At 47.6% G+C, this 256124-nt stretch overlaps 1 protein-coding gene across 1 annotated transcript; it reads left to right on the forward strand.

Moving 5' to 3' along the window:
• Positions 1-15761: 15761 nt before the first annotated feature.
• SLC22A31 (solute carrier family 22 member 31) lies at positions 15762-235342 on the forward strand. Its single transcript, XM_086945799.1, has 9 exons — positions 15762-18398; positions 85736-85839; positions 100579-100733; positions 143121-143289; positions 217623-217768; positions 221508-221616; positions 222922-223136; positions 231437-231548; positions 233120-235342. The coding sequence occupies exons 1-9, from the start codon at positions 17997-17999 to the stop codon at positions 233538-233540; spliced, it is 1833 nt and encodes a 610-aa protein (XP_086801925.1). The 5' UTR covers positions 15762-17996; the 3' UTR covers positions 233541-235342.
• Positions 235343-256124: the final 20782 nt, after the last annotated feature.

A 256124-nucleotide genomic window follows, 5' to 3' on the forward strand; every position in this document is an offset into this window, starting at 1 on the left:
ATAAAATCTTGAGTTCCATACTGGTGGCGAGGCTCTTGCCACACATGTCGGGTTTAATACACGAAGACCAGAACGGGTTCATACCGGCCCGAAACACCATGATTAATATTAGGCGACTTCTCCGCCTCATGGATGATCAGGGCGAGGAAGTAGGGTCTGCGTTGGTCCTCTCTATCGACATCGAAAAAGCTTTCGACAGTCTAGAATGGGACTACCTATTCACGGTTATGGGACGTTTCGGTTTAGGCGCCGGCTACATCCGGCTACATCCATGCGGAGGCAGTGGCAAGAGTGAGGGTCGGGACGACGATATCTCACCGCTATCCGGTGGAAAGGGGCACCCGACAACGTTGCTCCCTATCCCCCCTTTTGTTTGCGTTGGCCATTGAGCACCTGGCGGCTGAGGCCCGAACGGGACGGCACTTCACTGGGGTGCGCGCCAGAGATGGGCAGCAGTTTATCTCACTGTATGCCGACGATTTGCTGCTCTTCCTGAACAACGAGGCTGCGGAGTTAGAGGGCGCAGAGGCGCTGCTGGACAGGTTCGGAGTACTGTCGGGGTCAACTGGACCAAGACAAGCCTATTTCCGCTGCGGGAGGGCACTGCTCAGCCGTGCCACCGGTCGTCGCTGGCCTGGGAACCCACCTGCATTAAATACCTGGGGGTTCACATTTATCACACGGCGGCGGACTTGCTCGAGGGTAATCTAGGGCGCTGCGTGCGGGGATTGAAGGGCTGTATGTCCTTCTGGGCCACGCTACCGCTCTCTGTGGCCGGCAGGATATCCTTATTGAAGATGGTCGCCCTGCCGCGACTATTATACTACTTCCGCACGCTCCCAATCTGGATACCTAGCTCTTTCTTTCGGCAGCTTTAGTCCCAGATGACAGCGTTTATATGGGGAGCTGGACGATGCAGGGTGGTGCTGACAACGCTTGCCCGTCCGAAGGACGAAGGGGGACTGGCGGTGCCGGACTATGAGCTTTACTATTTAGCGGCCCAACTGCAGGTCTTTACGCAGGAGGTGGCGCGGGTATTCAGGGGCCCGGAAGATGGGAGGCTGAAAGGCACGCCCCGACACATTTTGGCCTACATCACCCTACAACAGCGGCTTGAGGGGCGAGATTTGTCACTAGAACAACGCACGTTCCGTCAGTGCTGGAATCGAGCGCAGAAGAGGGCGGGAATTCGACGCCCGTACGCCCCCGAGATCCCGCTGGGCATGTTGACCGCGTTGCTGCATGGAGGTGACTGGTTACCCCTACAGCGATGGGAGGACGCGAGCGTGCAGGTTGTCGGGGACCTCTACGAAAATGGAACGCTACTCCAGTTCCAAGACCTGCTAGAACGCTTCGACCTTCCGAGGGGGGGATGTCTGCTCCACGCAGCGGTGAGCGGAGCAATTCAGACACATTGGGGAACGGGGCTGGCGGAACCCGAGACGGCAGCGGCATGCCAATACACTATGATGGCGGCGGGTACAGTCAAAGCAGTGACGTGCCTATACAATAGAATGCTGCGAGAAAATCTCCCTCCCCTCGTGTCATTGAAAGCCAAGTGGGAAGCCGACCTAGGTAAAGATATTCCTGACACGACGTGGGCACAGCTAGTGCGTCGGGCCCGCAACAGTACGAGGAACGCGAGGTTTCAGCTTATCCACTACTACATACTGCATAGGGCATATATGACCCCGGGGAGGATAAAGAGGTACTTTGGGTCGGTGGAGGCGGCATGCCCTCGCTGTCTGGAGGAGGGGGCTGAACTAGTGCACAGGTTATGGGCGTGCCCGGCCCTCCGAGAGTATTGGCAGGCCATAGGGGAAACTTTGAACGGGGTGACTGACAGAACCATAGATTTTGGCCCGGCGGAGTGTATATTGCACTGGTTCCTTCACACCCCCAAAAACAAACTCACGAGCAAGTTCCTCGATATGGGGTTGATAGTGGCTAAGCGGGAGATTACCAGGCACTGGAAGGCAAGGGTGGGCCCGACCCCTAGACGGTGGCTCAACGAATTCTTGAAGTGGGCGACCACCGACAGCACACATAGATACCAGCTGGCGAGTAGGACTCCTAACCCGGGGGCAATTGAGGCAGCGACAGCGTGGGAGATGATGGTACAGGCCCTCAGAGATAGTGGGGAAGACGAGGAAGATGAGACCCCCGACACGGGCAGGGAAGGCAGGTGAAGCTGAATAGCCGGCGAGTAAGCATGGGAAACTAGAAGCCAAGGTACGTGCCCTAGATGAGCAGCAACAGATAATGCTGGAGGCCCTCGGACAGGTGATTGGGGGGGGGGGGGCGGGAGCAGGGGAGTTTCCTTTTGGTTCATGGGGGGAGGGGACGGGGTTCATTACACTAGTTAGGTGAGGGATAAAAGTAGTCATGCACACACTTCTGCAGCGCGATACTCCTGCAACACTAGCATCAGGCATGGAGGGGCCAAGAACCTATAGCCGCCCAACCCTCGGGTTGTGGGCTAACAGGCTGTGTATAACGGAACAGGAAATGATACGTAACGGCACAATGATTACTGTGAAACATGTATGTGATTTGGCCTGATCTTTGTATGACTACAATAAAAATTACTTTAAAAAAAAAAAATCACCGTTCTTTAGCCCACTCTGCCACCCCAGTTCAGACATGGCTATATGCAAATCAGTCTGACCCTGTGCCTCATGGGAACAGTCCAAAGGAGACAAAATGCCTCCTCTTAAATGTTCGCTCCCTCCCCAGACACCAATTCGAGGTGGGCTAAAGAACGGTGATGGATTCAACCCAGATCTTTTGACTGGGTGTGAGTGTTTGATTGGTTCAGATGCTCCGTCCATTACCACCCCCATTTGTACTGCTTTTGGCCGCCATAAGTGTGGCAGGGTATGCTCAGACGTGAGTCCCTTGCTCACTTTGCCACTGGATTCAAGCAAGCCGGGCTGAAGACGGCTGGAATGCCAGAAACCGGTCCTCGGAAGCTTGTTTCCGGTCCAGGGAAGGCACGGCTTGGCAGTTCGGGCTGGACTGTTCCCATGAGGCACAGGGTCAGACTGATTTGCATATAGCCATGTCTGAACTGGGGTGGCAGAGTGGGCTAAAGAACGGTGATGGATTCAACCCAGATCTTTTGACTGGGTGTGAGTGTTTGATTGGTTCAGATGCTCCGTCCATTACCACCCCCTTTTGTACTGCTTTTGGCCGCCATAAGTGTGGCAGGGTATGCTCAGACGTGAGTCCCTTGCTCACTTTGCCACTGGATTCAAGCAAGCCGGGCTGAAGACGGCTGGGATGCCAGAAACCGGTCCTCGGAAGCTTGTTTCCGGTCCAGGGAAGGCATGGCTTGGCAGTTCGGGCTGGACTGTTCCCATGAGACACAGGGTCAGACTGATTTGCATATAGCCATGTCTGAACTGGGGTGGCAGAGTGGGCTAAAGAACGGTGATGGATTCAACCCAGATCTTTTGACTGGGTGTGAGTGTTTGATTGGTTCAGATGCTCCGTCCATTACCACCCCCTTTTGTACCGCTTTTGGCCGCCATAGGTGCAGCAGGGTATGCTCAGACGTGAGTCCCTTGCTCCCTTTGCCACTGGATTCAAGCAAGCTGGGCTGAAGACGGCTGGAATGCCAGAAACCGGTCCTCGGAAGCTTGTTTCCGGTCCAGGGAAGGCATGGCTTGGCAGTTCGGGCTGGACTGTTCCCATGAGGCACAGGGTCAGACTGATTTGCATATAGCCATGTCTGAACTGGGGTGGCAGAGTGGGCTAAAGAACGGTGATGGATTCAACCCAGATCTTTTGACTGGGTGTGAGTGTTTGATTGGTTCAGATGTTCCGTCCATTACCACCCCCTTTTGTATCACTTCCTTTGCTGCCACATTTTCTGACATGGCAAACACCCCCTATGCTGCCACTGCAACCACCACCTCAGTCTCTCCTGCTGCTGACACTGGCTCTTCAACATTCACCACTAAGGTCACATCTGCTGCCATTATCCCTGCCTATGGTCCTAAGATATCCACTGCCTCCTGCCTTACCCATGTGCCTTCAAGATCCCTGGTCATGCCTAGAGCTCATTCTGCTGAGGCAGCCACAGTGGAGATGGGCGTCAGCCAGTAGATGAAGATTTGTCTCAACATGTCCCCCTTGAAGGCCTCAGCATTGTACATGGCTTTATGCACTGCTTGAAGGTTGAGCAGGTAAATCAATGGGCACCTGTTCCTGAGTTGGACCACTCAGCAGGCAGCATGGCCGAAGAGTTGTAGGGCACCATGGGGAGAATGGAGCATTCACAGACAACTGCAGTTTGCTCGTAAGTTCTGAAGGAACCGCTCATCCACTGGCAACACTACCAGAAATCCAGGACTCCATGTGTGACACAGAGGCAGAACAGCAGCAGGAGGCCGGGTTAGCACAAAGCCGCAGGATTCAGGTGAAGCAGAAGATCAGGGCTGCTCAGCAGCAGTGGGTGTGCCAAATGGATGCAGACAGGGCCAACAGCATGAAGTGCATAGAAGTGGCCATTGGGAAATCAAGCCAACAAAGCGGCCAGGGGCAGGTGACCATTCGGGATCACTCTGCACATCTGGCACACGGTCAGTTAAGTTTCGGTGTAGATATTGCCTAAAGTCCACATCTTGGTCTGAAAGCTTAACCAAAGCAGTACCACCCATACAATCCCCTTCAGCTCTACCCCCTCCCAACAATGTACTCCCCTCCACACGCCTCCCATGTTACTGGTCCCGTACTATTGAAGCTTTGCGTGTATTGACAGGTTTCAGGGACCTGCCAGACCTCTGCCAAGAAGTATGCAGAATGATCCGTTCCCTCCCCAAGGGTCTCCTGTTGGTGGAGGTTAGAGTGGCAGATAGGATGGAGGCAGCCTGGGGTGTAGGTTGTGAAGATGTAGGTTTACTTTTTGTTTCATTTGGGAGGTGCTGCCACTAGACAGGGGTAGCTGGGGTTAGCGCAGGGGATAACATAGGCAGCCAGGACTACAGCAGAGTAGATTTCAGTTTCCATTCTCTTACACAGTATGGTTAAATATTGTTATACCTATGTTTGGGGTTCACATGCTGTTATTGTCCTAGTGCTCATCAGTGAATATGGTGTATTAAGAAACTGTTAATGAGTTTGTCCCTGGTGCCAGGGGCAGTGGCACCCAAACACCGTTGTGCTTGTCCCAGTCTCAGACCTAGCACGAGCACATGTCGCCTTTGTGCAATGTTGTGCCTCTTCAGAGGTCAAAGGCACCCTGAATGGTATTATGAATCCTGGTTGTGTAGCTGTTCAAACATCCATGGTTGACACAATAGTTCACATCTAGTCAATATTGTGTTTGGAGTGGTGTGGGATATACTCACATAGTAGTTCTATCCTCCGTTGTACATGAAATCCTCTTGATCCCGAGCGGCATTGAGCCATGGGTAGATTCGGAGCATCGACCACTGGAGGCGAGGAAGAAATCTAGAGTGGAGGTTCCTTTGTTGAATGTATTTGGTGAATTTATTCCTGATGGGAAATAGCAGGTTTTATAACGGACTGTAGCATTGACATATTGTTTATTACAGAAACATGGACCGATCAAACCTCCGAACCAGATTTGGCGTTAGCTACCCCGGAAGGTTACACTTCCCAGAGACAGGACAGAATAAATAAAAAAAGGGGTGGATTGGCGATAATCTCACGCAACAACCTTTCTGTAAGAATTACCGATGTTCCATCCTTAACGTGTGAAGCTATTCATTTCTCTATCTTGTTAACCCCTTCACAACATTTTAAAGGAGTTCTTCTTTACAGACCCCCAGGAACCAGGACAGAATTCCTAGCCACCTTTAACAATCTGATTGAATCTTTAGTGATAGAGGACCCTTTTACCATCTTAGGGGACTTTAATTTCCACTTGGAAAACATTCATAATAATGATACTATTTCATTATTAGCAGACATGGAGCCCTTGGGTCTCACACAGCTGGTCACTATGCCCACTCATGAGGCTGGTCATACGCTGGGTGGTATATTCTCCAACTCAAAGAGTGTCTTAATAAAAGACATCCTGCCTTTAGCATGGACTTATCACCATGCTATCATATTTAATATACTATCCAACAGTATTCCAGTAACCAAAGTGGCAGAACCCAGCTCTGGGATATTTAAGGTATGGAATTATATAAACAATGAACAACTGAAAATATTCCTAACCTCCACCTGTCCTGCTATTCCATCTGACCCAAATATAGCCATCTTTAGATACACTAATTGGCTGGATAATGCAATGAATGCGCTGGTGCCAAAGAAGACTATTTCTAAGAACCGGTCTTCCCCTTCGGCACCCTGGTTTACTGATTCTCTTAGGGAACAGAAAAAAGGAATGTAGAAACTGTAAAAGACACTGGCGTAAATCTTACGCCACGGATTTAAAAATGTGCTACAAGGAAGAACTGACCAAATACAAAATAATTATTGTGCAGGATAAAAGGAAATTCTACACAAAACCAAATTGAATTAGCCAGAAACCCAAATAAACAACTATTTCAAGTAGTTAACAAGTTAGCAAGCTTTCAAGAAGGCATGCTGGCCATCAGTACTTGGATGGCCAGCAACTGCCTTAAATTGAACTCAGAAAAAACGGAGGTCATTATCTTCTGAAAGCTTTCTCCTTCATGGTCCAGCTCCTGATGGCCACCTTCATTAGGTACCCTGCCCGACCCGGACACCAAGGTTAGGAACTTAGGAATCGTGTTTGATGATGGTTTGAATTTTGTTTCCCATGCCAACCAAGTGGTCTCGACAGTGTTTCACAAACTTAGAATGATTAAGAAAATTATCCCTTATCTCCCCGAAACTGCAGGAAAAACTTTGGTCAGCACGCTGGTGACGTCATCTTTGGATTACTGCAATGGGTTGTTTGCTAACGCACAAAGCAGGGTAATCAACAAACTGCAAACCGTTCAAAATGCAGCCGCCAGAATGTTGTCAGGGACCCCTAAATTTAAACATATATCTCACGTGATTAAAAATTACCACTGGTTGGCAGTAAGGAATTGCATAAAATTCAAGGCTTTATGCATTGCCTTCAAAGCCTCACGTAAATTAGGCCCCCAGTTCCTCATAAATCAGTTATCCACATACTGTCCCAATAGACAACTTTGTTCCTCCACTGCATACCAACTACATGTACCACGTACAAAGACGGTGTTTTGGGGAGACCGGCGTTTTGTTGTGACAGCTGCAAGATTGTGGAATGCCCTTCCGTTACAGATCAGTTCCTGTCAGTCACTGTTACACTTTCGTAAGATGATAAAAACATGGTTGTTTAACCAATAAGCCAGCTTCTGATATCTGCTTAGTCCACAGCGCTGAGACGCCCAAGGGCATTTGTTGCGATTTATAAGTTTAATAAATAAATGAAGAGCTGTCCTGTTCCATGTATCTCTTTGTGGGTGATACAAAGCAGCTTGAATGTGGATCTTCTGGCAGCCGGTAAACAATGTAGGGCTTTCAAGGCTGGGGAGTTGTGGGCTTGTGGCTTTATAAGCAAGAGTAGTTTGGCAACAAAATTCTTAATCCTTTATAATCTTTTCATAGTTGTTAAAGATGATCCGTGGTAGAGGCTGTTGGCGTAATAGAGTTTAGACAGGACAAGAGAAATAGTAGCCTGGACCTTGTGTGGAAATCCCAGGTGGGGGAAGATACGTCACAGAGTTTTTATAGTAACAAAACTTGGTCTTGCTAGTTTGTCCACTTGGGCATTCATTGACAGTATGGTAATTCTGGTTTCTTACTTCCTTTGATACTTTAGGCGGTGTTCCCAGATCATCAGGCTTGGTGGCGAGTGGGTCATAATTTTTTCAATTGTCACACATGAGTATTTCAGTTTTGGAAGCATTTAGTTTGAGATGGCTCCATTTTACTGATCCACGGCACTGAGGCAACTGAAATTGGTGGATTTCCAATATCTTTGGGGCTTTCCAGTTTAAGGAATATGTGTATACCATCTGCATAGTTATAGCATGTGAGGTGTAATTGATTGATCAGTGCCGGTAATGACCATGTAAATGTTGAAAACCATGGGTGAGATGATAGAGTATTGAGGGACCTTGCTTTTGTGACGTTTGGTTGAGAAAGGTGGGTATGGGTTTCATTAGTTCTGTTGTGAAGGTTGGATGCAATCCAGTCGAGAGCAGCCCCTCTCCGGCTTAGTAGTCTTCGTATTAGAGTGTCAGGGTCAACCGTGTCAAAGGCAGCTGAGATGTCCAAGAGAAGTAGTGTTTACTGTTTAGTGTATTACAACAATTATTGCCTGAAGCAAACACAAGTGCAGGAGTTGCCCATAACTTTGTAGAACACATATGTTGCTTGTCTTTACAAGTTCAAAACTGTCCTCATTTCTAAGTATGGGCTACTTTTTGGTTCGTAAATGGGGATCACTTTTAGTTTGGTTCTTTGCCTATTTTGTGTTCCAGTCCGACCCTGGATGCTCTCCACATCTGGCCCATATATTCTAAGAATGTAAACCGTGGACATGTTTAGAGGGTTTTGGCTTCTCCTGACCAGTCTGGGTCGTAATCTTCCTTTGGGATGCTACCCATTCCCCTTGGAATTGTGTTGCTTCCACCTGTGGCTTATGCTGTGGGAGTGGCCGCTCCTCCATTTTTGTTCCATGCAGCATGAAAAAGTGGCTTTTATATGTGCTTTATCTATGGAGGCAATTGTGAGTGTGTGAGCCGATGTAACATTTTTTGTAGTTCCAAATAACATGTTGAAATCACAAGTGCATGTGGTGATGCCTATTGCTCATTGTAGGCCACTGTATGGTAAAGGCACTGAACAACAAATCCATGATATATACATTTTTGATTTTCCACGTTTTTTCCTATCCGCTCACACAAGTGTGGTGCTTCTTGTAAATTTGCCTTTGAAATGTGACTTTTGTGAGCATTTATTTTTGCTTGCCATAATTAACTACCCCCTCTGAGCAGGTAGAAAACTTTTGAGTGGGATTTTCACAATTTGACCAGCTTTCGCTGCATCTTGTGAAAGGGTTTTTATTTCCGTACATGGTAATACTGCACTCTGCAGTACCGGGTTTGCAAAGTCGCTGCAACTGGATCTGCTCCTTTCTGACAGACTAAGTCAACGTGTTCATTTGGGTGAATTTAGACTGGTTCATCTAAGTTTGGATTATAGAGTCGGCTGTGATACCTTCAGGTCTAAAACTCTCAAAGAAAGAAATAATGATTCTGCAGCATTACTATGTGGTGATGCTACTCAGCACAGATTTAAATGGGCAGATACTGTCTGATACTGAGTACCTGCACTTCTTTAATTTGATAGAGTGAGTACCTGCACTGCTCAGCCCTGCTATACATTTAATGGGAGAGTACCAGCACTTCTCACGAGCAAACAGGTAGTCTGAAAATGTTGTTCCTTTCTCTCCACTCAGGTTGTAGCGAGGGCCAGCATGTCAACAGTGGACATTTCATTCACATGGGCGCTTGAGCGTATTCCGTTGTTAGCAGTCTTACCGGAAAAAAACTGCATATGCTTTTGATAAAGCTTAGTGGATTAAGCACTTGATGAAGGGAGCAGTTGTAAACCAAGGTTGCAGTTTCAGATTCTGGCATGGGCACTGCAGCCATTCATTCTTTCAAGGTCAATGAGTTTGTTGAAAGTTTACATTTGGGTAACTTTGTATACTACTTGTCAAAGCGCTGTGGATAAAAGAATAATATAGACAACACACCTTTGTTTTTCCCAAAAACAATCAACCAGTCTCTGTGAAAAGGAAGTGCAGTACTTTTGATTCAAGTGCTCTTTTTTAAATCAAACCACAACAATTCGAGACTATGGTAACCTCTTTGAAACCTAATGACAGCACTTGCAGCGTCTGATAACTACTGCCAAGTCCCTGCGCATGCTAAAATGCTAAGAAGGGGTGATTATAAACACTATATATGATGAGACCTCACTGAAAGTTCAGCCGAAAGCCTATCCCTATTACATACACTAAAGCAACTTCATTAGGCCTGGTGCCATAGCTGCCAAGTTTCCCAGATCCATGCCAGTCATGCCCAGTGCTTGAAATGGAAAAAATGAAGTGCAGGTACTCAGTGCAGGTACTCTGTACCAGAGTACCTGCTTGTTTCTGAGAAGTGCAGGTACTCTACAATTAAAAGTATTAAATCTCTCGTGAGAAGTGCCGGTACTCTCCTTCGCATAATAGACAAGCATTTACAATGCAATGGTCTCGGCATTATTAAAGGTAGAGCTATTGGCATTGCTGATGACATTTTTTTTCATTTTCTTTTTTAAAACATAAATGGTATTGTCATTTAAAACGGCAATAGGTGAGCATTAGAGAGTAGTAGAGAGTATTCGCGGACACAGAGCCACACACACAGAAAGCCACACACACACACACAGAGAGAGCCACACACACAGAGAGCCACACACACACACACACACACAGAGAGTGGATTAAAAAATGACATCCTGCAGCCTTTCCTTTTAATACTCCCTGTACTCAGAAAGATTGTCACAAATTCACTGAACTTTTTTTTCTCTGACTGCAAAGTGAGAGGCCTGCCATCTGACCTCTGTCTTTAAAGTGCAGCACGTGAAGAGATAAATATAGAATTTAAAGGCACTTTTATTTATTGCGTGGACTTTCGTGAGCTACCAAAAATCGGCTTAGGACCCACAGTGTGGGAAACACTGTCCTAGGAAGATTGAGGGTTAAAGGTCATGAAGTCCTGTCTTGTGATGTCTTTAAGGTCAAGGATGTGTGATGTCACTTTTGGTACCCTTCGCTGCATCGGACACAGAGGGGCCCTCAGTGAATGTACTCAACCAATGAAAGGATAATTTAAGACCTGCATATACCAGGCTGCATTTCAACATGGCACAGTGGGAAAATGGAAAATAAGATTTTTTTCTGCCATGAGGACCCGGACCAAAGGGAAGAACCAATGGCAACGGCACTGACAGGAGGAGAGCTGACTTTCTTGTAATCCTTAATCACTTATCACACAGAATTTGGGGGGAAATTCACTGCAGTGTTTTCAGCTGTAAAACTTGTGGGGGAACAATTGGAGCATTCTATCATTAAAGTACAATAGGCTAAAGGACATGTTGAGTTCAACTGAGGCTGGAGTGGGTGCACTTGAGGGGAAAGTCACAGGTCTGTAAAATGCAGGATGTGTAACCTTAAAAAGAATCTACATTGAGAGCTAGGAAAACCAGAAATACTTGACACTTTCCAGAATGGATCTCAGCTCTGTGTGCTCGGGGTCTGAAGGTGTTAACTGATGGTTTTGACTGACTTCTTGACCATACAAGTTACAGAGAAGGACATAATGGTGACGAAATCCTATAGAAAGTCTACCAGGAAGAAGACTGTGGGACGAAGGGTAGGTAGATAAGGGGCTGGTAATCTCTCTCTCTCAGAGGAGTGGAAAGAGCAAATTTTTCAGGCCATCCACTCGAAGGTGTCGAAGGGGAAAAGCAGCTGCTGTTTTTCCATGACCTGCATCCTGCTACATTGTCCAGGAAAACAGACCTCCTGTGTGTCAAGCAACAGTTGGTGACAAAGGGGATTACGGTCTCCACAGTCTCTCCTGTTAAACTGTGTTCTTATATGTCGAGTCAGTGTGGGTCTTTTTGGGCAATGTGAGCCCAGATCAGCATCACCTGACTAAGCAGTAATGTATCAAAGACTGTGGATGGGTCTACGATGTAAGATGTTTGAGTCTCTTCAGAGTAGTGAGTCCAAGGGTTGCTTTTCTAGAGAGAGTATGAGATTTGTAGCTGTGGGTTGCCATTGACTAAAAAAACAGGAATCCTTTTTGTATGTACATGGTGCCTGTTCTATATATGCCTCTTAGAAGCTACAGCAGTTTGCCATTTCGTAGATTTCGGTCTTTGGAGAAGTGGTTCAGTTACAAAGTGTGATCACTCTACCGAAAATAAATAAATAATGGAAAAAGTTTTAGGGGGGCCGGTGAAGAGTGAGAGGTGGGAAATGTATTAAATCGAAAAGCCAGCGGGGGGAGAGGGGGGAAAAGAAGCACACAAGGGAGAGAACAACACAGAGCAAACAGGAAGCAAGAGCGTGCAACATGGACTACAGAAGGGCAGAGAGTGGGAGCAACGAAGGGGTACCGAGGGGAAGAGAAGGACACGAGAGAAACAGCTGGAAAATATATGCACTACCATGGAGTTCTAAAAGACAAAGAAAACAAAAAAAGGTCCCTAACAGTGAGCAGAGGAAGGGCAGAAGCCAGCCCGTCATAGAGAAGGTAAAGAGGCTATATTTCAGAGGAGGGACAAAAATGAGATGGAAAATCTGGAACAAGGAAAGCTATGGAAGAAGTGAGTAAATGAGAGTGACAATAAAGCCAACCAATAGCAAGCAAGGTCAGTCTGTGAGCCCCTGTAAATTGTTGGTAAACCCCAGTAAGCTTTCACAAGTCCGTTAGGCTTGGCCTAAAAAATATAAGAGGGGATTACATGACATAAAAGTAGAGGAGATAAACGGATGGGGCAAAAGAAGAGGTATGTAGGGTGGCAGAAGATGGTAGAGGTCAGTACTTAATTTGACCCTGCGGTTGTACGTGGGGTCCACCGGCACACACTTAAGGTGACTGGCACTTATTTTCCACATCAGACTTTGACCCAGAGCAAGAGAGCGAAAAACACAGAAGTGGAAAGAGGAGGAAGAAAAAGAAGGAAAACCAGTGTAAGAGGGAGAAAGCATGAGTGAGATAAAAGGGGCAAGAAGTGTCTGATGGCGAATTAAAGAGACACGAGATGGAATCAGTACAACACAGCTTTTATATGTGGCACGCCGACATTCAGTGCAATGGCAGTCGGCTTCTTAGGAAATCTTTGGGCCACAGCACTTACTATTTTACAGATTAAGCACTGGTCGGGGTGATCCCTGTTACAAGAGAGAGGAGGAAAGTATGAGGGACGAGGGTACGGAAAGCGGGTAAAAAGAGGATAGCAAGCATACCAGAAGGATGTGAAGTGATTGTATGAGTGGAAAGAGGAATACCCTCAATTCTCACAGAATACTTTTTAACCAAATAATCACCAGAACCAGTATTCCTTTTTCAAACCATCTGCATGTGAACATGAAATAAGGGATAACATGTAGAAGTGGTATGTGTTGCGCCAAATCTTATATGATTTGCCCCGTTTTCCGGGCCTCTCCCGCTCGCACCCCTTCAAATGTTGGTAGCTTTGACCTGCCGGAACCTTTCAGACGAAAATAATAATTTATCTACTTGAAACACCGATCCCTATGTCAACTGTTGCTGTATAGGGATGGGAAGGAAATAGTGTTACTATTTCTCAACTAAATGCGTCCTTTTCCACCGTGAGAGACGATTTAAATAAAACTGAGAACTGCTGCTGAGCAGTGTTTCCCGATTATGGCCAGCTGTGGCATAGCTTTCGCTTTTGACTCGAGCTATCTAAAAACTTGAGTGAAATAATAATAGAAACATGGCTCGTGTACACTGTCTCACGCACTCATGCCCTCGCCTCATACCCTGCCTCTGCTTTAGAGGGTAGACAACAATGTCCACAACAGCTGAAAGCCTTCCCCGCTCTGATGAGGCTTTCATCGCCCTTGACAGCTTGTAATTGTAAGAGCAATGAAAAGCCACGAGGCAGCAGCACAAGCGTAACATCAACACGTTGTCTTACACAACTCCGTAGGAATCTGAGGGGCGCTTCAGAAGAAACCGTCTTGTATTGTTTGTGGATCCCACGGTTTTCTGTAATAGAGCTAATTTTCTGGCATGCAGCGAAAATGTACATTAGTTGGAAAAATGCCAAATGCAGGTCAGGCGTGATTGGAATGGAAAGCTAATCTCTCCGCCGTTTTCTGCTGTAAATATAGCTCGCCTCACAGGAGGGCATGTTTGGGATCACAGTGATGGAACATATAGCATGGAATGATAAATGACCTGGAACGAGGTATCTTGAGCTAACGTGAGATGTGTCACAGACGTGGCGCCTCGGGCACGAGGGAACAGGAGTCTTGTTCTCTGATGAAATAAAACGTGCCGAGTTGTGTTTAATCATCATTCTCTCGTATGTCCATATCCATCCTATAGGCACACCGACTGGGGCGAGTTTATAATTCGGCAGGCCTCAAAGTAGTGTGTTGAAGAGAGTGGCGGAGCGGTGCCAGGGGCGGAGGTCGTCATGCGAGAGGCGTACTGACCTTTCTGTGGTACCCCAATTTTCATTGGCTCCGCTCTTCTTAGAAGGAGTCATCTTAGTCACAGTCCACATTTTCCTCTGGTGTCCAACGGTAATCAAGGCTTCTTTTTGTCTCTCGTTCTTGGTAGTACCCAAGGGAGTAGCCAGCCGAAACGAACAGAGGACAGCTAGCGGCCCGCCCACACCGGCCATCAGGCGGCTCGCAGGCACATCGGGGGCCCTGTCCCTCGCGAGGCCTCTGGAATCGCCATCTCGAGACTCGACCTCTATCCGCCCGAGGCACTACAGGCTCCGTGTGTAGTTAATTCCCCCCCCCCCCCCCCCTTGCCGGTCTGCTCTGGATCTAAGCTTCTGAGGCACCTCTCAGCACCGGAGCCAACGTGTTGCAGACAGGGCGATTTCAGCGCTCACACATATGGGACATTTGCAGTGCAGATGTCGGGTGATAATGCTGGTTCAATCGACGCTGTTAAGTTTTATATAGCACGGACATGACCCAGAGGCATCAGAGCGCTTCAAAAAAAAAAAGCCAGAGCATAGCAATGCCAAATATAAAGCGCCTGCAGAGCCAGAAGACACACGACCACGTTTCTCCGAGACGAGGCAGGAAGGTAAAATTCCAGCCAATGGGAAGAGGAGAGAAAGTAAATAGAAAGAAGCTTAAAAAAACGCCCCCGAATGCGAACAATAAGGGGCTTGAACCAAGTGACGCCCCTCTCCTCCAATGGCTGACCTCCGTTTAGGAAGACAGCCAATGGAGAAGAGGGGCGGGTTCAAGCCCCCTTACTAAAAAACATTAAATCTTCGGAGCTCTGCCCACACTGCTTACAGCAGTGCGACGGAGTCCTCGACCTAAAAATGCCAGTACTCCGTAGCGGACAGTACCGGCCCATTTAAAGCACTGGTGTGCCAGTCCATAGTTTTCTCCCTGGGACATGTAGTCCTGTTTCATAAGGGAAAAAACTAAACTTCGTGTCCCTGAATTCTACGAAAATAGCCTAGAGCACCTCACACTATTGACATGCAACACTTGGCAAGGGCTCGGGGGAAGGGTAACCACTTCCTTTGCTGCTCATACGCCCCTTCATCGCTCATTCGTGTTTTCCTTTCCTGTATCCCTCCCTAGCCTTACGTCTTGACTCTCCTCCAACCTCCTCCTCTCCTCTCGCACCAGCATGCAGGTTATCTCCCTATACTCATATGCTCTCCTTCCACACATCTAGCCTCTTCTTTCACCTTTCTCAACCACAGTTCCCGCTTTTTAATTTAGCACAGCTATGGGTCCACAAAAAGGTGCCCTTTTAAAGCAACCTTTCTCCCTCCCCGTGTTTTCCCTTCCTGTTCCAGTTCACTCTACTGTTTACTTCTGACCGCCGCTCGTTGCACACTTTTCGTCTCCTCCTCCTCCGACCCTTCCATAGAGCACTGTTACAGTGCCTGCGTCGCGCCTGGAGTTTCCCTTTTAAGCAGGCAGACACTTCGGTGGCTCCTCCCCCTGGCCTGGCCGAGGCTCCGCCTCCCTGTCTGAGGCACACGAGTCACTCGCTGATCGTCCTCAGCTCACTGCCAGACTCAGAAAGGCTGCTCAGGAGCCCAGGGTTTCGCTGCCGTCCTCGCTGCACCTGCGCCCGCCGTGACGACCTCCTGCATGCCCTCATCGGAGTCCTGCCCCAAACCCTCCACTGTCTCCTGCTGCCTTCGCATACCACTACCTGCCCACCTGGAGCCCTCCACTGCCCCTTCGAGCCCAGGGCTGCCCCTTGCACTCTGGTTCCCCCGCCGAGTCCTCGACTCTTTTGCTTTGTCAGACCCCTCCCCTGAGGACCCCGTGGACCCCTAAATGGAGCCACCCCCATAGCGCTTCCCTCAGTCGTCCACGACTGCTCCCCTCGGAGGGGTCCACGTCTCACCTTCGACCCGGACACGAACCGGCGCAGGATTGCTTAACCTGCCGGGATCCCGCTAATCCACGCAGGGCTATATTTCACTCCTTTCTCCCAGGTGATACAGGCTGCCCTTAAAGTTCGTGTTTTGTCTTGTCGCTTACAGTTTCTCTAATTATCACATCTGCCCCTTCTCCCCTGACAGCTGTTACTTTTCCCACAGACATACCTTAGCTGTTATCTCATCTGACAGCTCCCTTCGCTCGTAGCCCCTCCCCCTGAAAGTTTCCTCTCCCGTCTTAAGAGGCCCCTGCCATTTCATCTTGAAAGACCACTTCTATTTTCCCTCTGGCAGCACCTGCTTCTTTCTTCCTGAACACACCAAACGGTGTCTCCCTGTAACATCCCTGACATGTTGTACCATTGTTAGTAGCCTTTCATAGCCGCTGCCTCCTCCCCTCTTTTCAATAGCCAGTACCCACTGGACTTCGATGACCACCTTTGCTTTTATCTCTGATGAGCACTGAGCCTTTCTAGCCCTCTATTACCAATGCGCCACCCTTCTGTTGGTTCATTCTTCTACCCATCTGTGAGCACTGGTCCTTCTATCCCTCGCTCAGCACCATTCCCCCCTTATAGTATTCCATTACCTTCATTCTGTCCATACAGCCTTTGTTACCATCGCTCCATCCTTCTTGTCTTCTATGACCATTGTTCCTTTGTTGACCATTGTTGATCCTGTTCCTTGTTGAGCTTTTGTGTATAATTTTATCCCTCAATGAACATCGTTCTCGTCTTCTTTGATCCCTGGCGCACCTTTGTAATCCTCAATGATGGTTATTCCTCTAACCTTCTAGGAGCATCGCCCGCTCCAGTTAATAACCTTTCTCCCACCCGCCTTTGGAAAATATCCACTCCATCCAGTCCTCCCTGAACATCTTTTCCTCTCGTCTTCGATGATCACCATCGCCTCTTGATGGTTGACATTGCCTCGTGCCTTTGGCTGTCCATCGTTCCCACTAGCACTCTGACAACAAATAATCTCTCACTGATTAAGAGTTCTTTCTGGCCTCTTCAGGGTCTCCGTTCCCTAATACTCTCAATAGCCCATTTTAGCTCTTGTCTAAGTACCCAGTGCCCATTCTGCCCTCTTGACAGGTAAAATCCCTTCAAGACACATGATATGTACTCTCACTTTCAGCCACTTGACAGTAACATCCCATCTGATCCCTTGACAGCCACTCCCCTTTTAGCTCTTTGATCAGCACCACACCTTTCTGGTCCTTGATAGCCATACCCGTCTTAGTTCCTGGATAGCCACTATCCCTTTATCTTCTTGATAGCCAACATCCCTTTAACTACTTACACCTGATTTAGTCCCTTGATGACCTGTATTTATCCAAGCTCCTTTGTAGTTAACACTCTCCCTAGTTCCTTGAAATCAACACACAGCTAGTTGCTTGACAGCCTATAACCCTCGTCTTTGATAACCAACATCCTTATATTAGCTCGTTGATCAACAGTGTCCCTTCTTGCTATTTTAAAGTCAGCTTTCCATTTAGCCCTTTGATACCTGATATTCTTTGTAGTCCAATGAAAGCAAATATAGTTTGTGATGGCCAATATTCCTTTTGGTTATCCAAGTCCTTTGTAGGAACTTGATAGTCTGTGTCTTTTATAGTCAGCTGATAGAAAATGAACTATCTAACATTTTTATAGCCAACATTTCTAGAAAGTAGCTACCCAGTGTTCCCTTGATCACTAGCATACCTGACACTACTCCTAACTCCTGTCAAGTGACTGTTCCTTTAATCCCCTGACAACTACCCCTGGCAACTACCCTTGCCCCTTTGCCAGTTGATATTATTGTTACACAGGTCTGGCTCCATGGACTTTGACACCAGGGTAGCCCCACAGGTTGGTGGCTTCGGGCGTTATTCCCGCCTTCTGGCCGCTGCTAGCTGGCTTCCTAATGTACTCCTGGCTCTGGTCTGCTTTTCGGAGGTGTTCTACGCTGCAGCGCCAGAGCATCATTGCCGGCCTGACCTGGCTCTGTTGCCTGGGACTTTGGCCAACTTGACTGGCTCTGAACTCCTGAATGCCAGCGTTCCTCGCCTGCCCCCTCCGGCCTCTGGGTTAAGCCGCTGTGAGCTGTACCACTATTCAACGACCAATGGGACTGCCATTGCAAGTAATGAGACCAGGCCGCAGATTAATGGAACCAGGCCATGCACCAGAGGCTGGGACTACCATTCAGAGGCTGGACTGGAGAGGAACATTGTCACCAAGGTAGGAGGAGCCTAAAAGGACCACACCTGGCCTGAACTGTTTTGGAATGGCACACTGGATATTTGATCACCTCTAGGTACCTAAAAGAATTTAGTGTTTGTAAAAAGCGGCAGACGAAGACCACTGGAAATAAAAAGTCAAAATATAATTAGTAGTAGTTTGGCTTGGATAGCGTACTTTGAAAACTGGTTAGTTCTGGGTTTTGGAAACTGTTGAGGTCATGGTTGGTCATTTAACTGACTTCAGTGCTGAAAAGTGAGTGAACCAGCTTTGATTTGAGCCGGTGTCATTCATCTTACACAGAGACCTATGTAGAAATTGCTTTAAACTCCTATACTATCTTACCAGTCTTCACTGCACTTCAAGCCACCTGTGTGTCCTTACTCTGAACTGCAGAGAGTATGGGCATAGAGATGAATTAGTCCACAGGGACAAGCAAGAGATCTTCCCTGTGGATTGGTGCTCTTGCAAGACCTGTAGCAGAGTCTTCAAGTTTCAGGGACATGGTTTGCAATGTGCAATAGCACCAGGGTCAATGGATCTGACAGTCCAACTGAAGTCTGCTCATGCTGTATACTACTAGCCAAACCGCAGTCAAGTGAGCCATTTTCTTGCTTTTCTTAAGGCCCATGGTACCCTTGCTGCACTACGGAATTTGGACATGCCCAACGAGCACAACCTTGAGTCCTTGCAGGGCCCAGAATTTAGGTGATAACTGGGGACCCTTTTACAGATGATATCTTTCTTACACTGAATTTAATATTGGACGAGGGGTCTTATCTCTAGCATCTACAGTCTATAAAGCAGAGCTCTCAACATGCACTCTGGTTCTGTGCTTTAGATCGCTCCACAGTGTGCAGCCAGCCCTCTGGGATTGCCAGTCTGGGGACACGGCCTTTCCAGGGGCGCCTCTGCCTATAAGTTCCAGGGACCAAAGAGTCAGCAGTGAGCAGACCAGGAATTCAGCACCACTTAGAGGGCGGTGGCTTGCAAGAGCCTCCTAGTGTTTTATGGCAGCTTGGCGTGGCTCAGCTTGAAGCCAGGTGTAGCCACCCAACACTGTGCATGCACACTACTCTGCCATGCAATCTCCCATGTAGCATAGGACCTTTCTCTTGAGTAGGCTGGACTGATAATTGTGAGTAATAACTAACTTGCTTTTACTTTTCAGTGTAGTTGTCACTTAAGCGCCACTATGTCAGCTTGTATTGTCAAGTCCCTAAGAGGATTGTTAAGTCAAACTAGGCAGATCTATATTCCCTTCCTTCAATTCCACTTGCCAGGGTAGCGTTCATAGCACTGCTTGTGGGCCTCAAACTTCAGTCTGTGTCTGAGCAATTCAGAAAAGCATTCAAGACCTGGCTGTTCAAATGAACAGATCACCACAAAGCAGGTAGCAAACTTCAGTGCCTCGAGAACTTCACGGGTGACTTGCCGTGATCTATAAATCCTTGATTGATTGAGTAACACGCCTTTACCCAGAGCCTTCTGCTAGCTGTCCGTCAGAGCAAATGTTATCAGATGTTTTTAGGTCTAGCCTAAAGCCCGTTTTACTTTTGTTGCCAGCTTCATGCAGTGAAAAGAAATCATCAATCAATCAAACTGTGCTTAAATAGTGTGACTTATACCCGTGAGGGAATGCAGGCACTGGGCTCAGGTTCTCAGTCGAAGAGCCAGTTTTTGAGTCCCTTCCGAAAGTCCGCCAGGGAGTGTGATGTTCGAAGGTGGAGGGGAAGGGCATTCTAGGATTTGGCGGCAAGGTGGGGGAAGGATCTACCTCCTGTGCAGCAGCGGCGGATGACCGGTGTCTGTGCGAGGGCGAGGTGAGCGGACGTTCTGGGTGGCTGGTGGAAGTTTAGGCGGTGATTCGTGTAGCGGGTCCTTAGTTGTAAAGGGCTTTGTTGGCGTGGGTCAGAAGCTTGAAGTGGCACCTCTTCTGGATGGGGAGCCAGTGGAGGTCTCTCAGGTGCTTGGAGATGTGAATCCTTTTGGGCAAGTTGAGGATCAGTCTGGCTGCTGCGTTCTGGATCGTCTGGAGTGGTCTCATGAGTTGACCGGTGGTGCCTGTAGAGAGTGCATTGCTGTAGTCCAGATGGCTGGTGATGAGGGCCTGTGTCGCAGTTTTTCTGGTGCTGGTGGGTAGCCATTTGAAAATTCTGCAGAGCATGTGAAAGGATGCATGATGAGGAGACAGCATTGACCTGTCGTTTCATGGAGAGTTCGCTGTTTAGGATGAGGCCGAGGTTGCAGGCGTGATCTTTCAGAGTGGGGTTGGGTCTGAGCTCCGATGGCCACCAGGAGTCGTTCCAGAAGGAGGTGTGGCTGCCCAAGATCAGTACTTCAGTTTTGTCCATGTTGAGTTTCCAGCAGTTGTCTTTCATGCAGGCTGAGACATTCTTCATGCAGTTGCATACGTTGGTTTTCGTCATAGTGGAGTCTGCTGAGAGTGAGAGGGCAAGCTGGGTGTGGTCAGCATAAGAGTTGATGTTGATTTTGTGGGCTCTGATGATGGCTGCTAGTTGTCATGTAGATGTTGAAGAGGTTGGGACTGATGGACAAGCTCTGTGATTTTTTTTTTTTTTTTTTTTTAAATATATTTTTATTGCAGGAATCAGTAAAAAAAATTACAAAGCGGACCAGCATTATAAGTTCAATCAAAATTAGTAGAATACATCTCATCGTCCCTCAGCAAGATGGTCCATTACACAGCCATTTAGCCCACAACCCGAGGGTCGGGCGGCGATTACCAGTGGGGACTCAACAGGAAGTCGAAGCCGGTCCGGATGATCCACTATCCGTCTTCTGCTTTTCTAAATCATCCTACAAAAAAGGGCAAAAGAAAAACCCACCCCCAAAACACTATGAACTAAGCAAAACCCCCCCCCAACCCCGCCATCAGAGCACGGTAATAGCCGTAGGAGGATCTATGAGAGGACCCCCGGGGAAAGCTACAGACATGTAAAGTGCAATCGTCTATCGGGACTCGGGGCGAGCTGCATCCTCACTTTCGGAATCGCTGGGAGGGCAATAATCCCTGAGGGCCTGCACTAATGTCTCCCATTCTAGCGCTGCCTCCTGCGCCTTCTCGCTGTGTTGTCTCCTAGCTAACTGGTACCGCAGTGTGCTTTCCCCCGCCGCCCATTTCAAAAGTTTGCTGTGCCATCGAACCCCCGTTGGACCAACCCGTGCCTTCCAGTTCCTGGTCACCTCCCGCTTAGCAAGGAGAAGCCCCAGATCGATGAATTTACTAGTGATTTTATTTTTGGGGGTATGCGGAAACCAGTGCAGGAGCCCCACTGCCGCATCAACCGATAAGGACCTCCCCGTTACCTCCTTCAGGGTATCCCCCACTTCAAGCCAATAGGAGGACAGCCCCGGGCAAGACCACAACATGTGGAGTAGGTCTGCGCCAGGTGCACGGCACCTGGGGCAGTCCGCAGAGTCCGTGGCAAAATATTGTTGGATCTTTGCCGGGGTCAAGTATGCCCTGTGGAGTACATAGTAGTGGACCAATTGAAAGCGGGCGTGGCGCGTGCCCTTCCAGGCCCGCCTTATGAGTTGCGACCAGGTCGTCTCCGGGATCTCCTTCCCTATTTCCTCTTCCCAACGGGTTCTTAAGGTAGTGAGGGGGGTCAACCCCTCATTTATCAGTCTGCCGTACAGGCAAGTAACCGTTTTAACCGTTCCCGCGGACATCATAACATACTGGCACACCGGAGATGTAGGAGGTTCCTCCAGTCCGTGTTTCCAGTGTGCCTGAATCGCTCGGACCAGGGCCGTGTGCAAAAGAAAATCGCCGCGAGGAACCTCGAAGCGGTCAATGAGCTCCTGGAAGGGCAATAGCGCCCCGTCCTCGTAAAGGTCACCCACCAACTGTAGCCCCGCGTCCTCCCAGTCCGCTAGTCGTGACCAATCACCGCCGTGAGGCAGGGCCGTCAGCATACCCTGAGGCATTTCAGGTGCATATGGTATCCGCAACTGGCCCCGGGCGTGGGCACGGTTCCAGCATAATCGAATGGTCCTTTCTTCGAGCGTCAGGTCCTGCAAGGCCAAACGTTTTCGCAGCGCTATGAAGGAGATAACATGCCTAGCCATCCCTGTGCCCCTCCTGTCCTCTGGGCCTCGGAATTCTCTGGCGACCTCCTGGGTGAATGTCTGCAGCTGCGCTGCCAAGTAATACTTCTCAAAGTCCGGCACCGCAAGCCCACCCTCAGCTTTCGGTCTCGTCAGGGTCTTGAGGGCCACTCTCCGGCGGCCCGAACCCCAGAGGAATCCCACCACCATTGACCGTAACAGGCGAAATGTGGCCGTCGGGATCCAAATCGGCAGCGCCCGGAAATGGTACAGCAGCCGGGGGAGCGCCACCATTTTAAGCAGAGCGATCCGCCCCCGAGAGCGGTAGAGTAGCCCATGCTACCACGCAGCGCGCGAGTGCTGCGAGCTATGTTCCCATCCAGGAGGTCAGTCGGTTCGTGGTAGGATTACACCCCCAGGTACTTAAAGCAGTCAGGTTCCCACCTAATCTCCCTGCTGATATCAGGGCTGGGCGTACCCTTGCGAACCGGGAAGAGACAGGTCTTAGCCCAATTTACCCGAAGGCCCGAGACCTCCCCAAATGCCGTGAGCGCCGATGCAGCCCCATTCAAGGCAGCAACCGGGTCCTCAGACAAGCTCTGTGTGATGCCGCAGTTTGTATGCTTTGGCTGTGAGGTGAAGGAAAGGAGCCAGATCTTGTGTGTGCACCCTGAGAGGAAAGATTCCATCCATCTAAGAGCATCGTCTTTGATTCCACTCTGGTGCAGTCGGTTGATGAGTGTGTGGTGGGAGAAGGCGTCGAAGACAACATAGAGGTTGAGAAGGATCAGGTCTGCTGATTTCCCCCCTGTCGAATAGGGTACGGATGTCGTCTGTCACGGGGATCAGGGCTGTTTCAGTGCTGTAGTTGGCTCTAAAGCCTGATTGGGAGTGGTTTAGAAGGTTGTTTCTCTCCAGGTGTTCGGTGAGTTGAAGGTTGATGGACTTCTTTAGGACTTTAGCGGGAAACAGGAGCAGCGGGATGGAGCGATAGTTCTGGAGCTCATTGCTGTCTGCAGAGAGTTTCTGAGGAGGGGTCGAACATCTGAGTGTTTCCAGGCATCAGGGAAAGTGGCTGTGCTAATGGATGTGTTGAGGATGGTAGTGAGCTGGTGGCTGATCTCCTCACTTCCGAGGTTGAAGCGTGGATGGGGGCACGGTCGGTTGGTGCTCCTGAGTTGATAGAGTTCATTAGGGCCTTGGTGTTTGCTGTGCTGAGTTAGTCCCATATGGTGAACGGGTGGCCGGTGGCTGTCTTTGCAAGAGTTGGGATGCCGAGGAGGTAGGTGGCTTGGGATTGAAGTTTCTGTATATGGCGGCTATCCATTGGAAGTGGTCTGCAAGAGCGTTGCAGAGTTCCTATGAGGAAGAGATCGAGTTCTCTGTGGCTGATAGGCAGGTGAACTCTGGGACGATGGTGAAGAGTTCCTTGGTCTGACTGGCACTGGCCTCGATGCGGTGTGTCAGGGCCTTCTTTTTCACTTCTTTGAAGAGATGGTGTAGTTGTTGAGGGCAGACTTGAAGATGGCTTGCTCACTGTAGTTTCTGCTGGAGCACCGTTTTCTTTCCCATTGTTCGCATCTGCATTTCGCCACACTGAATTCTGGGGTGTACCAGCTGGCTCATTTGGTGGGTCCGTAAGTTCTGGCCGGTTTGGTGGGGGTGACTCCGTTAGCGGCACATGTGATCCAGGCGTTGAAGTTCTCTACCGCTTAGTTCAGGTTGGTGGAGGCATCAGCTGGGAGAGGCTGAGGGCGTCAGTCCATTGGTGTTGAGTGACCTTGAATAAAAAAAATAGACACTCATATGTAGGTGGATTTGGGTAACCGCTTTCCATTCATTGGCCGGTTTAGCTGGCATTCACATTTTACTTCCGCCCACCACAGCATATATCATGGAGAGATGCATTGGCTCACTTCAGCCATTGGCTCCCTTTTACTGTTGTGATTGCATTTTGACTTATCACATGTCTGCATTCCCCCAAAAAGAAATGGACTTCAGAGCCACAGATAGTGTGGCATTACTTAATTTTGCTAATCCATTTTTCATTTGTTTAGTCATACTTGTGTGTTAAAACTATGTCAGATAACTGTAATTCAAAGCCAATAGTTTGTTTTCTTTGCTTCAGCAAGAATCATATTTTCAAGTGATGTGCATTAAAACTACAAACGTTTTTTCAATGCCTGTTCTAAGGTTAATGGCCTGATGGGAAACATTTGTACTGCTCTATTAAAATGATAGGCAAAGGTTATAATTTTTTTTGTTTTGACAATTTTTACATGCCTATGGCTTCCAAGCTTGGGCAGTGGCATGCTTTTTTATGTGTCATATGCTTGCATAGGGAATAATTCCCTATTTTTTCTCTCTTTTTTCTAGTTCCCACCCCTAGGACATCAACCCACCCACAGCCGACCTCCCCCAACCTGGTCAGACAGACCCCAAGAACCCCCCCCATGTACCCTCAACAAGTGTAGTGTTCAATAGTCCAACACTAACCCCTCGGAGAGTAAGACAACCAAAGGCACCAGGGCAGAGCGCGCCAATATAGTACACCACAAACTGTTCCGAAAGAATGTCTGTACAGCGCCCCCTTTCCAGCCCCACTTGTATGTCAGTGCCCTACGTATTTCAAGAGGGATAGCCTCCTCCCACCCAGACTGGCCCCCCCAGGCTTGCCTCGTTTGTCCAGGGTACTCTCCCCCCGTTGCTTCCATCGCCTTACCAGCAGTGCAGGAGGCCATGGTTCAATCAATGTTTCCACCCCCAATCAATAAGGCGAACGTAGGCCCCCCGCCTCTGCAAACTTGGAGTCTACGTGTCGTCAGGGCCCATGGACTACCTGCAGTGAAGAGTGCCAAGCCTCACTATAGCCGCCCCTAGTCCTGTTCTTCCAGGTTCGATGTCGAGCCGGCTTCGTCTTCTTGGCCACGTCGGGCCTCCTTCCGTTCCCGCGTCCAAGTCTTGAGGGACTTATGGAGTTCCTTAGGGTCTGTGAAATAATACGACCTCCCACCGGTATTGATTCGGAGCTTAGCGGGATACAGCATCGCATAGTCCAGGCCCAGAGTACGGAGTTGTTTCTTATATGGCGCAAACTGTCGCCTTTCTTCCTGCACCCTGGCTGTAAAGTCCGGATAGAGGGATATATCCATACCCTCATGTTGTAGTTTGCCTTTCTCCCTCGCCACTCTCAAAGCAGTGTCCCTGTCGCGATAGTTAAGCAGTTTCGCGATAATGGGGCGAGGTGGTGCGCCAGGTTGAGGCTGTGGGCCCAACGTGCGGTGCGCGCGTTCCACAATGAACATGGGGTAAAAGACCTCCTCACCCAGTAGCAGTTTCAGCAGTTTCTCCACGTATAACTCCATCTTCCCCGTTTGTGTGGATTCCGCCACTCCCGTGATACGGAGGTTGGATCTGCGTGATCGCGCCTCCAAGTCCTCTGTTTTGTCCCTGATAACATTCAGGAGTCTATCAAACTGCTTTCTTTCTTTGTCCCACTCCGTTTGGGCTTCCTCAGCCTCAGTGAGTCGGCGCTCCGCCATGTCTAGGCACTCCGCATGCTTGTCCACGCGCTCCGCCATTCGGTCCATGCGGTAGGACAGAGCGTCTATCTTGGTGCCCACCGCTGCAATGCTATCCTGAATGCCCTTCTCCATTGCAGCCAACATGTCCCGGATCTCCGTGGGTGCCGGGGCCGGCGCCGCAGCTCCCTTCGGCGACGTGTCCGGCGCTGCCACCTCCGACCCTTTCAGCCGACGCCGTTCAAAGGAGATCTTCCCCTGGGTTGCGTCGTTCTTCCCCATCGTAGTCTCCAACGTGTGACAGTACAGAACAAGGGGGCAGACCGATCAGGCAGTGACAGGATCTTCGCTGGCAGTCGATATTCTGCTACCAGTTTTCGAGTGACCGATGCGCCCAAGATGGCTTCTGTAATGGCGGACAGAACCCTTCCGTTCACCTACGCAAGTCTCGATGCCTCCCAGCCCAGAAGGCGGCCAGAGCCACTATGCCAGCCCCGGTCAACCTAGCCCCCAAAAGGATAGGAGCGGTCGGTAGGGCAGCACGTCGCTGCAGGGAAACGATCAGGCTGTGGCACCGAGCCAATGGCCGCCCCACTTCGGGACGCAGGGCTCCGGTGTTGTATGCTTCACTACTCCGCCGAGCCTCCAGGCCCTTCTCTCATGGGGTCTTTGCCGACTAGTAAGCAGAGGACGACTTGATCAGTGATAAGACCCAACTGTGAGACAGTTCGCACGCAGCCCGACAACTGCCAGTGCTGAGGCCGCACGTCCGGTGACGTCGCCCGGCCTCTATTCCAGGATAGTGCGCTGCTTTCGGCCTAGTTCTCCACTGCCGTGCCACCGGGAACAATACCCCGGAATGGTCGGGAAAGCTCGCTCGTAGTCGGCCAAAAAGTTCCTCAAGTGCAGCCGGGGGTGCCAGCAGGTGTTCAAGAGTCCGCTACGACTTTTTCGGCACAGTTAAGGATAGTTAAGCAGGATTATTCTGGGGCTTTGCGAGGAGCCGAAGGCTCACGCGTCCGCCATCGACGCCGGCTAGCTCCGCCCCCCCCCGGGAATAATTCCCTATTAAGACAGCACTTCGACTTACCGGAGCGTGGCATTGGGACCCAGGGTCCAATACTCCAGGTTAGCATTCTGGGTTGTCTGTAGACGGGGTTTTCCCCATTTCGAGGGCTTTTACACTTTTATGCTACCCCCTTTTTGTTCAACTTCTCCACTAGCTGGAGCCCCTTCCCTAGCCGGGGTGGTGGGGGGAGGGGGGTGCTTTTTGCCCATGAGCGGTGGTCCCCCTCCCCCTTCCCTGCCCGATGTTGATTTTGGGGCTGTTGCCCGACGTGCAGCGAAATTGAGCACCAACTTCTACCAGCTGCGCTGGGCCAGGAACGCGGATAGGACTCGAGGAGAGTATTCCAATAATGAAACGGTATGGTGCTGCCGCTTATGCTGTTGGTGTTCAGAGCTTCCTGGATTTACAATGCCAGCAAAAGCGGGAAGGGTGGGCAAGAGGAAGGGTCGTGACCCTGAAGTGGCCCAGCCCTTAAAGATGGTCCTTGCAAAGTTGGGGCAGGGTGGGGATCCCAGAAGCTCTGAGTCTGAGCAAGACCCAGAACCTGAACATGTCTTAGTAGATCACAGAGGTGGTCAATAGTTACCCGCAGGTGGCCTTCCCGCCCGTGAGGAGAAGGGCCAAGAAACAATTCGGTCAATCATCCCCACATGGCATAGTCCAGTCCGGACTGTGGGGCGATCGCATGACTCCAATCTAGGTTTAACCACTCCAACTGTCTCCAATATGTGCTTAAATCCCCCCGACCGGCCAGAATATCTACAATTTAGTTCTAACCCCCTCCCACAGGTAGTGTCCGGGTCCAGCGATGTACTAAATGTGCTGGCTGAGATTAGGCGGTCCTTGAAGCTACTCAGATCAGAGACCCGGGGACCCTGTGGGGCAGTCTGGGTCTGGACCAAGCGCACAGATGCCAGGTGCGGGGTCCGGCCGGATGATTGGGCTTCTAACAGCCAGTGGCTCAGGCGTATTCTGGGAAGGGTTGTGGGGCTTCTACAGATCCTGCCTCTGGGGCCCCTCTTCTATTGCATCTTTGCTGTCTCAGCTACTGAGTCCTGCAGCAGAAAGACCAGGAGCACACACACTTACTGCCTCTTAGTCCCTTCTGTTCTGCCACTATGTTGTCCAGCATTGCTGATTTGCAGAGACCGATTGAGTCCCTGGCAGGGAGTACAGATCTCACTGCAGCAGCAACCGGTAATGGATCTGAAGGTACTGCAAAGGACTCTGGCGTAGCGTGCAAGGCGGTGGGGAACAGGATACTTTGCTCTCCAAGCTGGGGAAGTTGGCGCCACATGTACCAGTTTAGGTCTTAGAGGAAATATGGAAGGGTAAATTTGTTGATATTTTCTCAATAATCAGGTCCAAAAGGAGGGAGGACGAGTCAAAAGCGAAGGAAGGGAAACTATTAATCCTCAAAAGAGAAGAAGCCTAAGGTTGAAGAATCGATAACAAATTGGTTATTTTGTTTTAAAGTTTTTTTTATGACAGTTATAATCGAAAAAGCCTGAGGTTGCTGCTGCCATGATATTTTATGCGAACAAGATACTTAAGGTGCATCACTTGTACGGATGGCCGGCCGGGTTGAATTACGACAGGTACTTTAGATGGGCTAAGGTGGAGGACCCTGATATTAGAAGTAACCAGTTGGAGGTTAATCTTTGACTTGAAAGTGTGAATGGCGAGACCCCCATTAAGTAGCCTTTTCATACTAAATGGGATAACGGGGAAAAGTAAAGGTCCTGTTGGGCATTTAACCAGAAGCTGTGCACTCAGCCAGCGGGATCTTCTAAATTCAAGCATGTATGCTCATTCTGTGGGCACCCATTGCATCCAGAATATAATTGTGTTAACAAATACAGAGATAAAGACAAGGACTCCTCAAGTCATCCAACCTGTAAGACCTTGCCCATCCCTGTTCAAATTGAGAAACTCCTGTCATGACTTAATTTGTACCCTAATAGGAAAGTGGCCTTGTTGTTGTGTCAGGGTTTTTCCAGTGGATTTAGCATTCCGGCACATGGTGTTTTACCTGTTTTTCATTGCAATAATTTGTTGTCTGCGCAGGCCCATCCAGGGGTGGTCACTCAGAAGCTGGGGAAGAAAACCAGGTTGGGCAGGTCCTTTAACTGAGCCCCCATTGTTTGAGTTTGTTTTTTAGGTCTCGCATGTCGATGCGCATGCGCATCGAGCAAGCGAGACTATGGGGGCTTATCCACTCTTTATCCACTGCAAGGAATCGTGGCGATTCCTTGCAGTGCCCGTGACTTTTAAGCTCAATGCGCATGCGCATTGAGCTTAAAAGCGCGTGCACGTCCGTCTTGTTTTACCCGCTCCGCCCCCTCCCCTTCCCGCCGTGTCGCATTTCTCCTCCCCCCTCCCCTCTCTTCCCTCCGTCTTGTTTATTTTACCCGCTCCGCCCCCTCCCGCCGTGTCGCATTTCTCCTCCCCCCCTCTTCCCTCCGTCTTGTTTATTTTACCCGCTCCGCCCCCTCCCCTTCCCGCCGTGTCGCATGTCTCCAAACAGGGTGTTTGTTCGTCAGCGTCTGCTTGATCTGGGCATCTTTTTCCAGCCGAGTACTTTCCCCCCTTTTTTCTCCACTTTATTGTCCTCGCCCTGTTGATAATCCAAGCACGGGCAGCGAGGATCTAAGCCTGCTTTATTAGAAACTGGCAAATTCTCCTCCACTTCTTCTGTGCTCCGGTTCCTGTATGTGCGTTGCGGGGAGACTGGCCTTCAGAGCACCGTGGACAGCAGAGAGGGCAGAGGAAGTTCATTGTAAAAGGACTCCTAAAAAGCATCCCTCCTACAACTCAAGTTAGAGGCTGGCTTTGACTGACGAGTAGGCTTCCCACTTGGCCAGCTTCCGCCACACATCACCAGTAATGTTGGAGCTGTTAAAAATAGGTAAATCACCTACAGCTAATATTTTTCCCATCAGTTCATACTTGAAACACGAATAACCCTTTTAAAAAGTGTTCTACCGTTGCCCATATGATCCCCGACTGATAAAGTAAACAGACAGAAAAGCGATGCTAAAAAAACAAGCATTGGCTATGCTGATCTGTCTGGAATTGGCTAGCAGTCTTTTAGCTTTGCCACTGCCCATTTTGCTTTGCCATGGTTTTTATGAAACATTGTGAGACCAGCCAAGACCTGGCCGATATTAAAAACGAATAATAAATAAAAACATATTTGTGGTTCTCAAAGAGAACTGTGCGGTGCTACAGTCGTTCCTGGCACTGCAGCGAACTAGTTTTCTTGTGTTGTGATGTGCTCCTTGTAGAAGAGCAGAATGCTACCAAAGCACTTATTTTCGCAATTTAAAAAAAAAACACATCCTCACCCTCAAACGTGCACCCTCAACTCCTCACTCACCCTCACTCTCACTCACCCTCACTCAGCCTCAACTACTCCCCCTCACCCTCACTCACCCTCAACAACTCACCCTAACTCACCCTCACCCTCACTCACCCTCAACACCTCACTCACCCTCACCCTCACTCACCCTCAACACCTCACCCTCAACACCTCACCCTCAACACCTCACCCTCAACACCTCACCCTCAACACCTCACCCTCAACACCTCACCCTCACTCACCCTCACCCTCACTCACCCTCACCCTCACTCACCCTCACCCTCACTCACCCTCACTCTCACTCACCCTCAACCCCTCACCCTCACTCACCCTCAACACCTCACCCTCACTCACCCTCACCCACCCTCACGCTCACCCTCACTCACCCTCAACACCTCACCCTCACACAGTGCAATAAGTCTCAGACCATTTCAGTTAGAGCTTTTAGAAATGTTTATGGCTTTTTTTATTTGTAATTCATTTGCATTGGCTACAGGAAACAAAAATGCTAAACATTTACAAAACAAAACCCATAAACAATTCTAAAAGCACTAACTCTAATGGTGCGAGACCTATTGCATTTCCAATGCTTGTTCTCCCTTGGCCTTGGTCCCCAGAGAAAGAGCCTGGTCCGTTTAGGCTGATCCATAGTCTCTTGGCACCCAAGGGCTTATCCCATAATGATGAGATCAACCCTAACCTCTGCTCGGTGACTTATGCATTGGTTGACATGGCACTGGCTAAGTTGTGCAAGCTGGGCCCTGGCCACTTTTGGCAAAAACTGACATAGAGTCTGCATTCAGACTCCTTTCAGTGCACCCTGATGATTACCACTTACTTGGCTTTCAGTTTGGGGCTCACTACTTTTATGACAAATATATGCCCATGGGTTGTGTAGTTTCCTGTAACTACTTTGAAAAGTTTAGCAAAATGTTGCAATGGTTGTTTACCTGCAGAACTGGCTATATCAGCATCATACATTACTTAGATGATTTCCTTGTCATGGGTCGGCCGGCTTCTGGGGGCTGTGGGCGGCGCTCGTGGAGCTCTGCTGGCTCCGGAAAAAACTGTGGGCCTGTCCACCTGCCTTTCCTTTTGGGTATTGCAGGAGTGTGGAATTCCTATAGCCTGATTCCTAGGACATATTATTTGTGGTCAAGGTCAACACATTTTCATGTTTATTTTGTCCTTGGAACAAGTAGGCCCAACCCCCTGCAGTACAAACCTTTTGGTTTCCAGCTTACAGTACCACGTTATGGATCAGGGAGGGGCATTGTCTGCAGTTAAGATTATTTTTGTGTTCATATATTAATGCCGTTTTAATTTGTATTTATGGTTCTTTAAAGCAAAGCTTTTATTATTAGGGTGAGCATTTTAAGGAAATGTTTTGAGCTCGGACTGCACTACTGACTGCAGTTCCAGTATAAACGTGCACACACATTTTCAAAGTTTAGCAGTATGAGGCTTTGTATAATGCTCCCAGAATGCTTTCTGATTAGATGCAAATATTTGCAGAAGCTTGAAAGCAAGATTGATGATTCTTTACTTTCAAACAATGTAACGAAAGAAATACATTTAGCTAAACTGCTGTACATTTTTATGTACCATTTCTTTTCAGCATAATTTATAAAAAGTGTTAATGCATGCTAGTATTTCCAGAAATATTTCTAATGGAAAATAGGGAAACCAGTTTCAACAATATTATGGGAAACATAAAAATAAGCAAGCATTGGGAAAGTCAGTAGGTCTGAAAGTGGTGGTCAGCCTTTTGATTTTGTCAATGTGTGTCTGGTTTTGGCATGGTTTTTGTAAAACCTTATTTACGTGGGAGCTGCTGGGCCCTCACTATTATAACCACTATTGGCAAAAGGCAAAAAAAAATTGGTTTTAAAAAATCCAAATTGCCACATTAGTTCCTGGCTCTGAACAAAACTAATTTGTGTGCCAATATGCTCCTTGTGAAAGAGCAGAATGCTGTCATTCATTGTGAAGCCAACCAATAGCCAGAAAGAAAGAGAGAATTTGAATACACACAAAAGGTCTTGGTTATTGCCAGACCTAATTGGGGGCCCAATTATTAAAGAAATCTCAAAAGTTCACCCATGGTATATGTCCTTGCATTAGTGCAGATTTACAGCTTTCATGATTTCATTAGAATTTACAGAAGTAGGTAAAGAAATCATAGTCCTAGAAAATATTTGTGAACTGCATTTTAGTAAGAGCAAACATGCATGTGTAGATTTGCTCATGCGAAAATATGTTAGTAGTTGAGGTGATTATCCAGCAGCATGCCTCTTGCAGACTGGTATTGACACTACTGAAACAATTCATTCTTCTTTGCATGAAGGTGAATGTTGTCATTAGGGCTAAGCATGTACCAAGTGTTCATAATGAGGCGGCTGACACTCTATCTAGCTCCAAGTTTCTGGAATTCAGGGAGTTTCACCCACGTGCAGCAGAGCAGATGAAAGAGTTCCCGACATTTCTGTGGAAGATTGGAGCCCTGTTCTTCCAGATTTAGTACCTGCGTCCCTGGCCAATTGCACTCTGGCTGCTTACCAGAAAGACTTTAAGAGCTATATACCTTTTTGTACGAGCAGAGTGTGTCTGGGCCATTTTCACTCACCTCAGTGTGCCTCTTCCTCGCAGTGTTGAGGGCCATAGACAGACCGTTGTCCTATGCTAGGGCACACTTGGCAGTCATTGGCTTCTTTGCCAAGCTGCAGGGCTTCTGAGATGTGGGCAGTTGCTTTTTGGTAAGGACCGCCTTAGCGGGATGGGCCAGGTTAAAAGGCGTGGTAAGGGTCGGGAGGAGGCCCCTCAGTGCACAAGTGCTGGACATCATATTGGCCAACCTTCATAGAGTCCGCAACTCCACCTATGAGACTGCTGTGTTTGGGGCCGCATTCTCAGAGGCTTTTTATGGAGCGTTTAGGATTAGCAAGCTTGTCAGTGCTTTCAAAACTAATTTCTTGGGTGGCTTTCTGTGGGCAGACACCCAGTTGCACTCAGTCAAACTTACCCTCCTGCTCAGGAGGTCTAAGACTGACTCCGCCGGTAGAGGGGCCTTCGATGAGTTCAGGGTGGCACAGGGGTCTGCCTGTGCCCAGTGCCCAGTCACGCATATGAACGCATACCTGTCAGTCAGGCCCACGGTGCAGTCCTGCAGTCCACACTGTTCATACATGCTAAAGGGTACTTCTTGCCGCAGTACCGTTCTCCATGGTGCTTCGATGCCCGCTCACCATTAGTGGGATAGACCCTTCAGGTTACTCCTTGCATTGATTCAGGATTTAGTGAGAGGTGCAAGAGGGAAAATTAAATAAATAATTACCTTTCCCTTTCCTTTATGGTTACATGGACCAAGAAGTCGAATATATTTGAATTAGACTGCAAAAATAAATGCATGAAATAAAAATTGCAGCGCAAAACTTGCACGTGGGCATCGGACGGTTTTAAAGATTACTGAAACTGACTGGTTGCATTGCTCTGAGGTCATATTAATAGCTTGTTTTTTATGTAGCGCTAATACCACAGTTTTTGCAGATTCCAAAGCACTGTAAGTCACACTTGCTACGATTACCTAAATTTAAGTCACACAGTTTATCAAACTCTGAATGACGCGTTGGCCTGCTTCGGATTCAAGCTTGTGACGCGCTAGTCACCAGGATGCCTGCGGGATGTAATTAAGTCGCCATGCCATCTCTCAGGCTACACCTGTCGAGAAATTTGTGAGTCATAAACTAGAAGGAAATGCACCCGTTTTCAAATGATGTGCCGCTAGGAGACGGAATGCATGAGGTGGTTATTGTGCCAGTTCCCGGCTTATTCAAATTCACATGGCGGAAGGTATGACATCTGATTGGATGGCTGCCAGAGTCCTGTTTTGAATTCTGGAACTTGAATAATAAATGTTAAGTGCAAGTAGCCGAAAGGAAAGTGCAACAAGCATTTGCACTGCTATAGGTCTCGCATTTACGAGAGTTTGAGCTGTTGGCATTTTAAATTACAAAGCCTTTTATTTATGCGTTCTTATTAAAACAGATAAATAAAAGGCATTGTTATTTACAATGCCAATAGCTTAAACTCTCGCAAATGAGAGACCTATTGCATTGCAAATGCTTTCGGCGTCAGTACTATAAAAAAAAATGTTAAGCGTTGGGAGGGAGTGTGTCCTTCCTGCAACACCAGGCAATACAAAGCTATTAGAGAAAATAGTGCTCGGAGGCTGTAGTTAAAGCCTACCGAGAAACAACACACCTAACATGGGGTGTCGCTACGGGAGGTTACAAAATGAGACAAGGCGTACTAAGGAGGGACTGCTAAGCTTATTGACCGATGAACAGTCACAGTTTACAGTGGAAAATGACACAAGCCAATGAAAAATATGGGCGGAGAAATGGCGGAGCTTCAAGTCCCTAACTGAATACAGCATGCCTTGCAGAGCAGCGCATACGCTGCCCAGGCTCGACCTAAAAACCAAGCTTGGAGTGGAACAACTCTGCCCTTTTCACGTTTGCCCCTTCACACTGTAGTCTTCCAAACTGCTGATCCTCTGGACTTTTGCACATTTCTTTAAAATATTTATTTCGAGAGTGAAATCTACAAGGATTTGGCAATCGCAGTTTTGCAAAGCAAGGCCAAAGTTGTTTTGCCCTGAAAATATAAATACCAACTGAAAATGACTGACCTCTCTCTATAACTTCTCCCACACCCGATGCGGTATCTGAGCAGGAAGTTATTCAAGAGACTAGGCAGTCCACCTATGCAGTTAAAAAAATATACACAAATATCCTCAACAAAATTTGCGTTTAAAGCTGAGCGAAAGAACTGTAGCAGTGTCACTTATTTGCAGTAGGGTATTGGTTCTCCTTTGCAGGAGGTGCTAGAGGGCAGGGAGAGGTGTCTGAAAGTGGGGGAGTCCTAGCTGGTGCCAGATGTGGGCTTCTGGTAATTCCTAGAGTGGGCTGCTAGGCAGTTCTTAATTTGTGCAGGTGGTTGCAGGAGGCGGCACCAGCACTCGTTTTAGGATCTGAGACTTTGCTTTCATCATCAGACTTTTACCCAGAGCAAGAGAAAGGGCAGCAGAGGAGGTAGAAAGAAGAAAAAAAGCGGGAGAGAAGTATCAGAAAACAGTGACGGAGGGAGCAAGCCAGGATGAAAAAGAGCCTTGAAGAGTGAGATAGAGAAAAGTGCAAAGCAGTGCTAAAACAGGCATGAGGCCGAATCAAGACCGGGCACCATTTTTAGCTGGCAACACCAGCATTCAGAAGCACTACCCGCAGGCAATGAAGAACAAGCATTTACAATGCAACGGTCTCGCCTTTGCAAAAGTTAGAGCTATTGGCATTGTAAATGACAAAATCTTTATTTATGTGTTGGTTTTGAAAACATATAAATAAATGGCATTGTCATTTACAATGCCAATAGCTTAATCTCTCGCAAATGCGAGATCTATTGCATTTGCACCCACACACACACACACGCAGAGAGCCACACACTCACCCACACACACACGCAGAGCCACACACACACACACACACACGCACACACACAGAGCCACACACACACAGAGCCACACACACACAGAGCCACACACACACACAGAGCCACACACACACACACACACAGAGCCACACACACACACAGAGCCACACACACACACAGAGCCACACACACACACACAGCCACACACACACACAGCCACACACACACACAGCCACACACACACACAGCCACACACACACACAGAGCCACTCACACACACAGAGCCACACACACACACAGAGCCACACACACACAACACAAGCCTGTCGCTCACACCACCCAGATCGTGCTACAGAAAAATACAAAGAATGCGAGCTAGATGAACAGAGGGTGGCCCCTTCCTGAAGCCGTGCTCACTAAGAAAGACAATGTTCACGGTGAGTGGTTGTTCATATGACGTGGCATGTTCCGCGTGCTACAACCCCAGGTGGTGTTTTTCATGTTATACATCTGTTCTAGATCTGTTATTTAAAGTACCACAAAAGTTGAAATGCTGATTGCACTATACTGCCTTATGATGTACCACCTGCTGCCATTGCTTGTGGTCAGATAAACACATAAGATCTGGGAAATGGGCTCTGTTAAAATACACATGCCTTATCTGGTGCAATTTGCATTCCGTGGTATTAAAATCCCTAGCCCAAATAATAGTAATACCTCCCACAAACAACTCTAATTCTTCCTGAAGAGAATGGAGCACTGCACTGTTGGTGGTATCAACCCAATTATTGTAGTAATTTCTGTAATTAACCAACACAATACCCGTCTCATTAAATATTTGGAAATATAAAAACTTAAAGTCACTCACAAAAGTCATCACGCACCCACAGAACTCGCTGACCACAGCCCTGTAGATTGGTGGATGCAGTTCTCTCCATGAAGACACCCGAACCCTGCAGACAACAGCCCCAGCGACAGGGAGCACAAGGGGTGCACAACAGACGGTCTCCTTAACTCGGTAATGGAAACTGCAGTGCAGTGGTCTAGGTTCCCGAATTTACAAACACGAGCTTTACTGGCTTGGGGTGGAGCTGAAAGAACGGAAGGCAAACATCTGGGTTGTCTGGTGAAGGTAAGTAACATTGGGAAGAAAGACACTGGAAAGAGCCAGGCTGCAGACAAATTTGAAGAATAGCCCACTTGAGGTAAGGAGTATACATTGAGATTAGGACACACCAAGTCATGCAATACATAAAAAATAGAGCAGGTCTCGCTTGCAGCGCCTCACCTTGTTCATAAATGCCTTAGGCGCAAGTTGCGGCTTCGCCGCCCCGCCCGGCGGACCAATACCCGACCCGGGCAGGTTGAGGGAGAACCCAGAGTGCAATTCTCTTTATTTTCGTAGCCCCACTCGGGTTCAATGAACACTGAAACAAACACAACTTGTGTCCTTTCAGCACCGCAGACAGGCTGGAGGCAGCTGACTACGCGTGAGACCCGCCTCCAGAAGAACTGAGCTTCCTGCTCAAACTTCCTGTAGCTACCAAATAAACTACACAATTGGTTGTGACTAAGACAGATGTGAAGAGTGCGCTCTGGGTAAGGGGAGGGCTACCATTCCAGCCAATAGAAATTCTCTCTGCTGCCAACACGCGCTAGAGTAAAACAGGAAGTATTTCGTGAATGGGCGGTAAGAATCCACAGAAGCACCGATTGGGTGGCTTTTTTTTTTTTACTGTTTGTTTCTGTTTTGTTTGCTATTGGCAGGGTGAACGCTGAGTGAGCGTGGGATTCGGGATAAACTCGAAAGTTTAGGTTATTTAGTACTTCATGGAACAGAATACAAGGCATCCTTCGTAGGCGAAGAAGAATTAGGCCCGGGCGCTAATTGGCTTTGAGTTCTTTGATTGATTTTCAGTTTCCCCACAATTTATTGTTGAATAATAGACATAAAAGAAAGACCAATCGAGCATTTCAGAACTGTGTTGATCAAGAACGCCAATACAATCTCTCTGCTGGCGAATGGCTATAGAGGTCGAAATAACAATAAGCAGGAAATGGAGTGGTCGAAGTGGGGTGGGGGAAGCCAACCAGAACAAGCGCTCGCGTAGCGGTTGTCTGACGTAGCCTTTCTCTTCCCCGACTTCCTTCTGCTGTAAAAGGTTTCTAATTTTTATGGGGCAGGCCCCATAAAGATAACAAATCTTTTACAGCAGAAGGAAGTCAAGTAAGCCAGCCTGAAAAGGACTGGGCTTACAGAGAAAGAAGAACGTCACTAGGACCTCTTCTCCAATGGCTGGCCACCGTTTAGGACGCCAGCCAATGGAAAAGAGGGGCAGGGCTTAACCTCGCTAGTGAAAGTTCCTCTATCTCATTAAGTCTCGCCAGCTCGACTGCGCATGTGCGCAGTCTTTCGCAGGCTGAGACCTAAAAACATTGGGTCCTTTAACTTATTTTATTTATTTTACAGGTTACACCCTGCTAGCAAGCAATACGCCCATTGTCCTCCTTCCGTTGAAAACATTTACATCACTGCTGCTGTGTCTTGCCAGGTGTGGTACCTGATCCGTGTCAAATCTGTTCTTCCTCCTCACGGAGGAGCAGGGAATTGTGATTAAAATTACACCAGTTGTGTGTATGTATCTTTCATGGGAATTCTTGGCTGCAGTTTTATTACATGCATGAATTTCCTGCGCGCTGCTCGACAAATTTACCTTCTGTCCCTCCAAACACCCCCAGCGGGGGGTTTCAAACATCACCTGGCCCCCGATTGGCCCAGTGTTTTCACTCCAACCTTTGCACGATTTTCTTTCCCCTGGGGTGAGCTCCTGCCCCCTTCTTGTATGCCGCTATGGCGGCTCAAAACGGAAATTACGGGTTCCCAACGGCTGTTATTGCACCAGACCCGGAAGGCCCTCTTCGGGCAGCCTCAGCCATACCAACCAGGCCTATGAGCTTGACCCGCACCCACTTCACACCTGTAGCATGCATTTCTGTGGCTGCGAGAAGGCCTGAGTTCCCTTGCAGGGCAAGTTATGAGTAAACCCATTCATGCACTGTTGTAGACATTGCCAGGTGCCAGGGTGAGCCAAGGCCATTCGTACCAGCAATGTGCAAGGGGCAAACCATAATTTAGTCTCTGATGAGAAATGGTGGTGAAAAGAACATATTTTTTTAAATATTTTGAATTGAAGGACATGCACAATTCTCTTTTTCCATGCACATTTGTTAAGCTTAAAATCCTGTGGTGAGTGACATTGCGTAATCTGACTACACCAATTATCATGAACAGAAAATGTAAAAGAAAGTCAAAATTAGGTTGACTAAATATTCAAAGCAAAAATAATGATAATTCTGCAGTAGTGGTGCATTTTAAAGAACCCAGACTGACTGTGTACCAATTATGATTTCCAATCCTGGAAAGGAGATGTCACTGTGGCAAATTATTGCTGAGGCAAGAAATGTTTTAGATGGATACATTACATAGATTCTTTACAACAGAAAGGCTTCAATGAATGTCTTTAGGTTGAGTTGTCTAATTTGAAACTGTTGAAGCAAATCACAATTAATTGCAGAGAGACTATGAGTTCGATTGTACTGAATCAAGACAAGAGGATAGATGGGCAGTTAGAAAGTTATGCCAATTCCGTTAGGATTAGGAACGCCATTACCTCGATGCTGGGATTCGGACACTATTCGAATAGGTTTGAATATCTAATAAGATTGATGTGAACTGTTGGGTAGGGTCTAAAACAACTATATTATACAGGAAGGCATATTTGAGAAATCTATTTTCGGTGTCGGAGCAGTACTCTGCCCTTTAGTGTAACTCCGCGGAATTTGGCGGAGTTTTTCTGTCACCGCGGATTTCAACAGAGTGAAACTCCACCCAGGCCTAATATTTGTCTTCATTTTGTAATTGTTAGTTAAAAAAATAATGATAATTCTTCAGATGAATAGTTCACAAAATAACCAGAAATGCAGTGAGACTAGTGAATCGACTCTCACCACAGTGAAAATGTTTATCCCACTTATCGCATCTCTGATATTACTGTATTGGTTGCCCAAGGACGGATAAAGCTGCGGTGTTGATTGCTGGCTTTGGAGATGTATATTTTACTTAACTCATTCGTGATCAATCCTAATCTGGTTTTGGGAAGAAATCCAGGAAATTGGTAACGAGTATAGTGTTTAGGTATTGTGTTGGGTTGAAAAAAGTTTTGACAGCCCTATTCTTAGACAATAGGTGCGGAAGGTCATTCTGACATGACTGTCATGTCAAGGATTAATAACTAGTGTACTGTTTGATGATTAAGCCATAGCTAAGAACACTTTGCCATGAAATGAAATCCCTTACTGTTCTCAAAAAAATAGCTCGACTTAAAGCGCGAAGTTTAAAGCAAACTTTGAATCTTGGGACCTCAGTGCCCCTTCACAAAATTTTGCTGAATTTGTGTAATGTCTATTCTTGTGTGTCGGGACCACCTGATGTGCTTCTTGAGGGATCTAAGGAGGATAATTTTTCCATGAGATAAAATATTTTTTCAGGTTAACACATTGTAAACTTCTTTTAGTTCTGTGTAAGCAACTTGAGCTTTCATTACATGGGTTTATAATGGAGAACGCTCCAAATAAATCAGAAATAATGTCTTTGTACGATTACCAACATAAGAGAGCATCTGTTTTGATCCATAACTCTTAAGTGATGAGTGCCTGTAATAAGAAAATGTCACTAGTCACTTGTAAAAGCTTATTACAAGGAACTTGCGAATCCCCGGCCCGTGCCATAGCCTTTGACCGGACAGGCTGCTCATTGCGACCTCCTTACCTGCTATGGCCGATGACACCTGCTTCTTCTCCGCCTGAGTCCCCTTGGTTAGGAGGCCATGCTCCATTCCCAATTTCCTGCTGTGACCTCTCATTGGTGAGACTAGGCACCACGACCAGAGGCCCCACATGCCAACATCTTTTTGGTGCTGCCTGTCACTGGAAAGGCTGGCATTCCACATACCATACTTTTTGTAGGAGAGGTCATCCTCTTATTATAAGGGACATCAAACCCCTGATTGGGTACATTATAAGGATGTTTCTGGTCACCTCAGAGTTCCATGCCCTAATCAAGGCAATTGCTTCCAGCCTTGTGCCTCTGTGCAGTTATGCAACTTCTCTGACGTGCAGTATGCTTATAGCGTACACTTGGGGGTATGTTTACCCAGATAATATATTAAAAAACACCAAAGGACCTTTACTGGGCTATATTTTAAAATTACTTTGGGTTTGACCTGTTTCAATTTGGCCAAATGCCCGCTGTATTGGCAGAGGAGGCATTATCTGGTTCTGACAAGGACCAGCAAGCACATTGTTGGCTTTTTGGCTCTGTGCAGCAGTAGCCCATGTTACTTTACCACATCCATAATCTTTGGCTCCTATACGATGACCTCTCTGACCCTTGGTACCAGGTGTGTGGTTGGGATGGAGTTTCATGACTACAAGCCCCAGTAACTGAATTTGCATTGTATTATGTGGCTTCTGGGATTATGTGAACATGGTATGTTGAAGTTGTGTTTTATACTCCTTGTTTTCTACAGTATAATTTGTAACGTTTTTCCAAACTTGAGTTTGAAAGGTTTTGGTTTTTTAAAACCATATTTCTTTTCAGATAACTTGTACCTTGTAAATAATTGTCTTGATAGCTGTAATAGTATCTGGTCATGCCATGCAGCAGTGGTCTTTCTTTGGATCCTTGGGGCTCCTCAAGAAGAGATACACTTTGTAGACAGGTCTTTATGTAAATGTTTTTGGACCCATAGTAACCAACTTAAATGATTGCAGATCAGGCTGTTCTGGTCTCACTCATTCCCTGCCTGCTGCAGTAGTGTAGACCCCACTTCCACGCTGTCCTTGGTCACTTGCAAGTACCTTTCACATAAAAAGATGTTGTCGAAGTTGCTGTACCGGGGAATGGCCTAAGTACAGAAGTTTATCTTGCTGAATGATCCAAGTGGTCTTGATCAAGGTTTTGAAGCCAGTAATGAACATCTGCCCCCCACTTATGCTTGCGCCCACCATGACTGTCATTCTTCATGGCTCCCCCTCTCGAAACGTGCACAGCCCCACAAAATCAAACAGACACACCAAAATTCACATGGCGGTAAACACAATATTTCAAATGCTGCAGCAAATGTGCTTTTTGAGAAGACAAATTCATTTAAAATGTGTCTGAGTTTTCCTGTCCTTCTCAAAGAATATTTGACCTCCGGACGTACTTAATAGACAAAGGCACTGAATGTAGCGCAAATGCTGACTTTTTGAGTAGCCTCAGTTGGGCGGGAAAATCCCTTCATGCCACCAAAATGTCTCCCCTCCATTGGTAGTGTTTGGGACTCCTTGAAATGCTTTTCTTTCAGAAAGCTGTGGATTCTGCTGCTGCGACTACCAGCCCTGCTACCCATTCACTCTTTTAGTTTATAGGTGCCACCTGTGACGCCATAGGAAAGATGCTATGCATTTCCTCTTTCATGTGGTGCCGCCCTACTAGAGCAACACAGACAAGATGGGCTATTGCTGTCTTTGCTCACCGCGGATATGTCGCCCTTGGCTTTTGATACCTGTACCTTAAATATTGTTACACTATATACCATTTAGTTGTTATACTTTGAATGTGTCTAATAAATTATCACAACATGGTCTTAATTTGATGTGCCTCCACTTTGCCCTTTCTTTGTGTTGGTAATAAGAAACACAATTTCATCTGGTTTTTGAGCATTAACCAAAGATATTGTTCAGAGGTGCTACCGTAGTCAGGGACACTCAATAAACCTTTTTCATTTTTTATCCTTTCCAGAACTGTTTAGGGGTAAAAGAAATGTGTTTATTTTGGCACAAACTAAAAGGTAAAACAATATGGGCCCGATTACGAGTCTGGCTGTCCACGGAACACCAGACTTGTGGGGGTGCGGCAGTGGCGGTCTTCCGAACGCCCTATTATGATTTGGGCAGTCAGACCGTCACAACCCTGCCGCAGCCGCCAGGGAACTGCAGTTCCCAATCGGTGTTGTGGCGGTCAGGTTGCCACAATTGGCTTGGTGGGACCGCCGTGGTGCCGCCAAGCATATTTCGAGTTTCCTCTCCGCCGGCAGTGTCATGTTATGCTATAAATGTAAATCAAAAACAAAGGTTAGGGAGTAGAGAGGTAGTCCTCCTAAGAGTTCTGTGGTGAATACATCCTCCAAACAAAGTTTACTGAAATAAAAAGAACCACCTTAAAGGGGATTGTTGTCTGCCTAAAGATGCAAGGCATACACAATGTTTGTTAAGTTACCCCTCACACACCAAAAGGACCCTTGGTGTCACGCTTCATCATCGGGGTCATCCCGCCACGCTGCGGGACGGGGTGTGCTGCGACGAGCGACTACGCTGGAGCACTGTTATTTTGTAAGTGCTATGTGAGGTGTACTTGTTGTGAGTGAAAAAAGGGTCAGGGGTGGATGAAAAAGTGATGTTAAAAAATACCTGGCCTTATTGATTCAAAAAAACTTTATTCGGTCATAGGCTGGTATTATTAAAAATGTGTGTCGATGGAGAGGTCACGCTAGTAATGTGCGTTCTCTCCTTTGGGTGTCAACATGTTTCGAAGCTAGGAGTGCTTCTTTGTCGGACAGAGTATAATCCCTCAGGCACTCAGTCTGTTGCTATCAATATGTGCAAGGAATATATATATATAAGTGATGTTTAAAAATACAATACCTAATTGGTACATGTAACTGTTATAGAGCTATATCAGTATTTCTGAGTATAAGCTAGAAACAAAGGGAGACAATGCACCATGAACTTCTGGGTCGAGAGAAGTAATGAAAGTCTCATATACTGTCGTGAAGTCACTGCTAGCTCTCTCCCCAACCCAAAGTTTCCGTGGTATGTTATGAATGTATGCAGTGCACGAATACCGAACAGTGTATTTGCACTAGCAGTCAAGAAGCGAGCTGGAGCCCTATTTAACTAACAACCAGGTCTTAATGGCTTTCGTGAACAATGTCAAGGAGGGAAGATTTCTGACAGCAGGAGTGAGGGTGTTCCAGAGCTTCGTAGCTCCCACCACAAAGCTTCTGCCGTCCCAGTTTGATTTAAAAAATATCTCTGAGAAAGTATCAATTGTGCCCCTTGTGATCGAAGGCATGTGTTTAGAGAGTACCAATACAATGACTGCTTCAAGAACTGGGGATCGGTACCGTGTAGTGCCTTATATGTGATGCACAGGGTTTTGAACTTGATATGGCTTTTGATCGGTAGCCAGTGGAGACTCTGAAGGTGGTTTCTCACTGACTGAAATTTGGGAATCCCTAGGAGGAGCCTTGCAGCTGCATTTTGGGTCATCTGAAGTCTGCGTAGTTGCTTCATGAGTATACCGAGATATAACCCGTTGCAATAGTCCAGTTTGGAGTTTCCTCCTCCATGAACACTGTGGCGTAGAGGATAAAACGAGCCTCCTCTGCATGTGGATGCACACCAGAAGGCACCACACGTGCCCTCTGTGTGCATGCACACCAGTTCCTGCATGACATGGACTTTTTTCTCCATGCTATGCAGAAACTGTTTTTGGCTTTCCCATTGCGGTGCCTATTTTCAACGTCTCAAAAAAAAACCAAAACGTTGGCAGTGCAGCGGCGGGGCAGACCCGGCCCCGCACTGCCAAAGTCGTAATCGGGCCCTATATGTACAAGACATTCTATAAGTAAATTGTATTTTCAGACCCTCGTACGTGTATCCTCTTAGCCTCTTAATGCATGTGAAGGTGTCTTTGTAAACATCATAGGGACCGCCCTGCCTGTGACCTGCTCTATAGCCCCTAGAAAATAATTGAGAATGAAAAAGTATAGTGTTCAACTTGCTGTCGCCATACAAATAGAGGTTTAATGGAATCTCGCCCTGTTTCTATGCTCAGATTCCAATATATCTGCTGAGGGCTCCCCCACTTGGGTTTATTTGTTCTGAATTTGTTTTCCAGCGGACTTGTGCATGTGACTTTGCACAGCTTGCTTTACCAGTCCAAGGACGCGAGATACTCTCTATACAGTGTTTAATTTGTAAATAAATGAGTGCCGGTGCCCAAAGCTCTGCTCAGATGCCTGCGGCCCGTGCAAATAAATGTCAGCGCGCCGAATGCCAGAACTGAGGCGTTCACTTCCCCTCATGCCTCTTTAATCCGCTACAAGGCGCTCCCCCAATTATCGCACTCTTCCAGGTTCCTGTTTTCTCCTTTGCTGACGTTTTTTCCGCCTTTCTCTAACTCGTCTTTCCCCTTTGTGTGTTTTTCCTTCTTTTGCAATCGGCAAATTTCTCTTGCAGGAAAACAAGACCCGACCCGCAAAAATAAGTGTCGGTGGCCCCCACTGGTTCAAATTAAGCACTGTTTCTATGACATGCCTGTTTTTGTGCAGGAAAACTCTTTTATTTCCAAATTGTTTTTCAGGATAGAAATTTTGTCATATCACGTCTACACGTTTTAAATATCTGGGTACTTGAAAATCAAAGCCGGCTTTCATAACATTCATTGTCTATCGTTTCTTCCAGCTAGGAGCCGGCGCCTAGGGTGGAAACTGATTATACCTTCTATATTTTTGTTTAAATCAAGGTCCCACGTTATCCTCTTTTAGCCTTCGAGAAGGGGGCTTGCCTTACAGCTCCACATTGTTGTAAGGGTTACTGCTCTAGATCTGGGTCATGATTCCATGTTCTTTCATGTCCCAAACAAATGTTAACCAATGAGGTGTTTATTCAGGGTTTTAAATGGAGCCAGCTGCCTCCAAGAATCCCATTTCAAGGACTGAAAGGACACTTTGTCAGAAGCGTAGCTTGAATACCAAGGCCCTGGTGCAAGCAACGAAAATGGCCCCTCGGACTGCTGTTGTTTTAGGTAGTACAATGCAGTAGTTTTCAGGGTTCAAAGAACCCGTTCGGGTTCTGGGCCTCAGTGCCACTGTACCTGCTCTACCAATTGTAGGTACTCCTCTGCTTCCGGTTTTACACTTCATGGTAGGTGTTTTCAGACCATGGGTGAGGGTTATAATGGTAAACAGCCTTTACAACGAAACTTTTACAACGCACTACCATTACAACGCGGTCATTACAACCCAAACCATTACAACGCATTGCGCTGGGGGCGCTCTAGGATAGGGAATAAGTTTAATTTTCTATCCAACACCTTCCCTAGTGTCTACGGAGACTGGAGTTGGAATAGAAAATTGGCTGGCTAGACCAACTGAATGTTTTTCCCAGTATGTTGGAAGGCTGGGCACAGGGCAGGGGGTTGGACGATTAGATTTAGACCTATAAATGTTGAGCAGTGTGTAATAGGAAGTTGACCTGCAGCAGAGAGGCGCTTTGGCTGCATTTTCCTTTAGTAGCCATTATAAGTCTCAGACCAATTTGGAAGTGCTACCAGGTTAGGATGAACGAAAATAATAGAAAAAATGCACAAAAAAGGGAGAATCATTTGATATATTACAAATCCGAAACCAGTTTATACTCACTTTTGTTCCCTTAATTTGCATATGTCTAGCCGACTTTCAAAGATTGACATGATGATCCCCCAAATCGCTCTCTGCACCTCTTCTTAACCTTTCTTCCTGCATGCACTCTCCCAAAATCCACTCTTGTCTTACGTCTACTGTCTCCACATCTTTTCTGTAGTGTCTTAAAAACTAAATTAAAATGAAACCAGTGCTTTCCTCAACCTTATGACATGAAATTAAATTTATCCATATTTGTCAAGCGTGGCTAATCTTCCGCAAGGGTTTCTAGGCGCTAGGATCAGTTGAATAGCCAAGTCTTGAGTCTCTTCCTGAATTATGTCAGAGAGGGTGCTGACTGAAGGTGGAGGGAAGGCTGTCCCTGGATTTGGCAGCGAAGTAGGAGAAGGAACGGCCTCCACTGAACCCTCAGCAGATGCGAGGCGGGAGGTGGAGCGAAGATCTCTGGACGGTTGGCTGAAGTTCAGCCCTGATCCTTGGTCATGGAGTGCTTTGTAGGCATGTGTCCGCATCTGAATTAGCATCTTTTCTAGGCGTGGAGTCAGTGGAGGTTCCTGAGGTGGCGAGTGATGTGGTTCTATTTGGGCAGGTTGAAGATGAGTCTGGCTGCTGAGTTCTGTATCATCTGGTGTCTCTTCATGAGTTTGGTGGTGGTTCTTGCGTACAGTGCTTTGCCGTAGTCCAGCTGGCTGGTGACTCGAGCTTTAGTGACAGTTTTCCTTGTGCTGATGGTTAGCCATTTGAACATCCTTCAGGTCATGCAGAACGTGTGGAAGCAGGTGGTAGAGACTGCGTTGATCTTTAATTTTATGTTGAGTTTGCTGTCCAGGATGATGCCAAGGTTGCGGGGGTGGTCTGTTGGTGTTGGAGAAAGTCTGAGTTTAGCAGGCAACTAGGTGTCGTTCCATAGGGAGGTGTTGTTTCCAAAGATCAGCACTTCAATTTTGTCAGTGTTGAACTTTACATCCAGTCGGCGATATTTTTCATGCAATTGTGGAAGTTGGTCCTCGTGTTGGAGGGGTCTGCTGAGAGCGAGATGATGAGTTGGGTGTCACCGGCGTAGGAAATTATGTTGAGTTTATGGGTTCTGACAATGTTGGCCACAGGGTGTCATGTACGTATTGAAGAGGGTGGGACTGAGGGATGCTGCAGATAGGGTTCATCCTGTGAGGAAGGATGCAATCCATCTGAGGGCGTCACCCTGGATCCCGATATGGTGAAGTCTCTTGAGGAGTGTGTGGTCGGATACAGTGTCAAATGCTGTTGAGCGATCGAGAAGGATCAGGGCTGCTGATTCTACCCTGTCGAGAAGGGTATGGATGCCATTTGTAGCTTCGTTCATGGCAGTCTCAGTGCTGTGGTTGGGGCGGAAACCAGATTGAGAGGTGTCGAGCAGGTTGTTTCTCGCCAGGTGTTCGGTAAGCTGACAGTTGATTGCCTTCTTGAGAACTTTGGCGGTTAATGGGAGCTGGGAGATGGGGTGGTAGTTCTGTAGTTCGCTGGAATCGGCGGAGGGTTTCTTGAGGAGGGGTCTGACTTCTGTATTTTTCCATATGTCGGGGAAGGTGGCTGTTTTGATGGATGTGTTGAGGATGATGGTGAATTGGCTGCTGATTTTCCTTGCTTTTGAAGTTGAAGAGGCAGTGGGGGCAGGGGTCGGTAAGTGCTCCAGAATGGATGGAGGTCATGATGGCTCTGGTGTTCTGGGTGGTGAACTGTTCCTGTGTGGTGAGTAGATGGCCGGGGGTGGCGTCTGTTGGTGTGAGAAGTCTGTTGAGGTTGGTGGGCTGGGGTTCTAAGTTCATGTAAATGGTGGATATCTTGCTGTGGAAACAGTTCGCAAATGTGTCGTAGAGTTCCTGTGAAGGGGAGATCGTGTTCTTGGGGCCTGCTGGGCAGACATACTCTCTGACAATGTTTAAAAGTTCCTTGATGTGGTTGGTGCTTGTTTCGATGCAGTTTACCATGGCGTCTTTTTTCGTGTCTTTGAGGTGTTGGTGGTATTTGTTGAGGGCTGACTTGAAGGTGACACTGTTTATTGGGTCTCTGCTGCTGCATCATCTTCTCTCCAGTAGTTTGCTGCTCTGTTTCATTGACCTGAGTTCTAGTGTGTACCAGGTGGCTTGTTTGGTGGGTCTGCAGGTCTTAGCTGGATTGATGGGGCGACTCGGTCGGCGCAGTTGGTGATCAGGTAGTAAAGTTCTGGACGGCCTGGAAGAAAGTTGGCCACTTTCTTCCAGCTATGGAGGGAGGAGCTGGAAGGCCTGGTGGTGGTGCATGGGGATCCTGCGATGGTGATTTGGACAATGGTGTGGTTTGTCCAGGTGAGTTCTGTGACATGACTGTATTTAACTCTGTTGCTGGCTGTGAAGATCAGGTCAAGCATGTGTCCTGCTCTGCGTGTGTGATCGGTGACCAGCTGGGTGAAGCATTTCAGGAGACTGGAGAAGTTGGGGTCTGTGGTGTCGTCTGGGTGGAAGTTGAGGTAGCTGAGGAAATTTAGTGCTTAAGTCGATAGCTAGTGGGGCGATGAAGTCAGTGATGGCTTCACGGTGGCCGGGGCATGGTCCTGGTGGGTCAATAAGAGAGGGTGCCTCTGATGGTCGTTCTGCTGTCTGTGTGGAGTTGGAAGTTGAGGTTTCCATGATTGGTGTGGTGGTGCAATGGATGGTTTATTTGTGGATGATAGCAATGTCTCCTACATTTTTGTTGGTGCGGTCTCGTTGCATCATCTTGTAGCCGTTAAGTGTTGCGGTGGCGATGTCAGGGGTGGAGGAGGGGTTGAACCAAGTCTGTGATCACATCAGGTGTGAGGTTGGAAATGGTGTCCCAGATTACGGTAGCGCGTTTGCAGAGGGATCGGGCATTGAGCAAGTGGCATTGGAATGGTTTCAGGAGGTTGAAATCATTGAAGTGAGAGTGTCGCAGGTTTCCGTGAGGTCCTGAGTTGCAGGTGAATAGACAGTGGAATCAGGTGAATGGTTCTACCATTGATCGAGGAGATGCGAGGCAGCAGTTGTTGCAGCGTCCATGATCCAGTGCTTGGAGTTCTTCGGAGGAGGAGTAACTGTGAGTGGTCGGCGCAGCACAGGTGCAGATTTGCGTAGACAGGCTTGCCTTTGGTGTGCCGGCAGTGAGGCCATGCTTTGGCCTCCATTAAGTAGGTCCTAGGGTTGGGGTGCTAGGTGGTGGGAAGCGGGAGGTCAAACAGACGTGAAGGAGCGGGTGGGAAAGGAGCGAGCAGCTCCTAAAACAGCACTACAAAGTAAAAACAACCAGTGGTGAGCAAATAAGGCTTGAAAATTAGAGGAACAAAAACAAAGATGCAGGCGGCGCAGTCACTAATGAACTATTTCACAAGGCATACCATATTTACAGTATTCCACAGCAAAACACAGGTAAACATAGGTGGCAGACCGTAGGCAGAGTCAGGTAGAACTTCTACGGGGGAGCCAATCAGGGATCGGTTTTGTTTTCTCGAGAGTGGGGTAACTCTGGGGTGTAGCTGCAGGTGGTGCTTAATTTACATTAACAAATATATGTACCAGGGCTCAAAATGTGTGTATTTATTTATTTTAAATAGGGTGGTTGCCACTGCAGATCGCGGTTCAGCCAATGGCACTACCACTATATCTGTCCATAGATGGTCCGGTTTTCGGGAGATCAGATCTGGGACACCTGATCGGATGCTTTGCTCGTTATTGTTACATTGGAGTTCAACCTTGTGCACACAATAACATATATTAATTGTACAAATCGTACATCTCTTGAGCTGATCAATAAAATTGGGAAAAATCAGATAACCTGAAAGACCTGTCAATGCACAGGGAAATGTTTTTTTTTCTCCCTAAAGCAATGAAAAGAAAAAGAACAGACTATTGCATGCCCTACTGCCTAAGGTTTCCCTCAAAGCAATACAAGTTAGTGACTCGACTATAAAGAACCAAGGTTATTTATACGCTTGTTTGTATTAGTTCTTTTCAGTTTGTGTATCATCCTATTGAATGTACGATTGTGAGTCATATGTTTATGGTTTGCAATTATGGGCGGATATACCACATGCATTTATCATATCACTATCTTGAAAAAGCGTAATAAATACAGCCCAAAAAAAGAACAGAGGTTTGCTACCTATTGGTTCTTCTTACTGCAAACTCTCTGAGATCAACTCATGGGAATTCATAAGGACTATCTGGAAGGAAGTGATCTCCCATTCTCTCTTTGGTGACCACTTCATCTTTATTGTGAAGATGCCAGCTTTCTGCCATTTAAAATGTTTTTCCAGCACAAATGTTCCTTCTAACATTCCATCAACCTGTTATGTTTAATTCTTTTCTCATGCATTCTTGTCCGTTTTTTGGGTTTCCCCTAGACAGCACGTGTGCAGTTTCCTCAAGGTATGTTGTTTAAATTTAGTGGGCTTACAGCCCAACCATATCTTACCATTTTGTAGCTTCACATATGCTCTCATTTGCTTCGCTCCTGCTTGACGCAGTGTTAGACCTGGCTTTTCCAGCGGGTTTATCCCCAGACTTTTTGCATTTTTGGCCTCCTGTTTTGGACCCTGTTTCTGTTGGTTTTATGACTCTGAGTACATTACCACTGCTATCAGTACTAAAGTGCATATGCTCTCCTTGTAAATTGTGTTTATGGATTGGTGATTCCATGACTCACATATATGTTTTACTGGTAAGTCCCTAGTACAGTGCACTTTGTGTCCCCGGGGCCTGTAAATCAAATGTTGCTAATGAGCCTACAGCACTGATTGTGCCACCCACATGAGCAGCCTGTAAATGTAACTCAGACCGGCCACTGCAGTGGCTGTGGGCAGTCTAGAACTGCCATGTCAACCGACCAATTGCACCCACTTGCCAGGCCCTAACCTTCTCTTTTATTACATGTGAGTCACCCCTAAGGTAGGCCCAGGTAGCTCCATGGACAGGGTGCAGTGTATGTGAAAGGTAGGACATGTACTGAAGTGCGTGGCATGTCCTGAAAGTGAAATACAATGTATTGTGTTTTTCACTATTGAAAGGCTATCTGTCCCAGAGGATAGAATGGGAGTTTATTTATAACATATCAGAAATATAACTTCCCACTGGGACAAGATAGGAAGATGGAGTTTAGTATGCCTGAACTCAGGATATGAAAATACATCATTTAATAAAGTTGTTTTTTATATTGTGTGTTTGAAAATACCACTTTTAGAAAGTGGGTATTTTCTTGCTTAGCCATGCTGTGTGCCTCTGCTAGTTTGTGTATTGACTGTCTGGCTTTTGAGTGACAGGGACTGTGGAAAGGGCATTCTCTCAGACAGCCACTAAGGGGGGATTGATGTGTGTCCTGTCTTTCCTGTATTTGGGCTGGGCCGAAAGGACCTGCACTGCATTCAAAGTAGGGGGAGGACATTTCTTTCACCCCTGAATGGGCCTGGTCTGCCTTGGACAATGCTGTCTCCACCTCCTGCCGGACAGCTGCACCAGAGAGGATGAAACTGGTTTTGGCTGGGCAAAGAGCCTCTCTACTACCAGAGAAGAAAGGAATTTGTGCTATAAAAATTGGGGCCCAGACTTTTAAATTACTTCTGGGATTCAAGAGGAACCTTTGCCAAGGAGAAGAGCTGGAGAAACTGTGGAGAAGTACTACCCCTTTGCTTTGTGCTGTCTGGGGTTGGTCTGCAGTGGTTGTTGAAGCCAAGGAAAGGACAAGGACTTTGTTGTGTGCTATGTCCCCTGCTTGAGGAAGATCTCCAAAGGCTTGCAGTAGAACTTGCCTCCTGTTTTGAAGTCTCAGGGATACAAAGACTTCACCTCCAGCTCCCCTGAACTTCCTTGCTGGGAGTTCTGACCTGCCAGGGGATGCCTGTTGCTGTTCTGGGTCTATGGAGGTTGTTCCTGCTGTTGGGAGCTGAGAAAGTAACGCAACCATGAGAAGCGCGAAGCATCCTCATCGGTTTCCGGCGCATCACTGAAGAAACCGACGCAGCTCCTGCCTGTGGCTCGAGAAATCGCTGCATGCAGCATCGAATGCACCGATCTACGGAGTCCGGGATCACCGCACCGATTCTGATGCAGGCCTGGCGGTGCGACTGCAAGAACCAACGCATCGTGGGACCGCAGCTGCAAGAACCAGCGCATCCCTGATCCTCATGCATTGCATCTGGGCGCCACGTCTGCAAGAACGCCAGGCCGCAGTAAGGAACAGTCACATCACTGCCCCTGCGTGACAGTAAGGCACCGACACATCACCTCCCCTGCGTGGCAGTAAGGCACTGACGCATCACCTCCCCTGAAGTAAGGGACCAGCGCATCACCTACCCTGGAGCTACTTTTTTCTCTGTGTTCAAGCGTTCCATATAAGTGCTTGTGTTTTTAGCCTATCTCCCATATCCCCGTCCATGCAGATTCTATTCCCTCTCACCTGCCCTCCTTCTGTCACTTCTTTTCCCTCCCACCAACTACCCTGTACTCTATGCCACTGCAGTCTACTCTGCACCACTCTACTCTATGCCACTGCACTCTATGCCAAAACACTCTGTGTCAATCTATTCCGCACCACTGCATTCCACGCCACAGTATTCTATTCTGCACTACTCTAGCAAGTGTGCTGTATACGCCTCTACTCTGTACCACTCCACGGCACTTTAAGTGACTGCACTCTACACTGCTTCACTGTACGCCACTGCACTTTATGCCATACACCTGTACTATAGGACATTGCACACTACGACACTCTACACCAGTGCAGTCTATGCCAGTGCACTCTAATTCACTCTACTCTGCACCACCCTACTCTTGGCCACTGCAATCTATGCCACTCGAGTCTGCACTACTCAACGCCACTGCACTAAACAACGCCATGAATTGCCCCACTCCCTGTCACTGCACTCTGCACCACACTACTCTAGCCACTCTACTTTGCACCACTCTGCTCTACGCCACTGCACTCTACCCTATGACAATGCATCTTATGCCACCTCAGTCTACACCATTCTACTCTGCAAAACTGCACTGTACGCCACTGAACTCTACTCCACTCTACTGTGCACCACTATATTCTATGCCACTACACTCTATATCATTGCACTCTATCCTGGACCCTTATACGCCACTGCACTCTATGCCAATCTAGTCTGCATCACTCTACTCTATGCCACTGCACTGTATACCACTTTACTCTGCACCACTGTTCTCTACGCCACTCTCCTGTGCACCACTCAATGGCACTGCACTCTACAGAGGTTGGACAGATATTGGGGAGCGGAAGGGGGTCTGCTCTCTTAGTAAACTAATCCCTTGTACACCCAAGTGGGTGTCATGCTGCACCACTCAATGCCACTGCACTATATTACACTGCACTCTATGCCACTCTACTCTGCACCACTCTACTCTATGCAACTGCACTCTGTGCCACACTACTCTGTACCACTGCACTCTTTGCCAAGCACTCCACTCTGCATCACTCTACTCTTTTGCCACTGCACTATACGCCACCTTTCTCTACACCACTCTATTCTATTGCACTCTATTCTATTGCACTCTATTCCACTGCACTCTATGCCACTCCACTCTGTACCACTCTCCTCTGCGCTACTGCACTCTGCGCCACTCTACTCTGCACCACTGCACTCTAAGCCAAAGCACACTACTCTATGTGACTCCGCTTAATGGCACTCCACTCTACACCACTCTACTGCACTCTACGCCACTGCACTCCACACAGTGCCACCCTACACTCCTCTACCAACGCCACACAATGACCTTCTACTCTATTCTGCTCTGCTCTACTCTGCTCTACTCCACACTGCTCTACTCCACTCTGTTCTACGCCACTCTACTCTATCCCACTCTACTGTATGCCACTCCACAACCCTCTACGCCACTCCACAACTCTACTCCACTCAACTCTACACCGATCCACTCTAAGCCACTTTACTCTACACCACTCTACGCCAGTCCACTCCACACCATTCTACTTTACGTCACTTCACCCTACGTTACTCCACCCTATACCGCTTCACCACCCTATACCGCTTCACCCTGTGCCACTTCACTGTACGCCACTCTACTCCACACCACTCCACTCCACGCCACTCAACTCTACACCCCTCCACGCTGCTGTACATGTCTAAAAAACATTGGCAAAGCCAATAGCTCTCTCATAAGCGACACCTATTGGCTTTGCCAATGTTTGTTAAGCTTAAAGTCAAAATTGACAAACCTACTTGCTGTTTTGTGTCTAGAATATTGTCTTAAGATATCACTAAAATAACATCCATTACTGAATCGATCTCTTCCAGTGCCCACCCACAAACCCCTGCTTTTCACTGTTTTTAGGTCTCGCTGGCGTTGCAGCGCGAAGCGCTGCCGCCAACGAGACTTATAGTCACCGTGTTTGCCTCCAAGGGAGCCAGACCTGTGCACGAGCCGATTGTAGTATGGGCACGAGCCGATTCAGGTCTGTGAACGCGCTTCACAGTGGAACAGCTTGTGCACCTCAAGTAACAATTATCACAGCATGAGACCCCACTTATCACAGCATGTCAACAGGCGCCCCAGGCTGCTGGAGCACTCAACTATAATTAATGTGCAGCTGAGTGCTCCAGCAGCGTGGGGCGCCTCTCTGCCTGCTGTGATAATTATCACTTTGGGGCCTCATTCTGTGATAATTAGGGCGGCATGCTCTATTTGCAGCACTGAACATTTTCAAAGAAGGCGAAGCAGCGACATTCATTGGAGACTCGCCCTCACGCCCTCACCCCCCTCACTCGCCCTCACCCCCTCACACCCCCTGACCCCTCACACGACTCCTCACCCTCACACCCCTCACTCTCACACACCCTCACTCACCCTCACAAACCCTCTCACCCTCACACCCCTCACCTTCACACACTCTCACCCTCACACCCCCTCACCCTCACTACCCCTCACCCTCACTACCCCTCACACTCACTACCCCTCACCCTCACTACCCCTCACCCTCACACCCCCTCAACCACCCTCACACCCCTCACCCTCATACCCACTCACACCCCTTCACCCTCACACACTCTCACCCTCACACCCCTCACATACCCTCACTCACCCTCACACCCCCTCACCCCCCCTCACCCTCCCCCCCTCACCCCCCTCACCCCCCTCACCCTCACACACCCTCACTCACCCTCACTCACCCTCACACACCCTCACTCACCCTCACACCCCCTCACCCTCACACCCCCTCACTCTCACACACCATCACCCTCAAAATCCCTCACCCTCACCCCCTCACCCCTTCACCCTCACCCCTTCACCCTCACCCTCACACACCCTCACACACACTCACACACACTCACACACACTCACACACCCTCACATACCCTCACCAGCATAGCATAACAAAACATAGCATAGCATAACGAAACACAGCATAGCAAAGCATAGCAAACAAAAGCATAGGATAGCAAAAGCACAGCATAACAAAACATAGCATAGCATAACAAAACATAGCATAACAAAACATAACATAACAAAGCATAGCAAAACAAAACATCATAGCAAAACTAAACATAGCATAGCATAACATAAAACAACAAAACATAGCAGAACAAAACATAACATAACATAAAACAAAGCATAGCATAACAAAACATAGCAAAACATAGCATAGCATAACAAAACAAACCATAGCATAACATAACAAAGAATAGCAAAACAAAACCTAGCATAGCATAACATAACACAACAAAACAGCAGAACAAAACAGCATAACATAACAAAACATAGCATAACATAACAAAACAAAGCATAGCATAACAAAACATAGCATAACAAAACATAGCAAAACACAACAAAATATAGCATAGCATAACTAAACACAACAAAACATAGCATACATAACAAAACACAGCATTGCAAAGCATAGCAAAACATAGCATAGCATAGGAAAACACAACAAAACATAGCATAGCATAACAAAACAAAGCTTAGCATAACAAAACATGGCATAACAAAACATAGCATAACAAAACATAGCATAACAAAACATAGCAAAACAAAGCATAGCATAACAAATCATAGCAAAACAACAAAACATATAGCAAAACAAAGCATAGGATAGCAAAACTAAACATAGCATAGCATAGCATAGCATAGCATAGCATAACAAAACAAAGCACAGGATAGCAAAACAAAACATAGCATAGCATAACAAAACATAGCATAGCATAACAAAACATAGCATAATCATAACAAAACCTAGCATAACATAACAAAACATAGCATAACAAAACACAACAACACATAGCAGAACAAAACATAGCGTAACATAACATAACTTAAAACAAAGCAAAACACAACAAAACATAGCATAGCATAACAACACACAACAAAACACAACATAGCATAACAAAACACAACATAGCATAGCCTAACAAAACAACGCTTGGCATAGCATAACAAAGCATAGCTTAACAAAGCATACCATAACAAAACATAGCATAGCAAAACAAAGCATAGCATAATAAAACACAACAAAACATAGCATAGCATAACAAAACACAGCAAAACATAGCATAGCATAACAAAACAAAGCATAGGATAGCAAAACTAAACAGAGCATAGCATAACAAAGCATAGGATAGCAAAACAAAACATAGCATAGCATAACAAAACATTGCATAACATGACAAAACATAGCATAACAAAACATAGCAAAACACAACAAAACATATAATAGCAAAACATAGCATATCAAACAACAAAACATAGCATAGCATAACAAAACATAGCATAGCAAAACAAAGCATAGCATAATAAAACACAACATATAGCATAGCATAACAAAACATAGCATAGCTTAACAAAACACAATAAAACATAGCACAGCAAAACAAAACATATAATAGCATAGCAAAACATAGCATATCAAACACAACAAAACATAGCATAGCATAGCATAACAAAACATAGCATAGCAAAACTAAGCATAGCATAGCATAACAAAACATAGCATAGCATAAGAAAACATAGCATAGCATAACAAAGCACAGCATAGCAAAACATAGCATAGCATACCATAGCATAACAAAACATAGCATAACAAAACATAGCATAACAAAACATAGCATAGCAAAACAAAGCATAGCATAGCAAAACACAACAACACATATCATAGCATAACAAAGCATAGCATAGCATAACAAACACAACAAAACATAGCGTAGCAAAACAAAACAAAGCATAGGATAGCAAAACATAGTATAGCATAATAAAAGAAAGCATAACAAAACATTGCATAGCATAACAAAACGTAGCATAACATAACAAAACACATAGCATAACAAAACATAGCAAAACACAACAAAACATAGCATAGCTTAACAAAACACAACAAAGCATTGCATAGCATAACAAAACAAAGCATAGGATAGCAAATAAACATAGCATAACAAAACACAACAACACATAGCATAACAAAACATAGGAAAACACAACAAAACATAGCACAGCTTAACAAAACACAACAAAACATAGCATAACAAAACATATCATAGCCTAGCAAAACATAGCATAGCATACCAAACACAACAAAACATAGCATAGCATAACAAAACATAGCATAGCAAAACAAAGCATAACACACACAACCACACACACACAACCACGCACACACAACCACACACAACCACACACACAACTATCTATCTATCTATCTATCGCCCTCACTCTATCTGTTTATATCTCTCCCTATCCAACGAGCCCAACACCGCCAGACGCAACTTTCGAGAAGGCATGGAAGCCGTCGCCAAATGGATGAAAAACAGCTGCCTACAACTAAACACCAACAAAACAGAAATACTCATCATGGGCCCAAACCCCGACGCGTGGAGCGACACCTGGTGGCCCACCGCCCTCGGAAACCCGCCAACCCCCACAGACCACGCACGCAACCTGGGAATCATCCTGGACTCCGAGCTCAAAATGGACCGCCAGATCAACTCTGTCTCATCTTCCTGCTTCCACACCCTCCGCCTCCTTCGTAAGACCTTCAAATGTATCCCCTTCGAACACCGAAAGACAGTCACTCACGCCCTGGTCACCAGCAGACTCGACTACGGCAACGCACTCTACGCCGGAATAAACAAAAACCTCATCCGCAAGCTACAGAACATCCAGAACGCTGCCGCAAGACTGGTCCTCAACCTGCCAAAACACTGCCACATCTCCCAGCACCTGTGCACACTCCACTGGCTCCCCGTCGAGGCGAGAATCACCTTTAAGATGCTCACCCACGCACACAAGGCCCTCCACGGCACCGGACCAGCATACCTGAACAGCCGACTCAAATTCCACGCACCCCAAAGGACCCTACGATCAGCCCAGCTTTCCTATGCCGTGGTCCCTCGCACCAGAAAGACCAGATCGGGAGGCCGTTCCTTCTCCTTCCTCGCGGCCAAAGCATGGAACGCCCTTCCGCTCCACCTCAGACAGACAACATCGCTCCCCATCTTCGCAAGAAACCTCAAAACCTGTCTGTTCGACAGACCCCCTCCTTGATGGAAAGGAACCTGCACCCCCCCCTACCCCCCCACCCCTAGCGCCTTGAGACCGTCACGGGTGAGTAGTCACGCTTTAACAAACTCCTGATTGATTGATTGATCTATCGCCCTCACTCTTATCTGTCTATCTGTCTATCTATCGCCCTCACTCTATCTGTCTATCTATCGCCCTCACTCTATCTGTCTATCTATCGCCCTCACTCTATCTATCGGCCTCACTCTATCTATCTAATCGCCCTCACTCTATCTATCTATCGGCCTCACTCTATCTTTCTAATCGCCCTCACTCTATCTATCTATCTATCTATCTATCTATCTATCTATCTATCTATCTATCTATCTATCTATCGTCCTCACGCTATCTATCTATCGCCCTCACGCTATCTATCTATCGGCCTCACTCTATCTATCTATCTATCTATCGGCCTCACTCTATCTATCAATCTATCTATCTTTTGCCCTCACTCTATCTATCAATCTATCTATCTTTTGCCCTCACTCTATCTATCTAATCGCCCTCACTCTATCTATCTATCTATCTATCTATCTATCTATCTATCTATCTATCTATCTATCTATCTATCTATCTATCTATCTATCTATCTATCTATCTATCTATCTATCGCCCTCACTATCTATCTACCACCCTCACTCTATCTATCTACCACCCTCACTCTATCTATCTACCGCCCTCACTCTATCTATCTATCGCCCTCACTCTATCTATCTATTGCCCTCACTCTATCTATCTATCGCCCTCACTCTATCTATCTATCGACCTCACTCTATCTATCAATCTATCTATCTTTTGCCCTCACTCTATCTAGCTATCGCCCTCACTATATCTTGCTATCGCCCTCACTCTATCTATCTATTGCCCTCACTATATCTATCAATGTAACTATCTATCTATTGCCCTCACTATATCTATCAATGTAACTATCTATCTATCGGCCTCACTTTATCTATCAATCTATCGCCCTCACTCTATCTTGCTGTCGCCCTCACTCTATCTATCTATCTATTGCCCTCACTATCTATCTACCACCCTCACTCTATCTATCTATTGCCCTCACTGTATCTATCTATCTATCGCCCTCACTCTATCTATCAATGTATCTATCTATCCCCCTCACTCTATCGCCCTCACTCTATCTATCCCCCTCACTCTATCGCCCTTACTCTATCTATTGCCCTCACTCTATCTTGCTATTGCCCTCACTCTATCTTGCTATTGCTCTCACTCTATCTATCGCCCTCACTCTATCCATCTATTTATCTAGATACTGATCGCCATCACTCTATCTATCTGTCTATCTATCTATCGCTCTCACTCTATCTATCTATCCCACTCACAGCATCACTAAGGGGCACAACAACATCACTATGAGCTACCACAGGATCATTGAATGCCACAGCATCACTAGTCGCCACCACAACATCACTCAGCGCCACCACAGCATCAATCTGTGCAACCATTCAACAACAACTGGGTCAAATATGTTCTCGCAATGTTTCAAGCTTTATTACAAATGTCACAAAAAGAGGTTAGTATTTCACTTCTGTTCTTGGATTTTCGTTACAATAAAATACACTGAACATATTCTTCACAAAAGTTATTTACAAAAGTTTAAGCTATTGCCATTATAAATTACAATAACTTTGATTTAAGTATTAATTATAAAAAAATTAAAAGCCATTGTTATTTGTAATATCAATACATCTAAGTCTCGTGAATACAACACATATTGCATTACAAATCCTATAGGTGTCACAAGTTATAACTATTGGCATTGTAAATGACAAAGCTATTATTTGTGCTATTTTCAAAACCAACACATAAATAAAAAATGTGTCATTTACAATACCAATAGCTCAAACTTTCCTAATGCGAGACCTTATGCATTGCAAAGGCTTGTTTTAAAAGAGTAATTTTTCCTTAGTATTTTTTTCTAGATTTTTCAGGTTTTTGTTGGCTGTTTTTGTGTGTAAGCATAGTTTCGTACACTAACCCAAAGATTGAAACAGCACTAGGACAATAAATAGCCAGCGCCCCACACAATATCAACACTACTAGTAGAAGACAAGACCACTGCAAAAATCTATCTATCTATCTATCTATCTATCTATCTATCTATCTATCTATCTATCTATCTATCTATCTATCTATCTATCTATCTATCTATCTATCTATCTATCTATCTATCTATCTATCTATCTATCTATCTATCTACTCTAAAATAAAACAGCTGAAGGTGAGCAGTAGAGTGGTGTTGGTGTTGTAGAGTACTCCATATGAAGGGGTTGCTCTTCCGCCTAACATTTGGTACCTACCCAGGCTTCCGTGCTTCATTTTTTGCATAAACTTTATGCAGCACTGTAAACCTAAAAAGGGGACATGCATGCACACAGACACACACGCATGCACACAATCCACATCGCCCCGTTTGGTTGGCACGTGCAGTAAACAAAGATCGTATTATGTAACTCCTGCATACCAACCATGCTAATTTAGGCACTGGGCTACATGACAACCATTCAGCTGAGTCATTCTCCTGAGTTTGGGAAAGCAGGGGATTCATCTTGCTGAGAGGCCAAAGCTAGATCCCTGAGCGAGCAGTTCTAACAAATCCATGCCTTAATATTGTGTCTGAAGTCACTAAGGGCCAACAAAGCAAAAGTGTTTGTGGATAAAAAATGTATGAATGATCTTAATGCTGGCCGCATTTATTTCTCATGATGTCATCCAGGCTAGAAAGCACTTGGTTATATCATCTGAACTGTGCACCGTGTGATGTGATTTCCAGTCTCATCAGCAGGTCAAAGCGTGTGTGATTTAATTATTATGTTAGCTCGTAGGTTAGAAACCTCAAATATCTTTTATTTTTTGTATCATATTGTTGGCAAGTTTGTTTCCTCTGCAAGTCCACAATGTGGTCTCAGGAGGCCTTTACAGGACGGTGTTGCCTCTATTGTGTTGCCTTTTGATTCTGTGGCTGCGTATCTGGTGCTGGTCAGGCCTAAGTATAGGCAGCAGTCACTGTAGTTGCCTGGTCAATGCCCAGCATTCACCCACTGCTCACCCATCCCAACTATCTGATCATGTAGCACAGGTGGTAAGGTGTACTTCTGCAGTGTCATGGGGTTGCAGGCCTGGGTGCTTTTGTGTTTTGCTTCGCAGCACGGTACTATTGGTACTACCATTGTAAGTATCTCACAAAAAAGGGGGGAGGGGGGTAGGAGCACTTTTAAGGTCCAGCATACGTGCTCTTATGAGATCAAATTTATAACAAGAGTATAGAGTTCATTCAAGAGAAAAAAAGAGGTTGGACAGATGCTAGGGAGTGGAAAAAGGCCCATTCCCTTAGGAACTGGAATCCTCACACATCCGAGTGGGTGTATCATGCTTCATCATAGGGCGTGCTCCTTGTCTGGCTGGCGGTGCAATGCTCAACGGCACCCACAAGGGGGCTCTTTGTCAGAGATCTTTTTTTCCCTAAAGCACTTAGTGAAGTGTGGGTGTAGGGCCCTTTTGTGTAGATTGGTGTATGCAAGTGAATGTATAAAGGAATGCATGTGCTAAAATAGACTTAGTAGTCCTCTAAATGGGATTTTTTTTAAATAGGTGAGTCTACTTATGTGTTAAAAACGTGGGAGCTATCACCAGACACAATGATCTATGATAGCCATTAGTAAAAGGTCAAGATTACCATTGTAAGCCCAGAAGATGGGCCAGCACGGCCAGGCAGTATGTACCGTGGATTGACTATTACAGAGGTAGCAGTGGTACTGGAAAAACCACACACCCCTAAGTTACAGTGGCTAATGTTGTGATACACACGGTAAACCGGATGTCAGTCTAATTGTTGCTCCAACAGACTACACTTTAACCTCCAGAAAAGTGTACTAAGAGCGATGACAAGGGCATCATTGCTTGTAAACATAATATTTGTCTGGAGCATAACACAGGAGTTAAGAATGCAAAACATAATGCAAAAATTACACGTTAGGCATACATATTACATTCTGACGGCAAAGATATAATTTCCAGTGTCTAACATAGGTTGCTACTAGATTTGCATGTAATGACAGGTTACATATTAGTCCCCCTCACTTCGATTGTCAACTAATACAGACAACACATGTTTTGTCACTACAACTTTTTCAAGGCTAGTTTTGTGGCTACTTTGGACCAACAGTATATAAATAGCCCGGTATATGGGGAAATTACACTGTTTGTGCCAGGAGAATCAATGAACTATATTTAGTCACTGGATTGATAATGAAGTTTTGTAAGAACTGGTGAGCCTTGTTTGTTATACAGATACATTCAGTCGTAAGTGGTTGGTTAGTGATAGAAATACCTTTTTGGTACTGAATGGTTATCTTGCAGAATTGCTTACATCCCCCCTGCGGAGTCAGTGAACGCGCCTAACTAAGTGAGGATTGAACAAAGCAGACAGAAGATTGAACAAGCACTGGCAAAGGCAACAGGTCTCGCCTTTGTGAGAGGTTTTATTTTTGGTTTCTCTGTTCTACAGTAGCTGTGTAGGTTGTGTTAATAAAATAGTTTTTAATGTTTTGCTGATTATGTGATGTATGTGGATGTTATGTCTGCCCCGGTAGACCTTTTGGCCATGCAATTGTTTTTTGTCAATATTATCCAGCAGAAGCATTAATGCCCTGCGCTAACTCAGTGGCATTGGAAACCATTACTGCAGATTATATAAGCTCCCTTTGACATGTGTCCAGCGAGCAATAGTGCATGCTTTTGTTAAGTCATTTCAGCACAGCATAAGGGGTCTTGGTTCTTTCAGTAGGAGAAGGGGGCTTATTTTAGTCTCCATTCAGTACAGAAGTATGTATAAAGAATTTATATATAAACCTAAATGAAAGGCAGCGGAACACTATATATTGTTTATGGCAGAGCTATCACAACATATGATTGAAGTGGTAGCTGGTTTGTGGAGTATTGCTGATGCAGTGTGATATAAAACTGAGAATCAATGTCTGTAAATCTACCACCTCTTGCAGCATCATATCTGTACAACCCGTCAGCCAGCTTGAGTCATGTGACACAGCGAGCAGTAGATGAAGTCCATTGCTCGCAAGACTGCTTTCCTTGCTCCTGAATGTTAACATTTGGAGCATGCGCAGTAGCTGCAAGACTGTGAACTAATAGTTCCTTTTTATGAAATAAATAAACGGAAAGTTTTGGGATTGCATATATGGTTTCAATAACTATTGTTTATGCATTGGGCCTCTGTGTGATGATTGGGCGTCTCACGTCTGCGTGTTGTTTTCCATTGGAAGCAGTTGTAACGAGGGGCCGGGAAGCTAAAGCAAGACTCGAAGGGCAGGAGACGCAAAGGGCACCGACGACGGAGGGGCCAAGCAGTGATGAGGGAGGGTGTGGGTAGACGGAAGAGCCCCCCGTAAAACAGCAAATGTGATGAGACAAGGACAAGATTTACAGGCCTGTTTACTGAAATGGTGCTAGTAGCATCAACACTACAAAGAAACAAAAGGGAACCTTTCCAAAATACAGGCTAAAAGAAATGAAAAAATGTAATGCGCATACACAAACTGAAATAGACAAAAGTGAAAGGATACAAGTTGTAGGCCATTGCTCAGTGGGAGCGAAAAAGACACAAAAAGGAGGGACGAAAACACAGATTACCCACGTAGAAGCAAGTTTTTGGGAAGGACATGCGAATAAATAAATCAAAAGCAATCTTCAGGCTGTAAGCCCACAGAGTGGATACAGCCTGTCTTGAAGAGACACACAGGCGCTGCCTAGGCGAGACCTAAAAAGTGCAAGCGAGCCAAGTTAAAATGTATGGCCTACCCCATCCTATGTTACATGGGTGGGCAAGCACTGGCTGTGGCCCTAAGTCATCGTTACAATGCCACTCATTCAATGTTGGATGGTGTCCTGGGCATCTTCCTGACTTATCCGGCGAACAGACTTTTTTTGCTTACTAACTCCTCCGCCTGAGTCTCACATATTTCAATTTCTGGCCTTCAGTGCAGACAGCACCCAACTGAATTGCCATATGTACGGGCTTTCTAACCATGAGTGATGGTGCTCATCACCACCAAAGACCTTCTCAAATTAATCACTGGGATGTAGGGCTCCTTTTCAAGTTTTGCAGTGGTTCAAATCTATGTAGATGTCTAAATACATGATTAGGTCTCGTAGCGAAAACACAGCGCGTAAGCGCTGTGTCTCGCCAGAGATCTTTTGTTGCTGACTGTGCTTCCCAGGAGACAGTACCGGCCGCGCGCATCGCCTTGGAGGCGATTTGAAACTGCCACGCGCACGCAAACGCGCCCTGTGGCCAGGCGCTGTCTCCTGGGAAGCTCAAGCACCACACACGCATGCGCATACACACAGACACACACACAAGCGCCCATGCACGCACGCACATACATACATACAGAGACACCCCCCCTCACACATACACACACGCACACACACACACAAGTGCACCGAGGCCCCCCTCCGTCACCGTCGCACACATACATACACACACACACACACACACACACCCACACAAGTGCACCAAGCCCCCCCAGCCTTTTGGAACTTACCTGGCCAATGTCGGGGACTCTGCTCTCAGCACGCGGCGCCCAACCTCCTGCTGGAGCTGCCCCGGGGCTCTACACCGCTCACAGGAGCCCCGGGCCGCGAGACACATTGACTCCGCCTGCCTCCTCTTCCAGTCTGGACGTGGCCCCGCCCCCATCACAGGCGACCGTGCCTGACTTCCGGGGCGGCCGCGGCGGGATTCCGGGGGCATTTTAATAGCAGCCTCCTGTAGTAGGGGTTGGTCTGGCCATTTTGTCAGCTATTGGAACTTCCTTATCTCCAACAAAACACCGGCTGCCCTTGTTATCTTGCTCTAAAGGGGTGTTCTCAGTACTACAAATACAGTAAGTAGCTCTTTCCTTCAGCTTGGCGCTCCAGTTCTGGTGAGGAGGGCTGAGTGCTGACTTCAAGTCTCGTCTTTGCATTGCATCGCAGCAGTAACTCAGATGTGGCAAAAGACGTGTCATTCTTATGAGGACTGGTAATGAAAAAAGCATGGGTGCACTTCGTACCAGTGTATTTTTAGGACGTCTTTCTTTCTTTGTTTATTTCTTTTAAGAGCTTCTAGTATTTAATTTAACTAGACTTAGGAAAGACGATGTGTATTTCTAAAAGCAGAAATAGTGTAAGAGGGTACTGGGCGGCACAAACATGTTTAAATTAAAACTCAGATGGGTCTCCCCGAAGATAGGTAATACTATCACTTAGTTCTCTCGCTTCAATTTGAGCGCTCCTGGGGCCTTAATACAGGCCTTAATACACCGCTGTCCCTGTACAGAGACAACACTGATAATGAATAGAGTGGAATAATAAGCACCCATAAAAAACGAAGTAATACAGTGCAAAAGTGCCAAATAAATAAAAAACGGGCAAACCTCTGCTTAGATCTTCACAATAGGCAATTACATAGTTTCTAATTCCATCCATGAAGAATAGGCATTTGAAAGTGCATACAATAAGACCTGATGCGGGGTTAAAAGTCTTAAGGACGGTCCGGAAGGCTAATTAACTATGCACTCTTACAACATGCGGTAATAGCACCCACCTAACCTACGGCGCTAAAACTGTTTAAGCCCCGCTGCAGCACTGACTAATTTTACTTAATGTAAACATTTAGGACCATTTTGCTTGAGTTGTATATAACACGTAGGCGTAAACAGTATCACTCCCTTCACAACAAACCCTTTCTGAATGGTTCAATAGACTTAAAAAAAATATATGGAGTGTGAAAATATTGACCATATAGCATTACAGAAATGTAGCTTAAATTCACCCAGTCATGTCTAAACTAGTTTTGCTTCACAAAACAGGGGGTTTGATAGCAATGGGCTTTAACTAAAAAGTGAGTGCAGGTGGTTCAATGGATAATCTGGTGCATAGCTAAATACATAGAAGGTCCCAAATGCGAGACCGTTGCATTGCAAATGCTTGTTTTTGTAGAGAGGTTGATTTCCTGGTGAAACCACTCCGCAAGTTGAGCTCTAATGTTTGCATCCTCAAAGTCCTGTTTGCTCTGATAGCTTTAAAATAAAAGTTCAGGGAGAGATTTGAAAGAAGGAGTGAGGCAGGGACAGGAAATTAAAGCTCACAGGAAGTATGAATGGAGCAGGAAGACTGGGACAGGAAAAAAAAGATTAGAGGAGTTTCAAAGGTGATAGGGCAGCAAGAAACAAAAGCTCAACAGTGGTTGAAGATTTGGATTGGTAGAGTAACAGCAAATAGCTCAGGAGAGCTTTGAAGGTGAGGGGCAAGGAGGGATTATGAAATAAACACTCTGAGGAGGTTCAGAAGTGTAGGGAACTTTGGAAGTGTTGTGGGGTGGCCAAAACAAATGGACAAAGGGCTATGGTGCAAGCTCGCTGATCCGAGACTGGTACGTGCCAGATTGGACCAGTTTAGTGAAGCAACCAACTGTGGCTGCATTATTTGAATTTTCGTGAGCGCTTCGTGGTCACTTGGTGTGGGGGGGAGCTTTACTGGGTTGCCTGGATGGCTGACCGGGGCAGCCAAGTAAGTTACATAGGGGGCAACCTCACCTGATCGCCACCGTGCTACTTTGTTGTCCTTGATGACCGTTGATGTGATCCTTCCTCTGGCCCAAGAGCCTCTTTTCCTGCCTGGCGTCCCTGCTGCTAGCACAGTGTTGACAAAGTGATGTCCTTTCTTGATCCCATGGGCTACAGGAGGAGTCCTATTTGGCCACAAAACAAATAAACAACTTTGGCACAGGAATATAAGTGCAGGCAAATTCAAGATAGAATTATTTTTTTAGCTGTTGGTTCAATCCGGGGCAGGGGTACTACGGTCTCTAGTGAAGTGCTGGTGGCATCCACAACAGTGATTCTCCATAGCCTGATAGGGTACTCCATTACATGGCCTTGGGAATCCTGGCAGGGGCGTGACCGCTAGAGGAGCAAAGTATGGCCCGGTTGCCCAAGTCCATCTTTCCGTTTGTTGACGGGGCATCCCTTTATTGGAATGCTCTGGTATGCTTGTTTTTGGGAGACCAGCTTTCATGCTGCTGCAAGTTCCCTCCATCTTGAGGCAGCAGGAGGGTTTATCTTGTAAAGGAAAAGTGATGGAGGGACCCGCAGAGGTTTTCTTCCCGGGCCCAAGTAGATTGAATTAGGTGATGCCACAAGGGACCTGCGGGGTGGTCGACCATGATTCGGATATCTTTTTAGAAATATTGTTCATGTATTTGTTGGGTTAAACCGTCATCCACAATTCTGTACATATTGCAAATTATTAATTTATTGTTATGTTATGATTATAATGTGTGATAAATTTGGCCTGAAAATCGTGTATCTTCTCTCACACAAGAATAGCAGTGAGTATTGGATCCTTTTTTGCTAAATAATGTATGTGGTTAACAAGGGTAAAGTCTGTGTTGATTGGGATATTACTGGTCTTAATGCGGTCCCCCATATGAATTTCTCAGAAAGTAGACCTCACTTAATGAACCCATAATGAGCAATTCTTTTTTCTTTGGTTTAAATGTCTGAAAAACATTTATGGTGCTGAAATGTTCCCACTGGACTTCCTGTTTGTCACTTGAGTGGTTGCAGTAACTCTCACTTCCCTTTCGGCCTTCTTTGTACATACTTACCTTATCTTGATTCTTTTTTAGTGTTACACACTTCAGTTTCCTCTCCTTGTATCTTTCTTGTGAATCTCAATGTATTTGATGGTTTGTCAATTTTACTTTGTGCCCATTTCTGAAGGATAGGGCTTTTTGCTATTGATTACAATGAGTCAGTCAGTCAATCCACTTTATTCGAATAATTAAAATTAATAGATGCAGATTTAGACACTGGTCCATAGTGCTCCTCCCACATCTAAATCCATATTGCATATTAGACAAAATCCCCCTCTCACTTACCCAGTCTGTAATTTTAGTTAAGATTACCTTTCCTAAAATTTTCACAGAGGAATCAATGAGGGATATCGGCCTGTAACACAGAGGATCCCCTGCTGCCCCTTTTTTAAAGATGGGAATAATAATTGATTTTAACCAAGAGGCCGGAAACCCTGCTGAACCCACAGCACTAAAAACATTTGCAAGGATTTTAGCCCAGAATTGAGGGTTACTTTTATAGAGATCTGCAGGAACGCCATCTGGGCCCGGCGCTGTATTCCTGGCAGTATCTCTCATTGCTTTCTCTATTTCACTCTCATTAAACTCAATCGGGGTGCTAGCTTGATGGAGCGAGGGCCAAAGGGGTGCAGTCCAAAGCCCTCCTAGACTCATAAATCGCCTCAAAATGAGAGAGCCACTGGGCTTCTGTGATGTTACAATCCTGCGCTTCATTATCCTCCCCAGAAAAGAAAGGGGTGCTTATAATGGCCCAAAACCTGGAGCTATCCCTTAACACCTTCACAGACAATATTGAATTCCATGCCTCATCCTTTTTTTTTTTTATTATTAAAATTGTATTAAAGACGAAACAAAAATCAGAGCACATTTCAGCAATACAATAGCATAATGGCATGAAAATTGACATGATATATAGTACATTGATATATAGTTCGTATCAGACGGGGTCCTGGTGTAAAGGTCTCGTTCTGTCCATTGCCATATCGGCAGTTGGAGAGCTGCAGATCTCACCCCTATATACATTCCACTTTCCCCACTTTTTGTCTCACTTTTTAGGGCAGCCCCTAAGTTTATAGACTGTCTTTTCAGCAACCATAGATCTGTCCATTTCCGCCATCCATCTCACTATCAACGGACGTTCTGGGGAGCCCCAATTCATTGGTATCGAGCGTTTTATGAGAAGGCATCCTAAGGCCAGCCATTGGTGTTCTATCTCTGTCAGATCCGTCGCCCCCCAAACATTGAGGATCCCTCCCTGGGGTGTCAGTGGGATGTGTTTCCCCAGCGCCTCCGTCATTCTCTTGATTGCCCCCGTCCATAGGAGTTGAATGATAGGACAGTCCCACAGGGTGTGATAAAAGGTACCCGTCATGCCGCAGCCTCGCAGGCACAGGTCGTTCGGGCGTCTGCCTAGCTTAGCCAATAGGGGACCTAACATATATGTCCTGTGTAAGATTTTGAGCTGTATTAAGCGGAAACGGTGGTTGATCGCTGATTCCTGTGGGAACATCAGCGCTGTTATCCAGTCCTCATCCTCTAAGTGTTCCACGTCGCCCTCCCATTTGTCGCGTAGGGCCTGAAAAGAGTCGGGTAGGTTATTACAGAGTTTGCGATATGTACATGAGATTGCCTTTGTTAAAAGAGGTTCAGAGTAGTCTGTCTTCGAGGGGTGAAGCCTCTGGGAGGGAGGAGAGGTCAGGTATGTTAGTAAGAATGGCATGCTTGATCTGGAGGTATCGAAAGACCTCCCTTTGTTTGAGTGCATGTTTCTTCTGGAGGTCAGAAAAGGATAAGAGAGTCCCCCTATGCAGTAAGTCACCCAAGGTTTATATTCCGATGGTGTCCCACTTGTCAAGGCCTTGTTGAAAGCAGAGGAAGCCAAGATTTTGAGAAGACCAAAGGGGGGTGGCTTTTGTGAACTTATTGGACCAGCCCAGGCTCTTATTAGCCCAGTGCCATATGGCTATCGTCTTTTGCATTGGACCAACATATTGGTTCCGAGTAGATCGACTATAGAGGGCCCCCAAGTATCCTTTGCGCCCCGTCTGGTATCTTTCTAGGTGGAATGTTGAATTTGTGGGTGAGCCATGGATCCAGTGATTTGTGGCTACCAGTTGGGACGCCCAGTAGTACAGGCGCATGTCGGGTAGAGCGATGCCCCCGTCGTACCATCCCTTGGTGAGCTTACGGAGGGCGATACGAGGTGCCTTCCCGTCTCATAATAACAGTTGCATCTCCCCTTCCAACGTAGTGAAAAATGAATCTGCGATAGGAAAGGGGCAGTTCTGGAAAACGTAAAAGAAGCGCGGGAGCGCAAGCATTTTGAATAAGGCGGCTCTACCAGGGAGAGACAAAGGCAGTGATCTCCAGTGGGAGATATCATCCTGCAGCCTTTGCAGTGGGCCCTTGAAGTTACGATCATAGAAAGGCTTGGGATCTGAAGTGATGAAGATGCCTAGGTATTTAAAACCGTCGATGGCCAAGGGGATAGAATAGCCCCGGAGTAGGGCAGGTGGGGAGCCATGCAACATATATAAGACAGATTTTGACCAGTTAATGGAGTAGCCAGAATACTTCCCGAAGTTTGTGATAACATGGAAAAGAGCATAGATTGAGGTAGTAGGGGAGACCATGTAAACCAAAATGTCGTCTGCATAGAGGGAGATTTTGTCGGTTATGTCGTCATTCCATTTAAGACCCCGAATAGAGGCGTCTGTGCGGATCCAGTGAGCCAGCGGTTCTAGGGTTAGGGGGAATAGGAGTGGTGACAGGGGGCAGCCCTGTCTGGTCCCCCTGAGTAACGTAAATTGTCAGGAGGTATGGTTATTGACTTGCCCTTGTCCCAAGAGATCGGTATATAACAGTTTGACCCACTTTATAAAGTTAGGTCCAAAGCCGAATTGTGTTAAGACTGCGAAGAGATATGTCCATTCGATCAAGTCGAATGCCATCGCGGCGTCGAGAGAAAGGATGGCAGCCTCCTCCTGTATAAAGGGCGTTCTGCCCAAAACGTTATGAACTCTGCGGAGATTCAAGGCTGTTTTGCGATCTGGCAGGAAACCCAATTGATCGGCATGAATTAATGACGGGAGGACCGTGAGAAGCCTGGTCACCAGGAGTTTAGCAAGTACCTTGGCCTCCGAGCTGATTAGAGAGATCGGCCTGTACGACCCGAAGTCTGTGGGCGGTTTATTCGGCTTAAGGATGACGACAATAGAGGCCAGTCTCTGGTCGGGCGGTAGGGTACCCCTCTCTCGGCTCTCCTCAAACCTATTTTTCAAGTGGGGAGTTATAGCCAAAGCCACTGTCTTCAGGAATTCAATTGGGACTCCATTGGGGCCCATGGCTTTGCCAGATTTAATAGCAAAAATAGCATTAGTGACCTCTTGCGATGTAAGATCCACATCCAGGGCCTCTCTCCCCGCATCGGATAAGGTGGGCAGATGTATCTCCTCGAGGAGTTGCCGGGAGTCCTCTGCGGTGTATTGTGCTCTGGCCATGTAGACCTGCTCGAGGTGATCAGCGAAAGTTTCAGCCACCTCTTGGGGGTCTGTAACGCGAGATTCATCGGGGCGGACAATTAGTGGAACCCACCGCGAGCCCTGGTCGCGGCGCTCCAACCATGCCAACATTTTACCAGCACGGTCGCCCATTTCATATATCCTGTGGCGGGTTTGAAGGAGCCTGGCTTGCGACATTTCTGAGGCCCAGGCCCCTATATTCCAGTTGCTTTGTTTGGAGTCGACGGGCCGTATCTTCGGACGGGTTAGCATTATGTGCTGACTCAAGGCAGAGCAAGCCCGTTTTGGCCTGTAACACCTGTTCATTGTGTTTACGTACATACACTATTTTGAGAGCCAACGCCCTGCCTTTGAGGACGGCTTTGTAGGCCTCTCATTTCGTGATTGCTGACTGTACTGAACCGACATTTTCAGTGAAATAAAAGTCTGTGTGTTCAATCCGGTCTTCCCTGATATCCGGGATCTTCAAAATCCACGAAGTAATAACGATCGGTCCGCGAGTGAATTGTTGATGACATGTGAGTTCAACGCTAAGGGGGGAGTGGTCGAAGATACCTCGAGGGAGCCCCCACATATTCCGGAGATAGCCCACATCGGCCGAGGGACAAAGAATATAATCAATGTGGGACATGCTGTTGTGGGCATTGGAGTAGTGTGTGAAGTGGGGAGTGACAGGGTGTTGTGAGCGCCAGAGGTCTTTAAGTCCCATTGCCTGTGTGAAGTCCGCAAGGTCAGACCCTGATCTATGGGAACGTCTCTGGGGATGTCTGTCCAAATGGTCGTCCATGGTCATGTTGAAGTCGCCCCCTATTATCAAAGTGCTCTGGGGTAGATCCAGCATTATCTTACCAAGGGCTCGTAGTGCCTCCCCACCCAGTGCCGGCGGAGAGTAAAGTGAAATTACGTTCAAGTGACAACCCTCCCAGATGGCTTCTAAGACTGCAATTCGCCCCTGTGGGTCTGCCCAACTGTTAGTGGTTGTAAGTGCCTGTTTTTTCTTAACAAGGATACCTGTGCCTCGGGACCCGGATGTAAATCCGGCATGTATCAGCAGTGTGTATCCCCAACGTTGGAGTGCTCGGCAGCAGTTACCCACCAAGTGTGTCTCCTGTAAGAGGATCAAGTCGGGTGCATGGTGTCGGATAAACTGTAGGACTGCCCCCCTCTTTATTTTGTTGCCCAACCCATTGACATTCCATGTCATGAGCGTGAGCTTTCTATCAAGGAGGTCTGTCATGGTGGTGGTTAGAATAGAAGCGAATTGGATGAATGGACCCGTCGACTACGCCTCTCTCAAAAGGCACAGCGGCAGTCCACAAAACACTGCAGGACATCCCCCCTGGAGGATCGGAACAATGCAGGGTAAGAACCTATATAAACCCACAACTCCGAACCTTGTGGCCAACATGCTTCCAAGCTGCAATATGCTCTGCATTCAAAGAAAAACTCAATCGAACAAAACCACAACAAAATTAACCCGTCACCCTTCCCCCCCCCCACCCTGCTTCCCTGCCTGCGGATTTAGAACTATCCACTCCCCAACTAGGCAGCGTGCCTGTCGCCCTCCCAACCATACACTGGGTATCAGGTAGGCCTCCGTGCCATTCGCCATTACTTAGCATAGCAGTGTAAGTCAATAATATTCAGAAAACATACCAGTCCAGGTGCTTCGATAACCTCAGGTACAGGAAATGTAACTTTGACTCCGTACTTTTGTGGGCCTAGAGGGACAAATATGGAGGGCCAATACAGGGGTATTGGTCTCCATCCTTAAACAGGGGTGAAAAAGCCAGCAGATGTCCCTACTGGGGAACAACATCAATGTGAGTTCACCTGCGATGAGGTGTGGCTCTGTGGGAGTCCTTGTTGGTCGTCGCGGCTGTCCTCAGTGATTCGTTCTTCCCGTCCTGGCGAGTGGTCTCCGCGTGTCCCAGCTTCAGATGCTCCACGGTTATTGGAGGTCTTCCCCACCAGGCGCCAACCCTCTAGCCATTCCTGCGCCTCCTCTGGGGAGAGAAAGAACCAAGTCTTGCCTTCCGATTCGACCCGCAACTTGGGCGGAAACAGCATCGAGTATTTTATGCCTTTGTCTCGCATCGCCTTTTTGACTTCCATGAAGCTACGTCGACGTGCCTGCACTTTCACCGTAAAGTCTGGGAAGAATGTGATGTTGGCATCCTCAAGTCTCAGTGGCGCATTCGCCCGGGCTGTCTGGAGTATGACGTCTCTAGCTCGGAAGATGAATACTCTGGCGAGAATCGGGCGCAGGGGGCCCCCGGCTTCGGTCTACCGCTCTGGGACCCTGTGAGCTCGCTCTATGGAAAAAAAACTGGAGAGACGTTTGGGTTGGAGGTGCTTCACTATGAGGTCTTCAACAAAAAGGTCGGCCGCGGGTCCCTCCATGTGTTCCGGAACTCCCAGGATACGGATGTTTTGCGCCTCGCTCTCCCCTCGTAATCGTCCAGCAGTTCACCCATCTGCTGTTGTTGTTTCTGGAGGTGGGCCACTTGCTGCTGGAAGTGTCATCTATGAGGGCCGCAGTTTTAACGTCACCGTCTTTGACCTTAGAGTCCATTTTGCGGAGGTCCGCCCGGAGCAGAGTGACCTCGATATTAACAGAGTCTATGGGCGTCTCGAGGGAAGTGCGCACACCCACTATGGCCTCCATGACATCTTCCAGTGTCAGAGTCTTAGCTGCGGGTGATGAGGGTGTATTCTTCGGATCTCCCTCAGGCGCCGGCTCTTTGGCGTCTCCCCTGGCAGTCCAGGAGAATTTGGTGATTGGTTTCTGTGTGGTCGAACTGTTTCCTCTGTTGGATGCCATTGTGACCGCACGCAGGTCAGTGCGTCGCCAAAAAGTCCGGCTCGGTGGCTCTCAGGCGTGGAAACAATGAGGTTGTGCGGGGTGATGGGCCCTCTGGGCGACTGCGTCCGGGCAGCAGGTTAGGAGCAAGGGCCCTGCACAGGTGTCTGTAGCAATGGTTCTGTGGCAGAGCTGGCCCGCTCAGGGTGGCAAGGTCAAGGGGGGGGGTCACCTCGGCACCCACACCCCTGCGGCAAAACCACAATACCCCAGGGGCCAGGATATGAGCGAGGGGCACCTCGGGCCCCCGCGAGGAGCAGCGCAGGCCAAAGCGTCTGTGGGCGGAAGTCCGGAGACCTAGAGATCTGAAAGCTACAACAATGTCTCTCCGACTAGCTCCAATCTATGCCGCTATCACCACGAGGTGTGTACACTCTGCTCCCTCGTCCGCCAGTGCCCGGCGGGGGCCTCCAGAGATATTAGCGGGCACGGGCAAGGAGCAATTTTAGGCCAGAAGGATGTGTGGAGGAGTAGGCAACACGCGTGCCAGCAGAGTCCCGGGCCTCAGGTCCACTCAGGCAGGGGCGGGGTCGCGCCGCCTCACGTCTTGGCCACAAGGCGTACCCTTGGGCCCCCACGCGCGAGGGCAGAGTTGGCAATGTTCGGGGGGAGGTAGGGAGGGGGGGGGGGGTCAGGAAACGAGGCCACCCAGGCAGGAGACAACTCAGCGATGTGACGCCGCAAGGGGGAGGCCCTGCCGGCCGCGACCTCACTTCAGGTAGGCCCAGGAGCCGGGGGACTCGCGTAATAACGTCCTCGGCCCGGGGTCCCTCACCTGTGTTTCTCCACCGCCTTCGTTATGCGTCGGCCAGGCAGGGCGCTCCTCGACGCGGCCGCCTAGAACCCACTCGCCGCCCGGAGTCTCCGCGGCACCTCCACCGCACTTTACAGGCCCCCAGCAGGTCTCAGCTTCTCCGGTGCGGCGGGGCTCAGGGACGGCCGCCGATGCCGGTCGCCATCTTGGTGTCTGAGAGGCTGCCGGAGTCAGGGGGAATTTTCAGCCGTGCTCGCCACGGGGGTCTTCCAAAAGCAAGGAAAGCGCACCTGGAGAGGCTTCAGTGATCCCCCACCTCTGTGGGGGGGTCGCACGATGTAAAAACGGATGATATAGGTGGATTTCTATGGCGATGGCCAGGGAGCCGCTCTAACTTTTGACCATCCCGCTTGGCTGCCGGCCACGCCCCCTCCATTCCTCATTCTTGATCTCTTTTTTCCGACAGTGAAGTACTTGCTTATACTCCTTCCTCCACCCGGCTATCAGATCCCTATCACGAGGTTGTTTTTTCAGGGCTAAGATTAAGGAGCTTTGAGCATGTGAGCATTTCTCATCAAACCACTTCGGGCCACATGTGGTTCTTGGTTTGGATTTTATAGTTGGGTCACGGCCTATCTGAGTACAAATGCCCTCAAAAGCTCTAAGTACCGCATTCTTAGTGCTTAGAGGGTCAGTGCAAATAGTGATACTATCTGGACATTTCTCCCACAGGCCCTTGAGGAATGTATCCGGGGTTACATTGGCCCATCTAAGCCTCCTCCCCTGATCACAAGGTAACACCTTATTCGGGACCCAATTCCTACCTCCTTTGCCCAGGATGCCACAGGTAATATCCAAGATGAGAATAACTGGATTATGATCGCTCAAAGGTGATTCCTGGACATTATAAAAAATGACCTAGTTCAATAACACAGGGGACATAAAAATATAAACTATAATGGTATTTCTAACCTGGCTTTAAACGTGGGGCACCGATCTTGAGGGTTAGGGAAACTAGCTTCGAAAAGATTGGCATCAGTTAAAAGGGACTCAAGGCCCTCGCCCCGTGTAGTTTGCTCAAAATGTGGGGCTGTGGCATAATTAAAGTCAAATAAACAATGTGAGTCACATAAGTGCGTATTAAAATCACCCATTAATAAAACATAATAAGAAGCAGATTGCTTTAACTTATATTCATTAAGAAAATAATTCAAAGTACTTAGGTGCTGATTTACATAATCACACTCCCCTGAGTTGTAGATATTCACTAATAAAAGCTTTGGATGGTTTTGCTTGCCAAGCTCCAATATCAGACAATGGGGAGAGTCTATCTCTAACCTTTTTACAGAGCCCCTTAGGTCTAAAGAAAGAAGAAACAAAAGACCACCTTTTGCTCTGCCCGCTAAAGCTGGACATGCAGGTAAGAAGTATGAGCTAAAACTGTCCAACCAGAAATTACCCCTCCTGTCCCAGGTCTCCTGGAGGGCAATTATATTGTATGTTTTTATATAAGATAGCCAGTTGGAATCATCTCTTTTAGATCTTAAACCCGCAATATTCCAGCTCAGAATTCTGCATTTATGGGTATAATCACCATCACGTTCAACTCTACCCAAATCAATGGGACATGGGATAGGAGTGCAGTCCACACTGCCATTGTGAGTACCATCGATATAATGGGACTTACTGTCCCTGTACTCACCACTAACTGTGGGCTTATCTCAGGCAGAGGAAAAACAGCGGGTTGACTGATAGCCTCAAGACCACTACCAGAGGAGCAGCGGCTGGTGGGAGGTGTAGTGCTCTAAAACCATCCTCGACAGAGCTATGGGCCGAACCATTATACATGGGAAGGGGATTTCTGCCAGACTGTCCGATGGCCAGCATTAATTGAGTGCCTATGCCACGATTAGAGCGATTGTGTGTGATGTTACTTTCTGAACTACCCCGGGGTCTATTACCCCCTCCCTTGGGGTGCTCGGTATTAACTGGGCAAATTCACTAGAAATGTTCCCATCCTCATCCACCTGATCGCCCGGAGCAACCAGCCCCGCAACAGGTGCTAAACCTTCTTTGCCAATTCTACTATAAGATGGAAACCTAGGATTGGCTATTGAGGTGGTCGGCGGAGTGGGTTTTGGGATTATAGGATTGCACAGTACATTCAATGGAATTTCAGTTGGTATCAGAGAGGCTTCAATAGTATGAAGATTAGGCACAATATGCAATTCAAAATTAGTCCATCTTTATTCAATACTAGTTAACCTATCAAGGATGGGCGAGAGAGATGACTCAATTATGGCCCCCATTTTCACCAATAGAACCTCAAGAGCTTCAGGAGGAACACCCAGCGGGTCAATGTTCACAGTGCCATTAATAGATGTTGTAGACTGCGGTTCTGCGGTCAGAGGAGATGTCATAATCGATGTCCCCCCATTCTTGTTGGTCTTCTGGACTTTTGCACTTTTCTGCCTTTGTGGCCCCCCTCCCCCTTTTTATGGGTGGCTCCGGCATAGTTACCATAGGTTCCTTAGTTTTAGGTTTGGATTTGGGCACAGTCCTGTAGCAGCACGTGTTCAGGTGCCAGCAGATGTACATTCTAAGGCCAAATCATCAGCAGGGGCAGTATTTGGGACCTCCACTATTGTCGATAAATCCAGCGAGGCATGTGAAGACTGACCAACACCTTCGACTAAGCCACAAGAGTCAGAGCCTGTGACCAAGCAGCGTTCAGGCGTACGTGCAGATGTCAGGGCGCCCGATGATGAGCGTTTAATTTGTAAAACATCTAAGGATAGACGACGCTCGCTCAGAGCGATCTCATGTGCAAGAACAGAGCTGGCCCTAATTAAAAATGGTTCCAGTGTCCCTGCGATGCTTTCCCCCGAAGGTGCAAATCTACTCTTTCCTTCACGAGTATACATCTCAAGCTGAGTGCAGTAAACACAAGAAAGCCCAAAATGTTAATATCTCAAAAAGACTTAATTAAATGGATTTCAAACATACTTGCTGGACCGCTGGAGTTGGAGAGGGGGCCCGGCCCGGCCTCTTCCAGTCTCTAACGGGCTCAAACGGGCCCGCCCTTGGCCCGGGCAGCGCCCTGGCACGTCCCACGATGCGTGAGGCCGGCGCTGATTAAGAGGGCCTCAGGCGCCCTCTAGTGACGTCCTTGCGCCGCGTCACGCAAGGCCTTCTGGGTCTTGTAGGCCAATGCAGCGCTGTCCGGTGCGATCTGGTGCTGAGCGATGTGTTGGTTCCTGCTGGCCCCCAGCTGGCACCCAGGAGAGGCAAGCAAGGCAGGTAGGTGCTGGGAGAAGTGTCAATAGGGCCGTTCCCCTCATGGCAGGCGATGCGGATTCCGGCGCGTCCCGCACTGTGGGAGGCCGGCGCTGACTAAGAGGGCATCAGGCGCCCTCTAGTGACCTCCTTGCGCCGCGTCACGCAAGGCCTTCTGGGTCTTGTAGGCCAATGCGGCGCGATCCGGTGCGGAGCGATGTGTTGGTTCCTGCTGGCACCCAGGAGAAGCAAGCAAGGCAGTAGGTGCCGGGAGAAGTGTCAATAGGGCCGTTGCCTTCACGGCAGGCGATGCGGATTCCGGCGAGCACAATGACTAATTGTGTGGGGCCTGTTACAAATTGAATCATTTGTTGACTCTTTTATGAGCAAATATTAGAATTATCCAATATAATTGTGGCAATTTAGTTGACCGCAGAATAGTTACTTATGCAAGCTGCTGAGGACATATACGACATACACCACACAGCATACTCCTCCCTTCTTCTCTACAAAGCCAGTACTGGGCTATTAACCCCTTCACTGCGGCGGCTATTCTGCCGCAGTGCTAAGGGGGCGGGGCGGCCGCGCGGGGGGCGCATGCTGGTGACGGAACCGCTCCGCCACCAGCCGCGGTTGTGCTTTGCTCATGACGGAGCGGTTCCGTCACGGCCCCGCCCGCTCAATGGAACGCTCAGCGCCGGCGCGGAATCCGCGCCACGCAGGCGTGCCGAGCGGGCCGTGACGGAACCGCTCCGTCATCAGCACAGCGCAACAGCGGCTGATGACGGAGTGGTTCCTTCACCAGCAGGGGAGGGGTTAATCGATAGTGATGGGTGTGGTGCCAACAGGACAGTTCTTTTTTTTAGTGATACTTAATAATGTGAGAATTCATCCTCCGTGATTACCTTGAACTTCACATTGGGAAGTGATCATTCTAGAAGTAATGTCAACATGACCATGTGCATTAGTTTTCCTTATTTTGAGGACTTGATGTCTGAATTCAGAGAGTTTGTCACATACATTTTTAATTGAAAAAACTGTTAGGAGCTATGGGTTTGACCAGTTCCCTGATTATAGTGAAAATGTGCTTCTATTTGTTTGCATCCTCCAAGATGTGGTCAGAGAAGCATGTACTGTGGTCCTTCTAAGAAAATAGAAATCATAATAACAGTTTGTGGCAGTATTGAAATAGACGTGTGCTAGTTCTGCTTGTTTTTTACCCTTGAGATTTGTGTATGGCCTTTTCAGCTGAGGTCGTTTGGGCCTGGTTAGCCCTAAATTGCCTGGGAATTGATTTATTTGAAATGATCAAGGACAAATCCAATGTGAGCCAAGATGAACCTTGTCTGCAAAGGAACAATTGATGTTACTGGAGGAAGGTCTGGCCAATTAAAATAGAATACATTCATACTTGTTTCTACAGCGGTGTTCCTTGATTGTATTCTTCTTTATTGCAATGAAGATATACTTAGTGTATACAGTACCTCCATGATCAACCCAAGTAAACTAATCCACATTCAGAGGAAACAAACATTGGGCTCTGTAACAAGATGGTTAGTCCTGAAATGATACCGCCAATATTCAAAGTTCTGGGAGAATACCATAGGATTCTGACTTAGCCCTGATTGTTCCTAAAGAAATATGTCATTAATGCAGGAATTGGGATTATTGCACTTCATTCCCATGGGAACGCCCCATTTTGGAACACTTTGCATCCCAGGCATTTCACCAGCTTTTACGTGGAGAAATGACAACAGCGTGAATGTGACCTTGATGCACGTTTTTTTGTAATTTCCGATTTGGTTGTGCACTTTTTCTACTCATATCAGAAATGATGCTGCCCTCAGAGTGTGTGCCATTATCTAGTATGACCAAGTTGATCACCAAGTAGCATAGGACCAGAGCACTCCCATTATAGATAACACTTGATGCTGGAGAGCAGTTCTATGAAGAAGGGTGCGAAATTCTCAACATTTATGGAGACCTGTAGTCCTGTACTAAGGTGGTAGAATCTTTAGAACTTGAAGTACTTTTACAATAGGAAACTCATAATATTAGTCATAATTTGATGGTTCACAATGAGATGTGTTTTTCACCTCCAGGTATTAGAAATAGTAATCTTTCCTTTAAATTTTGAAACCTCAGGGATTCGCCTCTGCAGGGACCTGCCCAGAATGTGGTCATAGCCCACTTTCAACATCCTCTGTTTTTATATATTCAGCAGCGGAGCCGTCGTGGATCACGGCCACATGGCCATCTTTGCTCGTGTCTGCCGATCATAGAGCAGAAGGGATCCTGGTAGCCCATTGACTAGTGAAAGCATCATCCCTCACAGGGCATTTCATTTTCTGGGCATAAATATGGCACCCTTAACCTCCGGTCATACTGGAATTGGACAAAGGACCGAAGAAGGAACCATATCATATAATACACCCAAATCCTCAAAGGCGCACTTTTTCTGTTTGCACCACGGCACACCTGAAAGCAGGTGCGCCAGGCGCAAACGGGCATAGTGCGCCCTATTATGGTGAATGTGCTTCCCTCAGGGCACTGCGAAGTCGCGCTGAACTTGGGCCAGCGCATTCAAGTGGAATACAGAATGGGTGCTTCAAAGCCGCTCTGTGTTTCATTGTGCAGGCGGCAACCTGCCTGCCCTTTTAGGCGGAGAGAGAGAGATCTCCTTGCAGGCCAGTGCAGTGAGTGACTGCACCTGCCTGCAAGGGGATGTCTGATTCGTTCATGAGACCATTTTTCTCCCCTCCAGAGGTCTGCTTTAAGGTGCTATGTTTTCCTCTGCGTCCATAATACGGCGCAGGTGCAGAGGCAAGTTATTCCCTCATTTTGCATTGGGCCCTGCCCCTCTGCAAATGAGGGAATGCCCTCTAATGATCGTGCTGGTGCAACATGTGCGTCATCACTATCTGTATTATAGAAGGGACTGCACAAATGTCTGGAGGCCCTTCGGTGATACCAAATTGCACCGGGGGCGGACAACACAGCCACACATGCCCGTTGTGTCCCTGGGGCACTTTCTGTAATGAGGCCCCTGGGGATGCCAATATTTAATGGTAGGACGGGTAGTCCTCGTTGTTACCATGGCGTATTTGGCTACGGGAATGTCAAGCCAACTCCACCACCCTGGAGGTCCGGCAATACCTGTGGTTTCACCTGGCCTTCTGAGGATGTGCGGCTGGGTAGGAACCGGGAGTCGTCAAACGATCCTTGGTCACACCATGAATGCCATGGTCCGCATTGCACAGGTGCACCTGTGGTGTGCAGGGACATAGTTTCCTTGCCAGTCAGCCCTTGGCATGGACCCATAGCTCAATGTTGGAAACGCTGAGCAGTTAATGTTGTTTCAGAGATTAGGACTCAGCACACAGTGGCTCCAGACACAATGGCCCAATTCGCAAAGAAAGGTCACATGGATGCAGGTTTACATCTTTCAGATATTCATAAAAACTACAGTCACATGTACCCAGGCCTACCCCTGGAAAACGTTTGTGAAACCCTTCATACTGCCAGTGCAGAGGTGTTAACTTTTGCATAATTACAATTTTACAATTATGCATGGGGTTCAATTGGTGCATTGGAACATTTTATTTACAAAAATGTTCTCCATGGGGAAAGTGTTTTTCCTTGTGAAGAAGCTCTCCTTCCACCCCCTCCCAATGTGAGGGCGTTTGCTGGTCTTACCTTACCCGGAAATGAATATACTCCTGCCCTTGGTCAGGATACATTTTCGACCATTTCCAGTCTGTAAAACCCCTTCCTTGGCAGGGGTACATCCAGTGGCGTAGGAAGGAGGGGGTGGTGGGTGCGGGCCGCCCCGGGTGTCATCAATGTGGGGGGTGAAAAAATGGCAAAAATTGGTGTTTCAAACACACATTTTTGCCATTTTGTCAAGCCGGGGGTGACAAGAAATTTTCCGCACTGGGTACCACCTGACCTTGCTACACCACTAAGTACATCTCCAACCATTACTAGGATGGCTAGGAGTTAGAAAGATTTTAAAGGATACCCAAATACGATTGAGTCTTTGGTCTTTTCCAAACTTTCCATGGAAACTCCACCCCCTGATTTGAATTTACAAATGCTCCTTATTGCCCTCTCGAGACAATATAGTACGCGAGTAAGTATTTGTGAGCGCAAGGATATATTTTCTGAACATCTTGCTCTTGGAAATCTTGCCTGAGTATGTCAAGACGTACACGTGCTTGGTTTATAAATCGAGCCGTTTGTTTCCATTCTTAGTGGCAGGCTGCTGCTGTGTGCATTCATTGTTTCCTGTCGCACAAACCTGTCCAGGCCTCAGGTCGCAGATTTGTTTCTATGTCTAGGAATGTTGTGCAAGGTGTGCTTGATACTCTGTCCTTTCAAGACAAAGCCTGTTTTGTTGTCTATTGCAATGCTAGCCTCTTCCTGTGTTTCCATTTCCTTTAAAACTTAAATAAATGTTGAGCTGAAAAAGCACCCCGCAGAGGAAGATGAAACTGTGAGGACATGTGCACAGACAGGCTAGAGGCTAGTAAAGCACTTTTTGACATGCAATAGATTGATTTCTCAAATATGTTCTGTAATCATGTTTCTGGAAAAAAATGGTGAGTTGGGGTGTAAGAATGAAATATCACAAAGTTCCAAGTCATGCTATCTTGAAGTGGTTTTCAAAGCTTTAATTCCGCAACTCCCTTTTGTAAAATAATGTACTCCCTCCCCAAACTAGAAACGTGAATTAGTCTATAAAATGTGAGCTACTACACGGAATTTAAATCAATATTTCATTAGTAGTTGAGGTCTCAGAATAGCAAATCGAGACAAAACTGATTTGCAGTAGATGTATTCTGTTTCTGACGCCAGCTTTATTTAGAGTGAACCTTAGCAAGCAAGACAAACATTTTGTGTGTGACCACGTAGTAGAGGAACATATTAAAAGAATAAGAATCGTCCAGAAGCAAGGTTTTGCCTTACTTTTTAAACAATAAATTACATGTGTGAATCTGACAAATTTGCAGGCAGAGTATCTAAAATGTGTGAGTGATTGTAGAGGTAATCAAAGAAATGTTGACAAAATGTTATTTACTCACAGTATCAACCGGCAACGAACCATCATGCTTGACACCTGAAAAGCCATCCCCAGCTTGCCGGGGTTTTTGCGCCGCCCAATGTTAAATGTGAAAGTATAAGCCTCACAAGGCAAGGCACTATTGGCTAAAATACAATGATTGACTGAAGATGTTTTGCAAGAAATTAGGTTGCTTAGCAGCTCTGGGAATATTTGACAATTTGAACATAGATGTCTTTTATCAGTGCAGTCAAATACATGATTTCTAACATGATGTCGCCATAAAAGCGTCCACAGGGTGGTCCTTTTTATCAGAAATGAGGGGTTGACAAATTGGAGGTCATTTTGAGGATGCACTGTGACATCTACTCCCAGGCAAGACATGACTGACCAAAGATTTGCATTACAGTGTCTCAGTAAAATCACCTTGCCATCGCAATGCAGTAATGGCGCATGCCTTCCCCCAGAACCCAGCTTCCGCTCCAAACACTTGTTAACTGTTTGCTTGTCTTTTGCCCTGTATTGCGCTCTGCAACCTTTTGGCTATGTTCATGCTTTCCAAATAGAACATATACATGAGAAGTGTGGCTCACTGGTTAGAAGCGGCAGACCCGGAAGCAGAGGTTGGCCAGGGACCAGGGTTCAATTCCTGACGCGGCAGGGTCTTGGGTCAAAATGTCCGCGGACTCGATAATTCTCGCCTCGGTGCCTACTCTAACCATAGGTTCCACTCTGCAACTCTGGGCATTAGCTTGCTTAATCTCCACAACGGTCCTTTCAACGCCGGGGATGCCTGGCCTCACCTTGGGGGTGCCCAGCTTCCGCTCCAAACCCAGGAAGGGTTCCCCAGCGGTATACAGCGCCAGGACACTCCGAGAGGGAGTCACAGTGCGCTTTACAAGTATACATTTACATGCATTCCATGCCCAGGTCCTTGTGGACAGAGCCTAGAGACGCCTCTAAAATCAATTCACACGCTAAGGGGGACCAGCTTGAAGAGCTGCGACTGCCTTTGCTGTGTTGAGTGGAAGGAGCTTGGATGACAGCAACTTTTTTTCAATGAGGATCCTGCCCAAGCAATTGATGGGTCTTCAGAGCTGACATGGTTGATTTTTTTCGTTGTGTTTAGTTTGGGGACATGCAGAAATACCTAGTCGAATTATCAGGATTTCAAGAGTGATCACTGCTTTTAACGTTTCAGGTGAACATCCCAATGTTTTGTGGGATCGCACCATGGTTTGAATTGGGGGGAAAAAAAATGTCCATAAGTTTAAGTAGTAAAAAGGAAAATTGAAACGCTATACCACTTTCCGTCTATGTACTAGCATAAGACGTACAAAACATCATTGTTTTCCTAATAGTGCCAATGCATCTCAGTAAATTGATGAGTTTGTTGATGACCCAATTTGAGTTTTTCAAAACAAAGTCTTGGAGATTATAAATTTAACACTGAAAGATTGAAATTTAAACATATATTTTAAAAACATTTTAATGACATGTAAAGTATGTTTGATCTGTTTCATTTGCTTAGCTCAATAAAGCAACCCTTTTCCAGGTGGTCACAGATTTTTAACTTCACCTCTTTCCTTGCAGTGGGACCTGGTGTGTGACAATCACTGGAAGGTACCAGTGGAGAAGGTCAGCTTCATGCTTGGTTACCTGAGTGGCTTCCTCGTCTTCGGGTCCACCTGTGACAGGTAAGCCCCTTTCCTAAACAAAATTGCATGGAAGAGCCTGGAACCTGGGCAAGACCCCTTGAAAGACTTCAAAACGGGCACCTAAACAAGCGCTAGAATGCCAGGGTATGTAGTTGATGCCAGGCCTGTTTGTGGGGGCAGAGATGGCAGCTTCATTCTTCGATTATCTTCAGAAGGGGTGGTGACTTGAGGCACTGAGCCCAGCCTGTAGAAATACCTATTGCATTTTGACCTCGGAGTACCTCATTAGTTCAGATTAGTGTACATGTAGTGTAATAACGTACTCTTTATGTCTCCCACGTAAATTTATAGCATTGTTGTATGAGTTGCAATTATCATTCAGAATGCCCCCCCCCCCCTTATCATCCTCAACATTCTGAAAGGCTGAGTTGGCGGCTCAGCCAACATTTTAACCTGCAATTGATGGTTGCTAATTCTGCAACATTCACGCTGAGCTACTTTGCTAGTTGTGAGACTGCGATCTGAACTAATAGTATATGCTTGTTTGGGGCTGACTTGTAAATGCAGGACTGCTGAATCATTGTGCCCAAGCATGGCATGCACAGGCAGCATCCACGCATAACATCACTGCATTATGAGTTTTCACTAGGATTAGCATGTTTCTGCAAAAGTTACAAGCAATTATGAAATCAAAGTTGAAGTAAACCTTTATAGTCCGCTATGTCCTCACGAACAACCAATACGTGATCTTTAGTACTCTGTACCAACAAGGTATGTTTGAGGACAGGATGGCTGCAACCTCTGTCTCTACCTTTTCCCATTTATAAGCTGTACCAATTTCATGGTTTTTTTTCTGGGTTGAAACATTTTTCCTGTGATGCACCCCACACAAAGTTACCACCGACTCTCCTCTGCATTCAGTTACCTTTGTCACCTGTACCCAGAGATGTTTGTCACACCTGACTTAAACAGCATATTTCTCAATGGCCTGCACTGGGATCAAAGGCAGCCTTGCAGATATAATTAATCAACTCCTTGCTGCACCGAGTGACTATATCCAGATACATTAATTAAAAGACGCAGTTTTTACATGAAGCTAAACTAATGGAATAGTGCAGTTTTCATTAGCCTCACATGCTATGTAGTGCTAAAGTAGGACTTCATTTATGATAAAGAAGAATAGTTAAATCAAAAGGTTTTAATTTGTTTTCTGAAAAGAATGTGAGAAGATGTAAGTTTCATACCCAACTGGAAGAAGTTCCATAACTTAGGCGCTGGGCCTGAAAAGCGCGACCTCTTATTCAAGATCTGTGAAGCAATGCAACTTTAAGGAGACAAACTTGGGCTGATCATAGATTGTCTAACGTTTGGCATCTGCATAAACATTGCAGAAAATGAGGCAGATGCTTCTTGACTTGTGTCTACCAAACACATAATATAAAGCAAATTCTGGCCTGAAGAGGGAGCCTAAACAATTGAGCCACTATGGGTTGGCAGAAGCAAAATGAGCAGGAGTCCATAACAAAAATATTTCCCTGTAGAAGCAAATAATGCATTTGCCTACAAAATTGTGCATCCCTCCCAAAAAACGATGTGCACGCAGGCAGATAATTATGTAAATGTCAGTAATTTCAAGTCATAATGCTCATCACTCATCAAAATGCTGTGCATAGAGAAGAAAATACCTGTGGAACTGTTGCGGTGGTACTTTTTTTTTTTAAACATAATTGATTTTTGTAAAAGAAGACATTTTCATCTGACATAAGATTGACACATGTTTTGCCAAGTGCAGATTAAAATCAGTCGAGTACTTATGTGATGCATTTTTGCCCGGGAACTGCAATCAATCTAGAAGCCTCTTGTGCGCTACAACATTAAAAGTGGCTCCATCAGGGCCCCAATATTGTCTTGTGTTTATTTCGGGTATCCTGTGCATCGGGAAAGCGGTTCTTCTATTTTGCAGCACCAATACTGGTCCCTTAGCCTCACTTTGTGTGTATATCTGAGAGTAGATCACACATTCAAGGGTTTGGTCACTTTATGAAAAGGTTCTGTTAAACTATTCTGGGCAGCACTGGATATGTTGCTCTATTGCCAGTCTCCCAACTCTGCTGCTCAAAGAGTTCCACTTAATGTGCAGTGGTGATCAATGAAGTCAACAGTGGCCGGGGCTGCTCGTTGTACCAGGCGGCCACTTACTATGCCATGGGTCACTCTGCTCATTCAGACATTGCTTTATGAGTCAGCCAGTTCCTTAGCAATGCGGAAGCCGAGTGACAATCTGTCACAAAGGGTAGCCATAGCCAAAACCTTTACCTCCTCCTATGGCAATCTGGGAGATTTTATGTAGCAAAAAGCCTGCTTCAACGCTGTGTACTGACAATCTACACCTAAATACATTTTAACTTTAGCCTTATTAGGTTTTGTAGTAAAGGAGATGCCTTTAGTACTGTACTATAGTATTCCTGACCCAGATAACTAAAATGAATACTCTTTTTAAACGGTGTCCTTATATGTGTGAAGATTAGATAAAGAATCAATTCGTGTCCCCGATAAAGATTCTGACCTCGCCTATTCCATTGAACAGCCACAAACAAGCAGTTTGGGACTAGGACTAGAAATTGATTGGATCCGGATTGTAAACAGCACACACCAGTCTCTAGGAAAATAATTACAATGCGTAACTCATCCTCTTGAAGTGAACACCAAATCTAAAATACGGCCTCTGGAAAGCATTGCTAATCCTGCAAGCTGCTGCAAATCTACCATAATTGGCGAGGCAAGCAAATTTCCGTCTTCGTTGAAGGAACAATTTACCTCCGCGCCATGGGCTACCACCATGCTGGCTTGATTTACTACCTGTGATTCCTTAATATAAAAAGCTGGAAACAGGAGCAAGGAAACCTCACGTCCAAGAGTTCTGCCATGATCAACATGTACATTTTTGGGACCGGGTGATACTACTAGGCACATATGGGGTCTGGCTCTGTCCTGGGGCCAAAGTCAAACTTGAAACCGTATCTAAAACCTAACTAGATGACCCACCAAACACCTGCCATTGGAAAGCATGGCAGCGACATCTTTCCAGAGGTCGATGAGCCATTGTTAACAGAGGTTTGAGTCCATTCCTTGGCACAAATAACCGAGAATGTTGAACGAGGACTAATATTAATTTTGACATCTTTCGGACCTTTAGGTCTCAAAGTGAACTTGATAACTGGGGTCGATTAAACGAGCTCCTATCTGCACGCTTACTTAGCTCGGAAAAGTGCTTGGGCTTGCTTTGAGGTCACCATTTGTGTGGACGTGCAGCGCTAATGGAAGCGAGAGTGGCAGGAGCATGGGTGGCGTCCTCCATATTAGGTAAGTGTGCGGATAGTGAAAACAAAAGAAGGACAATTTAGCCAAATCAAAGCCGAGAAAACTCTTGGGCGAGTCAGACCTAGAAACGATAAGCATCCACCTATTGGGCGGCAGAACGTAACTAAAGTAAGTTAAATGAACTTCAGTTTATTCATCATAATTAACAGAATTAAGTGGATATGTAGCATGTCAAACAATCAATATAAAAATATAGACAGTGTTGTTGAGTCCCCACCTGTGAGGAAATAGTAACGGTGGAATAAATAAAACTGAAGTTAGAACTGCCTCCAGGGGGAGAAGGGAGCTGTGCTTTTTTTGCTCACAGAGCAGCCATATTGAATACTGTGCTGCTCACGGGGCAGTGGAATCCCAGAGACAAGGTCTGTGTTTGCCAAGTTTGTTTAAGTGAGCCGACACAACAGATTTTGCAGTATTATGAAGGACTGAGCATTCAGCCAGATACCAGGCCTGCAAAAATAGGACTAACTGGATTCAGATACAATCACCTTCCATTATCCTATAGGAAGAGTGCCATCTCACAGGTTCCTTCTCTTGCAGCTTGTATGCAAAAATCTGTCACCTCCTTTCCTTTCAGAGGTGACTTGCAATTAGGAGCGTTTGACCTCCAGGTTAGCTTAAACCAAACAAGTGTAACCAGAGCTGCTGTCAACTTTTTGGGGCCCATGGCAAGGGGGCGTTCTGCTGTACATTTCTCAAGGCCTTGCCGGAAGTGAAGCTACTTCCCTGGTGGCCCATATTGTATTCTGTCCATTTCTACGAGGCTTATCTGCAGGGTAATGCCCACTTTTTGAGGCTGCAGTCCTTCTAGCATGTTGAGTCCAGTTCTGGAAGAAGTGTTGAAGTGTGTGTATTGGTGAGTTTATTAATGTGTGTCTGTGTGGGAGTGTGTGGTTGACTAAGAGATTTGATGGCTAGATGAGTTAATAAGTGGGAAAGCAGTTGAAGGGATGGATGGAAGCATGGATAATTGAGTGGGTAAACAAATGGATGAGTGGTTGGAGGAGGATGGATGAGTGAGTGGGTGTGGATGAGCCTGAAACTGATTGAGTGCATGTGCGAATGGTTGGGTTGATGAGCGGGTGAGTGAATAGATGGATGTGTATGGTAGTCTGCTCAATCCAAATGTTCATTCTTTGGAGTACAGATTTTGATTGGTCAAAAGTTGTATGCTTCAGCTGAAAAAAAGTGCTTGTATTGCAGTGTTGAGTTGATTATGGTGACGGCCAATGATCAGGGCCCTAGGTCTGCTCAGTTTCTTATGAAAAGATATGCCAACGGCAGTAGGCCTGACTTATTAATTAACAAACGCATATGTTAAAGCCAATATGTCTGTAAGTGTAGATTACCAGTACACAGTGTTAAATCAGGCATTTCGCTACATAAAATCTCCCAGATTGCCGTAGGAGGCAAGGGTTTTGGTGTTGGCTACCATTTGTGACCGGTTCTTGGGGTACTAGATTTGCACTTTGAGAAACCTTTTTATGGCGTTGAAAGGGTTGTATATTCTTTTGCCAACTGTAATTTTGTACTTTTTATGACTGTATGCCAATAGTTGCATGTGGGAAAGCTTATGCGGAATACCGAAGGCTTGTGTTGGTTATGGTAATACGCTAGTGATAAAGGCTTTAGGACCAATTAGTTCTTTGGAAAAAGTTATGTCAGATACTATAGACCTAATCTTTTTATTATGAAAATTTGCGACACACTTAGTAGGCCTAACATATTGGATGTGATAATCATCTGTTAAAACCAATTAGCTGTTTAAGGGGGATTATTATTGTACTGTGTTAAAGCCTGCAGGCGGGTATTGAATCACAAACATTCTCACAGGTTACTTTAGTAGGTAAGGGTTTCAGTGTTTGTTTCCCCCACTGACAAACCCTGCAGGTAGAAGATATGCCCTTTGATAAACCTTTTTAACGCTCTTTGTTGTAGACTGTATGCCAGAGGGTTGCCTTGTGCAAACACTTGTGCACAGTTCAGTAGGCTTGAGTTGGTTATTTTGACACACCAATGATCAAGACAATAGGTCTGTTTGGTTCATAGGGAAAATGCATGTCAGAAGCCATTGGACTACTCTGTTTATTATAAAAAAGTTAAGACACAGGCAGTAGGCCGGACTAATTTATTGTTAAAAACATTTGCTAAAGCCACTAGGCAATTAGGGGTGGGTTGCCTTTCAACTGTGCTAAAGGATGTAAACATTTTATTTTAAGGAATCTCACGGATTACTGTAGTAGGCTAGTGTTTTCGGGTTGGCTACATACTCTTACATACACTTTTGGGTGAAGAAGATTTGCAGTGTGGCAGTTCGCTTTTTGCCCATTTCGGAGGGGTTGTATATTGTTTTGACCACTCTAATTTTGTGCTTATTTGTCATTTTAGAAATATACACCTGATTGTTGCCTTATGGGAAAGTTTATGCTGAATATAGTAGGTATGCGTTATGTGACAAGCCAGTGATAAAGGAAATAGGCTTGATTGGTTTATTGCCAAAAGGTATGTCAGATACATTAATATTGTGAAATGTTACAACAAATGTAGTAGATCTGACTTACGTATTGTGAAATGATTTTATTAAAGCCAATAGGCCTTTAGGGGAGTAACCCTGTATTATAGGTATTTAGTGTCATGTAATCTTGCAGAATAATTTAGTAAGCAAGGGTTTTGGTGTTGGTTCCCCACCTCTGAAAACCCTTGGGGTAAAGGTTTTGCATTGTGATAATCCACGTTAGACCATCTTAAGAGAGGTTGTACATTGTTTTGTCAAAAGTCATTTTATATATATTTGTAATTTTGCTGACTGGTTACCTGATGGCTGTCATGTTAGAAAGCTAGCATGTGATACCCTGAGTTGGTTAAGATTATGAGCCAATGATATAAAGCCATGGGCCTTATTGCTTCGTTAGAAAAGTTTTGTCAGATACTACAGGTCCTATCTGTTTTTTATGAAAAATGACAACAAAGAGAGTAGGCCAGACTTATTTATTGTGAGAAACGTATGTGGAAGCCAATAGGTCTTTAAATGTGGCTTTTATTACTTTGTTGAAGCCTGTAGACACACTGGGGGTTGAAGATCTGCCCTTCGATAATCCTTGCTAGCAGCGCTTGGCAGGCGTAGTTGTATGCCAGGCCCTTGTAATAAAAATTAACTTATACATATACCTTCAGGGAGGGTCTTTGGATCAGCCAACGTCTGTCTGTTTGAATATCATTCACATTATGGTTCTCCACATGATGACATACTGCATGTGGCAGTGGTTTAGGGAATTTCTGTCACTGATTCTGTTGCGCTGTGGGTAAAGGCATTTTGCATCACATCACATCTGGGAAAGAAAGCGTCTGAGTGTCTTGACTGGTCTTCCAGTCATTTTGTTTTTAATGTTTTTCCGTAATATATGTCCCCTTTTATTAATTTCCTCCTTTTTTCATTGGCCCTTCTGGATTACTTTTATTATTTTATCTTGCATATGCCCATTTTACTGTGGATGGGTAAGTGCAAAAATGGGTGAGTGGTTGGAAGAATGGATGCGTGAGTGCAAGGATGAGTGACAGAATGGTTGTATAAGACCTATTGGGTGCTTAAACTCATCAGAGCTTGATGAGACATTCTCACTTTTAAGTCCGTTCTGTTAGTTTTAGCAATGCTTGTTTTAATTACTTTCAATTTCAAGGTCAAGCTTATTTCCTGTTCGCTTGGATTTCAGTGGGCTCAAATGCGAATATATTTTCATAGTTTGCTTGTAAAGTGAACATTAAAGTGAACATACTTTGAGAACACCTTAGGGAATGAGAAATTAATTCATGGTTGATGTACTGACAGTATTTCTCGTCTTCTGTAGTGTACACAGAATGATTTAGTGTGAAATATAAATCAATTGGATAGTGGGCAGGAACAGATTACATTCAGTTCAAACAAGAGTTCAGATTTAATACACATTTTGGATGTCCAAACGGAAACTAAGTATAAGAAAATATGTACTCGCTTACATAGAAAACCTCATAGAAACTGAATTTTGAAATAAAGGAGCACAGATGCGTAGGCATACATAAGTCACTACCTTTTTAGTTATCCCTCGGTGCCCACTGAGGAGTAAGTCCTGTCTCTTGGTCATAATCTGTTAAAGGTCTTGGTTGAAAAACTGTTTTTGGTAGCAAGTAGAAAGTTCTCTCACTTGGCATTTATTCAGAGGTGTCACAAAATGACATTGTCCCAGCACAACATTGGACAAGTGGCATCAAATGTAGTGTCTTTGTCCATCTAATGCGTTCTGGGCTTGGAACCTTGAAGTCAGAACAAGTCTCAGTTTCATGATTCTGGTCTTTGGACTCCGTAAGATACGTGTAGGGTTGGCTTGATGAATCGCCTTTCGTGAGGGAGTGAGCCCTACCGATACTCACCTCCACTGACTTGGACACCAAACAATAAAGTAAACCCAGAATGATGCAAAGTCCTAAAGTAGGACTGACTTCTCATATCCAGGTAATGGCCTTTACTCCCACAAGGACACAAAAAGGAAGACATCCCTAGGAAGAGTCAATATTATCTAGACACTAAGGTTTAGGGTGCACACTTTAGAGCTGCCTGAGGAAAGTCGTCCTTGTTTCATGTGTTGTTACTAGCCAGTAATGGGTGCCTTTTGGGACTATGTTTACCTATTTGTTTTACTGCATAGTGGGCTCCAACTACTCTACTCTAAGTTGCTTGGTATTACTCATAATCCCATGTCAAGCTCCCTGTGCAGTTTCATTGTCTCCTGAAAGTGGTTCTGTGGAAACCCATTTTACTCCCTGGCTACCATCCCTTTGGCCAGATAAAGAGCATTCTTAACTGGGGCTGTATGTTTAGAATCATGAGGATGGCTACGAAATTCTTAAAAAGGAACAAATGTTTTTTTTGTTTTTACTCAAACCAGCTCTTTCTCTCCCCATACCTATTAGACTCCGGTGATAACTTTGGGGTCCCCAATAGTGTTGAAAAGTCCCAGAGATTATTAATATATATTTCAGATAGGGACTGTGTAACAATTGGTAATCCATATAAGATGATATGTTTGATCACACTGGTTAACTGTTGAGTAGATAGAATCTTTGCTTCCACCAAGGTATAAAAGCAAGTTAAATTAAAGTATGAGATGGAAACAATGCAGCGGTGTGCTTGGCAGGTTGTCTATGGTGATGCTGATACTTCACACTATATGTCTTAATGGGAATACAGTTGTTGTTGTGACTTCAGTGTCACTGAGCTCCATTGCAGCTGTGCAAAGCAGGGTACATCACTAGCTCTTTTATTTTTATAAACAAAGTGTAAATGAATGCTGCTTGTTTACATACATGGCTGGGCACAGGGAGATTGAAGAAGTACAACAGGCTGCATAGCTCTGATATCCCATAGCCAGACAAGTGCAGGCTTTATGCGGAAAGTTAATCGATTAATTTCCAGCTGATCCAAGGGCAGCGAGCAATGATCAGATCTACCTTGGCTGCTCGCTTGATTCGCTACCAGGACTACACAACATCTGGTGAACTTTTAAACAGGGTGAAGCGATACATACCAGGCAAGTCACCATTCGCTGAGTCTTCCAGCTACTGGTGGGAATAACTGGGTGCCGTCGCTTTAATCCTTGGACCCTGCCATAAGTACCCCTGGTATATTGTCAAGAAGCCCCCTTTGAGCGCTCTTTCTTTAGATTTCTGTCTTCACAAAATGCCTTTGGATTGCTCTCCAGCTCCATCTGGAACACAGAACATACAACGTCACCACATGTTCATAGCAGTAATAATCACAAACCCATTGATAAGGGTAAGTGGAAGGATGAGTGTCTCTGTGAAGGATTACCAAAGATGGGGACCCCGGGTGTTAGTTGGTATGTAAAGATTCCCCTCCATAATCTGAACGGACTTAGCTGGAGAGGAGGGATGTAGCCTGTTACCCTGGATATGTGGGGACTGAAAAGGGGGAAAGGGGTGTGCAGCGGCAGGGGAATGCAAAAAGAACAGATGATGGACGGAATGCTGAACAAATCAATCATTCACCCCCAGTCACAGGTCTGGGTTTAATCAATTGCTTTTTTGCTCACCACCCCACCCAGATTGAACCCAGCCATATGCAAATCAGCCTTGACCCTGCTCCCCATGGGAACAGTCCAGGCTGAACTGCCAGGCCAGGTCCTCCCAGGACCAGAAACCAGCATCCTCGGACCGGTTTTAGGGTATCACCCTTCATCAGCCAGACTAGCTTGAATTTGGTGGCGTAGTGAGCAATGCAGAGAAATGTCACCCTGTGTGTCAAGTTGAGAACCTTATCTCACATTTCTTTGACAAGGAGTCTGGACTGAGTATTCTTAGAGCACTTCAGCAACATTTCAAGCCTACTACAGCTACTAGGAGTATTTACCATGTGTCTGAACATGGCGGGCTGTGCAAGTATGCACTGCCTGAGCTCTTTGTCGTTTATCGGGGTGGAAGGTGGCTTTCAATTCGCGAACATTATAAAACACCCAGGTTGCCATGCGGTGGTTTGTGGTGTTTCACAAAAACCCAAACTATAACTTAAAAACAAAAAAAAATAATTCCTGTATCTGCACCCATGCTCTCTGCATTGTACCTTTATTTTCAGCAGAAAACACCGCAGCTTGAGGAAGTGACGTGAAAAGCACAAAAACTCAAAACTTCGATTGCACTGCTCTATTGACATTAACTAATAAAAGCTAAAGAAGGCCTTGTGCCAGAGTGTTGTAAGTTTAGCAGGCAGAGCTGCCAGAGACCAGCCGCTAAAGTGAGAGCGAAATTACTAGATACACAGCAGCACAAAATAGACATTTCCCATATGCATTTCACATGCCCCCCAGCCCCAGATTGTTGAGGTCCACGCCAAAGCTATGGGCATATACAGCACTCCTTTGCCAGAACTCTTCAGTTCACCCCTCCTGCTACGAAATCCCTCAGTATACCACGGATAGTCACCCAGATACTTCGAGTAAATAGAAATGACACTTGAAACGCCTGTGCAGCCTTATAATAATTTATTTCAAGGTTAACGATCCGTAAATCAAGGCGAGAGGCAATCAATAGGTGTTTTGCCTGGATGACTGTTATTTTTACTTTTTTTATGGCCCAGCTCTCTCTCTCTGTCACACACACACAAACACACGCACGCATGTGCGCGTATGCCTGTCCTTTGGTTCTGAAACCTGAAAGGGCACACTAAGCTCGTTAGCAGATAAGGGACTAATGGCCACATGCATCAACCTATTCAACCTATTTAGGAAGTGCAAATGGTGCAAATAGGTAAATTCGGCCGTTTGCGATTCCTAAATAGGTTTTTGGGATGCATCAAACATTTTTGGAAAAATCGCTATTTTTAGCGAATTCCAAAAATGCGATTGCTTTTAAGGAATCGCATATTTGCTATTCCTTAAAAGCAATGCATGATTACTTTTAAAATTGCAAATTCGCAATTAGGGGGTGCAAATTACCACGAGGGTGAACCTCGTGGTAATTTGCGAAAATGTATTAAAATGCTCAAAATTGCATTTTAAAACACTGTCATGTTACAGACACACATGTCCTTAGGACATGTGTGTGTGAAACATGCACTTCAAAATACATTTCAGGGGTGCACGGGGGGGGGGTCCTTTGGACCCCCGCCTGCACCCATGGAATGCATTAAAATTTTGCAAATCGCTAATTGAAATTCGCAAAATGTCAATGCCTTTCCATTGATTCTTATGGGCCTTTTGGCCCATAGGAATCAATGGGAATTGCGAAATCGCAAATTAGAATTCGCATAATATTTGCGATTCGGTAAAAATTGCGATTTTTACCGAATCGCAAATATTATTCGATTTAAATCATGCATCCCTTTTTGCGATTCCTTATTTGCGATTCCCTAAAAATCGCAAATAAGGATTCGCAAAACCGGACTTTGATGCATGTGGCCGCATACTCCCTATCCTGGTTTGTTGACATTAAGCAGTGGTGGCATTGTACTGATTTTAGGTCGAGCCTGGGCCGCATTCGAGTATGGACTTGAAGCCCCGCCCACTCTCCGCCCATATTTGTCATTCGCTTGGGTCATTGTCCTTTGTAAATAATGGCTTCTGATTCGTTAATAGGGTTGTTAGGCCCTCCTTAGTGCCGCCTTGTCTTCATTTGTAACCTTCCATGAGGGCTGGCCCTTTTACTTCTGTTGTTACTTATTAAGCACTATTTTCTTTATTGAGTTTCGCCTAGTGCAGGCATGACATGCTTTCCTGCATTTCACTTTCCAAGCAGTCCGGGACAATGGCCGGCGCTTCTTTGCAGTGAAATGGGTGTCGCATTTACAAGCGTTTGAGCTATGGGCATTGTAAATAACAATGCCTTTTATTTATGTATTAATTATCAAAACAGATAAATACAAGGTATTGTCATTTACAATTCCAATAGCTTGAACTCTCGCAAATAGGAGACCTATTGCATTGCTAATGCTTGGTATATATGTAATTCTAGTACTGAACAAACCTTTCCTTTGATTAAGGAGCAGTTTAGGGCCTGATGGGCCCACTTGTGTAAAGTTCTGCTTGCATTAGACATCCGTACCCTTACACGAATATCCTGTATGCATGTTGAGTGCCGGTTGTGTAAAGCTTACATTGTAGCAGGACTCAGTGTGGATGTGTGTGGTGGATGTTTGAGACAGTGGGATCCATTTTGGATTTCTCCTGGGATTCCAGGGCACACTATTGACATTGTGAAGTAGCCTCGCCTGACAGTGGAAGTATAGTGCCTACATTTCTGAGCCGGAGAAGATAACCCTAGACCCTTAATTGAAAATTTCCATGATGCGGTTTTTCAAAGTGTATTGCTGATTAATACTTTCCGAGCACTGCAATTTGGGTTCATGGTCATAGGGTGATCCAGGAGAACCTGTGTAAAGGATGGAAACTAGTAGACTTGTCTGGCCCGCTTGTTTTTCCTGGAGTGCTACTTCCAGAAGGCCAATGACAGCCTGGTGCAGTATCTTCACACATCATTGTGCTCATGTTTTGCGTCCTCCTGCCTAGAGCAAGCATTGTCACTATTTGCTGTGTGAGCCATCACCTTCTACAAAGAAATTGGCAGCATATGAAAAGGAACCACCACAGTTGGATCAGCATCCCATATCTGGGAGGGTGAATAAAGGTGAGACCCATACTACTCCACTTTGCTCCTGTTCCAGGTTCTTCGAGCTCAAGGAAATTGAGAAGATCTAGTACTTGTGTCTGCCAGACATCCAGACTTCCAAAGATGAGAAGACAACACTTGAAGTCTCCACATCTTGATGGAAGAACTGTGAGTCTGCTTCTGACCTAGCTGCTACCTCACCTGCTGGGAAGAGGAGAAGCTTGTTTGTCCCTGCAGGAAGTGAGTGACCGAGTAAGGAGAATCCCAGCTGCCGAGCCCAGAGAGGAACGGCTGAGAACAGCGGACTGCTTGTGGGAGAGTAACTTGAGCTAAATCTTGGTCTCTCTGTCTCCATGGGTGTTTCTTCACTGAAACCTACCCCGTCTCTCCCCACCCACCATGCCTGCTCCTGCATCCGCCACCAGACGAGTACTACAGACTTGTGCTGATCTTATGCGCACGGAGACAGAGGACTTGCACCACAGATCAGAGGATGGAAGCCAACCGGTTGGAGTGCCAGCATCTGCCCAGTCAGAGTCAACTTCCCAGTGTTTGTGGCCCTGCACCAGGCCCATGCAAAGGGAAGAGGGCAGGGCCTGACCGAGTCCCTGAGCCCTTAAGCACATCTGCTCATCGTGCGGCTGTCGCCTGTATGCTCGTACTTAAGCCTAACAAGCAGTAGCGGCTGCTACTGGACCGGGGGGGAAGGAGGACTGGATGAAAAAAGAAAAATCAACACTTACCTGAAAATGGCTGGCCGCTGCCTCTCCTCCGTTGTCCTCTTCTTCCTGTCTCCGGTCCTGCAGCAGGAAGCACCTGGGCTCCCTTGAGCATTACTGCAATGCAGCGTTGTGATTGGTATGAGCGCCGTGGGTCGGCGGTCAGACGGGAAATGGGAGGCTGGGCATGTTCCTCACCTGGCTTTGCATAACAGCCTGGTGGGTAAGATGTAAAGTGCGCATGACTGTTTGGCTGGCTCAAGAGGGCCGTCCAAACAGTTGTGCACCCTTAGGGACTTGAAACCACTCCTCCCCTAGCTCTGGCTAGCCCTGCCCCGCCACTGACTGCAATAGGAAAACTAAAATGATAATAACAATACGTTATTTTATTTTTCCTTTTGAGCAGTGGGGCAATGCTACTGCTAACAAGTGCCCACATCTCAGGTAAAACCATTGCTTGTGCTGAACATTGACTGCAAGCTGTGTCACAGACTTCAAAGAGAATTGTCTAGAAAACAAAATACAGACTGACCGCTTCATCATAGAAACCAGGGACACTGCTTATCTCCCCTTACAGTTAGCTGGCACCTGTGGTTGAATCTAGTCTACTGATTTCTGTGTAGAAAACAACAAAGCACCAGCAGTGCACAGCATTGTGGTGACTAACATTCTTTGTGTGTAATATGTTATTTTGGTGTTATTAACGTACTTCTTTTAGTAAAGGAAAATCACATAGCTAGACAAGGAATCATTGTCCTGTTTGTTTTGTGTCTCTCCCACCCACATTACCTCGCTGAGGAACCTTTGACTGCTCGCCCTCGCTACCCTGAGAGTCTAGCGTAGAAAGTGTGTTCTTGGCCCAGATTGCAGAGTCCTTGTGAGATACGCCTCAGAGCACCAGAATCAAATGACCACAGACACCACAGTTATGGTCCAGTTGCACCTGCTTGCCCTGTGGTCTCCTGAACAGGGTCTCACACCACTTGTTTCAGAGCCTCCTAGTACAACACCACAGTGATAAACTCCCTCAGTATACTATCACTGCTTTAGTACCACTGGAGAGCATCAGTCCTACTTCATAACTCTGCGCCAATTCCATTACACCGTCAAAACTCCCAGCACACAGGAGCTCTTGGTACACCTATGTTGCTTCAGACCACATCAGTACACCACTTCTGTACAGAACCCCACAGTACATCACCCTTCCTCAGTACAACACCCCTGCTTCAGAAACCTCCAGTACACCGCACTTTCTTTTCAGCATGCAATAATTCTTTGTGTCCAGGATGCTGGTTGCCTTGGCTTTCTCGAGGGAAGAGTCCTTTCAGTTGAGGTTGTTGAGTCCTGCGCAGCCTCCACTCTGAAGTTGACCACGCCAGTAGTGCGGCATTGCTTGTCTTCTTTGGCAGTGGCTGCACCCTGCAGAGCTATTCTGCCTCCCTGCACCCATAGTCTGTACATGCTGGCTGCCAAATCCCTATCCTGCTAAACGTGGCCTTTCTGTAATGCTGGTGTGCTCTCTCTCTAGGTGTGGACGTCGAAGCACCTTTCTGGCGGCCCTTCTCCTCGCAGTCCTCTTCGGCACTGGTGCTACTATTTCCATGGACTTTCTCATGTTCCTTCTGACACGGCTGTTCCAGGGGGCGGCCCTGGCTGGGATCTTCCTCTCCCTCTATGTTGCAAGTAAGTTTTCAGTATTGCCTGGCACCATCCTGTCAGACCATAAATATTCTTGTTCTGATTGATATTTGCGGTGTTGTTGCTGATCAGTCGTGACATGCATGCAAGGCTACCAATATCCCTCCGGAATGGGCTTATGTGTACAGTTGTTGCACCGTCTCTCTAAGTCAAGCACATACATGCTGTTATTCATCAGTGTCTCTAGGGTGGGCATGTGCCTGCAGATGTTCCCAGGTCTTTCTAGAGCACACATATGTATGCAGATCTTCCTCCATGTCGTTGGGTCAGGCATGCACAGATATTCCACATGTAAGTTTCTGCATGCCAGACACAAGAATGTAATTGCTCCAGTCTCTCTCCAGAATTGAAACATGCATTCAAGTGTTCCTCAGTCATTCCAGGGAAGGTACAACATGTAACATACAAGCAGGTGTTCCTCGGTCTCTCCTGGGAAGGCAGATGCATATAATTGTTCTTCATCCTCTCTGAAGCAGGAACATATATGCAGCAGAGGCCAGCTGCTTCCTGGGAGACCAAGTACAAGTAATGGCTTCCCAGTTTCTCTAGGATGGGCATATACATGAAATTATTTAACAGTTTCTCTAGGGTTGAGACATGCAAGGAATGACTGATGCCTGTTTTTGTTTTTCAGTTGATGCAGGGCTGGCGCATATATGTGTTTGTTTTGTAGGCCCTGCAGGGCTTCTGTATGCATGTGGTTCATTCCCAGTGCATGCATGTTTAATACATTTGTGAGTTGGCTTTCCAGTTCATGCAGAGCTGGCCTATGCATATGGTTGTTCCTTATTGCCTGTCAGATTGACGTGTAAAGTTGGTCTCCAATGCCTGTTTGGCTGGCACATGACAGTCACAATTTCTCCAACTTCTGTGGGCCTGGTACACACATGTGACTAGTAGGCTTGGAGCTTTTGCGTTTTTGTTCGGTAGTGCCACCATGGCTGGTACACAGTTGTAGGTGTTTCTCTGTGCCTACAGGCCGGCCTATGTGTTTGGTTAATTCCCATTGCTCAAAGGCTGCAGAATACAAGAGGTTGTTTCCTATTCCCACCAGCGCTGCTCCATGGGTGATTGTTTCCCATGGCCGGCACTTGACTGAGGTTATTCCCAAATGCCTGCAGTACTGGCAAATTCTTGTGGTTGTTTCTCAGAGTCTGCAAGCTAACACATGCCTTATATGTAGGAACAGCCCTGCATGCAAACATTGAGAGAGAAACTTTCAACAGATACAGACATAAACAAGGCATATACAGAAGTATTAAGCCAAGGCAGGCCTCCAGAAAATATCACACAAGAGAAGTCATATCTTCCACACTCTTGCAAATTATACCCACTCCTAGTTCACATATAGCAACCAATGAATGACAAAAAGACGATGAAAAGTTAGTGAAAATTGTCCAGTTTGTTCTCTGAGCCCTAGAAGCCAAAACCAGCATCACCGCTATCGCCACCTCACACATTACTGTCGAAACTCACAACTGTCTGACCACACATACTCTAGTACTCACAGAACTGGAAGAGACACAATACCTCAACACACCAAAATTATAGAAGTGCAGCCTATAAAGGCAACATCCACATAGACCCCTTCACCATACAAAGCATGACCCCATAATCGGACCCTGAAAAAACTATAAGATACATACAATGATTCATAACCTCCTTTCAGGCCGAACAGCAACATGCAAGCCCCAGGACCTTTGATGTATCTGTGCTGTACCAAACTCTCAAATAAGTAAATATCTTATGTAATCTCCCTGCCTTAAACCCTAAGATGAGAAACAACCATGTCTTTAGTGCACCATCCCAAACTACAGATGGACCATCTCAAATGCTACAGAGATGGAGGATTTCCTGTTCCACAATAAGCTTGACCTTCTGTTCCTCACAAGACTTGATTAACACAGGCATCACAACCTGTTTTCGATATTCTCATACCTGAAGGCTGTTCTAAAACAAGAAATGTTTGGACCTTGCAATCACCCTTCCCCTCAAAGGAAAAAACGAATATTAATGCATGACTAAATGTCTACTTGACTATTGAACTCCTCACCTGCTCAGAGAGCATAGTTTTAGGTAATTGTAACCCAAAATGGGGACATAAATAAGACTTAATCTTGCCACATCTTTAAACTTTCCTAGATAACATGACTATTTTCAACACTTAAATATCCCCCCCCCCCCACCAAAGGTGCTATTCTAGGTCTCATTATATCCAAAGTACCCATGTTTATAGTTGGTACCCCTAATAGATAGGTATGATCATGCCTTGACTTATTTTCTTTACCAAGTTCCCCTTACATTCCTAAAATCCATTAAGTAATATGGATATTATGGTCTAATGACCTGTGAAACCTTGAAATAGCAAGTTTTGAGAAGTTAGTCAGTGCTCGGACACTAAACTAACAATCACTCTCGAATCCGTTTTAGAGATCGGCAACTATGAAAATGAGACTTCCAGTTTCATGAACCTTAACAACTCAAAAACATCCTAGACAAGGTAGCCTCCCCAAAAAAAGATGAAAGGAGCAAAGAATACAAATATTTGGTTTTCTTCCCATCTAAATAACAAACCAAGATTGTTGGCATGCTTGAGAGAAAATTTAGGAACAATTCTATCTCCTAGCACAGACTGTTCCTTAACTTAAAGAGATGCCACTACAAGTGCAACACCCTTCAATTCAGGGTAGATTGTTTAAATCTCAGATCATCACAGCTAAAAATATGTCCAAAAAACCATATGACCGGTGGAAGGTATCCTGGCTCCTGAGTACCACACAACAGATTCCCTGGGGGAGGAAGTGAAAACATTCACCACACACTTTAAAGGCAAAATCACAAAAAATGAAATGAAACTCACCTTTTGGCAACCATAAACCTGATCTACCAACTGCACCTGGCTAGGGGTGATAAATTAGCTACTTACTTATGCCTACTACCCCTCCAGGGGTATGGGCCAGGAACCAGGACTCTCCAGGTATATCGGTCTTGGACTTTTCTTTCAGTCCAACTCCAGGTGTAGCCCATCTCCTTGCAGTCAGTCTTGATTCCGCTTTTCCTTTTCTCTTGAGCTCTCCAGGGCAGGGCTTGTCTGGTGGTGTTTGACTTGGGCTTGTGCATAGTGTGACCTTTCCACCCCAGCCTCGTTCAGTGATTTCTTCATGGGTAGAGAGTTGTAAAGTCTGCTGCCAAAGGTTGTTGTTTCTGAAGGTGTTTGGCCAGAGGATTTAGAGGATTTTCTTCAGACAGGTGTTGTTGAAGGTCTGGACTTTGTTTGTGGTGGTCACTGTTGTCCTCCAAGTATCTGCTCCATACAGGACAGATTTTATGCTGGTGTTAAAAAGCTTGATCTTGTTTTACAGCGTTAGGTCTTTTAAGCTCCAGGTCTTCTTTAGCTGACTGAAGGTAGCCCTTGCTTTGCCAGTTCTTGCCTTGATGTCGGCATCTGTGCCGCCCCCCCCTTGAAGTGCAGATTATATGACTCTAAAACAATTAAATTTTTTCTCACCAAAGATGCCAAAATTATTGACACATGGCTCTTTGCGCTAACAGAGTGTAGTTTAAAAGCTGAAGTGGTAGAAACTTCAAAATCCTTGGGGTTCATACGGTGCAAAAACCTCAAATTCGATACCCGTAGCAAACATCTTTCAAAGACCTCCTTCAGCCAATATATATGTCAATGTACTTTATGCGATAAAAATTTCATCATAAAAGTATACAATTTATACAGTACATTAAAAAAATAATAGACAGGAACCCACCAATCCTTATATACATACAGCATCACAAAGTACCCAAATTCTAAAATCTATAAAATGTGCGCTAAAAACAGATACATAAGAACCATAATAAAACATCCCGCCATGGGGCCATCTAAAAACTGATACATAAGGACCATAAAAAAACATCCCGCCATGGGGCCATCTAGCGATTAGGTTGAGTAGGGGGTGGGCTTGAACCTCCTTGTACGTGTCTGCCATGCACTACCCAAGTATTTAGCTACCCCCACATACCATAGCGGTAGAGGACGTGTCAGTGGAGAGGACCCGTAGCACCATTTTGTGACACCTAAGGCCTAGCCCCTTGCATAGTGGTTTTAGCCATATCTTCCTGGCGACCCTATATGCCGGCCAATATATACGTTTCAGGAAATCAAAACAATTATTTGCTGGAGAAGATCTCAAAACTGTAGTTCAGTCCTTAGTGATACCGCTCCCAAACTATGGAAATGGGCTCCTAACATGGCTCCCCCAAAAAGTGCCACTACATCTAAAATTGGTCAAAATTAAGCAGCCCATTCAGTCAAAAATAGTCATATATGACCATCTCACACCCCTTCTCTTCGAGGTGGCTGCTCTTCGAGGCAAGATGCTGTTACAAATCAGCATCCCTAACATAGCAAAGCTGTGCACCCCAATACATCAAAAGGAAACTAACTATCATACAAAACACAAGAAACCTCTGGAGCACAGGAAAGTGCTCTGGTGCTTTTTAGCTTGCATCACACTACACAAAAACAAGTACGCAATATACTATTTAAAAAATGTAACACGTGTAAGAGTACTCTTAGAAAATACCTCAAACTTGGCACATGTTGCCGCCCTATATTAGACAAGCCCCACATCTATTTAAGCAACTATTGAAAGAACACCTGCTTGCAAAATATTTGGGCACAAGTGAACCACAAACCACCACCTACAAGAGCAGGACCATACCCTAGCTTTCCTGATGCCAAAGACATAAGTTACTGGGACTACCACCCCTCAATTTTTCTTACTGCAGAATGTCAGACATCACATGTACAGCATTGGCACGTTGGTACCATGGTAACCTCCTTCTCCCATTTCCTTTTTGAGTATTCCTGCATTAGCTATGTTATTTGTATTTTGTTTTCCTGTGTTGGGTCTTAGAAATGATGTTTGTCTTTTACTCTGTTTTGCATTTTCTGTGACTCCGCTTCCTTACAACTCACCTTGTGATGTCCATTTTATTTATGTGTATCCTAATCTAAAAACCTCAAAATTAAAAAAATAGAATGTATGTCTCCCTGTTAAACTGTGTGTATCTCCGGTTTCACAATCTTATTTTCCTGGTTCCAAGTTTTAGGATATATTTGCGGTGGATAGTTCCACAACCCCCTGGCATTGTGCCCAGTTCAGATCGCTCTCACCTTCCATCTGTCTGTGTGGCGTGACTCTACTTTCAGCTCATCTCCGCTGTGATTGGTTGTTTGCTCGCGAGGAGTTTGCATCTTTCTCTTCTGTCCTCTTCCTGTTCATCTCCTTGTCAAAGAAAGCCTCACTCCCTGTTTGTTTTGAGTATGAAAGTGTGAGTCACAGACTATTCACATTTTTTTGTCAATAAACTCCACCGACGGGTCTCCTGAAACAAATGGTAGATGCAGTGTCTCTGATTCCAGGCAGGGCACAAATTTAGACTTCAAAGCACACAGGTTTCTAGTATGGATCAATTGAGAGGGTGCTCACAAAACGTATAAGCAGGTGCATTAGATTTGCTCATGAGAACTAGAGAAGGGCTTCACAAGTAACAAAACTAAAATCACTTTTTGCCTAACTTTCACATCTCGAGTTACCAAACACGCCTCAACTTCATACACGCGCACATCTTGTGAGCTTTGTTAGTGTCAGAAAAAACACCTAGCTGTAGCAGGTTTTGGTTAGACAGGCCCAGTGTGTTAAAAACGTTCACAGTCTCTCCCCCTTCTGCTCTTTTATCACACAACCTTTCACGCTTAAATAGTCATTATTCAATACGCTTCTTGCTCCACAGCACTTTGATAACTTACCAAAGAGTCCTAATCCCACTTCTCACGAATATCATAATGATGTCGTCATCATCATAGACTGTCTTCAGGTAAGATAGGAAAGCGCCCTCACTTATGGTATCGCGTGTGATAGAGGGAATGCAGACTCGTCCGTAATGAAAAAAGCTGCTTACGGTATTTTCATACCTCATCAATTGTTTTAAACCATGACCGGTGTTCCAAATCTTCAAGCACAAAGATATTATTGATAGTGTGCATATCTTTGACACTTTTACGTAGTGTCTAAAATACTTCGTGGCCACCTGCGGAAACGTTGGTTATGTTAAGTACAACACTCAGCCTTATTGATCACTTGTTGACCCCTCTTAGCAGCCAGGACAAAATCTGTGGCCATTCAGTTTTACAGAATAGTGTCTTGTGCCACTAGTTGGGTAGTTATCAGCTTGCGCGCCATGGCAGTTGACTTTGCTACCTCCTATAGTACCTTAGCAACTGAGCGGCTCTCGTAGACTCATCCGTAGCTTAGAATCAAGATGGCTACGAGTGGAGAAGTTTCTGAAATGCCTCTGCTCCATCTCTTACGTAGAGAAGGAGGTCACATGGCCAAATATCAGATGGGAAGCTCCGCATAAGCTGGATAAAAGGATCCAGGCCAGTTGTTTGGTAACTGCACACAAACCCGATTACCACAAAAGTAGTACGTTCCAGTTTAATCTGATGTACTGCTGCGGCTAAACAGGACACCAGGGTGACCGAGTGTTCACAGTATCTCAGCCTGAGTAAACATTGGAAGGGGAATCAATGTGGTCTGCTTAGGCATAGACACCTAGTACTCACCGGGTCCCATGGCGATGCTGATGCTTAGATCTCCGCAGACCAATCCACGCGCAACAGATGCCTCATGGCGAGCCTTAGTTAGACCAGGAAGGGTAACAGAAGTGGTAGACCTACCACGTTCAGGAATAAAATGCCCATCCAGGTGCGGGTCATCAAGTTGTTCCTCCCATTTGAAATGATGTGGGATCATTGGCACGCGCCCATTGGAATCAGTGGGTACATGGGAGCACAGCCATCCCGAGGAGTCCTTTGGGTCCTCCTTCTATTGATCCAGTACATGCAGTAAAGTATTGCCTTTGAAGCTTGCTATATCATGGTGAGTGATTCAAGGGGGCCCAGTCTCCGTGAGAATCCAGGACATGCATGTTTTTAAAAAAAATATCTTTTATTGCCTTTTGTAGTCACCATTGCTCATGGAGTTTCAGCAATACATTAGCATGTTCCATATCATGTTTCTTTGCATTATATTACATATGTATGGCTGTGTGAGATACTCATGTGCTCTGGAACATATAAAAATGTATCCTAAAGCCATTGCCAAATGCGTGTCTGTGCAAGCACTCCCCTCCCTCCCCTCCCTGTCTCCCCAACAATCCCCTCGCCCCCCCAGAGCTGCTGTTCCCCAGAGTATTACCCTACATCCTTCAAAGTTACTCTGTGACCCTCGACATGCATGTTAAATAGAAGACTGACTGAGGAGCTTCTGTAGTGGGAATCCGCTAACTCAGGCTCAAGATACTGTGAGACCAGAGTAACTCTCTGGCAAACTCTTTCCAAACGAGAAGAGGCTGGAGGGTCTTCTTATGTCTCGGTGAAGGCCTTCATGATCTCCTACAACACATTACTGACGTTGAAACGCGTCAACAGCACTCAGGCGGCTGCATGAGAACATAGAGTTTTAATAACCCTGGGACCTTAAATTCTTCTTTCTGAAAGACTATCGAAAGGTGTTAAATAGGCGAATTTGTAGAGGTAAATCATGCCTGTAAAGTACAGGCCTGTTCTACAGAATATCGATCACTCATCAGAGCATTAAAACTCATGGTACATAGAATGAGGATGTGCAATAAATCTCAATCTGAATGTTACAGGTAAGCATCGTATTTCTATTTACTCAATGAAAAACTGCTCATTTCTAAATATGACTATCAAACTTACCCCAACTTTCTTTAAAAATGTGGTCACACTAAGTCATGTCGGAAGTTCTGTTATCTATTACTTGTGGGAAAGTTGCATATTTCATTTCAATACTTAAAGCAGGTTTAAAAGTTATTTCCCCATAGTGACACCTTTGCACATTGCCTAGTACCCACCTATATGTTTTAGGACTTGTTCCTTGTTTTTTGGGTTCAATGGTTGTCTAGCAGGGTGGTCAGTTAGTACCATCTCAAAAATAAGTGTTTATCCATGGTTCAGAGGCATCCCCGGGGCTGGGCTCAGCATCTCATCTGAGTAGAGGTGATAGTAAGACCCTGCTTGGGTTCACCCAATAATATGTAGGCCCAGGGAGAAATTTCCTTTGTGCTGGAGCAATATTGCATGATTACAGGAATTTCACATGATGCTTTTTACGCTAAATTCTCGAAATTGTGGTTTTGTGACACTTAACAGCAAAAACAGAAACACCAGGGCATGGGAACCGCTGGAGCAACCAGTCGCTTTTCACATTCAAATGTAGTGCCACATTTCGTAGTTGCATTTTGTGTAATTATGTGTAACTATGCGTAATTAAGCTGTGTTTTTCAAAAAATGTCATGTAGTTAGTCAAAAGCTAATTATGAGAATTTCTGACACTTCTAATGATGCGGTGGGCCAGGCTTCTTCGTCGGCAATCCTTCATAAGCGAGGAAGTGAATTTCAACAAGAGAAAAGAATATCCAGGTAAAGAGACCCTCCTCTATATTGTGTTTTCATGATTAGCTAAGAATTGTGAAATCAGCACTTTTAAAAAAATGCTGCTAATTTTACAAAATTGCCGGTAAAATTGTCACTGTAAATAAGCTGAGCCTAATGCTTCTTTTATGGGCTTTGCTCTATGCTGAGCTAATTAAAGGAGGGTGAGCAAAAGGTTAGTAGGTGGGCAGAGGAGTTAGGATCCTCCATCACCTGCCTTTAAAATCCGCAGACCATATTCCTGTGGTCAGGTCCCACTCTTGCCCATTCGCTTTGTTTCCTGGGACCTGCTGCCCTTGGCTCTTTATTTTGTGCAGCTTTATATAGTGCAAACTCGACACTAGTAGCGGCTGGTGGCGGGGGGAGGGGCAAAGGGAGGACGAACTACGACAAAAAATAGCGTACCTGCAGCATCGTTGCTCTTCTGCTACTCGCCAGCACAGGCTCCCAGAATCCCCTGCAGCCAATCCTGATGCTGCTCTCGTGCTGCATGATAGCAGCTTTAGGATTTGCTTAAGCGCACTAGATTTGCGCTCCCAGAGAGACTGGAAGCCTATCTCTGCTGTCTCCAACCCGGCAACACAGCTCGAGTTAGAGACCCCTTTAGTGCGCAAGTTGGTTTGGCTGACTTGAGATAGCCGGCTAAACCCACATGCACACTGACAACCGTGCCCACCGCTTCCCCCTCTGTGACTACCCCCGCAATGGCCCCACCCCCAGGACTCGCCCAGGAGAGAAAAATAAAATGAAATGATAATAAACCTTGCGTATTGGAGCTCTTCACATGCGCTCCAATTACATTAAACATGTGTTTAAGTGATTTGCCCACAACCACAGGATGTTGAGCTGATGCAGGGACTCAAACCTGGTTCCCCAAGTTTAAAGTCTGCAGCTCGGGTACTAACGCCACACCCTCTCAGTTTACCGTGGAAGAGAGGAGTCCCCCACTCCTATGCCTCCCCTTTCACTCCTTCAGACCCGTGCCCACACCACGTATTCAACAAAGCAGACGCAGCCATCGCACCCAAACTACGGAAGGTCATCAACATCTCCTTCGAAACAGCGACTTTCCCAGAAAGCTGGAAGCACACCGAAATCAACACCCTCCTCAAGAAGCCCAAGGCGGACCCCAAGGACCTCAAGAACTTCTGGCCCATCTCCCTGCTCCCGTTCCCGGCAAAGGTCATCGAGAAAATCGTCAACAGGCAATTGGCCCTCCACCTGGAAGACAACAACATCTTGGACCCGTTCCAGTCCCGATTCAGACGAAACCACAGCACCGAGACATCCCTCATCGCCGCCACAGACGACACCAGGCGCCAACTAGACAACAGCGAAACATCAGCCCCCAGACGACGTCAGGCGCCAACTAGACAACGGCGAAACATCAGCCCTCATCCTCCTGGACCTGTCGGCCGCCTTCGACACGGTCTGCCATCGCACTCTAAAGACACGCCTCCTAGAGGCCGGAATCAAAGAAAAGGCCCTTGACTGGACCACGTCCTTCCTCACCGGCAGAACCCAGAGCATCCGCTTCCCACCCTTCCGATCCGAAGCCACCGACATCATCTACGGCGTCCCCCAGGGCTCATTCAGGGGTGGCTCTAGGCTCATGGCTGCCCTGGGCAGGGAGCTTAGGTAGGGGGCCCCGGAAGAGGGGGTCCGGGTGGGGCTAAGCGCGGAGGCCAGTGAAGAGGGGGGGGGGGGGTCAGGGTGTTTGGAAGTGGAACAGAGCCGGAGTCCGCCAAATCCCTGCCAGGGGCCGCACGCAAATATGTATCCATCCTCAGAGGATTATTATATTAAGGATATATATTGGCGGTGTGCCCCCTGGTGTTTGGTGGCCCAGTGCAGGTGCACAGCTTGCACATGCCTAAGGCCGCCCCTGGCTCATCCCTTAGCCCGACGCTGTTCAACATCTACATGGCCCCCCTCGCACAAGTGGCCCGCCAGCAAGACCTCAACATCATCTACGCCAACGACACCCAGCTCATCCTCTCCCTCACCAAGGACCCACACACCGCCAAAACCAACCTCCACGAGGGAATGAAGGCCGTCGCCGACTGGATGAGGAGCAGCCGTCTGAAGCTGAACTCAGACAAGACGGAGGTACTCATCTTCGGACCCTCCCCCTCAGCCTGGGACGACTCCTGGTGGCCGACCACACTCGGAACAGCACCAACACCCACCGACCACGCACGCAACCTAGGATTCATCCTCGACTCCTCCCTTTCCATTGCTAAGCAGGTCAACGCCGTCTTCTCCTCCTGCTACAACACCCTCCGCATGCTCCGCAGGATCTACAAATGGATCCCGACCGAAACAAGAAGAACGGTGACACAGGCCCTCCACAGCAGTAGGCTGGACTACGGCAACGCACTATACGCAGGAATCCCAGCCAAACACCTACGACGACTACAACGCATCCAAAACGCCTCCGCCCGACTGATCGTCAACGTCCCCCGCCGCAGCCACATCACCCCCCTCCTGGGAGACCTACACTGGCTCCCCGTCGACAAGAGGATCACCTTCAAGGTCCTCACCCACGCACCCAAAGCACTCCACAACGCCGGACCAGCCTACCTTAACAGCAGACTCAGCTTCTACACCCCCACGCGCCAGCTCCGCTCTGCCAGCCTCGCCCTCGCCACTGTCCCCCGCACCCAACGAACGACCTCCGGCGGCAGGACCTTCTCCTACCTCGCCGCAAAGACCTGGAACACCCTCCCTACCCACATACGGCAGACCCAAGACCTACTCGCCTTCAGAAGACTCCTCAAGACCTGGCTCTTCGAGCAGTAGCAGCACCCCCTCCACTCAGCGCCTTGAGACCCTCACGGGTAAGTAGCGCGCTCTACAAGTACTTCGACTAACTGATTGATTGATTGTGGTAAACACCCCTCCCCCAACAAACCCAGGACACTCGTGGTCCCCTCGCCTCACCCCCATTGCCCTTCCACTCCCGAGTCTCTAGTGTACCTGCTCCTCCATTTGCCCCCTGCTGGCCTGTGAATCTTAGGAACTGCCTCTGTATGATGCCAGAGAGATCAGTTTTCACATTTAGAAATAGACTCTGGCATTACTTACCTCCTTTTCCGAGACCCGGTGCTGCTGAACACACTGCTTGACTGGTATGGGTCTCCAGTAGTGGCCAAGCCATTGATCCAGCGCCAATCAGGGATCGATAATCAATGCCTTCACAACAACACAATTCAACGGGCCCATAACACAACTCACCCTACACGGATCCACTGAAAGATGCTGTAATTTTAGTTTCAAACACTGAAATGAACACTAAAAATAAATCAGTGGTTCATTATACAGGCTCGTACTTAACATCCTAATTAACTAACTGAGCCTGCATACCAACTTCTTTTCTCTGGTCGATAGACCTAAAGTTGAGAAGTTGATGGTAATAATAATAACTTTCTAACTATCTATGTTTATCTAAATAACCACAAACTCGGTATAAAAGGTTGTTTTGTTTATCACCAAATGATATAAGAATAAAGCTCATACATGTACAGAAAACACAAGGCAAACAATGTACTATTCACAAGGAGAGAGAGAGAGCGAAAACATATCAATGCAAAATAGTTTCAAACTCCTATCAAAATGACTAAATGCACATGAAGGAGTGGATAGGCGAAGAGACAAAAGTTTGTGACAAAATACACTTGCAAATGATAATGCAAAGTACGAATCATCTAGCTAATACTAACCCAAGAAAATAAAGAAATACCACCCCTTGGCCACAGGGGCAGTAGGGGGTCCCCTGAGATACTTTTCAAGATGCTTGACAATAGGACAGGAACAGGAACCCGGTTGTCCAGATGCAGCACTTGGAAACCACGTCTTTTTGCACATACGACCCTACAGGCTTGTGCACGTGTGCTAAATGGAAAGAAAGGATTCATGACGGGGCTCCAATTATTCACTGCTCCACCCTTTGAGGCTTTGACAGTCTGAACACGCGGTTCGAACAGTTCCCCCCTTCTTCCTCGGGCCTTACTTATTTTTCAGATGCATCTGTCATGCATAAGATTCACAAATGTGCTAAGTGCAGTGCAGGAAATTATAGGGATCCAGCTGGATCCTGGAACTGTTCTTGAGCGGATCTGGGTAGGCCCCAGTGAAATATGTTGAGTTTGTCAGGGTGTTGACAACGCCAGGAAACATCCGCAGTGTCCGCACATTGTTTGCTTTTCGTTCTTAGTAGAAACTAGCAGCCTGAGAATGTTTTTTTTATTTTCACTTGCATCTGAGTCCAAAACAAAGGCCTGATTTAAATGGCCATCAGCCCTCCTTTTGTTATAGTATCAGCCTGACTGGCAGCTATCTGGACCCTAACATCTAGAAGCCAACGGAATAGAGGGAAATAAAGGCACACGGCCGGTTATCACTTCAAAGGTACTCAACAGAAACTTTGATTTGGAGGCAGCAGCAGGTATTTGATTTTGTTCAACCCATATGCGTGCGCTGTAAGAATGTCAGATATATCCGCCTGCATGAGTAATTACACCAATAATGATTTAAAAAGCACTTAATTTATTGGTTGTATTTAATTTTACTCATTCTAATGTATGGTGTCAAAGCGCTTAACATCACATGCAGACATAATACAAGGACAATATGTCATACAAGTGTATGACTTGCACAAGACATAAGACTTAGGGTTACAAGGTGTAGGAGTAAGATATTGTCCTCTGGTAGGCACTCTATAGTAAGAGTTTGTGGCCGGGAGAACTAGATAATCAGGATTTAAAATGTAACGCAGTAGATGGGGGGTGTCTGTACTAATAAGACTATATTACTGCCTAAAGGAGCCCTTTTTCATAACCTTGGAGTAGAAACAGGTTGAGATCAAATTAATAAGGTTCCAAACCCATGACTTGGCAGTGTGCATGCAGCTCCTTGATGTTGGTTTATAGCTCACTGTGCTATATTAGAAATATTACAACTTATGATCCACAAGTAACAAAAGGATCTCTCTGTTAAAAGAAGTAACCTACCTACATAAAATGCAAGTCTGTGATCTGCTTGTTACACACTGGCGTGTGGAGTAGGCACAGTAACCCTCTATACTACTTTTGGGTCAAAACTGTGACTTAACGCACACAGGGCTCTCCAGCAATTGCTTTACCCGCCAGAGCTATTTTACCATTGTTATTATCCTGTGAACATTGCTGGGCACACAAGGATCTCAGCAGCAATTGCCTTAACCTTGTAAGATTGTTTGAAATGGGCCTCTTTGTGACCAATGAAATGAGCCAGAACAGATTTACAGTCACATTTCCCAGTGTTGCCAATTTCTTTGAAGCAGATAAAAAAAAAATACATGTTAGCAGTCAGACCCTACTGCTTATGACTTCAACCCCTTTCACCTGCCACGCCTTTTGTTTTCAATTCCAGCACAGACAGAGTCAGAGCTTGTCCGGGGAGCAGTTTTAATTCTAGGCCCAGAAAAGTGTTGCCCGTGCTGGTTTACGAGGTAGAATATATGTCAGATTAGCAAACGATGTAACTGAACCCCCTTCAGGTTGATTTTATGTACAAGTATGCCATATCGGTGCCCCTGAAATCTGGTACAGGTCAGGCCGTCACTCGCCGACACTGGGCACTCTCTCGCATGCAGAGTTTACTTGGCATCAACTCTGTTTTCCCGCTTTCACTAAGGTGACTTTGATTGGCTCTTGTAAATGCTGGTAAAATGTTTTGCATCCAGGATCTGATTACATCCCTATTTCCGTGGGGCCAACACGCGTCTGCTGGATAGATGCTCTCAATGAATAGATCGATCTCTCCTCTAGGCAAATGTTTGTGTGAGAGGTGTGGCGCAGCAGCCAGAGAGGCTTGATGGTTCGATCGCCGGCGGCAGCTCAGCTCAGCAGCATGAGACTCTGGTCAAAAGCTCACTTAATCTCCCCGACGGCTGCCCAGCGCCTGGATACCCTTAAGGGTGATAAGTGTGCGCTTTACAAATGTGGAATTTATTTATTTATTTATTTATTTATTTATTTATTTATTGTGTGCTTGTCTCTATCGTGACAGATTGTCATGGAATTGTCCCAGCAGGTAGGACCCCCAGGCGCCACTAATTTGAAATTGCTCCTTTACTTAACAAACGTGCACCTCTTAATTGGACAGCTTCATTCTTAAATCTGTAATTATTTTCACAACTTTCCCCCAGAAGGAGACAACCCAAGTACCTTCTCATTGGTGAAACTACAAACAAAAAAACCTGCCTGGTCTGGATGAGGTGGGCGTCATAAAGGGTTTTGTTGCATCCTAGAGTCATTGGCACTAGCCTTATTTGGATACCTCAGAGAGCCCAGATTGAGTCCCTCCGGCCCCGCCCTTTGCCCAACCCCACTCAGGTGCTCCTGCACACATTTACCTCCTGATCAATGAATTCTGGTTTTAAAACCTGTAAATCCTGTTCCGCATTGTAATTCCTCATTCTTTTGGGTTCAACTTCTAATTGCATGGTACTGGTGTAGTGTTACCACATGATAATGTAAAATTTGCATATCGATTTACCACTCTGTAACAATTTCTTACTTTCACTCACTATATCTTACTCTCATTACTTTTTACTCATTCAGTCTCGATTTCTTGCTCTTTCTATTTCTAAATCTTAGTTTTAGACTCTCCAACAGTCACTAACTTTTAATTTCTTTCTTCAAATTTCTTTCCCTCGCCATTTCTTATTCTCAGCTCTATTTCTTACTCTTGCTCAATTTATTCTGCTCACTCTTTCAAATTCTTACTCTTTTGAGTCTTGCTTTTCAGTCTCTTGCACTCCCTCTTGATTTTGTATGCTCGGTCTCAAATTCCTACTCTGAATCCTATTTTAAATCTTGCTCTTGAATTTTTACGTTCACTCTCAATTTCTTAATCTCTATAAATTCTTACTCTGTGTCTTGATTTCATTCTCTCACTCTTGAGTGCTTACTTGCCCTCGTTGTCTAGTGCTAACATTTTGTAGATTTCTTACTCTCCATTTCTTTCTGCCTCTATTTTTTATACTGTTTCTCTTTCTTATTGTCCTATGGCCTAATTAATAAAACTTGTTATCATAGTCGTTGTACTTTGGTCATAGGGCTGAATTACACCTGCATATTTAAGCCTGAATCACAAGGATTTTTTTTTGATAACTCACAGCTAACCCTCGCTTGAGACAGATCCGCTCAGAGAAAATGTGTTGTTAATCAGTCCTGGGTATCCAAGTGTAATTCCCAACTAAGACAGGAGTAAGACCCAACTACTTTAGCAAAAGGCGTTGTGCATCACATCGCATGGCTCTTTCTGCCTCTGTCTCGCTTTCTCTTAACCTCTCACTTTTCCCGCTCTAATAGACCCTGCTTTCTTTATTAATGTCAGTCTCTCTGCCCCTTGTCTTCCTGGCACTCTGTTGGCCTCTTCTGTCCCTACTTTTACATCTTCTCCGTTCTTCCCGGTCGCATAGCTCCTTTCCTCATAATGCACTTTACCACTTTACCCTGGGAGGTATGCCCGTGGTGTAGGTCATTTTACCACCCGGCTCCTCCATCATGTCCCCTTTTCCCATTTCTACTGCTGGTCCTTCCATTCGCCCCTCCTGGCCAACGTGTGGCACTTTGAGCCCCCTTCTAGACCGCACTAAAGGTTTCACAAGCATCCAGTATCGTGGGCCGTGTACGATGCTTTAAATGGGCAGGTGCTGTCCGGTACGGAGTACCCTCACTTCTTTAATTTGGAAGGGAGAGCACCTGCACATCTCAGCACTGCTTCAATATGGTTAATGGGAGAGTAGCAAGCACTGTGCAGGTACTCTGGACAGTGAGTGCCAGCACTTCTATTTCCATTTAAAGCCCGGCCGTGTATGTTAGAATTGGCGCTTTTGTGGTGCCGTAGGGATTGCCGTGTAACGAGGCACGTGCGGGCCCTTGTTGCAACGCACGAAGCATGGGAGAGGCCTCTTGTACCAGGGAGCATGGGCCCGAGACCTGCACTGTGGGAGGCACAAGGCCTTGTACTGCAAGAGGGGCAGTGGTGATGCTGAGGGTGCCTAGAATCTAGCGCTAGTGCCACAGAGGTGTCGTCTGCAGACAAACCACCCCTGTGCTGAGGCGAGTGGAGGACCAGCTGTTAGTTTACCTGTGTTTCCTAAGCTGCTTTAAAGCGCCAAACGGAGCGAAGAGGAAAGGCGCTAGATTGAGACCGATGTATGCCAGAGAAGAAAGGAGTCGTGTTTGGCGAGGTATCTTTGTAGCGCTCACGCCACACAAGGGCCCCTTCAACGCGCTGTGGGGAGCTGTAGAGGGGAGGAGGGATGAAGAAAGGTGTTGGACTCAGCCGAGAGATTTGTATCTGGGGAAAAAAAGTCCACCTGGCAAATAAATGACGCTGCGCTGGCACGGTGTCTTCTTGGGCACATGGGCGTCTCGGGCCACAATACAGAGAGCTGGTGGAGCATGAATGCCATGCTTGAAATGCGTCGTGGCTTTGGCCACGCGGTTGAGACAGCAGGAACCTCTGTGCGAGGATGCCAGCGCGAGGGGGGAGGTTGCACCCGGATCAGCTCCCGGGTTTGCATTTGTTTCTTGAACATCAGACTGTGGCGAGCAGCAGCGCCCGGCTTTGTTTCCGAAATGAGCTCTGGCTGAACTCCCCAGTGTTTGCTCTGTGACTTGAACTGTTAGTTTTGGCTGGACAGACTGACCTCCCATTCATAGTCTTGGCATCCTGGGGCGCTGAGATTCAGCAGCAGGCTTTAAAAGCGCTTCACGTGCTCAGGAGGGCTCCTAAAGAAGACCTTTTTAGACGCAACGAGAACGAACCCTGCACAAACGGATTTATGTGCGCACAATTCCAGCATTCACGCCGCTGCCGAGAGACCCAGGCGGTCACATACCACAGGTGCAGACCGCAGGCACACACGGACAGGCACACCCTCAGAGTACACACGGACACAGTCTGCGGCGACGCACACATTATCTTAAGCAAACTCGGGGTGCAAGGGCACCTGTTGCATGCGTTTGCAGACACGGCCACACCCTCAGAGAGGCGCACACAGCTTTATGAAAATATTCAGTCATGATGACAAAGTAAAAGATAACATTTATTAGCTCACTTGTGATAAGAGATGCACACACATTCGACCCGGAATGCTCAGAATGGGGGGGAGGGGGGTCTTGACAGACCACCGCCACGAAAAGGCCTGTAGAGTTTGGGTAGATACCACTTTTGTCACTCACAGCAATTACTCAGCCATCAAAAGAGGTAAATCGAACAGTAAATGTAATGAAAAGAAATGATAACTTTAAAATGAGGGAGGGAAACCACGTATTTCTGATGGTTACTTCTAACCTCAGATTCCTCACCTTGTGAATATCCCCCTGGCATCTTTCTGGTTCTGTAAACTTTAAAAGCAGTACTCCTGCCCGCCGATAGGTGGCATTCTGATGCTTTGCATCTATGGGGTTCCGCTCCAGAAGTGACGAACTTAGCTGCATAGAAGTCCCGCCTACACGCTGAGGTTAGTACCTTGCTTTTCACGTATCTGGACACGGATCCGGAGCTTCTCCTCTGCCTTTTGACTATTACTTTTTCACAAATTATCCAGGGTGCGAAGGAAACTATAACCCGCTAAAAGTACCGGATTTTAAACCGTGTAGGGACTGTCGCAAACAGATGTCTGTTTGTGCCTGCGATGCCTAGGCCCAGATGAACCCTAAGGCCAACGTGACTGTGAGGCCAAACAGAAGACAACTCCGTGCCGCAACCAGTCGAAAGTAAGGTCTTCCTCCCAAAGTCGTTGCTGTGGCAGATCATCTTGGCAGGGGCGGCTGGTGACATTTGAAAGTGGTGAGGCCTAAACTAATTTGCATATTGCAGCGAGCGAGCGGCCCGAACCACCTTGCATCCATCCATACATCATACATGCATCCACCCATCCATCCACCCACCCATCCTGCATCCATACATCATTCATTCATGCATCCTCCCATCCATCCAACCATCCATCCTGCATCCATCCTGCATCCATCATTCATTCATGCATCCACCCACCCATCCATCCTGCATCCATCATTCATTCATTCATGCATCCACCCATCCATCCATCCATCCTGCATCCATCATTCATTCATGCATCCACCCTGCATCCATCATTCATTCATGCATCCACCCATCCATCCATCCACCCATCCATCCTGCACCCATCATGCATTCATGCATCCATCCATCCATCCACCCTGCACCCATCCTGCACCCATCATGCATCCATGCATCCATCCATCCATCCATCCACCCATCCATCCTGCATCCATCCTGCATCCATCCTGCACCCATCATGCCACCAATTCTGCATCCATCCTGCATCCATCATTCATTCATGCATCCACCCATCCATCCGCCCTGCATCCATCATTCATTCATGCATCCACCATCCATCCATCCATCCTGCATCCATCATTCATTCATGCATCCATCCATCCACCCATCCATCCATCCTGCATCCATCATGCATTCATGCATCCATCCATCCACCCATCCATCCTGCATCCATCCTGCACCCATCATGCATTCATGCATCCATCCATCCACCCATCCATCCTGCATCCATCCTGCACCCATCATGCCACCAATTCTGCATCCATCCTGCATCCATCATTCATTCATGCATCCACCCATCCATCCACCCATCCTGCATCCATCATTCATTCATGCATCCACCCATCCACCCATCATTCATCCTGCATCCATTCATGCATCCACCCACCCATCATCCATCCATCATTCATGTATTTTTATGACCATATAACTTGCACACAGCTTGTCAGTGTTCAATACCAGTCTCGAACCTTGTACTCCAGCGCCAATGATACATGATTAATATTAATTGTCTTTAAAACATGTATTTATTCGACACCAATTTCACACCTTAGTCGGAACATCATTTTTATTTGTTTTTTAAAATATCTATTTATTTAACACAAAAGTAAGTAATGTATACATTTTTATGGCTCGATAAGAGCCCCGAACCTGGTTTCACAGCACCAAAGTCAGCTATGTATTGACCAGCCAATCCTGGCGCTGTATGCAGCGCCAGGATTGGCTGGGGGGGCACCATGACTCGTCGCTCTGTGTAACCCCGGGGGCTGCGGCCCGCCCCCTGGTCCTCTCTCTAAGGGGGAATTCACAGGAAAACGATCTGCGCATGCGCGGGCATGCTTGTGCCCAAAAATGCACTTGCGCTGCTGCAGCAGGCCCATCCTCTTCCCCCCCCGAAGCCCCCCCCCTGCGCACTCCGGGAAAGTCGGGTGGCTCCCGGTTTCCCGGCCGGCAGATAGCGCGATTTTTTAAAATATTTGTATTGGGCTTTTAGTGACGACGCAGTAGGTCCATGGGGCTTAGTGGGGCTACGCCCCCACGCCCCAATGGACGCACCGCGCCTGCATCTTGGTCGAGGTCTTCAGGTGAGTCCAAGGAAAAGAACTCAAAGCATGAATTGACCCCTTCCGGCCACTCTTGCGCTCCAGAGAGGGCAGGAGGGCTTCAAAGCGCTTCCCGGCTTCATCAATGGTGGCTGCTCCGCAATGGCAGAGGATCTTCACCTCGTTGCCTGGCACAGAGCCAGCAACGATTCTCTAGCATCGTTTAATTTTTCGTATGCTGGCTCTGAGCCTTCTTCTGCATGGAGGGGCGGGGCATGGGAGGGTGGGCGAGGAGTTCTTGTGCACTCCCTAAGTGCTCATGTGTGTTTGGCCGGCTGTCTCAGGCTGACCAAAACACACATGCGCACTTCGGTTTCTCTGGAGAATCCCCCGCAGACTTCATGACCCGAGCAGGGCGTCTTTCCTGCCTGCTCAGGCCAATCCCTGTGCTGCTCTGCAGTGCAGGGATTGGCTAGGAGTCTGTCTCAGGGGCGGCTTGGACCCAGGAAGAGGTCAGCAGGAGCGACTCGATGTGGGAGGTAGCCGGCGGCATCTGGTACGTTTTTAAAATATATTATTATTAACATACCTGCGTCCCCACCGTGCGCTCTCTCCCTCCCCCTGCACTCCCCCCACCTGTCCCACCAGCCTTTGTTAGGGGCGGCCGCCGCCGCTGGGCTTTACTACTGATCTCCATTCAGAGTTTGGTCCGAGTGAGTAGAGGCTTTAATGTGACTTTGGAGCACAGGGCTCACGGTTCGATCCCCGGCGGCAGCTCAGCTCAGCACCATGTGACTCTGGGCAATAGCTCACTTAATTTCCACAACGGCCCCCATCGCCTTGAGACCCTGAAGGGTGAGTAGTTTGCGCTTTACAAATACATATTTATTTGTTTATATTTGGCCCCTTACTGGCTCACTGTGACATGCCTGTGAGCCCTAAGGATCTGCATGGGCCTCCAGCCAGACTTCCACCTGCGGGTCTGCCATTGGATCCTTCTGTGCCCCGTGGACTCGCGCCGGGTTCAGCACTGGCTTCGGTGCTCACTTGGGTTCTCATGCTATTGCCTGCACCGTTTTTTTTCTCATAGACAACATTATTGGAGAACGATAATAAGCTCATTGTGCTATCCGACTCCCAGCATAATCTATGACGACCGTGAACAAGCTCTCATCCAGCTATGACCAGCACACAGTTACTGGACAACCCTTCAGATTCCGATACCTTTTCTACACCACATGATAGGGCCTGGAACTTAACACAATAATTTGGCATTGACTCAGACAAACGATAACTATGATGAGGGGACAACTGGGCTCCCCAATATGATGAGGAAAACAGGTATGAATAACTTCAGGATGCCAGTGGGCTTGATACTTTCCCAGATACTTGGCTTATGCCCCCCCTCCCCAGTCCCTCCATGGATACAATCACCTCTTTTGCTTTTTTTATGCAGGCACCTGCCCACCATGGTAGGAAACACTAATGTATTGACAGATTTCCTTTAGCCTGGTCAGGCTCAAACTATTAAATGAGGCCCTTATGGATACTCTTTTGGGTACTTGATCAAAACCTTATTCAGGTCACTCATCGCCATCGTCCAGCAGCAGGTGACTCATTCTTTTGTCATAACACCCAACGCCATAGAGGCTGGTGATAGGTGTCAACCATCAAGATTAATCCCAATGCTGCCCAACTATCAAGTCTAATTGTGAATCCAAAAGAAAGCAAACATTTGGGAAACTAATTTTTCTCATACACATCCCGGTCCCGAGGTCTGTCAATTGCCCACTGCCTTCTTGACCTCTATTCTCATGTCCTATGGGATACGGTGACACAAGTTTTGCTGGCTGTTCCGGACTACCTTCCGGCAGCTCTTAACCAGACTATTCAGGAAAGTTGTGATGGAGCAAAATTTGCCTTCCACTCGGGATTGGATACAACTGACTGCTTAGGGCATGCATTGGGTACTAGTGTGACCCTTTGGTACCAAGCATGAATGAGAACTGTCGGCTTCTCCCAGGATGTCCAGCCATCTTTAATAGACATGTCATTTGATGATTCAGCTTTTTGGTGAGAAAGCAGATTCGGCCTTGGAACGGTTCAAGGAGAGCAGAGCCTCAACACGTTCCTATGACTTTTCTGCACCACAAGGCAATTTCACCAGCAGTTTTGCCTCTCCATGGCTACAGTAGAGGTTTTCCGTTTTGCCAGCGCCAGACTCCTACACCAGGCCAGAAGGCTGTTGAACCCTTTCATGGCCTGGGCCTCAGTTCTCAGAGACAACCTTAAAGGCAGTAGGGACAACATGCAGCTCAGGGCACCTCCTTCCAGCAGCCGTATAAACACATCTGAAAGGAATAGGTTAGTGTTAGATTCCTTACCTTAGAATATCCCCAGGTGTCAGACTGGATCCGGAAAGTTTTGCGTAGCAGTACCCCTGCGCGTCGGTAGGCGTCGTCTGTGAGTCCGCGTCCGTCGTCGTCATCGGCATGACGTCATCGGAGTACTTAGGCGCCGCCCTCGCGCGCTGACGTCAGTTCTTCTTTTTTTTTTTCCGCGCCAGCAACGCAGATTTGGGAAGAGCAGTACTCCTTAGTCACTTATTGACTAACTTTTTTCAATCTATTTGGGATCTTCTCGAGTTGTTATCGACTCCAGTGCCGGTAGGGATGCCTGGGTTCAAGCCCTGTGACGACTGTAACCGACTGATGTCGGTAACCGACCCCCACCGTCGGTGCCTTTATTGCCTCGGGGCCGACCATGATGACAAGTCGTGCCCCGACTGCCGGGCCTTGACGTCAAAAGCTAGGCGGGAGCGGTCCCATAAGCGACTCGAGATCCGGCAGTCGGCCCGCGCCGCTCGAAGTCCCGGTCCAGGAGGAGGTCGAGGGACCGGTCGCGGGGCCACAGTCATTATAGCTCGGCGAGTCGACACCACTCGTCTGGTTCGAAGTCCTCAGGTAAGTCGAGGCACAAGAAGTGGAAGAGGCGACATCGCTCTTCTAAATTCGCCCCCATCGCTATCGCGCCGCGGCCTGGGATTCGGGCGACACCGCCCACATGGCTCCGCCGGAGCCGCAAGTGCCGCGTCCAGCTCCACACCCGCCGGTCCCTGGGCTGAACGCGACGCCGGAGGAGATCAGCGCCTTCCTCATGGCCATGAGGTCGCGCTTCCCTCCATCAAGTCCCGTCGAGGTGCCTTCGGGCCCCGCAGACCCGTCTGGGAGCCCAAGCGGGTCGTCGGCTTTGGCCCCGGCGCCGTTGGCAACTTTGGTCCCGGCGCTGCAGGGCCTCTCAGGATCCAGGCCTGGATCCGTGTTGACGCCGGTCGACCTTACGACCCCTCCGCCGGCGGCGTCACCAACGGTGTCTCCTCTGCGCTGTCCTCGGGTGGGGTCGTTCCCGATCCCCGCCCCGGTCCAGGTCGAGCATCGGACCGGCGTCATCTTCAACACCGATAGGTGAGCCCTTCACCGACGATCCGGCTCCATCATTTCTTCTTGACTTTCAGGAGATGGAGGACGAGGGGGATTGGGAGGGGTCTGAGGACCCTCTGGCACTGCAGTGCCAGTTGAGTCAGGACTGGACGGATGATCTTGGGGAGGCCAGTGGTCTGGACACCTCGCCCGAGACTGGTTTTGTCTCTCCTCCTTCCGTGGCTACGGAGGAGGGGGCTGCATACAGCGTGGTGTTGACTCGGGCAGGCCTTGGCCTTGGCTCTTGAGCTCCCAGTCGTGGCCGTGAGGGCTAACCTCCTCACTGAGGTACTTAAACCGCAGGCAAGATCCTCGGAGCCTCTCCTGCCGTTCAACAAGGCCCTCACTAACGTTCTGTTGGGCACCTGGTCAAAGCCCTCCACAGGCCTCCCTGTGGATTGGAACGTGGCCCGACGCCACCGCCCGGCTCCGGGCGACCCCCGTTTCCTGTCCGTTCACCTCACCCCTGAGAGCCTGGTGATCCAGGCCTCAACTTCCCAGACCGCATTCCCAACTCCCCCTCTGGATCGGGAATCCAAAAGGTACGACCAGTTTGGTAAGAAGCTGTTCTCCTCACTGAGTTTGGGGTTGTGGTCTGTCAACACCGCCTGCCTTTTGGGCCGTAACTCCCACTCTTGTTGGGATACGGTTGCGGAAGTGCTGCCGCAGTGCACGGTGGAGGTCCAGGCAAAGCTAACTCAGGCCCTCGGGGAGGGAAGTGACGGAGCACGATATTCCATTCGATGTGGGCTGGATTCCATGGACTCGCTAGGCAGGGCGATTGCAACAACGGTGGCGGTTCGCCGCCACGCCTGGCTGAGGTCCGGCAACTTTTCGGGCAATGTCCAGGCATCCCTTATGGACATGCCCTTTGATGGCCGTCGCCTTTTTGGCAACAAGGCAGACAGCGCGCTGGAACGTTTTAAGGACCCCAGGGCTACGGCCAAGTCCTTGGGCCCCTGCCAACGCCAGCAGACTTCTGCCTTTTGTGGCCAAGGAAGGGGCGCCCCCTCACGTCCAGCTAGCCACAGGCTGCAGAACCCACCTCAACGCGGTCACGGATGTGGTAACTGCCGTGGCGGTGCAGGGGGACACAGACAAGGCCAGTCCACACCATCCCCGCAGCATCTGCCTCAAAATCCTCCTAGTCCGAGTTTTCGGGCCCATTCAATGCCAGTGGGGGGCAGGGTTTGCCATCACCTCCTCCACTGGCGCTCCATCACATCGGACAGGTGGGTGCTGCAAATCGTCCGAAGGGGCTACTCCCTCCCCTTCGAGGCGACCCCTCCAGCCATGCCACCGCAGTACCACCGCATGTCGGGGGATTACTTCTTGCAACTTCTGCAGGAGGAAGTTACGGCCCTCTTGGCCAGGGGGGCAGTCGAGTGCGTTCCTGGGCCAGAAGTAGAACGTGGTTGCTATTCCCACTACTTTCTGGTACCCAAGAAGGGCAAAGGGGGCCTAAGCCCTATCTTGGATCTAAGAAGCGTCAACGGCGTCCTCCGGAAGGAGAAGTTCAAGATGCTGACTTTGGCTCAGGTCCTAGCTGCCCTGGACCCAGAAGACTGGATGGTAGCGTTGGACTTGCAGGACGCATATTTCCACAGCCCGGTCGATGCAGGCCCACCGGCGTTACCTGCGGTTCACGGTAGGCCACGAGCACTTTCAGTTTACCGTGCTCCCATTCGGCCTTAACAACGCCCGATGGGTGTTCACGAAAGTGATGGCAGTGGTCGCAGCTTATCTGCTCAGATTAGGGGTTTTAGTCTTCCCCTTTCTCGACGACTGGTTGTTGAAGGCGGGCTCGCCCCAAGCAGTCATCTCCAACCTCCAGACTACGGCCGACCTCCTGCACTCGCTGGGGTTCTCCATCAACGTGCCGAAGTCGCATCTGTGCCCCTCGCAGAGGCTCCTTTTCATCGGAGCGGTTCTGGACTCCGCGCAGGTCGGGTTTTTCCCCCCGAACAGCGCGTTCGGGATATTCAGGCTCTGATTCTGGTCTTTCAGCCTTTATCCAGAGTCTATGTCAGGTTGACGCTGGGGCTGATGGCCTCCTGCATCCTTCTGGTGCATCACGCTCTGTGGCGGATGCGGGCTCTGCAGTGGGACCTGAAGATTCAGTGGGTACAGCATCAGGGCAACCTGTCCGATTGCGATCTCAGAGGGCACTGCAAAATAGTTGCAGTGTTGGCTCACGAACCGCGATTAAGTTTGCGGCAGATCTCTCTCCCTTCCCCAACCGGAGCATGTAGTGGGGACTGATGCGTCCCTCCTGGGATGGGGAGGCCACATGGGAGAGAGGGAGATCAGAGATCTCTGGTCTCCGGGGGAGTCCCGGCTCCACATCAACCTTCTGGAGCTATGGGCGATCCGACTTGCACTGAAAGCATTCCTTTTCTTTGTCCGGGGAAGTGTAATGCAGGTGTTCACAGACAACACCACCGCTATGTGGTACTGCAACAAACAGGGCGGGTGGGGTCGTGGACGCTTTGTCAAGAGGCTCTGCGCCTCTGGACATGGCTGGAATACCAGGGCGTCACCCTGGTGGTTAAACACCTGGCAGGTTCCCTGAATGGCAGGTTCCCTGAATGCCAGGGCGGACGAACTCAGCCGCCGGTGCATGATGGATCACGAATGGCATCTGAACTCAGACGTGGCGCAAGGTCTCTTTCAGCAGTGGGGAGAGCCTTGGTTAGATCTATTCGCCACCGAAGAGAATGCGCAATGTCATCAGTTCTGCACGTTGGAATTTCCAAGACGGCACTCGCTCGGTGACGCTTTTCGTCGTGAGTGGAGCTGCGGTCTGTTGTACGCCTTTCCGCCTATACCACTTCTGCCTAGAGTGCTGAAGAAGATCAGGCGAGACCAGGCCCAAGTCATCCTTGTGGCTCCGGACTGGGCAAGAAGATACTGGTATCCCGAGCTACTCAGCATGTCAGTCGATCACCCGATTCGTCTACCTCTTCAGGAGGACCTTCAGTCGCAGCAGCAGGGGACAGTCCTCCACCCAAACCTGTCCAGCCTCCACCTCCATGCATGGAGATTGAGCGGCGGCAGTTGAGGCCATTTGACTTGCCTCCTGAAGTCTGTGATGTGATTCTGGCAGCCAGGTGTCCCTCCACAAAATGGGTATACACCTGCAGGTGGAACAAATTTGTGGCATGGTGCACAGCAAAGGCTATGGATCCTCTCTCTGCCCCCCTTTCAGAGGTTCTCCTCTTCCGTCTTTCTCTTGCCCAGCAGGGCTCTGCTCTGGACACTCTTAAGGGCTACCTCTCTGCCATTTCTGCCTTCTTGAGGCTTCCTGATCAGCCCTCTCCTTTCAAGTCCCCTGTTGTAAATAGATTCTTGAAGGGCATCACGCACATGTTTCCTCCTGTTCTTTCGTGATGCCTCAGTGGGACTTGAACCTTGTTCTAGCCTTTCTGATGTGCGCTCCTTTTGAGCCACTTCACAATTGCCCTTTTCGTCTTCTGACTCTCAAGACTGCTTTCCTGGTTGCCATCACCTTTGCCTGGAGAGTGAGTGAGCTCCAGGCTCTATCTTCTAAGCCTCCTTTCCTTTCTGTCCATCCAGACAAGGTTGTTTTAAGAACGCGTCCTTCTTTCCTGCCCAAGGTGGTTACAGCCTTTCATATCGGGCAGTCCATCACGTTGCCCACCTTCTTTCCGCATCCCTCGAAAGAGGAAGAGAGGCTCCACCGTCTGGACAAAAAACGTGCGCTCTCCTTCTACCATGATCGCACACGCCAGTTCCGGTGGGATGACCAGCTCTTTGTTGGTTACGTGGGCACAAAGAAGGGATGGGCGGTGCACAAACGGACCATCTCTCGATGGATCATGTTGTGCATCAAGGTCTGTTACTCCTTTGCTAAAAAGGAGCCCCCTGTTGCGCTGAGGGCCCATTCCACTCGGGCCACGGCGGCTACTACTGCCCTGGGTCGGGGAGTCCCCTTGCAGGACATCTGTCTGGCAGCTACGTGGGCCTCGCTGCACACGTTTGCTAGACACTACTGCCTGTACAGCCAATTCCGGAGAGATGGCTTTTTCGGCCGTTCCGTTCTCCAGGACTTTCTGGTGTGATCTTGTCTCGCAGACCCACCATCGGGGTTGGTATTGCTGGGGTATCTATTATAAGGCAAGGAATCGAACACTAACCTGTTTCTTTCAGATGCACAAGTTACTTACCTTCGGTAACAATATATCTGCAAGAAACAGTAGTTAGTGTTCGACTCCTTTCTGCCCCACCCATCCTCCCCGTTATGCGAACTGACATGTAGGGTTAAGGTATTCCCTTTGAGGGCCCTAGTTTTATGGCACCAGTGACTGTCTCTGGCATGGCTCTAAGTTCCTGGCGCGGAAAGCTATGTACAAGAACTGACGTCAGTGCGCGAGGGCGGCGTCTAAGTACTCCGACAACGTCAAGCCGGCGCCGACTACGGACGTGGAGCCGCAGACGACGCCTACCGACGCGCAGGGGTACTGCTACGGAAAACTTTCCAGATCCAGTCTGACGCCTGGGGATATTCTAAGGTAAGGAATCTAACACTAACTACTGTTTCTTACAGATATATCGTTACCGAAGGTAAGTAACTTGTGCTTTAGTGTGTCCTGGCCAGCACATAGCCACCCTGTCGTAGGCAGTATTCAATATTTCCCCCAAGGGTGGAAGGCTATTACTTCAGACAAGCAGGTCCTCAAAAATCTCACATCTGGGCTATGCCCTCCCATTTATTTCTACCATGCCACACCTTCCACTACTATCAGGTCAGCTGATAGAGGGTTACCTGTCCATCTTACAGTAAGAATTGTAGATCATAGAGAGGGTCCCACAACTGGAAGTAGGAGCCAGGCGTTACTCCTGCTACTTCCTTGTGCCAGTGGAAGTACAAAGTCAAGATGCTCACAATAGCACAGGTCCGGACTGCCTTAGACTCTGGAGAGTAACATTGGACCTGCAGGACACTTATTTCCATTATCCCTTCCTACAGGTCCAGAGGAGCTACCTGTGGTTCAGAGTGGGCAAGGAGCATTTCCATTTCACAGTGCTCCCTTTTGGCCTCACCAGTGCTTCTTGGGTGTTCACGAAAGTGATGACGGTGGTTGGAGCATACCTTCGGAGGTCAGGAGTATGTCTACCCCTATCTCAACACCTGGCTGCTGAAGGCGGGCTCGCCACAGGCAGTCATCGATCATCGCCAGACGATGTGAACCTCCTAACATTGTTGGGGTTCACCATCAATATGTCAGTCATACCTGACTCCTTTGTAGATGCTCCTGGTCACTAGAGCTGTTCTGGTTACAGTTCAATTTTGTGTCTTCAGCTCGAACATTCAGGCCTTTTCTGGTTTAGACACGTTGAACTGTTCGGCGATTACACCAGAAAACACAGCTGAGGTTATCTCCGGGGCAAAACTGGAGTGTTTCTCGCCGGTGACTGTTGAAGGAATTATGGGACTGCTTCAAGTGGTAAGATCAGGCTTCCCTATTAGATCCATCCCGGTGGTTGTGATTGAGCTGGCCCCAGTTCCTATAGTTACATCATTGGTAGCCTTGTTTAATAATATGTTCAGGACAGGACATTTTCCGTCCTGCTGGAAACGAGCCTCAATTTTACCCCCTTAAAAAAAATCAAACCTGGATATCCGGGATCCCAATAACTATCGCCCCGTAGCGAGACTCCCCTTACCAGCCAAATTAATAGAAAAGGTGATGAATGTTCAATTGAGCTTGTTCCTTATGGCTACTCAGGCACTGGACCCGTCACAACACGGTTTTAGAGCCAGCCATAGCACAGAATCTGCGCTAATCAAAACAGAGGAGATCAGAGCAGTGACCGATGCTGGGGGCAGGGCTGCGTTGGTACTATTGGACCTTTCCGCGGCCTTCGATACGGTCAACCATGTGATATTGTTGGACCGTTTGAAGGCATGTGGGGTACAAGCAAAAGCGTTTAACATCCTAAAAGCATTCCTTTCCAACAGAGTTCAGAGTGTGGCGCTGGGTGAATTCGAATCTAAACCTTTCGTTCTACCCTGTGGGGTTCCTCAGGGTTTGTCCCTGAGCCCCACACTGTTCAATTTATACGTCAGCTCACTGGCCCCAGTAATTCGGGCATTTGGCTTTGAACTTACCTCGTACGCTGACGACACCCAGATTGTGGTGTCACTATTGCCAGGGAAGGAGGAATGAGTAGCCAGACAATTTCAGGACTGCATGCTGGCGGTGGGAAACTGGATGGCTGTAAACTGCCTTAAACTGAATTCGGCCAAAACTGAAGTTATAGTGTTTGGCTCAAATGTTAATTTCTGGAGTCCAAACTGGTGGCCTGAGCAGATGTGAATGCCCCCACCCCTGTGCCTAAAGTTAAGAACCTAGGGGTTATGATCGATGATCAGCTTACCTTTCGACCTCAGGTCAATGCGCTGTCTTCCTCCATTTCTATTCTGCTCAAATCATTTCGAAAGATTCTGCCAATCATCCCAGGAAGTGGTAAAAAAACAGTAGTTACCACTCTGGTATTATCGCGGCTGGATTATTGTAACAGCCTGTTTCTTAATGCCCAACAGGGCATACTAAACAAATTGCAGGTTCTACAAAATGCTGCAGCTCGGCTCATTACGGGCCTCCCAAAGTACGCCCCCATTTCCCAGGAGCTAGCCAAACTTCACTGACTCCCGGTGCGAAAGCGGATCTTGTTTAAAGCGCTTTGCTTGGTGTTTAAGGCCTTGCGAGGCCTAGGGCCATCATTCTTTCAGCAGTATTTCTTTTGGTATCTCCCGACAAGGCACCTTAGATCTGCTAACACAGGGCTGACTGTAGTACCGCGCATTAGGAAAGCGCGCTGGGGAGGCAGAAGCTTTGTGCTGGGAGCAGCCAATGCCTGTAATGAACTGCCCCCGGCTCTTAGAAAGATGACGGACCTCATGGCTTTTAGGAGAGCTCTGAAGACCTATCTGTTCACTAATTAATCTTTAATCGACCATGCCTATGGAGTTTTTACAGAGCGCCAGGACACCCACGGGGAACAGAGCGCTGTACAAATGTCAAAAATAAATATATATGATCCTAATATTTCAGCCTCGGTCATGGGTAACTCTAAGGCAGTTTGGGGTTGTTGGTCTCCTCATCCTGCTGGCCAAAAACTTTACGAGGCACATGTGGGCTGTGCAGTGGGACCTCAAATCCCAGTGGGCACAACATCAAGGAAGTCTGTGGGATTGTATCCAGATTTCAGAGGAGACTGAAAGTTTGCAATGGTGGCTACTGGACTGTGATTGGGTCAGTGGCAGTCTACTCAGTACCCCACCCAGAGCTTACAGTGGTTACAGATGCATCACTGCTGGGTTTCCCAGACCACCTGTGGGAGATTGAGATCAGAGGCCTTTGATCTCAGACTGAGACTCGACTCATCAGTTTGTTGGAGTTGAACCAGATTCACTTGGCGTTAAGTGCCTTCCTGCCCATCATGAGAAGAAGGCTGTTATAGGTGTGCATGGACAACACCACTGTCATGTGGTATTGCAACAAGCAAGGCAGGGTTGGCTCTTGCTGGCTGTGTCAGTAGGCTCTGTGCCTCTGCAAGTGCTGGATCTCCAAAGCATTTCTTTGGTCATCAACCACAAGGTGGGATCTTTAAACGTGAACGCGGGTGAACTACGTTGCTGGCACTTAGTGGATCACAAATAGTAGTTGCAACTAGAGCTGGCACAGGGCTTCTACCAGCAATGGGGAGAATCCTGACTTACTCTTTTTGCCACAGTCAAGAATGTGCACTGCGAGCACTTTTGCGCATGAGTTTCCAAAGTGTCTCATTCCTGCCACTGCCCCTCCAGCCCCAAGTTCTGAAGAAGCTCTTGTTTAATTCTCTTCCCCCCATCTGCCGCAATCATGTTGCTCTCTCTTGCCCATGGGCTTCTTCCTCGATCCCCACCATGAGGCAATTACCCTTGTGAGCTTCTCAAACCATGTTTCTTTCTTTCCCGGGCACTTCTTCACTCTCCCACCGCCACATTGCTCTCTCTCGACTGTGTTCTCTGCTTCTCTTCTACCCCTGCACTCTACGTTGCTCTCATTCAATGCCAAGTACTTATCACTCTGCCCCCTGTGTTACTTCCACCACCCTCCTTGCTGCTTTCTCCGCTCCTGTGCCATCCATGCTACTTACCCCCTCCTGCATCCTCTGTGTTGCTTCAGCACCATCCAGCCTCTCCCTGTTGCTTTCAACCCTCCTGACCCTCCGTTTTGCTTCCCGCCCCTACCTCATCCCCATCTCCTGTGTTGCCTACACTCTGCTTGCTTTAAAAATAAAAACATGCCTGCATCATTTTATAGGTATGTGCATGTGTGGTAAGGCCTCCTACAAAATGACATGGGGTGCTGCATCGTCGGCTTTTTTTCTGTTTATCCAGACTGCAACACATCAGCATGCTGTTACACCATCGCTAAAAACAATTGGCAAACTAATAGGACCCAAAGGCAAGACCTGTTGACTTTGCCATGCTTGTTTCTTCGTTCGCCTCTTCCTTGGGTTCACAACATAGGACACGGCCTCCCTTTACCTTTCAGCCGAGACATCTCAACTGTTGACATTACTGCCCTGGGATCGTTGTTGTTTTAACTAAGTGTGGGTGGAAAGGGACTAAGTTTGTTGAAAAGTATGACCACATCATTACCCATAGATCCCATCTACTTTGACCCCTGCTCCCACAGTTCATATGACCATGCAATAGACAAGAGTCCAGTCTCTCTGCTCCTGCCCTTCTTAACTGATCTTCTCTGTGCAGAACGAACTCCAGTCTCTCCAGTAACAGACCACTAAGCTTGGGCCTTGTCAAAAATGACAGCAGGTGAAGTGAGTCTGGGCACTGGGTCCATGTTCCCATTCTCTAAATCCAACTTTTTTTCTCCTCAATGCAGAAGTCCTTGTTTACCGCTTTGAGCACTGATTTCACAATAGTCCAATTCACACAAACTTTCAGTTTTCACCTTTCGTGCTGTTGTTGTGCGACAGCAGCGCTGTCACTGTCCATGCGCTAACATAATGTCTCGGATATGCTTTTATCTCAACACTGTCACTGTGAGTAAGGCTTCGCGAACCTTTCCAATTTAGTAGATCACTGCTGCTTCTTGCTGACCGAATATACTTTCAACCTGGTTCAAGTAGTGCTTTGTGGGAATCTTCTCCATCTCAGATTAGTTCCCTATCAACTGAGATTATGACTTACTGATTTCTGCAAATGATCACCCTGACTTTTTCTTTTTTGATGATCTTTTTGTTAAATAGTTGCTCAGCAGACATGGACAGGTTTGTACTTGTAAAATCACACATGACAGTGCAAGGATAGAAATACATCCCATTTACAGTGTCCATTAAAGTCAAATAAACAGCAAAGGCATACCACTGAACATTAGGCACATCTCAGCATGGTTCATAACACTATTCAAGCCTCATTATTAACATGCCCGAGTGCCCTCCAGGGTGCTCCATCATTGGCCTCTATATGGCCGTCCCCACCCCCCCATAGGCACCAAACTTTTTCTCATTTTCTTGGGCATCCCAAACCCTGATAGACCACCTTCTTGGCTTGTTGACACCAATCCTGGTTGACCTCCCAGTCTGCCACCTTTGGAGGACGATCTACTACCCAAACCCCTCGATATGGTTTCTTTTTGCCACTCCAGTTGCCAGCATCAGCTATATTTTGTGGTATTTGGGCCATACCTCCTCCCCTGTTTTACATAGGATATGCCACTGCATTTCCTGTTGGATATATAAGCCAGTGACTCTGGCCATGACCTGTGTTACCTCCCGATAATATTGTTGGATTTTGGGACAAACCCATAGTATGTGAAAAAAAGGATCCCACTGCGCAACAACCTGTATTGCACAAGTTTGTTTCACAACGCCCAAGTCGGTGCATGAGTGTTCTAGAAGAATAGGAACTGTGCAGGATCGTCAGCTGTATCAGGCCTAAGTGGGCATGAATAATTATCTCTTGAGGACTTTGGATTGCCTCCACCTAGTCATCATCTTTTAGTAGCCCTATATCTGCCTCCCAACTTTCCCTTAGGGTTCCCAATGGATCTGGTGAGTTGTTCATGAGCTTCCTAAAGGTTGGAGAGCTGGCATTGTCTGTTTTAGGGTCAAGCAGTAGCCAGCCCTCTAAGGGCGTGTATTCTGGTAGTTATTCCCCCTCCAAGACGTGTCGCTGTAACGCTTGCCACAACTGCAGGTATCAAAACCTCTCACTGTCTGTCATCGGAAAATCTGCCCTCAGGTCTTCAAATATAATCAGTGCCTGGCCTCTCCAAATGAGGCGTACTCACTTGTTCCCTACCTCCCGCAACATATCGCTGTCCCAAAGCGGGTTCCTTGCAACTTTTCATTTATTGACTTGTACTGTTCTGTGAGATCTCGTATATTTTAGTTGCAAGCACAGCAGCCATTTTGGTTTGGGCTGCTATCACCTAGTGCAGTGGTTCTAAACGTGTGGTTCGGAGACCCTTGGGGGTCCGTAAAGCTTACTCAAGCGGTTCATGACTGCTTAGAAAATGAAATAATATTAACAGATTAATGAAATGTATATACATAAAGAAGCAACATCTTGAATTGAAAATGTTAAAATGTTCTTTAAATGTGACAGATTGTGAAATGGGAGGAGGCAAAACATTTATCAGATTGAATTGCAGGAACAGTGCAAGCGCATCAAACAGAACATTGTATGGATGATGAAGGTCCTCCTTTGAATTTAGAAAGGCTGCAGACCTCCAATCAAAATTTTGATTTTATTTTTTTGAATTTGTGAATCAACTAAAATATTTAATCATTTAGGTATTCATTTGATGTTTGCTTGTTTCTGTATTTTTTGTGTATCTTTTTGTGGTTGAAATCATCGAAAATGCTTGGGAGGCTGGGGACTCCGGCTTCCAGTAATGACACTGTGGAGGTCCCTGAATTTCAATAATGATATAGTGGGGTTCCCCAGGTTCCAATAATGATTAGGTGGGGGTCCACAGAAGTCAAAAGGTGAAGAACCACTGACCTAGTGAGATTCCTTATTGACAAGGAGCTTGGTAGCCCATCTACATCCTTGTATGACAGGCCCGCAGCAAATGCGCATCCAAGTCCAGCCCATGTGCACCTTTCTGTGATTGGTCAATGGTAGATGGTTAAGGAACGTGTAAACTTGTTATTTATTCTGTAGAACTCTGCAAAATGTGATCACATTCCCTCATGTTAAAGAAGCTGGCTATTATGGCAACAAAACTTAACGTGATCGCTAGACAAGGCTCACGTGAATCCACTCTTTTGAAAAATGCCACCACCTCGAGGACAAATTAACCATTTAAGTCTCAGCTTCCGGAACAGTAAAGTGCACACAATTTTACAGTGACCCCAACAAGGAGACATTGTTTTGCGCCTTGTTGGGAAAGTAGGAGCCACTGATACAGCGCCATTAAGTGGAATTCGCTGGGTTAGATTACAGATTTATTACTGAGTCATGAGACCCTGATAATTGTGGGGGGATCACTATCCTCAGGAGGGTTAGACCATTTTCTGATTTTTTTTTTTTTTTTTTTTTTTTTTACCATTTGTAACTCAAGCATCTTCTCGTTCAGTCCTCCATCTAGGACGGAAAATGTTCAACTCGAACCAGAAATGCAGATTTTTTGTTGAACAACCATGAAAGTCTGAAGGTCTACTTGCTTCGAATAAGATTCTTAAATACTCGTGAGACCAATATCCCCCCTGGAAATTGTGAAAACCTAATAATAAGAAATATGCCGACCTTGTTTACTGCCGAATTAGCTCAAACCACAAAAGAGGAGGTGAAACTTGAAAGACCAGGGAGACATAGCTATTGTGTTTTAGCCTGAAAAATAGGTACACAGCTACGGTTGTCAGTGGAACATTTTTTATTTTGATTTAAAGAGATGTGTAAAATGTATTTTGAATTAAGGCAAACTCTGCAGAGAATGTTGTTCTGATTCTGCATGAACAAAGGATTCCAACAGGAGCACGTGGTACTGTGCCAACTCGCATGTCCTGAATACATATTTGATCCATATTCTGACAACTAATTTACCAAATACGAGAATATTGATCAGACCTGACATCTCAAAATCAGGCGTGTAAAGTATAGAGATGTTGTGCCTTCCCAAAGACCTGCTTTTAGCATCTTTGTTTCATCTGTCCAGTTTACACCAGTGGTAAGGCAGTGTTTTTAGGCAAGGACTCCTGAAGCCCAGCTGGCACCATTATACCCATGGGGACTGCCCCCTCAAGCACTAGATCATCCACAGCTTAGTATTAAGTCCTCCTACAATATCAGGTATCGTTCCACGCCAGCCATGAACAATAACTTAACTTTTAAAAGAAAACACAGAGAGACCTAACAGAATTAAGGAACTACTGTGCTATCTACATATCCGGGTGCACTTCCTGAGGATCAAACAACCTCAGGATTTTATCAGAAACACAGGTCTATTGTTCGCCGCAGGGCTCCTTACAGACCACAGAGGCTCTTGTTAGTTCTATTCAATACAATTTTAGGTGAAAAGTTGATGTCGACAGTGTTTGCAATCGGGAAGAGTCTGTTGCAGTCAGTGTATTCAGACATTATATCTTGCTGATATGACTGAAATTTGTAGTGACTACACTCTGTTAGATTAAGAGAAAGGCTGCTAATGTTATGCGGCAGGGAAGCACCACATTATGTGGCAAGAAAAGGGAAATTATGCAGCATAATGCAGCACACCATTTGATATCATTCATTATTTTTCAATTTTTACTCATGCTAATACTGTCTGGGCAAAGATTTCACCTCAGTACCAGTTTAACATCCAAATACAGAAATAAGCGATGACCATTTAATCTTTGCGAATGGCCTTCCACTGTGCGCGAAACCACATTGCCACATTTATTTAGAAAGTTTACGATCATTTGAGCTAGAAGCTATTTTTTTTAATACACTCTGAAGATAATGTAGTGGATGATGGATGATGTGGTAAATGTGGCAAATCCAGAATTATCTAAGAAAAAAAGTAACACCTGCAGAATTGAATAATTCCAATGGCCCTGATTAAGAGGGATGTTAGAAATGGGGGCCTCTAGTAAGCAGTGGTACAAAAGGGGGTGGTAATGGACGGAGCATCTGAACCAATCAAACACTCACACCCAGTCAAAAGATCTGGGTTTAATCCATCACCGTTCTTTAGCCCACTCTGCCACCCCAGTTCAGACATGGCTATATGCAAATCAGTCTGACCCTGTGCCTCATGGGAACAGTACAGCCTGAACTGCCAAGCCATGCCTTCCCTGGACCGGAAACAAGCTTCCGAGGACCGGTTTCTGGCATTCCAGCGGTCTACAGCCCGGCTTGCCTGAATCCAGTGGCAAAGTGAGCAAGGGACTCACGTCTGAGTATACCCTGCCACACTTATGGTGGCCAAAAGCGGTACAAAAGGGGGTGGTAATGGACGGAGCATCTGAACCAATCAAACACTCACACCCAGTCAAAAGATCTGGGTTTAATCCATCACCGTTCTTTAGCCCACTCTGCCACCCCAGTTCCGACATGGCTATATGCAAATCAGTCTGACCCTGTGCCTCATGGGAACAGTACAGCCCGAACTGCCAAGCCATGCCTTCCCTGGACCGGAAACAAGCTTCCGAGGACCGGTTTCTGGCATTCCAGCCGTCTTCAGCCCGGCTTGCTTGAATCCAGTGGCAAAGTGAGCAAGGGACTCACGTCTGAGTATACCCTGCCACACTTATGGTGGCCACAAGCGGTACAAAAGGGGGTGGTAATGGACGGAGCATCTGAACCAATCAAACACTCATACCCAGTCAAAAGATCTGGGTTTAATCCATCACTGTTCTTTAGCCCACTCTGTCACCCCAGTTCAAACATGGCTATATGCAAATCAGTCTGACCCTGTGCCTCATGGGAACAGTACAGCCCGAACTGCCAAGCCATGCCTTCCCTGGACCGGAAGCAAGCTTCCGAGGACCGGTTTCTGGCATTCCAGCCGTCTTCAGCCCGGCTTGCTTGAATCCAGTGGCAAAGTGAGCAAGGGACTCAAGTCTGAGTATACCCTGCCACACTTATGGCTTGCACCCTGTTCAAGAAGGGGTAAGGGAATTAATCCGCTTGGATAACCCATTCTCACCCCCTTGGTATCTTGGCATGAGCAGTCAGCCTTATCTCAGAGACAATGTGTAAAGCATTTGTACAAAACACACACAGTAACACAGTGAAAACACCACAAATGGACACCACACAAGTTTAGAAAAATAACCAATCTTTATCTGAGTAAAACAAGACCAAAACAACAAAAATCCAACATACACAACTAAAGATATCAGTTCAGTCCACAGGAAACTATGGATGTGTAACTTTTATGACAAAGTTAAGGGATGTGTCAAAAACAAAAACTGGCACCGGGGAGATGAGGCACTAAAACCAAAGTGATGCTTCAATTCTGTACTTTTAGGGGAGGTGATGCTTCGATTCCTTACTGCCTGAGGAGGTGATGCCTTGATTCCTTGCTGCAGTGCAGAGGAGGTGATGCGTCGATTTCTTGCTGTCAGGGGAGGTAATGTGTTGGTTCCCTTCTGAAAGGGGAGGTGATGTATCTAATTTCCGTCACACAGCCTGGGTTATTTACCACTGGGCAACATTGGTGAAGACTTGGCGCACAGGTGCGATGCATGGAAAATCCGGTCGCAATGGGTTGATGCGGCAAAACAGGTGCTGCGTCGAGTTCTCAGCTGCGATACAGGTGATGTGCCGAAACTTCAGCCGCACAGCAGACCCTGCATCGGAGTTGGAGCGGGTGCCTCGGACGTCAGCGACACGGTGGTCTGGACTCTGGCTGCGGCGATCCTCTGGCTGCGCGGCAGGCGCTGCATCAATTTTTCTGCTGCTCCGCAGCGATGCTTTGCGTTTTCAACCACATAGCAGAACTGTGGCTGGAAAAACAGGGGCTGAAGGTCGATTCGTGGAGTTTCTTCTCTTCTTGCAGCAGAAGACACCTTCAAGGGTCCAGAACTGGAATTAGCACCACTTGGCAGGTCAGAACTCCCAGCAGAGGAGTTCAGGGGCTGCAGACAGTGGCGGCTCCTCCGCTAAGGCGGAGGAGTGTCGCCTCACTGCTTTTTGCAGTAAAAAAGAAAGTAAAAATAAAATTATAACAATTCTACATTATTATTATTTAATGTGTTCTTCCTACGGCGTCTCGGTCGGCTGGATCTGCTCTGCTTTAAGAGCAGGGGGAGGAGTAGTGGGCACCATGTAAGTGCACATAAATGTTTACATTCATGCGTCCTTTGCATGTTGTTCATGCAGGCTGCATAACAGTGGAGAACATGCCCAGACCCAAATTCCCTTGCTGAGTGCCAGACCACGGCGCTCAGGCCAATTACAACGCTGCATTGCAGCGTTTTGATTGGCTATGGGGGAGCCTGGGAGCCCAGGTGCCTCCTACTTCCTTTTTTCACAGAAGAAGCCGGGAAGAGGACTGAGAGGGTGGAGGAGAGGCAGCATTGGCCAGATAGCCAGCCCGTCAGAAGGTGATTTTTTTTTTTCAAATACCTCCCCCCACTTCCATTCCTCCCCGCCCCACTGCTGCTTCCTGGGAGCATCCGCCACTGACTGCAGATGAAATCTTTGATGGCCCTGAGTCTTCTTAACAGAAGACAAGCACCCACAAGCTCTTGTAAAACCTTGGCAAGCAGGATGATGGAAACCAAGTCCAGTCATGTTACGTTCGTGGACAGAAGCAGCACGCAGTAGGCTACCACATCACAGCAACAAGCACGATGGCAGCTCCCCTCCTACAGCTTCTCCAGCTCTTCAGCTTGGCAGAATCTAATCTCAGTCCTGATATGTTCTTAAAATGTAGGGTCACGGCTCCAGGACTTTTACCAGTTTCTGACTTTGAATTAGGCAAATTTGAAAAATAATCTTTCTAGTGCACAAGACCCATCCTTTCCCTGACCTGGCTCCAGACACACTACAGGGGGTGAATACAGCTTTGTGTGAGGACAGGCACAGACTTATTCAGGTGTCAGTGACAACTCCTCCCACCACATTAGCTCAGGAAGGCTCATCAGCCTGGTAATGGGCCATCAGGGTATGCAGAGCATCCCTCAGCTCCCTTTGTGTTATTGTCTAGAGTGAGTGCACAAACTGCTCCTTTCAGTCTCAAACAGACGTTAATGCCACTGGCAGGCACAGACACAAAATAGTAAAGCAAGAAAATTCCTGCTTTCTAAAAGTGGCATTTTCAAACATACAATTTGAAATACAACTTCACAGAAATATGTATTTTTAAATTGTGAGTTCAGGAAGCCCAAAATCCAAATCTCTATCTTCCCAATTGAAAATTACACTTGTAAGGTGTTACAAAGCAGCTCTAATGATATCCTATAGGAGAGATAGTCCTTGCAATACTGCAAAACGAAATTAGCAGTATTGTCTAGTATCAGGACATGTGAAACACACAATGTCCTACCTTTCACATACATGGCACCCTGCTCATTGGGCCACATTGGGCTTACCATAGGGGTGCCTCATGTAGTCAAAGGGAATGTTCAGGCCACTTGCCAGGTCAACATGGCAGTTTCAAAGTGCCCACACAGACACTGCAGTGGCAGATCTGAGACATGGTTGCAGGGCTACTCATGTGGGTGCCACAATCAGTGCTGCAGGCCCACTAGTAGCATTTGATTTACAGGCCCTTGGCACACACAGTGCACTTTAACAGGGTCTTACCAGTAAATCAAATATGCCAATCATAATCACAATTTACACAGGGAGCACTTGCACGTTAGCACTGATCAACAGTGGTAACATGCCCAGAGTTTTAAAACCAGCAACAACGAAATGCAGCATACAGTCAAAAACAGGAGGTCAGAAGCAAAAAAGACATGGCAAACGCACGCTAAAGGTGCCATTTCTATCCATGGACCTTTAGATATTGGTTTGCCGCCTGCCAGCCAGCCAGACCAGCAGAGACCCTGGCATCAGTTCTCCTGACAGAGTACCAACCTCTATTATTAGAGATCCCTACCTGCGTGGAGGGGATCACTGTGTCTTCTGCTCCACCAGAGCATACAATACTGGCAACGATGAATGTCAAGTGAGTCATGTTTTATGCCTAACCTACATAAACACCCAAAGCGTTAGCGAGTTTAGGCAAAGGAAAAAAATGTGAACCTGATATGTTATTGACCCTTGTGTGTTGTGTTTTCTCCCTGTGAGTGGTGTTCATGGTAAGTTCTCCCTGCCTGCCTCCTCGTAGGCCAGACTCAACCAGAAACAAGCAAATGCAAAGCAATTAGATTTGGACTTGGAAAGAGTGCTATTTTATTGCAAGCTTATCAAACATTTGAAAGTAAAAATTCTGATGTTGAAAGGTGGCAGGCATAAGTTTGCAAAGAAAAATAAGCTAAGCAGTGCACTCCTTTTCAGGCAGCCGTACTCATGTGATGAAGCAAAATGCAGTCACTCACAGTGCAAGATAGCTAATGGATGAAGTGGGCAGACCCACTGACCCTTGCTGTGGTGGCTTGGAAGCAAAATATGAAAGACACTTGAACAAACCAGTGGATGAAGAGGGCTGACTGATAGCCCCTCTATTTAGGTATATATTTTAACATGCTTTTTTTTAAACCACGCAGCTTTCAAGTAGCTAAAGCCTGAAGTCCCAACCTAAAAGTCAGTGACGGTCGGCCTAACCTAAAAAGTGTGGGGCAGCCGTGACATTGACCTGCCGGCACAGTGGCAGATGGGCCAGAGGTTTCCCCCTAGCTGAGCCCGCTGTGGCCTCACCAATGGAATCGGAATCCCCCAGCTTTAAATGGTGAATCCACAGATTGGCAAAATTGGCATCTGGTTTATTTGAACAGATTCCACGCATTTGCCAGCTTCTGAATGAAGCCCATGGTCTTCTCTTGCCAAAAGAGAATTTGCCAAATCAAAATGCAGCGTCCTGCAGGAGTTTGCCATGCCCACACTGTTCTTCAGTGTTCCTCTCCTCCCTCTGTGTCAACTGAGTTAGCTATTTGGAGTACTGTTCATAAACATTCTAGAGCAATGCAAGCGGTTCTCAAATACTGCTCTTGTTGGCTCCTTGCTGTCTACTTTACAAGAGATTTTCTTCAGTTGTTTAATTGCTATTGATCATTGAATGCTACAGAAAACCTGAAGCACAGTGCTCCATTGACAGATGTCCAAGCAGTTGGATCAAAAGATACAACTAGATTCACTGAAGTCTGACCAGAAGCACCTCTTAACCTATATCTGCTCCAGTCACCTTGGTCGGCGGGTTCAGTTCTTCAAGACTCATAAAGTCAGAGCAACTAAAACAGGCTTTTTTTCTTTCATCTACTGTTGAGGGGTTTGCCTTTGCTTCAGCTGTATGCACAAAAGAAAGAAATTGGTGTACTGATTATTTCCTGACTGTACTGTCAGTAGAATTAGATCTTCAAGTGTATTTGCTGCTCCTTTTATACTATGTCCAGCATTCAAAAACTTGAAGGATCTGCTGTTTGGGATTAAAGGATTGTATGGCCCCAGACTTAAAATCACAGAACAGTTTGCCGGCGCATCAGCAAGTGATTTGTACAGGACTGTGTATTGTCCATCAAGATTTTCATGGTTCAGGCCTTTCGCTTTTTAAGTAAGAAGTTTCCACTTTATGGGTGCAGGTGAACCATGCATCAGTTGAATAAGATTTGGAGTGAATCGATGGAGGCAGATTATATACCACACAGGCAGAGAGGCTAAACAAAGAGCTGTGCCGTGGCTGGCAGGATTTAAGACCTTTCTGCATTGATACTGTATTGATCCACACAAAGTGTTTGTTTGTGCTCTGGCTGAACTTGCATCCCTTTTTGAGGCCCTTTTTCGTTGGTTATTTATTGTAACCTTTTTACCCTTTCCACACAGGGTTGGAGGTCTGTGATCCAACTCACCGCCTGATGTTCACCATGGTTGGAGGTTTCTTCTGGGTCGCTGGAGAGCTGCTGTTGCCAGGGCTGGCCGTGCTATGCAGAGATTGGTGGATTCTGCAGGCTGTTGGGACTGTGTCCTTGGGATTGCTCTTTGGGTACTGGTGGTAAGTGTAACTTTTTGTGCTGTTTCTCCCAAGATGGCTGGCTATAGCCAAACCTTACCTGTCCATTGCCTTGTCAGAGAGTGTTTGTATGCCTAACTCCTGCTCAAAGCTACCTTTGTCCAAGACAATGACCAAGTGATTCAGTTTGATGGATGCAGTTGATAGTATGGGCTCATAATGTGACTAGTGCCTGTCCCTTCCCTCTGCCACCATGATGACCAAGTCAGACCTGCTAGCTCATCTGCTTAGTCTCTATTCAGGAGCCAGAATAAAGTGAACCAAGAAAACATCTCCAGTTAATTGAAATCACCACGGATAGCCGATCATGGTCTTTGTTTTCTTATGTTGATGTGTTTTAGTCCTCTTTGGGAATCATACCAAAATCACATAGCCACATTATTGCGTTTCAGTAGGTAATATTGAAACTCTTAGCTAGAGTCCATAATTTCACAAGAAGGCTTCTTGATTTTAGGATTTTATGACCAGAAAGAGTGTACTAGTATCTAGTCTTGGCAATGAAATCTTGCGCTCAACGGTCTGTAGAAACAAAGATTTTTTCACTTTATGTGCCTTCCAAAATTTCCAGCAATCCTCTCACTATTCCCACACATTCATGTTGCTATTGCGTCCTTTCATCGCTGCATAAATTCAATTGACTCGTATTTATATCAACAAGATCGAGCACCAGATCTTCGTCTTTACACAATGGCATGGTGCCACTTGATATCCACTCCCTTCCCACAGTCACCCAGTGAGTAGCCAACATTACGCACAATTAATTGGAAACTGCTGAAGAGAGCAGGCATCCAGCTAATTGTTTGAAGCCTCTGAGCATCCAACATCCATCCCTGGTTGTGAAACCTCACAAGATTTGAAGAGCAGCCTGAAAAGCTTTTTTTATTTCTTATTTTGGTTGGGGAGTGAGTTAAAGTGCCTCGGGTAGTACTCTACACTAAGCCCTGCCCTATCATCACACTGCAATCTTTTAGGAAGTTGTCAGGCCTGAAACACAGCTTGATGTAAAACGAAGCATGACACAAAGTGAAGCAAGAGATTGTTGATGTAGATCACTGTTAGTTATTGGGTCTCTGGTTTGCATCTCCAAGTGGGGAACACAATCCTAGTCATGATAAGTTAGATACACACCCAGAATTAACCTGTACTCGCCCTCTGGTATCTTGGCACAGATGAGTCAGGCTTAACTTAAGAGGCAATGTGTAACGTATGTGTGCAATTCTCAAAACAGTGAAAACACCACACAACAATAATCTACACCAGGTTAGAAAAATAGAGATTAATGTAATTAACAAAACAAGATCAAAATGACAAAAATCAAATAAATAGAACTGAAGTTATAAATATTTAAATATTACATTGAAAAATAGTGCTTAAAAGCATCTAGCGCCAACTGGGGGCATCTGGTCGCGCAGGACCGAGGTAAATCCAAAAGTTCAGTCTGACCATGATGAAGTACTGGTGGAATACAGGGACCAACCTTGTCGGGCTGAAAAAGTACCTTTGGATGGAAGATGAGTCGCCGTCGAAGACCAGATGCGAGGAGCAAAGGAGGCGATGCGTCGATCTGGCTGGACACAGCCAATGCTTTGGTTCTGATTACGCAGTGGAAATGCATCATCGGCGAACCCTTTACGATGAAGGCAATGCATTGTCGTTAAGCCACGCAGACTCAATGAGATGTCTTTGTCCTCACTGACAGCGGCTATGCGTCAAGGGGAGATGCATCAGTTCCAGCCAGCACAGTGATGGGGATGCGTGATTTTTGCAGCAAATAGCCAGACCACCCGCTTGCATGGGCCCAGAACTTGCAAGACTCACAGTTGGCTGAGGCCAGAGGCTGCAGAAGGATTGTTGAAAGTCTTTAATGTCCCAGAGACTTCAGAATAGGAGGCACGCCAGGAATTCCTAGGAATCACTTTGGTTCTGGGGATGCAGAGATGCATGTCCAGTCCTTCTCACTCACAGGCAAGGAGGGCGGCAGGCAGCAAGGCAGGCACAGCAAAGTAGGAGTCCAGCAGAGTGACCGTCCTTTCAGCAGCACAGCAGTCCTTCTTCCTGGCATAATGTCCTCCGGTCCAGAAGTGTACTGAGCTGGTGATGTCAGGGGTCCAGTACCTATATCCAATTGTGCCTTTGAAGTGGGAGAGACTTCAAAGGGAGGCCTTTGACGTGCACAAGGTCCCTCCCCTGGCTCCAGGCTCTCTACAGGGGGCAATCAGCTTCTTGTGTGGGGACAGGCACAGCCCATTCAGTTGCAAGTGTCAGCTCCTCCCTCCCATCCTCCCCAGGACGACCCATCAGGATGTGAATGGACCATCAGGCATTTATAAGCTCCCTTTGTGTGTGGCTGTCTAGAGGGAATTTCAGAAAGCTCAGCTGTCACCTACCCCAGACGTGTATTCAGAGGCACAGGATGGTTAAAGTAAAAAAAGCCACCTTTCTAAAAGTACTGAATGTTTACCTGAACCTCCAATTATTCGGTTATGTTACTAATACAGAACAATAAACGAAAATTAATACGTTTATCTTGGCTATAAATTTTGCCTGTTTACTTTTAGTTATTCTTCATATTCAAATATAGTCACAAAAAAGGACACATAATCTGCTAAACAGACAATCTCATTATTACAAAAACATACAACAATACATTAGAACTCCACATAAATGTGTCAAAAATAGATTTACATAAATGAAAAATACACAATATGGTGACAATGAATCAGTCAAGAAACAGTTGCAATGTGTAGCTTCAATTCACATTTGCACATTTGAATGTATTAAACAACACAGCATGTTCCTAAACTAAGAGGGTGAATAATTACAATACTCCAAGTGTCCTTGGACACTTGGAGTATTGTAATTATTTAGATCCTTGGACACTTGGAGTATTGTAATTATTCACCCTCTTAGTTTAGGAACATGCTGTGTTGTTTAATACATTCAAATGTGCAAATGTGAATTGAAGCTACACATTACAACTGTTTCTTGACTGATTCATTGTCACCATATTGTGTATTTTTCATTTATGTAAATCTATTTTTGACACATTTATGTGGAGTTCTAATGTATTGTTGTATGTTTTTGTAATAATGAGATTGTCTGTTTAGCAGATTATGTGCCCTTTTGTTCTGTATTAGTAACATAACCGAATAATTGGAGGTTCAGGTAAACATTCAGTTCTCTTGTTAATAGGCCCTACCTGCCCCCCCCCTTTTTTTGGGCCAAACCCCCTCTTTTTCACAAAAACCTTTCTAAAAGTGGCATTTTCAGTCTTACAACTTTTAATCTCGCTTTCCCATACGTTGTGATTTTAAATTGAGAGTTCAGAGACACCAAACTCGCAATATTTAGCTTTTCCCAATTGGAAATTACAGTTCTAAAATGTAATAAGGTAATCCCAATGTTAACATATGGGATAGATAGGCCTTGCTCTAGTGAAAAACAAATGCAATAGTTTTTCACTTCCTGGACATGTGAAACTTAAAAGTACATATCCTACTTTTTAAATACACTGCACCCTTCCCTTAGGTCTGTGTAGGGCCTACCTTAGGGGTGATTTATATGTATTAAAAAAAAAGGTTTAGGCCTGACAAGAGGGTTAACTTGCCAGGTCAACATGGCAGCTCAAAACTGCGCACATTTGCAGGCATGAGACCAGTTTAAAGGGCTACTAAAGTGGGTGGTACAATCAGTACTGTCGGCCTTCTAGTAACATTTATTTATAGGCCCTGGGCACATGTAGTGCACTTTACTAGGGTATTGTAAGTACATTAAATATGGCAATTATGGATAAGCCAAATGCTACCAAGTTTTAGGGAAAGAGCAGGTGCACTTCAGCACTTGTCAGCAGTGGTAAAGTGCCCAGAAACCAAAGGCCAGGAAAAAGGAAGTCCGAGCATAACAAGAGGTCAGAGGGCAAGAGTCAGGGGAAACCACACCACAGATGCCAGGTTTGACACAAGTACCCCCCCCCCTCCTTGAGCTGAAAGAGGGAAGAGCTAGAGAGCTACTCAAACCCTTGGGAGTTCTCTTCACTGAGGCGGAAAAACCTGGAGAGACCATAAGCATTGCCGTGGTCTGTTCCCAGACAGTGTTATGTTATGTCATGACCATTTGTAAAGCGCACGTATCACCCGAGGGGTCTCATGGCGCTGTAGCAGGCCATAAAGGAGGGGTCCTACAGCATGGAAAAGCTGGATTTAGAATAGCCATGTTTTTAACTGCTTTTTAAACTAGCAATAGTCTGAGATGGCACAAATATGTATTGGGAGCTTATTCCCCTGTTGGGCGGTTTGCACTTTGAGAGAGGTGAGAAGATGTTTTCCTTCAGATCTCGGGTTTCTTCTTGGTGACTACCAGCTGAGTTTCTTGGATAAATAGCTTGCAGGGCTTTATGTGCGATGCACATAAGTTTGAAGAAAGTGCGCTCCCTGATTGACAGCCAGTGCAGTGCTCTCAGGGTGGGTACTGATGGGGATCGGGAAGGAAGATTCAGCACTAGTCTAGCGGCAGTGCTCTGCATTACCTGGAGCCTCATACATAGGTCTTAATTAATGGGGGCCATTAGGGAATTGGCATAGTCTATTCTGCTAATTATTAGACCCTGCACCAGCGTTTCCTGGATTAAAGCGAGATCCATTGGAAGATCTTTTGTAGTGTTCTCATGGTGCCATAGCATGTGTCCAATGTCTGGTTTACGTGGTCTTTCATAGATAGCTCATCATCTATCATAACCCCAAGGTTACACACTGTAGATTTTGGTATGGGGCAGGGACCTATGCTGGAGGGCCGCCATGCTGTAACACCCATTCCCTGTAGAGAGATGGACCACCTCACCAGATTGGGATTCTCACCCCTCATTTGCATTAACCATCTGAGGGGCCTGTGGTCTGTCTGAACCCGGAAGTGAATGCCAAACAGGTATGGCTTTAAAATCTTCAGCTTTCCATTCTATTGTGCTCCACCGCTGTTCTCTGGGAAGTAGCCATCTACAGATGAAGGCTACAGGCTGATTCAGGCCGTCTTCATTTAGCTATGAGCGCACGCCCCCTACACCATGTTCTGAGGTGTCTGTTTGAACAATAAGTTCATGGGAGAAGTCAGGGAGCCTTGAGCACGGCTGCCGTGCATATGTCCTCCTTCAGGGTGTCAAAAGTTTTCAGACAAGCCTCCGTCCAAAGCACCTGACTGGGCTGCTTCCTGGAAGTACGCTCTGTCAAAGGGGCAACAATGGTGCCATACCCCTTGATGATTCTCCTGTAAAACCAGTGAGGCTTAAAAGAAGCTTACTTGTGTCTGGGTCTGAGGTGGCATAGATGGGCTGCACCATACCACCTCCCACTTGGTGAACCAAATAGACCACAAACTCCTGCCCTACCTGTGACTTGCTAGACTTGATTGTCAGGCCTGTGCTCTGCAGAGCCTGAAGCACTTCTCTGAGGGCACAGGTGCTCCGCCCAGCTAGAGCTGGAGCCCACAGTGTCATCTAGAAAGGTGGTAATGAGAAGTTCTCTGAACCCAGCCAGGACTTGTTTGATCAACCTCTGGAAGGTGGCAGGGTGGTTGTTCAACCCAAAGGGCATTACACGGAACTGGAAGTGCCCTTCTGGTGTGGAGAATGCAGAGCGCTTTTGCCACCTCAGGCTAGGCAATCTGCCAGTACCCAGACGTTAAGTCAAACAGGTTGAGGAATTTGGCAGCTCCAAGTCGATCAATGAGCTCATCAGCACTGGGAATGGGGTGCGTACCAGTCTTGGTGACTACATTGAGCCCACGGTAGTCCACAGAGAACCTAAGTTCAGGAGTGACACCTAGAAGGGCAACCTTGGGCAACCAACACCACTAGGCTGGACCAAGGGTGGTTTGAGGGATCAATAATCCCGAACACCAGCATCTTGGAGACCTCCTCCATGCAGACTCTCACCTTATCAGACAACCTGTACATTTTGTTTTTCACAGGTGTCCTGTCCCCAGTATCAATATCATGGGTACACCATGTATTGAGTCCTGGTGTAAAGGAGAATAAAGAGGAAAGCTGCTCCAACAACTGGCAACAGTCTCTCTGTTGGTCTAGGGTCAGTGTAGGGGAGAGGCTGACACCCTCCACTGACACATCCTGTTCCTTGGAAGATTGGAGGTTGGGCTGAGGTTTACTCTCCTCTTCCATCCAATCATTAGGTGACATCGCTCTTGTGCTCCTTCACCTCACAGGGCCAGACCAGCAGTCTTGCAGAGCTCAGGGGTCCACGGGTTCCATTGCCTACAATGTTTGGCCAGGCTAAAACTCAACCAGAGTGGCATTCTGGTCAAACGAGTGTCTCATGTCCTCCTTGCTGGCTTCCAGATTCTTCTGTGTGAGTTTCAAGAAGTGGGGCTGTTTGGTTGCGAAGGGCATGCATTTAACTGACCACATCCTGGGGGGCTCTCCCTGGAGCTTGCTCCCAGCCCTCTACACCAAACTGAGAGGCCCTCTCACAGGGTCCCCATACAGAAGTTCAAAGGGGCTTAAGCCAACCCCCTTATCCTGTATTTCCCTGTACACAAACAAGAGGCATGGCAGGAGGATGTCTCACACACTCCTCATGGGTTCTGGTAGGCCCATAATCATGCCTTTGAGGGTTTGGTTGAACCTTTCAACCATCCCATTTGTTTGGGGTTGGTATGGAGTGGACAACTTGTAGGTTACCCCACACTCTTTCCACATGGCCTTTATGTGATTAGACATGAAGTTGGTACCCCGGTCAACCACCTCCTTGGGGATACCCACATGGGTAAAGATCACCATTAGTGCCCTGGTAATGGTGGGCGCAGTCGCAGTACTCAGAGGTATAAAGTCCGGGTGGAATGGTCCACCAAGATCAGAACTTAACTATTGCCCATGGCTGTTTTGGAGTCCAGAGGTCCATTGAAGCTGTTGCCCACCCTCTCAACGTGAGTGCCAATGAAAGGAAAAGGTTGAAGGGCAGCCTTGTAGTTTCCCCCCACCCCCTGACTTGCCACTCACTTGGCAGATAGGACAGGGCCTACAGTACATATCTGAGGCCTTCCTCATTTGAGGTCAATGGAAGTGGGTGACAAGCCTGTCAAAGGTCTTGCCCCAAATGACCTGCCAGCGGCACATCATGAGGCAGCCCCACTAGGAAGTCTCTGTAATACTGGGAGACCACCACAACATGGAATACACCAGACTCAGGAGCCTTAGGCTCACTATACAGGAGACCATTTTCCCAGTAGATCAGGTGTTTGTCAAAGGCATCACCAGCTGCCTAGGTGTCAGACCCACAAGAGTCGGGCATTTCCTCTGCACCCTGCAGAACGCCTCCCTGGTGGGATCCCCTTCCTGCTGTCTGTTGGACAGCTAAGGCAGGTTCCCCAGTTTGGCCTCTCCCTCTATGTGCTGGGGCGTCCCCCTCTGGGTTAGCCTCCTCGTGGGACTGTGGGAGTTTCAGGAGTGGGTTCCCCACACGTCTTGCACATCCTCTTCTTACCAGGCACCTGGGCCATTCAGCCACGCTCCAGGTCCTCTTGCCCACCCTTGCAGGCTGCCATGGACCATGTGGTCAGGCACACCCACTCAGCCAACCCTAACATCTCCAAGTGTGTCCTGAGCTCCACCTTCTTCCAGATGGTATGCTCCAGGTCATTGCCAATAAGACAATACACAAGCATGGATACACTCACAGCTACCTTCAAAAATCCTGAGACCCCCCAGCCCATGCAAAGGGAACCAGAGCGAGTGGCTCTCACGGTTGTCAGCTGCAACAACTTGGTGGAACACATCAGGGACTACCTGCTCTGAAGACAACAGATGACACCTGCCTATTGTCATGCTGGCTCCTGTGTCTGAATCTCCACCCTCTGCCTTTGATGGTGACCCACCGACTGTACTTCCTAGTATTTTCAGGCATGTGTGTTCTCTGCACCATCTCTCCGTCACCCAGGGTCACTAGGGTAACCTCTACTCTCTCCCCCAAACTATCTAGGGCAATCTCATCGTCAAGCGCTACACTAGTCAAACTCAGTGACTGTCCACCGGTGGGGAGCGGTGCCCGCTTAGCACACTTGGCATCTCCCTTTAAATGCCCTTACTGCAGACAATTAAAGCACTTCAGGGGTGTCTTCCCTGCAGATTTACTGTCAAAGAACCATTTCTTCTTCTTCTAAGTAGGGTAAGGGAGTCCTGATCCAAATAACTATTTTGGAGCTCTTAAGAGGACTCTTTACTCTTGCTTTTGCCAAGCCTCCTTCTTCTGGCGAGGACCTTGCTCACCCTTGCGGTGATTCATCCCCATCCTTCCAAGATACCTTCTAGTGCACCCTGGTGCTTACCCAGTGGTCTACCTCCTGAGCAAGCTCCCTGGGGTTCAAGAGCTTACGGTCAACAAGATGTTGGCACAGATTTAGAAAACAAAGTCTGAGTATGCGTTATTATACAGCCCCTGGTAATCCTTTACCTCACTACCCTTCACCCAACCATCCAGTGCCTTGCAAAAGGAATCGACACAATCTATCCATGTCTGTTGGGGAAGCTTCTTGCTGTCCCTGAACTTCTGTCTATACATCTCTGGGGCCAGACCAAACTTCCTGATCAGGCTTCCTTCCTGGTGGAGGAGACCTTATTCTTCCACCCCCCCTTTAGGGCAAGTAGAGTGTCCCTCCCCTCACTAGAGATATGCCTCCACAGACTAGCCCCCAATCCTCCTCAGTGACACTGTGCATCTGTAGGTCAACTTCATGAGCCTCAAACCACCTATCTATGTCGTCTCCAGAGGACTCCGCCCTGCAGACCTTATTGCCCAGCTCTTTCAGGCTCAGCTCCTGAGCCAAGATCATTTTCCTTTCTTCTATGGCAAGTCTTTTTTCTTCCAATGCTTTCTCCTTCTCCAATGTGAGCTTGGCCAGCTCCAATTTCAACTTTCTCTCCCCCCTCCTGTCCTGCAGCTCCTCTGGGGACAGACCTCTGGATGACACACTGATCCTTGGCCTGGTGGGAACCAGTACTCCTGGCAGGACATTGACCCCCTGTTCCATAACCATTCCCATATTCTTCAGTGAATCCTATATCACAACCTCCTCTTCTAGGGTCAAGGGTGCAGCATCCCGAGCTTGTATCCAGGCCCTCAGCGCCTTTCGCAGCTCCACCTTCCTGGTGAAGCCCTTAATAGAAAGCCCAAACCCCTTGCAGAAATCCTTGAGCTAGACCACAGTGCAACTCTTACGTTTGAGCAGCTCAAAATCAATTTTTGTAGGTGTAGCACCTCCAGTCAGAGACATGATTTTAGGAAAAAGCAAAAATGGCAGTCAGGGAGAATAGATAAATTAAAAATGCCACTTAGGAAGGGTAGGAAACAAAATGCCTTTCAGGAAGAATTGATTTGAATTGGTCTTGGGTATGCATTGATGGTGTACACTAAATTACTGTAAGGCACTGCACAAACACAAGCCCCAGCCTCACCGCTGATCACCAGTGTTAGAAATTGGGTCTCTAATTGGCAGAGGTCTGCACCCTGTCCAAATAGGGACCACAATCCTTGTCAAGGTAAGTCAGACACACACCTAAATTAACCTTTGCTCATCTTGTGAGAGCTTGGCACAGAGTAGTCAGGCTTAATGTAGGAGGCAATGAGTAAAGTATTTGTGCAACACTCAAAACAGTGAAAACACAACACAAAATAATCCACAACAGCTTAGAAAAAGAGAGCTTCATTTAATGAACATAACAAGTCCAACACAACAAAAATCCAATGAAAAGAACCAGAGTTACGAATTTTTAATGATTACATTGAAATATAGTGCTTAAAAGCATAAGCAGCAACTAGGGCCATCTGGTCACGCTTAACCAGGGTGAATCTAAACATTCAGGCCGACCGTGATGGAATGTGTATCGGATACAGGGACCAACCATGTCCCTCTGAAAAAATACCTTTGGATGGAGTTTGCGTCGTAATCAAAGACCCGACGTGAGGAGCAGAAGAGATGATGCATTGCAGTCGATCCAGCTAGATCTGGGCTATGCATCGGTTCTGATTCATGCAGTCAGAGATGCCTCATTGGTGAACCCTTTACAATGAAGTGATGCCTTTTCGTTGAGCCGTGCACCTGACAATGCAATGTTGTTGTCCGCAGCAGCGACTCGTCGACTTTGAGGGGAGATGCGTCGTTTCTGACCGGCGCAATGACTGGGATGTGTGTTTTTTGCTGCAAACAGCCAGAAAACCCACTTCCAAGGGCCCGGGACTAGGTGAGCACCTCTCGGTAGGGCAGGAATCACAGTTGGCAGAGATCAGAGGCTGCAGAAAGGTTGTTGGACGTCTTTGATGTCCCTGAGACTTCAGAACAGGCGGCATTCCAGGAAGCCCTTGGATTCACTTAGGTTCTGGGAATGTAGAGCTGCATGTACAGTCCTTCCCACTCTCAGGTGAGGGGGACAGCAGGGCAGGCACAGCAAAGCAGGAGTCCAGCAGAGTCCAGTAGAGTGACAGTCCTTTCAGCAGCATAGCAGTCCTTCTTCCTAGCAGAATGTCCTCAGGTCCAGAAGTGTACTGAGTTGGTGGTGTCAGAGGTCCAGTACTTATACCCCGTTGTGCCTTTGAAGTGGGGGAGACTTCAAGGAGATGCCTTTAAAGTGCACAAGGTCCCTGCTCTTCTGGCCCTGGCTCCAGACTCACTATAGGGGATATGCAGCTTTTTGTGTGGGGACAGGCACAGTCCATTCAGGTGCAAGTGTCAGCTCCACCCTCCAATCCTACCCAGGCTGTTAATGGCCCATCAGGATGTAAGTGGCCCAACAGGCACACCTAAGCGCCCTTTGTGTGTGGCTGTCTATAGAGGAAATGCAGAAAGCCCAGCTGTTACCCACCTCAGACGTATATTCAGAGACAGGTAGAGGCACAGAATGGTTAAAGTATGAAAATGGCAAATTTCTTAAAGTGGCATTTTCAGACTTACAATTTAAAATCGAACTTTACCATAAGTTGTGATTTTATATTGTTAGTCGAGGGAAACCCTACTTTAAATATCTATCTTTTTCCATTTAGAAATTACACTTACAAAATGTAATAAGGTAATCCAAGTGTTACCCTATGAGAGAGATAGACCTTGCAGAAGTAAAAAAAAAATGTCATAGTTTTTCACTACCAGGACATGTCAAACCTTTGAAGTACATGTCCTACTTTTTTAAATACACTGTACCTTGCCCTTAGGGCTGTCTAGGGCTTACCATAGGGGTGATTTATGTGTATTAAAAAGGAAGGTTTGGGCCTGGCACGAGGGTTAACTTGCCAGGCCGACGTGGCAGTTTAAAACTGCGCAAACATGCTCTGGAATGGCAGGCCTTAAACAGGTTTAACCGCTTCCGTGCGGCGGTAATTCCCCGCCCATACTGACTCCGCCTTGCGCGGGCGGAGTCATGCCGGAGCGGTTCCGTCATCAGCACAGCTCAACCGACGCTGATAACGGAACCGTTCCGTCATCAGCATCGAAGGGGTTAAAGGGCTACTAAAGAGCGGGGCACAATCAGTGATGTAAGCCCACTGGTAGCATTTAATTTACCAGCCCTGGGCACATGTAGTACACTTTACTAGGGTCTCATAAGTAAATTTAATATGGCAATTTTGGATAAGCCAAATGTTACCATGTTTTAAAAAAAGAGCACGTGCACTTTAGCACTGGTCAGCAGGGGTAAAGTTCCCAGATGCCTAAAGCCAGGAAAAGAAGAGGCCAGACTGCAGGCTGCAGAGGAAGCTGCAGAGGAAGTGATTCTGAAATGTGGCTCTGATCGTGTGAGGCCAGAGACGGGTTTCTGAAATATTACTCTTGATCGTTTATGCCATTATAGGGGAATAAATGGATTATAGCCGTATAGGGGCATAAGGTCACAGTATCGATCAGGGTCCTAGATTAGAACGCGACACCCACTCCACAAATTTATGTCCATCAATTTACTAAAACTATATAGCAAAAGATGCATGTGTAACATTACCCACCCCAAAATACATATTTGCATTTGAAATGGCGTATCTGAAATACGTGGTAATTTCGGTACTGTACGTCTTTAAGCATAGAAATCATTCAAAATTATAGCATATGTAATTAATGAACGATTTTGCGAAAAATTACACATGAAATATCTCTTAATACAGAAAAGAAGGGCGAGATAATTTCATCACATATAAATGCATTTGTTATAAAATGTGCTAGAGGCTGATGTAAAGTTATTATGTCTCTAGATTTACCTAAAAATAGAAGCTTCTGTTCTTTATGAATAGGTCTACTTTAAGCAAAGAATTTCGTGCCAGAAAAAGGTAAATATTTTTAAAAAGTGTTCAATTCAAAAAAATTCTTGTTGAACGGGGGAATAGAGTTCCAACGCTTTTCAGCAGTTTTTGTTGATCAAAACTGAAGGCCGAATTCAGAGTTCATGGGAACGCTGTGTGTCGGAATGCTTCTCAAAAGTTATTGTTTCTGTTCAGGGGAGAACATCATATCAGACAGGCTCTCAAAGAATTGGTCTACAAAATCAGGTGACAGTTTGACCAAGTTCGATAGTGCTGTAACTTGGCAGGTGTGAGAATGATTGCTATCATCAAAGTCTGTATCAGCAATGCTCACAGAAGGCCGTACCTGGGTGATGTCGCTTTTATTTCTCGCTCCACTGTCACCACCTAGTCGTAGCACAGGAGTCTCAACGAATGCCGTCATCAGGATTGGTAGCCGCTGGGGACAACACAATGCGTGAGCCGTTATAGGACTTAGCAAAGTATCGATATCCATTGGTACTGCTGATGGAAGTGCAAGACAGATGTCCAGCACGCACTCGTCTCCGCATAGCATACATCGAAGCACAGGTAAGATGCAGGTCTGCCATATAGGTCTGAATGAAAGAAACCTAGTCATGTTCAGATCTCTCAGCCTGGCCAATCCAAGGACTCTAGTTATTCTGTCCCGGTAGCGGATTGCTAGGATCGTTTCTTCCAACCTTGTAGGAGTCATGTCTGAGCTTTGGCTTGCCATATCGGAGCAGGAGGGTCAAAAATAAAATCCCTGCTACAAGTCCCAAAATAAGGGGTATGCCGCCAAAGACTGAATGTACAAAATTAGGAATGATTCCCAGAATTGCTTTGAATGGTGTTAGCAGTCCCGTAAAAATGGTCTTAAATATGCCTGGGATGCCTATGGCACTAGACATGTTAAGGATTTGGCTAAGCATTTCTGTGAAATGCACGGGGCAATTTGTTGATAAAAGGTCATGTATCTCCGTAGCCGTCCTTGCAACTAGGAGATCATACGTCTCTTTTGATTACGTGATGGGCACTGTTGTCTGCAAAAGCACAGACTTCATTCTGCTTAAAGTATCAATTCGTATAGAAGAGAAATTCAGACGAGTCCATAAGGGAGTCTCGGAGTCTCCAGGGCCGTTTGGAAACAATGCTTGCATACAGCATTTGACCATGGAAGTTACGTTTACGAGATAGGCTTTTCCTGGCAAAAGGCTACAACAGCTGTGATCCGTTCTTAGAATGTAACTCCCATTTGCGAGTTGCATAAAGAAAGGCTCTATCTGCGTTGTAGGTGTGACATACTGGTGGCATGAAAGGTTGTTAGAATTATAAATTAATACCCTGGCACAAAAGTATACCGCTTAGTGAGCGCTTACAGTTTTCACCACTAAGAAATACATTTTTGTTGCTGTCACTATAGCATGTGTGTGTGTATGGTAATTTCCATGTTGACTTAATGTATCCTTTACCCAATCGTTCATACTGGCCAGTAGGTATGTATTCAAGGCAATTTTTAAATCGGAAAGTTGTTATCAGAATTGTGATAATCCCGTGTATTATCCATTCAATGACAGGACTTTCTGACATTGTCAAAGGTAATCTCTCAAGTTTTTCGATGCTCAGGATTGTATAGTCTGCTCCTTTCTGTGCCAAGCTGATTTGTTTATCAGTATCAGGGTTCCCTATCAGGGAAAGGGTAACTTTCAAGGCCCTCTGTCTGGCCCACAAGGTACTTCACAACACTGGCCCCCCAATTCTAAATAACTGGATCAAACCCTACAGACCCACGAGAGCGCTTCGTTCCGAACATGGAAACTTCATCACGATCCCCAAGGTGAAGAAAGCCCGTATAGGTGGCCGCCGTTTTTCGGTCAACACGGGAAAAAAATGGAACGCTCTCCCCCTGAGCCTCAGAGCAGAACCAAACCTCCTGCGGTTCAGGAAATCTCTCAAAACCCTGCTCTTCCCCTGAGCCATTATCTCTCCTGACTTTCTCCCCCTGTGAGTAAGAGGTTCAGCGCTGGGATACCTTCTGGGTGACTACGCGCTCTAGAAAAACCTAAAAAATAAAAATTAAAAAAATAAGGTTAAAGATGGAAAACAATGACGTTGTGTTGATTAAACGCCAAGGCACATAGCCTGAACGAAGATTTTGCAACGTCCAGCCTAACTGTACAATAGAACGCTATTGCGACTGGCCATGCTGAAACATTAGCAAGTCTTTGTCTATTATATCAATGGCAGATGATACAATACTGTCCAGTGAATATATTCTGGAGGACAGAGTCATTAACCCATTGTCCACTACAGAAAGTGATTTTTCCAAATGAATACGATCAATTTCTCGTATTTTTTCAGCTGTTTCAATTTGTGTGACTTTCCAAGCCTCGTTGTATACCGCATAGATACTGGTCGCTATGAAACGCTTTTGACGCTGTTTGCATGGTCCCAGAATGAAATTGCGCAAATCAGCACCATCTTTAAGTAAAGACAAGTGTTGCTTAATTTCAGCCAGTGTGGATGATTCTAGCCATTCAAGGCACAGCTTCCCTACACTGTATGTTGTTACTATCCCTGGATGTTGTCTCTGGGAGTATCTAGGGTCTGGTCTGGACATTGTTAACCCCTGTGTTTTGTTCAGGAATCTATCTTGACAGTTGTTTGTGTCAGTAGGCCAGATTAACCACTTTTTCCAATCAGGATGTGTTCTGTTTAGATGTAAAATTTTAGATACGTCTATCTCAATATCTGTTGTTGCATTATCAGGTATTGGCTTTGGAATAGACTGTTTGTTAAGGTCCTTGATCTTAGCTAGGCCAAGACAGGTTGTTTGTTGAATTGTTTCATTTAAGAACATTATTTGCTCTGGGACCATGCAGGCTCGAAATAATGCTTCTAGGCCTTGTACCTGCCACTCTTTTGTACCCCAGATGGTTTTTGTTTCAATGTTATTTTTCCAATAATCAAAACCAAATGTCATCATTTTTTCATAAAATGCTTCAGAATATATCAATTTAGTATTTGTCAGCATTGTTTTCAATTCTGCTTTATCTAACAGTTTGTAATAAAACGTTTCTGCATCACTGGTGTTAAACCCTGAGAAGTACTTGAATTTCTCATAGAATGTTTTAGAACTGCTTTTAGGTGGTGTAGCACAATGTTCCCATTAGTTATACTTAAAAACATTTCTAGGTTGTGCAGATTTATGCAAGTAATGATCACCATAGTGTGTGTAGCAGAACATCTGTTCATAACTAGACGAACCTTGTAAATAATCATGATCTGTGAATCTAGCTGACATTACTAAATCAGACATCATATTATTAATACTTTCAAAGTCCCAATCATCACAGAATGTACTAGGTTTTACAAAGTCACTTAATGAAACCTTGAATTGATGAGGATACTTCAGGATTTCGACCGGACCATATATTTCATAGTCAGTTTTCTCCCATACTACCCAAACCCCCCCCCCCCCCCCCCCCCCCCCCGGGTAATTTACTGTTGACAGTTCTCTTTTCTTCACGTGGGATAATCTGTGTGGTTTGAGGACTAAGTTGATGTTCTGACTTGCTGTGTCCATTGTATTGACAGGTACTGCTTTTCTGTAAGAAGGCCCAAATTCCTTCTTTTTTTTTTTTTTAATATATTTTTATTGCAGGAATTAGTAAAAATTTTACAAAGTGGACCAGCATTATAAGTTCAATTGGAAAAAGTATAACACATCCCATCACCCCTCGGCAAGACATGCTATTACACAGCCATTCAGCCCACAACCCAAGGGTCGGGCGGCGATTACCAGTGGGGACTCAATAGGAGGTCGAAGCCGGTCCAAATGATCCACAGTCCGTCATCTGCTTTTCCAAACCATCCTACAAAAGGCAAAAGAAACCCCCCCCCCAAAAAGAACTATTAACTAGGCATGTCCCCCCCCCCAACCCCGCCATCAGTGTACGGAAATAGACATAGAAGGATCCGTGGGAGAAACCCTGGAAATGCTACAGACATGTAGAGTACAACCGCCTATCGGGACTCGGGCCGAGCTGCATCTTCACTGTCGGAGTCGCTGGAAGCGCAATAATCCCTGAGGGCCTGCACTAATGTCTCCCATTCTAGCACTGCCTCCTGCGCCTTCTCGTTATGTTGTCTCCTAGCTAGCTGGTATCGCAGCGTGCTTTCCCCCGCCGCCCACTTCAAAAGTTCGCTGTGCCATCGAACCCCCGTTGGACCAACCCTTGCCTTCCAGTTCCTGGTCACCTCCCGCTTGGCAAGGAGAAGCCCAAGATCGATAAATTTACTAGAGATTCTATTTTTGGGGTTATGCGGAAACCAGTGTATGAGCCCGACCGCCGCGTCAACCGATAAGGACCGCCCCGTTACCTCCTTCAGAGTATCCCCCACTTCAAGCCAATAGGAGGACAACCCCGGGCAAGACCACAACATGTGGAGGAGGTCTGCTCCAGGCGCACGGCACCTGGGGCAGTCCGCAGAGTCCGTGGCAAAGTATTGTTGGATCTTCGCCGGGGTCAAATATGCCCTATGGAGTACATAGAAGTGGACCAATTGAAAGCGAGCGTGGCGCGTGCCCTTCCAGGCCCGCCCCATGAGCTGTGACCAGGCCGTCTCCGGGATCTCCTTCCCTATGTCCGCCTCCCAGCGGGTTCTTAAGGTGGTGAGGGGGGTCAGCCCCTCGTTGATCAGTCTGCCATACAGGCAAGTGACCGCCTCGACCGTTCCTGCGGACATCATAACATACTGGCACACCTGAGATGTAGGAGGTTCCTCCAGTCCGTTTTTCCAGTGCGCCTGAATCGCCTGGACCAAGGCCGTGTGCAAGAGAAAGTCGCCACGAGGAACATCGAAGCGGTCAATGAGCTCCCGAAAGGGCAGTAGCGCCCCGTCTTCGAAGAGGTCACCCACCAGCTGCAGACCCGCATCCTCCCAGTCCGCCAGACGTGACCAGTCACCGCCGTGAGGCAGGGCCGTCAACATACTCAGAGGCAGTTCGGGTGCATATGGCAACCGCGACTGTCCCCGGGCGTGGGCACGGTTCCAGCACAGTCGAATGGTCCTCTCTTCGAGCGTTAGGTCCTGCAAGGCCAGACGTTGTCGCAGCGCGATGAAGGAGAGAACATGCCTAGCCATCCCTGTGCCCCTCCCGGTTTCTGGGCCTCGGAACTCTCTGGCGACCTCCTGGGTGAAGGTCTGCAGCTGCGCTGCCAAGTAGTATTTCTCGAAGTCTGGCACCGCTAGGCCACCCTCAGCTTTCGGCCTCGTCAGGGTCTTGAGGGCCACCCCCCCGGCAGCCCGAACCCCAGAGGAATCCCACCACCATTGATCGTAACAGGCGAAAAGTGGCCGGCGGGATCCAAATCGGCAGCGCACGGAAATAGTATAGCAGCCGGGGGAGCGCCACCATTTTGAGCAGGGCGACCCGCCCCGCCACCGAGAGCGGCAGAGTAGCCCAGAAGTTCATGCTACCACGCAGCGCGCGGGTGCTGCGAGCTATGTTCCCATCCAGGAGGTCAGTCGGGTCGTGGTAGACGTACACCCCTAGGTACTTAAAGCAGTCAGGCTCCCACCTAATCTCCCTGCTGATGTCGGGGCTGGGCGTTCCCCTGCGAACCGGGAACAGACAGGTCTTGGCCCAATTCACCCGAAGGCCCGAGATCTCCCCAAATGCCGTGAGCGCCGATGCAGCCCCATTCAGGGCAGCAACCGGGTCCTCAAGGAAAAGCAACAGGTCATCAGCGTACAGCGAGACATACTGTGGGCCCGATGGTGTCCGCAAACCGTTAAAGTGAGCCCCCGATCGGAGCAGCAGCGCCAGTGGCTCCACCGCTAACGCGAAGAGAAGCGGGGATAGTGAACAACCCTGCCTCGTGCCTCTCTCCACCGGGTATTGCGAGGAGATCAGCGGACCTGCCCGCACCCTGGCCGACGCCGAGGCATATAGTACTGTAGTCCACCTAACAAAGCCTTCTCCTAGGCCGAACCGTAGCAGCACATTGCGCAGGTAGTCCCATTCCAGGCTGTCAAAGGCCTTCTCCAAATCCACTGAAAGGACTACCGGGCATGGGGCGTCCACGAGTGGGTCTCCTAGCAAACGGAACAGCCTGCGGATGTTCATGGTTGTGTTTCGCTTGGGAATGAATCCGGCCTGGTCCTCATGGACCAGAGAATGCATGTGACCAAGCAACCTCGATGCTAGTATGCTGCTCAGTATCTTATAATCGACCGTCAACATCGATAAAGGACGGTAGGACGCCGGTCGGACGAATCCCTTCCTGGTTTGAGGAGGGGAACCACTAAGGCCTCGCACATCGAGCCGGGGAGTCGGCCCAGCCGTTTCGCCTCTCTGTAAACTATCAGCATCCTAGGCGCCAGGAGGTCAGCGTAGGCGGAATAAAATTCAATCGGAAGGCCGTCTAGGCCCGGGGTCTTATTCCTCGCCATCTTTTTAATGGCGCTGCGAATTTCCCCCAGTTCGATGTCGGAGCCCAGAGCTTTCGCTACGTCCGGTTCCACCGTCGGGAGCTCCAGGGGTCGCAGGTAGTCTTCAATCAGGTCGGGGTCCCCCGGCGGAGCGACTGCGATACAAGCGTTCATAGTAGCGCAGGTAACAACTCAAGATCTCAGGCTGAGTGTGTACTTCGGTCCCTTCCGCCATGCGCATGGACGTCGTTAGAGAGGTCTGGCGTGTGGGGTTAGCTAACCACGCCAGCAACGCGCCCGATCTGTCCCCCTCCGCCAGCGACCTAGTAATATAGGCCTTATAGTCGAAACAGCGCAACCGCTCGATCTCCACTGCCACCGCCTCCTTCGCCGCTGCCGTGCGCTCCTGAAGATCAGGACGCCCGGGGCGGAGGAGTTCCAACTCACGGAGTTTCCGATCAGCCACTGCCAAGTCATCAAGGATGATTCGCCGCATGCCCACCTTTTTAGAAATGCAGTAGCCCCTGACCACCACCTTGAAGGCATCCCATTCCAGCGCCCTCGATCCCGCAGTACCCCCATTGGACGCGAAATATTCCGAGATTTTATCCTCTAGGTCCGCCTTAAAGACTGAGTCCTCCAAGATCTCCGGGCGCATTTTCCAGGTGGGCACAGCGGGAACCCCGAGAAACCAGCGAAGGTCCAGCAGGAGAGGGTTATGGTCTGAGATAGTCCTGGTCAGTTATTCAGAACGGATCGCTGCGGAAGCCAACTCCGCCGAGCCCAGAAACCCATCCAGACGGACGTGCAACTCGTGCAGGCCCGAGAAGTAGGAGTAGTCCCTAGTGTCGGGGTGCTGTGCCCGCCAGATGTCCGTAAGTCCCCAGTGCGTCTGCCATTCCCTCCTACCTTTAGCCACACGGCGAACCGGAGAGTCAGGGAGGGGGGGGTGCGAGCGGTCGGCCTCCACGTCCACTATTGAATTAAAATCCCCTCCGAGCAGGAGGGGCCCAGAGAAGAAGTGGGCTAACGAGCCCGATAACCTGGAAAGGAAGGCAAGCTGGTCCACATTAGGCGCATAAACACAGCAAACGTTCAGGTCCCTCCCCCCCAGTGTGCCTGAGATGGCCACATAGCGACCCTCCGGATCCACCACTGATTTCGTAACCTGAAAAGGAACCCCAGTTCTGATCCAAATCAGCGCCCCCCTGGCATACGCTGAGTACGAAGTGTAGAAGACCTGCCCTCTCCACCTACGCTGTAGCGCCGCCCCCTCCGCCTTGTTGAGATGGGTCTCCTGCAGCAGCGCCATTTGCACCCCTCTACGCACTAAATAAGCGTGGACTTTGTGACGTCTAGACATAGTGTGAAGCCCCCGTACATTCCAAGTGATGCATTTCACATTAGCAACATCAGCCATTGTCCCATATCGTTCGTGCTGGGTCCCTCCACCTCGGTCCCAACAAAGAGAGAGCAACAGTCAACCCAACACTGATGGCGGCCATTTTCCCCAACCAAAAAACCCCAACTCCCGTTCGAACCAAACCCCTGCCCACCCTCCCCAGAACAGGACCCAAATAGTACCATCTAGTTCCCATCCAAACCATATTCCCAACAATCCCACAGTCCCAAACTAATCCTGCAGTCGCCACCACAGGAAGGCCTTAAGGGCTAGGTGCGGGCTGGGCGCTGGCACTGGGCCCTCGACTCTCGGGCTGCCGAGACTAGAGTGAGCCCGGAACAAAAAGCTATGTCATGAGCAGGGCACCCCACCCCTATTTCCACCGGAGTTCACGAGCAATCGTCTACCCCTGCCACCCCCGCTGCGGACACCCACCCAAATGGAAGTAGCTCACCCCGTCATCCCTGTCCATCCAAAATGTCCTCAGCCGAGTTTGGCGTGATCACCGGCGTGTGGACACTGTCGGTCACCGATTCCTCCGAGTCTGTTGGTGCCCCCTCGTCTCCAAGGTCCGTCTCCTCCATAATGGGGCCATCTCGTGAACCAGATAGCGTAGACAACACCTCCAACACTCCCTTCCGCTCCGCCGACGTCTCCACAGTCGAAGGTCTGCCTGTCTGCCCACGGCGACTCCGAATCCTTTTGGACCGCCGTCGCTGTCCAGGTTCTACTGCCAACTGAGATGACGAGCTGAAACCATCTTTACCAGCCCTATAGAGTTCGAGCCAGCTACAGACGTCCTCCGGGGAATCGAAGAACTGAGTCTTGTCATCAACGATTATGCGGAGCCTTGCGGGAAACAGGAGCGAGTATTGGATGAACTCGCTCCGGAGTTCGCGCTTGATCCCCAGGAAAGAGTACCGTCTGCGCTGGGTCTCATACGTGTAGTCCGGGAAAATGTTCACCTGGCTATTCTCCACCTTGTAAGGGCCATTGTGTCTGGCGGCATTAAGGATGAGGTCTCTGTCCCGAAAATGCAGCAAACGAGCTACCACCGGTCGCGGGGCACGGCCCTGCTGCGGCGGCCTCGCCGGGACTCTGTGTGCTCGCTCCAAGGTGTAGAAGGAGGACAGGCCTTCCGGGGCCACTGTGTCCCGGAGCCAGGCTTCCAAGTAGGCCACCATATCGCCATCTTCAATCTTTTCCGGCAGGCCCACCACTCGAATGTTATTCCGCCTATTGCGTCCCTCCGCATCCTCCGCTCGCCGCTCCAGGGCCTCAATCCGGGACAGGGCATCCTTCACCGTCGCGGCCAGGGTCTTCTGTGCCGGCTCCAAGGTCTTTACTGAGCCCTCCACTTCCTTGACTCTGTCCGAGAGCTTGCCATGGTCCGCTCTAAGGAGGCCCAGGCTCGTCGCAACCTGGGCAATGTCCTGCTGAAGGGCCGAGCGCGTAGTCGCGATCGCCTCTAGGACCCGGTCGAATTGTTGTTGCAAGTGAGGGCTACCAGAGCTCTCCGGGTCTCCACGATCATCTTTGTCCGGCGCCTCCGAATCCGAGACAGCCGGGGTGGTCCCCTTGGGTCCTCTCGGCTTTCCCATGGCGCAGGAGTCAATCAAAGGCACCTCCGAATGCGGGCGTCGACTATGTCTCTCTCGGCAGGTTGTCGTTGAGCCGAGGGTCGACGATCCCGGTCTCCAGGACCTGTTGGTCTTCCGCAACCTCGGGCCGCGCCACCACCGCGTCGCCGATGGGCACTGAGGAGGAGGCGGGGACAATCGGCGCCAGGTCGGGCAGGCCCGCTTGGCCGATGAGGATCTGGAACGAGAATCACCAACACCCCCGGTGATTCTGTGGCGCCAAGGCGCCGTGCTGCCCATGGGGTTCAGGCACTCTGCGGGGTGTAGCCGGGTGCGGCGCAGGGGGTTGGTTCCACACACAGGGCCGCCAGATGTCCGTGTTCTGAGGACCACGATAGTTCGGTCTCCCGGCCGACCAGGATCGGTCACCGTGCTCTAGTACTGATCAAAGCGACACCCAGTCCATCACATCATAGGGAGATAGGAGGTGGGGGGTGCGCCGTGCCCAACGATGCTCCGCCGGATTGAGGGTCCCGGCCAAGAAGACGAGAAGGTCCGAGCGCCATCTTGGGTCTCACTCCGCGGGTCCCCAAACTTCGGTGTTTCGCCGGGACAGCTTGTTTACGAGTTGCACCGGGTGCCGCAGCAGGTCCCACTCGGTCTGATCATCGGTTTGCGGGGACTAGGGTGCCCCGCGGACTCCGATCTGCAGGATCAACACGGGCTCAGTCCCGGAGCTGAGCTCTCAGGCGACCATCGCCATCGGCGTCCAAGCCACGCCCCCCCCTGCCCAAATCCCTTCTTCACCGCTATTTTTTCTCTGACTAGATCCCCAATCTTTGGAATCCAGACAGGCCTTGCTAGGGCTGATGGTGCCTTGTCAGTGGTAGCTGGCTGTTGCTTTAACTTTATGTTGCTTGAGGGGCGTGGCCAAGATGGCGGGCTGAGAGGACGCACTCGCCGAGAGCTCCCGAGCCCCTGGAACCCTGCACCGCTTATATCCGCTGATCCCCCCCGGATCAAGCGGTAACCACACCTGGTGATCCCCGCGGTGGTGTGGAGCGGTCGGCGAGCCCCTGGTGTCCCGCGGCGGTGGTGATTCCGGCCGGATACCGCCTGAAACTGCGCCCGCTGAGCGGCCTGTGAGAAGCCCGAGAGCCGTGAGACCTTCAGGCTTGGGGTCCCGGCGGCGTGATCCGGAGACTGCGAGTGGCCTGTCGGAGAACCTGCGTTGCGGCGATCGAGTGGGTGCTGAGGCGGCCTTTGCCGGCGGAGCGGAGCTGAGCGGAGAACAGCGACGGAGGTGTAGCTGGCCTGCGACTACTACGCAAGACCGGGGCTCGAGAACGCCTGCTCCACGTGGTTGCTCCGGCCCACCCCTGACCGTGGCGAAGTAGAGTCGCGCCTCCGGAGTACTTGCACGCTCAGGCGAGCCGGCCCCAGTTGTCACTCGCCCTACGGGCCTACCCTCCGACTGTGTGCATTCCAATTGGACCCGTGACGGAGGTAGGCCTCGTTCCCTGGGGCGTTGGCCCCATTGACTGTAATGGGCGGCCATTTTGGAGACCTCGGACCGGCCGCCCAGCCTTGATCTGGGCCTCTGCGCTGCAGTGCTTCCTGACCGACGACGGAGTGCTCGACCGGCTCAGCGGCCTTGACCTTGGGCGCCTCTTTACCAAGCTGCGGCCATCGGTGACTCCCGCCTGCCAAGATGTCGAATGCCAGGGGTCAGAGGAGAGGTGACCGAACTTTGCCGGACATGTTGGGACGTGGTGCCCTGCGGAGCGGGGGGAGCCAGGCCGCCCCGAGCTCCCCAGCCCATTCCAGAGGCGCTGACGGCGGAGAGCCCCCAGTGACTCGATCATTCCTGGAATCGCTGTTTAGCTCCTTGAGGGAGGATTTTCAGACTCTGAAGCAAGAGGTGGCCGGAGAGGTCCGGGAAGTCCGGAGAGAAGTGGACTCCCTGGGGGAGCGAGTTAATACTGTGGAGGAGGCTGGTCATTCCAGAGATGAAGAGATCACCCACCTGCAGCAGGAGGTCCTGCGGCTGCGGGAGCAACAGATTGAGCTGCAGGCCCACGCCGAAGACCTCGAAAACCGGTCCAGGCGGAACAATATCAGGGTCCGGGGCGTCCCGTCCAACGAGGAGGGTGACGACGTGACCGCCTACCTGGAGGCCCTCTTCCGCGCAATCTTGGGGGAGTCGGAGGACTTTCAAGTCCGTATCGACGCGCCGCAGGCGAAGCACTCAAGATGGTTGGCAGCAGATCGGGGGGAGGCGCTCCCCTCCACCGGAGCGACCTGACTCGCCCACGATTCGGGCGGACATGTTGAGCGCTATCCAAGAGGCCTCCAGAGCGACGGCGAACAGTGATGTGGCCTTGACGGCCTGAATGTACTCCGGGGAGAGTCTACACTAGCTTTTCATCATTGCAGGTGCGAGGGTTCCGGGGGTAGGGGGGGACGGGGGTGCTGGTGGTGGTGGCTGGACGTCCACTTAATCGACTCTCCACGGCCTTGTCCGATAGGGACCGGACTGGGACAATGACTTTTTTGAATGGCTTGAGAAGCGGGGGGTGGGAAGGGGAGTTGCAGGGGAATGTTTCGAGTTGGGGGGTTTGTTGGGGGGGATGGGAGTTGGGGACAAAGTGGAGCTGAGGGTGTGAAGTTTCGGGGGACAGGGGGAATCCACTCAGTTGGGGGATTTTGGGGTTTGGGGACTGTACTGTGCCGTAGGGGTGTTTGCTCTCGCTGTGTGCTGAGGTTTTTTGCTGTGGCCTCTGTGTTTCGTTTGCTGGGCCTTGCCCGCCTTCATGTGCGTTTCTGGGGTTCCCCTTCTTGATGGCTCTTAAAGTTGTTACTCTGAATGTGAAGGGGCTGAATAACCCGGTTAAAAGGCGGGCCGTCCTGTCTCTGTTGGAGAACTCTCAGGCCGACATCTGCCTATTGCAGGAGACCCATCTGCTGGCCAAGGATTGTCCCAGAATGCGCACTCCCAAGTTTCCCACACAGCTCTTTTCCTCCAGTGCTTCTAAAACGGCAGGTGTAGCGCTCTTGTTCTCTAGGGGGTTCAGGGGGAAGGTTTTGCAGAAGGTGGCGGAACAGAAAGGGAGACTTTTGGCATATAGGATCAAGGTGGGGGGCTTGGTGATAACTGTAGGCTCTATATACGGCCCCAATGACCATCAAGACCAATTTTTGCTTAGGGCATTGGAAGACGTGGCGTCCACCTCTGATAGGCACATTGTGCTAGGGGGGAATTTGGTCTTTGATGCGACTCTGGACAGGTCAGTGCAACGGCGCCACCAGTTGGGAGAGCTTTCGGGCTCGGTTCGTACCCGGCTGGAGGAGCTCGATATGCACGACATGTGGCGCCGCCTCCACCCCGCGACCCGCGCGTATTCCTATTTCTCTCATGCACACAAGTCCTACGCGAGACTGGATCATCTTCTAGTGACGGGCCCGATGTTCGCACTAGCCACGAATGCCGACATAGGGGTCCTCTCTCTCTCCGACCATGCGCCGGTGGAGGGCACCTTCAGTCTACCCCCGGTGGCTCGTCCGAGAGGGGTTTGGCGTCTCCGGGACACGCTGTTGCACAGGCGCTCGACGGTGCAACAGATTCGCGCGGCCATGACGGACTTCCAGCGGGTAAACGACAACGACGACACCTCCCGCGCGACGCAATGGGCTGCCCTGAAGGCTGTGCTCCGGGGCGAATTTATCGCTATCTCCTCGGCGGAGAACAAGGATCGCCAGCTCAAGAGGGACGAGCTTACTCAGCGGGTGCGGGAGCTGGAACAGGTCCATCATAGAACTGGCGCCCCCAGAGTCTGGAGGCAACTGAAGGCCGCCAGGAAACTCTTGTCTGCTCTTGACACTGACCGGGCGGAGTACGCGATGCTTCGCCTGAAGCACAAGTATTACACCGGTGGAGACAGGTGCGGCCGGCTCTTGGCGCACAAGCTTAGGGTGCAACATCAGCAGCACCGAGTGAAAGAGCTGGTTACTCCTGCCGGAGGGTCAGTCACGGAGGACGAGCGAATTGCGGACATTTTCCGTAACTTCTACGCTGACCTCTACACTGGCGAGCCCCCCTCCGTCCGGGCGGAGGCGGACTATCTGGAATCGGTGTCGCTCCCATCGTTAACACCGGAACAGGCCCAGTATCTGGAACGGGAGATCCGGATCGAGGAGGTGGTTACGGCGATCTCCCGGCTTAAGACGGGTAAGGCCCCGGGACCGGATGGCTTTATCCCTCTTTTCTATAAGACCTTCTGTCAGGAACATGCGCCTTTGCTGACGCGCCTTTTCAATACATTTTCAGAGCCGGGTGCCATCCCCCCTGAATTTCTCCAGGCCACGGTCTCCGTGATCCCGAAGCCGGGCAAGGACCGGACTGCTTGCGTGTCATACCGCCCTATCTCGCTACTAAACACGGACCTGAAGGTTTTCACTAGCATACTGGCAGCACGTCTGGCACTCCATCTCCCGGGCATGGTCGACTCTGATCAGGCCGGCTTCGTGCCAGGCAGGCAGACAGTGGACAACACGAAGAGGGTGACTCATATATTCTTGAGAAGGCCTCCAGGATTCCCGCTGAACGCATGCTCCTCTCCATAGACGCCGAAAAGGCGTTCGACAGGGTGCACTGGCCCTATCTAGAGAAGGTCCTGGGCAAGTTTGGGGTCGGCGAGAAGTTCCGACACCTGATTTTCAACTGCTACCGGTTTCCGTCAGCGGTGGTTCGGGTGAATGGGGGCAGCTCCCGACCCTTTCCAATAGAACGTGGTACGCGACAGGGATGCCCGCTGTCCCCTCTGCTCTTCGCTCTTTATATGGAGCCGTTCGCTCAAAGGGTCCGACAAAACCCCGATATCACGGGGGTCAGGATGGGAGAGTTTCGCCATGCGCTCAGCCTCTACGCGGATGACGTCATTTTGACGCTCGATGACCCGCGGAGGTCCCTGCCTGCATGTATCGAGGAATTGGACCTCTTTGCCGCAGTGGCGGGCTTCAAAGTGAACCTTGGGAAGTCTGCTGCCCTCGATATTTCGCTGAATAGCGCCACCAGGGCTGACCTGCAGAGGCTTTTTCCTTTGAGCTGGTCGGGGGACCGGATTCCGTATCTGGTGATCCTCTTGGCACCCTCACTCCCCGAGATGGTCACGGCCAATTACACGGCTTTGAGCACGAAAATCAGAGAGGAATTGGCCCGGTGGGATAAGAGCACGTTATCGCTGCTGGGCAGGGTGGCCGCGGTGAAGATGACCCTTCTACCTCAGGTGCTGTACCTGTTTAGGGCGCTCCCGCTGCAGCCCCCCAAAGGATGGCTCGCAGAGAGTCAATCAGCCATCGCACGTTTTGTGTGGCAGGGCCGTAAGCCTTGGATCAAACGGACCATAGCTACGCTGGCGCCTGAATCTGGAGGACTAGGGATTCCAGACCTGCAGAAATATTTCCAGGCTGCCCAATTGCGCTATTTGGTGGAGTGGAGCCGGTGGGAGTCGGATAAACACTGGCTGTTTCAGGACCAGGCGGTAGCGGGCAGAACGCTGCAGGAGGTGCCTTTCCTGAGACGGGCTCATCGGCCCCCTAACCTTTACGCCTCCTTTGTGACGCGGGTCCCGCTTCGGGTGTGGGACTCGGTGGCTACTAGGCATGAACTCACTACCTTTCCCTCACCCTTCACGCCGCTGATTGGCAATCCGGACTTCGGCCCGGGTATGGAGCCTGGCGCCTACGATCATTGGCGAACGGCCCGTTGCTGCACCCTGTTTCATCTATATGGCCCGGAGGGTGTCGTCCCCTTCCAGGACTTACGTCGGGATTATAGCCTCCCCGAGACGGAGCGTATGCGGTACATGCAGGCGCGCCACTGGGCGCTACAGCCTCAAGTGCGGGCGACGGCGGACCGGGAGATCACGGGGTACGAGCGCTGGCTAGTCACTCGCACGTCGGACGCTAAACTTATCTCCGATTTGTATAAAATGCTGCAGCCCCCCCCCCCCCCTTTCATATCCATAACCCGGGTAGGGAGCGCTGGGAGCGGGAGCTTGGTCGAGTGCTGAGTCATACTGAATGGGACCACATCTCCTACCGGGCGCGCCACTCTGCCTATCACACAGGGCTCACGGAGACCTTTACCAAAATTTCCACCTATTGGTACCGCACTCCTGAGAAACTACATGAGATGGATAGATCAATACCGGGGACGTGCTGGCGTCACTGTGGTCAGACTGGCACGCTGACTCATGTCTTGTGGGACTGCCCCCTTCTGGCTTCTTATTGGGAGGAGGTCCTCAATGAGATTGACAAATGTTTTGGGATAGAGCTGCCCCGATTTCCTGCCTACATTGCCGAATGGATTGATGTACCCTCTCAGGTCTAAAAGGGGTAGACAGCGATAGATTTGGGGTCAGCTGTGCAAAACATACTCATACACTGGAGATCCACCACGCTCCCCACTGTTGTCGGTTGGCTGCACAGATTGTGGCATGTCCTTGGCATGGAGAAGTTGTCCTTGGTGGTGGCAGGGGACGTGGATGCTTTTGAGGAGCTGTGGGCGCCTTTCCATAACCTGTTGTGCTCTGAATTCAAAGAAATCACCTGCCCCAGGTATCTCAGACTGTTGCGGCTGACACCGCCGCCGGCCCCGCCTGTTTGATTGGTCTAGGACGACATCTGGTAGCGGGGGCACGCGATAGGTTGCTAAGATGGGAGAGCGAGTGGTTGACGGCACAGTACAGGGGGTGGGTTCGGGGTGTGGGAGTTGGGGGGTAGTTGGCTGGGTGGGACAAGGGGCGGGATTGTTTTCCCCACCCTTTTTTCTTTTTCCCTTTTTCCCTTTCCTCCCCTCCCCCCCTTCTTTTTTGTCTTCACCCACGGGTGCGCGAGCGGTGTTTCCAAGCATGATGGTGCCCACTGTGGCGAAAGATTTACTCTGCTGTATCTAATGTACCGTATGCACTGATTATGAGAGCACCTGTGGTTTTTCTTTTTCGTGTACTTTGTTATTTCCTTCCTTACCCTGCTTCAATAAAATACTTTAAACCTAACTTTATGTTGCTTAAGGATTTTCTCGTTTCATTCAAGTCCTGTAAAACAGCCAAACGATCTTTGATGTCAAAGTCTGTTTTCTTATCTTTTACCACTGATACCTGACTATCTAAGTCCTGAATTCGCATTCTAGTTCCGAACAATAGTTCGTATGGGCTGAAACCTTTTAGAGAATTTCTTGGCAAGTTGTTTAGACTTAACTGGACACTTATTAAATGTTTGACCCACCCAGCACCCGAACCTAATACCTTTGCTGTTATAAATTGCTTTATGTCCCGTTTTTTTCTTTCTACCACACTGTTCCCTTCGGGGTGTGACGGACAAGAATACCGCAAGCCAACGCCCATGCTGGCCATGGCCTCCTTATAAGCTCGAGAGCTGAAAGCAGGACCCTGGTCAGAATGGAACATGGAAATTGCGTATGTGCCGATAAAGACTCGCAGATCTTTTATAACCGTTCTGGCGTCAGCCGAGCGCTGGGGCCACATTTTTTAAGTGGGTTTAGCCTTAATGATTAATAGGACGCTGGATGGCATGTAGACAGCATTACGCTGTTTCTAATCGGTAGCCGGGCAACAGACTGGACCAGTTCACTACTGCGATCCCTGTCACAATTGGGACAGTTCTTCACATATATTTGATGTTGCACGCTCATCCCCGGCGACCAGTATACTGATTGTAATTCAGTTAGAGATTCCTTGATCTTTTTGTGTCTTGGACCTTCACCCATGTGTGCGTCTGCTATTAATAACTTTCTCCGGTTCATGTTTGGAATTACCATATCCCCCAATCCATGGATTCGAGCAAAAGGAACGGAGTTTGCATCAATTACGTATGCATAATTGAGTGGATAGTTCACGGGTAGTGCTGCACAGTCGCCTTTTACGGACGTTTTTACTGCCAGCATGGTTTCCCCGTCTATGTATTTTTCTGAACGCTTTTTTGTGGCTACGGAAGCCGGTTTAGTTGCTTCCGCTGTGGCTGTGTTAGCCACTGAATTCCCTGCAACATGAACGCCATCACGTTGATAACTCAGAGTGTGTATCACGCGAGTCTTTTGTAGTTCTTTCTGTAAAAGAGCTACCTGTTTCCAAAGCATTTTATGCTTTATTGTGGCACCTGTGTCATCTTTGTAATCGTTTTCAATCCAGCTCTGCAACTTATTATTGTAAGAGTTGATGCAAAAATGAGAATCGCTCACGATAAGTGTCGGGAATTCACGTTCTGCATTTTCAAGCTCCATCTTTAAAGATCTGATTTCAGCTCGCTGAGCCGAACAGTACCTCACTGATTCAGTTTTTGTTATTTTCGGTCTGAATTTACCGCACAGCCAGCGACCTTTAACAATCGCGCATGCTGCATCGTGGGATTTGCTCTCTACGTTGAAATGCTGTACAAATCTATCTGTATAGATTATACAGGCGTACTGTGGGAGAGGCAGAAGTTCGATTGGCAGAGGATATTCTTCTTCATAAGTCAATTCATTCAGTTTTTCGAATTGCGGGGCGAAATAGTATTTCACGTCTTCCGCTCCAAGAGAATCTATACATTGTATCCATTTCGGATCCAGTGACACTGTGGGCAGATTTACTGGGCTGAATAGCGCCTCGAAGGCGGATTCCGCTGTGAGGATATTAATCCTTTTGCCGTGTGCTAGTTCTCGTTCATTCGCTAATGCAGTTTCTACTGCTTTCACAGAATTTTCTGTTGGACTGAATGTTTTTTCTGCTTGTGTGTACAAGTGAGATTTAATTGAAATTGGTACCTTTTCTCCCTCATTAGAGGTCAGGTACGTGAATCGGCATCTTCCTGGGATGACTTTGATTACAAGATTGCGTGTGTTGTCACGTGTATCTAATTTTGTTTTTGCTACATGTCTGTTTGCAGTGATCTCAAAATTTCTGTGTGTTTTTGAGTCCAGGTGATTGGTTTAAAATCAGGTTTAATTAGTTCGTAGAGAGGTTTAACCCTCTCTGCGTAATTTAGAATGTAAGTTCTACCGAAATTCAGGAAGCCTAGAATCGATTGTAAATTCTTCAGCGTTTTTGGAGCTTGGAGTACAGCGCACTTCTCTAAGAAGTTGCCCGCTAGGCTTTTCCCTTCACTTGATAATTCGTATCCTAATAATAATACTGTCAGATGGGCAATTCGAGACTTTTTAAAGTTGAATTTGTAACCCTCTGCTGCAAACCCAAGTATAATGGTGTTCACTCTTTTCAAGTGAGTATCCAAGTCGTCGTCTGTGAGATAGATATCATCTACGTAAGATAATGCCTCATCATCATACATTTGTAGTAACTCTGTTACTCTAGCTGAGAATAGTCCTGGGCTGTTCTTGAATCCCTGTGGGAGCCTACAGAGATTTTTCTGAGACCCCATTACTGAGAAAGTGGTCAAGTATCTGCTTTCTGGTGCAATGTTTTGACAAAAGAAACCATTAGATATGTCTAATGTTGTTTTATATTTTTTCCTAACTATGTTGTTCATTAGTGCAGCACTATGCGAATTTTGTACTGCAAAAGTTTTGCAACATGCATTAAGGTGTCTGTAGTCCAAAACTAGACGATATGAATTGTATCATAGCCTTTTGAGAGTTTATCCCAAAATAGACCCCTTATTTTCCTAGTCTTATCACCCTCTATACGCAATGTTATTTCGTATATCTTATGGGGCTCGCTAACTCTGGTGTCGGCAGTTTCAACCTGAATGTATTCATTCGTGTCCACTGTCTCCAGATGACTCATCAGGATCTTGCGGGCTATACTGATTTCTGCTGCACTGTCTAGCATTGTCTGTGCCCACTCCCCGTTTTTCAACTGTGTCCTCAGTATTCTCGGCATGTTCGATTACTCTAATACTGGCTACCTTCTTTTTCGGAAATTGAGATTTTTTACTTTGAGCAGGTTCCTTGTCTTTGGACTTGGTGTGTTCTCCTGGGTCTGACCGTCCTCTTCTTTCTGATTTCTGCGAAAAAGATCGAGAGAGACGTGTATCAATACTTTGATATCTATCAGGCTTCTTCAAATTATCCCTATTTCTAAGGTTATATCTTTTCTCAGAGGGCTCCCTCTTTGGAGACTGGCGTTCTCGAGTCGGAGTTCTTTCCCTCCGTCGAGGAGACCTTCCTCTGGACTGGAAAACTATTTCTTTGGGAGTGGATTGTTTATTTCCATCCCAGCTCTTTTTAGGAGTGTTTGAATTATTTTTAATAAATAATTTTTCAGGATTTTCGAGCAGTTGGGGCTTTACTGGTTTTCCACCCAAGCTGTCTCTACCTAATTCTTCATAGCTTTTTTCTATGATTCTGGCAAGCTCAATTGGTTGATCTGTTATATCTGTTTCCTTCAACTTCTGGCGGATTGCCACAGATGCTGCTTCTCCTTTTATATTGGCTAGTAATATAGCCGAGACCTGCTTGAAGTCTTTCAGTAATTTCATACCAAGAGTTAAAGCAGGTTCTGGACCGTATTCATTCTGAATCTGTTTTAGCACTTCTGGTATTACCGCCATTGACGGAACACCATGTGTTTTTGTGTAAATGGAAGCAAAGACTGTACCCCAAGTGTCACAGTCCTCCACGTGTGGTGCGACCCCCATAGGAAGGCAGATGGTCAGAATCCTGTGTTTCTCAATAGGGGTAGTATTCGGAAATACTGCCTCTATTTGAGTGATTTTCTGCGCTAACCAGAATGGAATTTGTTCCCGTTTTATGGGTGTTTTACCAAGACATGATTGTATGTTCTGTGGTGTAATTTTATTTGTGTTCCCCTGATGAGGGGTCAGCTGTGGTGTAATAACAGCCGTTTGGACTGTAGCAGTCCGCATTACATATTGGACTAATTGCCTATGTATTTTAATTAATGTTTTTAGCTGTGCTAAAAGTTCTTCTCTAGACATTTTTGCAATGTCCGGATGTGGTGTGTAGCTGGCTAGAACCGGCCACGTTGCTCCTGGTCTACCTGGTGGACCGAGCCTGGTAATATGATGTGGGGTTTCGGAGGGTGTCTCAAATAGATTCACTGACACAGGTTGTCGGGGTAGTGCGGGTTTTATTATTTTATATAGTCTGCGTTTCTGTACAGGCACTCGGTAGAAGGGTAGGGGGGGGTTCTGCTTCCTCCGTGGTGGATCTTCCCCCTCCGGAGCGTCGGTCCCACGGTCTCCTGGGAGTTGTAGGCCTTTTCCCCGCCGTCTCGATGTCCTCGGTGTGCCGGTATAACAAAAGAAAGGAAAACCGTCTAAGTCAAAGTGTTCTGTGCGACACTGGCTCGCAGGGAAAGGGAGTGAGGGAACACACGTGAAAACCCGTACCCCTGATCAGTGACGTGACCCCTTGTAAAGACAAAAAAAAGGGGGGGGGGTGTGCAGTAGGGGTTTCGTGCATTCAGTGGGGCTTGCCTCGCCTAATGCCCGCCCACCCGGTGAACTTGGACCGTACCTGGTCGAGCCACACTTCCGTGTTAGTGTGGCTGGGCGAAGCGCGATCCACAATGCCTCCTGGCTTGAAGCTGTAGTCGCCCTCAGCGTCGTCCTTCGGACCTGGCGCCGCCTTCTCTCCTGGAGCCTCCTCGTAACTCCGCTCCGCCTGATGTTCTCTCCCCGTCCTCCTCCGAGGTCCCGGTCCGTATCCCTCGTCTTTCCTCCGATGTTCCACCATGTCCTCCGCCTCCGTCTTACGCTCCTCTTCCTCTTCGTCCTCCGTCCTCCGATCCTCTTCCTCCTCCGTCCTCCGATCCTCGTCCTCCTCCGTCCTCCGATCCTCGTCCTCTTCCGTCCACTCCGCTCCGCTCTCTCTCCACTCTCGCCACCAGTCTCCTACTCCGCCTCCGGGTGTCTCGCACACCTGGTTAGACTCCGGGATGGGTTTTACCTCTTCGGTGAGGGCGTGCCGCCATTCCGGGTCCGCCCCCTTAAAGGTGTAAGGCTGCCTGTTCTCCACATCGGGCCGACGTCGGATGACATCCGGAGTGTTCCAGGCCTCTGTGTGCTGCATAAAAAGAGTAGAGACATTAATAGGCATACCAGGGGGCCCCTCGTCCGGGTCCCCCATGTCACACACCTCCCCCCTAGGAATCTCCCGATCGGGGAGAGGGTACCGAGACAGGAAGTCCGCATTGATATTGTCGGACCCCTTCTGGTGCCGGACCTGGAACCTGAAGGGTTGCAAGGCCAGGAACCAGCGCATCACTCGAGGGTTATTGGAGATGTTCCTCGCCATCCACAAAAGAGGGGCATGGTCAGTGTACAGCAGGAAGGTACGCCCCTCCAAATAGTAGCGCAGCTTGTCCACCGCCCACCGGATGGCAAGGCACTCCTTCTCGATGGTAGGATACCTGACCTCCCGCGGGAACAGCTTCCTGCTGATGTACAGGATGGGCCGAATGCCCCCCTCCCCTGTGTCCTGGGATAAAACAGCCCCGATGCCGAAGTCCGAAGCATCCGTATTCAAGATGAAGGGTTTGTTGAAATCGGGAGATGTTAACACTGGACTGGTGGTGATAGCCTTCTTAAGGGTTTGGAAGGCTTTCCACATGGCCGGTGTAGGGCTGTGGAAGTCCGTGCCGGTTTTTGTTTTCCTGAGGGTATCGGTCAGGGGCGCCGCCACCTCTGAAAAAGCTGGTATGAATCTCCGGTAGTAGCCTACCAGGCCTAAAAAGGCACGCATATCCTTCATGTTTTTCGGGAAAGGGGTGTCCGCTATGGCCCTCACTTTTTCGATTTGCGGTTCAATGGCACCATGACCCAGGAGGTATCCCAAATATTTGACCTTATGGAATCCTATTCTGGACTTCTTGGAGTTTACGTGTAGACCTGCGGTTTTTAGCAGTTGTAGCACAATGCCGAGATGATGTAGGTGTTCCTCCCATGAGGGACTAAAAATGATAATGTCATCTAGGTATGCAGAGCAATACCGATGATGTCCCCGTAAGACCGTATTCATGAGCCTCTGAAAAGTGGCGGGGGCTCCGTGCAGGCCAAAGGGCAAGACTGTAAATTCGTATAGTCCCTCAGGGGTGGCGAATGCTGTTTTTTTCCTGTCTTCCTCTCGAAGGGGTACCTGCCAATACCCCTTGGTCAGGTCTAGCGTGCTTATGTACTTTGCGTCCCCGAGTTTCTCGATGAGCTCATCGATCCGGGGAATTGGGTAAGAATCGAATGCCGATACGGCGTTTAGAGCACGGAAGTCCATACAAAAACGGCTACTGCCATCAGGTTTGGGTACCATGACAATGGGTGATGACCACTCCCTCCTGGACGGCCGTATCACGCCTAACCTGAGCATTTCCTCAACCTCTTTTGCTATTGCTTCCCTTTTGGCAGCTGGAATCCTGTATGGACGCTGTTTGACTGTGGTACCAGCAGGCGTATCGATCCTGTGCTCTGCTAGGCTGGTTCTTCCTGGAAGGTCGGAAAATATCGGCGCAAACCCCTTCAATACTTGGCGGAGTCCGTCCTGTTCGTCCTTATACAGCTCCTCGTTGACAACCAAATCATCCACGGTGGTTGAGGGGTCCGTCTTGTTGGTCGTTACCAGATGGGCTGTTACTGGCTTTGTTCCCAGCCATTTCTTCAACAAGTTTATGTGGAATATCTGGGATTTCTTTGCTGAGAGACGCAGCCTGTACGTCGTCTTACCTATCGTCTCGGTGACTTCATAGGGGCCCTGCCATTCGTTTTGGAATTTCTTAGACGTCGATGGCAGTAGTACCAGGGCCCAATCTCCAATGCTTAGGGATCTCCATTTTTTCCCTTTGTTATATTGTACCTGTTGTTGTTTCTGGCTTTCTTCCAAGTGGGTAAAGGCAAGTTCTCTGATTTTTCCCAACTTATTCCTTAAGTTTGTACTGTACTCGAGAAGAGCTCTGGTCTCTCCTGTTTGCTCTGTTTCCCATACTTCCTTTGTCATGTCCAACAGGCTTCTGGGTTGTCTTCCATAAAGCATCTCGAATGATGAACAACCAAGACTGCTTTGTCTCTGGCCCCTGATCACATACAGGGCCAGCGGTAACAAAGCGTCCCAGTCTGCATGATTCACAGCAACCATTTTCTTTAGGACTGTCTTTAGTGTCCGGTTATACCGCTCCACTAATCCGTCTGTTTGCGGGTGGTACACGGAAGTCTTAATCTGGTGTAGTCCTAATAACTGGCACACTTCCTGCATAACCTTGGACATGAATGGGGTCCCTTGGTCCGTGAGGATCTCTTTAGGGAACCCCACTCGAGAGAACAGTTCAAGAAATTTGTCGGCTATGTTCCGGGAGGTAGGGGCTTTTAGTGGAAACGCCTCTGGGAACCTGGTGGCGTAGTCCACAATGACGAGAGCGTATCTGTAGCCCTTTTTGGTGGGCGTTAATGGACCTATCAGGTCCATACCCACCCTCTCAAAGGGGGTTCCGATGACCGGAAGAGGTTGCAAAGGCACCGCAGGAGGTCTCTGGGTATTTTTCTTTTGGCAAAGATCACACGTTTGGCAGTGCTTTTTTATATCACTGTAGATACCCGGCCAGTAGAAGTTCCTAAGTACATTTTGTGTGGTTTTCTCACTCCCTATATGTCCAGCCAACAGGTGTGTATGCGCATAGAACATGATCTGCTCGCGGAAACAGGAGGGCACCAACAATTGCATTGGGTCATCTCGAGAGGCCTGTCGGTACAGTAGATCCTCCTTGATCAGAAAACGGGGGTAACTGGGGGAGGTGTTGGATAGTCCGATGTGTGCCTGCTCCCAAGCGTTGATGAGGGAGTCATCGTTGGCCTGGGCGAAGCGAAAAGACCTGTCTCCTTCCCAGGGACCCGTGGACAAGAGATTAGGTACCGCTACCTCGCTGTCACTGTCCTGGCGTAAGCGGCCTTTGAATAGGTTCAGGAAATGGGGATTATCCGTACCCAGGATCAGTGGCTCAGGCAGGGCGTCCAGTACCCCCACTTTTACAACCATCCTTTCCATCCCCTCCAGCCCAATGGGGAGGTGTGCGACCGGGTATTCCTTTACATCCCTGTGCACGCATTTTATGAATACACTGGTGTCAGGCACCAGTTGCAGAGGCTTCACATAAGACCCTTGGATCACCGACTGTTTACACCCGGAATCAAGGAGAGCCCTGACCACCACCCCATTGACAGCAACACTCACGTGGAAGGAGCCTCCCAGTTCTGCTGAATACAACACCGCCTTGGGAAGATAGTTGATGTCCATCGGTTCTTCCGGGGTCCGTTTCTGGGGGCATAAACGAGCTATATGGCCCCACTGTCCACAGTCAAAGCACTGAGGACCCCGGAATGGGGGATGTTCCGCAGCCGTTGGTCGTGGAGGGGGAGGGAGCAGTCCCGGCGGAGCCCTCACTCTGCGTTCGGGTCTGGTCGGTCCCTTTGCTGGCCTGTCTGGTTCAACATTGTGTAGTCGTGGTTGGGCTCTGGCATAGGTGGAGGCCATCTCCATTGCCTGGGTTGTGGTTAAGTTGGAATGTTGACGCAGCCACCGCTGTGTCCCATATGGGAGGGCTTAGAGGTATTGCTCCAGGTATATTTTATCAATGATCTGTTCCTTGGAGCTTGTGGTCTGGGTAAGCCATTTGTCCGCTGCGGTTTTCAATCTAAAAAACAATGTTTTGGGATTGTCGCCGGCTTGCCCCCTCTCCTTTCGAAACCGCACCCTGTAGGCTTCAGAGTCCAAGCCCAGGTGATCCAGGATTATTGTTTTGATCTGGGCATATGGTGTTATGCCATTGCTGTTAGCTACCTGATAGGCTGCCTGTGCCTCTCCGTTCAGTAAGGGTGCTAAGAAAAACGGCCACTTATCCAAAGGCCATCCACATGCCAGAGCCACCCTTTCAAAGTTAGTCAGGAAAGCGTCGGGGTCCTCCCCGCTGACGTATTTCTGCAGCGAAATACCTGCGGGAGTAGGGGGGGCCCGGTTCTCCCGGACTGGGAGACTGGCTGTGTCGCCGGTACCCCTCATACCCTCTAGTTGCTTGACCACTGTACTCCGAAACGTGTCTCTGTCCAGTTGGGCGGCGGCGAGTTGCTGCTCTACCGCCCAGGCTAGTTGTTCTTGGCCCTTCACGAGAGCCTGCAGGATCGCATCCATCGTTGTGTCCTCGATGTCTACCACTGGCATGCCCGCATTCTCCACCACTTGTGGGGTTTCGGAGGGTGTCTCAAATAGATTCACTGACACAGGTTGTCGGGGTAGTGCGGGTTTTATTATTTTATATAGTCTGCGTTTCTGTACAGGCACTCGGTAGAAGGGTAGGGGGGGTTCTGCTTCCTCCGTGGTGGAGCTTCCCCCTCCGGAGCGTCGGTCCCACGGTCTCCTGGGAGTTGTAGGCCTTTTCCCCGCCGTCTCGATGTCCTCGGTGTGCCGGTATAACAAAAGAAAGGAAAACCGTCTAAGTCAAAGTGTTCTGTGCGACACTGGCTCGCAGGGAAAGGGAGTGAGGGAACACACGTGAAAACCCGTACCCCTGATCAGTGACGTGACCCCTTGTAAAGACAAAAAAAAGGGGGGGGGGGGTGCAGTAGGGGTTTCGTGCATTCAGTGGGGCTGGCCTCGCCTAATGCCCGCCCACCCGGTGAACTTGGACCGTACCTGGTCGAGCCACACTTCCGTGTTAGTGTGGCTGGGCGAAGCGCGATCCACAATGCCTCCTGGCTTGAAGCTGTAGTCGCCCTCAGCGTCTTCCTTCGGACCTGGCGCCGCCTTCTCTCCTGGAGCCTCCTCGTAACTCCGCTCCGCCTGATGTTCTCTCCCCGTCCTCCTCCGAGGTCCCGGTCCGTATCCCTCGTCTTTCCTCCGATGTTCCACCACGTCCTCCGCCTCCGTCTTACGCTCCTCTTCCTCTTCGTCCTCCGTCCTCCGATCCTCTTCCTCCTCCGTCCTCCGATCCTCGTCCTCCTCCGTCCTCCGATCCTCGTCCTCTTCCGTCCACTCCGCTCCGCTCTCTCTCCACTCTCGCCACCAGTCTCCTACTCCGCCTCCGGGTGTCTCGCACACCTGGTTAGACTCCGGGATGGGTTTTACCTCTTCGGTGAGGGCGTGCCGCCATTTCGGGTCCGCCCCCTTAAAGGTGTAAGGCTGCCTGTTCTCCACATCGGGCCGACGTCGGATGACATCCGGAGTGTTCCAGGCCTCTGTGTGCTGCATAAAAAGAGTAGAGACATTAATAGGCATACCAGGGGGCCCTTCGTCCGGGTCCCCCATGTCACAATGATCATTATGTTTTAGGGCGCCTTTAAACCAGAGCAAATGCTCTTGGAATTTTAATGGAATTTCAATCTCCTCGAAAGGAGCGTACTCTTCCGGTGGATCCCCTACTATATAGTAGTGGAACTTTTGTGGTGCGGTCAAGTGTCAAAGATAAGACAAGCCACTTGTACGCCTACTTGAACAAGTGGACAAGATTGTTCCGCAAAACAAAGAGCGATGATATGTAAAGCAGCAGCATTTCATCTACATTAGCTAGTTGAAATCTAATTCAAACTCATGTTATTGGCATGAATTTTAATAGGTTATCTTCATAGATTGAGTGAGGATTCACGGGACAGAAACTATAACTCCGATAGCGGGTGCACATCTTTCTCATGACGAGAATGAAAAAGGACTGTACAAAGATTCAAGAAATGCAATCTTCCAGATGCTGAGCCAATCATTGTGAATCCTTGTTTAGCAGTGCTGTGCATGAACGTGAGACTGAATGCACCTGAGGCCAGAAAATAGTACAGTCTATATAAAGCTTGGGCAGTAAACTAATCCACATGACATCAATTACTTTGGTGTTTTCAAAGCAATTTAGTGTAATATCTCAATCTCATCTTTAGCAGCATTTGGTGGAACATCTATGTTAAATTGATGGAAATATATATATTTATGTGATTATTCAATGCATCATCAAGGGAACTGTTGATTTCAAATTCAGAATTGCTTTCAAGGTTGAAAACAGCTTTGCCTTTAAAGTTTATGCGCAGAAAGGTGTCCCTAAGATTGTTTATGTGCAGAAAGGTGTCCCTTCATGCATATAAACAATCATTCCTTGCAACACAGACACCCTTACACCATAGTGCAAGGGTGCCTGCGTTACAGGGGGTGCAAGGGTGTCTGTGTTGCAGGAAATCATCCCTGCAATGCAGGCACACTTTCATTATTATGCAAGAGCATTTGTGTTGATGCTAGGTAACTATTTTTAGCGCAAGAGAAAACACAGGGGTGCACCGTATTCTTGAAAATGTGGTGAATTCCTGCGTCTTGACATGACAGTGCAGCACTGCAAAATTGCTTGCAGTGCTGCGCTATTTCCTAGTAAATATGCCCCATAGAAAGGAAAAAGCCTCCAATAATTGTTTTTGTGCAGGAAGATGTCCCTTCCTGCACAAAAGCAATCATGCCAACAACACAGACACCCTTGCATTATGGTGCAAGGGTGCCTGCGTTGGCACAATGCTGCTAATTGTGCGCTGACTGAAAGGACCGGAATGCACTGTTTCTTGTAAATACGGTGCATTTCGGCCCTGTCGAATTAGCATAGGGCAGCACAGCAAAATGACTTGCAGCGCTGCCCTGCGTCAAATCTTTGTAAACATGCCCCATAATTTCCACAAAATATTTTAAACGCAAACAATGTCTTGTGCCACAAAAAGGTATGCGTAAAGAGAACTGAAAAACGATATATCCTCAAAAATGGTGTTCACACATGCAATAAAAGTTACATACAATCCTAGTCTGCATGTAGGGTACTGTGTGTACGGGTGGTCCACCCACAACCTTGCCTCACTTCACAAACATATCTTCACCGGGTTGTCTATCCAACGCCCCCACCCCTCCCCCCAAAAATATTCTGAGAGCGTGCGTGGGTAAATCACAACCGGCTCTAGCCTAAGAAGTCTAAATAGGTGCACTAAAATGGACATTTGACTTGAGCCCTTTCCATCTGGCACAGACAGACTCGGAATTGAGGAATAGACGGACATAGTATAGGATGGCTAGCCGATGCATGAGTTGGGCAGATGGCAACTGCGATGCACAGAGAGACCCGGGGACAGCAAGACGAATCAGCGGCGGAAGGTTGGCACCTTGTATGGCCGGGGAAGCCAAAACCAGATTGATGTTGTTTGGGCAGTCCGGTGTTACCGTCGACGCACAGACGAAGACAGGCAGATGTGTAGACATCACCACGGACGGACAGATGGACAAACTAAGCATTGGGCAGACACACGGGACCCAGGACGGAGAAGGATCCTGCGGCCTCCTTCCTGCCAGACTCAGCCCGTTGGCGGTGTCCTCACTTGCATAATACCATGGCGGCTGCCAAGCTGAGCTGGTGTGGTTTGTGGACAAACAGACTTCTCTGTTCCTGCTCAGTGTGTGTAATTAGACAAAGCTGGGCAAGCGTGGGTTACTCAAGGAGACCCGCGGTTGCACTGCAAGAGGGTGACGGCCAGGGCACCCGGGGAATATGAGGGGCAAGTGGCAGGGCACGGCTGGATAATATGAGTGTAGGAGGGTGAATTGTCAGGACAAGACTGGGGAATAAAGGCACCAGAGGATACTGGCAGGACAATGTTTGTCTGGGGGATGCAAGAGGGTGAACGCCAGGCCAGGACAAGCTCGGGGAGGGGGCAACGTGCAAGAACAAGCGCGTGCCTCGCGCTAAAAGTAGGAGGGTTGAGGGGAGCACACAAAGCGTTTCCCTTGCGGGAGCGAGCCAGGGGCACCATGTGTTTGCATGTTAATTACAAACATATGGTGTCAAAGCCCGCTCCCGCAAGGGAATCGCCAAACGTGCACGCGTTGCCATTTAAAGCAATGCAACGCTTGCACGTTTTTGGGACACAAACTGCATCGATGGCTAAAGGTCTTTTTCCTGTGCAGCGCATGCGCGCTGCTTAGGCAAGACCTAAAAAGTGCCCACTGTGGTTATCCGCTCGTGCCGAATTGGGACAAAGTCACAAGTTCAGACTGTCCACTTTAGAGCACGTGCTGGGTACAGGCATAAGGTTAGTCCCACTGAGAATTGTACCTTATGCGCTTAACGTGGGGCACTGCGTTGATTTTGAAGAGGAGCTGTGAGGGCTGCCATTTGTGGTCCTGCATGGAGTTGCTTTGCGCTGCGTCGGTTCTGATTAAGAGCTATAAGGTCCTGCGCAGAGGGGGGGCGGAGCTTGCCAGCGTCGATGGTAGACGCTTAAGTGCGGAGCTCTGCGCCAGCACCTAAAATACCCAGCAATAATCCTTCATGAACGGAGCAACAGCATAGTCGGAGCTGGGGCAAGACATCCGGAGACATCTGGCAGCAGTATATGTGCGTTGTGCAGCTCTCCGACCGCCCGGGATCAAGATACGGGCGGGCATCCAGGGCCGCTAAGCCGCGGTCTCGCCTGACGTGAGACCCGAAGTGCGTCACCTTGCGTGCGGCTGAGGCCGCGGGGTGCGACCCGGGGGCGTCGGATAATAGCAAACGCACCGGGTCTCTAGCAGGTCGGAATATAGCCCCCGGATGCCCTGATCGCTAGCGAACAGTGACAGAGTGTGATCCAGAGAGCTGGGAGCAGTGTGGTGAGGACACAGGTACGGCGGGGCGATAGACCGCGGAGCCTCGGTGCCGGAGTGCACGATCCCTGGTGAGCGCCGAGTGATTTGCGGCTGAAGCGGCGCATTCGACCTAGGGGGCACCGGAGCGTTGCGGAGCTCAGAGGAGGCTGGTGATCTGGGGAGGCGGATGATAACGGCAGAGTGCAGTGGGGTAGTCTAGGGCAGGTCTGAGCCATACTCCCCCCAAACCTCCCCCCCCCCCCCCCTTCCCCCCACCGGAAACACCAACAGGGCCTGGAGGACCCCCCCGGTTGCTGGCAACGAGGGAACTTGGCGCCGGCCGGGGTTCATGAGTTAGCGGCCACCCCCACCGCCGCTAGTATGCTTCTGGAGAGGTTTGGAGAATCTCGGAGCTGCCAGTAGACAAGCACGCCAAAAGACTGGACATGTCTGAAAGGCGCCTAACCAAAGTGGAGGAAGCGCAAATGGAACTGGACAAAGATCGTAAACAAATTGGCAAGCTCCTACAGGTGATACAAGATAAATCAGAGGATGTGGAAGCCCGCTCCCGGCGCTCTAACATACGCATCACGGGTGTTTCGGAGACGACGCACACCGGGAAGATGGAGCTGTTTGTGGAGAAGCTGCTGACCACGTTACTAGGAGAGGACGTCTTCTCGCCCATGTTCATAGTTGAGAGAGCGCATCGCTCACTGGGCCCGCGCCCGCGCCCGGGAGCTCCCCGGAGGCCAATCATTGCAAAACTTCTTAATTACACAGACAGAGATGCTGCGCTGCGTGTGGCCTGAGAGAAGGGTAAGCTACAGTTTGAGGGAGCAGCCATCTCCCTATACCCGGACTTCACAGCGAAGGTGCAGGAGGAACGTAGGCACTCCGCTCCATATAAACAGCAACTCTGCGACTTAGGGTTGGACTATGCCATGCTGTACCCAGCGAAGGTAGGCATCAACCGGCAGGGGCACTCTCACTTCTTCACTGATCCAAAAGACCTCCAAAAGACCCTGAAAACGTGGACTAAGGAGCAAAGGAACAGTCCCAGAAGCCAGACTGGTGAGTAGGGAATAGTCAGCGACCTTGACGAGCAGGAATAGGATCACTGCATCTTCGCTGTCGCATGGCCATTTAAAAGGCCGTGGCGCGGCCTGAGACTCTACGGGGAGCTGAGCTTTGTCGAGCTGAGCCTTCTGTGCGATGGGTAATAGGGAGCGGAGCGGACTCAAGGAGCGCAGGAGAGCTGAGGAGTCCTTGAGGCATGGTGAGATCTGTCCAAGTTATATCCTTCCTGATGCATGCTAGTGACTGACATTAACAGACACAGAGTGGGCTTACTTTTTCCTTTTAGTACAGGGTTGGCATGCACTGTGCCCGGATGCAGGCTGGGGGGGGGGGATAGATGCACAGGTTCGGGGGGGCTGCTGCATGTGGCACTCTGGTTCGTTGAAAGACACTGATGTGGTGCTGGCGCTAGGAGCGATACTGAGAGACAATTTAGCACGCAAATGCTATTGAGACTTTTTATGGCGACCTCTGCCCTAACGCTGTACGCACTAATGGGTCCCGCGAGGGACTACTTGGGTTCTTTGGAGTGTTCAGGGGGGGAATGGTTTTTTATGGTAGGCTGAGTTGGGGTTGGTCTGCTGTGGGAGGGGGGCAGATTTTATGGGAAGTGGGATGTTTTATTGTTTCAGGATGTCTGTACCTTGTCCCTTACCTCCATGGACACGTGGGGCTTACTATTGAATGATCTGTGTTTGTGATGCACGCTCTGTCCTCGATTGCCATGCTGATTGGGTCCACTTCTGTCTGCCTGGCGCCTCTCACACTACGCACTACACCCTAACATGACTAGTTTATCGAGAGTACAGGAACATGCACAGGCAGCCACGGTTTGTGCCCTTACTTGGAATGTCCGGGGGTTAAATGACTTCAGGAAACTTAGGAAAGTGGTGGGCTACCTAAAAAGACACAAAGTAGACATAGCGCTGCTGCAGGAAACACACTTGCCACTATCAAGCAGGATGCTGCACAGCAGAGGTCTGGAGGGTAACATAGCAGCAGCCGGGTTCACCACTCACGCCAGGGGGGTTATCACATGGGACAACCCGGATTCGAAACTTCAGATTCAGACACTAAGCGCCGACCCGGAGGGTAGATACGTCATAGCGTCCTGTAAGGGAATGGGGCTGGACTTGCTGGTAGTCAATGCATATGGTCCCAATTATGACACCCCAGAATTCTACGAATCACTAGCTGTTAAGATAGGCACATACGGCATGCCCCACATAATATGGGGAGGGGATTTTAATCTGACACTCAATCCGGATTTGGACAGGTCCACAGGCCCACCGCGCGGGCCTTCTGCGGCTGCGCAGATGTTAATAGCTAGGCTTCTAGTGTTGGACATGGAGGATGTGTGGAGAAGCAGAAATAGGGGTCCGGGTGGATACACACACTACTCGGCTTATCACGGAGTGCACACTAGAATAGACTACTCGTTCGCCACCTCGAGGACCAACCGCAGTATTACACACTGCAAAGTATTGCCGCGCACGTTGTCAGACCACTCCCCCATATTGCTGGTAATGGAGGCCCCAGTTAGGAAAATCCCCATTTTACATGGCGCTTTCCACCATACTTGCTACTAGACCCAATTTTCCACGGAGAACTTGCAGAGTCGATCGAAGTATTTTTGGAAAAAAACATTGGATCGGTGGAGGACTTTCAGACCGTGTGGGAGGCGTTTAAAGTCTACATACGGGGCATTGTGATGTCTAAACATTCCAGCGTCCTGAAGGCGATAAGAAGTAGATTGGCAGAACTAGAAAACCAGCTGCAAGCCCTTGAGGAGCAGCAGCGGAATCTCCCGGACGAGGCCACGGAGGAGGGTATCAAACGCCTCCTGGTGGAGCTCCATGACGAAGCAGACAGGAAAGTTAAACATCTGGGCAAATATGCCGTGGCCCGCACATATGGAGAGGGAAAGAGGCCCGGGCTCAGCGCTGGCTAACATTCTCAAAGGTAGGAGAGGGAAACCACTGGTCGTGGAAATGAAGCACGAAGATGGCCATAGAGTAACCGATGAGGCGGATATAGCTTCAATCTTTAGAGATTATTACTCGGAATTGTACTCCTCAAAGTGCGGGGAAATGTCAGCCGAAATTCTAGACTACTTGGAGCACATACAGCTTCCGTTCCTCTCTGACTCTCAAAGGGAATTCCTCATGTACCCTATACAACTTGATGAAATTAGAGACGCTCTAGCCTCAATGCGATCGGGCAGTGCGCCCGGAATGGATGGCCTGACCGTAGACTTCTACAAAACATTTCAGGAGCAGTTACTGCCGCATATCTCCACTCTGATGAGCGAGGTTTGCATACAGGGCAGCATGCCGAGCTCCATGAGAGAAGCGATGATAGTCACCATACTCAAGCCACGCAAGACGCATGACGAGTGCGGATCATACCGACCTCTGTCGCTGCTGAACGTAGACACGAAGCTATATGCTAAAGTACTGGTTACCAGATTAGCACTGCTGGCTCCACAATTAGTAGCGCCAGAACAAGCAGGGTTTATATCTAGCAGGAACTTAACGTACAACATAAGGACGGTGCTAGGAACTGCCCAACATGTTAAGCAGGACGTGACAGCCGCAGCCATTTTCCTAGACATGGAAAAGGCGTTTGATTCGGTTGAATGGCCGTTCCTTCTCAAGGTACTACGCCGGATGGGTTTTGGGGAGCCCTTGCTGCAGATGGTGGGAGCTCTCTATAAATTGGCAATGCGATCTTGGAACCCCTCTACATTGGCAGGGGAACCCGACAGGGGTGCCCTCTATCCCCCCTGTTATATGCGCTAGCGGCGGAGCCTTTGGCCTGTGCAATGAGAGAATATCACAGCCATGAGGGAATACGATTCCCGACCTACAAAATAGTGGTGTCCATGTATGCGGATGATACGCTGCTGTACGTGCACGATCCTGCGAGGAACCTCCCCCCGCTGTTGAGAGAGGTGGTACGCTTCGGTGCGCTTTCCGGCCTCAAAGTCAACTGGGCAAAATCCATGGTGCTTCCCCTCACGCCGGTGACTAGGCAGGTGGAGACGGAGTACCCACTCCAGTGGTCTGAAGACCCGATTAGGTACCTTGGAATACAAATACACACGGACCCGGACCTGCTCATTAGTCAAAACTATGGTAGAGCGGTCAGCAAATTGGAAGATGATATACGGATTGGGAGTAAATTACCTCTCACTCTGATGGGCCGCATAGCCATCATGAAGATGGTGGTATTGCCGCGGTTCCTGTTCCTCTTTAATGCCCTCCCAATTGTGCTATCTAAAGCCTTCTTTCAGAGACTGACGAGCCTCATTATCAGTTTAGCGTGGGCGGGAAAGCAACCGAGGGTCAAGTGGTCGACGCTCACATTGCCCTACAATCTGGGAGGCCTGGCGGCCCCAGACCTTGAACTCTACTACAGAATAGCTCAGGTGTCGCACCTGCACACTTGGATTCACGGAGACAAGATGATTCCGCATGTCCGTATGGAGCGACTTTTCGCACACCCGCAGCTTCTTCCGGCCACGATTTGCATGCCTCTGGACTGTAGAATAGGAGTGTTAGATTCCATTACTGCCACCGACCATGCTTGGCACTCACTCCCACAACGACAGGGAGGTGCGCTACTATATTCACCAGAGATGCCGCTGGGGTGAATGCTCTGGCTACCACCTATGGTAGAAAAAGGTGTCACCAGAGAACTGGCGAAACTTGGTCTCCATCGAGCAGGCGACCTCTTTCTGAATGGTGTGGCCAAAACCTGGGATCAGGTGCGTGGCAATAGTGGAGAAGTGCCCTTGCTGCAGCGCTTCCAATTTCACAGGACGCGGAGTGCTCTCTCGGAGCTGCTCGGTCCGGACATGGCAGAGCCCCCCTGAGGTCCTTGAGTTGTCATATGTCATCAAGACTAAGAAGCCTCGGAAGTTACTCACGAACCTGTACAGGGTGGCTAGATCACAAGGCGAACATCAACTCATGAAAGCTAGACTGGCCTGGCAAAGAGACTTGGAGACCACGTGAGATGACGCGACGTGGCGGTACTGCTGAGAAAGCACTAAGCGGATATCGCTTAATTGCAGACACAGATTGATCCACTTCAAGTTCCTGCAGAGGGTGTATTACACCCCTGAGAGACTCCACAGATATGGTCTGCGGCCATCGACAGACTGCGAACGCTATCATGCTGCTGACGCTGACTTCATGTACTTGGCATGGACCTGCCCGGGCATCCAGTCGTTCTGGTGCAATGTTTTCTCGGAAATGAACAAAATACTGAAGGTAGACATGTCCCCGGAACCGAGCTTAGCACTCATTGGCAACTCCAGGCGGCTCCCGGTCGCACTTCGCAGGCTTACGGATATGGGGATGCTAATGGCTAAGAGTTGTGGCACACTGCTGGATGAGAGGACCGCTCCCAACCAGGGCTAGATGGGCGCAAGACATGTTGTATTGTAGCACGCAAGCGGAACACTATAGCTAACTACTGCCCCCAAAAAGCCGCCCTAAGAATTTTTGGGCACTGTATCAAACATACCTTACGGGGAGGGAACGAGAGGAACCTGACAGCCCGGGGGGGGGAGGGGAAATTCCAGTTGGACATGCAAACAGTGAATCGGAGGTTGAACCTCGGTTAGTGGGAGAGGAAGGCTGTGCACCTGATTCAGAGATTGTGTCATTGAGTGCGTTGGGATTGTGATCGCACGGCCTACACCCGATCTAGCTGGGACATTGCAATAGGGACAGGCATCCCAGATAGGAAATTCAGATGGGGCGTGGACATCGCCCAGAGACATGCCGGGCACAGGCGTGATTGGAAGACGGATCTAGAAGTTACATGGACGAACATACCATCGGTACCCATGGAGGTTGCGGGGGGGGAGGACAGGGCCAACGGCCTAGTTGGGAGTTCGTTTTAGTATAGATATGGCACAAACACACTTGACTGGAACATTGGCTGCGGAGAAATGGGGACGGAGGATGGGGGGTTGAATGGTTGGATAAAAAGATGAAAATGCGCACGACAACTGCACCCAGTCCTTGTGACGGGGATAACTATGTAATTGTCAGCTCCTATGAGGAACACGCCGCCGGACCCCCGGGTTGTCGGCTGATGGGCCGTGTATGAAAGAGCTTGTTGTTTACCTGACAAGTGTATCACGCGGCCGGCCCCTGAGGTTGTAGGCCTGGAGCTGTGTATTTGATGTTTGTGGCAATTAAAACAAAAACAACAAAAAATATATATAAGGTCCTGCGCAGAGATGAATTGTACTGCGTCGTGTCTCATTAGGATGTGCGAGGGCTGTGTATTCCTGTACTCCTGCCGAGTTGCGTCAGTTTCGAGGACGAGCTGCAGGGGCTGCGAGTTCCTGCGTCAAGTTGTGATGCTCTGCGTCGCTTTTGATGTAGACCACAGTTAGGCTGGTACAGCACCTTTAGCCCCACTTCCAATGGTCCAGGACTGGGGGGCACTACTTGGAAGTTCAGGACTCACTGCTGGCAAGAGTCCAGGTGCAGGGTATAAGGGTGTTGGAGCTTCTTATGGCCCAGTGACTCATAACATGGGGAGGGTGGGGGGGTCGCAGGCAACTAGGCCCTGGAGTAACTTTGGTGGTCCTGGGATCAAGGTGCAGGTCCAGGCCTCCTTCCGCAGGCAACAGGGCAGCTCGTCCAGCAGCAGGGCAGCACAGGAGTCCTTCTGAGTCTTTCACAGTTGCAGAAGTGATCTGAAGATTGGGTCTGAGGGTCCTAGTTTTATATCTAGTGCCCTCTTTGCAAAGGAGAAACTTATAGAGTCTTCCGCCCAGCAAAGGTGTCTAGAATTTCCTTTCTACCTGCCCTGACCCCAGATTGCCTGGGATCGCAATGGACAAGTGTGAAACCCTTTGTGAATGTGCTAAGGTCCACCCCCCCTAACACCTAGTCCCCCATTTTGAGACTGTCAGGGAGGAATACACAAAGGCCAACTGCAATCTATACCTAGTCTTGGGGCTCAGGAAACAGGTAGAAGGCACCAAATGGATAGGACAAGAAAATGGCAATTTTATAAAAGTGGCATTTTCAGAATTGTGACTTAAAATCCGACTTTACCATTAAAGAGGGTTTTACAGTTCTCTAAAGAAGAAACTCAACATTTCTACCTCATTTCTACTACCTGTAAATTCTTCCATGCGTCGGATGTCCCCCGGCTGTCCGATGTCACGGTGGGCATGTGCGTCGGACGGCCGGAGGCAGTCTGATTTGCCCACGCGTGGAATTTGCCCACATTATTGAAGGGGTGAGAAAGAACGGCGGGAGGGCCTGTGAGTTGCTCCCACAACTTGGTCTCTTCGCATGTCAATAACATTTTGCTGCTGCCCACCACAGCATTGGGCAGAGGGTCAGCCCACTTCAGCCTTTGATACTCTTCGCAGTGAGTGACAACATTTTACTCTTGCACATGTGAATCTCCGCCCAGAAAGTAGTACACTTCCATGCCAGTGTTACTAGGCTATTCTAAGCTTTTATTTTTACTATAATTTCATATTTGTATTAATTTTTGCAGTGCAGCATTTTTTACTTGTTTTTCTTGTAAACAAAATGCAAGACAGCAGCAGTTCTACTTTTTCACACCTTTTCATTTTAATGCCCTTTGTTTATGTATTTTTTTTTAAAGGCAAACTTGTCAAGGCTGGACCTACCAGCTGTGCCAGTGCTTGTTTTCTTTTGTGAACTTCGTTAAAGTTGAGTAACACGTGTTTTATTCTTGCCAGCATGTAAATCTGAATGATGTACAGCAGAGGTAAGGGTGGCTTTCCAGCATATTTAAAACGCGTCCATCAAACCTGCGCTTCTGCTCAGAGCTGCTTCTGTTTCTTCCTTAGTTATAGAGACTATAGTTATTAATAATGTATGTGGAAAATGTGGTGCTTTTTTATTTTCCATGTTTGTTTTGATGAGTCACTTAAAATGTGTAATCACTAGATTGGAGCCGCTTGTTTTATGCATCAACAATGCACAGGCACCACTCCTACTTCAGTTGGCTTTTGTGGTCTGTGATGACCACATCTCCATTAAATAAATTGTAAATGCTCAACTTGTTTGTATAGTGCTTAATAAGCGTCCGGCGTTTTGGTATTGAAGGGATCTGAGGTGCACAAACATAATGTGATGTGCCGCAGATCACACAATGTGGACAGGTATGGCAGCCGGGAATATAGTCCTCGACTAAATCACTAGACGACATCTGCGAAGCGGTGGCTTGAAGGTCTCCTGTAAATAGATTTCCCTACATACAACTTGTTTGTAGGGAAACCAGTACATCTGAAATTCATGCAGGGCTGGAGTGAGCCGGCCTCGCTTGATTGACACGTGACTATGCCCCAGCCCAGTTCACTTTTAATTATGAGTCAGAGCCAGCGATCCATATTTTTGCCTATTGTATTTGGGTGTTTTGGTCACATGTAGAGCACCAAGCTGTTTAATATAAATAAAACATGACTAGCATGGCTACAATCATTAATCAATTCTGTACCGCAAACTGTATTCGTTGTCGCGTGTTGCTGTATGCCTTTAGGGCCTTCCCTCCCCTCTTTTTCCCTCTTTAGACCTGCCTGACTATAACGAGGCCTTTTCTAAGCTTCCCAAAGCTGGCAGAAAAAAAGGAAACTAGGTGTGCAGCAATTGAGCCGTTTGCCGAGGATTACACGGTGCAGCAACTGTGGGTGTCGGGTTTGAACCAGGGTCATCCGAGACCTGTTGCCAACTGTTCTAAGTGGAATATTTCCCCATTTGTTGGTGCTTTCTGTGGTTGGAAGGGCTGGGCCAGAGTCCGTTTGCTCAGAATGTACACCAGTCTTTCGGCTTCTCTACCTAGTCCTCAGCTAAAGTCTAATTTAGAGAGATTCCTGGAAATACCTCTCGGCTTGTTGCGAGGGTTCGCTCATGTTTCTCATACTGTACGTAGGCTTTATGTAGCCCTGTTTCAGGTGAACATGGGCTAGTCCATGACGTAGCCCTGTAACTTAAGTTAGAACGTTGTTTTTTTAGATCTTTCTGTGTTAGGTGCATATTACAAGTTTCGGCCTCTACGGGGCCAACTCAGCCTTTCATCTTTCCGAAGTGCAATACTAAGCTGCATGCTGCTTGACAAAACTGCAGTGGCAATTGCGGTATAGAATGCAATCCTCTTTGTGACAAGAAGTTTCAACTCTATTAAGGACACTGAGGCAAGAATTATGCTTCTTTCTCTTCAGTCTTCAAATTCCAGAGGCCAATCATATTAAAACTTTTAACAACACTACATTTCCCATGACCACCTGATCAACCATAGAGTCCCTCTTACAGCAATACAGATTCCTCTTTCTTTGCTCCAGTCCAAGGGAAAACAAGCAGGCAACAGGGGCACACAGAGGCACAAGCAGGCAACAGGTGCACACAGAGGCACAAGCAGGCAACAGGGGCACACAGAGGCACAAGCAGGCAACAGGGGCACACAGAGGCACAAGCAGGCAACAGGGGCACACAGAGGCACAAGCAGACAACAGGGGCACACAGAGGCACAAGCAGACAACAGGGGCACAAGGAGGCACAAGCGGGCAACAGGGACACAAGCAGGCAACAGGGGCACGAAAATGGAGGCACGAAAACGGAGGCACAAGCAGGCAACAGGGGCAGGTGGAGAAAACACAATTTTCAACAGCCCACTTGGCTCTGCAACAGTTGCCTTTGAAAAGCAATACGGCGTAATGGGCATGATCAAATCCCGTCCCCTGCATAAAAAACAACAGCCTGAGGCGACTGCTAACACAGATGTAGTACAAGGCATTACACGGCAAGGGTGCTGAGCACCCAGCCTCTCATACAGGCAGAACTACAACAGACCTCCCCCATCCGCTGTGCACCCATCTTGCCCTACACTAGACACCTGTCAAACAAGACTGCTCTACACCAGTCACCCAACCACGAACCACCGTATCTTTGCACCCAACCTCTCTTCCAAACTGTTCTACGCCAGACATCCTCCCCAACTGTGCACCCAGCCTTTCTTACAACCCGCTCTACCCCAGACACCCACCCACCCTAGGTGTGCACCCAACCTCTCCTTCAAACTGTTCCACACCAGACATCCACCCCAACTGTGCACCCAGCCTTTCTTACAACCCGCTCTACACCAGACTCCCACCCACCCTAGGTATGCACCCAACCTCTCCTTCAAACTGTTCCACACCAGACATCCACCCCAACTGTGCACCCAGCCTTTCTTACAACCCGCTCTACACCAGACACCCACCCACCCTAGGTGTGCACCCAACCTCTCCTTCAAACTGTTCCACACGAGACATCCACCCCAACTGTGCACCCAGCCTTTCTTACAACCCGCTCTACACCAGACACCCACCCACCCTAGGAGTGCACCCAACCTCTCCTTCAAACTGTTCTACACTAGAGACCCACCCTTCCCAGCTGTTCGTCCGGCTTCTCTTTCAAACTGCTCTAAGCTAGACACACACGACCCCAGCTGTGGACCCGGCTTCTCGCTGGCTCTACACCGGGGACACACCCACCCCAGGGTTAGCTGTGAGTCAAACAGCCTGATGTACACCACACCAGACACCCACTCACTCACTCCAGCTGTTCACCCCGCGTGCCAGACTGTTCTATGTCAGACACCCACCCTTCCATCCAAGATGGTCGCTTGCTGTCGAAGCTCCGTCGTCGGCTAGTACAACATCTCCAGCATCCCCCCCCCCCCCCCCCCCCAATGCCTCAACACCATTGCCAAGAAAATTGTGGCGCTGTGCGCCTGAATCAATCCCGAGTCCAACAGACATTCTCAATCTGTGTTTCCGACACCGGCACTCTGGGACTGCAGAGAGATAGACACAGCGACTTGGGCCCTGCTGCTGGAGGATCGGCGGTGAACTGCCTGGATGGTAGGCTGTCGCAATCTGGCCAGTTGCGGACCAGCTGAGGTGACTCACACCTCCCCATGCGCCATGAACGGGCTCTGCAGTCGGCCTGGTCGGCCGCGCCCGTTCCGCACTAAACACACTCGGCATTTCTGGGAGGCGACGTTGGGGACAGGGCCAACTGCATGCCTCGCTGCATTGAATAACGAGTGCTGGGGCGTAGGAGACGGTTGGGGGAAACCCTTCTGGTGCCTACCCCAAACACGCAGCGACTGGCCGCGCGGCTCTGTGGCCCCTTCGACTCTCTTCTTGTCGGGTGCCCGCCTGAGCCTGCTCCCGGGCCTGTGAGCGAGCCGCTACCACACTGCGTCCTTGAACTGAGAACCCCATATGATGGACATATCTCTATCCCTGATGTGATGTCTGGCTGCACCCCCTTTCATCTTTCAACACTTACCGCGGTCAGTGGCCTTGCGATCTACGCACTTTCACTGCAGAATTCTGGTGTGTCCAAGACTGCGCGCTCCTGATGCTCAACTGTCCCCTACAACTGGGTCCTCCTGGCGGCCAGGTGAAGAGCACAGCAAAGGCAGAGGATACGCACTAACAAGTAGTCCTGGACATGGGTATCTAGCTGCGCAGACTGTACTAGGCACTACCCATCGTCCTCTCTCCTGTCGGGGCGGCTGTAAACTGCGCCAAGGTCTCAACTATCCCCTTCTCCCACTGCTGTGCACAACGTGCTTGACTCCTTGTGGTGTCTGGACCCGCCGACTGCGACCAGGGCCTGTCCCTCACTCTGCATCCACATTGCACCACTACACCGCGGCATGGGCCCTTTGGGAAACTTACAGACAGAACGACCGAAGAGACCCCCACCATGGCGGACAATGCTCAGATTGCGGACAGAGTAGACGACCTCCCTTCATTGTCTGCATCGATGCTCCAGGAAATGAGGGCTGGTTTTAAGGCCCTCGATGGGCGATTTGACGCATTGGACAAAAGCCTGGCTGACATGGAGGCCAAAGTCCAACATGATAGACGCCTGGATGTTGCAGAGGGGGCAGGGTGGATGCCGTGTGTTTATCCCACGAAGCAGAGCGTCTTCCGACGACTCGGGGCTTAAAGCAACTAGCCTCTAGCAGAGCACCGTGACGATCGGTCTGGGAGGCGAGCAGCGACAGGCTGGGCAGCCCAGACAGAGCGGCAGGTTGGAGAGGCACTTCTCCGGTCTCCCCGCGGGCGCCGCCATAGTGCTTGCCGTCTTCCTCTCCTTCTTCCCCGGGCTGCGGGGGGGCGGGCACTTCCGCACCGTGACGATCGGTCTGGGAGGCGAGCAGCGACAGGCTGGGCAGCCCAGACAGAGCGGCAGGTTGGAGAGGCACTTCTCCGGTCTCCCCGCGGGCGCCGCCATAGTGCTTGCCGTCTTCCTCTCCTTCTTCCCCGGGCTGCGGGGGGCGGGCACTTCCGGCCGGCCGCGCTAGGATTGGCCGGCCGGCCAGTCACGGGGCAGGAGAGACGCAGAAGTGCCGGCAATGCCGGACCAGACACGGGGGCGTTCCCGGCGTCGCGTGACGTCGGCAAAAGCCAAAGAATCTCGGGAACGCCCCCGTGTCTGGTCCGGCATTGACGGACAGGCCCCTCGTCCAATGGCAAGGCTCCGTTTACGGAGCCAGCCAATCAATGACGAGGGCCGAACCAAGCTACACTACAGTTCTCATCAGGTTTTCGCCTGCGCGAAAAAGCTGCGCAGAAAGCGCAGCTTTCGCCAGGCAAAACCTAAAAAGGCAAACCGTCCAGAACCCTGTAACAACAGGATCTTTAACCAACTGAGAACATCAGCCCCAACAGGAGCCTAACTCCAAGATTCTGGTTTTGCCAGACCCGAAATCCTCCATCTGAAACATCAGAACCATCATCACTCGAAAGCTAAATCCGGAAACAGGGAGGCCAACTTCCAAAATTTCGGAATGCTGTAGAAAGACGACTCATTTGTCACTAGTTCCTAGCAAGGAAGTAAAAACACCAAAGACGTAAACACTGGTCTCGTGAAAGACATGACATAGTCCATATAGGATGTCATCAGGGAGAATAATCTCATATCAAACATAACATCATATTACACGTGTATGCCAATAGCTGTATGCAGGCAAAGGCCGCCAAACACAGAGGTATCACTACCAGTCTCAATCATCTGCCTTCGCTGCTATCTGGCAAGAGTGGCAGAAGCCACCGTAGAAAAAGGCTTTTGCAAGGCAATTAACACTTGGCCCCCATATCTGTACATAAAAGCTGGGTAAGATACTGACCTGGAATTACATTCGGTCTGCTGAGAAATCGAGAATGTAACACCCTTGGGAGAAACAACTCTCCCCGCCAGATCTAAAGCTCATACATCGGACAACAATTTACAAGAAATCGGACACAAGAGCATGGCCAATTTGTCTGACAATTGTTTCCACAATAGATATTTATTGTCTTGCAAAGAAAATCTTAGGACTAATGTCCCATAAAACAGAATGCTTTGGAAGATGGGACACACTATTAGGTGCTCGCCTACTGGTTAACCATCAACTGTCAAATGACTCGCTGAAATGGCGGACCTAAAGTTGTTCAATGAGTGGTATCGCATGCCAGTGGAGGCCAGGGAGGACATAAAATGTATGACCAAATTACAATATGCTCCAACGGGATCTGCACCCCGTTCACGGCACAGGCCACACCAGCGTCTCCAAGAGGACGCATAATGCTTATGTGTGCTCGAAGACCAGGCTTGACCGATGAAAGCATTAGTCTCTTGTAGAAGTCCTAGGAGACTCCATCATTCCTGGAAACCCTTCCTGTTACTAGAGAAAGGTGTTGTGATAGGATTAAAGGATGTTGAAGGCCCATTTGATTCAGAAATAGGTTCCAATGGAAAGAACTCCGAATCCTCTTGTGCTTGCCATTCCCAAAGCGGAGTTACCAAGAGCAGCTAGTCTCTTTGGCACTTCAACTGTGTCAACACTCTGGGATTCATCATGAGTGGGGGGAAAGGCATAGCCGAAGAAGGGGGACCAGTCCGTTAGCAATGCATCTGTGGCCTAGGCTTCCGGGTCTGGGCACCAACTGAAAAATCTCGGAAGCTGCCGGTTGAAGCGAGCTGCGAAGAGGTCCACCAAACGGTGTCCCCAAAGGCAGTGAAGCGCATGGAATACTTTTGGGTGGAGTCTCCAGTGGCTGAAGTCCTGAAAATGTCACGACTGCCAGTCTGCGATGGTATTGCTCTGGCCCAAGAGATACTCCTCTAACACCAATATCCAATTTTGAGGACAAAAATTTTAAAAATCTATGGCTAACTCTGCCAAAAGACTAATTTTGCCCCGCCCAATTTGTTCACATAATGCACTGCCACAATATTGTCCATACGTAGAAGTATATATGAATCTGACCTCTCCTGGGAGAGGCTGTGAATCGCAAATGATTCCCCTGGAGTTCCAAGCAATTGATATGGAGATCCACTTCTGCTTTGGACCAATGACCCCCTCATCGATATCGGAACGCAACGAGCCCCCCAACACCACCGGCTGGCATCGGACTCCATGATTATCTCTGGAGGTGAGCCAAAAATTGCCCCGTCATTCCAAACCTCCATGTGGTCCAACCACCATCACATCTCCGTCCTCGCCTCCTCTGAAAGAGGATCTGCTCATGGTAACTGAGGCTCTTTCAGAGATGTTGAATTTTGAGTCTCTGAATGCCGCAATAGTAGAAATCGCCTGGATTGATGAGGCCAACAGGCCCACAATGGGAGCAATTGACCTCAAGGATGCAGTCCGTTTGCTAATTGTCGAACTCAACTCTTTCTTGATACCCCGGGCTTTCGGGGGAGGGAGGGAGAATTAGTTGGAACAGGAGGGAGTCTACTTGAGAACCCAAGAACTCCAACCTCTGGGAGGGGAGTGAGAATCGACTTCTGAGCATTTATGATGAAGCCGAAAGCCTGAAGGAGGAGAATTGTCCACTCCAAGTGGGTTAGGATAAGCTAAGGACATTGGGCTGTGTTAATGAAGTTGTCTAGGTAGATAACTAGATGAACACCTCGGGCTCTTAGGGATTCCACCACTGGTCTCATGATGCTCGTGAAGCACCAAAGGGGGAAGGAGAGGCCAAAAGGGAGGACTTTGTAGTTGTAACAACAACCTTGCCAGAGGAACTGAAGAAAATGCCTATGAGGCGGAAAAATGGGGACGGTGAGGTAGGTGTCTTTTAAATCTAACCAGACTATTCAATTTCAATCCTGAAGAATATCCCTTAAGAGATGGATCCCTCCATCTTAAAATGGCTGTAAACGATCCAACCATTGAAATCCTTCAGATTCAGCACCAGGTAAGACCCGCCTCCATTCTTCTCTACCAAGAAGAAGCAACTGAGAAACCTGCTTGGGTGAGGGGACAGCACCTCTATTGCATCTTTCTGCAGAAGAGCTTGAACCTCTGAGGTGATGAAGTCTCGCTTCAACAATAAAAGTAATCAATACTAAGAATGCACTTAACTGGATGTGAAGCAACAAAGAAAGAGGAAGTTGTGTTGCTGCAAGAGGATTATATAGGGCTGGGACTGTATGGTTGATCAGGTGACTGCAAGGTAGTCATGGGAAATGTAATGTTGTTAAAAGTATCAATATGATTGGCTGCTGAAATCTGAAGAGTAAAGAAAGAGGATCATAATCGGAGCCTCTGGTCCTGACATAGAATCCTAAAATCTTGCCTCCCCGGCTCCTCCTTGTGCTGAGTGGACCTCTGGTTTCTATTTTTTCCTCCGGATCAAATCTAGGCCATGACGCAAGGCCTTCCGCTCTGTACCCTAGTGACCTTTTGTTTTGTACTCACTCCCTACCCCCTGCTTCTGACTCCACTGTGACCTAAATTCCTAGACTGAACAGAGTGCCACCCGCAGGCCATGCCTACACCTTGCCCGGAGATGACAGGCGGTGCTCAACACACCGCGGGAACTGGGAAGGAAATGCTTTCTGTTTTACTCAGTAAAACTCTCTGATGACCCTGGAATATAGTAGCGCTAATAAAAACAAATACATAAATATTTACCATGCACTCAATCTAAGAAGGCAATCTGGGAACCTACAAATCTCACGTGTGAAAGCTAATTGGAATCAGAAAACTGGAACCAGTGCATGAAAATAAGCGGGTTTAAAATAAGCACTGATTCATCATTTCACGAATACTTCAGTTTGTGAAAGTAAGTAGGAATCGGGCTCTGCTTCGGGATTCTGGATCTGGGAGGGCCATGGGTGGGCCAAGATGATGTATATTGTAGGGGCCAGGATTTGAGTCGGGGTACCACGCGGGTGGGCGGCGTCCCCCACTTATTTTACCGGGTGGACGCCGTCGTCCCTGCCAAACAGCTGGACTTCACTCTTTGGCCTCTCTGGGACGAGGAGCTTGGAGCTCACAGCACGCTGCTCACGCGCTGATTTCTCAGATGCAATCGCTGATTTCTCAGATGCAATCGCATCTAAGGGGTGAGCGAGGGAAGGCAATGAGCCCGATGGTGCAAGCCACCTTTCATGACGTCACTTCCTGTTGTGACGTTACTTCCGGTGACAACGTCCCCCCACTTCTTTTTTTTAGGACTTGTGCCCTGGTAGGGGCAAAAAGAAACAAAAGATTTCAGATATTTTGCTGTTTTGGGCACTAGTAACATAGGTCCAATTTTGACAAGCCTAAGAGGTGAGAGTTGCATATCTTTACTGTTGATGAATCTAATTTAAACAAACATTGGCGCTAGGCAGAGCTAATTTTCCTTGTGCTGTGTGTTACTGAGCAGAATACCTGCACATCAAGCTCCATACTTACTGCACTGTGAGCACAGATGTGGGAAGTGCCCATTGGCGGCACTGGGAGCATCTTCCTTGCTAGAGGGCAAGGGTACTGCCCATTCCCAGCCCAGTGCTTACTAAGCATAGCTATTCCCAGATATTATTGCAGGCAAGAGTATTTTTACTACAGGGCTTGCCTAAAGCATATGGACTGTGGAGTGGGAGGTGCTCCCATAACTCACCATAAATTGTGTAAAGGCAGTTAAAAAAGTTTTGTATAACAAGTAGAACGTCCTTTTTGCAGTAGTTTCTCAACTGAAATTTCACATGAATTATGACATACTGATGAAATATTTATTTTGCAGTGTTTGTGAAAATTACGTTATCACCCTACAATAACACCAGAGAGTTGTGTAATACACTATACTCCAGCATACAGCTGTGCTATGTAGTGCTGGTTTCAAAACACTTGTTTTGAGTTTCAAAAAATGTGATATAAACAGTACATAACGTAATGTAATGGAGTTCTGGTGACATTTACGCATCTCTAACTCCTAGTTTACAATCATGTCAAAAGGACCCCTCGTTCTATGTGTAGAATTAAGGCAAGGCAAATTATAAACGTGACCATTCTCATTATATGCCTTCCATCCTGTTGCCTGAAGCCTTGCAGGATAACCGACTGCAGGAAATTGATTTCTCTGGGGTCATTCTACCTCGAGGGTCAGCTGAGGGACTGATGGCATACTTCCCCTTGTTAGATGCCGGAATACCTACCTCCGGACATTTAGTACTGGAGAAAGGGGGGGGGGGTTATAAGCATCTTCGGCTGAGCCTGTAACATTGGGTTGCCTGGTGGTGTGATTATGGACTTGTGTAACAGAAGGGGCAGTTTTAAATACTTTACCAGCTTCAAACTTCAGAAAATTGGGAAGGTTAAAAAAAAAAAGCAAAGTGATCAGCGTCACAACTTTGCAGACACTTATATGGAACCAAAATACAGAGTTGCCCAATATTTCTCAAAGGTACTGATGATATATGTCAGATATTGCATTTTTGGCAAAAGAATTCACACAGAGCTATACAAAATTGAGAACAACTTCTGAATGATAATCAATAAGCCAACATTCCCTTCAATATTCATAAATAGTTAGGGTAATGTGTAACTCACACCGATGTGTATTTTATTTTTTAATAAAGGCATCGTAGTTATTTAATTACCAGCTTTTGAGATATGTTTTATGTGCTGCATCTACATCCCATTGTACGTTTAACCGTTGCAACCTTGTTTTTTCATTAAAGAAATATACACAAATGTGTGTTTTATGCAGGACTTCATATATTTTGTAGAGTTCCAAATAGAAGGAATTCTTTTAGGTCAGTCCAATGTAGCCCATGTTATTAGTTTCATAAAGGTGAAATGTCGAAAAGCCCATGCTGGCATTCAAAACAGTGTCCTACAGGTTACACGTGCCTCAGGTAGAAGTCACAAAACTGGCACAGATACCTGTCTTAATACACGTGCACATCACGTGAACTCGGTGCAATAATCCATAGAATGTTCTTGAATTCATATCCGAGGGGAGCTTCCATTCTTTGTTATAGTGGGAACGTAATAAATACCCTGCTGTTCTTTTTTTGTGTATAGAAGCAGGGCTTTAAGTGGGCCGGGTACTGCTGGTGCTCAGCCCCAGCAGTTCTAAAAAGCTCTCCATTTTTGCCCTCAACCGGAGGGTGAAAAAAAAAATCTAAAGTCAAAACCTTGACTGCCTTTAAGGTGACTCACAAGTGTCTCTCTGTAGTTCTTCCACTGTCTCATCATGTGAGAACTGAAGCATTTTTAATATTATATACAATGAAGCCGTAGCATAGTTGTTGCTTATTTATCTTATGCAACTAACCACCATTGACAAATCCAATAGGCCTGGCTTGTTGTAGGTGGATTGTTACTTGTTGTATTTATCTGGATGCAATAACAGAAGCAGCAAAATACCAGTCGCGCGGCACACTGAGCTAAGCACAGATTTTTAGCTTGTGTGCTTTCAAGCCACGCCCTTAATTACATCGACCACGCCCCTTTGAGAGACGCTCCCAGTTTTTTCATCCCACTTAAAGCCCTGTATAAGAAGGAAACATCAGTATCTATTCCTGCTGAAATTCACACCTATTCATACAGTTTTAGGAGCGTCTTTCATTACATACTAGCGAGGTGATTTAGTAGCATTTAATAGAACACGGACACACTTGAAACTTTTTTTTTTTTTAAACAAATGATGGCCGCTTCTATGTTGAGGATGTACTCTGGGAGAGCCAGGGTTGCCTCTTGGTAGGACCTAGCCTTTTTGCCTCCCATTTAGTGGCGGTTCCTCTACAATGGTGGGGGAGCGTCACCCCACTGCTTGGCTCAAAGCCTGCAAATGTAAAAGAAAACAATGTTCTTAAATCGTTTTATTTTGCATTTGGCGGCTCTTAGCCAGCGGTGTTGGGAGGGGCTGGACGGACGCATGAGAGGGAGGAGGAGGAGTACTACATGCACTCTACTCTGTAAGTGCTCATGTGTGTTTGGCTGGCCGTCTCAGGGCGACCAAAACACACATGCGCACTTAGGTTTTCTCCAACTCAACTGCATTGAGCAGCCAGGCTGGAGAAACCCCACAGACTCCCTGGTCTGAGCAGGGCGTCTTTCCTGCCTGCTCAGACAAATCCCTGCGCTGCTCTGCAGCACGGGGATTGGATTGGAGTCTGTTCCAGTGGCTGCTGGGACCCAGGAAGAGGAGAGGCGGCGAACGCAATGCTGTAGATGGCCGGTGGCAAAAGGTACTTTTTTAAAACAAAATTGTGTTTCTAAACCCCCCATTCCCCCTGCATGACCCCACCCCCCCTTTGTTTATGGCGGCCGCCGCAACTCCCATTCCACTGATCCCTGCCTCACCGCCCAGAACTGGGCCTGTGGGTAATCCGGTTTTAATCTGGCATCGACTCAACATCCTGTGATTATGGCAAATCACGTAATCTCACCAGGCCTAAGAAAAAAAAACATGTAGTTAAATCCGGTGCTCATGTAAAGCGCTCTAATGTCCGTGAGCCAAGTTCACACTGTATGAAACTGCAAAAAAAAAAAGTAAATACAAAGAGCGGGCTGCGGGTCAGCTCCTTGCTGCATAACTGGATGGCGTTCTTGTCTATTTTAGACCCATCCTCTTAATTCAGTGGCTGCCTCCCTTTGTGTTTTTTCCTGCTCTCCAACCCTTACCTCTTCACCATGCTTTTGATTGGGTGAATTTTATCCTTCCACGGCTTATACAAGGGAACTCATTTTCTGCTTTTCATTTAGCACGCTTTGAGTGTGTATGGCTTTTCTTGCTCTTTCTCTTTAAGCTGTTTGTTCCCCATCTCAAAACTGTCCATGACACTCTTAAGACCTCCTGCACCACTGCTCGTCCTCGTCTAGTGCATTTACGTGGAAGGTAGTTTAACATTTTTTTTACGTTTCTTTTTTAACTTAACTTAAACCACCCTAATGGTAAAAAAACTGAAATCTAACCACAAATATAGCTTGACAATTTCAAACTATTTGGTTTTGCCAAAGTCATTTGTTCTCACTCACCCCTTCTTCTGCTCATACCTTTTTGCTGTTGTATTTGGTAATAAGTTGGTAATAGTCACCTCTGAGACAAATTAACTCTGCAGCCAGTTTGGTCCAACAGGTAGTTTTGGTTAGAAAATTAAACCTCAAAAAATGTTTTTAGATTTTACAAAAAAAAAACTTTACTTGCAGATATGATGGGGGTTGTATTTGGTAATAAGTTGGTAATAGTCACCTCTGAGACAAATTAACTCTGCAGCCAGTTTGGTCCAACAGGTAGTTTTGGTTAGAAAATTAAACCTCAAAAAATGTTTTGAGATTTTACAAAAAAAAATACTTTACTTGCAGATATGATGGGCAAAAACCTCACAAGCTCACTCGGTCATCCTGAAGAAGTCCTCTCAGGGGCCGCCTGAGGTCGAGTGAGACTCAGCTAGAGTGTTGAGTGTTGGCTAAGGGCCAATTGGGTGATGGGACTTTTGCAGTTTCTTCGGTTTTCGCTGCCTTCTTACTGATACCCCGGCCTGATGTGCCACATGACGATAAAGCACCGTTAGGGCTTCATTAGGAGTTGTTTTGAATGTTTTTTTTCTGTGGAAATTGCACTCTCTGCACGATAACACGTTTTTCTGGGTGAGGTTCTACACCCGGTAATATGGCACCTGGTAATATCTGCTGCTTTTTCGACCTGTAATGGGATGGCGATACGAGTTCCTTTGGTAATACCGAGTTTAATATTACCATCCCATTTTTTTCCGGGTGACTTGTAATACGGACATAAAGTGAATTTTCCACCTGGCAGAATACATTTAACCTAGGTATTTTGATTTAGTTAATTATAACCATACATGGAGGAAATTCATGCATTCATCTTATACAGTCATAGTTTGGTAAAAACTGTATGAAAATAGAATGAAACAATTGACTCAAAACTTCATTGTGAGCTAAAGATACTTCTCCAAATCATCATTAAAAGGGTAAAAGATTCCTTATTGGGAGTTCAAGCAATCGATAGAGCCGCCAAAACAGTCGTCTAAACATCTGAACCAGTGGTCCTCCCGTTCATCACTGGTGTTGAAAGAACATACAGTGTGTAGTGCTGGCGTGTTAGTTGTGGATGGCTGGACAGATGGCTGGACGGATGGCTGGACGGATGGCTGGACGGATGGCTGGACGGATGGCTAGACGGATGGATGGATGGATGGATGAATAGATCGTTTGTGTGAGCAGTGAATCTGGGTAAGCATTAAACCTAAGCGGGATATTTATGGTAAAGCATAATCTATTCCTTTTACTGCGTGGCAGAGCGTATCCAAAATGGATGGGCGCCATACCTGGCCAAAGAGTTTTGTATCAGCTAGTTTGAGATTTTCAGCACAGGATGCCCCAGTTGCATAAAACCTGATCTTGAAACTGGCCCCCCTTGGGCCCTATATTCTTGTCCCTAGCTTTACAGGAAAAACACTTCTCCATTTCTGAGCAATGACTGTTAAAACCTTTAAGGTAATCCCTGTGAGTGATATAATTCCTGTGAACATGTATCTTATTTTGCTTAATCTTGCATTCCCTAGGAGTGTTTGCTTTTTCCAGGCTGTTGTGTTTCTGTATTTTTTTATACAGCATATAGTCGCCTCTAGATGTCTGTGTGTCTTCAGGTTGGTCTGTAAGCAGGTCACAATTGAGAGCTCTGGGGTTGAGGCTGAAGGCAGTGCAAGTTTCCCACAGTGCCTGTCAATGGGTCATAAAGGTGTTCAAAACACACGCACATCCATACCTTGGCCTCTCTGCAGAGTGCATAGGGCAATAGTTAAATGTATCAATTGGAATTGTGATTCTATGCGAAACTGTGTGAAGGGGGTATACAGCTTTCAAAATATTGAGAAGGCAAAGTAAAAGAAAGTGCAGTGCTTATAGGTGAGTGGGTGTTTTGTGTGTGTGAGGGGAGGCTTGAAAGAATTAAAAACTAATCTTTGGAGTAAAACAGGTCATAGATACCAATCTGGTGGTTGAAGTGCACATTTTGGAACCAGGAAAAATGTGATTATTTCCAAATTCTTCACTTGATTGAATTGTGTGATCCTATGTGTTTACTTGCAATACATCAGTTAATGGTGCGCTCTCTACAAAATACTTTCTTGTATGTGGTTTAAAACAGTCTAAATTTTGCACACCCTATAATAACACCCAAGGGCCAAATATAGTTGGCGCTTGACCCCTGACTTGCTATTCATTGTTCTCTAATGGCACCATCGTTAGGGCAGAAGGGGTTGTTTCAAAGTTCTTCTTTAGAAGCTCACTTCAGATAATTGCCACTCAGTGCACTGCTATAATCTAATGCATTAAAGTGACGCTCCCACCACTCTCACCCTCTGTTTGTAGGATTTACATGCCAGGCATATTTATTTCTCGGGTCCTGCAGGGGCTCTTAGGGCTAAGCCAGGCCATTGTCTTGGCTCTGGGGCATTTCTAGCCCACCACTAGTGAATGCACACTGTACATTCACGTGTCTGTCTGGCACTCACCGTGCCTTCTCTTGTGTGGTGCACAGTAGGCCTTCACGTGTCTGTCTGGCACGCACCGTGCCTTCCCTTGTGTGGTGCAAAGTAGGCCTTCACGTGTCTGTCTGGCACGCACCGTGCCTTCCTGTGTGTGGTACACAGTATGCCTTCACGCCTCTGTCTGCCACGCACTGCGCCGTCCCGTGCGTGGTGCACTGTACGCCTAAACGTGTTGGTCTGGCACGCACCGTGCCTTCCCTTGTGTGGTGCACAGTAGGCCTTCACACGTCTGTCTGGCACGCACCGTGCCTTCCCTTGTGTGGTGCACAGTAGGCCTTCACGCGTCTGTCTGGCACGCACCGTGCCTTCTCTTGTGTGGTGCACAGTAGGCCTTCACGCGTCTGTCTGGCACGCACCGTGCCTTCTCTTGTGTGGTGCACAGTAGGCCTAAACGCGTCTGTCTGGCACGCACCGTGCCTTCCCTTGTGTGGTGCAAAGTAGGCCTTCACGTGTCTGTCTGGCACGCACCGTGCCTTCCTGTGTGTGGTGCACTGTACGCCTAAACGTGTTGGTCTGGCACGCACCGTGCCTTCCCTTGTGTGGTGCACAGTAGGACTTCATGCGTCTGTCTGGCACGCACTGTGCCTTCCCTTGTGAGGGGCACAGTAGGACTTCACGTGTCTGTCTGGTACGCACCGTGCCTTCCTGTGTGTGGTGCACAGTAATCCTTCAAGCGTCTGTCTGGCACGCACCGTGCCTTCCCTTGTGTGTTGCACAGTAGGCCTTCACGCGTCTGTCTGACACTTACCGTGCCTTCCCGTGTATGGTGCACAGTAGGCCTTCACGTGTCTGTCTGGCACTCACCGTGCCTTCTCTTGTGTGGTGCACAGTAGGCCTTCACACGTATGTCTGGCACGCACCGTGCCTTCCCTCGTGTGGTGCACAGTAGGCCTTCACGTGTCTGTCTGGCACTCACCTTGCCTTCTCTTGTGTGGTGCACAGTAGGCCTTCACGTGTCTGTCTGGCACGCACCGTGCCTTCTCTTGTGTGGTGCACAGTAGGCCTTCACGTGTCTGTCTGGCACTCACCGTGCCTTCCCTTGTGTGGTGCACAGTAGGCCTTCACGCGTCTGTCTGGCACGCACCGTGCCTTCTCTTGTGTGGTGCACAGTAGGCCTAAACGCGTCTGTCTGGCACGCACCGTGCCTTCCCTTGTGTGGTGCAAAGTAGGCCTTCACGTGTCTGTCTGGCACGCACCGTGCCTTCCTGTGTGTGGTGCACTGTACGCCTAAACGTGTTGGTCTGGCACGCACCGTGCCTTCCCTTGTGTGGTGCACAGTAGGCCTTCATGCGTCTGTCTGGCACGCACTGTGCCTTCCCTTGTGAGGGGCACAGTAGGACTTCACGTGTCTGTCTGGTACGCACCGTGCCTTCCTGTGTGTGGTGCACAGTAATCCTTCAAGCGTCTGTCTGGCACGCACCGTGCCTTCCCTTGTGTGTTGCACAGTAGGCCTTCACGCGTCTGTCTGACACTTACCGTGCCTTCCCGTGTATGGTGCACAGTAGGCCTTCACGTGTCTGTCTGGCACTCACCGTGCCTTCTCTTGTGTGGTGCACAGTAGGCCTTCACACGTATGTCTGGCACGCACCGTGCCTTCCCTCGTGTGGTGCACAGTAGGCCTTCACGTGTCTGTCTGGCACTCACCGTGCCTTCTCTTGTGTGGTGCACAGTAGGCCTTCACGTGTCTGTCTGGCACGCACCGTGCCTTCCCTTGTGTGGTGCACAGTAGGCCTTCACGCGTCTGTCTGGCACGCACCGTGCCTTCCCTTGTGTGGTGCACAGTAGGCCTTCACGCGTCTGTCTGGCACGCACTGTACCTTCCGTTGTGTGATGCACAGTAGGCCTTCACGCGTCTGTCTGGCACGCACCGTGCCTTCTCTTGTGTGGTGCACAGTAGGCCTTCACGCGCCTGTCTGGCACGCACCGTGCCTTCTCTTGTGTGGTACACAGTATGCCTTCACACGTCTGTCTGGCACGCACCGTGCCTTCTCTTGTGTGGTACACAGTAGGCCTTCACGCGTCTGTCTGTCACGCACTGTACCTTCCGTTGTGTGATGCACAGTAGGCCTTCACGCGTCTGTCTGGCACGCACCGTGCCTTCTCTTGTGTGGTGCACAGTAGGCCTTCACGCATCTGTCTGGCACGCACCGTGCCTTCTCGTGTGGTACACAGTAGGCCTTCACGCGTCTGTCTGGCACGCACTGTGCCTTCTCGTGTGGTACACAGTAGGCCTTCACATGTCTGTCTGGCACGCACCGTGCCTTCCCTTGGGTGGTACACAGTAGGCCTTCACGTGTCTGTCTGGCACGCACCGTGCCTTCCCTTGTGTGGTGGACAGTAGGCCTTTACATGTCTATCTGGCACGCACAGTGTCTTCCTGTGTGTGGTGCACAGTAGGCCTTCACGCGTCTGTCTGGCACGCACCGTGCCTTCTCTTGTGTGGTGCACAGTAGGCCTTCACATGTCTGTCTGGCACGCACCGTGCCTTCTCTTGTGTGGTACACAGTAGGCCTTCACGCGTCTGTCTGGCACGCACCGTGCCTTCTCTTGTGTGGTACACAGTAGGCCTTCACGTGTCTGTCTGGCACGCACAGTGCCTTCCCGTGTGTGGTGCACAGTAGGCCTTCGCGCGTATGTCTGCCACGCACTGCGCCGTCCCGTGCATGGTGCACTGTACGCCTAAACGTGTTGGTCTGGCACGCACCGTGCCTTCTCTTGTGTGGTACACAGTAGGCCTTCACGTGTCTGTCTGGCACGCATCATGCCTTCCCGTGTGTGGTGCACAGTAGGCCTTCACGCGTCTGTCTGGCGCGCACCGTGCCGTCCCGTGCGTGGTGCACTGTACGCCTAAACGTGTTGGTCTGGCACGCGCCGTGCCTTCCAGTGTGTGGTGCACAGTAGGCCTTCACATGTCTATCTGGCACGCACAGTGCCTTCCCGTGTGTGGTGCACAGTAGGCCTTCGCGCGTCTGTCTGGCACGCCCAGTGCCTTCTCTTGTGTGGTGCACAGTAGACCTTCACGTGTCTGTCTGGCACGCGCCGTGCCTTCCCTTGTGTGGTGCACAGTAGACCTTCACGTGTCTGTCTGGCACGCGCCGTGCCTTCCCGTGTGTGGCGCACAGTAGGCCTTCGCGCGTCTGTCTGGCACGCCCAGTGCCTTCTCTTGTGTGGTGCACAGTAGACCTTCACGTGTCTGTCTGGCACGCGCCGTGCCTTCCCTTGTGTGGTGCACAGTAGGCCTTCACATGTCTATCTGGCGCGCACCGTGCCGTCCCGTGCGTGGTGCACTGTACGCCTTCCGGTGTGTGCCTGGCACGCACAGTGCCTTCACGCCTGTCTGGCACGTACCATGCCACCCCACCCACCCCCCCACTCTCATTCCAGTCAGGTACACAGGGCTGAGCGTGAAACAACGCTTTAGTGCTCTGCTCACAGATTGCTAAACTATGCTACATTTGGCAGATGTTTACTTTTCCAGTAAAGGGATCTTATCTGCGTTCACATTTTATGGAACATTCCAGTGATTTTATATGTTGAATTTTTCGGATGTGGAGACTTCTTCTGCCAAGTAATCCTGTCACCGCCGCCTTTTCTCCACTTCTCCTCCGTGCCCTACCCCTTGGCCATGTCTCTTCACTATCAACCTCTGGTACCATTAACATTTTCACTTTTAAAATGGACTCACCCCTAACCTGTCTTCCGCCAGGCCATCATCAGCTACAGCTTCCCTGATTTGTGCTCTGAACCTCTTCTTTTTAACCGATCCAGCACTCTATTGCGTTCCTACTTTCCTTGTCTCAGAGTTCTGTCCTCTTCCCCCTCATTTCTTCCTCCGATTTGTAATCCTTCTCTTCTTTGTGGTTCCTACTCTCTGCTCCCTTGCTCTCCCCGAGCTCTCTAATGTCTGATCTATGTCTCTTCTTCCCTTTATTTCCAAAATTTCTGGAACACGCTCTGCATCATCAGCTTTCTGTTCTACTGTAATCCCACTCTGTGCTTCCTCCTTCGTAGTCCAGTGTCCAGCCAGCCAGCCAGTTCATTGGAGGTAGCAAATCTTGCCCCCTAAAATAATCTCCAGTTCGCTCTCCATGTTACACTGGCCCCCTCCTTTATTCTCCTACACTTGTCCTTTGCTTTTGATTCAGTCGTAAACTCGGCTGTGCGTTCCACCCTCTCTTCCTTTGGTATCTCTGACTCATTTCTCTCTTAGTTCTCTTCCTGTCGTTTCTGATTGTACCTATTCTGTCTCAAGAGTCCATTCTTTTCTCGTCCTCTCCTGCCCCAGGGATCGGTCATCGTTGCCCATCTATACTTCATCTCTTTTTGGGATCATGACCTCTTCTTATGACCTCTAAACCGATGATTCCTGGGTCTTCATCTTTCCACTTCATTTACTTCTTCAATTGAGTCAAATAGGCCTTCCTGTTGTTCAATGTCAGTTCATGAATGCCTTGGAAAGCACTCCACTTTGATCCATTAAAAAACAAAATTCCATTCTTCCATGCTGCTTCTCCCATTCTTACATTTCATCTTCATATATCTTTTTACCCTCTTATCTGTCTTCATCAACCTTCATTCTGGGCGTCTTTTTTAGGTTAAGCCTGGGCAGCACATGCGCTGGTCTGCAAGGCAGGCTGTTTTCTCCACGCATTTTCCCGCCTATCTTTTTAATTGGCTCCTGCACTGTCCTTTGTAAACTGTGGCTTTTCATTGGTCAGTAGGCTTAGTAGTCTCTCCTTAGTACCGCCTTGTCTCATCTTGCAATCTTCCATAAGGACTGGCCCTCTTAAGTGGGTTACTCGGTAGGCTTGAATTACAGGCTCCAAACACTATTTTCCTTAATGACTTTCTCCTGCCTGCAACATGCTCTCAAATGGTTTTATTTTTTTTAACCAGTGCGTGCCTTTCTTTATGCATCCCTCGCCTTATAAATGTTTTTGTTTTTAAAGCACCGCAACGTCGCACTTTAACTTAAAATATTATTAGTGAAAGTGCGGAATGGGGCGCTTTTACAAACAACCATTGCAATGCAATAGGTCTCGCGGTTGCAAGAGTTTAAGCTATTGGCATTTTAAATGACAATGCCTTTTATGTATGTTTTAAAAACCAATACATACGTAAAAGGTATTTTCATTTACAATGCCAGTAGCTCAACCTCTCGCAAATGCAAGACCTATTGCATTGCTAATGCTTGTTTGATTCTAGCCTCTTGTTTTCTTTACACACCTCTTGTGTTTCTCAGTCCTGCCTTTACAGGTCTACAATTTTAGCAAAATCCACTATTTTCTGAAATTTAGACCGTCAAAATTCTCATGCTCGCTCTGATTTTCTCATGACTTGATTATTGTTCTTTTGTACTGTTCTCTATTCTTACCTATCTCACTCCTCTAAACTCAGTTATTCAAATTCTCTTAAACTCTGTCCCATCTCATTCTTTGCCTCCTCCCTCCCCTGGCTTCTGTTCTTTCTTCGGCAACAATTCAGCTTTCGTGGAGAAGCGTGGCTCAGTGGTTAGAGGCGGCAGACCCGGAAGCTGAGATCGACCGTGGACCAGGGTTCGATTCCCCGCCTCGGCGGGTCTCGGGCTCAAAATTCCACTGACTCGACAATTCTCGCTCTGGTGCCTACTCAACTCACGCGGTCACACTCTGCAACTCTGGGCAATAGCTTGCTTAATCTCCACTACGGCCCCTCGCGGCGGGATGCCTGGCTTTCACCTTGTGGACACCCTGCTGTGGTTTCTCACAGGGGAATACCAGGACGGGTTCCCTAAGCAAGCGCCGGGACGCTTACGGGCAGCTGTGCGCTTTACAAGTCCAGCACATTTACATTTACATTTACATGTTGTAGACCCTCCCAGTTTTCTCTGGTTCAGATTTACATTCCCTCTTATCCCTTATAACCTGCTTTTCAATTCAGATTGCAATTCCCCTCTCCTCCACTATACACTCGTATCCTTTCACCTTCTTGCTCCATTGCTTTATAATTCATAACCTTTTTCTGTATGCTCAACTCTTGTTTGGTGAAAGAACACCTTCTCTGTGAGGCGTTCCCAGCTCTGCTAGCATGGTGAAATAATTTTACGGTGCTCCATGTGGTGTTTGTTCTTCTCGGCCCTTAAGCGCGGTTGCTTCATAAGTACAATAAAATGAGATGAAATGAAGGTGCCAACTTAACATAACGAGAAACTAAAGCCCAGAGTTTGGCTTCAGATAATGTGCAGTGTATAATGCAGTGGCGAAAGAGCCTCTTGCACCTTCCCTCAGAACCTCTACAAAACACACATCAACATTAAGGCTCCATTAATGTCTGCTTTGTTTCAGGAATACCAAAGCTCAGGAGAGTATGAAGGTGGTTTTAGGCTTCTAAAGTAGAACTATTTAAACAAATAGTTGACTGTTCCGTGAATATCACTAGAAACTCGCACTGGAGTATATGTAGAGCCACTGGGAGCATGTGCTCTTATAAACAATTGACCTCACACCCCCAAGGGTATCATGCTTCATCAGGCTTTGCTCCACGTCTTGCTGGCACTGCAATGCCCAACAGGCCCCTCGAGGGGGCACTTTATCAGAAATCTTTTAGTCGCCAATAAAGAGACTGGGGGGCAGTGAGTGTGTGTCCAGTCAGTGAGTGAGAAGATTGGGACACATTGGAAAAGAAAGGGTGTGGCTTAAAATCAACTTACGACCATATAACTCTATGTATTTAATAGGGTATCTGGTCAATGTTGATTTAAACATTTTTTAGAAGAGACTGTAGGATATCGTGGTCCAAGTCTCTTAAGTCCTGGGAGTGTTGTTCGCATGTAGGTTCAAGTAAGTGTACTTGAATCTTAATTATCAGTGAACATGTTTCATGCCTGGAGATGTCGAGAAGCGATCAAATGGCATTTCATCAGGACCTCTATTATATATACCTAATCTACTGAGGAGCTCATCAAATAAGCACACTCCTCAACCGTCAGTGAAAGAGGTACAAACTTACACCTACCAATAGTCCTAGAAACACACACAAAATAGTGTGGTATTCAGATTTCTATTGTGACCCTCCAAAATTTTGGTCCGGTCCTCCTGGATCACGAGAACGTTACTCACTGATAAACTTAAAATTTGTGCATCGTGATATAAGGTAGTTTTTAGCCAGCTGGCTCTGTATGTGAATGAGCTGGGTAGTGCTGGACTCCGTGATGGTTCAGGTGTGATGTATGTTTTCTGGACCCTAAGAAATTGTCAGTGGCCATAAGATGGGACAAGTGACGTGCTGCTGGTGTGATCCTGGCTCTAGTCAAGTGCCAGGTATAATATTATGGTAACCCCATTGATGTGCCTTATGTGATGCTCGGTGAACGTCAGAAGTAATACTACTTCTAGTATTTTTCTCAATGTGGTGCAGTGGCGGCTGACACGGCTCGCGGGTGTGGGGGGCGCGGGCTGCTATGTAAAAAAAAAAAATAACACTTGCCTTGCCGCCGGGTCCCACGTGTCTGCTCCTGCTCTCCTGCGTCCGACTCAAGGAACAGGAAGCAGGCATCCAGGTTCCCTCCCCTAAGCCAATCGCAATGAACCAATGCAGCGTTTTGATTGGTATGAGCACCATGACACAGCACTCAGCCAGGGGCTGGAGGGGTGGGCATGTTCTCCATGCAGCCTGTTATGCAGCCTGCATGGAGAACAGGGAAGTGCACATGACTGTTTTGGGCGGCCTTAGCAAAGGAGCCGCCACTGCTGTGGTGATGTTGGTACCAGTGGTGTGAGAAGCTGACCATAATATTGTGTCTGCATGATGATGTACCCAGTGGCATGCCATGTATGACACTGGTCCTAGTGTTATCCCACGTGTGACAGTGCATCTAGAGATGCGTGACACATGATGATGCACTCAGTCAATGCCAGGTATGATGCTAGTCCCTGAGATCCTCTGGTTTGCAGTGAAAACCAGGCTTGCTGATGGTACCAGTGATGTTACTGGCGCAGCAATGTGCCAGTGGTGCTACCGGTGAAGTGCCAAATGTGACAGTGGTGCACCAGGTAGGATGGATTGCACCCTTTTTGTGTGGTTATTTGGGGGTCTTTGTAGGGGAATGCTAGTTGCTGTATTAAGGTGGCCATTTAAGTGCCTGCCTAGGTGTAGCTTGGAGTCTCCATGAGCCTATGTTAGTTTCCGCATTAGGAATGTTAGCTATATGAGGGCATGTTAGGGTCTCACCTGAGAATATGCTGGTTGGTGCAAGTTCCTGCCTTGTTTGCGTGGGCCCCTGTTTCGGGTCTATGTGGCAGACGGTTTGGGCTATCTGGTGGGCTTTGATGGTGCTGTTAGGATCCTTCGGAGCTTCTTGAGGATGTGCTGTATTTTTTGTGAGGATCAAATTTAGTTTATGTAAAGGTCTGACTCTTCTGTCTGGGCTGTGTGATGGTGTGTTAGGTTCTATTTAATTATATTTAGTGGATATGTAGAGGTCCTTTGGGAGAAATTTTAGGTCTTTCATCTCTTTGTGAGATAGCTGTGGGAGTGTCCGTTGTGTGCTTAGCGAGAGGTTTTGTTTTGTAGGTGGGCTGGGTCTAAATAAGGGCTGCCAGTGGTTTTATGAGGGGCTAAAAGAAGGTGTATTTTGGACAATAATTGCCTCTAAAGGGGTAGGGAGGGAATCTTAGGTCTATCTGCTTCTCTGCTGGGGCTTTTTCATACCCATTGGTGGCTTTGAGATTGTGCATGGGTTATGTAGGTGCCTGCTGGGGCTATGTTACAATCCTTTGGAAATTATGGGAGATGTGTGTTTTTGGGGTGTACGCGAGTGTTTGTTGGTGGCTATTTGAAAGAGACTATCTGACGGTTAGTTGATAACTGTAACAAACAGTTGACAAACTGCCAATGTATCCTGAACAAGGGAATGATTAGTTACTTGTGTACATCACTGATCAAGAGTGCCAGCCGTCTTGTGTATGTTGAATCCCTGTCTTGTGAAGCTTCTGCTCAACTCATGAGCCCCTTGTGTATTGTATACTCAGTTGTTACATCTTCTGTGATCCTTGCCACACTAGTCATGTGCTTTCTGAATTCTCCTTACTTGCTGTTCCTAACGCTTGTTGCCATCTCTCCCTCCGCCACCAGCTGTCAATCTCTGTTTCCGGAATCACCGCGCTGGCTTCTGGCCACGAGGCAGCTCGACCGGTGCAAGAAGGCGCTGCGCATTTTCGCAGAGGCCAACGGGATTAACGTGGAGGATGAATTGTACAACCATGACAACCTGTTTGCAGGTAAAATGTGAGATGTCGTCAGAACACTATCTTCAGTAATGCACTATTATGAATTGCTTCTTTGAGCAAAAATGGCTAATGTTCTTCTTCATAATTGAAAAGCTGTGGTTCTCACCATGGAAAATGTCCAGATCACTTGGGTCATCTTTTGTACGGGGGCTTCTTAGACTGTGCTACCTCTGTGTTGGGGCTGTATCTCAAGTCGGAAACTAGGACTCCCAAGAGTCGATGGTGTCACAACTCGTTGGGCGATAGACCCCCCCGTAAACAAGCTGCTTTGGTGTGCACCTATGTATGCTCCTTCTTGGACAAGTTTGAGCAATGGGAGGGCTTGGCATTCTGCTCCAGTAGGAACTTTAAGGATATAACCTGCTTATGGAAAAGAAAAGGTATGGCGTGAGGGTTCACTTTGAAAGTCTAAGCAGACATAGTTAGGGCCCTGTCACATTGAGTAGTCACCCAGACGAATGCTGTCCTCGCTCCATGAGCGCCTTCACAATAGTGCAAGTGATAGCAAAGAATATCAAACTATACTGAACAGAAGAGTGTGAGAGAGAGTCTCTCCTCGGCCCAGATAAATACTAAATCCACACCTGGAGCTGGGCTAGACAAGTGTGAGGCAAAGAGAGCCTTGGCTACTGATTAGAGGAATAAATCCAGCATCAAGGTCATGAGTAGGACTAACGAGGAACCGTCAAATATGCCACAGGCGCTACGGGTGCACATAGATTGGGGAGAGGAGTTGGCCTAACGAATCTGGGGAACTGGGTTTGAGTCTCGGCAATGACGCTGAACATCCTGTGATTCCGGGCAAATCACTTAATCTCCCCGTGCCAAGCAAAAATGAATGTGTCCTCATGTAACGCAACTGGTGCTATGTAAAGCACTCTGATAACCGATACTGGGTCAAGTTTGCTCTATATAAAACTCCGTAAAAAATAGATGACTTAAAACATGACAATCCAGAGGTTCTAGCTTCAGATCTAACATCTCCATATATTAGTAGGTTAATCTTGGATGAAAGTGATGCACAAGTCCATCTCTTGCGCAAGGACTTGTCATTGGTTAGAGAGAGGACTTTATTGGTGGTTTTGAATGAGACCTGTACGACTAAACAAACAGTAGGACAAAGACCAGGCTTGAGGGTTGAGCAGAAACCCAAAGAGCAGTGAATAGTTATGGTTTTCTCTTTAATAGAAGATTAGCAAAAAAGCACATTATTTAGCAGAAAAAAGGACTCCCTGAACCAGTAGGCCGATACCGATTGTGACGGGGAGATGTGTGGCATCAGTGGGCATAAGGCCTGTAACCCCAACACAAACTCACTTGTTGATACATCAAGCACTATATAAAACAGCCGCCTACAGTTGACACCATCATCTAAAGTGAGTAGTGCATTAGTAATTACACGTTTAGTAAATGCACACTGCACTGCCATTGATGATCTATTGATTCACTGAGCTTGATACTCATTCCAGAAACTTGGCTTGATGAGCCTCCTGCTTTTGGCCATCCCATAGAGTTAGGGGGTAGTCAGGATGGGCAGAGTTAATGGCAAGGGCAGTGGAGTAACTATGAGCCATCAGTTAATATTGCCCATTCATCATGTTTCGACCAACATATCACCGGCTTATGAAAACGTAGGCCTCAATTTTGATCACTGCTATAATACCGAATTGATCACAAACGTCTGTTTACGTCCAACTTGGTGTTATAGTCCAAGTACAAATGCATTATTTCTGAACCTCACAGAAGGGAATAATATGCCCATTTGTATATATATCCTCCATTCTGGGGTGCACAAAGTAGAATGGGATGCAGATGGGGTACCCGTTAAATACAGAACTTTTCACAATTGGTATTTACCAAGTGTGCAGTATGTACTCTGGGAGGCTACACAATTTGCAAGCCTATCATAAAGTGGGCGTTTTGTAGTGAAACGCTCCCCCAACCCCCCTAGACAATCTTCTTATGTTAGTGTACAGCCCCTTTGAAGGAGAGAAGGGTTTTGAGTCAGAGCTGGTGGAGATCATTTCATCCCTCATGATACCAGCCCTGCAAGTCTCAGTTGATCTCAGTTTGTGGTCTCATGATAGCCAAGTGTTGCAGGCTGCCAGTGTTTGGCATACCCTACAAGATCTTGGTTTTGAGCCATTGGTCAGAGGTTACATTCATTGTACAGGGCTCAGCCTGGAGTGGATTCTGTCTCGCCATCTCACAGTTTTAAAAAAAACCTACTCAAGAAAGACCCATGTAGGTCTGATCATATCACTCTATTTTTTGCGATTGGGTGCATTTTGCTACCAATCAGAGCCAAACTTTGAAAACCAAGCGCTACAGGAGTGATGAGAATCTGGCCCCGGAAAAAGCATAGAGGGCTTAAAAAAAAAGTCAACCCTTTGTAAACCCAATTACCTACTAAAGACTGATGGGCCCCCGTATTGGGGCTATTATCTCTTCTCCCAATCTTCATGCCTCCGAGAAACAAGGTCTACAAAAAACACAAATAATATGAATACCGGGTTCTCTGAAGCCCTGAGAACTGCAATAGCTAAGGTTGAACAGGCTTCATAAGCTTGGCAAAAAATCCAGAGAGCTGAAACTTCATATTTAGAAGAAAGTAAGGACGAATTTAGAAAGTACACTCAAGGTAAAGAAGAAATATTTTACTGATGAAATCGAGAGGCCAGGTTACTCTGGACATGAACATGTTAAATCTCTAAATCTCAATTGCAAGCTGCATGTGTGATTTATGATGATTCTATGGAGAAACTTCTCAGTACCAGACAAATTATCACCAAAAGTACCTTCAGTGGGTACTGGAGATCTCGGTGTGCCAGTTTTACTGAAACAAAACGATAGCACAAGTTTTTTTCTTGGAATTTTTCTTTCTTGGAAGCAACTCTTGGTCAAGTTAGCGATTGCGTAAACGTTTTATGCCCTGTGACCTATAAGAGCCTCCCCCCACTCCTTTGCGGTCATCAAGCTTTGCAACTCTAAAATGGCTGCTGGGTTCTCAGTTTGTGATCAAATCGATACAAAGTGAATCCCATTCTAGTGATTTGAAAAAAACGTGGCTGTCAGCATCCCTAGTCTAAAGCAAAAACATTCAAAGCTATTAAATCCCTGCTGAAAGCCTTGGAGAAGGCCATAGCCTTAGAACTGAAGTCTATACCTAGAACATCAACAAGGATGAGGAAAGTGGCAATCCCGGTGTAGGCCAATTAGAAGAATGGAAATGGCCCAGCTGGATGTGCAGATGACTGTTCTTAAGATCATGGATCAAGCCTCTGTTGATAGTTCCCGTCCCATCAGCAGCTTTTGTTATCTTCTACCACAATATATTTTTGCAGAGATTGTACACTGGACTGGTGTATTTGAGTCAGCAGGCAGGTGGCTCTTATTTCTTTCTGATAGATGTGCAAAGGTGCAAATGTTGGTGGTATGGCCATCTGTAAAGTCAATTATGACCATGGTAACTCAGGCACATGTCTGTCCCCCATTATTCAACATATCCAGCAAGTCACCACATTAATTACTTTCTCTGGGGACAGGATAGGGAGGAACCTCATGATAAAATGCTCGATGATAGCCCTAAATATTTTAGAGGGGAGAGTGTGAGTGCCACAATTGTGCCTTCACTATTAAAGTAATGGAATAAGGAAGGTTATCTGCTGGGGGCACAACAATTTGTATCATTGTAATGTTGTTACTCACTGCAACTGTTCTTCACCCACAGAGATCGATGCATTGGCCGAGGATGATCCACTTCCCCACTACTACACCATCTACGAGATCTTTCGTTCACGGGTGATCGGCAAAAATACTCTCATTTTGGGGTTCACAGCGTAAGCATGAGCCATACTCACACTGGGAATTCTGTGAGGTGTTGCCTTTTGTCTTCTCCACTTCCTCCTATTTTGTTTTTCATCGATGTTGCTCTTTTCCTCTTCCGCACAGTCCACGTATCTGTGTCCTACTATGTCTATCATCTAATCAGGTTGCTTGTCTGTTTTATGCACATGGTTGTGCCAGCTGGGCTATAACCAGCTTTGTTTTCAAACAGGAAAACTCCTAATGAGCATTTCAAGGGGTGCACAGAGTACCCGTGTAGAAATGGAGTTTGGACTTGTGCTTTATGTATAGATTTCAAGCCAAGCCACAGACCTTAAAACCTGCCCAATGGCAGCAGTTAAGGGGATTGATGGTATGACCTGGCAGAAGGGTGACTAGGCCAGTTCAAGGCAGAGAAAGCTTTTATAAATCTGGGGAAAGGCAGATATTGTGGCATGGGAAACAAATCAGCCCAGGGGCATTCAGGAAGGTTGAATTTAAAAGGTGGATGGAGGGACAAGGAAAGGTTGGCGAGAATGGCGAAAGATGGATGATGAGTCTGGAGAATGATGTGCAGAGGACCAGGAGAAAGGCAGAAAATCTTTTGAAGAGCAGATACAGCCTGAAAGAAAGGTAGTTAAAGTGACTGGAGAAGAATTGCAGACATTGGAACTTGAATGTGAGAACCTGGAAACAAGGTATAATAGGTCGGAGGAAGCTGTGTAGGCAGATTTTGAGAAAGATGTTTGGATCTCCTGGAGATAATTAGAGTTATGGCCTTAATACAAAGAAGGGTATGTAAAACCAGAAGGAGGCCTCTCGTGGAAGTTGGATACTGAGCTTCTCAAAATGCTTGTGGATCTTTGTGAAAATTGAATGGGACGGTGGTATATGCTAGAGAAAATTTTAAAGTGTGCTGAAATGTTGGCAATTGCAATAAATCATTGCATGTAACAACCCTCTTAACACATCTTCCTTTCCTTTATTTTCTACTGTTTGCCTTCTTTATTTGCTCGTGTTTTGCTTCCATTCTCCTTCAGTTGAGATCCTTCATGTCTGGAGTTTCCACTCTTCAGATTTAAGCTAGACCCTTCAGCCTTGATCTGTCACTCTGCTTAACTCACCCCACCTTAGTTTAAATACTCCCTAACCTGGTTCACTTAATTGTCATTCCTTTACTCTACATATGGTTGGCTCATTCTTTCACCTCTACTTTGGTTGATTCTCCCACTTTATTCTTTGGCTCCGTTAGTCTTCTTCACTCATGTTATGACTCTCCCAGCTGTTTTCAATTCTCGAACTTCCGCTTCTGTCTGCAGATTAATTGGTAGTGGCATCAGACAGTGCTTCTCACGGAACCTGATGGGCTATGGACCTCCCCTGTACTTCATGTACTTCCTGCTAGCCGGATCCGAGGCCTTGGCTTGCATCTTCCTGTGTGTAACTGTTGACCGCTTTGGCCGCCGCGGGATCCTTCTACTGTGTGCCATCCTCACCGGGATCTCCTCTCTGCTGCTTTTGGCACTAACGCAGTGTGAGTATGAAGCCCTTATGTGCCTGGTATTAGCACAACTTCTCATCAAAGATGCCAGATTCCAGTTTCCGCATCATGTCCCTGTCTCAATTTACAAAAGTCAGAGGTTTTGCCTATCGTTATTATCGCCAACTCTCCAAGTTCATGTGATTCCCTGTGTTGTCTTTGTTTCTGTAGTGTTCCCGCTGTGTTGCGTTAACGTTTAATCTCTGTGTCTCTCAATGTTTTTCTCTCCGTGTTACATTTTTGTTCACCGTGCTTGACGCCATAGGTTGTTTCCCTGCACAAGCAGAGAGTTTGTCTTGAGTCCCACCAGGGTTTGTCCCTCCAATATGTTGTTGTGGTTCTGCTGTTCTGTTGCATATGGTGTGTCTCAGTCACTTCCCTGATCAGTGCTGTCTTTCAAGAACTAATGTACATTCTTTTTGATGTGATGGCAAATCAAGAGGACATCCTCCTCTTTGCGAATGTGTTATTAGAGAGAGTTCTCAATGTTCTTCAAATTCACGGAATAATCATTAGAAAGTGAATGTATTTAACTGACAAAGTAGAGTACTTGAGGCGTTTGATAATGTCCAAAGGAATCAAGCCTATAAAGTTCAGAATGAGTGCTGTTATACTACTTGGGGCACATTAATCATTCAGTCAGAATTGTTTATTGTTTTAAGTTAATAAGAACCATCACAATATTACCGAACACATAACATAGACAAATAAAATTGGGCTGGTAAGTTGTTAGTTGCCTTAAAAGGTACAATTTTCAGCATTTTTCATAAAATACCCGTAAATATTCAACACTGCGACAAACCCTGGTGATCTAATACCGTAATCTACAAAAATAACTAATGTTTCCTTGCATAGATTAGTATAAAATGCTTGTCGTTAAAATCTCGGCTGAAGAAATTAAGTATAGATACATATCATTCGATTTAAAAAAAAATGATGTGGGTTCTTGTTTGATTGAGTACCACAGTGTCACTAAAACATCTGTGTTTATGCTGTTCTCAGGGAGACCTGTGTTTAGGACATGGGGAACCCAATAAACCCTTGTAGGCTTGGGCAATGGTTGGTTTAAGTAAAGGGTGACTACAAGGGATTTTGTTTCACAACTAGTTTGGATAAATTTATAGAAAATTAAATCAGAGGCTCATTAGATAATTGAGCCAAATGTATCCACAGGATTTCTTGAAGATTAATTGTATAATTTCTTAGGGCAGAGTCTACATAATCTCTTTGGTAATTAAAAACAGAAGAAGAGAAGCGAAAAAAGCACACAGCAAAAGGAAGTTATAGTTAAAAATCAATTGTATTTGAATTAATCACAAAAAGTAAATCATGGGGACAAATGATAGAACAAAACTAAAATAGAAGTCATGAAAGGCAGTGTTTCAAGGATTCACTTAACAATTCATAACAATTCATCAGCTCCAAAAACAATTTTAAACAAAGAAAACCAAACACAACATATGTATAAAGGTGTTCTTCAGTATATAAGAAAACTGGGGAGTTGATGACTCAGGTCGACGTTTCGGTCTTGTTTTGTTAGTTATGTAAGACCATCTTCAGGACTCAATATTTCATCAAGGAAAAAACCCCATTGAGAAAATTGGTGTCTGTAGCTGATCTTCCAAAATTGTGATCATTTAATGAAGAAGAATCTGCCAAGATTCATTCGACTGAAATAGATGTCTTAATCCTGGAATTTTTATTTCCAGGTAAGCAATTGTGAATATTTAGTTCGGACAAAGGCGGGTCTCGATTCGATTGTCACCCACTTCCTCGTATTCTCCAAATGAGAAGGCAACAATTTTGGAAGATCAGTTAAAGACACACCAATTTTCTCAATAGGGTTTTTTCCTTGATGAAATATTAAGTCCTGAAGATGGTCTTACATAACTAACAAGACAAGACCGAAACGTCGACCTGAGTCATCAACTCCCCAGTTTTCTTATATACTGAAGAACACCTTTAAACATATGTTGTGTTTGGTTTTCTTTGTTTAAAATTGTTTTTGGAGCTGATGAATTGTTATGAATTGTTAAGTGAATCCTTGAAACACTGCCTTTCATGACTTCTGCAACGATCTCCTAACTTCATCCGCCATTCCCGAGGGCGAGGCGAGACACGCCCCCTCGGCTGGCCACGCCCCCCGCCAGACCTATAAACAGAGCGCGCCGCTGCCAGGCGTCGCTTACTTGATTGGCTCCTGAGGCGGAAAGCCGGGAGCAGGGGATATTATTATTTTTAAAAACTTGCTGTGTGTGACGAATATTGTGTTTTTACCTGCATCTCTTGGCTTCCCTTAAACAGCGACACTCGCTGCAACGATCTCCTAACTTCATCCGCCATTCCCGAGGGCGAGGCGAGACACGCCCCCTCGGCTGGCCACGCCCCCGCCAGACCTATAAACAGAGCGCGCCGCTGCCAGGCGTCGCTTACTTGATTGGCTCCTGAGGCGGAAAGCCGGGAGCAGGGGATATTATTATTTTTAAAAACTTGCTGTGTGTGACGAATATTGTGTTTTTACCTGCATCTCTTGGCTTCCCTTAAACAGCGACACTCGCTGCAACGATCTCCTAACTTCATCCGCCATTCCCGAGGGCGAGGCGAGACACGCCACCTCGGCTGGCCACGCCCCCCGCCAGACCTATAAACAGAGCGCGCCGCTGCCAGGCGTCGCTTACTTGATTGGCTCCTGAGGCGGAAAGCCGGGAGCAGGGGATATTATTATTTTTAAAAACTTGCTGTGTGTGACGAATATTGTGTTTTTACCTGCATCTCTTGGCTTCCCTTAAACAGCGACACTCGCTGCAACGATCTCCTAACTTCATCCGCCATTCCCGAGGGCGAGGCGAGACACGCCCCCTCGGCTGGCCACGCCCCCCGCCAGACCTATAAACAGCGCGCGCCGCTGCCAGGCGTCGCTTACTTGATTGGCTCCTGAGGCGGAAAGCCGGGAGCAGGGGATATTATTATTTTTAAAAACTTGCTGTGTGTGACGAATATTGTGTTTTTACCTGCATCTCTTGGCTTCCCTTAAACAGCGACACTCGCTGCAACGATCTCCTAACTTCATCCGCCATTCCCGAGGGCGAGGCGAGACACGCCCCCTCGGCTGGCCACGCCCCCCGCCAGACCTATAAACAGAGCGCGCCGCTGCCAGGCGTCGCTTACTTGATTGGCTCCTGAGGCGGAAAGCCGGGAGCAGGGGATATTATTATTTTTAAAAACTTGCTGTGTGTGACGAATATTGTGTTTTTACCTGCATCTCTTGGCTTCCCTTAAACAGCGACACTCGCTGCAACGATCTCCTAACTTCATCCGCCATTCCCGAGGGCGAGGCGAGACACGCCCCCTCGGCTGGCCACGCCCCCCGCCAGACCTATAAACAGAGCGCGCCGCTGCCAGGCGTCGCTTACTTGATTGGCTCCTGAGGCGGAAAGCCGGGAGCAGGGGATATTATTATTTTTAAAAACTTGCTGTGTGTGACGAATATTGTGTTTTTACCTGCATCTCTTGGCTTCCCTTAAACAGCGACACTCGCTGCAACGATCTCCTAACTTCATCCGCCATTCCCGAGGGCGAGGCGAGACACGCCCCCTCGGCTGGCCACACCTCCCCAACCTCCCGATCCACTGATATAAAGCATGTGTCTTGGCAGGAAGCGCAGCGGACGAGCGCAGCGGGCGCGACTTTTGCGCGCCGAAGGCGCGCCTAAGGCAAGCCCGTCTGCGCCCGTCCGCGGCCGGACGGGGCCAGGGGCACGACCCCATGCCAAATCTTTGACATACTCTACCAAGGACCTTACTGCCCTCCAAGGCCATTGGCCACTCCCAGATTCCATCCGCAGTCTGATCTCCTCACTAGGCCTTGCTCCTCCTTCTCCCATTGCACCCTACCCCCTGCTGCACGCCCCCCGTCACCTTGCCCCCTTCCCCTCGACCCCCTCCCCCGCTCTCCGGCATTGTCTGTTCTCCTACTTAACACCAGGTCAGCGGTCAAGCACCACCACGAGCTGTTTGTCTTACTCGACTCAGAGAAACCCGACATACTGCTCCTGACCGAAACCTGGTACTGTGATTCTTCCCTCCCTTTTCTCCTGGCCACCCTACCCCCCTCCTACGTGGCCCTGCGGGCCGACCGGCCGACAGGCAAGGCTGGTGGTGGGGTCGCCCTAATCGCTCGGTCGGAGCTGAACTTTCAACCACTCTCTTTTCCCCCTATTCCCCCTACTGACTTTCTGGTAGTTCGCTCTCTCTCATTCTCCCCCCCATCACTTGCCTCCTAATGTACCGCCCCCCTCAGCCCTCGCCCTTATTCTTGCCGGCATTTCAAGACCTGTTGGCTAACCTGGTGGTCAACTACGCCTCGGTCTTGGTGCTGGGGGACTTCAATTACTGGCCCTCAGACCCACATGAGTGCTCAGCCTCAAAAGATTTTACGGATTATCTTTCATCCCTCAACTTCGTGTCACACATATCCGTCCCCACCCATTCCCATGGGCACACACTGGATCAGGTCTGGTCCCTCAACCTCCCTGTGGCTTCGGCTGCTGTCTTGCCGTGCCCATGGTCCGACCACACCCTCATCTCTTTTTCCATTCTCCGAAACCTTATGCCCAAAATTCCGCACACCAAAAACACCTGGGCGCGGAATTGGAATAGACTGGATTATCCCTCCTTGACCTCCTCACTCCGAAACTCCACTCCCACCCTCGCTGGCTTATCATCTGCCTCTCAAGCCAAGGCCATTAACACCTGGCTGGAGGCTGCGACTCAGTGGCGCCCTTAGGTCGCATTTCCATCCGCCGACCAAAGGACTCCAATAGATGGTTTAATGACCACCTAAAAGATCTCAAACTGAGCGCCCGACGGGCGGAGAGGCAATGGAGGAAAAACTACAGTCCCTTATCAAAAACACACTTCTTATCAGAACTGGCCAAATATAAAACAGCAATCCTGGCAGCAAAAACCTCCTACTTTTCGCTAAAAATAACCTCCGCAGAAAACAAACCCAGGGAGATCTTCGGCATAGTGAATGACCTGGCATTCTCAGACCGAACCTCGTCCCAAATTCCTCCTTCCCAGCCTCTCTGCGACCAACTTAATCTCTACTTCTTAGAGAAAATTACTACCATCAAGTCCAACATCCCACCACCCTCATCTGCCTTCGTCGATCCCTCCCCCCCTTCCGTTCAATGTCCTTTTACCTCCATTCCCCCTTTCACTCTAGACTCTTTTTTGGAGATACTTCCTAAAGTGAAGTCGGGGTCCCCCGCGGACGTCTGCCCAGCACGAGTTCTGCAGCATATTTACTCCGGCTGCCCTGACCCCCCCATTGCCTTCCTCAACAGTTCTCTGGCACAGGGCGTAGTGCCCTCTGTGCTAAAGGCAGCCACAATAGTGCCCATCTTGAAAAAACCTGGCGCGGACCCTTCCATCCCGGCCAACTACCGCCCCATTTCCCTGTTACCCTTTTTGGGTAAGGTGATGGAACGCCACGTCACCGCGGCACTTAGCGCCCATGTTGAGGCAAATGGAGGACTGGCATCCCGCCAAGCCGGGTTCCGTCCCAGGCATTCGACCGAATCAGTCGTGGTCGCAGTCTTAGACGAACTCAGAAAGGGCATGGATGAGAACAAACACCAGGCACTGGTCCTCCTTGATCTCTCCGCCGCCTTCGACACGGTGGACCATACCATCTTACTTACCCGTGTCAGGGCGGCTGGTATCGGGGGATCAGCTCTGGTCTGGCTCTCCTCCTTTCTGAGGGACCGCACTCAGGCGGTTCGGCTGGGCGACTTCACGGCCACCCCTCTCCCTGTCACTTGCGGTGTTCCCCAGGGATCCTCTCTCTCCCCTTTGCTTTTCAATCTCTATATCTTTCCTCTCATTTTCGCACTCCAGCAGCTGGAGGTCACCGTTTATAATTACGCGGACGACCTCCAGCTCATCTTTGATCTGTCCCCCTCTCCTCTTTCTGTTTCTAATTTCCAGTCAACTATGACATTCATCAGGGACTGGATGAACCACAACCACCTTAAACTGAACCCGGATAAAACCGAGCTGGTTCTCACTGGTGGTTCATCCAGCCCCTGGAACTCCTTCTTTTGGCCCCTTTCTCTGGGTCCCGCACCTACCCCTTCCACCACGGTCAAAACACTCGGTGTTAAAATAAACAACCAGCTCACACTCCATTCACAAATTGGTTCTGTGGTATCCTCCTGTTTCCTCACTCTCCGCACTATCCGCACTGTTTCCCGTTTCTTTTCCCCCCAGGCACTTAAGATCATCATGGCCGCACTGGTGATATCGCGACTGGACTACGCAAACTCTCTCTACCATGGTATCCCCGCGTACAGCCTGCGTAGACTCCAGATTATTCAGAACCAGGCAGCCCGGCTGGTGTTCGGCCTTCCTCGCTATCACCATTCCACCCCCCTTCTCAAGGAGCTTCACTGGCTCCCTGTAAAAGAACGTTCTCTTTTCAAGATCGGCTGCATGGCCTTCCAGGCCCGCCAGGGCACTGCCCCCGCTTTCATCTCTTCATTAATCAACCTTTATGTACCTGCAAGAGAACTCCGGTCTTCCTCCAAGTCCCTTCTCCAGATCCCCCGCTTCACACGCAAAAAGTGGGGCGGGGCCAACTTTTCTACCCTGGCTCCAACATTCTGGAACTCTCTCCCCGATCATCTCCGCTCTGCCACCCAGTACCTCCCCTTTCGTAGAGATCTGAAAACGTTCCTCTTCAGCCAGGCCTTCCCCTCTTAAAACTCTCTCAACGTCTCCTCTCATCCTTTCTTCCGGTCTCTCTCCCTCAGTTGCTGATCTCCCTAGCGCCAAGAAACCGCAAGGTGTACGCTGCGCTTTAGAAATATTTTAAATTAGAAATTAGAAATTCTATTTTAGTTTTGTTCTATCATTTGTCCCCATGATTTACTATTTGTGATTAATTCAAATACAATTGATTTTTAACTATAACTTCCTTTTGCTGTGTGCTTTTTCGCTTCTCGTCTTCTGTTTTTAATTACCAAAGAGATTATGTATACTCTGCCCTAAGAAATTATACAATTAATCTTCAAGTAATCCTGTGGATACATGTGGCTCAATTATCTAATGAGCCTCTGATTTAAATTTCTATAAATTTATCCAAACTAGTTGTGAAACAAAATCCCTTGTACTCAGGGAGACCTAGCAATATTTAAGTAGTTTACCGCGCAGTGTCAGAAATTTCAGAAGTTTGCAATTGATCTAGGGGTCTGAAGGGTCAATGCTCTTTATTATGGCCATTGACAAGTTTGTATCCCCCGTTCGTTGAAAGTGGATCTAAGCAGTAAAGCACGTAATTTCTTTAGGGCTGAGCATATGCAAACCAAGTGTACAATGTCTTCCTTCTGAGCATCACATAATCTGCATGTAATAGGGCCTTTGTGTTTCCATGCTGGTTGGATAGCCAAAGATGGCAAGACCCCTGGTTGTGGTAGAAATTATGCTTTCGAACAAATTTAAATCCATGATCAGTCCGTTTAATCCTAATGCAAATTGAGTACTAAAGGTTCGTGCTAGTGCAACAGGCATTTGAGTAGTCTTAACACAAAGCTCTTTAGGAAAAGAACACACCATTGGATTGCCATCTAGGGTGCGTAAAGAAATCTTAAATCGCACTATCGTACCTTTTAGAGGGAAGCTGTATCTTGTTTATGGGCAATTGAAAATGTCAAAACTTTCTTTTTGTGAAGTTAAACTTGACATTCACACTGCTCAGTGATTCTTACTCTATTTACTTAGAGAGAATGGTGTGGGTAAGTGAGTCTGAGATTAATAGGATGACTTTCCTGTCTTCAGGATCTATATACAAACCTGCCGCTCTCCTGAGTGGATAGGTGCAATCCAGCCTGAGCAGCCATGCCAGATCCCATGTAAAAATGAATACAATCAACCTCAGACCACTTTCAGCCTATTTGGGCCTCTTCAGAAAGATGCGGTTTGAATCCAATGGCATAGTGAGCATGGAACCCACGTCTGGCTCTACCCGATATTGGTTTTCCTGTCACTAGGACACGATTGCTTTTGTGTCACTGCTGTGTTGTTGTCTTTGTGAAAGTTTGATTTGTTGGTAGTGATCTGGTGTGTTATGGTGGCTGCAATATTAGCGCATGCCCAATGTTCCCTAATACCCATATCAAGGAGGTACACATTACTGGCACCTTAATGTCACTGTTCATCACTAATGCTTTTTCACTGCCATAGTCTTTCATTGTGTTGGTTGTAAACCCCTCTATTGCGGCTTTGTGTTTTCAGATTTATATGCGGGACTCACGTTAGCGATCTCCATCCTGGGCTCCTTGGCATCACATGGCCTAGTTATGCTGAGCATCTTCTTTGCCAGTGAAATCCTTCCCACCGTTGTGAGGTGAGTTCATGTTCTACCCCCAGCCGTGTAGCTGGCGACTGCTCCCTTACCAGTGACTAGGAGGGGGATGAGGAGCCACCTCAGTATAATGTAGGATCTGGAAACTTCTGTCCATCACACATTTGCTTGACCTTGCACTAATTCCTTGCCACCTCCATCACCTTAGTCACTTGGGTGCATAGTTAGCAATACCTACTTCACTCACCACATTCATCTCACCAGTGCTCACCCCACTGATCACAAGGCACTTTTGGTTATGTTCCTCGTGGACTAGTGTCTCACCCTGGTAGCAGAGTGTCAGTCCATATGCCTCTGGCCTCACTTGCAACATTAGTCTCACTCCCCTTACGAGTAGCTTCAAACACTTCAGTAGTCCCACTCCCCACATCACTGGCCTCAAACGCACCTGCAGTCTCACTTTCCACATCACTGACCTCTCAATCTCTAGTTCACGCGTTCCCTCCTTTGGGATCTGTTAACCTTCAGTCATTCTCTTTATTTTCTGCAGAGGATCTGGTTTTGCTTTTATCATTTTCTCAGTCCACAGGGGAACTACCCAGGTTACTGCAGAGGATCCAGACTTGGTCTGATTTCTTTGTTGTTGCTGCAGGCGTCTCAGTTTGGGTCATATATTTCTCTCATTGCTTCCTTCGTGTCTGCCTGGTGTCATTAATATATAGGTTCTGGCATGAATCACGTTTTGTTGCTCTCATACCTGCAGTGGCTCTGGCCTGGCTCCAAATGTCTCATGTCATTCTGTGGACCTAGCCTCTGCCTGATTCTTTTCTTTTTGCTACAGAGACACAAGGCTGTTCCTGAAAAACACCCAAAAATCTTTCCACTTGTGTGGGGCTTGAAGCACTACCTCAAATTGAATTGAGGATTATTGTTCACATGGAAACATGAAGCCTCTCCCACCTAGCTTGTCACCCTTCATCAACGGGGTCCACATCTGGAACTGAGAGGAGTCATGGGATAGTCCAGTTTGTTACGTGGACTTGTTGCAGATGTTGTGTAACGGAGATAGGTAGTGTGTTATGTCTGAGTAGCAAATGTGTGTAAGGAGCAACAGTGAGAGATACAAATTGTACAAAGGAACTACCAAATGGTATAGACTATATTCATGCCGTCCCCATCACAAGTCTAAAAACATGCAGGTCTGTATGTCAGATCCAGCATATTATCTTACTCAACATGTTTCGGCACCCTGAAAGGATGTGGTGCTTTCAGCAGGGCAGTTTTCATAAAAGAGGTTTTAATGACCAAATTGTCACAACTGTACATCCTTTGGCCTTTCAGCCTAGGCAATGTAATTCCCTTGGCCATAAGGCCGGCACTTAGGAAACCAACTGCTCCAGGTTTCACCACTGAGTCCATCTGGCTATTGCGTTTCTCACTGTTTGCCATTCTCTCTCATTGTAGGGATTGCCTGGGACACATCTTTGTCTCATTACTGCAGGAGTTCCGGTTCGTGTATCATCATTCCTCCTCTTTACTGATTGCGTTTCTGCCCCGGTCTCATGTTTATCACATCCGTGCCTGCATCTCACTATTCTCTCTTCGTATTGCAGGGGTGCTGGCCTGGGGCTCATCATGGCATCCAGCTTTGTCGGTAAAGCTGTAGCTCCCCTCATGGACCTGCAGAACAACAGAGGCTTCTTCCTGCACCATGTTGTCTTCTCATCCTTCGCTATCCTCTCCGTACTCACCATCATGCTGTTGCCCGAGAGCAAGCGCAAGTGCCTGCCAGAATCCCTAAAGGATGGGGAGAACCTGCGACGTCCACCTCTTTTCTTGTCCCATACCGTGGACGGCTTCCCCCTGCTGTCCCAGCGCAAAAGAAGCAGAGAGTACAACCCTGAGAACTACTCACGCTTGGTCACCGCCACCAAGAAGATGCTTGGCCGGGAAGGTACTGGGCGCGAAGGGTCCCAACTTCTCAAGGAGATGGTAAATGAAGAGGAAACTGAAACACTGCATGAGGAGGCCTAACACAGGATCTGTATCATCAGATGTCACACCTGCCTTATTTATATCGCTGGATACTATGCCACAAGTGAGTGTCTGCGGTTCCAGATACAGATGCTCCGAAGGATTGATCATTGTTAGATGGATTAGTGCTTCCGACAAGTGCTGGCTGTTACAGTGAATGGTACCTCAGCTGAATAGTCCCTATCACAGAAGTTGCTACTCCCTTTGGGGTTCCGTTTTTTTAGCCTCTGGATCCTCAAATGCGTCATTCTGTGAGTTATCAAGGTCTCAGCTGCATTTTTGCTGTTACTGACAATGGTCTGGCACACAAATGTTTAATTGTTACATGCATCTATACCTCGATGGAGTGTAACCTGGTACAAGGATCCGTGCCTCCACGAAGTGCTCGCTCCTAAATGTGTCTGTGCCTTAAACGAGTGCGCAGCTTTGTGGAGATTGGTACAGTAACCAAAAGTTTATTGCTGCAGTGGTTACATTTTGAGTATTGGGAAATCCATGTTTTAGCGTAGTCGCTGCTGCTGATCTGTGTCCATAACTTTAGCTGCATTTCTCACTGATACCAGGACTATAAATGCAGCATCAAATCAGAGTGGAAAGGGACCAATATTTTTGTGTCAAAAGGGGTTCATTGCTCTGAAAACTCAATGAATGTAACTTTGAAATGCCCTCACACTTGCATTAACAAATCAAATGATTCTGAAGTAGCTTGTGCTGGTGTGAGGTCCTATTGGACAGAGGACCTTCTGTTGGGTTGAGGGATTAACCTGCTAATGCTGCATTTGGGGCACTTTTAGTAGGCCAGGACGTGTGTGCTAATATTGTTACAGCGTGACCTTTTTCAGTCAAGCAGAGGAAGGAACTACGAATCCGCTGTTTGCGAACATTGCAATTGTGCAGTTTGACAAAAACTGCACTCTTTTCCTTTTTCCACTCAAGCCAAAGAGAAATGGAGTAGTTACTCACTTGAACACATATGTGCTGGATGACCACACATGCTTCTGCAATCATCACTCTTTATTTATACTGTGATTTTAGTTTTCATTTTTAGCACAGGTCTTGTCCCGGGTTTTAAATTAATTAATTTCAGCTTGAAAGCAGTTTAATAGGATTGTACAGTTTTAGGAAGGCAGCGTGGTGTGCCCTAGGGCACGGATGTCACTCTATTTTAGTATGAATGTTGACCTTGTATAATTCACTGCTTAATGTATATCTCTACACATGATCTCATCCGTTTGTCGGTTTTCGTCAAGCTGAATGGTGTCCTTGTGTGTATCCTAATGTTTCTTATTTCCTGACACATGAATGTTTGCTATGGATATTTGTATATGTTCCTGGTATGCTATAGTAGATTGGCTTCCCTTTAACATTGTTTTTTTTGTACCTGGTATGGTTTATAGTTTGAACTTGTTTTTGCTGCCCTGTGACAAAAGCCAAAGATGTCTTTGAAAAAGTATAAAATAAGATTTTGTGACATTCATTATAGGTCATGTATGTAATTAGATCCTGGTTGCATCCCAACAGGAACCTTACCATTCTTTCAGCTTAGCCATCATGGTCTTATACGTTTTTGGGCCAGGGAAGCTAGAAAGCATCCTTTGTGTCCCCATCTGTTGTCTTGTTGTTGACTGAATTGCAAGTGAATCTATGAAAGATACACAACAACTGGGGTTAAGGGGAGAAACTTCGCGCTTCGCACAATTGATATGTTATAAATTGATGTGATCTGTGTTGTCAAACAAATATTATTTTTATGGGAAGGTATTATGCAGATAAAGAAACCTACTTGAACGGATGCCTCACCACCTGGTCTACTTGTGCATCTTTCTAGCTCTCTTTCTTGGGGGTTCATTCTAGACCTGGTGCCAAAATGTCAAAGGGTAAATGCTGCACTGACAATTAACCCACTCACTAACTTTGGGAGCGAATCCAAGTGATGTGTGAAGACCGGGAATACATGTCACATATCATCTTTGTAGATGTAGCCAATGAGCTATTCCAACAGTAACTTGCTTCCCTCTTGTCTGTGCCATTCTGCTCATCTCAAAAAAGTGTGCAGTACTCTTTAAAAAAGAAAACAGAAAACAGAGGGTTGTCCATTGCACTTAGACAAATGTGACTTATCATTGACTAATGCATAAATGCCTACATTTTGATTGTAAATTGCAAGTATTGAGGCTTGATTTGGTGGTTAATCCTATACAGCCGTCCTCTCCACAGAACAAACAACTTGCATACATTCTGTGCAGTATGTGGCAAACTACTGCATTTTTTGATTATCTTCATGCTGCGTTGCTGCAGTACTACACTGTTGCAGCTTCTTGCTCTTCCTCCTTGATGTTGTCTCTGCATCTTTAACCAGGCAATATGGTTTGGTTGGATTGCACGCAAGTGTTGCCACATTCCACTAGTACCTATCAAATATTGACCAGACTGGTCTCTGTGAAGCACTTTATTACACAAGGCGCAAATCACATGTTGGGCATTTATTTTCTTCTGCCCTGCGGTAAGTGTGTAAAATCCATACTCACCTATATATACTTACCATGATGATATAGTAACATTCGATATTCTTGATACTATTTTATTACAGGTTGATAATTAATAATCCGTTGTTTGACATACAACCATTGAGGGCTTCCAAGCTTGTTTCGAGAGTGTTGTTCATTAGACTGGATAGTAATTGTGGTAATATCTGAGACTTCTAGTCGCAGAATCCTTACCTTAGAATTATCCCCAGACTGGAGCCGTAAATGTTTTGTGAGCAGTACCCCAGTGCACCCGTAGACAGTGTTGTTTGGCTCGCATGGCGTCTGTGTCGTCTGTGCTGGAAGTGACGTTCACAGTGCCTATAGAGGCGCCACCCAGGCACGCTGACATCAATTCTGTTCTTTCGCCACCAGTTAGCACAGATCCGGAAAGAGCTACCCCTTAGTCATTTTAATGAGGTTTTTTCGCCATATTGTCGACTCTTTGAGAATATCTTTCTGATTTGGTTGGAATATGTCATCTTGGAAGGTCGACTTCAAGCCATGGGGTGCCTGAAACAGGCAGATGTTGGTGACGGACCTCCGCCTTGTTTGCCTTTTGTGCCTCAAGCGGGACCATGACCCAAAGACCTGTCCCGACTGCCATGCCATTCACCCGAAGGCCTTAAGGGAGTGATCCCTCAAACTTCTAGCAGCTCGACATGGGAAGGTGCAACGATCAAGGTCCTGGTCGAAAGGAAGGGCCCGGGGTCGCATCACACTCATAGTCCTCAAGCCACTCTGGTTAGACCAAACATAAGACGAAATAGATACCGAAGTGTGCTTCGACTTCTCCATGCATCTAATATTTGGGCTGGTACATACGGAGGGGTCACTTGAACCTGAGGAATAACAGCCTTATAAAAACCCCATGGACTATTGTGAGGTTCTGGGTAAAGCCAGTGAAAAGAACACCTCTCCAGATGCTGATATGCTTTCTCACCCTACCATGGTTATTTGTTTGCTGAACAAATCAGGCAATCCGAGGTACAGCATAATTTATACAACTGGAGACGATCTGATCGACGTCCTTACACATACGGGCCTGAATATTACGTTTCATGGATGGTCTGTGCACCACCATCATGGTTTGTACTGAATAACACAATTTGTCCTTAGTTGGCCCTTGCCACTTTACGGGCATTGGTGTAACCAGGTTTTGGACTCCAATTGAGCATTGCAAGATTGATGAGGGTCACTTTACCTGTCCCCTTGTCCTGAGGAAGATCCGCATGTCTGAGTTATTAAAGTCCCTCGGTTGCTGATAAGCCAGATCGAAACGTCGACGCACCTGGACCAATTCCCCATTACCCCTGTTTACAGCCTTAAGGAAACTCTCCTTACAACTTTAGAAAGTATATTTCAAAGGAAAAATGTGCATGTTGCCAGGATGCATCTAACAGTTTATTGGGTATCCGTGTTGTACAGTCTTGTAAATATATGCCTTTACTTTTCTACACACTTTGAGCTCTCTTGACTCCTATATATACACTTGAGCAATCTTTCTTACATATTCCCTAGAACATTCTCCTACCTTCTTGACCCTCTAATGATTGTTCCTTTAAATGACTAAATAAATATATTGTGGTAATACTTAGTGTTTTTTCTGCACATCTGTTTGTTTTTATTATTTTCTCGATTTACAGACGTTTGTGAGCTGATTAATGTAAGCTCAAATAAGTTGATAATTCTGTTAATCTAACTCTTCCTTGAATAATTGGTCCAGGACCATTGTTTCTTTATAATAACCGATACCCAGGTCCAGGGACCATTTTGGTACACCCCATTGCTTATAATGGTCACTTTCCATCATGGGCACCCAGTGGGCGGCAAGATTCGCAGTCACCTCCAGTCACTGCCAGTCCATAACATAGGACGGGTGGGTTTTACAGATTGTCTAAAGAGGCTATTCCCTCCCCTTCGAGACTACCCCTCCTTCCGTACCACCTACTTATGACTGGCTGACAGAGAACCACCTATCTCTTCTCCGTCAAGATGTGCCTTCTGTTTTGGCCAAGGGATCCATAGAGAGGGTGCTGATGCCAGAAGTGGGTTGTGGTTGTTGTTCCTGCTACTTTCTGGTTCCCAAGGAGAAGGGAGGCAATCATCCTATCTTAGAACTGCGCTTTCTCAACATCTTTCTCAAAAAGGAGAAGTTCAAAATGCTCACTGTAGCTCAGGTCCTGTCTGCCCTGAACCCAGAAGAGTGGATGGTAGAATTTAACTTATTTCCACACTCCCGTCCTGCATGCCCACAGGCATTACCTGCAGTTCACAATAGTCCAAGAGCACTATCAGTTCGCTGTGCTCCCCTTTGGCCACACCAGCGCCCCTCGAGTGTTCACCAAGGAGAAGGTGATAGCAGCATCTCATCTGTGGAGATCAGGGGAGCCAGTCTTTCCCTATCTCAACAACCGGCTGTTGAAGGCGGGATTGCCCCAGTCTGTCGTCTTCCACCTCCAGACTAAGGCGGACCTCCTGCATCTGCTGGGGTTTACTATCATTGTGACAAAATCACACTTGACTTTCTCTCAGGTGCTTCCTTTCATCTGAGTTGTTCTCGACACATTGCAGTTTTGGGCTTATCCTCTCAAACGGTGAGTCCAGGATATTCAGGCTATGATACCGATGTTTCAGCCTCTATCCTGGATTTTGTTGTGACTGGGTCTAAGGCTGCTGGGACTCATAGCCTCCTGCATCCTGCTTGTAACAATACCTGTTGGCATATCAAGGCTCAACAGTGGGACCTGAAGTTCCAATGGGTGCAGCATCAGGGGAATCTCTCCGACATGGTCCTGATCTCAGAGGAAACTGCAAAGGACCTACAGTGATGGCTTACAAACTGAGACAGACCAGTTCGGAGAGTAGTGACAGATGTCATTCCTAGTTTGGTGCGGCCATCTGGGAGATCAGAGAACTCTGGTCTCCGGCGGAATCCGAACTCCAAATCAACCTGTTGGAGCTCTGAGCGATCCAATTGGCATTGAAAGCCGTTCTTCCCACCATCCAGGGAAGGCTTGTGCAAGTGTTCACGGACAACACCACCGCCATGTGATACTGTAAAAACAGGGCGGGTAGGGTTGTGAACCCTTTGTCTAGAGGTCCTGCGTCTCTGGGCATGACTGGGACAGGAGGGCATATACCTGGTGGTTCAACATCTGTCGGGCTTGCTGAATGCCATAGTGGACATACTCAGATGGCGAAGCGCAGTGGATCATGAATTGCATCTCCACCCGGAGGTGGTGCAAAGTTTCTTTGAGCAGTGGGGAGAGCCTGGCTAGATCTGTTTGCCACCAACGAGACTGTGCAATGTCAGCAGATCTGCACGCTGGAGTTTCCAATGCGTCTCTCGCTCAGAGACGCTTTTCTTCTTGAGTGGAGTTCAGGCCTCCTGTACGCCTTACTCTCCACACAACTCCTGCCCAGAGTTCTCAAAAAGATCAGGAACGGTCGGGCCCAAGTCATCCTTGTGGTGCCAGATTGGGCACGAGAGTCTGGTATCCTGAGCTGTTGAGCATGGCCATTGGTCCTCCAATCAGGCTGCCCTTTCGGGAGGATCTTCTGTTGCCGCAGTGGGGGGGTTTTCTACACTCAAACCTGTCAACGCTCTTCCTTATTGCATGGAGAATGAGCAGCGACAGTTGACCACTTTTAATCTTTCACCCCAAGTCTGTAACGTTATCCAGGAATCCCTCTACCAAGCCAGTTTATACCTGCCGTTGGATAAAATTTGTGGCATGGTGTTCAGAAAGGCACATTGAGTCCCCTTACTGACCCGCTTTCTCAGGTTTTCCTGTTCATTATTTGCCTTGCCCAGCAGGGCTCTGCTCTGGGCACTGTTAAGGGATATCTTTCTGCAATCTCTACTTTTCGTTGGTTGCCTGACCAACCATCCATTTTCGAATCCCCTATTGCACACCGGCTGTTGAAAGGTTTGCAACAAGTTTCCTCCTTCTCCTTTTATTATGAATCAGTGGTATCTTAATATGGCCCTGACGTTCCTTGATGTGTGTTCAGTTTGAGTCCTTACATAACTGTCCTCTCATGCGCCTTACCATCAAGATGGCCTTCAGGGTGGCAATAACATCTGCCCGGAGGGTCAGTGAGCTTCAGGCCCTGTCATCCAAGCCTCCTTTTCTTAACATCTACCCAGACAAACTGGTGTTTTGTACAAGTGCTTCCTTTCTTCCGAAAGTGGACACTCCATTTCACGAAGGCCAAACCATCACTCTGCTTATTTTTTACGCTGTCCCTCATCCTTCCAAGGAAGGGGTGGGGGGCGACTTCTCCTTTTGGACCCCAAAAGAGCTTTTTTGTTCTACCTTGACTGCACACTGGAGTTCCAAGTGGATGACCAACTCTTTTTGGGGTATGTCTGAGCAAAGAAAGGACGGGGTGTTCAGAAGAGCACTATCTCACAATGGATCATTCTCTGTATCAGAATCTGCTAAGCATTGGCTACAAAGCAACCCCTTGAGGGTTTGCGTACTCATTCCACCAGAGCTAGAGCTGCCACAACTGCGTTAGCTCATGGAGATCAGGTTCTGGACTTCTGCCAGGCAGCAATGTGGGATTTCCTGCACACGTTTACCAAATTCTACTGTCAGGACCATCAGGGCCGTAGGGATGGTCACTTTGCCCGTTCGGTCCTGCATAATTTCCTCATGTGAAATCGGTCTGCTGACCCACCTCTGGAGAGGTATTGCTTTGGTATCTAGTCTAAGGTGAGGAATCTGCAGCTAGAGGTCTCTATCAGATGAACCAGTTACTTGGCTTTGGTAATGCATTATCTGGTATAGACTTTCTAGCGGCAGACTCCTTACGACTCTGTTATATTTAGCCTGTCTCTTTTCTGTCTGTGGGATTTCATTGTCACTCGCATGATGTCACCACTAGAATGTTTGGTTACATCATGGAGTGTTTGGGGGCTTAGCCTGGTCTCAACTGGCAGTTGGAACCAGGCAGGCTGAGTGACAAGGAGGTCACTCCTGGTGGGTCTTTTCATCTTACCATCTTGATGACTTGACTTGCAACTATCTTTAATAAAGAAACCATAATAATACACCCGGCTCTGGACTTCTATTTACAACATTTTTGGCAACTTTGGAACAATTTGGAGCGGATTTACAGCGTGCAGACGACGGGAGTAAGAAATAAAGAACCTACAGCGTTAAGGAAAAAGCAAGTATTAAGGAACCTATTAAAGTAGAAGGGCCTGTGTGTTAAAAGAACTTCAAGGAAAATTAGAGAACGATTGAAACTTAAGAGAAGACAAGCACCCTGGTAAGTCCCACCAGGGTCCTTCGTTATCAGGAGGGCCTGTAAACCCAGGGTGTTGATGTGCATAAGTTTACTATTGTGGCAAGTTGGGGAAGTTCATCATTGTGTGTGAATATGCAGCAGTAAAGGAAAGACATATGTTCAAGAACTGCCTGCCAAAAGTAACTGTGAGGCTGGTCTACCATTAATTCTGTCTGGCATTCAACACTGTAAGAACAGTTTAGGATCGACTGTCTGGGGGAGTGTTCAAATTGAAAAGGTACTGTTATCAGCACTTAGCGGCTATGTGAGAGTATGCTGAGAGGCAAGCATCTATTCGGCTTCACAGTGATTTTATTAAGGAAGTCGTGATTTTATTAAGAAAGCCGTTAAGACCTTTTGTACAGTAATTAGCGGCTTAGCGGCTGTGTTTTGAAGCCGCGCAAGGATATGTGGACAGCAAGTGACAGGTTATACATCGCTGTGATTTATAGTGGACTCAACATAATTTTATATGGTTTTAACAGCGCAGTGCGAAGTCCGCAAGAAATGCTTGAAATGCTTAACCGTCACCTTGATTTAAAAAAAAAAAAAGAGAAGTGCGCGAGAAACGCGAGAAGCCTACCTTCGCGCCTCAGCTCCTTGTGACGTTGTGATGCCTTCTTGTGCTGCACTCGCACGTTTTAGAGCAGCGGCGTGCCCAGAGCCACCCGGTGCGACGCAGGATGCGTGCCGCCATCTTGGGCTGATGTCACATTACGGAGGAGCCTTTGTTGGGAGCATCACCAAGAAAACGAGCCTTCGGGGGATATGTGAAACTTTTGGTTATTTGATCGTGTGGTTGCTGTTGAGAGAACTGGCAGACGGTGCCCCTTTTCTGCGCGATTCAAGCAGTTTTTGGGCAATGCCATTAAGATTGGAGGCTGTTCGTTTTGGACAATACAGTTCAAAGAAAAGGTACTTTTCATCTCTACTGCTACATGGGATACTGGCATTTGAAGCTTTTGGAGAACAGCTATTCCCAGTTCTCTGCTTACCTCGGGTGAGAGACCGCTCACCGGTGCATGAGACTTTCTCTTGCATTACTATGCTGGTCATTGTGATGTTTGTCTCGTGGTTCATGTGGGGTTGAAGGTGAATCTGTAGTGGTTTTAGCTGCTTACTTTGAGATGGTTTGTGCTTTGTGAGTTTTTGGCTCATGTGTTTTTGGGTGGTGTGTGCCCCTGGATGGTGTGTTTACCTTGCGCAATTTGTTTTAGGGTCGTGGTTTTGGGGTGGTGAGTGCCCGTGCAATATATTTCGCATGTGGTGAATGGCAAGTGTGTGGTGTGTGATGAAATTTTGCGTCTTTGGGCAGGCGTAGCTGGTTATGATTCAGAGTGATACCCTGTTGCAGTTTTATTTTTTTTTCAGATGGAAGCTATATGCTCAAATTGTTTGAAGTTCACATGGCTACTCCAAGGTGTGGTTCACGGGTAGAGTTGTACCCCATTACGGTGCAGAGTGTTTTTTACAAATTTAACAGTGGTGAGAACCCCATTAGAAAATTGGGGGCGGAGCAATGGCTACTCCAAGGTGTGGTTCACGGGGAGAGTTGTACCCCGTTACGGTGCAGAGTGTTTTTTCCAAATTTAACGGTGGTGAGAAACCCATTAGAAAATTGGGGCGGAGCAATGTCTACTCCAAGGTGTGGTTCACGGGGAGAGTTGTACCCCGTTACGGTGCAGAGTGTTTTTCAAATTTAACGGTGGTGAGAACCCCATTAGAAAATTGGGGGCGGAGCAATGGCTACTCCAAGGTGTGGTTCACGGGGAGAGTTGTACCCCGTTACGGTGCAGAGTGTTTTTTCCAAATTTAACGGTGGTGAGAACCCCATTAGAAAATTGGGGCGGAGCAATGGCTACTCCAAGGTGTGGTTCACGGGGAGAGTTGTACCCCGTTACGGTGCAGAGTGTTTTTTCCAAATTTAACGGTGGTGAGAACCCCATTAGAAAATTGGGGCGGAGCAATGGCTACTCCAAGGTGTGGTTCACAGGGAGAGTTGTACCCCGTTACGGTGCAGTGTTTTTTTTTAAATTTAAGGGTGGTGAGTACCCTATTAGAAAATTGGGGGCGGAGCAATGGCTACTCCAAGGTGTGGTTCACGGGGAGAGATGTACCCCGTTACGGAGCAAAGTGGGCTCCATTTTTGTAACAAAATACATTTGTGTTTGTGTTTCCCAAGGAAAGGGGATGGGACTTGGGACTAGTTGTGTTTGGGATTTGTTAGGAATTACCTTTGGGACTTGTTGCTGATTACCTGAAGATGTAAGGTAGTGTGAATGTTATCTTGTTGTTCTATCTTTAGAATGGGTTGTGTACTTTTATATCCATGTGTACACTAATCTCAATGGTCTGTTTTTAAAATATAATGTGTACTTTTATATGGATGTGTACACTGAAGTTAATGTTACTTATTGTAACTTTCATCTTTTTGATTCCTCTAAAGAAAGGAGATGTGTTATATTTAGCCTGTCTCTTTTCTGTCTGTGGGATTTCATTGTCACTCACATGATGTCACCACTAGAATGTTTGGTGACATCATGGAGTGTTTGGGGGCTTAGCCTGGTCTCAACTGGCAGTTGGAACCAGGCAGGCTGAGTGACAAGGAGGTCACTCCTGGTGGATCTTTTCATCTTACCATCTTGATGACTTGACTTGCAACTATCTTTAATAAAGAAACCATAATAATACACCCGGCTCTGGACTTCTATTTACAACAGACTCACTAATACTTCCCACTCTACGAACGGATTTCTAGGGACAGGGCTTTCCCTTTTTCAGGGCTCTGGTTTGCCACACCAGTGGTTAGTTTACTTCATGGCTTTTTGCTTCTCTGGCTTGGAAATTCACAAAAAGTAAATGATGTCGGCCTGCCTGGGGGGCTCCCAAATAGGCACCGCAAACGTAATTTCCGGTGTGGACCACTGAGTTCCTATTAATTAATGTGCAACCTTATTTCAGGAAGCACACACTTGTATGCACAGCCAGTCCAATGCTATGAGTGAGGCATCTGTCACAATCCTCATGTCCCACTATGCTTGTTTGAAATGAAAATTGGGTTTCAACACTAAAGGACTTGTGTCGCTGCTCGCATCACCACCACTTGATCCTTTTAGTCATCCACTCCCTAGAACTTCTGATCCTCTGGGTTTATCTTCAACTGAGGCATGCACTGTCTTGCGAGCAGTATTGGAAGTCTGGGGCTGCTTCAGTCTTGATGCACAGATGTCTGGAACTTGAGAAAATGTTGCACAACTATTGTACTTATTCTTTTTGCAATATACAATAATTTTATTTGTTCAGTAGCTATAATGGCCTTTCACCATTTTCCTCTCAGACTAGGAAACCACAACATCTATTCTAATATTTCTTTCCCAAGCCCAAGTCTTGCCTGCATGGCCAAGACAGGTGTCCGAAGATGGCAGTCCAGGTAACCATTTGTATCCAAGTGTGAACTCCTTTAAATAATTTCCCTTTAAGGAATACTGTAGGAACTTGTTGTAAACTATTCTTAGTAACTTAATACTGAATGTTGGAACCTTATGCTTTCTGGGAAATGTTTCTTTAATAGTTTCAGTCACACCTATTGATGAAAATCTAGAAATAGGTATATTAGGCTGAGACTAATAGCGGACTGGGTGCTAATCAAGTGCCAATAAAGATAACAAGTGAATGGCTCCTCCTGCAGTAACTGAATAGTTTATTTTAAAAAGAGCGTAATCGCTTGACTTAATTTTCTAATGCCCTGAGGAAGTCTATGGCTTAAAGCCGCATAGACGAACCATGTGTTGGCATAGGTTGTGGCTTTGACTACAAGTGTTAAGAAGATTATAATATGGGTGTATAAGAACCTTGGAATAAAGCAAGAAGACAAAATTGAAAAGGAAAAAAAAGAGCGTAAAGAATTTTGCAGCATCCTTGCTGAGCTGGCAAAGCTGTAATGTTAGACATACACCTCTGTTCTTCTTGGCAGTAATGACTCATAGGATCTGTTCTGGTTTAACTGAGACTGGTGCATACTCAATGCCTTTTGAAATAGCCTTTTCATCATAGGAGGGGACGAAACGCTGGTTAAAAATACTAAAAACAAGGCTTCTAAGCACCACCCCTCCTCTTCCCCAATCCTGTTTTGATGATATGTGGAGCAGAGGCACCTCCTGTGACCTAATTTTCTCTGCCATCCTTCTTATACCCCTTTAGTTGAATGTGCTTGGCCTGAGTAAATTCCTTGCACGATTTACAGCCCTCTGGCAGGTACCCAGTTGCCAGACAATAGACATGTGTGCCACATCTTCCTTGAGAAGGCAGTACGAACATATAAAATCTGTGTTTCACCTAAAAGACCATGAAGCTGATACTTGAAGAAAGCATATTAAACAAAAAAAAGTACATATTGTGTTCATGATCAATTTTGACATTTTAATATGTAATCATCTTGTACACAGATCACAAATTTTTAGGTTTTAAAAATAGTTCAATTTAGATGCAAAAGAAAAAGTGAAGGGCATACTGCTCTCAAAAACAGGAATGGCAGACAAGTAATTCTAATGATGGCATGGAGTTGAAAAGGATTCTAGGCTACCTTTCAATATCTTCCAGGTCTCTTTATACAGACATTTTCTCCACTGATGTTCCTAAGATTTTTCTTACACAGAAGTCTGCAGTTGGGTTTGATGCAATACTTGGAGAAGGGTTTGCACAGTACTGATTTACACTTTTAAACTGATTTACATAACTGCGAGCAATACTGTTACGTCTGTCTAGTGCATAAAGTGTGCTATAAATACAACTTTATTTTGGGAAAAGTTAAATGGTACTATTCCATACCCTTCTGCTCAAAACTACTTTGTTTTAGAATGTAGCCTTTTGTGCTTTGTCTTTCTGTTCTAGTAACATACATGTCCATTTTGTTAAATGAATTGTATTCTATTTCAAGGAATAAACGGTTCACTGATGCAATGATTTTTCTGTGGCACATGTTCTTCAACACCGTACCATTGCCGATTTCACAAAAAGGTACATGCTCCATGGATCCGTTGCATGGGATCTGACTCAGATTCTTAGCATTTACAACTTTGCATATCCTTGAATCCACACACAGGCTAATGGCTGCTTATAGTCTACCAGTCACTCTGAGCGCGAGTGTGGGTAGCAGCATTACATGTTACTCGAAAGTGGGACAGTTTAATTTGCCAACCTACCTGGTAGCAAAGCAATTCAGGAGAGGGTGTGGCGTAACGGGCAGAGCAGCTGGCATTGGAGCTGGAGAACCAGGCTCAAGTCTCTGCATTGGCTCAATAGCTTGCGATCCTGGACACATCACTTAAGCTCCCCGTGCCTACAAAAAAAATTAATGTGCCCTTGTGTAATGTAACTGATGCTCATGTTAAGTGCTCCAATACCTTTGGGTCTAGTTTGCGCTATATAAAGGTGCACATTGAATATTAGATAATGGCTCTGGAGAAAAATAAAAAAGATTGATGAGAACTACACAACAACATGTGGATTTATTCGAGAGTGCTTGGAAAATTGTTTTATTACCCATTTAATGTCACTCAGTTTATTGAATTTACAAAAAGAAGAGCTAGGTTGCAAACCTATGACCAGAAATGTAATCCCCTGAGCAGTCATGCTGAATTATCATTTTATGTCTGCACAGGCTGTCCAGATTAAGTGTTCAAGGAACGTGTGGGAGGAGTTTGCTGTTATTTCTTGTGCTGTTTTTATTGCGTATACTTTGGCGTGATCATTTTGGCAATATTTTGATAACCGGGTGTCAGAAATTGGGTAATTAGGTTTGGAGTGGAGACCCTTACCAGCTCAATAAATGTAGGCTGGTTAGGTCAAAACACAGTGTGGTGAGAAACACTGCTTAACCACTGGTAGCTGTAAAAAAGCAGCAGGCTTAGTTAGTGCACGCAACGTCTGCCGAACGTGCGCCGCACTGAAGGGGTTAATGGTGGTAAGCAAAATGCACCAAGAAATGGCAAAGCACCAATCATGGTCATTGGTTGCTGTTAACCAGGATCTAGAAGTGATATCTGACTAATTGCAATGGAGAGAGAGTTGGGTCAAAACAGTCAAAGTTTTACCATGGGAATGTTTTACTTTTCTGGTTTCTAAAATCCTTCAGCGGGGCAAGGTACGATGCTTAAGCTTGCTAGGGTCCCTTGAAGTAAGATAAGTGTTTATTGATCTCTTCCTAAAACCTTGAGTTTTGGTACCAAAAGTTCCAAGCAGAAGAAAGTCAGATCGCCTGGCTGCCAAGGTTTCTTCGCCACTGGGATAACTTTGCTACCTTGCAAAAGTCCCTCAAGATTTATCTGGAAATCTTGGTAGCGCCCTCCCTTGGGTAACCTCAGCATCTTGTTCCCCTCCTCCGGAGGGAGAGAAAAATGACTACGTCACAATATTTCTTGATGTTTATACGAAAAAGCAGCAGCGGACCTTAAGGTGCCGCACCTAAACTCCAGTTCCAATGAATCAATGTTCAAGTAAATTTGGTATTGTGCTGCCAACCCCGACACCAGCTGCTGTTTGGCGTCGCTGTGCTCTCCAGATCAGTTGAACCATTTTTTTAATGCTCATGGGGGCGCACCAAAATGAAAGTCCAAGAAGAAATAAGTAGAAAAATGTTCTTTATTTATCTTTGTCCAGCTAAAAAACACATCATCAGTAAATTATGTAGCGAGTTCAGCCAACGCGTTTCACTCCCTACCAAGGAGTTTCTTCAGGGCGCTGCAAATCTTTACGGTGTGTTGTGTTTAGGAGTTCCCTCTGTAATCACACTAGTATTTCGCCAATCATTTCTTCATTCCGACATGGTTCTTAAAATTCTTTGTAGTATCTCTCTTCCCTTATCTTCTCACGTTATCACGGACTTTGTATATCTTGTCCAAAAAGCGGTTCTGGTAATCCAATGTTTACCCGTCCCTGGCTGTATTTGTTCGAGGTAGTTACAGTGCTGTACTGGCAGTCGTTCGGTTTCAGCGTCTCGGCATGGCTGGTTCCAGGCTCTTCGAGGTAGTTACAGTGCTGTACTGGCAGTCGTTCGGTTTCAGCGTCTCGTTCGAGGTAGTTACAGTGCTGTACTGGCAGTCGTTCGGTTTCAGCGTCTCGTTCGAGGTAGTTACAGTGCTGTACTGGCAGTCGTTCGGTTTCAGCGTCTCGATTCGAGGTAGTTACAGTGCTGTACTGGCAGTCGTTCGGTTTCAGCGTCTCGTTCGAGGTAGTTACAGTGCTGTACTGGCAGTCGTTCGGTTTCAGCGTCTCGTTCGAGGTAGTTACAGTGCTGTACTGGCAGTCGTTCGGTTTCAGCGTCTCGTTTCGAGGTAGTTACAGTGCTGTACTGGCAGTCGTTCGGTTTCAGCGTCTCGTTTCGAGGTAGTTACAGTGCTGTACTGGCAGTCGTTCGGTTTCAGCGTCTCGTTTCGAGGTAGTTACAGTGCTGTACTGGCAGTCGTTCGGTTTCAGCGTCTCGTTTCGAGGTAGTTACAGTGCTGTACTGGCAGTCGTTCGGTTTCAGCGTCTCGTTTCGAACCAGCCATGCCGAGACGCTGAAACCGAACGACTGCCAGTACAGCACTGTAACTACCTCGAACAAATACAGCCAGGGACGGGTAAACATTGGATTACCAGAACCGCTTTTTGGACAAGATATACAAAGTTCTTGATAACGTGAGAAGATAAGGGAAGAGAGATACTACAAAGAATTTTAAGAACCATGTCGGAATGAAGAAATGATTGGCGAAATACTAGTGTGATTACACAGGGAACTCCTAAACACAACACACCGAAAAGATTTGCAGCGCCCTGAAGAAACTCCTTGGTAGGGAGTGAAACCCGTTGGCTGAACTCGCTACATATTTTACTGATGATGTGTTTTTTAGCTGGACAAAGATAAATAAAGAACATTTTTCTACTTATTTCTTCTTGGACTTTCATTTTGGTGCGCCCCCATGAGCATTTAAAAAACAATATTTCTTGATGTCATGAAAGGCACTCTTGGTCTTTTCTACAGTCTACAGAACATTAAGGCAGGCATGTAAGCACCAGGTCTCTCTACATTCATATTTCTCACAAGGCCCAGCACAATCCACTCACAACAGGCCTGATGGGCCTTCCTCAAAGGATGTGGCCCTAACTATCTTTTGTGGGCCGGGGGTGGCAGCGAACATGAGGTAAGCCAGATGACAGTCAGAGAACAGGTCCTGTCCCAGGGTGAAAGTGGAGTGCAGGTGCCCCTCAAATATCTTTCCAAGCAAGTCAGAAGAAGTTCTTGCTTATTTAAGATGTTCTTCTGGGTCTGGGAATATTGGGAGGAGTTGGGTTGAGTATCATCCTATTCGAATGTATGACATCACAACGCATGCTTTTACCACGCATGCTTTTACATCGCAACTTTTACAACGCATGCCTTTACAACGCATAGTGTTGAGGGGTGCTGGATAGTGAATAGTTTAATTTACTATTCCAACTCCAGTCCCCGTGGATAGTAGGGAAGGTGTTGTATAGTAAATTAAATCTATTCCCTATCCTAGAGCGCCCCCCAGCGAAATGCGTTGTAATGGCATGCGTTGTAATAGTTGCGTCCAAAAGGCTCTGCGTGGTAAAAGTTGCGTTGTAAAGGATGTCTCCCTCCTATTCGTGTGTACTATCCAGTGATTGAGGAAGTCCTTATGCCCAATCCTGCCAGAATCTCCTCAAAAGAATCCTCTTCAAATCTCCAATTGCCTTTTTTCAGTCATTCCACTTTCACCTTACTGTAAATCTTTGCAGTCCCTCATACGAAATGGCACATCGGACTCCCCTCCGAAGAGCTCTGAGCCCCCTCATAGATCAACCACTATGCAAAAAAGGAAAAAAACCCTCTCCTTGATCGGAAACACCTTCCCCTCCTGCTTGTGGGAGCAGGTAGATACCAGAGGGACATTTTTTAAAGAACACTACATCACTAGCAGTCAATTCTGGCGGTTAGAAACCATCTTCCCCTCCAATCACACATTAACTCTATTTTGTGCTGTTCGCTCATTCAGTTGTAGGTTATTCCATGGCTTTCCTTCCTCTGGAATATAGCCTCTTTACTATCCTTTTGATTCCCTCACTTGTATCCTTCCACTGTTCACATTTAGGGAACTACTTGTTTCTTTTCATTTAGCACTCCATGACTGATGCTACCCTCCTCAAGTACTACCTACCCTTATTCTCATTAAATTATGAAGTTTCCAGAGTGAAAAGTATTTTAAAAATAAACCATGCCATTTCTTAAGGTTGAAAACATTGAATTTAATGTGCAGTTCTGAGATCCCATGAGATGTATTTGTTTTTCCTCCAGTATTTTAAAATGTTTTACCTTATTCTTTTGTAAACTGTACTTTACAGACTGTGAAAACATAGTCATGTATTTGTCAAAACCCCTTTCAGAGGGCAATGAGGCAAGCAGAATTTACTAGGCCAAACCACTGGAGTTACTCTTAAAGTCCTGGGGCCTGACCTAGCATGGGTCCTGAGTAACTTGGCCCGCTACTACCTCTTTAAGCACTTGACTCTTAGTGGTAGCGCGGGTAGTCTCTTTTAGCGGGAGGTAGGTGTGAGGCATACAGATGCTCAAGTCAACTCAAATACACACAGTAACAGCAATAAGATTCTAAAGCCAAATACTTGATTTCTTTTTTTTTTAAACCTTTTTTTTAAAGGAGTTTTTTTATTAATGAAAGTACACAAGGTATAGAGGCAATACACTAAATGACATCCACAGTCTCATAAGATCGTTGCACTAGTGTCATTTTGGGTGGTATCCCTGAGTTCCTCCATCCCATTTTAGTGAGACTGGTTATTCCCCATTTAATACTAGAGGCGACTTCCAGATGCAACCCACGCTAGTCCCTGCACAACAAAACCTGTTTGGCCTTTTGGTGTCAACTTTAACAGTGCTATGTGCTAAGTTCCCAGAAGGCATGCTAGCTTTTCACAGTCTTCTCTGACCTTATGGAAGCTGGCAAGTGCAGGAGGACCACGGTGTGCTTTGGCTGGCTCCAGTCCCCCAATGATAAGGGTCCGCGACCTCTTGAGGTCTTTCCTCTATGGTGCATTGCGCCTCCTTCAGTCTCCTGACAGCGTGTCGGAGCCAGACATCCTCCTCTGTGGATCCTCACAATCGGTCACAAAGTGTTCTTGACAGCAGCCTCGGATTTTGGGCCCGGGCAACAGTCCTGCTTACACAGTGGCCTCCACCAGGCAAATGGGTGTCTCTGACTGGCGATGGCCCTTACTTCACGGTGGCCCCTCCTAGCATGCAGGGGTCACCATCTCGCACTACATAAGGACATCAGCCCTTCCTTCACATTGGCTCCCACTTAGCATATGGAGGAATCTGACTTTGCTGGAGCAATGGTCCCGACTGGACAAGGCATCGCACATTTTGCTCACTGAGATACACAGCAGCATGCCTGCTAGGACTTCTTTCCTCAGGTGCATTCCTCCTCCTCGCAGAGTCCACTGGTCTTGGCAGACAGGCAGAAGGCTGGTTCTCTAGGCAAGTGGCCCTGACTTCCTGGGTGGTGACCACTCACCCAGCAGGAAGACTAGCAGAACATGGTCACTAGTCCTGGTCTAGGAGCCAGAGGTATTGATGTTCTTCTCTCATGACTGCACAGTGCTGTTGAAAAAAGTGTGAGGCTCATTCTCTCTATAAATCTAGAGTAGCACAGCATAGCGCAAATTGCTGTGGTGGATTACTCTGCCCCAGGGAGGTGTTTCATGGGTGGAGAAAATGTCAGTTGAAATTGAGAAGCTACTGTGCTTTCCCAATAGGAGGGTGTGAATTTATTTATTTATTTACGTAATTTTTATAGCGCAACAAATACCCTGGGGTGTCTCGGCGCTGTAGAGCTACTGGAGTCAGCAATCCTCTTACTGGTTAAACAACCATGTTTTTAAGAGCCTGCGGAAGCTCATCAGGTTCGGGGCAATTTTGATGGCCAGTGGCAAAAGATTCCAAAGTTTTGGAGTGGCCACAAGGAAGCGCCTGTCTCCCCAGGTGGCTGTTCTTGTGCGTGGCACAGGGAGGAGACTGGTGTTGGCCGATCTTAATTGCCTTCTGGGAGTATACAGCTGAAAAGCTTCGGTCAGAAACCTAGGTCCTATGCCATGTACTGCCTTATATGCAATGCAGAGGGCCTTAAATTTAATGCGGCTCTCAACTCTCAACCAGTGGAGCGAATGCCAAGAGTAGTGGATTTGCGGCGAGGAATGTTTAGAAGGATCCTGGCAGCCGCATTCTGGATGGATTGCAGCTTAGTTATGACACGCTTCTGGGTATGAAGAAAGAGAGCGTTCCCATAATCTATTTTAGAGAAGACTAAGGTGGAGACCAGAGTCTTCCCAGCTGAGGCAGGGAGATAAGGAAGTAATTTCTTAATTTTTTTCAAAATAAAGAATGCTGACGAAACAACCTTGTTAGTGTGGAGGTCAAAAGCCAGCTTGCTGTCAAAAATCACTCCCAGATTTCTGGCTTTTTCCACTGGGACAGGTGGATGACCGAGCTTTTCCGGCCACCAGCTAGGGGACCATTCAGGGGAGAGTTTTCCGAAGGTCATAATCTCGGTCTTGTCCGAGTTGAGCCTAAGACAATTCGAGGCCATCCAGGTACTGACCTCAAGCATAGCTCTCTGGAAGTTGGCTGCCACAGTAAGGCCATCCCTGTGGATACCCAGAACCAGCTGGGTATCATCTGCGTAGGATGTTAGCCGTACCCCATGGGCCTTTATTACCCTCGCCAAGTCCGCTACATAGATGTTAAATAGCATAGGACTTAGCGAGGAGCCCTGTGGGACTCCACAAGGGAGTGCAGAGATAGGAGAGTAAAAGTCTCCCAGCCTCACTGTCTGGGTACGGTTTGCCAGGAAAGATGAGATGAGATCCCTGGCCAAACCGTTTATCCCCAGGGCTGTGAAGGAGAAATTCTAAACAATTTACTGCATGCAGACTAAAGGATTGTTGAAATGAGTGGGCCAGGTGGTTAAAGGGGTCTTTAATTGGCTGTAGCTATTGTGGTTTCATGGAGGCATAACCCTTTAAACAATGGAGTGGGGCGTATAGGACCACACCACTATGATACCGTGGTCTCATACTCTCACTTAAATGGATGGAGACAGAAAACTAATTGACACACTAGTGATTTGAAAGAGCAGAAGTTGTAGAAAAAAGTGCCAAGGGCAACCAAATTGTTAAATGTGCATCATAGAGACCTGAAGTATGCATTGCAAGAACCGGTTGGTAGTGCACCTCTCAATATGTGGAGGACGAGATTTAGGTGTTTTCCTTCCCGAGTGTACTCAAGGATGGATCGAGGAACTTAGTGGTCTTAGATAAAGGTGAGAAGTGAAGCAAGGGACGATTGAGCAGATTTACAGCAAGAAATTCAAGAACCAGATGTCTTAAGAGTATTGTATTGATGAGTCTTCTTTATTTACACAGTCTAGACAACACGTTTCGTCATGTTCAAGTACACAATGACTTAATCAGGGCAATCATTATTTAAGCAATCCAATGAGGTTGTAATAAGTGAACGTCTCATGGACTAACTTACAGTATCCTGGATTCACTTCCACTTAAGTGATAAATTCTCTAGCTAGTGTGGGTATGCACAATTTTGTGTCATGTACCGTGTTATCACTGAGTATAACAAATGCGTGTTCGCATATGTTGGGAATATAGTCCCTTCTGCGTTTGAGTATGTTAGCCTTTCATTCGAGACTTATATAGAGCCCAAGAATCTAAAAAGGCTTTTGTAATTCCACTGCCAAGGAGCCTAACCATAGACTAGTCAGTGTGTGATATTTGAGACATTCAAGTTCTAGAGTGAGCTGTTACCCAGCTTGCTTGATGATGTGGAGGGCTTTGGGCTACAGGGTGCCCAACAAGCATCAGCTCTGCGCTAGACATGGGATCAAGACATTGGTGGATGCGTAAGAAGACACCATGGAGCTTGCTGATGAGTGCTTGCTAAAAGCATCCATCATTTTGGCATTTTTAGCTGCATTTGACTCCTTAACCCACTAAATCTCAGTCTCTAAATGAAGACAAAATATACAGTGGTAAATCCCCTGCTTTTTTATAGAAAATGCATGGAGTGAATTATACAACAAGCTTTGGCGTACATTAGTAGATACCAAAAAGGAAGTATAGTTGCTAGAGTATTATGGATACATTTCTAGATATGAACTCACAAATAATTATGTGAGTTAGAATCTGTAATGTTCTGCGTACGTATGCAAAACCATTTTCTTTTGAAATTGCAAAATAATTGCATGTTGTATTGATAAGCATTCTAGACCAATAATCTGTGTGCAAGACCCTCTCTCACTTAATCACACACATTTCAGCTTGTAAAGCCTGTTACACGGCTCACTCTTTCATTACATTGCTCACCTAACGCATATCACATGGTTTAGGCACCACACTCCTTCATTAAGCAGCTCAGCTTCTAAAGAAGCCTGTTCTAGGGATGAATTTCACACACTCTCGCTACAGCACTCCGCTTCTAAAGCTTGGCAAATGGCCCACCATCACTGATTACAAAGCTTCCAACCATCTTTAAAGATCTACTTGTCTGGAGTTCTTTCAATAACCACTTTATTACATGTTATCATTTTAGTTTCAAATGCAACAACTTTGGTTTTTAGACATGTTAAAGGGTAAAAAAAACTCTAGACACTAAAATTATTTAGACCTGAGACATTTTTTGTTCCCAAAGGCAAATTTTAAAGATAAAATAGCAGTCTGTACAAAATCAAACAAATAGTAGAAAACAATAGTGCTAAATACAATGAGCTGGCTGCCCCATTGTCCTGCATTTAATAATTCCAGAATGGGCCTGGAGTGAAAAATGTTATTGGAACTTACTGTGATTTACTAGGGAGTGGGAGGATATATTATGTAGTTACTCGTATTGCCTCCAACAAAGCTTCTGTACAACGGCTCAGATTCTATTCGTGTGGTCCTGGTGGTCAGAATGGATATAGTTAAAAGCTCAGAATTGTTTACAAAGTTGCTGTCATCAAACATAAAAATCTGGCATGACTGTGGCACTCAGGGCACACATGTCCAAAATGTGTCCATAAGTGGTGTTTCCAATGCAAATGTGTTCGCAACAGGATGTGAGGATCATTATGGAACATAACTATCTTAACACAACAGACCAATAACCCCTTCGACGCTGATGACGAGCTGGGCTCGTCATGGCGTAGCCTCCTCGCACGCTGATGACGAGCCCAGCTCGTCACGCAAAGTGCGATTTTGAAAAACCCAGCGTGCGAGCGGAATTCCGCTAGCGCGCATGCGGTTAACCATCCACAGAACTAGGGTTCTATGCTAATGGACCCCACTTTTCTGTCCTCATCTTTTATATACCATTGTTCTCAAATGAGTTCACCAATTTAGTGCAGGTAAAGTTAATCAAGTCTACTACTACTCAGAATAAAATTATCTTTTAAGTAAAAGACCAGCATCGGACACATGCTGTTGGTAGAGCGATTAGGTCACGGTAACTGGAGAGGATTTTTCCCCCATCTGTTGCAGTTTTGAAACTCAGCTACCTCCATGGGTAAGGCCTTGTGCCTTACTCATCGTGCCCTGCATGGACTAGGGGCAGAAGACCGTAGTTCTCGTGTCCCGTCATATCCCCGGCAGGGACCTTCGTTCTGCGAAGAAAAATCTCCTTGCCGTTCCCAGAAGTGCTAAGGCAAGGTGGGGCTGG

Source organism: Lissotriton vulgaris, chromosome 12, assembly GCF_964263255.1.
Source record: "Lissotriton vulgaris chromosome 12, aLisVul1.2, whole genome shotgun sequence".
In the NCBI taxonomy this organism is placed as follows: Eukaryota; Metazoa; Chordata; class Amphibia; order Caudata; family Salamandridae; genus Lissotriton; species Lissotriton vulgaris.

Excerpts from the sequence above, each read along its gene's own strand:
- SLC22A31 (XM_086945799.1), top strand. The coding sequence starts at position 17,997 with ATGGACTTTGACACCAGGGTAGCCCCACAGGTTGGTGGCTTCGGGCGT. Across the intron at positions 143,290-217,622 it reads TTGCTCTTTGGGTACTGGTG|CTGTCAATCTCTGTTTCCGG; the intron begins GTAAGTGTAACT and ends CTCCGCCACCAG. Across the intron at positions 223,137-231,436 it reads GCTTTTGGCACTAACGCAGT|ATTTATATGCGGGACTCACG; the intron begins GTGAGTATGAAG and ends TTGTGTTTTCAG.